The 247,068-nt window shown below is 45.9% G+C and overlaps 1 protein-coding gene and 2 non-coding genes across 7 annotated transcripts; 2 read left to right on the top strand and 1 right to left on the bottom strand.

Annotated features, from left to right (window-relative positions):
* The first annotated feature begins 35,610 nt into the window (after positions 1-35,610).
* Positions 35,611-244,545, top strand: KIF6 (kinesin family member 6). Of its 5 annotated transcripts, XM_029046859.2 has the most exons (22): positions 35,611-35,701; positions 41,333-41,445; positions 46,683-46,757; positions 68,445-68,592; positions 71,728-71,837; positions 79,118-79,247; positions 93,823-94,029; positions 96,822-96,965; positions 99,765-99,851; positions 101,850-101,953; positions 126,878-126,983; positions 128,730-128,871; positions 130,764-130,979; positions 183,394-183,502; positions 194,482-194,537; positions 214,934-214,984; positions 226,271-226,355; positions 226,756-226,891; positions 230,186-230,274; positions 239,329-239,435; positions 243,193-243,295; positions 244,306-244,545. In XM_029046859.2, the coding sequence occupies exons 1-21, from the start codon at positions 35,636-35,638 to the stop codon at positions 243,270-243,272; spliced, it is 2,361 nt and encodes a 786-aa protein (XP_028902692.1). In that variant the 5' UTR covers positions 35,611-35,635; the 3' UTR covers positions 243,273-243,295; positions 244,306-244,545. The 5 variants fall into 5 exon arrangements, with proteins under 5 accessions (XP_028902692.1, XP_028902693.1, XP_039770771.1 ...); XM_029046860.2 differs by lacking the exon at positions 243,193-243,295; XM_039914837.1 differs by lacking the exons at positions 243,193-243,295; positions 244,306-244,545 and adding an exon at positions 240,215-240,381.
* LOC114805779 lies at positions 103,284-103,421 on the top strand. The gene has a single exon (XR_003753802.1). It is a non-coding gene; the product is annotated as a small nucleolar RNA SNORA7 (small nucleolar RNA).
* Positions 184,416-184,553, bottom strand: LOC114805791. Its single transcript, XR_003753814.1, has one exon. It is a non-coding gene; the product is annotated as a small nucleolar RNA SNORA7 (small nucleolar RNA).
* Positions 244,546-247,068: the final 2,523 nt, after the last annotated feature.

Here is a 247,068-nt window from a genome sequence, read left to right as displayed (position 1 = left end):
GCGACCGGAAGGCTCTGCCCTTTTCCAGAAAAAACCCGCGCCGCCCGTCGGCTGTGTGACCTCGGGCAAGTCGCTCGACTTCTCTGGGCCTCAGTTCCCTCATCTATAAAATCGAGCTCGAGACCGTGAGCCCCACGTGGGGCAGGGACTGTGTCCAACCTGATTTGCTCGTGTCCACCCCGGTGCTTAGCACAGTACCTAATAAGTACTTAACAAGATTGTAAGCTCTTTGTGGGTAGGGAATATGTTATTTTATTTTTATACTGGACGCTCCCAAGAGCTTAGTAAAGTGATCTGCACAGAGTAAGTGCTCAGTAAATATGACTGAATTAATGAATAATAATAATGGCGTTTGTTAAGCGCTTACTATGTGCCAAACATTGTTCTAAGCAAAACAAAAAAAAATGACTGGAGCTGACCGTTCTCACTGTCCTGCCGTAAGCTCGTTGTGGGCAGGGAACATGTCTACCAACTCTACTGTGTTGTACTCTCCCAAGAGCTTAGCACAGGGCTCTGCACCCAGTTAATGCCCCATAAATACGATTAATTGATTTGTTGACCAGGCAGCAGCTGCCTCTTCCACGTTCCAAGGGCCCAGCATTGCTTTGCTCGGAAACTGTCTCCCGGCCAAGCGAGGAGGCATGTTACTCCTCGAGTCCTAGAGCTGGAAAGAACTTCAAAAGGTCACTTGATCCAGCCCCCTGCTTCCAAGAAGGTGAATGATTAAACGAGAGGTCAGTCAGAAATAGGCAAACCCCCGGGAGAACGTCAGAGCCTTCTAGGGGGCAGAGCCGACTGGTCAGTGACAGTACGAGCTTCGTGGCCTGCTGAAACGAACCCCGGTTTAGGACCCGGGTTCTATTTCCGCCTCCGCCCCCCCCCGCCGTGTGACCTCGGGCAAGACGTTTCGCTTCTCTGTGCCTCGGTCCACTCATCTGTAAACTGGGGATTCAATATCTGTTCTCCTTCTTCTTAGACTGTGAGCCCCATATGGGATCTTGTATCTATCTTACCTTGTTCCTATCCCAGCACTTAGTAAAGTGTTTGGCACAGAGTAAGCGTTTCACAAATACCACAATTAGTATTATTACTGTTACATTAGTTCGTCCTCTCAAATGCCGGTTTTTGGAGTCCCCCCCCGTTTTGGAAACGAGAGTTCCCAGGGGTGCGATGAGGGCAACAGCAGCTGCAGAAGAAGTTGAGAAGAGAATTCTGCCCTTTGGCCAGAATCGGTTCTCTCTCAGAAACAGAGTAACAAGCTAGCACACAAATCGCGGTGGCAGCAAGTTTCGGGAGCTGGAGGCCACCAGCTGCTCCAGCGGAGAAGCCATTTCTCTTCTCGCCATTCGTTGCCACGGCTATTCTGTTCTCTACTCGCTCGCCTCCCCTACCCGGGATTTATTTTAGCGTCTGCCTCCCCGGCTACGCTGGAAACTCCTCGAGGGCTGGGATTGTGTTTATTAACCCTTCTGTACTAGCTCGAGCGCTTAGTACAGTAGTAGTATTTATAATACTTATTCAACGCCTGCTCTGAGCACAGCTCTGCGCTAAAGGCTGGGAGAAAATACACAGGTAGGAATTAGTCTTGGTCTCTGTCCCTCATGAGGTTCACAAGCTAAAAGTCTCTTATTTACAGTGCTCATTAGTCATAATAATGTTGGTATTTGTTAAGCACTTGCTATGTGCAGAGCACTGTTCTAAGCGCTGGGGGAGATACAGGGTGATCAGATTGTCCCACGTGAGGCTCACAGTTAATCCCCATTTTACAGATGAGGTAATTGAGGCACAGAGAAGTTAAGTGACTTGCTCACAGTCACACGGCTGACAAGTGGCAGAGCTGGGACTCGAACCCGTGACCTCTGACTCCCAAGCCCAGGCTCTTTCCACTAAGCCACGCTGCTTACCATTGATTGATTGATTGATTTTATGTATATACATATACAAATGGTCATATATGTACAATTAACATATGCTCTTTATCTCATTATTCATTCATGTATTCACTCATTCATTTTTTCTATACTCTTGCTATTACCGGTTTACTTCCTCCTGCTTCCACTTTCAGTGAAAATTTGAAAATCTGTCTCCCCTACCAGTCTGTGAGCTTTCTGAGGCCAGAGGATCTAGTGCGGCTCAGTGGATAGAGCACAGGCTTGGGAGTACAGAGGTCATGGGTTCTAATCCGCCTCTTCCACTTGCCCGCTGTGTGACCTTTCGTCTCTGGGCCTCAGTTACCTCATCTATAAAATGGGGATTGAGACTGTGAGCCCCACGTGGGACAAGGACTGCATCCTACCCGATCTACTTGTATCATCTATCCCAGCGCTTAGTAGAGGGCCTGGCATACAGTAAATGCTTCCCAAATGCCACAGTTATTATTAACGAAGATGAGGGATTGTAGAATTCGGTTTCTGATAGAATCTGGTGTGGGTCTTGGACCGGTTTACTCATCAAAGGTCAGTTTGGACGGCTTTACACATTCGATAATCGGCACATTATTGGTTGCCTTGGTCATGTGGTAAGACTGGGTCAGCGGCAGCCTTTAACCAGCCCCGCCTCCTCTCCCTGGGCTAGTGTAATTCCCCCTTGGAACCTAAAAAAATGGGCTGTGATTGGGAAAGAGCAGATTTCCGGGAATGATACGGAGTTCTTTCTGAAAGTCATCAGTCATTCCTGGGGGCTATATGGACAATGGGGTCTGTTGTTTTGTCTTCTCTACCTAAAGACAAGGGGGCTTCAATCATAAAAGAGCGTTTGACACATAGTAAGTGCTTAACAAATACTATAAAAAAAACACACTTCTTTAATCAAAACATATTTATTGAGCACTTATTCTATGCAAAGCACTATATTAAATGCTTGGGAGACTCCCTGCCCACAACGAGCTTACAGTCTAGAGGCAGAGACGGACATTAATATAAATAAATACACACATACATAAATTACAGATATGTATATGAGTGATTGGACACCGATAGGTCCAATCTCATAATCAATCAACTGATCAATCGAAGGTAATAATTGAGCACTTACTATGGGCAGAGCACTGTCCTAAGAGCTTGGGAGAGTAGAATCATGATGTGGTGGATTGAGCATCGGTCTGGGAGTCAGAAGGTCATGAGTTCTGCTACCGGCTCCACCAGCTGTCTGCTGTGTGACTTTGGGCAAGTCACTTCATTACTCTGGTACTCAGTTCCCTCATCTGTAAAATGGGCACTAAGATCGTGAGCCCCATATGGTACAGGGACGATGTCCCACCCGATTTGCTTATATCCACCCCAGCACTTAGTACAGTGCCATAGTAAGCTCTTAACAAATACCACAATTATTATTATTATTATTAGTGTTGCAATACGACAGAATTAGCAGGCACTTTACTTGCCCGAAATGAGCTTATAGTCTAAAGCGAGAGACAGACATTAAAAGCGGGCAGCCTCCTGCCCAGCACAGGGGCAAAAAAATCCCCCAAAGGAAGACAAAAGCCAAATGGGCAGATTGTGTTTGTATGAAATGTGGTAGCGGGAGGGGATTCATTTCTGGACAACAAACCCCGGCTCCGCACCCCGTCAATCAACCGTGGCTTGAAACCTGAGGTTTGGGATCTTGGGCAATGGAGAACGCCAAGTGGCCGCAGCTGTGCTGTTGTTTCTAGAGTCGGAACACTTTCTACTGAAAACATCTTAGTTTGGGGGAGCAACCAAACTCCCGTTAAAAACCCTATTTTCCGAGGCTTACGGGCGTTTGAAAAATAACCCTTGCGCCAGCGATTTCCCACCTCAGCTTAAAGGACAAACACCTTCTTGGAACATTGGAAGCAAAAAAATGCGTCTTCACGATAGAGCTGTTGCAGAGTGAAAAAAAACAACAAAACAGTTTTCCCACTTGAAAAGTAATTAAATATTTGTTCTTGTGGACGAGTGGACGTGAGATTCCATTCGAGAGCCACAGAACCAGAATAGCTGCTGATTTTTATGACAGCAAGCAACTGCTGGACAGTTGGCCGCATTCCTTGCTTTCAAAGGAGTGAAAGTTTTCAATGTAAAACTAGGAAAGTGATTTTTACAGGTTTCCTCCTCATCACTTGCTGATCCTCATGCTACTTTCTTCCTTACTGAAAGTTTCCACAACGAGATGGTTGGGCAGCTCCATGACTCCTACCTCACCTCATTATTCTCCTTCTACAACCCAGCCCGCACGCTTGGCTCCTCCAAAGCTAACCTTCTCGCCTCGATCTCGTCTATCTCGCCTCTGACCTCTTGTCCGCGTCCTGCCTCTTAGAACGCCCTCCCTCTTCATCTCCGACAGATTATTTCTCTCCCCCCCTTTGAAGTCTTACTGAAGGCGCATCCCCTCCAAGACGCCTTCTCTGACTAAGCTCGCCTGTCCTCTTCTCCCCCTCCCTTCCCTGTCGCTCCAACTTGCTCCTTTTATTCATCCCCCCTCAAAGCCCCACAGCACGGGAAGGAATTGATTGCAATAATAATAAAAATTATTATGATACTTTTTAAGTGCTTACAAGCACTGTTCTAAGAGCTGGGGTAACTACAGGCTAATCAGGTTGGACACAGTCTCTGTCCCACATGAGGTTCATACTCTTAAATCCTCATTTTACAGAGGAAGGAACTGGAGGCACAGAGAAGTAAAGTGACTTACTCAAGGTCTCACAGCAGGTAGGTGGCAGAGCCAGGACTAGAACTCGTCCTTCTGACTCCCAGGCTCTATCCCCTGAGCCACGCTGCTTCTCTAGGTTATAGCAGAGGTGATTTACGCGGTACCATTTGCAGCATGGCTCGGTGGAAAGAGCTCGGGCTTGGGAGTCGGAGTTCATGGGTTCGAATCCCGACTCTGCCACTTGTCAGCTGTGTGACTGTGGGCCAGTCACTTCAATTCTCTGGGTCTCAGTTCTCTCATCTATAAAATGGGGACGAAGACTGTGAACCTCACGTGGGACAACCTGATCACCTCGTATCCATCCCAGCACTTAGAACAGTGCTCTGCACATAGTAAGCGCTTTTCATTCATTCAATAGTATTTATTGAGCGTTTACTATGTGCAGAGCACTGTACTAAGCGCTTGGAATGAACAAGTCGGCAACAGATAGAGACGGTCCCTGCCGTTTGACGGGCTTACGGTCTGATCGGGGGAGACGGACAGACGAGAACGATGGCGATAAATAGAGTCGCGGGGAAGAACATCTCGTAAAAACAATGGCAACTAAATAGAATCGAGGCGATGTTAACAAATACCAACATTATTTTTACCTTCTGCTCTCCTCCAGAAGTCGAATAATCAATCGGTAGTATTTAATGAGCGCTTACTGTGTGCAGATCACTGTACTAAGCACCTGCTAAATTGTTATACTCTCCCTAGCACTCAGTAGAGCGCTCTGCACACAGTGAGAGCTCAATAGATAGGATCGATTGATGGATTAATGGATTGATTTACATATATAAGTCGAAGCGGCCACGGCATAGTGCCGCGGTTATGCCATAGCACCCCAGACCAGGGGATGAATGCCAGGGAAACTACACCGACAGCTGCTAACGTCTTCGCTGCTGACCGGAGTCAGCTATTCTGGCCGAATCTCTCCCCCCCACACAGGATGCGCTAGGTGGCTTTTCGGTCAGAGGACTTGACCACCGATGGTTCAACCGCAGAAGACGTTTCCTTAATTCTGGCGGCTTCCTCCCCCGTCTCCGCGCTGCGGTTTGGGTTGGACGTTGAGAAGGATTTTTAAATAGCATTCATCGATTTCCAAATGTGCACCAGTGAGGACTAAGGACTTCGGCTGAGGTGGTGGGGAAGAATTACGGAACGGATTTAATTTCGTTTTCCTGGTTATCTCACCGTCGCTGCTGCTGCTAGGCATTCCACTATCACTTCCTGGATTTTTTTTTCCTGATTCGAGCTGCTGGGAGATTCATTCATTCACAGATTAGAAAAGCTCTGGGAATTCTTGTATTGGCCCATCCTTTGATTTCAAAGATGGCACTACTGATACTAAGATTTCCTTTTTAATGATATTTGTTAAACACGTAATAATAATAATAATGGAACTTGGTAAGTGTTTAATATGTGCCAGGCATTATACTAAGTGCTGGGGACAGACACAAGTTTATCAGGTTGTCCCACATGGGGCTCACGCTCTTAATCCCCAATTTACAGATGAGGAAAGCGAGGCTCCGAGAAGCGACTTATCCAAGGTCACACAGCAGACGCGACGGAGCCGGGATTAGAACCCAGGTTCTTCTGCCTTCCAGGCTCGTGCTCTATCCACTAAGTCACACTGCTTCTGTTAAGTGCTTCAGATTAATCCTTATTGTCCATTCCAAGCGCTTAGTACAGTGCTCTCCACATAGTAAGCGCTCAATAAATACTATTGAATGAATGAATGAATCTGCCATTTTCCCGTTCTGCAATTTATCTCAATGTCTGTCTCTCCAGCGAGATTCTAAGAGTCTCAAGGGCAGGAATCACGTCTACCAACTCTATCATACTATACTCTCCCAAACACTTAGTACAGAGCTCAACACCCAGTTAGCACTCAATAAATGCCATTGATCCCAAGTGACTTAGCAACTTCCGCTTTAGTTCCTCGAACTCTCTGCCGCTGACACTTTTGCCTAGAGATTCAGGTGTGGTCCTTTCCAGTGAGATTTTTTTCCCCTCAAGAGAGTAAGCTCATTGTGGGCAGGGAACGGGTCCATTTATTGTTTTAGTGTACTCTCCCAAGTGCTTAGAACAGTGCTCTGCATGCAGTAAGTGCTCAATAATTGCGATCGAATTGAATTTTTTTTCCATATGTCAACCTAACCGGTGGGTTTGAAAAATTGGTTGCTCATTTTCTCTCACTTTATCACCTTCGGGAGAAGGAGAGAGAGAATTTAGGGGCTACTTTCAGTGGGGTAAGGAGGACGACTCTCCTGCTAATAGGGAAGTTTGTTGTGGGCAGGAAACGCGTCTGCCAATTCTGTTGTATTCATTCGTTCAATCATATTTATTGAGTGCTTATCATGTGCGGAGCACTGTACTGAGTGCTTGAAAAGTGCAATGCAGCAACCAAGAGAGACAATCCCTGCCCACACCGGGCTCAAAGTCTCGTACTTTCCCCAACACTTAGTACAGTGTCCTGCATGGAGTGAGTGCTCAATAAATGTCCTTGATGATGCTGATGATGATCGATTGATTTGCTGTGGGTGCAGTGCCTCCTGAGAAGTTCATTCGGTAGTATTTAGTGAGCGCTTACTATGTGCAGAGCACTGTACTAAGCTTTTGGAATGTGCAAATCGGTAACAGATAGAGGTAACAGCCCTCTGACGGGCTCACAGTCTAATCGGGGGAGACGGACAGACAAGAACGATAGCAATAAATAGAATCGAGGGGATGAACATCTCATTAAAACAATAGCAAATAAATGGAATCAACGCGATGTACATGTCATTAATAAAATAAATAGGGTGATGAAAATATATAAAGTTGAGCGGGAAGGGAGAGGGGGAGGAGCAGAGGGAAATGGGAAAAGAGGGTTTAGCTGCGGAGAGGTGAAGGGGGTGGGGGGTAGAGGGAGTAGAGGGAAAAGGGGAGCTCAGTCTGGGAAGGCCTTTTGGAGGAGCTCTGAGTTCTGACTCCCAGGTCCGCTCCTATTACTACAATACTACTACGACTTACGGAATTTTAGAATTGTTTTTGGTTTTGTGGTGCATTACTAACAAGCGCAGAAGAATTGCCAGCACTCGAAATACTAAACCCGGCAGAAGGATAGAATGAACTGACGTGCTTTTGCTTTCTTTTTTTTTTTTTTTTGAAGAGTTAAGAAGTCAGCGGCTAGGATTTTCCAGCGACCATCCAGCATAGACACAGTGGCACCGGGGTTTGGCCCGTGAATCCGATCAGCAGTTGGCACCTTGCTCGGACCGTTGACACGGTCCTCACCCAAACTTGCCCAATCCCGGCTCTCTGGGTTGAAGGGGATGAAAGCATCGGCTCCCCCGGGACTGCCCATCTGGGTGGCGAGAGGTTCTTCTCTCTGTTTTCCAGACCTTCGTTAAGAGCGAAGATACCACAAAACACTCAAGTACTTAGGGAGTAATTCGGAACAAATGTGGACTGGAGACCCGCGTGTAGTGCGATGGAGCCTCGGCTTCAAGTAGGATCTGGCTTGTCCTCTCACTGTATTTTATCTCTCACTGGGGAAAAGAGCTTCATTCTTCCATTTCAAACCCACCCAGAGCTTCACGCTCACACATAAAAACGCGTACCCTCACACACACGCTCTGCTCTTTAAAGTTCTCCTTACATTTCATAGCAGTGGCCCCGTGGGCCAATTTTCACTCCCTTCAGTCGACAGAATTTACATGCGCTAAATCCGTTCCAGACACTACGCTAAACGTTTGGGAGAGTACGACAGAGTTAGACACGATCCCTGCCCTCAACGACCTTATAATCTGGTGGGGGAGAGAGACGCTAAAATACATTCCAGGAAGGGAAAGCAACGGAGTTTATTGGTATGTGCTGCCCGGGGGAATATTCAAGGGCTGAGGGGGTTTGGATTGACGTGGAAACGTTGAGGCGGCAGTCTTGTCTTATGCCGTCGAGTCACTTCCGACCCAAAGCGACACCTCGGACACACCTCTCCCAGAACACCCCGCTCTCCATCTCTAATCATTCCGGAAGTGGATCCGTAGAGTTTCCTTGGTAAAAATCCGGAAGTGGTTCCCCATCGCCGCCTTCCACACAGTAAATTCGAGTCTCCGCACTCGACTCTCTCCCGGGCCGCCGCTGCCCAGCACGGGTGAGTTTGGACTTGTAGCAGACGGCCTTCCAATCGCTAGCCACTGGGCAAGTTAGGAATGGAACGGGTAGGGCTCTGCTCGACTCTCCCTCCCATAGCTGAGACGGGTAGAGTACTGGAAACTCTCCAGATGCCACCGTGAGCGGGAGGGAGTAGCAGTAGGGGTGGGGAAATGAGAGTTTAGCAGGGAAGGCCTCTCGGAGGATTTGTCATTTGAGTACAATTTTGAAGATGAGAGTAGTGGTCTGCCCGATAGGAAGGGGGAAGCTGTTCCAGGGGAGGAGAGAGGGTGTGAGCAAGAGGTTGGCAACAACTTGAGGCTCTTGAGAGGGCCAAGAGTGCAAGCTGGGGTGTAATGGGAAAGGAGCGAGGAAGCAGCATGGCCTAGTGGACAGAGCACGGGCCTGGGAGTCCCGTGGGGTCGGAAAGACCTGGTTTCTAATCCGGGCTCTACCCCTGGTCTGCTGGGGGACCTCGAGCAACTCAATTTCTCAGCGCCTCGGTTACCTCACCTGTAAAATGGGGATTAAGACTGTGAACCCCAAGTGGGACAGGTACCCCAGCGCTTAGAACAGTGCTTGACACATAGTAAATGCTTAAGAAATATCATCATAAGTATGGGAGGAGGGAACCGTTTGAGTACCTTAAAGCCAATGATCAGGAGTTTCACGTGGAGAGGAATGCATGCGAACTGTGAGAGGATTCGATTGCATTGTAGCCATCCAAGCTCCCAAGCACAGTGCTCTGCACACAGTAAGCACTCAATAGGTACCATTGATCGACTGATAGATTGCCCGCTCTCTAGCCGCTGCCTCCACATTTTGTAATGGCACCTCTTAAGTGCTTACTATGTGCCAGGCACTGTAGTAAGCGCTGGGATGGATATGAGGGAATCCGTTTGGACACAGTCCCTGTTCCTCACGGGAAGCTCACAATCTTAATTGGAGGGAGAAGGATTTAACCCTCATATACGTAAACACGTGGTCTAAATAGTACAGTGCTTAAGTGCTTAATACAGTGTTCTGCATACAGTAAGCGCTTAGTAAATACAGTTGAATGATGGAAGGAATAAACGGTTTCTCTCCCACCTAAAGTCCTTGGCATTGTGTTCTGCCACCGGTCTGGAGTTCAGCGGAAGGAAATCCACAGCCTCAACACCCGTTGAATACTGATAACATTTGGAGAATCCATTCTGACACAAACAATCATTCAATAGTATTTATTGAGTGCTTACCGCGTGCAGAGCGCTGTACTAGGCGCTCGGGAGAGTACACTAGAACAGAGTTAGTAGACGCGTTCCCTGCCTGCAGGGAGCTTGCAGTGTGAAGGGCCCAGCCAAGCGCCAAGAACTCAATCACTACCACGCACTCGACATCCCAACTTCCCGTCGCCTCGGGACTAATGATGGATCCCTTCCTCTTGAACCACTGCAATTTCCCCCTAGAATCGGATGGAGCTTGGCTCGGAATTCAGGTTGTCTGTGCTCAAAAGAGATCTTTGTGGGACAGTTACGCCCTGGGCTGTGGGACAGACCAATGTGACGTAAGTGCTATTCAAGGCAAATTCTTCAAAATTCACAAGAGCCCCTGCTATCCGATAAATCACCCTAATGTCTGGCTATTTCGCAGGGCAGTTGCGCTAGACACAGAGATGAATGAACGACTCTCTGTTCATCAAAGCTATAAAATCATTAAATAACTCTATGGTGGGTAGAAATTCCTAATCCTCAGGAATAGGGCATGATTCAGGCATCTCGCTTGGAAAGGATATTTCTCTCTCTTTCACTCTTTCTCTTGGCCTTCCTTTTAGGATAAAATATTTATTTTTAAAAGATTCCAGACATACACACACCCTATCAGGGTAGTTATTATGCTATCTTCCTGCAATTATCTAAAAAAAAAAAAAACTTTAAAGAATCTTCTGGGTCTTCTCCCATTGGTCTATGCCGTGCACTAGAGGACGATTTGAAGAAGGCAGCCAAGCCCAGTTTTCTGAACTCCGCAGCTCTGTGTGTAATTATCTAGTCAAGAATTCAAGCTTCAGCTGAAGACACACAGAAAATGTGTGGACGCCAATAACTCTTGAACCACTTAACAGACGTCATTCTCTCTCCTGTCATTTTGTGTGTGTGTGTTTAACAAGTGGTATTTGTTAAGCACTTACTATGTGCCAGGCACTGTATTAAGCACTGGCACGGATACTAGCTAATCGGGTTGGACGCGATCCATGTCCTACGTGGGGCTCACGATGCTATTCCCATTTTACAGATGAGGACACTGAGGCAAGGAGAAGTTGAGCGACTTGCCCCCCAGATCACACAGCAGACAAGTGGTGTAGCCGGGATTAGAACCCAGATCCTCTGACTCCCAGGCTTTTGTTCTTTCCACTGTGCCATGCTGCTTCTTGCTCTTATAAGCAGAGTGATCGGAGAGCCTATTTTAGAACATGAAGCGGCGCGATCTAGTGGAAAGAGCAAGGGCCTGGGAGCCGTAGACTTGGGTTCTCATCCCGGCTCTGCTCCCTACCTGTTGCGTGACTTCGGGGAAGTCATTTTTCTTCTCAGTGCCTCAGTTCCCTCACCCGCAAAATGGGGTTCAATACCCGTTCGCCCCCATACTTACATTGTGAGCCTCATCTTGGACCTCATTATCTCATATCTATTCCAGAACTGAGTTCAAGTTCTGCCTTCTCCCCAGTTTACAGGGGACAATTGGGGTCACTGAATATAACAAAGTTTGACTGGAATATTGTTAAATGAAACCAAAAGAACAGCTGGAACCCTGTAGGAGCCTGAACTCTGTTTCCACCAGCTGCTCTGGGACCTTTGGCTGGTCATTCAATTTCTCTGCGCCTCAGTTTCCTCATTGTAAAAAGGGGGTTTGATACCTGTTCTCCCCCACCCTTAGACTGTGTGATGCACATGGGACGGGAACCGTGTCTGACCTGATCGCAACATGTCTAACCCGGTGCTTGGCACTTAGGAAGCTCTTAACAAATACCGCAGTTGTTATTATCGCGATTAAGATCGTAGGACAGTGAACCTACCTCGAGGGGAAAGGATGATAAAAACAGGAATAAGACTGGTTAATGTGGCATCTGTGGCTTACTAAGTGCCAGGCAGTGGGGTGGATACAAGCAAATCGGGTTGGACACAGCCTCAATTCCCATTTTACAAAATGAAGTAATTGGGGCACAGAGAAATAAAGCTACTTGCCCACGGTCACGCATCAGAAAAGTGGCGGAGTCGGGATTGCAACCCACGACCTCCTGACTCCGAGGCCCGTGCTCTCTCCACTAAACAACCGTGGAAGACACGACCGCGAACGATTTATCCTGGATATTCGCAACTTCCCTGCCTCCACGCACAGAACTCTCACCGACAGTAGCAAGAGGGCAGGGACCGCAGCCAGCGGAGGCTGGGTGGGTAATTCTAGAGGACTTTCTGCCGCAACTAGACAGGCCTCTCCTCACTGGGCACTGCTTGTTTCCTTTCACTCTGTCCTAAATGTTTTATTGGATTTTGCTTGTCAGACCCAGAGTTCCAGTGCCAGCAAGCATACAATGGATCCAAGGGGGAAATCATCATTCTTGTGTGTTTGAAGGGCTTGTTTGAAAAGTCTCTAAATTATTTTCCTCGCAGTTGGCCTGGTTTACACGCATTTTTCCCTCTGCCTTTGTTAGCTCACGGTCGCAATCGCTACCCCATTAATAACAGGCGGGCCCCGCTGCTGAAGGTATTTGCTTCTTTCCCTGCACTGTAGTCGCTTCCACATTTTGAGCCGAGAGAAAATCACTAGGAGCCAAGGAGGTCTAGAAGAGTGGGCAGCCCGGGAAGTACTGAGCCGCTTTGGAGAGGAGATGGAGGGCCGGACTCGGTTCTAATCCCGACTCTGCCACCTGGTTGCTGGGCGACCTTGGGCAAGTCGCTTCACTTCTCTGGGCCTCAGTTTTCTCATCTGTAAACTAGGGACTGTGAGCCCCACGTAGGACTCGGACGGTGCCTGACCTGATTATCTTGTATCGAGCCGGGTTAGAACCAAGCTCCTTCTGAAACCCAGGACCGTGCTCTACCCACTAGGCCACACTGTTTCTGGTGAGTTCTCAGGTGCTTAGGTGGGATAATTACGCTATAAAGTGCGCAAAGTGGAGCTGGGGAAGACCTCCTAGGAAAGCGTGAAGGCAGAAAGGGCTTTGAAGACAGGGAGAGCTGTGGTCCGTCGGTCTATTCTCACAAGCACTTAGAGCAGCGGCGTGGCTCAGTGGAAAGAGCCCGGGCTTGGGAGTCAGAGGTCAGGGGTTCGAAACCCGGCTCTGCCGCTTGTCAGTTGTGTGACTGTGGGCAAGTCACTTCACTTCTCTGTGCCTCAGTTACTTCATCTGTAAAATGGGGATTGACTGTGAGCCTCATGTGGGACAACCTGACTACCCTGTATCTACCCCAGTGCTTAGAACAGTGCTCTGCACATAGGAAGTGCTTACCAAATGCCAACATTATTATTACAGTGCTTGGCACAAAGTAAGCAATCAATAGTTATGATTGATTGATTGAATGAATGAATGAATGAATGAATGAATGAGTGAGCATGAAAGGAGAGTTCTGTATGAGGTACAGCAAGAAGGTAGGTTTGGGCAGCAGGGAGGTAGGAGGAAAACGAGGTGAGAATCCACAAAATGGAGATCTAAAGCCAAATCCTTCTCCACATCACTGGATTGAAGCCAATCTCTCTGCTCTCTCTCTCCGCGATCTTGGCTCTGTCATTTACCTGCCGGTGACCTTCGGCAAGTCCCTATTCTTCCCTGTGCTGTAGCTTAGTGGATAGAGCACGGGCCTGGGCGTCAGGAGGACCTGGGTTCTAATCCCGGCTCTGCCGTGTCTGCTGGCTGACCTGGGGGAAGTCACCTAACTACTCTGTACGGATTAAGACTGTGAGCCCCACGTGGGACAGGGACAATGTCCAACCGGGTTTGCTTGTATCCATCCTAATGCTTAGAACGGTTCCTGGCACATAGTAAGCACTTAACAAAGATCACGATTATCATTTTTTCCTCTAAAGTGGGGACTCAATACCTGTTCTCCTTCCTAATTGGACTGTGAGCTCCGTGTGGGACGGGGACTTAATTATCTCCAGAACTCTCCTGGCCCAATCTCACGTGACCGCTCCACCACTCGTCCGCTGTCACCTTGGGCAAGCCAATTCATTTCTCTGTGCTTCACTTCTCTCATCTGTAAAATGGGGACGAAGACCGTGAGCCCCACGTGGGCCGGGAACCGCGTCCAACCAGACTGGCTTGCCTCTACCCCGGCGTTTAGTACAGTGCCTGGAAGCGTTTAACAAATACCAGAAACAGAAACAGTGTCTACTGACGTCACTGAACCTTTTCATTCATTTCTTGAATACGACAGACAGAAATAGGAAGGATGGGAATGCATCACCCAATAGGAAATCAAAAAATACCGTCTGTGCGGCTGCTGGTAGTAGTTCTTAGACTTCTAGGTCACTCTAGACTGTAAGCTCCCTGTGGGCAGAGTATGTGCCTGCCAACTTGGTTTTAGTGTACTCTCCCGAGCGCTCAGTACAGTGCTCTGCGCACAATAAGCACTCAATAAATATGACTTATTGATTGATGGATTAATTAGACTACAAAGATTATTTAGTCCCTAGAAGTGTCTTACATCCCCGAGAGTGACTTCGTCTTCTTCCTCCTAGACTGCGGAACTAAGATGAGAAGCCAGCTCCTCCCGGCCCCGTGCTCTATCCGCTAGGCCTCTCCCTTACCAACTGAAGCCAGCTCTGACTGCAGAGAGAAGAAGAAACTGGCTTAAAGTACAAAGGGAGGGATTTAAATCAGTCATGATTGGGAAGGCTTTTCCGGCGATGAGCACTGTTCAAACATTCAAACGGGTTAAGGGAAGTTGGGCTCTCGCCTTTCCTGGACACCCTTTGAACAACGGTAGAAATGTCCGTCTCTCTGGATAGCTACGGAAGATCTTCTGTGAGAGAGGGGAATGGGCAAGTTGACCGTTCCAGCTGAAGGGCTCTATTCCTGAAAAGTTAAAATGGTCCAATTTCCCTAAACACAGGAAACACCAAGTTTCCTAATGGCATACTTGCCCTTCTTGTCATGAAGTCCTGAAAGACACGGTTCTGGATGTGGTTGAAGGCTCATTCCATCCCAATCTAATATGATTTCCTCCCCAGTCTAATGTGATTACGAGTCAGTTCAGATGCTCGGTGAGAAAACAAGCTCCATTGTCCTTCTTGACTGTAACTTGGGTTCCGCCTCCTTGCTTCATTTAGCCCAGGCTACAGCTGGGAAATCAATCAATCAGTTGTACTTCTTGAGCGCTTACTGCGTTCAGAGCACGGTACTAAGCGCCGAGGAGAAAAAACAAAGTTGCCGTTATTGGGCCAGGGAAAAGGTTCCACTGGCCGTCACGCTTGCCAAACCGGCCCCTGCTCTGTCACCCGGCTGCCACATTGTGCGCTTTTTTTAGGGTAATTGTTAAGCGCTTCCTATGTGTCAGGCGCTGTACTAAGTGCTAAGGTGGATACAAGCCAATCAGGTTAGACACAGTCCATGTCCCGCATGGAGCTCTCTGTCTCAATCCCCATTTTTCAGATGAGCTAACCGAGGCACGGAGAAGTGAAGCGACTGGCCCGAGGTCACAGAGCGGAGAGGTGGCAGAGCCGGGTCTAGAACCCAGGTCCTTCTGACTCCCGGGACTGGGCTCTAATCACTACACCATGGTGCTTCTCGTGGGATCTGTGTGACCAGGAACCCTTGCGTAGGCGAAAGGCCATTTTGGGGCCCTCAGCTCTAATGAACTCTATCCATCTCTCCCACCTCTACTAAACTGTCCTCTCCCAAGCGCTCAGTACAGTGTTCGGCACACAGTAAGCACTCAGTAAATACCATCGATAATGATGATGATGAAATACCTGTTCTCCCTTCCCTGTGAGCCCTGGGAATGATCTGACTGTCCTCTTCCGATCGCTTAGTACAGCGCTCTGCACACAGCAAGCCCTCAATAGATATCATTCCTTGCTTCCTCCATGATTATGAGAAACAACGTGGCTTAATGGAAAGATTACGGGCTTGGGAGTCAGAGGTCGTGGGTTCTAATCCCTGCTCCACCACTAATCAACTGTGTGACTTTGGACGTCACTTAACTTCTCGGTGCCTCACTTACCTCATCTGTAAAATGGGGCTTGAGACTGTGAGCCCCAGGTGGGACAACCTGATTACCTTGCATTTACTCCAGTGCTTAAAACAGTGCTTGGCACATAGTAAGCGCTTAAATTACCATCACTGTGAGTTTTTACTAACCCACATATGGGTGCAGACTCCCGTCCTAAGGGCTCTGGATGGAGAAACAAAGTGACTCGATTTTTGCCTTCAGAGAATGAACAGTCTGTGGAGGAAACCAGACAGGCACAAAGATAGATGGAGAGGTAGATTCAAAGCTTAAATGACAGGCAAAAGATAAAATAACCACTTGGAATCAGAAACACGCATTTACAGTGACTGTCACTGTTTCTAATAAATAATCCTGGTCCAAAACAGAGCTCAGCATCTAAGAGGGAAGAAGGACGGGCATCTCATCCTCATTTTACAGATGAGGAAACTGAGGCACCAGGAAGTTAACTGAATGACTCTGCCTCATATTTATTATGATTGCTGTTGTCATCATCAACATCAACATCATCGTGGTGGTATTTGTTAAGGGCACGTAGTAAGTTCCTAACAAATAGTCATTCATTCATCCTATCGTATTTACTGAGCGCTTACTGCGTACAGAACACTGTACTAAGTGTTTAGGCGAGTACTATATAACAATATACAGACACATTCCCTGCCCACAATGACCTTACAGTCCTGAGGGAAATAAGGACAATCGGGGAGTAGGGAAATCCACCCTGGCAGTTGGTTAGATACAAGCCGAGGCCTCTGGGGAGACTGGAGTAATATAACAATAATAATAATAGCGATAATAATAAAACCTTAACATACCAAGTATAATATTAGTTAAGAGCTTACTATGTGATGAGCACTGTACGTAGTGTCCATCCCACATAGGGCTTCTTGTCTAGAGAAGAAGGAGGACAGATTGTTTCTGGTTGCCTCACTCATTTGTTGATTCATTCAGTCGTATTTATTGAGCACTTACTGTGTACAGAGCACTGTACTAAGCGCTTGGAAGAGTGCAGTACAACAATAAAGGGACACAATCCCTGCCACAACGAGCTTACAGCCTAGGGGGCAGGGGTGGTGACAGGCATTTGTCCATCCCTGTGGACAAAATTGCAAACTTTCTTGGATTATTTTTTGGATTTCTCAGGCAAGTCACTTCACTTCTCTGTGCCTCAGTTAACTCATCTGTAAAATGGGGATTAACACCGTGAGCCCCACGTGGAACATGTACGGTGTCCGACCCGATTAGCTTACACCTACCCCAGCGCTTAGTACAGTGCCCGGCATATAGCGAGCACTTAAGTTCCATAGTTATTATTAAATCTAGGGTCCAGTCCCAGCTTGGCATTAGCCTGCTGTGTGACCCTAAGGGAATCACTTAACTTCTCTGTGCCTCTGTTTTCTTTCCGACTAGATTGTAAGCTCACTGTGGGCAGGGAACAAGTCTACCAACTCTGTTATACTTTACTCGCCCAAGCGCTCACTACAGAGCTCTGCACGTGGTAATTGCTCAATAAATGCAGTTGTCTGTACCCATCAGAGATCAGAGACGGAAAAATGTTTTCTACTCTTCCGCCTAGAATCTCAGGGACTACCATGATTTTGGGCCAGCTGTTCCAGAGAGCTCTTTGACCTTCTAATTCTGCTCCAGGAAGCTGAGAAAAAGCCAAATCTGAATCAGCTCATACTAAGCCTATTTTTACGTTCCCTGTTTTATTACTTTGCTGGTGTTCATCCACACATCTGAAAAAGTAATGGCATGGTAATCTTCTTCTTGTAACGGTCCTTAAGTAAACATGCCCTTTCTTTTCTAACGATTTTCCAGAAACTTCAAGTCTATTTTTGCTAAATGACATCCCCTTTCAGATCAAAAAAATCCATGAGAAATGGCTCTTGTTTGCTACCTCTGTTATATACCCTGTGCTTTTGTTATTGGATCTGTCTGTTGGAACGAGAAAGGATTGAAAATATTTCAAGCCATTGCTTGAGGAATTCTATATTTTTAAATAGTTTGCCTATGCCTCTGTGCTTCAGTTACCTCATCTGTAAAATGGGGATTAAGACTGTGAGCCCCACGTGGGACATGGAATGTGCCCAACCGGATTAACTTGTAATAATGTTGGTATTTGTTAAGCGCTTACTATGAGCAGAGCACTGTTCTAAGCGCTGGGGTAGCTACAGGGTAATCAGATTGTCCCACATGAGGCTCACAGTCTTAATCCCCATTTTACAGATGAGGGAACTGAGGCCCAGAGAAGTGAAGTGACTTGCCCACAGTCACCCAGCTGACAATTGGCAGAGCGGGGATTCGAACCCGTGACCTCTGACTCCCAAGCCCATGCTCGTTCCACTGGGCCACGCTGCCTCTCCTGTAGCAACCCCAGGGTTTAGAACAGTGTTTGAGACATAGTAAGCACTTGCCAAAATATCGGTTTTAAAAAAAAAAACAGAGAAAACTGCATTCTGATTTCTCTTTTGCAATGTCTCAGTAAAAATTCACTTAGACTAAAAATATGTTTTCACAAATAACTGATACTGTGGTGGTAATGTTCATTTTCCTATTTCCAGTTTCCCTTTTGAGACTACCAGTAGTAATGATAATAATGATTGTGGTATTTGTTAAGCACTAAGTACATGCCAAGCACTGTTTTGAGCACTGGGTGGATAAAAGCAAATCAGGTTGGACACAGTCCCTGTCCCACATGGGACTCCCAGTCTTAATCCCCATTTTACAGATGAGGAAACTAAGACACGGAAAAGTGAAGTGATTTGCCCAAGGTCACACAAAAGACAAGAGGCAGACCTGGGTTTAGAACCCAGGCTTTCTGCCTCCCTGAGCCGTGCTTTTTCCACTAGGCCGTGCTGCTTCTCATTCCTCCATCTTGAGCTGAAAGGATTCTCTGAAGTACTTTGAATCAATGAGAAGAATTTTCACTAATTGAATTTAGGATCCGTCCAAAGAATGTAGGTCATCTGGCAACTCTAATAATGCTAATGCTGAAAATTAATAAGAATTATTAAAAATCTATTCCTATCAGATGTTGCTAATGTTTGGCAACATTGAGAAGCAGCATGGCTCACTAGATAGGGCAAGGGCCTGGGAGTCAGAAAGACTTGGGTTCTACCCCAGTGCTTAGAACAGTGTCTGGCACATAGTAAGTGCTTAAAAAATATCATAAAAATCAGCTAGAAATAAGACTAAGTCACAGCTTCTCAACCTTTTCCAAGAGATTTTGGGAGAAGGACCTGAAAAATCTCTTTCGGTCTGGCTCGCGGGCTAGAAACAGAAAAGATCCATTAATTTCTTTCTTTGACCGTTGTGTGGAAACATTTTGAAAGAAGCACCTCAGTCAAAACGAGTTTTAGTTTCCTAAAATCAGATCTTAGGAGGTTTTTTACAGCTTGTGGTCTTCATTTCATTTGAAGCCACTGTTCTCTAGTTTTTCTTGGTTTCTCTACTAAGCTTTGTTTTCCGAAGCGCTCAGTTCAGCGTTCTGCGCACGGTAGACGCTCAATAAATACCCTTGATTGAGTGGTTCGTTGAATCCGCCCTTCCCTCTCCATCCCAACTGTTACCTCGTAAGTACAAGTGCTTATCCTAGCTCACCTTGATGGAATAGGATAGGTCCTTGCTGACCTCCTACCTTCCGTTTCTCCCCAACTTGTCTATACGTCACTCTGCTGCCCCGATCATTTTTCCTACAAAAAACGTTTCTCCACTCCTCAAGAAACTTTAGTGGTTGCCCATCCACCTCCGCATCAAACCGAAACTCCTCACCATTGGCTTTAAAGGACTCAATCACCTTGCCCCCTCCTACTTCACCTCGCTACTCTCCTACTACAACCCAGCCCGCACACTTCGCTCGTCTAATGCCCACCTTCTCCCGGAACCTCATTCTCTCCTCCAACTCTCTCCCGGGTCCTTCCTCAGGCCTGGAACGCCCTCCCTCCTCGTATCCGACAGACAATTACCGTCCCCACCTTTAATATCGAAGAGGCTTCCCCTGACTAAGCTCTCCTTTCCTCTTCTCCCACTCTCTTCTGCATCGCTCTGACTTGCTTCCTCTATTTATCCCCCTCCCAGTCCCGCAGCACTTATGTACATCTCTATAATTTATTTATATTAATGCCTGTCTCCCCCTCTATACCGTCAGCTCGTTGTGGACAGGGAATCCATCTGTTATACTGTCGATATGGTACTCTCCCAAGAGGTGGCTTCAGGGTTCTACACCGAGTAAGTGCTCAGTAAATACAACTGACTGGCTGACTGACTCAAAGAGAAGGAAGTAAAGTTTTTGATGATGTCGAAATGTTTGGAAAATTTCTGTTTCTGCAAGGAACAGATCAAATCCATAGAGACAAATCTCTGTGGGATGGCCCCGTAAATGGAAAGAAATGCTTTGGATAATAATAATAATTATGGTATTTGTTAAATGCTTAACTATGTGCCAGGCACTATACTAGCCACGCAGAGCCTACATCCTTGTCCTCACCAAGTCCACCAAATTGGTAGAAAGCCTGTTTGGCTTTTCTCTGTGTGTATGTGGTACTTGTTGAGCGCTTACAACATGCCAGTTGTTCTAAGCGCTGGGGTAGATACAAGCTAATCCAGCTGGACACAGTCCCCATCCCACCGGGAGCTCACAGTTTCAACCCCATTGTACAGACGAGGTAACTGAGACACAGAGAAGTGAAATAACTTGCCCAAGGTCACACAGCAGACAAGCGGTGGGCCTGGGATTAGAACCCAGGTCTTCTGACTCTCAGAATCTTTGCACAAAGCCATCCAGCTTCTCTCCTCCTACCTGGCTTTTATCTCCTCCTACATCCTCTCTCCCTGCAGTTTCTGAATTTCCCAAGGAGGCCGGAAGCAGGGTGGGGAAAATAATCCCACCATTCCAGGCTACAACTTTACACTTTCAGAATCCTGCCTGTACAGGCAGAACAAATTTGTATATTAAGCAGTTTATACTCTCCCAGGTGCTTATTTGAGTGTTCTGCACAAAGTAAGTGCTCAGTGAATATAACCGATTGGGCAAAGGATCCATTACAAGCTACTCTGGATGCTGCTATTCAAATTCCCCACTCTGTTTCATTAATAGCAATAACTGTGTTTTTCATTAAATGATTACCGTGTGCCAAGCACTGTAGTAGACACAGTACAATCAGATTAGATTTTTATTATTATGGTATTTGTTAAGAGCTTACTATGTGCCTGGCACTGTACTAAGCGCTGGGATGGATACAAGCAAATCGGGTTTGACACAGTCCCTGTCCCATGCGGGCATCACAGGCTTAGTCCCCGTTTTAACAGATTCCCGCTGTCCCACATGGTTCTCACAGTCTAAGCGCGAGGGAGAACGGGTACCGAATTCCCATTTTACAGATGAGGAGACTGAGGCCCAGAGAAGTCAAGTGGTTTGCCCAAGGTCCGCCGGCAGGCAAGTGATGGAGCCGGGATTAAAACCAAGTCTCCTGACTCCCATCCTGTGCTCTTTCCAGTAGACCACGCCGCCTCACTGCAAACATATCCGTCTGTTTCCTCCATTGAAAACATTTCGTTTCAGGGTTTTATTCCTCAAATGGTTTGATTTGCCCCGGGCAAATTCAGCCCAAAGAAGCCCTTCAACACTCTATCTGATCAATTGCAAAACTGCTATCTTTCCAAACCAAATAAATACAAAATGCAGAAAACTCCAATGCCAGATTCGGCATCTGGACAGCTAGACACGTGCTACCAAGTCTTTTGAACTCCTTGGATCCTACAGTTTAGGAAAAGACCATGACACATTGAATATGTTATTATCTTTTTGCCGCAGAGAAAAACAGTGTGCTGGTCATAAATTCTTTAGACTACATAGCTCGCCTCGGGTGATTCAATCTCTGAAAGAAACGCTACAAACATTAAATCTTAAATCCCTATTGTCTTCCCTTAGATAGCTAGCAAAACTAGGTCTTGAGAATCGATTCATAGTATTAAATGGTTACTCTCTCCTGCTTTTTTATGGTATTTCTTAAGCACTGGGTGCCAGGCACTTTACTAAGTGCTGGGGTAGATACAAGCTAATCAGTTTGGACACAGTTCCTGTCCCACGGGGGGCTCACGGTCTTAATCCCCACTTTACAGAAGAGGTAACCGAGGCACAGAGAAGTGCAGTGACTTTCCCGAGATCACACGGCCCACGAGGCAGAGCAGAGATTAGAACCCAGCTCCTTCTGACTTCTAGGCCCGTGCTCTATCCACTAGGCCACGCTGCTTCTCGACATTCTTCTCAGTCGCCCAATATGTACTTTTCAAAAGTTCCCAAACACATTAAAATGAATCAATCAATCCGCCAGTACAACGGGTAGCATTTAGAGAAGGTATATTGAGGTTATTTTTCTCATGTCAGTTTTATTTGCCAGTAGATTGGATTCCAAGGGAAATATGCAAGTGTTGGTTAGGGTTATTATAGAAATGGAAAAAGGGATTCGATAGTTTGTGGATTCCTGTTAAGCTTTTCTGAGCCTGTATAAATAAAATCAACTTAATCTGCAGTGATGGAGGAGGTAATTGAAAATAACAGGTAATAAGAAACAGAGGCGGCAGCTGGAGCAGAAAAGTTATCAGAGGGAACATCAATCAATAGGGTTTACTGAGTGCTTACTATGTGTAAAACATTGTACTAAACGCTTGGAGAGTCCAATAGAGTTGGAAGAAACAATCTTTATCTTCCAGGAGCCTTCTGTCTACTAATTTTTTTTAACCGCATTTGTTAAGCACTTAATAGTAATGATAATAATAATAACGTTGGTATTTTTAAGCGCTTACTATGTGCAGAGCACCGTACTATGCACTGGGGTAGATACAGGGTAATCAGGTTGTCCCACGTGAGGCTCACGGTCTTAATCCCCATTTTACAGATGAGGGAACTGAGACCAGTACTAGGTGCCAGTCACTGTACTAAGCACCGGGGCAGATACAAGATAACCAGATTGGACACAGACCTTGTCCCTCATGGGGCTCAGAGTTTAAATCAGAGGGGCAAGAATTTAATCTCCATTTTGCAGATGAAGTAACGGAGGCACAGAGAAGTTAAACCAATTGCCCAAGGTCACATATCAGATAAGTGGCAGAGCGGGAATTAGAACCCAGATCCCCTGACTTTCAGGCCTATACGGTGTGCAGAGCACTGGACTAAGCTCTCCCAAGAGCCCAGTAGAGGTAATAGACACTGTTCTCCCCCTCAAGGGGCTTACATTCTTGAGGGGGAGACTTACAGAAACATAAATTACCGGTAGAGGTGAGCTAAAGGGATATGAATGAATAATGGTGACAACTGGGGTAGGAAGAAAGTCACTTACAATTTACGCGCATGTTGCAATGGACAGATTCAGGATTAAAAATGCAACTGGGAAATTTCCACTGCTAAAATGCTAGCATTTCAGTCTGAGGTGCAGGTCCTAAGGAAAACGCTTGACCGCTATCCTTAGATTTTTTTTTTATTCATGGCATTTGTTAAGAGCTGCCTATGTGAAAGGCGCCGTACGAAGCACCGGGATAGATAAAGATAATCGGGTCCGACACAGTCCACGTCCCCCCCGGGGCTCACGGTCTCGATCCCCATTTTACAGAAGACGTAACTGAGGCACGGAGAAGTGAAGTGACTTGCCCAAAGTCAGAGAGCAGGTGAGTACTTGTAGCGGGATTAGAACCTGATAATAATAATAATGTTGGTATTTGTTAAGCGCTTATTATGTGCAGAGCACTGTTCTAAGCGCTGGGGGAGATACAGGGTCATCAGGTTGTCCCTTGTGAGGCTCACAGTTAATCCCCACTTTACAGATGAGGGAACTGAGGCACAGAGAAGTGAAGTGACTTGCCCACAGTCACCCAGCTGACAAGTGGCAGAGCTGGGATTCGAACTCATGACCTCTGACTCCCAGGCCCGTGCTCTGCCTTCGAGTCCACGCTGCTTAGATGTTTAAAGTTGACGAATCTCGCACGAGATCCTAAAAGGAGTGTGCGGCTGATGAAGGAAGTGTAGGTGGGAGAGCCGGCCAGGCCTCCAGGCCTAGAAATGTAATTGAACATGAAGCGTGCGGGCACACGGAGCTGTGTTTGCCAGAAAACACACTCCGCACTGAAGAAAGGTGGAAAAAAGGCCAACCTGATAGAACAGGCAGATAACCTAGGCGGCATGCAAATAGCCATTTTAGGGAATGTTAACAAGCCAAATTAACATTATTGGAAAGAGATTGATTTTCAAGGTCCCCGCCGACTGCCAAGAGGAGGTTAGTTCCTACAACTTGGAAGCTACCCACGGTTCCATGTATAAATCATAGATGGAATAGTTCGATAGAAGCTTCGTCAATTGAAAAACCAGCAGTCGGAAGGCCGGGGAAGGAACGGCCGCCTTCGAAGTTCCGCAGACGAAGTTCTGCCAAAGCGCACATTAGAAAGTCTACCTGGCGCCGAGTGAAAAATGCATACTCTCGGATGAGATGAGGGGATGATCTCGTGGCCAAGTGGAGAGAGAACAGGCCTGGGAATCAGGAGGACCCGGGTTCTAATCCGCGCTCCGCCACTTGTCTGCTGGGTGATCTTGGGCAAAGCACTTCTCTTGGCCTCAGTGACCTCACCTGTAAAATGGGGATGAAGACTGTGAACCCCATTTGGGAGATGCGCTGTGTCCAACAGGATTGCTCTGTATCTACCCCAACGCTTAGAACAGCGCTCGGCACTTCATTCGTTCATTCAGTAGTATTTATTGAGCGCTTACTATGTGCAGAGCACTGTACTAAGCGCTTGGAATGTACAGATCGGTGCGTAGTAAGTGCTTAACAGATCGCATAAAAAAATGATCTAGAAGAAGAATCGCTTCTCCGTCACTTGCTGTGAGACCTTGGGGAAGTGGCAACTTCTCGGGGCATCATTTACCTCATCCGTAAAAGGGGGGTGAAGACTGTGAGCCCCACGTGGGACTTGAACTGTATTCAACCCGATTAGCTTGTATCCACCCCAGCATTTAGTACGGTGCCCGGCACAGAGTACGCACCTAACAAATATCATTTAAAAAATGAAAAAAAAAGAAGAAGAAGATTGAGTTTCCTTTGCAAAAAGTCACTTAGGCGCTCGCCCCAGGAGACTTGTAAGAGAGGAAACGCAGGGCAAATGGGACTATACGTTTCTCACAGGGGCCGGGCAGACCGGGCAGATCTTTCTGTAGCTGGACAAATGTGTTTTTTCGTTGCATTTCTTTTCCTCTGCAGGCATCCGGGCAAAATCTGACCGCTTCCTAAGGAATCGTCCAGGAGTTAGGGACAAGTTGGGAAGGTCTTCATCCCTTAAGACATTCGAGTCCTTTTCAAAAGAGGCGCCGTGTTTCCCAGCCACGCGAAGGACTCCGATGAACACACCGTCTCCCAGGGGTTAAAGGCCATGCGACTTGCTCACTGTGCTTGGCCAAAGAACGGCCGCTCTCTATCCAATCCAGCTGAGCAGTGGAAAGGCAAGAAAATTCTAACTTCCTGCCGTTAACCAGCCAGCCAATGGGCTCTGCTGGATGCCAACAGTAAGCAACATAAAAAGGACCCAAAAAAATGAAAAATAAAAACGGAGCTAAGTCGAAGTCTGTTTATGGAGAGATCTTACTCGTTGCTAGGTGATGTCACGGAAAATCCATTTCTGGCCTCCAAGTTTCCAGGAGGTAGAATTGAAACAGAAGCACCGTAGCCAAAGAAGAGTGCCACAGATCTGGGTCGAACTGTAAAACTACTAGTCCAAGCTACTGGCCACGCAAAGGAAATATGAAATAGTGAATGGGTAAGGCCATGGTTAGAGCGTGGCCCTGGGAGTCAGAAGGTCGTGGGTTCTAATCCTGGCCTCGCCGTTGGTCTGCCGTGTGAGTCTGGGCAAGTCACTTCACGTCTCTGGGCCTCAGTTACCTCATCTGTAAAATGGGGATTGAGACTTGCGAGCCCCATCTGGGGCAGGGACGGCGTCCAACCCGATTTGTTTGTATCCGCCCCAGCGCTTAAGTAGAGTGCCTGGGCCACAGTAAGCGTTTAACAAATACCACAGTTATCATTATTAATAATAATAACATTGGCATTCGTTAAGCCCTTACTATGTGCTAAGCACTATTCTAAATGCTGGGGTAGATGCAAAGTAATCAGGTTGTCCCACATGGGGCCCCCAGTCTGAATCCCCATTTTACAGATGAGGTAACTGAGGCACAGAGAAGTCAAGTGATTTGCTTATTGTTATTTAAAGTTTTCCAGGTGGAGGAAGTAAATGAGTAGTGAATATCTTAAAGGTGACTCTTTAAATAAAAAAAAAATTTACCAATTCTTCCAATCTTATTTTAACCCTCCCCTGAAAATCAGAATCTTCCAAGTCAAGACCGTAAAACCCTTGTGGACAGGGAATGTGTCTACCCCCTCTGTTGTACTGTACTCTCCTAAGCGCTTAGTCCACTGGTCTGCATACTGGAGGCACTCGATACCCAGTAAGTGCTCAATAAATGCCACTGCTTGACTGACGGAGAACATTCTGGATCACTTCACACTGACAATTAGAATGCCATTTTTTTCCCAATGAACTACTCATTAACACTTGGATTCATTCCAATTTTTTCCTCCATAAATTGGATACTACTCCATTCACCTGCAATTTCATGGCCTAAGGAAATCGATGCTTCATTTATCTCTCCATCAAATCAGGCTTTGTGTTTTCTTCTATTAAGCCAAATGCTAATTTGACAAATTTCTAATATGGGCCGATATATGGTGAACATTTAATGATTCAAATGGAGGGACTTAAAATGCTTAAATGGCCAAAAATGGGTCCTTTTCGAGGACTGTGCTTGACTGGTGCTTAGAACAGTGCTTGGCACATAGTAAGTGCTTAACGAGCACCTTAATTGTTATTATTATCATTATCATTATGACCCCGCACCTCTGTGCTCAACTGGGATGCACCTGACTCTCCCTCCTCCTAAATTCTCAATGAAATCCTCCCCGACTACTTCCTCCTCATTCCAGTCCATCATTCATTCATTCAATCATATTTGTTGAGTCCTTAGTGTGTGCAGTGCACTATGCTAAGTGCTTGGGAGAGGACGATAGAACTATAAACAGACATATACCCTGCCCACAACGAGTTCACAGTCTAAAGGGGGAGGCAGCCATTAACATAAATAATAAATTACACAGCCACAGTAATCTCTTTAATTCTCTCCATCTTAATTAACTTAATCTTTGTTAAAATCTCTGCATCACCGTTGTACATTATATATTTGTCTTGCACATACATACACACACACATCCCTTGACTGTTCTGTCTCCCTCTAGACCATAAGCTCTTTGTGGACAGGGACTGTGTTTCCCAACTGCAATAGATTGTATTCTCCCAAGCGCTCACACAGTAAGTGCTCAATAAATATGACTAATTGATTGATTCCTCCTTAGATGGTTAATTCCGTGAGGATAGGGACAACATCATCTTCCATTCTCCTTTTCAAACTGGCCAGAAGAGTTCCTTTTTAACGCTCGTTTCCTTTTCCATCACAGAACGGTCGGGAAAAAGGAATGAAGAGGAAACTCAATCCCGTCAATCCTGCTTATTTTTTTTTAATCTGCATTTTTCCATACCCTTCCTATTCTCCCATTAGAATGGATAACTGAGCATTTATCCACCACTAACAACTAGATATTTGGACTTGGCTCTCAGAGCACATATCAGGAGCCAGAATCTCGCTCGTGAGTAGCTAAAAACCGAAATGAACTAGATCCTCTTTCCACCAGGCTAACAGAGACCCTTAGAATCCAAGAATTTGAGAACTGAAAGAGATCTGGATGGAGAATCGGATTCAACCCCTATTCCTCATCTCTATTCTTCTGATGGTTGGCTAACATCTTCCAAAGACCTCCAGGAATCGGAGACTCCATAATCCACAGAAGCAGCCTAGTGGATAGAGAAGCGGCTTGGGAGTCAGAAGGACCTGGGTTCTAATCCCAGCCCTGCCACTCGTCTGCTGTGTAACCTTGGGCAAGTTGTTGCACTTCTGTGTCTCAGTCCCTCATCTGCAAAATGGGGATTCAATTCTCTCTCCTACTTAGACTATAAGCCCCATCTGGAACCTGATTATCTTGTATTTATCCCAGTGCTTAGTACAGTGCCTGACACTTCGAGAAACAGTGTGTCCTAGTAGATAGAGCATGGTCCTGGGGGGTCAGTAGGACCTGAGGAGATGGAGATTGGGGAGAGAGGGGCTGGAGTTAGAGTGTAAATCCGTGGTTGTCATGTCTGGGCTGGTTCTGGAACAGAACTGCACAAACTGCGTGTAAGTCTTATGGAAATCGTATTCTCGTTACAGCTGTTCATGATAAAGCCACATTTTCTGGGAACCGCCACAGCCCTATCGTGAGGTATCCTTACCCATGCCCATTGGCATTAAGGTGATAACTATTTAAAATGGAAGGGGGTGGGGGTCAACAGTGCAGCTGGAGTGAATCAGTGACTGGTGCCGGTGTAGTGAGTTTAGCTGGGATGCCCCTGACCTCTGACCCAGGGCTGGAAACTCTTTTTCTCTTCAAATCCCCCAGCTCTCAGCCTTTCCCTTCTCTCCAAACCTTTCCCAACCAGTTTATCTTCAGCATTCCCAATCAGAGCAACCCATCAGTGGCTTCTAGCACGTATGTATTCCTTTATTTATATTCACGTTTATTGGATAGAGAATGGGTCTGGGAGTCGGAGGATCTACGTCCTAATCCCTCTCCAACACTTGCCTGCTCTGTGATCTTGGTTAAGTCGCTTAACTTCTCTGTGTCTCAGGTTTCTCATTCTGAAATGAGAATTAAATACCTGTTTTTCCTCCTACACTGTGAGCCTCGTACAGAGCAGGACATGTAAGTGCTTAAATAATTCCACAGTTATTATTGTTTTCATTATTAGATGCTATAATATGTATATTCTATTGAACATTCCATTTATTGTTATTACACTGCTTGTAAATACCTTGTCTCCTATAATAGTAATGATCACTGTGATATCTTGTCAACTGTTTACTATGAGCCAGTTACCGTACTAAGTGCTGGGATAGATACAAGATGATGGGATTGGACACAGTTTCTGCCCCATGTAGGGCTCAGAGTCTTAATCCCCATTTTATAGATGAGGTAACTGAGGCCCAGAGAAGTAAACTGACTTGGGCAAGGTCACCCAGCAGGCAAAGGGCCGAGCTGGGATTAAAACTCAGGTCCTCTGACTCCCAGCTCCGGTCTCTTTTCTCTAAGCTATGTCGCTTCTCATTCTGTTAGCGTGTAAGCTCCCAGTATAGTCAGAGATCAGGTCTTGTGCTTCTGCTGGACTTGACTCAGTGCTTAGCACAGTGCACTGCCCTCAAATACCATGACTACCAGGACTACTACACACTTACTGTGTGCAGAGTACTGTACTAAGCGCTTAAGAGAGTACAGTACAACAGAAGTGGTAGACATATTCCCTGTCCATAGCAAGCTTACAGTTCAGAGCTTCTCTACTATAGAGAAGCAGCGTGGCCCAGTGGAGTCAGCCCGGGCTTAGGAGTCAGAGGTCATGGATTCGAATCCCGACCCTGCCCCTCATCAACTGTTTGACTGTGGGCAAGTCACTTCACTTCTCTGTGCCTCAGTTCCCTCATCTGTAAAATGGAAATGAAGACTGTGAGCCTCACATGGGGCAACCTCATTCCGCTGCATCTACCCCAGCGCTTAGAACAGTGCTCTGCGCTTAAATATCAACATAATTACTGTAAAAGAAGCAGTGTGAGAAGAAGAGTTGCCTAGTGGCTATAGCTTGGGCCTGAGGGTCAGAAAGACCTGGGTTCTAATCCTTGTCTGTTGTGCAAACTTGGGCAAGTCACTTCATTTCTCTGTGCTTCAGTTACTTCCTCTGTAAAATAGGGATTAAAACCGTGAGCCCTAGGCAGGACAGGAACTATTATCTGTCCTGATTAGCTTGAATCTACCCCAGTGCAGAGTGGGGAAGCAGCGTGGCTCAGTGGAAAGAGCCTGGGCTTCGGAGTCAGAGGTCCTGGCTTCGACTCCCGGCTCTGCCACTTGTCAGCTGGGTGACTGTGGGCAAGTCACTTCTCTGTGCCTCAGTTACCTCATCTGTAAAATGGGGATTAACTGTGAGCCTCACACGGGACAACCTGATGACCCTGTATCTCCCCCAGCTCTTAGAACAGTGCTCCGCACATAGTAAGCACTTAATAAATACCAACATTATTATTACAGTGCCTGACATATAGTAAATATTTAACGATACCATAAGGGGAGAAAAAAAATCTCCATCCTATTATTGCCACTGAATGACCAATTTGGGATGCTTATGCTACTTATATGATTTGGATGTGAAGAAAAATATACAGGAATGGAATTTTAGAATTTGGGGGTTGTCAGTATTAATAAAAAATAATTGAACTAGCCACCCAAGACAAACTGTTATTGCAGTGAATGCTTCCATAATAGAGTTTAGAGCAATACTCCTGCAGATACATAAATGAGAACAGAGGCTATTGACTTAGAGATCTAACTCAATTGCAGCGATAGGCAGAAGATTGTGCAAACAGACGAAGTTTTATTACTTTCTCTGCAGGATAACAAATTCCTGTCTCTTCTGTAAGGAAGGTCTTTTCTTGCTGAAATCTATAACAAACCGCCAGGAGCAATTTTTAAGAAAAGTGTGTAACACACCTCCATAATTACAAAGCCTTTTTTTCCCCAACTGTACTTAATATGACCTGATGAATAATGGGATCTGGAGCCGATCATTAATCATTGCAAGCACATCATCAAGAACCTATGATAGAGTAGATGCTAACTTGGAGTCTAAAGTGATTTAATGTGTTGATGTATTGAATAAACTGCAACCGGAGATAAAATATGGACTTTTTTTAGTGGCAGCTCACTTAACTATGCCCAGTAAAAGAAATGGGGAATGACATTCAGAAAATTCGGTTACTTTGGGGCCGAAATGATAAATTAAAGGTAATGTATGTGGTACGTTTCAAAGACAACTGATTTGTGGGGTCTCGTGTCTGGTATTAAATATGTTAGTTTGAATACATAAGGATATTATGGAATAGGGAAACTCTGAGAGGCAGCATGGCCTGGTGGATAGAAGTCAGAAGGACCTGGGTTCTAATTCTGGCTTTGCCACGTGTCTGCTGTGTGACCTTGGGCAAGACATTTCAATTCTCTGGGCCTCAGTTACCTCAGCTCTAAAATGGGGATTAGGACCGTGCGTCCTACATGGAACAGGGGCTGTGTCCGACCTGATTAACTTGCATCTACCCTGGCGCTTAGTTTTCTGGGTGTTTTGTTTTTTTTTTTTTAAAAAAAAGAGATTGGCCACAAATTTGCAGTGAGATGGAGAGAACTGGAAAATCATCATCAGTGATATTTATTGAGCACTTACTATATGCAGAGCACTGTCCTAAGCGCTTGGGAGAGTACAGTACATCAGAGTTGGCAGACATGATCTCAGCCCACAGCGAGCTTGCAATCTAGAAATCTTGGAAAACAGAGCTTTAGTTGTTTGGTTACTAGCCACATTTGTCAGAAATCACTCAGTTATCCATGAGACCATCTCAGATGAACCACTTTGTTGTGTGCTTATTTTACTGTGGTATTTATTAGGAGCTTATTGTGTGCCACAAACTGTACTAAGTGCTGGAGTAGTTGCAAGCTAATCATGTTGGACACAGTCCATGTCCCATGTGGGGCTCACAGTCTTAATCCTCATTTTACAGATGAGGAACTGAGGCACAGAGAAGTCAAGTGAGTTGCCCCAAATCACCCAGCAGAGAAGTGGTGGAGTGTACATTCCAAGCGCTTAGTACAGTGCTCTGCACATAGTAAGTGCTCAATAAATACTATTGAGTCTAGATTAGAACCCAGGTCCTTCTCACTCCCAGGCCTGTGTTCTATTCATTAGGCAGTGATACTTATTTTTGCAAGACATCTAATGTATAAACTCATAACAGATAATAGGTCACGGTTTAGTACTACCGAATTAAAGCGATTGGCAATGGAATAAGGGCAGTGTGGTGTAATGAAAAGAGCGTGGATCTGCGAGGCAGGAGTTCTACTTGCTAGTTCCAGCTTTGTCGCTGTGTGGCCTTGGGATACTCACTTAACCTCTCTGTGCCTCAGGTCCTTTAACTGTAAAATGGGGATAAAAACACCTGCTCTCACTTTGTTTGAGGGTCCCATGAGGGACAGAGACTGTGATCAATCAGATTATTTTGTATCTATCCTAGCCCAGAACTCTGGAAGCACTTAATAAGACACGTAATTATTTTTGCATGTCACTTCCAGGCTCGGCTATCTTCAGTTACATGAGTTAATAGAATGTGGGGTCAAAACAGTTAAGAGAATGCAAAAGAACCATTCTTTTTTGGGGCAGGAAAGAAGTCTGCTGATTCTGTTTTACTGTACTCTCCCAAGCACTTAGTACAGTGCTCTGAATATAGTAAAAGCTCAATAAATACCAGTGATTTATTAATACATCTTAATACATCATTAAGATGCCAGGCCACATTTTTTTTTAGCAACAGAATGGTAGCCAGTGGAGTTACTGGAGGAGAGTCAGAACTATATTTCCTACAAATTTTGAAATGAAACTATTTAGGAAGGGGGCATTTTAAAGAGACAGCATGATAAGATAATGAAATCAAATTCTACCTTTATGGAGGAAGGGGGCCCTAGATTGTTCAGAGGAAAAGTAAATGGGTGTTGTCACGCAAGAAGTGTCACCCAGATAAAACAGAAGGACATGGAAACATTTTTAACTAACAAAAATTGTGGGTAAAAAAACAAACTCAAGAAGGGTGAATGAAGCTAGCCCATATAATCCTGAAATTTGGGTTAAAACAAATTATGTCAATATAGAAGGAGCTCATTCAGTCATATTTATTGAGTGCTCACTGAGTGCAGAGCACTGTACGAAGCACTTGGGAGAGTATGCTATAACAGAAGTGGCAGACATATTCTCTGCCCACAGTGAACTTACAGTTTAGAGGGGTAGACAGATATTAAATAAATTACAGATAGGGACAGAAGTGTTGTGGGGCTGAGGGAGGGGCCAATAAAGGGTGCTCAAAACGAGAAAGGACCAAGACACTTTAAAAAGATCAACTAAAGAGAAGACAAAGGGGAAGATAAATGGAAACTTTATAGCCTCTAAACTAAATGTTAGTGCTAGAATTTGGGTAAATCAATAGTTATTGCAAAGAAGAAGAAGTTTGGATACTATAACTTTAAGAGAGGTATGTTTTAAACAGAGCAAGTTTCAGAAGCAAAACAACAGAACTTGACCCAGGCTGTGACATGTAAATAGTTTAATCCTTTAAATAAATACTTTTAAAAAACAAAGTTGTTAAACTTGTCAAACTAAAACATTTTGGGGTACAAATCATTACAGAGTTCTTGATGACTTTGAGAAACCGGTAGCACATTTGTTAACGTTATTTCATGTACAAATAGTCACTAATCAGTGAAGATATACTAACGCGCAACACAATCTCCGTATGGCAGGATGACTAAGGTTCTCATCTAAACAATGTCACTGTTATCTACAATATCATTATTGTACTTTGAAGTGCAATACTCGGCTCAATTGTAAATTCACTGAGGGTGGGGATTGCATCTACTAACTTTATTCTATTCTCCCCAGTGCTCCGAAGGATGTTCTGCACTCAGTGGATAATTGATAAATGCTACGGATTGATATGCACATATAGTCTATGGGTTTGCAGCTGCTTTAGTCATTTGGGTATGGCGACCTCCATTCAATCAGTCGATTGTATTTAATAATAATATTTATGGTATTTGTTAAGCACTTACTATGTGTCGAGCGCTGTACTAAGCTCTGGGGCGGATACCAGAAAATGGGGTTGGGCCCAGTCCCCGTCCCTTGTGGGGCTCACGTTCTCAATCCCCATTTTACGGATGAGGTAACTGAGGCACAGAGAAGTGAAGTGACTTGTTCAAGGCCACACAGCAGCCAAGTGGTGGAGATGGGTTTAGAACTCATGACCTTCTGACTCCCAGGCCCGTGCTCTGTCTTTACTGAGTGCTCACTGTGTCCAGAGCACTGTGTACTAAGTGCTTGGGAGAAGACTCTACCTCTCCAATTCCTTATCTTTCAATCAATCGCAGTGCTCTGCACACAGTCCGTGCTCAATACATATGATTGAATATTTATTGAGGGTTTACTACGTGCAGAGTACTGTACGAAGCCCTTGGGGAAACTACAATATACCAAAGCTGGTAGGCATGTTCCCTGCCCACAGTCAATCAATCAGTTATTTACTGGGTTCTTACTACGTAGAGCACTGTGCTAAGCACTTGGAAGAGTACAGTACAACAGAATGAGCAGACAAGTTTCCTGCCCATAATGAGCCCACAGCCTAGAAGGAGTGATGGACATTAAAATAATAATAATAATGATGATGGCATTTGTTAAGCGCTTACTATGTGCACAGCACTGTTCTAAGAGCTGGGGTAGACACAGGGGAATCAGGTTGTCCCACGTGGGGCTCACAGTCTTAATCCCCATTTGACAGAGGAGGTAACTGAGGCACAGAGGAGTGAAGTGACTTGCCCACAGTCACACAGCTGACAAGTGGCAGAGCCGGCATAAAATGGAAGAGCATGGGTTTGGGAGTCAGAGGTTGTGGGTTCTAATCCGGACCCCGCCACATCAGCCATGTGACTTTGGGCAAGTGATTTAAATTCTCTGTGCCTCAGTTACCTCATCTGTAAAATGGGGATGAAGACTGAGCCCCCCCCCCCACAGGGGACAACCCGATTTACCTTCTTTCTACCCCAGTGTTTAGAACAGAGCTTGGCACATAGCGCTTAACAAATAACATCATTATTATTATTGGTATTATTATTATTCCTCCCTCATCTGTAAAATAGGGATCAATACCTGGGATCCCTCCTGCTTCGACTAAGAACCCTACGTGGGCCGGAGCTGCTTAGTACAGCACTGGGCACGCGATGATAATGGTATCTGTAAAGCGCTTGCTATGTGCCAAGCACTGTCCTAAGCGCTGGGGAGGGAATCAAAGGTCATCAGGTGGTCCCACGTGGGGGTCCCAGTCCTCATCCCCATTTGACAGAGGAGGGAACTGAGGCCCAGAGAAGTTAAGTGGCCGGCCCAAAGTCACACAGCTGACCAGCAGCATTAAAACCCAAGCCTTCTGACTCCCCGGACGGTGCTTTTTCTGCTGAGCCACGTAAGGGTATCTGTAAAGCGCTTGCTATGGGCCCAGCACTGTTCTAAGCGCTGGGGAGGGGATCTAAGGTGATCAGGTGGTCCCACGTGGGGCTCCCAGTCTTCATCCCCATTTGACAGAGGAGGGAACTGAGGCCCAGAGAAGTTAAGGGACCGACCCCAAGTCACACAGCCGATGTGGTAAGGGCTTAACAGAAAGCAGCAGCATCATTATTATTATTAATAATACGAGATACCACCAAAGAAAGTTTGAGAGGGGAGGGGGGCGAGGATGGGCGGGCCGGTGGATCCGCGCAGGCGCAGAGCGGCGCGGGCCGCAGCCAATGGGAGCGCGGCGGGCGGGCGCGTCCCTGGTAACGGTCGCTAGGGAGCGGAAGATGGTGAAGGAGACCATCCGCATCTTCGCCAGGGTCAAGCCCCCGGCTCGGAGGCAGGCGCAGGGGGTAAGGACCGGGCCCGGGACCTTCAGCGACCCCACCCCCAGACCAACGACCTCTGACCCCTACCCCCCATCTTCTGACCTCCGCCCTTTGCCCCCATCTCCCTCCCCGCCCCCTCCCCATCTCTCTCGCCCCCCTAATAATAGTAATAATAGTGTTGGTATTCGTTAAGCGCTTACTATGTGCAGAGCGCTGTTCTAAGCACTGGGATAGATACAGGGTCGTCAGGTTGTCCCACGTGAGGCTCACAGTTAATCCCCATTACAGACGAGGTAACTGAGGCATAGGGAAGTTAAGGGACTTGCTCACAGTCACACAGTTGACACGTGGCAGAGCTGAGATTCAAACTCATGACCTCTGACTCCCAAACCCGGGCTCTTTCCACTGAGCCACCCCCCATCTCTCTTTTGCCCCATCTCTCTCCTGCCCCCTATTCCCTCCAGCCTATACCGTTTTTACCCCCATCCTCTTCCTTTTGCCCCCTACCATCTGCCCCCACCCTCTCCCTGGGCCTCTGCCTCTTCCACCCACCCTGTCCCCCGCCACCCCTGAGTCCCCCCGTCTTTTGCCCCCTGTCTTTTCCCCCCATCTTTTGCCCCCTGCCTTCCACACCCCCTTACGTGTGCACTTCCCGTCTAGCTTCGGCCTAGCGGAAAAGGCGTGGGACTGGGAGTCTGGAGCCCTGGGTTCTAATTCCAACGCTGCCTCTTGCCTGCCTCCTTGGATAAGTCTAACTGCCAGCTGCCTGAGTTATCTCCTCTGAAAAATGAGGGTAAAATACCTCTATTTATATTAACGTTTGTCACCTCAGACTGTGAGCTCTTGGTGGGCAGGGAATGTGTCTACCATGTCTCTTGTACTCTCTCAAGCGCCCAGTACGGTGCCCTAAACACAGAAAGGGCTCAATAACGACCACTGATTGCTCACACCTGGTCTCCCTTCCCCCCTTTAGCCCGGGAGCCCCACGTGGGACAAGAATTGAGTCTCACCTGATGATGATCTTAACATTCAATCTCTACACCACAGTCTAGCCGGGATAATAATAGTATTTGTTAAGCACTTACTATGTCCCAGGCACTTTATAATATCACAGTTATTACCTGTCAGTGGACACGGTTGGCGACTCACACCCCCCCCCCCACCTGAACACCCATTTGCAAACACACATGCAATCAATCAGTGGTATTTATTGAGTGCTTCCTCAGTGCTTGGGAATACAATAGTTAGCCGATTTGCTCCCTGCCCTCCAGGAACTCCCAAGGAGGAGGTGGAGAAGGATACCAAAATCAATTACAGGTAAGGGGAAGCGAGGAAGTTTAAAGATATAAATGTTTATGAGTGAGGGGAGTGAATCTGCAAAGGCTCAGGTGATGTGGAAGTGATGAAGGGGCAGTTGGGGGGTAAATGGGGTGAGAGATGAGCAATTAATGAGGTAAGGCTAACTGGAGAAGTTTGAATCAACCATAAATATCTGTGTATATACGACACAAATATATGTAGAAAAATAAAATAGAAATCAATGACATTTACTGACCACTTTGCATTGTGTGGAGTACTGTTTTTCACTAGGCCGCACCCTTTCCCTTTGATGTTCCCATTCCCCCACATTTAGCTCCTTTCTCTCCCATTTTTCCACCCTTATGCTCCAAGACTGTTTTTGAAAGGGTGGGATGGGCTGAGAGGGTCTTCAGGCGAATCAGTCGGTCAGTCGGTGATATTTTTCGGGCACTTACTGGGTGGAGAGCGCTGTAGTAAACGCTTGGGAGAGAGCGATACAAGAGAGTTGGTAGAAACATTCCCTGCCTATAAAGAGCTCCCACTCTAGAGGGAGAGACATAAAATAAATTACCGGTATGTGCGTAAGTGCTGTGGAGCTGAAGGATGCATAATAATTACGGTGGTTGAGCCTATAGTCAAATTCTTTGGATCGGGAAGAACCCAGAAGAATCCATTTATGATGGTGATTTGCACAGTGTCGTTTTACTCTTTTTTATACACTTCTAGTCATGGTCTCTCTGGGACAGGAAGAGTAAGGAGTGGGTAGGGAGAAAGGGGTGCTTGAAAGTGCCCATGAAGATTTTGGAACCACTTACAGGTGAAGTGATTGCAGCAGCTGAAAATGCTGTTCCCAAGGGCCGTATTTCAGCAGCCTTGATAGGCACGCATGTACGTTCATTCCAACATAGAACCCACATCCCCTGACTCCCAAACCTTCTGCTCTTTCATATTCCAAGCCTACAAGACTACTCGTTTTTCCATCTGTGTGTCCTTCTCCTAGAAGCACAGGCCTGGAATAATAATAGTAATTATGATACTAAAGTGCTTATTATGTGCCAAGCACTGTTCTAAGTGCTAGGGTAGATACAAGTTAATCAGGTGGGACACAGTCCCTGTCACACCTGGGGCTCACAGTCTTAATCCCCATTTTACAGATGAGGGAACTGAGGTCCACAGAAGTGAAGTGACTAGTCCGAGGTCACACAGACAAGTGGTAGAGTCAGGATCAGAACCCAGGCCCTTCTGACTCTCAAGGTTGTGCTCTATCCACTAGACCACACTGCTTCTCTGCTTGAATGATGCCTCTTGCAAGTCACCGACCCTTTCTTCAGAGATGACACTGCATTCTACCTGGTTTTGGAAGTAAACTCCCCAGTTCTCCAACAATTCCCTGTGCAGTGAAAATTTGATATTTAATAGCAATGCCTGTCTTCCCCTCTAGACTGTAAGCTTAGTGTGGGCTAGGAACATGTCTATCAACTCTGTGGTACTCTCCTGAGTGCACAGTATAGTATTCTGCACACAGTAAGCACTCAAAAAATTCCAGTGATTAATTGAAAATTCACATTTATGGGAGAACTGTCTGTTTTCTCTCCTCCGCATCCTCCACCCTAGTATCTAAGATATGCCTTCAATCTCCACAATAGATTTAGTGCCCAGCATGCAGAGTCCATTATTATTTGAAATGTTTTGGTTTTTTCAGCGGCCTCACACTGATTTAGATTAAAAACAGTTGTCCTTTATCCTCAAATACTGTTATGACATATGAAGCACATGTGTATTTGTGGTGAAGGTAGAAATCCAATATTTTGGGCTGTTTTTTCTTGAAGCAAAAGGCCATTTAAAAAAAAAAAAGTTCCTTAATAAAGACACAGTACTAAAGAAAGAAGTAAATCACCATCTAAACGGATCCTCATATCTTTTGGTGGGCTTGTCAGCTTGTAAGATTTTAAAACTTTGCCATCTAATATACTCCAGTTGACATAAGACAACCTTGAAAACTGTATTTAATGGCTCATAACCTAACCGCTTTCTGCTACAGTCAGTGTCTACTGATTTTGAAATTGTCTCCTGAGAAAACCAGAGAATCCCAGATTCCAGTTGTTTCTTTAAAGACACTCTCCCCTGCTTCAAAGCCTTACTGAAGGCACATCTCCCCCAAGACGCCTTCCCTGAATAAGTTCTTTTCCTTTAACTCCCTTCTGCATCACCTGGCTTGCTCCCTTCATTCACCCCCCCCCCCCAAAACCCCCACAGCACTTATGTACATATCTGTAATTTATTTGTATTAATGCCTGCCACCCCCTCTAGACCGTAAGCAAGTTGTGACCGGGCAATTTAGCTATTATATTGTTATGCTTTACTCTCCCAAGTGCTTAGTACAGTGCTCTGCACACAGTAAGTGCTAAATATGGCTGGACTAAAGAATTTTTATTCCCTAGACTGCAAGGGAAAATCTAGGTTTCCCAATGATTTTGATGGGATTTATTGTGTGTATCTTTATTTGCCCTAATTACAGTCCCTAAACTATATACTGTTAAATAATCACGAAGAAAGAAGGAAAATTTAAATTTGTAAACTTTCACTCCTGGGTGGAAAAGAAACTCTTTTTTCTTCTTCTTCTTCTTCTTTTTTTTTTATGGTATTTAAGCACCAGCAACATGCCAGGCACCGTTCTAGGTGCTGAGGTAGATATATAATCATCAGGTTGGACAGAGTCCATATCCCATATGGGGCCCTCAGTCTTTATTCCCTGTTTTACAGGTGAGGTTACTGAGGCACAGAGAAGTGAAGTGACTTGCCCAAGTTCACACAGCAGACAAGCACTTGGGTCCTTCTGACTGCCAGGCCCATGCTCAATCCACTAGGCCAAACTGCTTCTTATCACCGAGATCATATTACAGCACTTCACTCTTCTACGCCAACTTAGTCACCGAACCTCCATCTCATCTATCTCGCCGCCAACCCCTTGCCCATGTCCTCCCTCTGGCTCAGACCTCCCTCCCCCTTCATATGTGACACCACATGTCTCCCGCCTTCAAGACTTTATTAAAATCACACCTCCTCCAAGAGGCCTTCCCCGACTAAGCCCCTCTGCATCCCCTGTGTACCCGTGCCCTTTAAGTACTTGAGGTTCACCCATCCCTCAACCCACGGCATTTATGTACAAAGCCGTAATGTATTTTAGTATCTTCCTTCTTATCTTCCTCCAGACTTTGACCAATAGAGGTTTGAGTGGTCCAGAAGTTTTGGAGAGTAGAAAATTCCATTTCAGTCCCAGATCTGCCCAGGACCAGCCTAGAGAAGCAGCGTGGCTCAGTGGAAAGAGCACGGGCCCTAGAATCAGGGCTCATGAGTTCGAATCCCAGCTCTGCCACTTGGCTGTGTGACTGTGGGCAAGTCACTTAACTTCTCTGTGCCTCAGTTCCCTCATCTGTAAAATGGGGATTAAGACTGTGAGCCCCACGTGGGACAACCTGCTTCCCCTATGTCTACCCCAGCGCTTAGAACAGTGCTCAGCACGTAGTAAGCGCTTAACAAATACCAACATTATTATTATTAGTAATAATAAAAATAATAGTTGTGTTATTTGAGTGCTTACCGTGTGCCAAGGACTGTTCTAAGAGCAGGGTTAGATACTAGGGAATCAGGTTAGACATAGTCCCTGCTCCTCAGAGGACTCCCAGTCTTAATCCTCACTTTACAGATGAGGGAATTGAGGCACGGAGAAGTGACTTGCCCACGGTTAGAACTGAGGTTCTTCTGGTTCCCAAGCCTGTGCTCTGTCCAGTGGCCACGCTGCTAATGTAAAATGGGATCCTGCACTGGAGGGATTGGACCAGCTGGGTAAACCTCCGCCAATGAAAAATATTCTGGCTGCGCCACGTCCCGCTATCGTGTTGAATTGTGTTTAATTGACACAAAAAGTCTTAGTAGCAAAGTTCCTTCAACATCACCTGAGTCAGCAATGGACAAAACCATTACCTCAAAGCAGATTGTAACTTTTTTTTTTTAAATTTCATCCTAAATTTATCCTAATACTGACCAAGCCCCATCGATCAGTTTAATGGGCTTGTGTAAAAGCTGTGGAGTACAATCTTGGGCGTATAATTTAGTCTCTGACTCACGTTATCTGTAAAATGGGAAAATGAACATTTTTCTCCCTATTGGAGTTACAGTGGTGGAAGAGTTTGTTTTTAGCAAAGTTTACCGATCCATTTAAATGTAATAAGCCTTCTGTAAAGTATTCTATGTCTGGAGTTTTTCTTTTGTGCGGATGATGTTTGAAATGTCTGCAGTCGTGTGCGGCAAAAAGCAGTTATTGGCCATTGTCCTAAAGATTGTTATTGTTTGCAGATCTATTCAGTAGATGAAGATGAAAATTCCACAGCATCAGAGTTGGAAATTATTGTACCACGAGATTTAGCGGATGGATTTGTTAATAATAAACGAGAAAGCTACAGATTTAGGTAAGTTTTCTATGTGTGCTCTTCCTTTATCTTATGTGCTGTGTAATTAGCTCGGTTTCATTATATTATCATTCCTTGTCGATGCTCCAATAGTAGTTACTAATATTTATTAAGTGCAAAGCACCGTATTTCGTCCTGGGAAAGAAATTTTACTTTCCCAGGAAAGAAATACATGAGTGAGGTATAATAATGTTGGTATTTAAGTGCTTACTATGTGCCAAGCACTGTTCTAAGCGCTGGGGTAGACACAAGGGAATCCGGTTGTCCCACGTGGGGCTCCCAGTCTTAATCCCCATTTTACAGATGAGGTAACTGAGGCACCGAGAAGTTAAGTGACTTGCCCAAAGTCACACAGCTGACAAATGGTCGAGCTGGGATTTGAACCCATGACCTCTGACTCCAAAGCCTGTGCTCTTTCCATGGAGCCACGCTGCTTCCAAGTGAATCTGGTCACCAAATATTAGACCCTTGAGGAGCTTGAAAAACCAGCGAGGAGGATGGTCCAGAGGACTTGAATAGAGTCAATTACAGGAAGATGTCAGTTACAAGTGCTCAGTACAGTGCTCTGTACCCAGAAAGGGCTCAGTGGGTACCACTGATTGATTCCCCCCCACCAACTCCCTCCCCTACTTTCCCATCCTTCCCTGCAGTATCCTCAGAGGAGATCTCCTCCCTCCTCGCAAGTGCCACCCCCTCCACCTGCGCCTCGGACCCCATTCCCTCTCACCTTCTTAAAACCATCGCCCCTGCCCTCCTCCCTTCCTTAACTTCTATTTTTAACCACTCGATCTCCAAGGGCTCCTTCCCCTCTGCTTTCAAACATGCCCACGTCTCCCCCATCCTAAAAAAAACCCCTCTTGACCCCACTTCCCCCTCCAGTTATCGTCCTGTCTCCCTACTACCCTTCCTTTCCAAAATCCTAGAACGAGCCGTCTACAATCGATGCCTAGAATTCCTAAACTCCCATTCTCTCCTAGACCCCCTCCGATCTGGCTTCCGTCCCCTCCACTCTACCGAGACTGCTCTCTCTAAGGTCACCCGTGACCTCCTTCTTGCCAAATCCAATGGCTCCTACTCCGTTCTGATCCTCCTCGACCTCTCTGCTGCCTTTGACACTGTCGACCATCCCCTCCTCCTCCATACCTTATCTCACCTTGGCTTCACGGACTCTGTCCTCTCCCGGTTCTCCTCCTACCTCTCTGGCCGATCATTCTCGGTCTCCTACGCCGGAGCCTCCTCCCCCTCCCATCCTTTAACTGTTGGAGTTCCTCGAGGGTCAGTTCTCGGCCCTCTTCTGTTCTCCATTTACACTCACTCCCTCGGTGAACTCATCCGCTCTCACGGCTTCGACTACCATCTCTACGCAGATGACACGCAGATCTACATCTCCGCCCCTGTCCTCTCCCCCTCCCTTCGGGCTCGCATCTCCTCCCGCCTCCGGGACGTCTCCACCTGGATGTCGGCCCGCCACCTAAAACTCAACATGAGCGAGACCGAGCTCCTCATCTTCCCTCCCAAACCCGGTCCGCTCCCAGACTTCTCCATCACCGTGGATGGCACGACCATCCTTCCCGTCCCGCAGGCCCGCGATCTCGGTGTCATCCTTGACTCGTCCCTCTCGTTCACCCCACGCATCCTATCCGTTACCGAGACCTGCCGGTTTCACCTCTACGATATCGCCAAGATCCGCCCTTTCCTCTCCACCCAGACGGCTACCTTACTATTACGGGCTCTCGTTATATCCCGGCTAGACTACCGTGTCGGCCTTCTCTCTGACCTCCCTTCCTCCTCTCTCGCCCCGCTCCGGTCTCTTCTTCACTCCGCTGCCCGGCTCGTCTTCCCGCAGAAACGATCTGGGCCTGTCACTCCCCTTCTTAAACAACTCCAGTGGTTGCCTATCGACCTCCGCTCCAAACAAAAACTCCTCACTCTAGGCTTCGAGGCTCTCCGTCACCTCGCCCCTTCCTACCTCTCCTCCCTTCTCTCTTTCTACCGCCCACCCCGCACGCTCCGCTCCTCCGCCGCCCACCTCCTCGCCGTCCCTCGGTCTCGCCCATCCCGCCGTCGACCCCCGGGTCGCGTCCTCCCGCGGTCCCGGAACGCCCTCCCTCCTCACCTCCGCCAAACCGATTCTCTTTCCCTCTTCAAAACCCTACTTAAAAATCACCTCCTCCGAGAGGCCTTCCCAGACTGAGCTCCTCTTCTCCCTCTACTCCCTCTGCCATCCCCCCTTCACCTCTCCGCAGCTAAAGCCTCATTTTCCCCTTTTCCCTCTGCTCCTCCACCTCTCCCTTCCCATCCCCACAGCACTGTACTCTTCCGCTCGACTGTATATATTTTCGTTACCCTATTTATTTTGTAATGAATTGTACATCGCCTCGATTCCATTTAGTTGCCATCGGTTTTTACGAGATGTTCTTCCCCTCGACGCTGTTTAGTGCCATCGTTCTCGTCTGTCCGTCTCCCCCGATCAGACCGTAAGCCCGTCAAACGGCAGGGACCGTCTCTATCTGTTGCCGACTTGTTCATCCCAAGCGCTTAGTACAGTGCTCTGCACATAGTAAGCGCTCAATAAATACTATTGAATGAATGAATGAATTCGTTAAAGTCTAAAATTGAAAATCAAGCCAAGCACTGCAAAAAACAGAGTTTAAAACAAAGTTTGTCTGCCCGTACTGAGTGTGGATGAGATTTATGTGACTGATTGCCTGTTAGTATTTCTATTTGAACTAGACACGTGAATAAGGTTCACAATCAGTAGTTTTATCTATGAACATAAAGGCAACGATTTAGGCGTCCAATTAGGCTGCTTGAATAGCAGTTGCGTTTCCCAAATCCATTTTTTTTTTTAGCTTAGTACATTTTACTCATGGTTTGCTTTTTAAAGGCCTGAATCCCAAAACTGTTTTGCAATATTTAGGATCAATTAGGACCAAGTACAGCCCTCTGCACACAGCTCATTACATGCTGCAATTTACAAAGAGGGTGGACTTATAAAATGGTACTTCGTTGATTACCCGGTCTCTGTACAGAAACATTTTCTAGATCTCTGGGAGTTTTTTGAGTAGTTTGTAACAGACAATCAGAATTTCAAGCAACTTGATTCCAAGAGCCATGCTAAGTGGAAATCTTATCTTATGTAATATCAATTCCTATAAAATAGATTTATGGATGAAGAAACGTAAGTAGAAGTTAGAGATTGGGGAACAGAAGCAGCGTGGCCTAGTGGAAAGAACATGGGCCTGGGAGTCAGAGGACCTGGGTTCTGATCCTGGCTCAGCTACTGGTCTGCTGTGTGACTTTGGGCGAGTCACTTAACCTCTCTGCGCTTCAGTGTCCTCATCTGTAAAATAGAGATTAAATCGTAATCCTTCATACCTAGACTGTGAGCCCCAGGAAGGGCAGGAACTGGGTTCGACTGCATTATCTTGTATTCTCTCCAGTGCTTAGAATAATGCCAGACACATAGTGAGTGATTAACAAGTACCATAACAGTAATAATAATGAACTCCCAATCTCTCCCTTCCTTGCGCATTTTAAGAATTATGTTGACCTTCATTATGGGTCCAGAGTTTTGGGGTTTTTTTTTTAAAAGAATTAGGACAAATCTGAGCTGTTGAGGCTCTTCTAACCTCACTCACTCATGGAATCAAAAGAAGCAGTTTTATGAAACAAGTATTATGTGTGGTTTTATCCGTGGCTCTGCCACTTGTCTGCTGTGTGTCCCTGGGCAAGTCTCTTCACTTCTCTGCATCTGTTACCTCATCTGTAAAATGGGGTTTGAGACCGTGAGCCCCACATGGGACAGGGACTGTGTCCAACTTGATTTGCTTATATCCACCCCAGGGCCTGGCATATAGGCGCTTAACAAAAGCCATCATTATTATTCTTATTATTATCATTTTACTGTATTTGATTCAGATGTCAGCTTTGACCCACAGCTCAGGGTAGCTGGTAGACTCCGTGATTATCACCTCCACCTTATGTTTGAGGAAAGTGCGGCTTTTCGTCGTGAACTTCATCATTTTGTTAAATGATATTAAGCGATCACTGTGTGCCAGACACTGTACTGAGAGCTGGGGTAGATATAGTCTAATCAGGTTGGATACAATCCATATCTTTAAATTATATATTATGAATTACTTTTTTTATTCATCTTGATGGCTGTCTCCCGCTCCGGATTGTAAGCTCATTAGGGGCAGGGAACGTGCCTGCTAATTTTGTTGTATCGTAGTCTCCCGAGTGCTTAGTATAGCGCTCTGCCCATAGTAAGCGCTCAGTAAATACATTTGACTATGCTTCTTTTCCTATCTCTATTGCTGTTTCAGCAACACTGTTGGCTGGAGCCTCTAGTTCCATCTCCAGCCCATCACCCCCAAATTTGATCACTTTAATTTGTCCTTTCTACCCCACCCCCAGGCATTAAACCATTGACCTACCGTCCTTTAGACAGCGAGTAACTGAGCTGCAAGAAAACTAGAGTCGTGCATTCTAGTGCAAAGTGCTGGGCCTTGTAGGTCCTAAAATATCCCCGGGAATATAGTTTCTTTCGGCAGTGACTCCCCCGAATTGCAAGCTCTCTGCATTTTCTGTTCTATCAAATAGCACCTATCCCACTTTAGGCCATAAATACTGATTAATAGTAATGAACAGTGTTACCTTTTAGGAGACACCCCTTTTCTGGCTATAAAAAAGCAAAATAATATTGAGAATTAGATTCGTTCTGCACACAGTGAGCGCTCAAATACTATTGACGGATGAAGTGATGAAGTTAGTTTTGTTGGCACGAAGCAATTAAGATTTGGTTATTGGAAACCTAAATTCAATAGCTATGCTTTTCCTTTGCTTTCTTTTCTTGCCGGTCGTGATATCCTCCTGGGGATATTTCATGCTTGGAGTTCTGTACTTTGCTTGATCTAGATTTGAATTTTATGCCAATCGCAGACACACTGTTCCTCTTGAGAGTTGTAAAATACAGTTTATTTTTTTTTCCAAAGCCATTGCAGTTTGTCAGAGGGATTTATTGTGCAGATCTTGTCAAAGCAATACTGTTTACCCACTTTTTGTAACCCAAGAACAAAAGTACATTGTGATTAAGACTACAGGGCAAACATTGTACTAGGTTAGGTAAGCTTAATGATGCAAATATGAGTAGTTACACAACAGCAAAACAAATTGTATGAATCGAGTAGTGTTCCGTGGTCCTGTTTTGTAATTATCCCATTTCGAATCTGCAGATTTCAGAAGATTTTCGATCAGGAGGCAAAACAAGAAGCCGTTTTTGAGATCATCGCCAAGCCAGTTGCTGAAAGGTGGGATATTTTCCACGTCAGTTATAAACAGGCAGACGGATCAGTGGGGTATGGTTTTTTAGCATTGTCCATTATATTTTTAGATAATTTGGAGATGTACTGAGAGAAGCAGCGCGGCTCAGTGGAAAGAGCCCGGGCTTCGGAGTCAGAGGTCTTGGGTTCGACTCCCGGCTCTGCCACTTGGCAGCTGTGTGACTGTGGGCGAGTCACTTCACTTCTCTGGGCCTCAGTGACCTCATCTGTAAAATGAGGATTAACTGTGAGCCTCACATGGGACAACCTGATAACCCTGTATCTACCCCAGTGCTTAGAACAGTGCTATGCACATAGTAGGCGCTTAACAAATACCAAGATTATTATTATTATTATAACACCATCACATTCATATATTTGTACCTCTCCACTGTGAAGAACAAATATCCCATAAGGGGAGGGATGTAAGAAGCAGTATGGAGTGGCTAAAACACGGGCCAGGGAGTCAGAAGGACCTGCATTCTAATCCTGGCTCTGCCACCTGTCTGCTGTGTGCCCTTGGGCAAGTCACTTAATATCTCTGTGCCTCATCTCTAACAGATGGGGACGAGTGTGAGCCCCAAGTGGGACAGGAACTGTCTCCAACCTGATTAACTAGTATTTTCCCCCACACTTAGGATAGTGCTGGGCACATAGTAAGCGCTTAATAAGTTCCATAGTTATTATTATGCATCATAATGATCCTCAGAGTATTTATAGAGTTTTTATATGAAATGAGCTGTTTGCATCCCCACTCAGGGCCATAGAAGTGGAAAGTGGGACGCAGTGGATAGAGCCCGGGCCTGGGAATCGGAAGAACCTAGGCTAACCCCATTTCCGCCACTTGCCTGCTAAAATAATAATGATGATTTGTTAAGCGCTTACTATGTGCAGAGCACTGTTCTAAGCGTTGGGGTAGATATAGGGTTATCAGATTGTCCCACGTGAGGCTCACAGTTAATCCCCATTTTACAGTTGAGGGAACTGAGGCATAGAGAAGTGAAGTGACTCGCCCACGGTCACACAGCTGACAAGTGGCAGAGCTGGGATTCGAACCCATGACCTCTGACTCCCAAGCCCGGGCTCTCTGCAGTGAGCCACGCTGCTTCCCTGCTGTGTGACCTCGGGCAAATCACTTCACTTCTCTGGGCCTCATTTACCTAATCTGTAAAACAGGGCTTACTATTGTAATTTATCGTCTTCACTGGTGTAGAAGAAAATCTTTTGCAGTGTTTAATTCTTAAACTGACTGCTTTAATCATTAATCATTTTGAACTAAAATGTAGACTTTTTATACAGGTGGGCAGATTGTTCATGCTTTGCATTCATGTTCAGCCACAGCTGTGATAGGATCCGTTTCTAAACCCTGTCAGTTCTTCCTCCGCCCTATTTTGAGGATCGGTCCCTTTCTCTCCACCTTTAAAGTCATTACTTTTATTTCCATTCGTGTATCCAGTCGTATTTATTAAGCGCTTATTGTGTGCACAGCACTGTATTAAGCGCCTGGGAAAGCACACTGTAACAATAAACGGTGACATTCCCTACCCACAACGATCTCACAGTCCAACCTGCAGTTGGATTAGAGGAGCAGCGAGGCTTAGTGGAAAGAGCCCGGGCTTGGGAGTCAGAGGTCGTGGGTTCTAATGCCGGCTCCCCCACCCATCAGCTGTGTGACTTTGGGCAAGTCACTTAACTTCTCTGTGCCTCAGTTACCTCATCTGTAAAATGGGGTTGAAGACTGTGAACCCCACGAGGGACAACCTGATGACCTTGTATCTACCCCAGCACTTAGAACAGTGCTTGGCACATAGTAAGCACTTAACAAATACCATCATCGTCATTTACACCCTTTTTTCACCCCTCCACCTCCAATGCATGTACATATCTGTAATTTATTTATATTAATTTCTGGCTCCCTCTTTACACTGTCAATCGTAGTGGGCAGGGAATCTGTCTATTCTGTTATACTGTACTCTCCTAAGAGCTCAGTAGACAGTAAGTGCTCAATAAATACGATTGATCGATCATCACCTCCTGACTGGTCTACAGCCTCGCTTCTCTTTCTCTCCCTAACCTCTGACCTCTTCAGTCTAGCTTTGTCAGCTCCACCTATCAGTTTTTGAAATGGGAGAGTTATTTAAAATCTCCCCGTTGCTTCTCACATAAAACCCTCAGCCTGTTGACTCTGAGCTTGTCTCGTACCTTACCTATCCGCTCTCTTTCCTTCTCCTTGTACATCTCAGTTGGTTCTCTCCAATCCTGCTAAATAACCACCTCCCTCTCATTCTTGAATCCCAACTCCGACCTTAAGCTCACGTGTTTTCAATCGATAAGTCCACGGTATTTGTCAAAGCGAGTACTGGGTGCAGGGCACTGTTCTAAGCACTTGGGTGAGTAAATATAACAGAGATGGTAGGTGTTCCCTGCCTACGAGGAGCTTACGGTGTTGAGTTTTCTCCACTGAGTCATTCCATAGTATTTACTGACCACCTGCCATGTGCAGAGCACTGAAATGAGTGCTGGGAAATAGCAAAATCAAGTATAAATTAGACACAGTCCCTGACCCTCAGGGGGCTCATCTGAGACTTAGCAGTGTGGCCTAATGGAACGACCCCGCGCCAGAGGACCTGGGTTCTAATTCCAGCTCCTCCACTTATCTACTGGGTGACCTTGGGCAAGCCACTTGACTTCTCCAGGCCTTATCAATCAGTCATATTTATTGAGCGCTTTCTGTGGGCATACTAAGCACTTGGGAGGGTACAGTGTAACAGAGTTGGCAGGCACATTCCCTGCCCACGAGAAGCTTTCAAGTTCCTCACTTGTAAAGTGGGAATTCCATTCCCGTTTTCCCTCCAACGTGCCGTGATTCCCTTGTGGGACGGGGCCTGTGTCCAATCTGACTATCCTACGTCTACCCCAGCGCTTAATAACGTGCCGGGCACCTAGTGCTTCACAAATATCGCAGTTATGTTATCATTTCTTCCTCCTGTCTGTCATTCACCCGATGGTCTCCTTCACTAGACTGTCCACACCTGGGGGCCAGGGATCAGGTATAGTAATTTCATTCATCCATTCAGTAGTATTTATTGAGCGCTTACTATGTGCAGAGCACTGTCCTAAGCGCTTGGAATGTACAAATCGGTAACAGACAGAGACAGTCCCTGCCCTTTGATGGGTACAGTACTTTTCTAGATGCCTAGTTCAGTGTATCGAGCACATGGTAGATGCTCAACAAATGCTATTCACGTATTTAATAGAAGGCTCTATGTTGCCTTATTCTTAGTGACAACAAAAATACAATATGTTTTCACTTAGAGGTATCTGCACTTTTTCTCTGACTTTGCGTACTCCGCCAATTGTGTGAGGGAAATATGTTTCTTGTCCGTGGCTGGAGCATTCTTGCCTTTCATCTATAGCTCTGCAGAGACTCAAATATATATTTACCAATTTGTGTTCGCACTTACTCACTAGATTCTTTAACAATCAAAATTCCAATTGCATCTAAGTTAATTATAGTTGAGTTTATAATTAGCCTGCCAAGTTTCCTTTCCACTGTGGCAAAATGAGGATTAAGGTTACAACCCGAAAGCCACATTTTTTTCATAACAAGGTTGTGTCATTTGCTACTTCAAAAAAATTGACATGCTCACTTAGTGGAGGAAAAAAATTGTTATTGAAAGCTGCAGTCTACATATTTCTGGGGATGGAAGAATTTTCTTCAGAAAAATACTCTTGCAGGGGGAAATCGGTGGAAAAGATCAGTGAAACAATCGATAGTAAACCGAAAGCTGTTTATCGTGTGAAGAATTGAGAACGTGATTGGCTAAAATCTGGGAAGCAATGCCAAAAGGGCGTGAAAATTCAAAGAATGCACACACCGTGCTTGGACGGTTATAGGACTTTATTAGGGCCGATTGGGCTAGGTGACTGAATTGCAGAATCAGAGAACTGTGAGACTTTAAATGCAACTAGCGTTTTGTTCGATTCCAACTGTCAGTCACGGCGGTGTGGTGACAGAGCAGACTAACTGAGCTGGTGGAATTATGAGGACAAACTGTGGCTTAAATGAATACAAATGAAAATTCGGGCTAGACACCCCGGCCTGGTCACAGATCTAACTAGGAACTCGCAAGTCAGCTAGAAAATGCCAGCCTGCCTTGGAGGGGCGGGGGTACTAGCGGGTCAGCCTCGTAGAAGCGGAGGGAGAGAGTTTTCCCTTACACCTGCTCCCCTTTATTCTCGCAACAAGCCAAAAGTTTAAACTTGGGGGGGGGGGGGGATCAGTCTACCCTACCCAGCTTCAAAAGTGGCATGAGGAAGTTCCTGCAGAATAACCATTCGTGTGAGTCTGAAGGTCCCACTTAAGTCCATCCGTCAGTAGTATTTACTGAGCACTTGCTGTTTGCAGAACACTGTAATAATAATACTAATGTTGGTATTTGTTAAGCACTTACTATGTGCAGAGCACTTTTCTAAGCACGGGGGTAGATACAGGGGAGTGAGGTTGTCCCACGTGAGGCTCATAGTCTTTATCCCCATTTTACAGATGAGGGAACTGAGGCACAGCGAAGTGAAGTGACTCGCCCACCCTCACAGAACTGACAAGGGGCAGAGTCGGGATTCGAACCGATGACCTCTGACTCCCAAGCCCGGGCTCTTTCCACTGAGCCACGCTGCTTCACTGTAGTAAGCGCTGGAGAGAAGGGCGTGATCCCTGCCCACAGATGCTGGTTATTTCTGCACTATGCAGGGCAGAGAGGTATTTTTTCCTTCCTATTTCCTTATAAATCCTTGCTAGCTTTCCCAGCTGATATTTTTTTCATCTTATTATGGTATTTGTTAAGCGCTTACTATGTGCCAAGCACTGTCGAGTGACAGAGTGGATAGAGCACGGGGGCCTGGGAGTCAGAAGGACCTGGGCTCTGATCCCAGCTCTGGCACTTGTCTGCTGTGTGACCGTGGGTACGTCACTTCGCTTCTCTGTGCCTCAGTTACCTCTTCTATAAAATGGGGATTAAGACTGTGAGCCCCTTGTGGGACAGGGACAGTGTCCAACCTGACTTACTTATATCTACCCCAGTACTTAGTACCTGGCACATGTTAAACGTTTAACAAACACTACAGTTATTATTACTATTATTATACAAGTTAGGTTGGACGAGGTCCATGTCCCACATAGAGCTCGCAAGCTATATTTATGCCAATCCACTGAGACTACTAACATAAAAATTCCTAACCATCAGCTTTAAAATCTTTCAATCAGCTTGACCGCTCCTACCTTGAGAAGTAGCGTAGCTTAGTGGAAAGGGCCTAGGCATCAGAGAAGCAGCATAGCATAGTGGATAAAGGATGGGCCTGGGAGTCGGACGGTCAAGGGTTTCAATACCGACTCTGCCACTTGCCTGCTGTGCTGTGGGGCGAGGCGGCAGGGGGAGAATAAAAGGGAGTGAGTCGTGGTAACCTGGAAAACAGAGGGAGCTGAGGAGAAGGGGGCTTTTTGGGGAAGGCCTCTTGGAGGAGGTGTGCTTTCTGTAGGGCTGGGGTGGATATAAGGAATCGGGTTGGACACAGTGTTAATCCCCATTTTCCAAATGAGGAAACTTGAGGCAGAGAGAAGTGAATTGACTTGGCCAAGGTCACACTGCAGACAAGTGGCAGAACTGGGATTAGAATCCAGAACCCAGGTCCTTCTGACTCCCAGGCCCGTGTTCTATCCAGTAGGCCATCCTGCTTCTCATGTAATGTGAACGCACCTAATAGAACTGATTATTTTTAAAAGACCAGTTAGATGGTGATATAATTTCCTTTTTCTGGCCATCTTTTTATTCCCTTCTGTTTTCATCTTTAAGGGAAAAGGCATAAGAAAGGGCTTTACAATAGAAACTGTGCTTTCTTGGTGTTGAGGCCACAAAAATTCATTTGTTGAATTAACACGTTTCTTCGTCTGCCATTTTTTACTGGTAACTTGAATGTTTTCCGTTTGGTATCATAGAAAGATTCATCAGTCAATCAACGGTATCTATTAAGGGCTTACCCTGTGCAGAGCACTGGACTGAGCACTTGGGAGAGTACAATCCAACAGAGTTGGTAGATTACAATAAGCGTACAGTCTAGAGGATTGTGTCAACTTCCATTTCATCGCACGTCTTGCGGGGGTTTTCTTGGCATTAGAGCCGTACTTGGGTTTAAGGTTGCCACTGTTGACGGTGAGATTGTATCCACGGGCGACAGCATCACGCAGAACCTCTTGCACAACGTGCCCAGGGCAACACGACTGACCTCGAGCCATTGGACTGAGCATTGCTCAGACCCCGGTGAGGAAGAGGGCGAAAGGGCACTCGGTTCTGCCAGTTTGGATTTGCGCTACTTATCTTCACTAGAATGTTGTGAGGGAATTATGGAACTTTCACCCAATAAACACGAGCGGCTTAGGACAGATTAGGAGTGTTTACCACTTTCTTGAGAAAACCGGGGGAAAGGCAAAAAGCGAGAGCTGGAAAGTGAAACAGAGAATCAAAATAGTCTAAAACAATCCGGACGGAATTGGGAAGCAGCAGAATTAGATCGATGCCTAGCTGGGAAAGGGTCCCACTTTCTTAATACAGTGCTCTGCACACAGTAAGCGCTCAATAAATACGATTGAATGATTTCTGAATCAGACCCAATCATCTGTAAACAGGGGTTTGAGACAGCGAGACCCCCGTGGGACGTAGACTGTGTCCAACCTGTAGCTTGTATCTCCCAGCATTTAGTACAGTGCCTCGCTCATAGTAGATGCTTACAGATACTGTCAAAAAATATATATGGGAGTCCAACATCAAGGTGGTATCTCATTCATTCAGTTATATTTGAGCGCAAAGCACTGTACTAAACTCTCGGAAGAGTACAACGCAACCCTCCAGGACAACAGAATGTGCATCGTTGTGTCCTCTGGAGTTGCAAAAAGAAAATACAATTTAATAACAAGTGTGCAAATGAATACACATTCCTTATTAATATGCTGGTTGGGGATTTAAAAAAACTATGTTTCTCTAGTCTTGTTTGGTTTTACCATTTTTAGGTTTCATGAAGTATAACTAAGATCAGAGAGAAGAGCAGAGAGGAAAGAGGGAGTGAGACATAAGAGGAAAGAAGGAAGGAGGGAGTGGGCATATCATTGGAGAAATTAAATTGTATTTAATTTCTTGGGAACTACGCTAGAGCACTCTGTAGACAATATATTGTGATTCTCTTCTACCAACCATTAGAACTCTTTGACCCACCATTCTTGAGGAAACAATAGTTTCGTGTGGGAGAAGAATCTTCAGAATGATTAATGGACCCCAGTTTTTGGAAACAGACAACATCATGTCTTGTTAATTAGCTCCGTTAATGTTTCTACTTGAGAATTTTGTTTCTTTTGGCTGTAGAAGTTTGATCTAAATTCTGTTAAATCAGCCAAGTTTATTAGCACAATGTCTACATGCAGCTGAGGGCTCATTTCTCCTCTTAACAATCCCCTAAGGATTATCCTTGCAAGCACAAGGTTTCCATTGACTTCAAGATGAGAGGCTAACTTAAACTGAACAATAGTCTCATTTCCACCTCAAAACGGGCCCAGAGAAAATTGCCGCATTTTCAGTGTTTCCATTTTACGATACATTTTCTCTTCAAAACGCATTCTTTTAAATGGTGTTTTTCACTCACGTAAGTACCTTTTTCCTCCACAGAAGCCCAGACGTTTTCTACTTCATAAACAATCACCTCCAAAAAAAACACCCCACTGTATGACTTTAACACCTTCATTAAAATATTCAGTTAACATTTTGATGTATATCCAGCGTTTCCACGCGGCAAACAATAAAATGAAAAACTGCGAGCCATTGCTGTATGTATTAAAATAGCAGGTCTGATATATTCCTGTGCGATATCTCCAGATGGGATATTATTTAATGTATTTTAGCGTATGGCTCTCTACGAACTAGGCTAACCACCTAAGTAGCATCCTGATCGTAGCGTCCTAGCCTATGAGGACATTCCGTGAAATGGAACCAAAATCCTTGTAGAGGAGGGCAATATGGCCTAAGGCAAAGAACCCAGACCTGGGAGTCAGAGGACCTGGGATCTAATCCCGATCCTCCCCGTATAGACTGTTGGACCTTGGACAAGTCACATAACTTCTCTGTGCCTCAATTCCCTCATCCGTAAAATGGGGATTAACTCCTACACCCTCCTATTTAGACTGAGCTTCGTACAGGAATAGAGTGTGTGTCCAACCTTGAATCTTAGAATAGTGCTTGGCACAAAGTAAGCGCTTAACAAGTAGCATTAAAAAAATGTTGAGAGAGGCTATTTTCTGTATTCTTCAGTACGAGAACGGAGCTTATTTTTAAGGTCTCTGGCAACCCATTGGAAATCATTCATTCAATAGTATTTATTGAGCGCTTACTATGTGCAGAGCACTGTACTAAGCGCTTGGAATGTACAAATCGGCAACAGATAGAATTTTACCAGAATAAAGAAACGATGGCTTTACCAGGGCTCCCAAAGACAAAGCGGCGTGGTCTAGTGGATAGAGCACTGGCCTGGGAGTCAGAAGGACCTGAGTTCTAATCCCGACTCCGCCACTTGTCTGCTGTGTGACCTTGGGCAAGTGGCTAAATTTCTCTGGGCCTCAGTTACCTCATCTATAAAATGGGGATCAAGACTGAGCCCCACTTTATCAAGAGATAACCATCTTTTTTTCCTGCACAGTAAAAAGATGTTTTCTTTTCAAGACTAAAAAGTGAAAGCATTATCATCATCACAGAATAAGAAGTCCAAACAGCAGGATAAACAGAAATGGAAAAGTTTAATGTTTTCCCGCGTTGAATTAGAAAATAAATCTAGACTGACAGTAACAAGTCTGTTTGCTTTAACAATTGCCTTGAAAACAATGAGCTCATCAAAGACTAACAATTTAGCCTCCCCCACTCCCCCCTGGTAGTCTGAAATGTATTTCCAGGTCGTTATTCAAGTCTCAAAACAATGTCCTAGTTTTCACCAATTCTCTAATCTGCCAGCATAATTCCCAGTGGACTCCCCAGCGTCATTCTGAAATGCATATTGTGTAGTAGAATGTGCCTTGGTTCTTTCTCCGTTCCTCTTCCCCACCCCCAACCTCCTGTCACCCTAAAATTCACTGATCATTATTCATTGTTCATTGTCCTCATCACTTTTTTTTTTATAACGGTATTTGTTTAGCGCATTACTATGTGCCAGGCACTGTTCTAAGCGCTGGGATAGATCCAAGCTAATCAGGTTGGACACTGTCCATGTCCCACAACCGGGGCTCCCAGTCTTAATCCCCATTTTACAGAGGAGAGAACTGAGGCACAGAGAAGTGAAGTGACTTGCCCAAGTCACACAGCAGACAAGTGGCGGAGCAGGGATTAGAATCCGGGTCCTTCTGACTCCCAGGCCCGGGCTCTATCCGTTAGACCGTGCTGCTCCCTCTTCTTGGGCTCGTTTTATGGTGCGGCTCGTTGGTTCGATACGTCGTTGGGGGATTTAACTGGTGGAAAGAGCCGTTTCTAACCCAGCAGCCTCCCAAATCGAGAGCTCTTGTCTAAATTCGGCCTTCTAAAAATCAAGATCCCATACGGTCAGCCTCCCGGGAAGAGCTTCAGAAGGATAAACTTTAGACTTCGGTAAATGGTCCTTTGCTTAGTTCAGAAATAACTGCCATAGCAGACTACTCCAGTTTAGAATAAGGTTTCTTTTTTTTCTGGAGCGCAGAGGGAATTTCCGGTTCAGGTATTACTGTTTGCCTCCAGAGATGGTAGACTCGAAACTGTGGCTGTTTATAGTTTCGGTTTGGGGTGATTAGATGGTAGAAAGGATCTCTTTTCCACAAACTTGCCACACGGTTTTCCTTTGGCTAATGTGGGCCGTGGCTTTGGCGGAGAAGGGGCGGGGACTGGGATCTATTTGCAGAACATTGCACTTTTCCCTGGAACCGGGTTGGACAAGACTACAGGTTAAGATTGGACTAAATTGACACAGCAGACCGGGCAGGACTAAAGCCGCTTGCGGAAGCCATCTGAAACTCAGAGCTTGTGGAAAAAAACCCACCAAAACCCAAAAGATCATTAGCAGCTCATCCATTTTTCGAAGACATGTTGGCAGCCACATTTCCGACACCGAATGGCAAATCTTAGAACACGTATAAAATAGGCTGCGATTTTATCGTTTGCATGATGCATTTTGGTCTTTCCAATCAGATATCAGCCGGCTGACCGTTGCTCATTTTGAGCTTGCTGTAGTTTGGAAAGCAGCTAAATACGTGTCTGACCTGACTAGCGCGTAAAACAGCATTTGGCGTGTAGTAAATCGTTAACAAATGGAAGGAGGAGGCAGCGGAAGAGGCGATATTACAATAATGAAACATCGGTGGTATTTATTGAGCACTTATTCCGTACAGAGCGTTGTATTTAACACTCGGAAGAGTACCGTAGAACGGAGTTGGCTGACGCGTGCCTTGAAATGATCTCTTAGCAACTTTTAGGGGTGAATTGTCCATTTAAAAACAAATCTCAATGGCAACCTGTTGGATTGAAAAGTCATCATTGTTACATGAACGTTTGTGACTTAGACAGCTCTATGAAGACAGATGCATTACAAAGTTAGATTTATGCCACAGGTCTGGCAAGGACTTAAAGAGATGTCATGGTGAATTATTCTATTTATTTTAATTAAAAGGAACTTTCTTCCGCTCTCCAAATAAGAAAGATTGTTCTCAGAGCCAGTCCTCATTGGGAAGGGAGAAATGATTTCTCGATTAAAACAAAAATAGCTTCAAGAGAGGATCATAAATGAATTACAAATGTCAGTACCTGAATGCTGGATGATTAGCAACGGATTATGTGTATTTTATATCTGCATATCGATTTGGGGAGAGAGAGCGCGAGTGAGCCCTGCCCATCATTTTGGAAGATGGCTGTGCTGGTAGTGAAAGCTATTCTTGGTTTGGGAGTGGCTAAAAAGACTGACCAAAAATCCGTTCCGCGTTCTGTGCCGGAAAAGATCATTCCCTGTCACCCTGCTACATTCACTGGTGCCGTTTTCCAAACTGTCTCCTGATAGCCCTACCGTCTCGAAGCCTCAGTCAAGGAAGAAAATTCCTCTTCGTAATTGCTTCCCCGAGTCTGGCCTACTCCCAGCTCAGTAGTGCCGATTATTCATTTTGAAATTAGAATTGGGTTGTGGGTGAAGTTTGATTGGGCAGAGCATCGGGGCGGAGCTTTGAGGAAAGAGGGGAGGGAGACTTGAGGTGAGGAGAGGAAGGAGTAAGGAGAGAAAAGAAGGAAGGCAAAGCGCCGGGGCCTAGTGGATAGAGCAGTGTCCTGGAAGTCACAAGGATCTGAGTTTTAATCCTGCCTCTGCCACTTGTCTGCTCTGTGACCTCGGGCAAGTCACTTCTCTGTGCCTCAGTTAGTTCATCTGTAAAAAGGGGATTAAGACTGTGAGGCCCCATGTGGGACATGGACTGTGTCCAACCTGATTAGCTTGGATCTACCCCAAGGCTTAGTACGGTGCCTGGCACATAGTAAGCACTTAACACCATTAAAAAAAGCCAAAACAGTTTCCTTCTTGAAGACTGTGATGACTATGGCAACTTGAACTCCCATGACATTTCTTCAGCGTTTCCTTTGTTGAAGATGAACCCCAAGCGCTCAGTACAGTGCTCTGCACACAGTAAGCGATCAATAAATACGATTGAATGGATGAGCTCCTGCAGATATCTAGAGACGTCTTGACTGTAGGTAGCCGTCTTGCTTATAGTTTATAAATGCCATCAAATCCGGGAGCTTTGCTGTTTTTCGTGGCTTTAAGTTGTTATTATTATTAGACTGCAGGCTGTAAGCTCATTGTGGGCGGGAACGTGGCTACCAACTCGGTTATTATTGTACTCTCCCCAGTGCTTAGTTATGGTATTTTTAAGCACTTATTATTAATATGAATTAGTATCAATGTTGTTATATTTGTTATAGTATATGTTAAGCACTTACTGTGTGTCAACCACTGGAGTAGATACGAGTTAATCAGGTTGGATTCGGTCCCTGTCACATGAGGCTCACAGTCTAAGTAGGAGGGAGAATGGTTTGAGGCGATTGGATCAGAGTCTTTGTCAGAAGTTGGGGCTCGGGTCATGCCTTAAAATGTCTGGCTATTTCCTGTGCCCTGAAGGACCTCATTAATATTGGAAGGGTTGTTCAGCAGGACACTGCACTGTTATTTCCCAACACCACAGAATCCTCCCCAAGCCGCAAAATGAATAGTTTCTAAGAAAGGAAGACGAGGTGGCATTACCTAAAAGCAGTCCAGACAGTGAGAGATGAAATCAATCAATCGTATTTATTGAGCGCTTACTGTGGGCAGAGCACCGTTCTAGGCTCTTGGGAGCATATGATACAAGTGAGTTGGTAGACAAGTTCCCTGCCCACAACAAGCTTCCGGGCTAGTAGTAGTTCTCCTCTTCAAATGCCGTCGAATCGTTTCCGATCCATAGCAACTCCATGAACGCACCTCTCCAAAACGTCCCTTCTTCTGCCTTAGAGGAGTTCTGGAAGAGTTTTCTAGGTAAAAATATGGAAGTGGTTTACCTTCACCTTCTTCCACGCAGTAAAGAACTTGAGTCTCTGCCTTTATCTCTGATCAGCATTTTGATCCCTTGATCATCCGCCTTTGCCTCTTTCCCTGCTGCCTAGCACCGGTGAAACGACTTTGACGCTTAGGCATAAACCTTTCCGTTACGGGTAACCCTATATGGCGTAGCTCCAACCTTCATCAGCGTACGCAAACTCTCCCGCCACGATAAGGCATGGATTCGTAGGAGAGGTCTAGTACTAAAGAAGGGCAGGCTAGTCCCGGTGGTCGGGATTGTCCCTAGTTGTTTGATGACAAAAGTGTTCCTTCCCCATTTTAAACGCTCCTCCTCATTGCTTACATCCCGGTAATATTTGAAGATGAATTGGAAAATAGCGGACCAAGATACTGTGTACTCTAGAGGTGGGCGTACTGAGGAAGCACTTAATACAGTGCTTGGCACATAGTAAGCGCTTAACATATACCATAATTATTATTATTATTAAGGTAAACCAGTAAATCAGCCCAAAAATACTGGACATAAGAATGCATTGTAGCTGTATTTTTTTTTTCCAGTCAATCAGTGGTATGTCTTGAATGCTTACTGCATGCAGGGCAGTCTACGAAGCGTTTAGAAGAAGAATGATGGCATCTGTTAAGTGCTTACTATGTGCCAGACACTGTTCTGTGTTCTGGGGTAGATACGGAGTGATCAGGTTGTCCCACGTGGGGGAGTGATCACGTTGTCCCATTTTACAGGTGAGGTCACTGAGGCACAGAGAAGTGAAGTGACTTGCCCAGAGTCACACAGCTGATAAGTGGCAGAGCTGGGATCAGAACCCACGACCTCTGACTCTGAAGCCCTTACCCTTTCCACCAAACCACACTGCTTCTCTCTAATATTCCCTGCTCACAATGCCCAGCTGTACAGGTAACCGCTTAACTCCAAATGAATACTGACCACTTTTGTTCTGACTCTTTTTGGTAAGTTTGATTGTGTGCGGCTGAAAATCATAGGATGGCTGAAAATCTGGCCAAAGCATCTCGTTTTCAACATATGCTTTCGGGTTTCTTTTTCTCTTCTAGAATCCTGCTGTTAGATGTTTGTTGAGCGTCCGTACACAAACGCTCATAGTTTGTGGTGACTGTCTGGGAAGGAGCATTTTGCAATCTTACTCCACACAATATACAATGGATTTCAGCCTTGCTGGATTTATTATTCTTAATTTTCTTGCATTATAACAGATTCCCAAATTGTTGGGGGAGGTCGAACGGATCCAAGTTAAAATGAAAAAAAGCAGATCTTTGCTCATCATTCAAACTTAACTGTACCCCCAGCATATTTGCGGTTTAGGAAACTCTGGCTTGCCTTGAAAAGGAGGTCCGAGATAGACCCTTGGAACTGTGTGAAATTCAGTGGTTTTGGCTCCTTGGGTTTGTGCAAACCCTGTTTGTCCCTGTGATTTTGTTCTCCTTGGCTTGCGCCCCCGGAATTTTCTTCGAGGTTGGCTCGGTGGACCCCCAGAGTCAAAATGAAATTCAATGGGAAGGTTGAGGTTTTCTCCCACAGAACCTAACTCGGTCCAAGCCTGCGCACAGTTTTGACTCGATCCAGTCTGGGTCTGGAAATTTAAGCCGTGTATCCAGGGACTTGGAGTTAACGGGCAAATCAGGTAAGGAGTTCTCTTGGAGTTGGAGAAAGAGGTTCAAGAAGATCTCATTCCCATTCTCCTCTTGCTGTTTTTGTTTGTATGGCATTTGTTAAATGCTTACTACGTGCCAGGCACTCGGCTAAGCGCTGGGGAAGAAGATACAAGCTAATCAGATTGGGCACAGTCCGTGTCCTACGTGGGGCTCACGGTCTTAATCCCCATTTTACAGAAGAGGTAACTGAGGTCCCGAGAAGTGAAGCGACTTACCCAAGGTCACGGACAAGGGGCAGAGCCGGGATTAGAACCTGGCTCCCTCTGAATTCCGGGCCCGTGTTCTGTCCACTAGGCCACGCTGCTTCTCTGTAGGATTCAAGTCAGGGAAGATCCACCGAAGTTCGGTGTGGGCGGGGAATGTGTCTGTTATACTGTTGCTTTGTACGCTCCCAGGAGCTTAGTCTACAGTGGTCTGCACGCAGTAGGCGCTCAATAAATACAAGTGATTGATAAAAGGACACGTGGCTAAACATCTGTGAAATATCAGGCTTCAGACAAAACCCCAAGGTTGGACACCTTGCCATGGAAAATTTAACACTCACCCAAATTCTTGTCTCTTTCACCTGGATTTTCCCGAGAGGGAGAAAGATAGCCAGGCATCATATTACCCCTCTAAAGAGTCCCATCCTCTGTTTAGGAAAATAACCGTCGATATAAATACATCTCTAGACTGGAAGCTCGATGTGGGAGGGGAACATTTCTATCAATTCTATTGTATTTTAGTCTCCCAAGCCCTTAGTACAGTGGTCTGTATAGAATTTTTTCTCTAGTATCATTTTTGCTTGTCTTCTCTGAATCCTCTCCAGTTTCTCAGCCTCCTTTTGGAAAGGTGGTGACTTCCACCGGAACCGATATTCTAATAATACTATCATTTTTATAATAATGTAGTAATATATTGTAATCTCTAAGTGCCTTGGGGGCAGGGAGCTTGTCTACCAACTGTTACACGGAATGATCCCAAGAGCTTGGTATAGTGACCTACGCACTGAAAGCGCCTCAATCAATGCCACTGATTGATTAATTGATAAGATTGCCTGATGCAGGATTCAGAAGAAGGATCATTTCCCAACTCTTGAATGTTGTACTCACTTAATGGAAAAGAAATATTGGCGTCTGAACTGCAATAGCAACTCCAGACCTACTTAATTTCTTCTAGCTATGATTCTTATTACTGAAAGCCCGCAAGGCGTATTACCCAACCTTTTTGTCTCAAAGAATGGTGCTACAGTAACAAATGGCTGTTAAAATTTTAAATAACTTTGTTACAGTAAAACCATATTAAAACTGTTTGGTCAGGAAGGCTTAGTTGCCTTTTTTTTTTTCTTTTCCCTTTTCAGGGACTACTGGAAGGTCATTTATATGGTAATCATCCTGCGCTTTTGACACTGGTTTGAACTCACATCCTGATTCATTTTCTTTCACTAGAACCAGGACTAATGAGAGAAATTGCTTTCAATTACTTGAGACTCTTTTGAGCATTACGCTCTCCTTATTGGTCTTACTTGTTTTTAAAGCTTTAAGGGAATGAAATGGAGAAGAGAGGACTGAAAGAATTGCAAGTAAAGGAAATTCATTCTTCGGAAAACGCCCTACTCGTTCCACATCTTAATTAGGTTCCAGGAAGGAAGAGCAAATATTCTATTTTTTTCTATTTCCTAGAAGGTCTGTTTCTACTCTCTAGATTTCTCCACACCTACCACCATGGACACTGATCACTAGTCTCTTCTTTATAGAGATTCTCATCTCTAAAATAAATAAATCCCCATTTTACAGATGAGGCAACCGAGGCACAGGGAAATAAAGTGACTTAGCCAAAGTCACCCAACAGACAAGTGGCAGAGCCAGGATTGGAACCCAGTTCCTGTGACTCCCGTGCTCTATCCATTAGGCGCCTCTGCTTCTCAAAGATTGATAGGAAGGAGGCAAAGATATTGATGAAGTTAGAGAAGGTGGACCCTTTGCTGCATTCTTGTATTTATCTATTCCAATGGCACCATTGTAATTTCTCCCACTTCCTTTATTTTTAAAAAGGTAGTTGTTAAGCAGTACGGCCTAGGGGATAGTGCACGGGCCTGGGAGGCAGAAGGTGCTAATCCCGGCTCTGCTACCTATCTGCTGTATGACCTTAGGCAAGTCACTTCACTTCCTTGGGCCTCGGTTAATCTCATCTGTAAAATGGGGATTGAGACTGTGAGCCCCATGTGGGACCGGGGACGGTAACCAACCCGCTTTGCTTGCATCCACCCCAGCGCTCGGTACAGTGCCTGACATAATTATTATTGAGCACTTACCGTGTGGCAGGCACCGTACTAAGTGCCGGAGTTAGGTACGAGATAACCGGTTTCGACGCAGTCGCTGTTAACGAGAGACTTTTCGGAGGTTTTGGAGCTCCTAAGTCTGGGGGCCAGATGACAAACTGTTGGCCGTGAGACATGGTCCTCAGAGCCTCGTCCGTGACCTTTAAATGAGCGGCGGGCGGTCGGGTTGGGGGCGAAACGAGCTCGCCGACAGAGGTCGGAGGTGAGAACGGAGAGTGGGGCCAATACCAAGTGCCCAGAGGTCGCAGGTCCGAATGCATTTTACTGTCCTCCTTTGGGAAAATCATGCCCACGGCATCATCTGCTTCCATCTGAGAAGCAGCCCGCGTAACGGATAGAGCACAGGCCTGGGAGTCAGACGGTCATGAGTTCTAATGGACACACTTTTCTGGTGCGTGACCTTGGGCCAGTCGCTTCACTTCTCTGTGCCTCAGTTACCTCATCTGGAAACTGGGGCTTGAGATCGTGAGCCTCTAGTGGGACGGGGACCGGGTCCAACTCCGTTTTGCTTGTATCCACCCCAGCGCTTAGTACAGTGCATGGCACGTAGTAAGCTCTTAACAAATACCATCGTTATTAGCAGTAGGAGTAGTATTGGTGGTGCGAGGCAAGAGATCTGTTTACGGCTTTCATCTTAAACCCCACGGCTGCTCTGAAATTTCATAATTCACAAAGGTTTTAATTTTCAGGATAATGACTGGTAATCAGATGTGAGAAGTTGATTTACAAGCTATGCGATCTGTTAGCTGACAGTTAAATCTGTTTTGCCACACGACGCAGTGCATCGACAGAAGGAATTACTTGAGTCTTCTGTCTCTCTGACATGATTCTCTTGGTGACCTGAACAGATCTCTTGAGAATGGTGAGTAGGCAGTGCTGAAAACAATCAGGATCTCAACATTAGGTTTCTTTTGGGTGTCCTGGATCGTGAGCTCGCTGGGGACGGGGAACGTGTCTGTTTATTGTTACATTGTTCTCTCCCAAGTGCTTTGCACACAGTGCTCGATAAATGTGAACACGTGAATGAAGTTGAGAGAGAAGTATTTATCCATCAGGGGTTTTTTTTTTCAGGATCTTGACAAGGAGCTGTGAGAGTAAACCGATGGAAAAAGTGTTCCGAGGATCAGACAGGCAACTGTAACCTCAGCTTCCATCTTAACTGTCGATTCCAAGTTCCTTGATGTTATTACCCGGAACACTAAATTACAAACTCTAAAGGATGTATGCTTTATATCAGTGTCCGCATCCCTCCCCAGACTGTAAACTGGTTGTGATCGGGGAATGTGCCTACCGACTGTTGTTTGTACTCTCCCAAGTGCTTAGTACAGTGCTCTGCACACAGTAGGTGCTTAATAAATACCACTGATTGATGAACACTAGCTTGAAAACAACAAGCCTATGGGGTGGGCATGCAACTGACCCAAGAATAGACCACCAGATAGAAAGTGGTGCCGACAGAGAGAGCGAGTCACCGACCCACAGATGAACATAAGACTGCACAAGCACACACTCACACACCATAAGGCGTACCGCCAGTTGGACGTTCGCAGCCGAGAAAATACAGACACACGCTAACAGAATAATAAATACGTGATTTAAGTGCTTGCTATGTGCCGAGCACTCTGCTAAGCACCGGGGTGGGTCGGAGGGCGCAGTCCCTGTCCCACGTGGGAGTTGTAATCCCAGATCCCCCACTCGTCTGCTGCGTGACCTTAGGCAAGTCACTTCACTTCTCTGTGCCTCAGTTACCTCATCTGGAAAATGGGGTTTGAGACTGTGAGCCCCATCTGGGATAGGGACTGTGTCCAACTCCATCCGGTGTGTATCTACCCCAGTACTTAGTACAGTGACTCCCCTTGAGTCTGTCTATTGCTGTTGTTCTTGTCCGGCTCCCCCGATTAGACCGTAAGGCCGTCATAGGGCAGGGACTGTCTCTATCTGTTACCGATTTGTACATTCCAAGCGCTTAGTACAGTGCTCTGCACATAGTAAGCGCTCCACAGATACTATTGAATGAATGAATGCAGTGTGTGGCACATAGTAAGCACTTAACAAATACCATCATTATTAGTATTATTATTATTCATGGCGAGCGCCAAGAAATCGGTGTCCTGCTTTCACGTCACTCCCCATCTTCCGGACGAGGCAACTGAGGGACAGAAGCGAAGTGACTTGTCCAAGGTCCCCCAGCAGAGACGAGGTGGAGCTGGGATTAGAACGCAGGTCCTCTGATTCCCGGCCCCGTGCTCTTTCCACTTGGCCGCACTCTTTCTAACATCAACCGACACGAATGCGTAGGCAGGTATTGAGAAGCAGCGTGGTTCAGTGGAAAGAACCCGGGCTTGGGAGTCAGAGGTCGTGAGTTCTAATCCCGGCCCTGCCACTTGTCTGCTGTGTGACCTAGGGCAAGTCACTTAACTTCTCGGTGCCTCGGTTACCTCATCTGTAAAAATGGGGATTTAAAAATGTGAGCCCCACGTGGGACAATCTGATTACCCTGTCTCTACCCCAGCGCTTAGAACAGCGCTCTGCCCATAGTAAGCGCTTAACAGGTACCACCATTCTCGGAGGGGTGGGTGAGGAGGAGGCCCAGAGGTAGGTGGGGAGAGAGGCAGCATGGGTTGGAGGAGAAGGGAGAGGCATGAAGTGACAGATAAGAAGGAACGCATCAGGGAGAGATGGGAGACGGACAAGAAAGGATTCTTGGAGGAAAGGTAGACCGAGAAAGGAACGTGGAAAGGAGGAGAAGGTGAGGCGGGGGGAGTGATAACCAATCACTGTTCTTTATTAATTATGGTCATTTTGTTACTCGTCATCGCCAGTCCTCCCACAGGAGTAGGCTTCACGTCCGTCAGCGCTCCCAGTCGGGGGACTCGCTGTCTCTCTTGAAAAGAAGCAGCGTGGCCTAGTGGCTAGAGCACGGGCCTGGAAGTCAGAAGGACCTGGCTTCGGATCCCAGCTCCGCCATCTGTGTGCTGCGTGACCCTGGGCAGGTCGCTTTACTTCTCGGGGCCTCAGTTACCTCATCTGGAAAATGGGGTTGAAGACGGTGAGCCCCGCGTGGGACGGGGACTGTGTCCGACCTGATTTGCTGGTATCCACCCCGGCCCTCAGTGCGGTCCCTGGCACGTAGAGCTTAACGAATACCACAGTAATTATCGTCACGGTTGTTATTATTATTAACGGGGCAGCTTTCGAACCACGTCACCCTTCCGGCTCTCTATCAGATTTGGGTCTTGCCACCAGATGGCAGGAGCAATCAGAGTCAATGCGGCTTAAATGGCAGATGTTTCCCCACTCTGTGGCCCGGAGGCTCTGCTCCGAGCCCCCAACTACTGTAGGGCCCCCGAACCCCAGTTCCTTCCCCCTACCTGCTTCTGTCCCTTCCCACCCCGAGGCCGGAGGCGGCTACTGGACCCAGGCATCTCGCCTTCGCCCCGAGTGGGAGGCCCGGCGGGGGCGGGGGACGTGTCCACCAACTCGATCGTATTGTAATAGCAATAACTGTGGTGTTCGTTAACCGCTTACCGTGTACCGGGTACTGTATTAATTGCCGGGGTGGACACAAGCAGGTCGGGCTGGACACAGTCCCTGTCCCACGAGGGACTCACGCTTTCAATCCCCATTTGATCGATGAGGTAACTGAAGCCCTGAGAAGCGAAGTGGCTTGCCCAAGGTCACACAGCCGACAAGTGGCAGAGCTGGGATTAGAACCCACGTCCTTCTGACTTCCAGGCTCTATCCACTAGGCGACACTGCTTCCCATTTACGTGTCCATTTTCTCCTATCCTCTCTTCCCCCTCCTTTGCTCTCTTTCCTCCCGTTTCTCTTTGTCCACTTCCCTCTCATCTTTATCTTTTCCCCTTTCCTCTCTCCCTTTCTCTTTCCTTCCGTCCCACTCCCTCTCTTTTTCTGCTTCCAGCCACTCTGTACACAGATTGGCCTAAGAAGAGCAGAAATCCGGGCACCTTAGGCTCGGTCAGGAAAACCCTCTTTCGCTCCGCCTAGCAGAAGGATGGTAAAAACTCAGAAATATTGCCAATCCAAGGAGACCAGATGCAACTGTGCTAAGGTGACCGTCATTCTTGGGACCTCAGGAAGGTCAAAAATAAAATCAAAAATAGGGGAAAAAAAATCAGAAGCTGAGGAAGTCAAAGAAGAAAAGAGCTAGATAAGGCGAGAGAAACGGGGGGGAAAGGATGTTCTGAAACAGATCGAGAAAAAGAGTGAAGACACCGAGGAAGAAAAAGGCAGAGATCGAGGTCAAGGGAAAAGGGAAGAAAAGACTGAAGAAACCCTATACTCTCCCAAGTACTTATACAGGGCTCTGCATATAGTAAGTGCTCAATGAATAGTGTTGATTGCTGAACAACTGTGCTTACTATTCTATTTATAATTCTATTTATAATGATGCTACTAATGCCAGTTTACTTGTTTTGATGTCTATCTCCCCCACTTCTAGACTTTGAGCCCATTGTGGGCTGGGATTGTCTCTATTTGTTGCTGAATTGTACTTCCCAAGCACTTAGTACAGTGCTCTGCACACAGTAAGCGCTCAATAAATACGATTGAATGAATGAATGACCACAAGCTCCACGAGAGCCCAGCCCCTCCATTATCCGTACACGATCCTTGCTTCCCATATTCATTAAGTGCCTGTGGGCAGGGAATGTGTCTTTATTGTTCTGTCGTACTCTCCCAAGTGCTTAGTACAATGTTCTGCACACAGTAAGCCCTCAATAAATACGATTGAATGAATGAACAATAAACAGACACGTTGCCTGCCTACAGCGAGCTTACAGTCTATGATCTAGTCACCCTTATGTGACGGAGGAGACATTGACATGCGGAGGAAAAACTTCATGGGCCCGTGGGATTAGAATGTTAAACAACGAGGCTCTCTTAAGGACAAGATCAGATGACCTCTTGATGGTCTTGAACTATTAAATACAAAATATAAACTAAAATGAGCTATAAAATGCCAATATTTGGCCCATCCAGTATGGACAATACCAATTTTTCCCCTCCCCCATTTTGTTTTTTAGTGTACTGGCTGGTTATAACGGTACCATCTTTGCCTATGGACAGACCGGCAGCGGCAAGACGTTCACCATCACCGGAGGAGCGGAACGTTTCAGCGACAGAGGCATCATACCAAGGACGCTGTCTTTTATCTTCCAGGAATTAGACAAAGTACACGACTCTAATTTCATTTTACATCGGAGTAATCAAGGGGAGTTCGCCTAGCACTGAGAGAAAAGATATTGCTAATGATAGTAGAGTAATGGATTATATAGCATGTGGGAGAGTATCATAAAGAAGTATCATAGAGAAGCAGCATAGCTCAGTGGAAAGAGCACGGGCTTGGGAGTCAGAGGTCATGGGTTTGAATCCCGGCTCTGCCACCTGTCAGCTGTGTGACTGTGGGCAAGTCACTTCACTTCTCTGTGCCTCAGTTACCTCATCTGTAAAGTGGGATTAAGACTGTGACCCTCACGTGGGACAACCTGATTACCCTGTCTCTCCCCCAGCGCTCAGAACAGTGTTCTGCACATAGTAAGCGCTTAACAAATACCAACATTATTATTATTATTATTATAAAACTGAGTTGGAGAGAGAGGTTCCCTGCCCACAATGAGCTCCCCATCTGGAGGGACAGACGGGCATTACTATAGAGTGCTTTGCATACAGTAAGCCCTCAATAAATGTGATTGAATGAATGAATAAATGTTAGAGGTATGTACATAAGTGTTGTGGGGGTGAATTCATTCAGTCATATTTATTGAGTGCTTACTGTGTGCAGAACACTGTACTAAGTGCTTGGAAAGTACAGTCAAGCAATAAATGTCAAGTGCCTACAGAGTAAAGACCTGGGTATGAAAACAGAATTGACCTCCCTCTCATAGTTAAATAATTGGAGTCCAAGGAAAGAGAAGTGTTTGCTTATGATCCCAAAGTTAAAGTATAAGAAAATGAAAGCACAAACTCATAGCATCCAGCCCAGGATTTTGTTGCTAGCAGTGGTATCAGAAGATGCTCAGGTGAATGGTGTAATCCTCGTTCATCTTGGCGTCCAACAACAAGTTTAGGGATGAATCTTCCAACTTTTCCTTTCCTTTTTCCTTTCCTTTTTCCTCTCTCCTTTCCTTTTTCCTCTCCTCTCCTTTTTCCTCTCCTCTCCTTTTTCCTCTCCTCTCCTTTTTCCTCTCCTCTCCTTTTTCCTCTCCTTTTTCCTCTCCTTTTTCCTTTCCTTTTCCTTTCCTCTTTCCTTTCCTTTCCTTCTCTCTAATATCTTCTTTAGCTGAACAGTGGACCTCTCCTTTGTGAATTTAATCAATTCCCTCTTAAATCTATTGATCTTTTCTGTCTGTACAACTTCCTGGGGCAATGAATTCTATATACCTACTCCCTGTGAAAGTGAAAACGATTTCCCTTGGGTTTGTTTTGAACCTATTCCCTTCCAAACTTCAAGAGGAGCCCCGTAGCCTGGGAGTCATGGAATTTGGACATCTGTTTCCCTGTCAACCTTACTTTCTCCAGACTCAGAAGTCCGAATGTTTCTAGCCTTATCCTCGTACAGAAGTTGTTCGTCTCTCTAACCATCTTGGTTGCCCGCTTGTGAGCCTTCTCCCACTCTATCATATCTTTCCTAAGATACAGGAGTCACAAGAGCAGACCATTCTGGGCTGAAACATAGTTTTAAATTGCATCAGGAATCTATTTTTAAGCTCAGTTTTCGCTCTTGGAAATCAAAGGATTTGACCCAGGGTTAGATCAACCCAGAATCCCATCTGCACCCACACAGAAATAGAGCCGGGATTAGAACCCAGGTGTTTCTGACTCCCAGGCCCGTGCTCTATCCTCTAAGCCAAGCTGATTGATTGGGAGCCTGCCCAGAGATGGATATATTTACCACTAAAAAGAATTGCAAGAATTGTTACCAAGCACAAGGACCACCAATATCATCAAAATTGTCTGGATCAAGAGATTTTTCTAGGCATTTCTTCTGCTACCCTTCATCTTGCAATTTTTTATAGAGTTTAAGTACTGGCTGTGAGGCAAGCATTGTTCTAAACTCTGGGGTAGGTACAAGTTAATCAGGTTGGATACAGTCCCTATCCCACATTTGGCTTAGAGTCTTACAATGTGAGAATAGACTAAACCCAGAGTTCGGACCTTCAGGGTGAGAGAATATAGACCCTATCTAGAACAGCGGTATTTCATTTCCTTTACACCTCAGTTCCCTTTGAATTGATTTTTGATTTAGTCTGTCTCGTGTCAACACAGAGGCAGACCTGAAGGGAATGATGATATGACACGGCATCGAGTTTCAGATTCAAGTGAAGGGCCACAGATCTATTGAAGGGGCCTTTATCCTTTGTGTGTACAAGACCTGAAGTACAAGCACAGTGCAGGTGATATCTCTATTTAGTAATTTTCTGGCCAATGCCTACACAAAGTTGACCACACTTTCTGATTTGGACCACGATCTTCCACCCACACCCTGCTCCATTTTTGTACGCCGGCCTGGGCAGTTATAAAAAAAAAAATATGCAATTTTCCCAAAATTGAGACTGTGACACTCTCCTGGCTTAAATAGCCCAGTCTACCTGGCCCCTGACCTGCAACTCTTGTAGCTAATTTTAAGTAACTGGAGTTCTGGGGCTTGGTAAGCAAACACCCAGCACACGCTCAGAAAAGTGGCTAAAAAGTGTGCCGGTTTTTAACACAGATAATACGGTGTCTCTACGTATATGCCATTCTTAGCATCAAATATGAAGGTAAGTCATGAAGAATGAGTTCCTAGAATGCATTCATTCCACGAGAGCCGTCGCCACAGACTTTTGTGTGGGACTGTGAGGAAACGAAATGACAGAGAGTAGTTGAGAAGCTGCCCTTTGGTGAGGTGAGGTAAGGCATATTATAAGCAGAGCATTCAGGAAAGACATTGGGAAGCAGTGGGGCCTAGTGGATAGAGCGCGAGCCTGGAAGTCAGAAGGACCTGGGTTCTATTCTCAGCTCTGCTGCTTGTCTATGTGATCTTGGGCAAGTCGCTTCACTTCTCCGTACCTCAGTTCCCTCAACCTTAAAATGGGGATTAAGACCGTGAGCCCCATGTGGAACAGGGACTGTGTCCATCCTGACTACCTTGTATGTACCCCAGTGCTTAGAAGAGGGCTTGGCACATAGTAAGCGCTTCACAAATACAATTAAAAAAACAAAAACCAGACACAGAGACAGCATGGAATCTTCAGTGATAAATTTGTTGCGCTCTCTGAAAGCCTGAACTTCTATTTATAGTTGTTTTTTATTTCCTTTTCCAATCAGGACAGCAGCAAAATGTACACCACCCACATTTCCTATTTGGAAATCTACAATGAATGTGGTTTTGATCTGTTGGATCCAAGACATGAAACCTCCTCGTTGGAAGATTTGCCGTGAGTAGGAGACAATAACGAATCAGAAAATAATTACGTTCAGATGCTAAAATGTGTTGTTTTCTTTGAAACTTCGCATGCTTCTGGTCTCATCGTGATTAGTATCACTGGTTTTAGGGTTGGGTTTTTTTTTTTTTTTTCTGTAATGAACTAACATTGTGGAAGCCACTGGAGTTAGGGCTAAAATTGATTTTCCTAAGAATTGGCCTTTTGGAGCCAGCACAAAAGAGAGAAGCAAGTAAGGTCCATTCTCACCAAAGGTGAATGTCGAGAAGATGAAGGAAATACAACAGCGGAACTTACGTATGGTATTAGCAACGCGAAACCCTGAAGTCATTATGATTTGCATATAGTGTATGAGGGGGAAAAAGTGTAGGCGAAAGAAAGATGAAAACTTTGCCAAAATGTCTAAACTCCAGAGTTGAAAAATTATTTCAGCCTTTTCGCTAATTGTTTTATAATTCAAAGTTACATGAAGAGGATAAATGAAGGCAGTTAGTCCTTCCAAAGTATATCATTAGTGGAGTAAGACCTCCTATCAAAAACACTTACGTATTATTTCCGTAATGCTTGCTTGAGTCTAAAAAATTAGTTTTTGGTAAATCATTGAAAAGGCAATCTATCCTAAGTCTTTCTGAATAAGATGGTCCATTTTTATAGACTAGATTATTAGTAGGGACTCCAAAATCATTTATTTAGCAGTATGCACATAGTAGAATGAAAAAACCACCTGCTATTTGTTCAGTCAAACAATCAGTCAACCAAACAATGATGTTTATTGATCGGTTACTGTGCGCAGGGTACATCCTTCTAAGAGCTTGGGAGAGTTCAAAACAAATGAAGTGGTAGACTCGCCAATGCTTTGGGGAGGAATCAGAGAGATTCGTGACCCTTCATACCGTTTTTATATACTTTTAAAAATGAATACTCTTTTGTTTTTGTTTTTCATGGTATTTGCTCATCCCTTAATATGTGCCAGACTCTATTCTAAACATAGTGTAATCAGGTGGGACACAGACCTTGTCCCACATGGGTCTCACAGACTTAATCCCCGTTTTACAGATGAGGTCACGGAGGCACAGAGAAGGTCCCACAGGAGACAAGTGGCAAGGTCCTTCTGACTCCCAGGCCCGGGTTCTATCTGCTAGACCACACTGCTTCTCTACCCACCCTGAAAGGAGTCCAGATCAGTGTAATCCATGTTATCGATAATGAAAACTAGGAGTGGAGCATCTTCTCAACCTTGGCCAGGAACCGAGGCACTGTATAGGCTATTTCTCCCAAAGGGGTGTCACTGTCGATCTGTGACCTCTGGACATTTGATATCCACCCCCCTCCCCAGCACTTACATACATATCTTTAAATAATATAGTCTATATAACTTACATATTCATATTAATGTCCGTCTCCCCCTCTGTACTGCAAACTCGTTATGGGCGGGGAACCGGTCTAATTCTTTTATATTGCACTCACAAGTGTTCTGCACCTAGTAAGCGCTTAATAAATAAGATTGACCGATATGCGATAGGGGCAGCGTCGACCTAATTAACTTGTATCTACCCTGGCGCTTCGAACAATGTTCGACCCGATAATAAGCTCTTAACGAAGAGTACGTGACCTAGAGCCTTTTTTTGTGGAAGTTCTATTTTAGGTTCCAATTGCTGATTATAGTATGGAAACATCCTGTATATATTAACTAATTTAACTTGTATCTACCCCAGCACTTGGAACAATGTTCGACCCAATAATAAGCTCTTAACAAATACCATAAAAATCAAAAAAACAATGCTCCTTCATGAAATGGAGTTGCTTTCAAAATAGTTGCAAAAACAATCCACTGAATATAGAGATGGAAATCATAAGGGGCCAAAGCGCCTCTTAAAAAGTAACAGAAAGTCACTATGTATAATATATATATATAGGTATATATATATATATAGGTATATATAGGATGTTTCCATTCTATAATCAGCAATTGAAACAAAAAATAGATCTTGACCAAAAAAAGGCTTTAGGTCATGTACTATATAGAGTTGGAATCTAAGTATGTTTCAGGATAGCAAGTGAGCGTAACTGCTGACCTCCAATCCTAAGGAAAATAACTGCCTTGCTTTAAGTTACACTTCTAATCCGGTATTCTAGTGGTGTCCTAACCATTGGTTTTAAGCCCTCTAAATCTACCTGACTTTCCCATCCCTCTCAACAACAGTGCCATCCTCCTGGTCCCCTTACGCCTACTCAGTCGATCAGTCAATCGTGCGGACTCTTGCCCAGTGTCCTACAGCAGGCGTGTGGAAGAGTTGGGATTAGAACCCAGATCCTTCTGACTTGTAGGCCTGTCTGTATCTGCAGCATGGCTCAGTGGAAAAGAGCCTAGGCTTTGGAGTCGGAGGTCATGGGTTCGACTCCCGGCTCTGCCACTTGTCAGCTGGGTGACTGTGGGCAAGTCACCTAACTTCTCTGTGCCTCAGTTCCCTCATCTGTAAAATGGGGATTAACCGTGAGCCTCACGTGGGACAACCTGATGAACCTGTATCTCCCCCGGCGCTTAGAACAGTGCTCGGCACATAGTAAGCGCTTAACAAATACCAACATTATTATTATCTGCTAGACCATGCTTGTTCTCGAAAGCCTTTAAGCAATGGCTTTCAAAGATCAGGATTCCAACGATCAAGATCAAATTCAGAGACGGGCCCTGTTATGAGTCAACGAATTGGGGCAGCAAGGAACTCTCTTTAGCTGCACCCAGTGAGGAGTTAGGTTTTGGTTATATATCCGTCGTATCTACCTCAGTGCTTAAAACAGTGCTTGACACATAGTAAGCGCTTAACAAATGCCGTTATTTTCTGATGTCGGTGATTTTAAAGGATCATTTCCTGGACTGGCAAATGTGGACATGTAGAGAGAATACATAGAAACCATTCAAAAATTGGAAAAATCCTGAGGGTAAAGATGTGCTAGTTCAAGAGGCACAAAGTGTCTATGAAACGCCACGTGGCTCAAGTGTCTGGACATGTGTGGGCCAGATGGAGCTGGAATTTTTATACTTTTTTTTATTTTTTGGTTTTTAAGTGCATACTATGTACCAGGCATTGTACCAAGCACTGTGATAGCCACAAGCTAACCAGCTTGGACTCAGTCCAATGTCCCACAATGAGGCTTACGGTCCTAGAGAAGCAGTGTGGCCTAATGGAAAGAGCATGGGCCGGGGAGTCAGAGGTCGTGGGTTACAATCCCAGCTCTGCCACGCGTCTGCTGTGTGAACTTGGGCAAGTCACTTCACTTCTCTGTGCCTCCATTACTTCATCTGTAAAATGGGGATCAAGATTGTGAGCCCTGTGAGTGATTAGTTTGCTGGCTTTTTTAGCCCCAGAAGCCCAAAGATTTACTCCCAGTCCTATCATCATTCAAGGCCTCCCCCAAAAGAATTGTTTAATGATTCCATGGCCATCTAAGGCACCCGGAAACAACTCCAAATGAAATAATACGAATGTGCCGATGAAAGAACAAAAGCTAAATAGCTGAATGAGTTTTTAATTTATATGCAAGGGACTGTATACAGCCAGATTAACTTGTATCTACCCGACTACTTAGAACGATGCTTGACACATAGTAAGCCCTTAATGAATACCATTTATATATATATATATATATATATATATATATCTGCATTCATTCAACTATATTTATTGAGCACTTACTGTGTACAGATCACTCGGAAGAATACGATACAACAATAAACAGATAGTTCCCTGCCCACAATGAGCTTACAGTCTAGAGAGGGAGACAGACATTAATACAGAGTTATAATTTCTAATGTATAGTTTGTAGCTATGTACGTAAGTGCTGTGGAGTTGAGGGTGGGACGACCCACCGAGAGGACAGTGCCCTTTCCTCCTTCCTCTCTTCACCTCACTCCCCCATCCCTCGCCCAAGACGAATGTTCTGGGTGCCGTAATTTGGCTGTGACGGTAATAGGAGAAAGACATCGTGCAAGCACGTTTGGTGGGGCAAGTAGTAGTTCAAATCAGAGGGTTGAGAAAGGATCTGGGCCTGCCCCACTGCAACGAGAAGAGGAGATGTCTTCTCATCTCCATTAGGTGTGGAATAAGTTCCCTAAAAGCCTGTCTTTTTTGGTTCTGGTACATCCTCCCTTCCCCACGTGGTAGGAAGGCTTTATTGGTGGGTTGTCTTTACTCCTCTTCTAATGGACCAGGCAGAATCCTCCCAGTCATACACAGGCTTAAGTCCCTCAATTTCTCCACCTGGCCAGATGTTCTCCTTGCCCAGCTAGATCCTCTCATCCTAAAATGATCTCCGCTAATGTGATCTATCACTTGGGAATGGGAGATGGTACCAGAAGCCATAGTCATTCCAAAGACAACAGGAAAGTTACCACGTAGAACATTCTGGGTTTTTGGGGGAGGGCGGGGAGCCGTGGGGAGAGGTGGAGAGGTTCTTTCTCCATCGACCGCTCCTGCCATTGCAAGAGGGACTTTAGCTGGTAGAGGACGTCTTGGCCGACGCGACTTTGCATGCCTTCCCCTCTATTAGAAAAAGAGGCTACAGATTCCAACTACTTAGCCAAATGGAAAAGATTCTTTGTTTATAGAGAAAACAAAAATCTTGCTTCTTCTCGATCTTTTTGCAGTTGGAGCATTTTTACCAGAGATTTTCCACGTAGGTGTCCAAGACAGGACTACCAGCGTCTGTTTTCTTAGAATTTAAAGTTTAGAAAGTTGCTGTAGGAAAAGCTATCGGCCCATTAGACCGATCTTTTCCAAAAGGAACGAAGAAATCGTCCCTGGGATTACGCTGTGGGGGATTGAAGTGTTCTTCAGGTTGTTCAGATAAAAATCTCTTTTAAGTCCATGGAGGCTTGAGAAATTTTATTCCTTCTTTGGCAATTTTAAAAGAAATCCAGAAGTAGAAGACTGAGCATGCAGTAAATAGTGATTTTGCAGTCCTTTAAAAAAAAAAAAAAAAAAAAGCTGGTGGACTGACATTTTTTTTTCTCCTGACTTAAAAAAATGGCAATACCAGCAGTGCAGTTTTTAACATCCATTTACTGATGCACTGTTTTGTTTTTTCATGGTATTAGTTAAGCACTTATTATGTGTCAAGCACTGTTCAAAGTGCTGGGACTCAGTCTAACTAGGGTGAACAGATATTAATTCCCCATTTTACAGCTGAGGAAACTGGGGCATAAAGACGTTAAGCGACTTGCCCAAAGTCACACAGCAAGCAATTGGCAGAGCCGGAATTAGAACCCAGGAATTAGAACTCTGCCTCCCAAGACCGTGCTCTTTCCACTCTACCATGCTGCTTCTCCCAGCCAGTCTTTATTGACCTCCTTAAATCAGAAAACCTGCTGGAGCAACAGAGAATGTGGCACCGCAAGATGTGTAGGATAGAGTTTGATGTCCAGTCTTCAATAAGACCCTGATTGTCCCCCAAACTGTTGAGAGAGGAAGAGAGGGGAGTCAAATGGGCAAGGTATAATAATAATCCTAGTTATTAAGCGCTTACTATGTGCCAGGCACTGTACTAAAAGCGTGGCTCGGTGGAAAGAGCCTGGGCTTCGGAATCAGAGGTCATGGGATCGACTCCCGGCTCTGCCACTTGTCAGCTGTGTGACTGTGGGCGAGTCACTTCGCTTCTCTGTGCCTCAGTTACCTCATCTGTAAAATGGGGATTAACTGTGAGCCTCACGTGGGACAACCTGATGACCCTGTATCTCCCCCAGCGCTTAGAACAGTGCTCTGCACATAGTAAGCGCTTAACAAATACCAACATTATTAAAACACTGGGTGGGTACCCGCAAGCAGGGTTGGACATAGTCCCTGTCCCTGACTCACGTGTTTGGGTCAAGGGGACCTCACTTCATTCTACCGAAAAAGGGCACCCTTCATGGCCTTAGTTCAGGGATTCATTTAGTCTTAATTTAAATGATCATCTAAACTGTAAACTCGTGGCGGGCACGTAACGTGTCTACCTACTCTGTTGTATTGCGCTCTCCCATGCACTTAGTACGGTGCTCCGCACACAGTAAGGGCTCAGTAGATATGACTGATTGGTTGATTGATCAAATCTACTGAAATAGAAGATGATAGGTGATGGAAATAGAAGTGGTATTTAGGTGGCCCTGTAGGATTTTCAGATGGAATAAAGATTTTGGAGGCTAATTGATGTTTGAAAACTATTTGCCAAGTTGCATTGTGAATTTGTTGGACTGGGGTCCAGATTATTTTAGGGGATATTAGAAAGACTCTAATTGTAGTCTATGGTAAGGATCCCTTCTAAACTGTGAACCCGCTATGGGCAGGGATTGTCTCTATTTGTTGCTGAATTGTACTTGCCAAACGCCTAGTACGGTGCTCTGCACACAGTAAGCGCTCAATACGTGTGATTGAATGAATGATCAGTTCACTTTGTATGCAGGAGAAGAAATGTCTTTTCTTTTGTCTTAGAGAGTTTCAAGATGATTTCTCTCTCAAAAAGTAGGTGGAGCAGTTATTTTATGTTTATTCAAGTCCACTTCCTTATCCAGCTATCAAGATATGTCTTGATATTTTTTTTTTTTCTGAAAGGATCCATTTCCTTCAATCAGTGGTTTTATTATTAGTAGTGGTATGTGTTTAGCACTTATGGACAGGCACTGTACTGAGCGCTGGGGTAGGTACAAGTTAATTAGGTGGACACAGTCCATGTCCCACATGGGGCTCACACTCTTGATGCCCAGTTTACAGAGGAGGTAACTGAGGCACAGAGAAGTTAAGTGACTTGTCCAAAGTCACTCAGCAGACAAGTCGAGGAGCCAGAATTAGAACCCATGGCCTTCTGACTCCGAAGCTCGAGCCCAGCCACTAGGCGATACTGCTTCCAGGCTGGTGCTTACTGTGGGCAGAGCACTGTTCTAGGCACTTAACTTCCTTAGTAGTTCCTAAGTACTACAAAATCTTTGATATCTGTTTGGGATTTACTTTCTCTAATGGTAATATAGTCCTCTGTTGCATCATTTCTAGGAAGGTGAAAATGTGTATTTTGTAGGTCTTCCAGAAATTCATTATATGGGGAGATAGTGACCAAAGACTTTTAAATATGGGAAATTTTTCATTGGGAATAGGGGACTGAGACCTAAGAATTCATTGAGTTCTGTTGGATACCTTCTACTGATAAAATACCTTACAACCTCCTTGATCATTTCAGTGAAGCTAATCTTTTTTTGAAATGTAACCACAGTAGCTCTGTCTCTCACATGTTCCTTATTTGTTTTCTAGGAAGGTGACAATATTGGAAGATTCCGATCAGAACATTCACCTGAAAAATCTCTCTCTCCATCAGGCAACGAGTGAGGAGGAAGCTTTGAATCTTCTCTTCCTCGGAGATACCAATAGAATCATTTCAGAGGTAAGTGATAAGTGAATGATATGTGTACGTGAAGGTGACTACCGTCTCCATCCATCAATCATATTTATTGGGCACTCGTCACCATCTCCACCTCTTCACAAAGGGCCCTGGAAGGCAGAGGGTTTACTTCATTTTGCCATTTTCCTTTGAATTACAAGTATCCTGCCTCAGTAGTCAGCGGTGTTTATTGAGAGCTTACTGTGCGTAGATCACTGTACTAAGCGCTGAGGCCTAGACTGTACAGTGTGAGTGCTCTCGGTGTAGAACTGTTTGGATCCGGACTCCTAGCGTTTAGCCAAAACACAACTAATCAGAAACAGAGAGAGAGCAGAGGACCCCTCAACTCGCTGTTTTCAACTGTACTTTTGACTAGTCCGTATCTCTCAGGCCCTAGCCCTTTGGACTCCTGATCATTTTCAGAAGCATAATAATGCAGTTCCCATAATATGCTATACGGTTGAGGTAATGACAAATTTCTGAATTCGGAAAAGGCTGCCAGATATCTCTTTGGGATTCTATGAAGTGGTTGTTTCAAAATATTGTTTTTTAGTAAATTTCGATTCCTTGGAATGTTTTATTCAAAATTCCCCCCCAAAAAGTACATGGCTTGGTTTATAACCTGTCAGAATACAATTTATCAGTTAGGAGCTTTCTGGGATAAAAAGAACATACCAACTTCACATTTACACGGAGACAAATTCAGAAGCTACTATGGTAACCAGAAAACATCTGCAAAACAAAGTCTGAATACGCGGTACACAAAGTGAAGTTAACTTTATTTTCAGTGTCTTCAGCTGGGGCCGACATTTTAAGGAAAAAAGTTTAAGGAAACTTTAAGGAAAAAAAACTCCCTCCCCATTCCCAACAGACGGACATTCACCCCACATTCAAAGTCCTGTCGAAGGCACATCTTCTCTAGGAGACCTTCCCCAACTAAGCTTAATTCTGTCTCTCCCACTCCCTTCTACTTAACCCTCGTACTTCCATTTGTACCCTTCATTCACCCCACCCTCACCCCCCCCCCCAGCACTTGTGTACATATGAATAATTTATTTGTATTAATGTCTGGCTCCTCCTCTAGACTGTAAATTTGCTGTGGGCAGGGAATACGTCTACCAACTCTGTCATATTAAGTTCAGCTTTATCCTTTGCTTGTTCATTCGAAACTTGGAAATAATTTCTAAGTTCTACACATTCCTTCATACAATATAATGTATTTTCTACCTCACGTTTTTTAGTCTGACTCTTGAGCTCCCACAATTTATGTATGTGAGACTACATGGATTTATGTGGAAGGTATCATCTCTGCCTGACCTCTTTGGATATAATCAAAATATCCGATTGAATTCTGTGTATGGTTTTGCCTACAAAGTACTCTTTGAGGGGCTATAATCAGCTACCTAATTTAGGATTCGGTTATGAAGGGAGTATTCATTGATCCACACATATTTGACGGCTGAAACTTACACTTTCGTCAGCTGAGTAATCTTTTTATGGCATTTGCCATCTTTTATAAATTGCTAATTAACTCACCGGCTATTCATTCCACCGGCCGGAAATCACCTCTTGAAATCGGGAGTGTGAGATGGGATATTGGCCTAATTATCCTCGAGTCCCCGCTCCTGCCTCTTTCCCCGACTCCTGAGGCCTCGTGAATGAGCTCTTGTTCCCTCCTCTGACTCAGCAGGTCCAAAATGGATGCCAAAACGGGGGCCGAAGGGGAGGGCCCGAGAGAGGAGGAGGGGGCAGAGCGGAGGATCTCTGCTGGGGCAGCGTGAATCACTACTGGCTCTAAGGGGAGCCAGGATGGAAATTAGGGTGTTTCCTTCCTGGCTTCCAGGGTGAGAAATTGCTAAACTGGATCTCGCCATCCTGAGGGAAAGCTTTTTGTTCCTTGGGTCAGAGAGTCAGGCCATTTTCATCCTGCGATAATCTTTCCGTTCGGAGCGTGTAAGTGGACCCGAAAGCGTCTAGGTGATGCCAGTAAATCGTACGGAAGATTCTTGACCACGGGTAGTGAAAGGTGTGTGACGTTCCTTCTTCAACTGGACCTGAGGCAGAAGTCTCTGGAAAGGGAGCTTTGATTTGGGGATACGAACACAAGTAATACATTCAGAAGCGTACGATAAAAAGCCATAACCTTTCCCGATATGCCTCCATTTCATTTCAAAATTCCCAAATATGGTGTCTTTAAGTTAGATCAGTATCTCTGAAATACTAAAGGCAACAAAGAAACCCTGTGTGCGGTTTAGTCTCATAAAGGCAAAATCTAACTTAATAATATAGATGGAGGACATGGTTTTATGGTTCCATTGTTGAAATTTGGAAGACAGTAACACATTGTATGGTGCTGTCTCTTGAAAAATTTGGACGACCTGAGGGATAAACCACAGGATTTTGGCAGTGTAGCAATGTACTATCTCAATGGAAAAACAAAATTTTTAAATGTTTAAAGATGAAGATCCAATTTGACTTCCATTTTAAGGTTTCTCCTCCGGTGTGAAGTTTCAGTTGTTTCACTCTACGGCGTCACTGCGTTGGGTTCAAGTTGGCATCTTAGTGATCTGATAATACTATCCTTTTAACGTCCCTGTTGCTGAGTTAGAAATCCTCCCCATCCTCCAAGAGAATATCTGGTTGATAGTGGGCGAATTAGGGATTCAAAATCCTGATCCAAATTGGGCCCCAGAATTTTGGCCCATAGAGGACTTTAGGGCTTCTTTTCTTAAAATGGCATTTGTTAAGCGCTTACTATGTGCCGGGCACTGAACTAAGCGCCGGGATACACCAAGCTAGTCAGGTTGGACCACAGTCCATGTCTCACATGGGGCTCCCAGGCTTAACCCCCATTTTACAGATGAGGTAATTGAGACACAGAGAAGTGAAGTGACTTGCTCAAAGTCACACTGCAGACAAATGGCAGAGCCAGGATTAGAACCCAGGTCCTTCTGAGTTCCGGAACCGGGCTCTGTCCAGTAGACCACACTGCTTCTCTTCTTGCGATCGATCTGGTAATCCAGCCCCCGTCATAAATAGCCCAATATCACCTCCCCTCTGTATGCTACACCCGATCTCCTGCATCTGTTAACCTGCTGCTGCTGTTTTCCAGTGCTTCACTGGGATGTATGCCACATCATCAGTTGTAATTTGAGGTTTATACCACACTGGGCTCAGGTTGTTCAGTCTTCTCCTGGCCCAAGTCCCAAATCACTTGATTTTCCAAATTCAGCATGAGATCCCAAGTTGCTCTCAGCTTAGGTGTCTTAGAACGGCCGTGCCAAGTGGCAATGGTAAGTCATCTCCACTTTTGATAGGGTCAGAGGAACGGTTAGATGGACTAGAATTTGATAGCAAGTGGTCAGTCCAGTGCCAGCTGGGAAGGATGAGAGAAGACGGAAGTAGGGGTGGGATGCGTTTGGGGATCTCAGTCTGGTGGTTCCGGTTTTGTCAGGAGAGAAGTTGGCAAGGTTATCGGGAGCAAGAAATGGCGTGGGGAGGCACGAGAGGCTTCAGGAGGAGGAATGGTCTGGGATAGTTGGTTCAGACCGTGGCCATGGGAGTCACTAATGGAGGAGAAATAGCGGTGCTGAGCTGAGAAGTGGGCAAAGTTCTAGCAAGGAAGGATGAATTGGGATTGGCCAGAGTCAGTGTGGTGTCTGGACTTCCTCCAACAGCAGAATGTAGCACAAGCAGAGGAAATATCCTGTAGCGGTCCTGGATCGAATGATCAATTGGTAAGGAGCGTGGCCTAGTGGAAAGTGCATGGGCCTAGTAATCAGAGGACCTGGGTTCTGATCCTGGCTCCGCCACTTTTCTGCTGTAATTTCATTTATTTATATTCATGTCCATCTCCCCCTTTTAAACTGAAAGCTCACTGGTCAGGGAATGTGTCTGTTAGACTGTTATATTGTACTCTCCCAAGTGCTTAGTACAGTGCTCTGCACACAGTAAGCGATCAATAAATATGATTGCCTGACTGCTGTGTGGCCTTGGACAAGTCACTTCACTTCTCTGGGCCTCAGTCCCCTCATCTGTAAAATGGGGATTAAGACCATGAGCTCCAAGTGGGGCATGGACTGTGTCCAATCGGATTAGCTTGTATCGACCCCAGTGCTTAGTATGGTGCCTGGAACATGGTAAGCGCTTAACAAATAGCACGTAATTAAAAAAATAAGGATTGGTGGAGTGAGAGTCGTAGAGGGACGGTAGGGTGAAGGAATTCAGTTTGATGGAGAGGGCAGTATTGAGGGTGTGGATGGGTGCGTCGAGAGGGGAGGTTGATCAGAGTGTCCGAGTGAGGCACGGCATAAGCAGAGGTGATCGAGGAGGGGGTCTAAAAATGGGTGGGCGGGCTCTGTTGAAAGGACGGAACTGTTTGGGGAGGAGGTGGTTAGGAGGGTGTGGTCAGAGAGAGAATGGTCATTCAGAGAAGGAGAGGTTTATAGGAGGGAAAACGGCTGGGGATGATGAGATCTAGTGTGATTCCAAATGGGCACGGGTTTGAGGTGGGATGCAGTTGGAGATCTGTACCATTGAGGAGGGAGAGGAAGCAAGTGACTGGGGGGCCATTGGGACCACCCACGAGGATATCAAAGTCCTTGAGGTCAATGTAGGTGAGGAGAAGGAGAGAGGAGGGAGGAAAAAGGTATCAAAATTGCTCAGGAAAGCAGAGGAGGGACCGGGGAGCAATAGGTGACAGCAGCCGCTGACTGTAGTGGATGGTAGAGGTGGATGATCTGGGCTCCAAAGAATGCAAATGGGTGAGATGACACGAAAGTGGCTCCGGGTGGCGAGAAGTAGTTCCGTTTCTTCCCCTATCTCCCCAAGTCGGGGGGACAGAGAAAGTGAAGCCCTGTTAGGAGAGAGAATCAGGGGAAAGTGTTGTCTTGGGCGATCCAGATTCTCTGTGATAGCGAGGAGGAGCAGCGACCAGGTTAGGAAAAGGTCAAGGGCGAAGGAGAGTTGTCCACAGCAGGGTTGTGGCACTGGGGGCTGGGGAGTGATTGGCCTTCGGTATGTGGATGGGTTGGATTGGCATGTACTGATGGAAAGCGGCGCTGGGGATGCGAGATCTGGGGCAGTGGGGAGTGAGAACAAGGAGGTGCTGAGCAGAAAGTGGAAATTCAAAGACTCAAGATTTGGGGCCTTGGTCCCGAGTGACCGCAGCTTCCAGATCCAACCCCGATTCTCAGTGGCTATAGTTGCCAGACCTGGTCCTGAGGGGCCACAGCGGCTAGACACCGGTCCTGAGTGACCGCGGTGTCCACATCCTCGTCCCCAGTGACTGCTGCCTCCGGACCGTGGTCCTCGATGAGCGCGACTTGCAGACTCCGGTCCTGAGTTGCTTTAGTTTCTGGAGCTTGATCCTGAGTGACTGCAGCTTTCGGGCCCTGGCCCTGAGTGACTACGGTTTCTGGACCCTTGGCCTGAGCGACCACAGCTTCGGCCCCTGGCCCTGAGTGACTGCTGTTTCCAAACCCTGGTCCCGCCGCGACCGGAACCTCCTGACCCTGGCCCCGAAATGACCATAGCCTCCCAACCCTGGTTCTGAGAGGTCCAGGGTCCGGAGGTCAGAATGACCACAGCCTCCAAACCCTGGTCCTGGATGACTGCAGTTTCCAGACCCGGGTCCTGAGTGACCCTCGTCCGAAGAGGGTTGAGCTTCCCAACGTTTTAAAAGCTGGGAAGGTACCTTCCAGTGACGACCCCTTTCGAGATGTGCCTGTTATTTCCGAGTGCCACAGAGTATTTGACGGATCACTCCAGCTTACTGGGTCTGATACCTGAACGTCTTCAGTGTTGGCAGATAGTAAGTGCTTAACAGATGCCACCATTATTATTATTATTAGAGTCTTATAGTTTATGATATCCTAGGCCTTCTGGAAAGCGTTACTTCTCTCCGAAGCCTCCCATTTGTAACATACATATGGTCTGTAAATACCGTACGCGGTAGCTTCTAGCAGTTTTAAGCCTGACCTTTTTCTTTTTTTTCCAAAGAAATTTGAGTTGATATGACTTGTGCCGTCGTGCTCTACAAGCCCCCAAAACACACAAGCTGCCAGCAGATCTTTCTAAGTGAGTCGTGCGACCCTCTGTAAATGGAGAGGTTTTTTTTCCACTTAGGAGCTCTCTGCCTAGTAACACATGTCAAACATGGAAAGGGAATAGTGACCTTATTGTTTCAATTCTAATGCCGCTAGCCACTATCTCCTTGTGTGGTATGGAAACGAGTGGAGGGATCGGAGAGAATTGTGGTTGTAATTAACCTTCTGTAATCGGATTCCTTTTAACCGTTCGATGTCTTAGAGCGTCTTCTTTCTTGCAGACAAAAATCGTGCATATCATCGAGTCTGGCCGTATTCCTCAGGATTCTGAATCCGTTAGCCACTGGAGTTCGGCTCTAACATTTAATAATAATAATGATGATGATGGTATTTGTTAAATGCTTACTATGTGCCAAGCCCTGTTCTAAGCGCTGGGGTAGATACAAGATATTCAGGTTGTCCCACGTGGGGCTCACAGTCTTAATCCCCATTTTATAGAGGAGATGACTGAGGCACGGAGAAGTTAAGTGACTTACCCAAAGTCACACAGCTGGCGAGTGGCAGAAAATGCTAGGTAGTTGCCTTGGGGCCTTGGGATAGATTTGTTCAATAATAATAATTGTGATATCTAATAATAATGTTGGTATTTGTTAAGCGCTTACTATGTACAGAGCACCGTTCTAAGCGCTGGGATAGATACAGGGTGATCAGGTCGTCCCACGTGGGGCTCACTGTTTTTTAATCCCCATTTTCCAGATGAGGTAACTGAGGCACAGAGGAGTTAGGTGACCTGCCCACAGTCCCACAGCTGACAAGTGGCAGAGCCGGGATTCGAACCCATGACCTCTGACTCCCAAGCCCGGGCTCTTTCCACTGAGCCACGCTGCTTCTCTGTTAAGCACTTACGATGTACCAAACATCTTACTAAGCACTGGGGAGGATACAGTTTAATCAGGATGACCCAATCCCTGTCCCACATGGGCTTCACAGTTAAAGTGGGAAAGGGTACAGGTATTGAATCCCCATTTTACAGATGTGGACACTGATGCCCAGAGTAGGGAAGTGACTTTTTGTGTGTGTGGTATTTATTAAGCCAGGCACTATGTGCCAGGCACTGTTCTAAGTGGCGGGGTGGATACCAGCAAATCATGTTGGATACAGTCCCCGTTTCCATATGGGGCCCACAATCTTAATTCCCTATTTACGGATGAGGTAAGTGGGGCCCCAGCAGTTAAGTGACTCGCCCTAGGTCACACAGCAGACAGTGTGGCAGAGCTGGGACTAGAACCCAGATCCTCCTGACTCCAAGGCCCGCGTTCCATCCACGAGGCGGTGCTGCTTCTCGTTTCAATTTGAGTCCCGTCAGAGAGGTCTGACTGTCAGCTGGTTTGCAGTCATGATTCTAGGTGTCCCTGCCTGAACAGATGTTGAAGTTCTTAGTGTCCTCCGGGATGGAAAGGGCTAATGGTCTCTGTTTCCTCCAAATGATGAGGACTGAGACTTGCCCCAAGCCTCATACATTATGCTCTCAGTGGATCGGTCAGCCAGGTTGACCGGACTTGGCCATTGGTCTAACATTTAGGTCTTGACCCGTAGATTATTCAGTCACAACTCCGCTACCGACTTCCACTGATCACTCGCTGGACTGGATTAGGCATTTTTTGAAGGTATTTCTGATCCTTGCCTCCTTGTGAGTGTTCATTTTATGTACATAAATGGGATCATTTACTTCAATGCTCCAGAGGCATTCTAGATCCCCAAACTGAGTAACTATGGCAAAAACTTTGGAAATTTAAGTAAATCTGTCAGCAGTCTTTTTGTTGTTGTCCTGTGACCCAAAGCCTATTTTCAGCCACTTGAGCTAGATTTTTCCAGAGCCGTAGCTTTCCACCCTGTCATGGTAAAACCTCCCACAATTACTGCTGTGGAATTCTAGATTGCTCATTTATGTTCAGACTCATTTATACTTGTGCCTGAGAGTTAAAGCCCTATTATGGAAGCCCTAATATTGCCAGGCAGGGAGTAAGTAAAATGTTCTTGAAGAAAATACAGGGTGTTTGGGGTCCGAATTTTCCAGATTATGCCTTCTCCTCCACTTCACGGAGGACTGTCACGGTCCTCCGCGGAGGGCGCCTTAAGGTGTAGTTACAATCCTTTATTCCCGCTCCTTGAGTAGGCGCAGTATAACCAAACCTCAAAAAACACGGCGGAGTTGGAGAAAGTATGTGGCCGAAGGCAGGAGACAGGCCAACTCAGGGATGCCACAGTCAGGAAAGGGTTTTTGAGCAAGATCTTCGGGCTAAAAATCTACAAGCTGAGTTGAAAATAGCTCTGATGCTCGAGACTGTAAGTTTGTTGTGGGCAGGGACTGTGTCCGTTCATTGTTATTTTGTACTCTCCCAAGAGCTTAGTATGGTGCTTTGCGCACAGTAAGTGCTCAATTAATACGACTGAATGAATGCTACAACCGTGAACTGGGAAACAGTTTACAATGTGGGCACAGTGGGAAAAGTGTTTTGCTGAAGCAACCCTCTTTTTCCAAGGAAATTGATGACCAGAAACAGAATCAATTAATGATATTTATTGAGCACTTACTATGTACAAAGCACCGTACTGAGCACTTTTTCCGGTATTTGTTAAGCTCTTCCTGTGAGCCAGGTGCTGAACTAAGCACCGGGGTAGAGAGATACGTTGGGCACGGTCCATGTCTCAGATGGGGCTCACAGTGTTAATCCCCATTTTACAGATGAGATAACTGAAGTACAGGGAAGTGAAGTGACTTGCCTAAGGTCATACAACAAACAAGTGGCAGAGCTGGGATTAGAACCCATAACCTTCTGACTCCCAGGCCTGTGCTCTATCCACCGGGCCACGCTGCTTCCCGTCTTTTCATTTCCTTCCCCTCTCAGCTACTGCAGTCATAAGTCCAACAGGGTCATCCTTGGGTGGGGTGAAAATACAGAGAGAATCTACCTTTCTTCCAGGCAAAATAAATCCCTCACCTTTTAATTCATCTTCCAGATCCAAATTTTAACCGCTTTCCATCGAAGATGGAAATCTTTCATCGGGGCACCTCAGCTCTACTCTATTTCTTAGATCAGACAAGTGAGCACTGCAAAGGGCAGGTACTGTTCTCCAAATGTGGCATGACCCTGAATATCTGAATATCTAAGCGGTGGTCCTTTAGTAATTTTGTTAAGCATTTAATATGTGCCAAGAACTGTACTAAGCACCAGGGTGATAATCAAGTAATCAAGATGATCAGGTCCCTTCCGGGCTGTGTTAGGAGGAGGGGGGGAACAGTTACTGAATCTCCATTTTGCAGGTGAGGGAACTGAGGCACAGAGAAGTTAAGTGACTTACCCAAGTTCATCCGGCAGGTAGGTGGTGGAGCTAGGATTAGAACCCAGATCCTCTGACTCCCAGGTCTCCACTCGTTAAACTGGGCCACTGTGCTTCTCATTTATTGATTTTGACAAAAGTCGTGTAGGTAAGATCCTTGTTGGGAACATGGAATTGAGGCTTTTTTATGGTATTCCTTAAGCACATACTAGTTGTCAAGCACTATGGGAAGATAAAATATAATCCCCAAGAACAAAGGTCTGTTTGTTTAAAGTAGCCAACTGTGCATCCATATCTGAAACAAACAAACAAGCAAGCCAACCGACCCAAACAGATAAATCACACTTTTGACACATGCGGACAGCTGAATAGATCGGCTTCTTGATAATCTGGGCCACTGAAGTGGAAATGTGGAGCAACGCATCTGGATTTAAATCTTTTGTCCAAACAAAATGTTGCCATCTTGTGTTTACTGACGTTAAAATAGATTGTGATGCAAATTCTTTTTTCCTCTTTTGAAACAGTTGCTTCAATTTGGGACAAGGAAGAGCTACTTTACGTCAATTGTACAGTGCTCTGCACGTAACAAGCGCTCAATAAATGTCACTGGTGGTTTTTTTTTCAGTGCTTACTGTGTGCAGAGCACTGTATGACGAGTGTGGGAAGGTAGCAAACAGCAGAGTTGGTAGACTTGTTCCTGTGCAAGAGGAGCTGACGATCTAGATGGGGAGGCAGACCTTAAGATAAATTATGGATATGTACATAACTGTTGTGGGGCTGAGGGTGGGATGAATATCAAGTTCATGCATGACATGGAAGGACGGGGAGGGGGGAAGGGGAAAGAAGGGCTTAGTCCGGGAAGGCCTCTTGGAGGAGATGTGATTTTAAAAAGGCTTTGAAGGTGAGGAGAGAGGTGGTCTGTCATATTTATATATCTATATAGATACAGGTATATAAATATGACAGACCACCTATACATATATATATATATATATATATAATATGAAGAGGCAGGGAATTCCAGGCCAGAGGAAAGATAAAGGCGAGAGCTCTGTGGCAAGATAAGTGAGATCAAGGTACAGTGAAGTGAGTAGGTTGGTGTTGGAGGAGGGCAAGTGTGCTAGCTGGGTTGCAGTGGGAAATCAGAAAGGTAAGATAGGGAGGGGGCAATGTGATTTGAGTGCTTTAAAGCCTACCGGTAAAGGGTTTATGTTTGATAAGGTGGTAGAGAGACAACCACCGGAGGTTTTTGAGGAATGGGGAGCTGTAAAGTGACCTATTTTTTGGAAAAATAATCCAGGCGAAAGAGGGAAATAAGGAGTGGGGAGAGACAGGAAGCAGGGAGGAGATCAGCAAGGAGGCAGTAGTCAAGGCGGGTTAGGGTACGTGCTTGGATCGGTATAGGAGGAGTTTGAATCATTGATATTTATCGAGTGCTTACTGCATACAGAGCACCGTACTAAGCCCTTGGGAGAGTACACTCTAACAGATGGCCAGAAAGGAGCAGATTTTACCAATATTGCGAAGGTAGAACCAACGGGATTTGGTGGCAGAATGAAGATGTGGGTTGAGAGAGAGAGATGAATTATGTGCTGAACACTAAGCCCCAGGGTAGATACAAATTAGGTTGGACACAGTCCCTGTCCCACATCAAACAATGTATTGAGCACTTACTAGGTACAGAACACAGTACTAAGCGCTCTGGAGAGCACAATATAACAGAAGTTAGCATTCCCTGTCCGTAACGAGCTTAAAGTCTAGAGGCCAGTATTCACGAACAAGAACCTCGGCAGAGGAATTGATTCTAGGCCTAATTGATTCTTTCGTGCTTTGTCTCAGCCCCGACGGGCACATTTTTTTTTTAATGATCTTTGTTACGCACTTTCTACGTGCCGGGCACTCTCCTAAACGCTGGGGCAGATACAAGGTGATCAGGTCGGACGCAGTCCCCGCCCCACACGGGGTTCACAGTCTTAATCCCCATTTACAGATGAGGTAACTGAGGGTCAGTGAAGTGACTTGTCCAAGGTCACACAGCAGACGCGTGGCGGAGCCGGGACTAGAACTCTGGTCCTTCTGACTCCCAGGTGTGTGCTCTTCCCACTAGATCGTGCTGCTTCTCGAGGGCAAGGGGTGCAAGGAGGGAGAAAGCAGGTAGAGCGTAGCCTTCTGCAGAGTGTCTGAGCCGTCTTTCCGGCACCGTTGTGTACTAGAGGCTGAATGAGGACTTGCCTCCTCTAGACTTATACTCGTGGGAAGGAGATCTGCCTACCAGCTTTGTTGGATCGTGGTCTCCCCAAGCGCCCAGGACAGCGCTCTGCACACAGTAAGCACTCGATATTCAATTGTATTTATTGAGCGCTTAGTATGTGCAGAGCACTGTACTAAGCGCTTGGAATGTACAGTTCGGCAACAGATGGAGACAATCCCTGCCCATTGACGGGCTCACAGTCTAATACCAGTGACTGATTATTTGAGCTGTCCCGTCGTGTGAGCAGTGAATGTGTCTGTTCTGTTATTATAGTGGACTCTCCCAAGCGGTTAGTAGAGTGCTAAGCACAGAGTAAGCGCTCAATAAATATGATCGGTGGGTTCCCAGAAGGGTGCTCCCTCCGCCGACCCAACAGTCAGGCCAGCCTAAATTAGCTCTTTTAAGAAAAGTAATTCAGTAGAACGGAGAATCATCTTGTGTTTGCGTTCTGTTGAAATGAGCGGGGTGTTTTTTTTTAGTTTGTCTTTGTAAAAATCCACATTTTATTGGGATTAGATTGGAAGCTGAAGACAGCCTTTGGTTTAATGTTGATGTTTGATTTTTTTTAAAAAAAAACCTTTATATCAATTGTCAATTTGACTTTCATTACAGGACTCTCTGATTTATTGTAGTGTGAAGAGAGCAGGGAAATGGAACCCATATTTAAGTCCTGTAAATAACGTTCAGTCACTTCCAAGACACCTCTACTCAAGTCCTAAATTTGAGTCTGTGGTTTTTCCCGCACAGTTATTTGCTGGCCTACTTTTGCTTGCAAAATCACATACCGGGTGTATTTGGAAGCAGTCTGTTGTGGCTACAAGTAATGGCTCAATCCTCAGCCCATTGAACTTGTTGGCACCCACGCTATCAAAATATCTGGCTATTTTGGTAACTCTCAGGATTATTTGGTTGTGCGCAGTTTATGCGTCTAGCACTAAAATTTGCATATGGAAATTTGGGCTAGAAAAATATGTGCCTGTTTCTGTTGGGTTTGCCTCCAGTTCTATAAAATCCAAATGCTTTTGGCAAAAGGATCCCTTGGCAAATCGGGACTTGGGCAGCTAAATGTGGTCTCTTCGTGTCCAATATAAATTCATATGACGGGGGGGAAATGCGCTGCTTTATTATAATGAGCCACCCCAGTGGCTCTCTACCCAAATGCTTTCGTCTAGAGTATGGGGAATTAACATGGTCTAGTGGAGAGACCGTGGGGCGGGGAGTCAGGGGACCTGGGTCGAGAAGCAGCGTGGCTCACTGGAAAGAGCACGGGCTTTGGAGTCAGAGGTCATGGGTTCGAACCCCGGCTCTGCCACTTGCCAGCTGTGTGACTTTGGGCAAGTCACTTAACTTCTCGGTGCCTCAGTTCCCTCATCTGTAAAATGGGGATTAAGACTGTGAGCCCCACGTGGGACAACCTGATTCCCCTATGTCTACCCCAGCGCTTAGAACAGTGCTCGGCACATAGTAAGCGCTTAACAAATACCAACATTATTATTATAATTCTGCCTCTGCCATTTGCCTGCATGTGAGACCTTGGGTCAGTCATTTCATTTCTCAGTGCTTTAGTTTTCTCATCTGTTCGTTCATTCATTCAAGAGTACTTATTGAGCACTTACTATGTGCAGAGCACTTATCTGTAAAATGGGGATTCATTCCCAGTTCTCCCTCCCACTTACACCGTGTCCAGCCCAGCGCTAAGAACAGTGCTTGGCCCATAGTAAGCGCTCAGCAAATAACACAATTATTAGTATTATCATGACTCTCGCTTTCTAACGAGATTCTAACGCGTATTCAGAGTTCCGCCTCTCAGGTCAATCCCATTTCAACCCATAGGATATAAGGGATGCCAGCTAACCTGCACTTTAGTAATAACCATCATCGATGGTATTTACTGAGTACCTACTATGTGCAAGGCACCTTACTAAGCACTTGGGGGAGTTCAGTACAACAGAGTTGAACCCACAGCTAGCTTACATTAGAGACCGGCATTAATATAAATAAATAGTAATGATAACTGTGTTTTTTATCAAGAGTTCATTACGTGCCAAGCCATTTGCTAAGATGCAAGATCATCAAGTCCCATAGATGGGGCTCGGGATCTAAGTAGGAAGGAGAACAAGCGTCAAACTATAAGCTCGTCTCTAGACCGTAAATTCGTTATGGGCAGGGAACATCTCTCCCGATTCGGTTGTATTTTACTCTCCCTAACACTCAGTACGGTGCTCTGCATACATTAAATGCTCAATAAATCCTCCTGAATTGATGGATTGCGAATGAGGATAATAATAATGTTGGTATCTGTTAAGCGCTTACTATGTGCCGAGCACTGTTCTAAGCGCTGGGGTAGATGCAGGGTCATCAGGTTGTCCCACGTGAGGCTCACAGTTAATCCCCGTCGTACAGATGAGGTCACTGAGGCACAGAGAAGTTAAATGACTTGCCCACAGTCACACAGCTGACAAGTGGCAGAGCCGGGATTCAAACTCATGACCTCTGACTCCCAAGCCCGGGCTCTTTCCGCTGAGCCACGAGGATACTGAGGCCCAGAGAAGTGAAGTGACTTGTCCGGTGTCAAAAAGGAGGCAAGTGACAAATCTGGGATTAGAACCAAGTCCTCTGACTCCCAGGCCCGGCCTCCTTTCACCAGGCCACACTGTTTCTCTTCAGTGGGTCTTTTTAAATCTTGTTTATTTCCTTTATTTGAATCCTTAGGGAATATGCCCCTAATACTTGTGGTTTTTGGTAGCCAGACAGTATGTTCACAGTTGAGTTGTTTCTCATCCGCAAGCATTCTTCTTTTATTCGCTCCCCACTTCATACCAAACAAAGCTCGGCACAAAGTAGCTGCTCAACGGATGTCGGTGTCCGCGTGTAGACATCTTCGAAGATCTCAAGTCTTTATTTAACCTGCGTCTTCTCTGCGTTCCTTCCCAAACAGACTCCGATGAATCAGGCCTCTACGCGTTCCCACTGCATTTTCACGGTCCACCTGTCAAGCAAGGAGCCAGGATCTGCAACCGTGCGGCACTCCAAGCTCCACTTAGTTGACCTGGCTGGGTCGGAGAGAGCCGCCAAGACGGGAGCTGGAGGTCACGTTCTGACCGAGGTCAAATATATCAACCTGTCACTGCATTATTTGGAGCAGGTAAAACTGGACCGTCTAAGAAGCGCTGTGGCCTAGTGGAAAGAGCCCGGGCCTAGGAGTCAGAGATCGTGGGTTCTATTCCCAGCTCTGCCACGTGTCTGCTGACCTTGGGCAAGTCGTTTCACTTCTCCGGACCTCGGTGGCCTCAACTGCAAAATGGGCATCAAGACGGTGAGCCCCATGTTGGACGGGGACTCTGTCCAACCTGATACCTTGTTTGTATCTATCCCTGCCATTAGAACAGTGCTTGACACATAGTAAGCTCTTAACAAATTCCCCAATGATTATTAATGTTATCTCATATTCGAGGGCAATCAACCCATGGTATTTATTGCGTACCTACTAGGTGCAGAAACACTGTGTGAAGTGCTTGGGAGCGAACATTTTCTGGACTTCAAAGTCATTTGGGCAGGGAATGCGGGTTAACTGTTACCCTACTCTCTGTTATTCATTCACTCAGTCATATTTATTGAGTGTTTACTGTGTGGAAATCACTGTACTAAGCACTTGGGGGAGTACGGTATAACAGTAAACAGACACATTTCCTGCCCACAATAACCTCATATTGAAAGCGCTCTATAAGTGCCACTGATTGATTGATTTGTACCTGCTTGGTGGCTATCCTCATTGGCTACTAGGACCCCACCCCATGGTAGCCCAGTTGCCCTTCTGATCCTGCCTATATCTAGGCCAGATTGACTTGACAGAGTAGCCGGACAGGTTCAGGCCGAATGAGGGAGTACCAAATTGTGACAGCGTTGGTTGAGCCGGAATATATTCCCCATTTGGATGGGTTCTCCCGAAATTCCCTTAATCTCAGAGCAGAGCCTGAAAAATCGTAACGGTAACGGAAGAACCATTAGAAAGGTAGCGGATTATGGCCGAGGACAGGACGTTCTCAAGAAAGTATATCGATGGAGTCGCTTTGAATCGGAACCGACTCGATGGCATTTAATGATGATAATAGGGTCCGAAAAATCAGTACCGTTTAGTTTTACTGGTTCTGTGCAATCCAATAATTTGATCCAGGAAATTAAACCACGTCACATTTTGCTGCCGGGTGGAGAAGCCAAAAAATGTCACTTTCATTTATCTGGGCACCATAGAGTTGTCTTTACTGTGTGTGAAGATTTCTAAATGCTATCACTTTAACAAAGTTTTGTGACATCGTTAGGGGAAAAAAAAATAACGGTACTTGTTAAGCGCGTACTAGATGCCGAGCAACGTTCGAAGCGCTGAGGTAGGTACAAATTAATCCGCTTGGATACGATCCCTGTCCCACGTGGGGCTCACAGTCTTAATCCCCATTTTACAGATGAGGGAACTGAGGCCCAGAGAAGTTAAGTGAATTGCCTAAGGTCACCCGGCAGACGTATGGCGGGGCCGGAATTGGAACCCAGGTCCTTCTGACTCCCAGGCCCGTGCGCTCTCCACTAAACCACGCTGCTTCTGAATGCGTCTGTTATATGGTTGTCCCGTTCTCTCCCAAGTGCACACAGTAAGCGCTCACCAAATGGGACTGATCGATCGACTGAAACCTTCCTTAGTCTTCCACCTGCTCTGGCAATACAGTTCTTTCCGGGTTTGAATAGTCACTGTTGTGCTTCTAAGTAAATCATATCCTGCTTGCCAGAAGATTGTTGATTTTGGAGTTCTTGCAAAAACGATGTCTTCTCCAAAAACTCCTTAAGGAACAATTGGAAGCCAAAGCGATAGGGAATGTCTTGGCCCCTGAGAGTGTGACTCAGGAGGGAGAGAGGGGAAAAAAGAAGAAATATAGGCGTGTTTTAATTGCCTCAAATGAACCTTTAATGATCCGATCCTTCGCATTAGGCAATCAACAGCACTCTCACCCAGAAACATTCCCCCGACCCCCCTCCGCGTCCCCCCGGAAAATTAGCCTTATTCCATGAATTTCAGAAATTACCGCTGGAGACAACCTTCAGGGATTCGTTCTCTATAAATGTGACCTTTGATGGTTTTTATTTCCATGGGACTTGGGCTGAATGTTTGTGAGGTGAGGGGTGGTGCGTGGGAGCGAGCCGCTGCCTCCGCCTACTGTAACCCCTCCCGACCTCTAGCCCCGCTCGGAGAATAACTTTCCATGCTCTCGTCAGTCCTGATAAAAAAAAAACACGTTTAACTGTCAAATAGTTCAGTGGGTTCTGATTTGGGATGCGACTTGGAGAAAGCTCTTGTTTCACTGAATGATCCTCCAAGTGACTTCTGAAATGATGATGATTATCTAATCTTATCTACACATGGAAGCCATATCCTGAGGAGAAGGCCTCCAGAAGACTCTAAATATCCTGTTTCCTCAGCGAAATTCATTTTGTCCTCTCTGCATCCATTTTGGGGTTCGTGAGGACCGCCGCCCCCCCCCCCCGAAGGCTTGAGGGGTTTGACCACTGGCCCACGTCTGGACTCAGTCGGGGGAGGAGGGGTCCATTAGACTTGAGAAGTGACCTTTCCCACAGATTCTCTGCAGTGATCAGGTAGCTCTCCACTGGATTCTGTAGCGTGATCGGTAATAATAACTGTGGTCTTGATTAAGCGCTTCCTATGTGCCAGGCACTGCATGGTGTGGTGGATAGAGCCCGGGCCTGAGAGTCAGAGGGTCATGGGTTCTAATCCTGTGGGGGCGGAGTGGGAGTGGGGAGACTTGTTCCCTCTCCAGTTTTCAGAAACATTTCCTTCTGTATCATCGCCCTGGGGGCTTGGGACCGACGTCCCCGACGTCCAATCTCCTGAACCTTGTGACTCGTGGCTTTCCGTTGCTCTTCTACTTCCAGGTGATAATTGCACTTGCAGAGAAGCAAAGATCCCACATCCCCTACCGGAATTCTATGATGACCAGCGTTCTGAGGGATAGTTTGGGAGGAAATTGTATGACGACTATGATTGCGACACTGTCTTTGGAAAGAAGGAATATAGACGTACGTAAACCCTTTCTATTGCCGTACGGTGCGGTCGGCCTTGGTTTTCATTAGTCGGCTGTGGGATGGAGTCCATAGCTTAGTACAGTGCTCTGCACACAGTAAGCGCTCAGTAAATATGATTGACTGACTGAATCGAAGGTGATAGTTGGTTTTCACCCCTTCTTTGTTAAGTTCTTACAATGTGCCAAGCACTGTTCTAAGAGCTGGGGTAGATACAAGGTAATCAGGTTATCCCACGCGGGGCTCACAGTCTTATCCCCATTTTCCAGATGAGGTAACTGAGGTGCAGAAAAGTCAAGTGGCTTGCCCAGGGTCAAGTGGCGGAGCTGGGATTAGAACCCACGTCCTCTGACTCCAAAGCCCGTGCTCTTTTCACTAAGCCACGCTGCTTCTCTATTATTATTAATATCATTGATCCCCACCATACCGGCACAGAAAATTATGCAATCTAGGGAATTTACCAACTTCTCAGGCTATATTTCACTGTTCACTAGTTACTCTAAATTTTGTGCTTTACTAGAGAATGGCGTTTGGGAAAACAGCCCAATTAATTTGCAGAAATTTTCAGAAGTACTGACTAATTAGGCCGCCCTTCCAAAGAACTGAGGTGTGGAACAGTTTCTAATCTGTTTTAATTATGAGAATAATTCTACTACTAATAATTGGACCATTTAAGTGCTCACTTTGTGCTAATCGCTGGACTACATGGAAAGCAATCGGATTAGCATAGTCTGCACCCCACCTAGGACTCACAGTCTAAGGGGGATGAGGGTGGTATTTAAGTGCTATGTGCCAAGCACTCTTCTGAGCACCGGGATAGGTACAAGGAATCGAGTTGAACACAGTCCCTGGCCGACGTGGGGCTCACAGGTGTGGTCTCCAGTTTACCACTGAGGTAACGGAGACAAGTGAAGTGACTTCTGGGGTAGAGCTGGGATTAGAACCCTCGTCCTTGGACTCCCAGACCCAAGTTCCATTTTATAGATGAGGCAACAGAGGCACAGGTAAGTAACTTGCCCAAGGTCACCTGGCAGGCACGTGGAGGAATCAAGATCAGAATTGAGGTATTCTGACTCCCAATCTTGTGTTTTCCCACTAGGCCACTGCCTCTCATGGTCCCATCCAGACCGATTGATGTCACTAGAGATGATTACCGAGTTATAGGGTGATCCTACGACCTCTGGTTTGGGTGACCGCCCTAGGATTCTGGACAGCGCCCCTAAAAAAAGAACCGGAATATCCCCAAATGTCCTGAATTCGTAGGCTATCCATGTGTTACCGAGAGGAACGGTCCCAGAAATATTCATTAGTTCTTCAGTTATCGTTACCATGAAGTTTCTTATTGTAAGCTGCATGGAACTGTAAGAAAAGTATAAGCCCAAACTGGGAGGCGAGAATGGAGGCCTGTGCTGAGACAAGCGATAAAACTATTGGATTATAGACATTCACTGTCAGAGGTCCCTTGGCATTTTCAGTGTTGTTTGCAACATTCAGTGTTGAATATTTTCAATATTAAATATTACATTTTCAATCTAGAAAGCAGCATGGTGAAATGGAAGGAGCACAGGTCTGGGAGTCAGAGCACCTGGCTTCTGATCCTGGCTCTACCACTTGTCCGCTGTACGATCTTGGGCAAGTCACTTCACTCCTCTGGGCCCCGTTTCTCTCTTAAACTGTGAGCCCTATGTAGGGCCTGAATCTACACAGTGGTTGGCACAGAGTAAGTACTTAACAAATGCTACAATTATTATAATTAGTAGAGGTAATAGCTATTGTTGAGCATCCATTTGGTGCAGTACTCTTTCTTTTTCTTGCTCTTTCACTTTCTCTTTCTCTCTCTCTCTCACACACGCATATACTAGATCTTTTGGCTCTCTGTGATCGCCTGGATCTTTTTCTGTCTCTGCACCTTTTCTGGACCATTTCTGGGCCTGCTTCTATCTCCCTCTGCTTGTATGTTTCTGCCTTTGTGTTTCTCTATGCCTAACCATCCCTTTCTTTGGTCTTTCATTCTTTCTGCCCCTCTCCTTTTTTCCTGCCTTCTCTCTTCTATTTTTGGACAATCATCTCAGCCCCATGGTTCCCCTCTTAATAACACTGTATCAAGAAAATAATGAAGAGCATCTGTTTGTTAACTTTAATAGCATATAAAGTTACTAATCATTTTAAATATGATTTATTGGTAATGTAGTAAGCACTCAAAAAATCCCACTGATTGATTGCTATGAATTCATTAGCACATAGCCTCATTCTCAGGAATGATTTTGTCTAACATCATTGGAAGGAAAGAGAATGGGGCCAAAAATCCGGAGAGATGGATTGTTAACGGTCCTCTAGACTGCAGTCTCCTTGTGGGCAGGGAACGTGTCTACCAACTCCTACTGTCCTCTCTCAAGCACTTACTACAGTGCTCTGCACACAGTAAGCACTGAATAAATGCAGATGATTGATTTATTGGTCTATTCCCGGCTGAATCATTCTGAGGCCTTGAACAAGTCACTTCACCTCTTTTTCCACCAATTTTTCCACCTGTAAAATGGGCATCTCGTAACTTGTTCCTTTCTGCTTTTCAGGAGTGGTGGAGAGATAAAATAGTGGCCTAAAACAAAAATGTTGTAAACGTAAACCTTTCCGAATCAGGTGAGATCGACTCAAAGATCTCAAGGGGCTTTGATATCTGCAAGATGAAATACTGAGGGATTTGAAAGTATTACTGGACAAAGAAAATTAAGTTTTAACCAGAGCGGAAATCTTTGGAAATCGTTACATTTCAAGAAGAATTTTCTTTTCCTTTAGGAATCTATATCGACCTGCAGATTTGCACAACGAGTGGCCCTCATCAGGAATGAAGCTGTCCTTAATGAAGAAATCGACCCCAGATTGGTAAATAGCTTTCTGTTGGTTTTGCTTAGTACGAAGGTACGGAAAGATGTATATTTAGATGCACATTATGGTCTTTGACAAAGCTGTTGGTTAATTTAGCCTTATGGAGATAATTATAATTAAGCTGGGTTTTCTAAAATCTCATAAAGGCATGGGACATGTTAATGATCACTTAAATAGAACCACATTTAGCATAAATCCCCATGCCTCCTCTAGGAAATGTATTTTAATGGATGCAGCTGAGGGTGTCACTTCCTTTATGAATACATGGCCAGGTTTCTGATGTTTTGGTCTGAACCCCTGATTCAGTCAGTGAGCCGAGCTACTCATTCAGTCGTATTTATTGCGCGCTTGCTGCGTGCGGAGCACTTTACTAAGTGTTTGGGAGAGCTTACTCTAACAATAAACAGATACATTCCCTGCCTGCAACGAGCTGACTCTTTTTGAAATGTTCCATTCCTGAAGCTGCGTTCTTTCTCTAACTACTTTACCGTTTGGCATGCTAAAGTTGTCACTCCCCACTTGGTTCATTAGTTGTTTGAGATGGGGAACCCAACTTCCATTTTCCCTAAGAGCCCAGGAGCAGGTCACATGCTGTGTGGTTGCTAATCTCCAAATTTAATCTTGATTTTGTTTTGGTCTTCTTTCCCTAAAAATGTGATTCAGCGGATGAATAGTCATTCATATCATTAAAGTGTTAGATATAGTATCGTTAACATGTCCGTTGTCTGCCGAGACCTGGCAGTTTGAACCCGTCCACGGTACCATGAGATGAATCCCGTGAGTCTCCATCCGCCACAGCAGCCGCCCCACTATAAGATGTTCTTGGAAGTCTTTGTCGGGAGAATCCGTTATGGACTGTTGGGCACTAAAGAGAGGCTCCAGTGTGTTTAACAAATTCGTGCACTTCTCCTCGCAGAAAAAATGCAGCTATCCTTGCTCCCGTCAGGGAGAAACGCTAGGCCATTTTACCCCGTGAGCCCCTTGAGCGCTAGGGATTACGTCTTCATCTCCTCCACCGTCATCTCTCAATCAACCAGTTACACTTACTGAGCACCTGCCTTGTGCAGGGCACTGTAATAAGCACTCGGGAAGGTACAGTACAACGGCAATGGTAGACGCGATCCCCCTTCACAAGGAGCTTTCAGTCAACAGCCTTTAGAGAAACTCAGTCTACTATCGGTACATTAACCTCCATTTTACAGATGAGGAAACTGAGGCACAGAGCAGTGACCTGCCCTAGGTCCCACCTCAGACAGGTGGCGGAGGCGGATTAGAACTCGGGTCCTGCTGACTTCCAGGCCCGTGCTCTATGCACTAGGCCACGCTGCTTCTCAGTTACATAGTTACGTAGATTCGGCCTAATGATAAAGGAACCTGTAGATGGTGGGCAGGGAACACGTCCCCTAATTCTACTGGGGGGTACTCTCCCAAGCACTTAGTACAGTGCTCGGCACCCAGAAAATACCAGCGAGCGATTGATTGATCCTGTTAGAGTGGAGAGTGAGAAAATGGGGTTAGCATCCCTTTTGATATGCCCCGCAGCTTATGCGGGGCACACGGGGAGAGGGACTCGGTGGAATGGTGAGTCTGGATGGGAGCGGTGACTACTAATTCCCCACATAGCGACCAGTTGCTTTTTCTTTGAAACTTCTTTTCCCCAGCACAGAGAAGTAACTCGGGTTTAGAGTTTTAGCCCGCGAAGCTCATAAATATGCACGTATTTTAGGTCGCCGGCAAAGTAAACGAGCGAAACCTTTCCTACGTTATCCAGCTACCCATTTCTTCTCGTCCTTTGTTCCGAGGCTTCTGAAAGTGTATTTTGAAAGGAGACCGAAAGGCGCGCCTCCCCGAAGTCCGTCGAGTTATTTAAGAAGTGGGGAAAAAAGCGAAAGCAGCCAGGGTTTCCCAGAAGGGCCCTTTGTCACCGAGTTCATAGGCCGCACACATCAACGAGGAGCTGATACGCACTTACTTTCCTGCTTTTGCCATTCGCAGTTGATTGTGCGCTTGCAAAAGGAAATCCAGGAACTGAAAGATGAGCTGGCTTTGATCAGTGGGGAACCGAGAACAGAAGAACTCACGGAAGCAGAACTCCTTCAGTAATGCTGAATCTTTTTTTTTTTTGCTTTCCTCTTTCTTTCCTTTTTCAGAGAAAGTTTTTGTTGACTTCTTTGTTGGCATAATGTCACGATTCACCTCAAAGCAATAAGGTCCCCCCCGCCCCCGAGGCTGTGAAAAAGTGCATTTCGGCGCCAGTTTAGAGCGGCAGCTTTTCAAGAAAGCCGGTTGAAGTCGGCAGTTATTCTGCCGCCTCAGCTTTGAGGAAGTAAAGGACAGAGGATGCAAAGGATGGGAACATCCTTCTGATGCCAATGGAAGAAAAAGGGTTGTCTAATGGTAGTTCAGTTAAAAAAAAAAAACAAAAAAAAAAACAAGAACAAAACAAAACAGTCCCTACACTTTTTAGTCATGGAACCGAGATCTGAAAAGAATTAAAGAAACTCCCTTTGTATGAAGAAGTATCCTCCTGGAGCCTTAATTTATCCCCCAACAAAGAAAGCTGTCACATTTAATTCACGGATGACCCATATATTAAACTCCGGACACTTTCAAGTTGGAATAAAGGCAGGGATTCCAAGCTTTACGTAAGAGTTTTGCTTTCAGAATCCTCTAAGTTGTGAGGCGTAAGACGGGTTAGTGAAACATTGTGACTGTATTTCCATAGCTACTGCCGAAGTATAGCGCCGGTCACTGTTGTTTGATATGAGCTCGAAACCCTTCCTGAATGTCAAGCGTAAGTTTATTACTGATGGCAGCCGTGTTCTTCATTTCCGCAGAGGAGCAGAGATGTGATGATGATCATTTCTCACTTGCTTATCTTGCCGAGTAGAAAGTTTTCATGAATTGATATTCTGGACAGGTCCTCTAAAATACTTCTCGGGATCCATAGCATTTGAGTATTTACTATGTGATGAGTCGTTAGGGGAGGGAAAGTGTCTGTTTATTGTGATGTTGCATTCTCCTAAGCGTTTAGTACAGTACTTTGTACACAGTAAGTGCTCAAGATATAGGACTGATTGAATGGATTCTCAATTATGAGTTTGGATGCAGTCCCCTGCCCTGCTCAGAACGGTCTATTTAATCCTCATTTTACAGTGGAGGAAACTGAGAGACCCAGAGTGGTTAAGTGACTTGCCCCAGGTTACAAAGCGGGCCCGTGGCAGGACTAGAACTAGAACCTGGGTCTCTTGATTCCCTGTCCCCTGCTCTATCCGCTAGGCCAGGCCCAATTTCCATCCGACTCAGTAATAGATAAATAAATTACTGAAGAGTAAGTTACAGTGAAGTGTTGGTGTGAGTGTGTTTGCAATTACAAAAGTTCGGTGTGCAGAGAAGGTCTGCGGGTTTACCAAGAAGCATAATGAGTACCCCCTCTCGGGATCGCACCTGGAGAGGTTCCAGTCCTCTACCGGTCTCGACTGCGGGAGGGAGAGTCAAGCAGAGGCCTGTCCGTTCCATTCCTAGCTTGGCCAGTGGTTAGCGAGTGGAGGGCAATCTGCCACAAGTCAAAGCTCCCCTGTGCTGGGCAGCGGCAGCGAAGGAGAGAGTCGAGGGCGGAGACCCGAGTCAACTGTGCGGAAGGAGGCAGTGGTAAGCCACGTCCATATTTTGACCAAGGAAACCGTGGCTCCGCTACCAAAATGATTGCAGACGGAGGCGGGGCCTTCTGGGAGAGATGTGCCCGTGGAGCCGCTATGGGTCGGAGACGACCCGACGGCATTTAAGACAAGACGGTAATGAGCATGCGTTGAGATTCTGCGTAACTGTGACCTCAGATCTTTGGTCCTACCCTTCCACCTTGCGTTAGCACACTAAAAAGCAGCTGCTTGGGTCTCTCCCTAGCATCCCTTCTCTTCCTCTCCCCTACCTAGCGAAGTTGTGTGTGTGTGTGAGCTTTGCTTCACTGTCGGTGAGCCGATAGGGTTCCGATATCTTGTCAGTTAGTACTCTTGATGTTGAGGAGCGTTTGTGGATGACCCTGGTGAAGCCCCTCGAGAGAGTCTTCCGAGTGTGCTCTCCCAGTCGTCTAGAACAGAACATTGCACAGTGAAGTACTCAGTCAGCCAATCGTATTTATGGAGGACTTACTGCGTACAGAGCACTGTAAGCACCACTTGGGAGACGATGGCATAATAGACTGTAAGCCCGTCAAAGGGCAGGGACTGTATCCGTTACCGATTTGTACATTCCAACCGCTTAGTACAGTATAGTAAGCGCTCAGTAAATACTATTGAATGAATCGAACCGATAGACACGTTCTCTGCCTAATGTCTGCCTCCCCGTCAAGACTGTAAATTCGTCGTGGAGAGAGAATGTGTCTGCGTGTTGTTATGTTGCACTCTTCCAAGCGCCGAGCGCAAGTAAGCGCTCAATAAATACGATTGACTACGAGGAAATACTTCTGAATTCTCAAGAAGCTGGATGTGTCTTCTCTAGTAGATCTAGGGCTCAGAGCCATCTTGTCAGTCAGGCAAAGGTATTTATTAAGTACTGTAAGTATGGAGCGCTCTTTTAAGCCCTTGGGAGAGCAGAATATAGTCTCTCCTTTCTTCTTGAAGATAGTAAGTGCTCAGTACATGCCACTGATGATGATTATGGTGGTCTCTTTGAAATCTTGTGGCATCTCCTCGGTATTTCCATGCGTTGACAAAGTCTGTGCGGAACTCTAAGGTCCAGGCTCCTTCCTGGCTTGTCGATTTTGCTGGGATGTTATCAGCTCTGGATGATTTTCATTTTGCATGGATTGACTGTGCAAGTCACTTCCTCGAAAATTAGAACTGTAGTCAGCCCTTCTTATTTTGGTCAGTTTCCTATCTCTGTAGAACCTCCTCCTCAAGAACCAGTGGGACCTAGTGGAAAGACCACGGGCCTGGGAGTCAGAGGATCTCAGTTCTAATCCCGGCCCGGTCACTTGTCTGCTCTGTGACCTCGGGCAAGTCCCTTGACTTCCCTGAGCCTCAGTTACCTCCTCTGTAAAATGGGGATTAAAACTGTGAGCCCTATGTGGGACAGGGACTGTGTCCGACCCGATTATCTTTTATCTACCCCACACTTAGTACGGTGCTGGCAAATAGTAGGCCCTTAACAAATACCCCGTTACTATCGTTATCGTTATTATTATTACCGCGGAAGGCTTGTTCAGGAGTTCACTAGTGGGTTTTTGCCATCGGTGTAAAGTTCTCTCTCTCTATGATGAAGGTGATCGATCATCACTCTTCAGTGATGCCATAGTCCTTTGATTGGGGCCATGGATTTGGTGGCGGTCAGCATATCCCTGGATCTCTTTACCTCTGGCCTCCCACCATTAGCTGTGCATATTTCTTAGCGTATGTGCGTGTTTGTCCTGTCGCAGGTTTTTATAGGGCTTTGTTTTTTGTTGTGTTTTTTTTTTCACAGTCATGACGCGCTGCAAAATGTTGATATTGTATTTCTTCCTTTTCTGCAAGCTGTTTTTTAATCTCATAATTGTTTTCATCAAAGCAGTCTTGGCCATAGCCAAAGTCCTGACAGCCTTTCGACAGAGTCCATGTTTCAGAAAGACATCCATTTGTCGTTCACTCGTGACCTCAAGCAAGTCGCTTAATTTCTCTTTCATTCATTCAAGAGTATTTATTGAGCGCTTACTATGTGCAGATCACTGTACTAAGCGCTTGGAATGAACAAGTCGGCAACAGATAGAGACAGTCCCTGCCGTTTGACGGGCTTACGGTCTAATCGGGGGAGACGGACAGACGAGAACGATGGCGATAAATAGAGTCGAGGGGAAGAACGTCTCGTAAAAACAAGGGCAACAGTTACCTCATCTGGAAAATCGGGATTAAATTCTACTCCCTCCTACTTAGCCTGTGAACCCATGTAGGACACGGCCTGTATCCAGCCTGATTAACCTGTATCTATCCCAACGCTTAGAACAGTCCTTGGCACAGAATAAGTGCTTAACAAGCATTATTAATATTATCATTATTAAAGTGACTTGAAGTGGAGTTCCTTGCTCCAATGAGGTTATGGTGCAATTTTGTAATTTTTTTTTTTAATTCTCAAAGAACTTGATAGTGTATATGGCATTTTTCATCGGATTAATTATATGGCTAATTTGAGTTGGAAGTATATGAAGACCAGAGGAAGAATTATCCCAAACAATTCCTCGTTGCAGCAGACTGTTGTTTTACCGCCTAGCTGTCAGCAGTAAGGAGCTAAGTGCTCTCCTGGATCAAAGATTGTACGGTTTGAGATAGCAAGAGATCATCACTGATGGTGTCTATGGAGTGCTTACCGTTTGCAGAACACCGTATTAAGCGCTTGGAAGAATACAATAAAACAGAATTGATAGACATGTTCCCTCCCCTCAGTAAGATTTAGAGGGATAAATCAACCGATCAATCACTCGTATTTATGGAGTGCTTACTGTGTGCAGAGCACTGTACTAAGCGCCTGGGAGAGCAAAATAGAACAATATAAAATTGGTAGGTCCGTTCCATGCCTATAACAAAGCTTATGATCTAGAGGGGGATGCGGACATTAAAATAAATGAATAAATTACGGATATGTGCATAAGTGCTGTGGGGGCTTTGGAAAGGGTCAGATTCAGTTGCAAGGGCCACACAGAAGGGAGTGGGAAAAGAGGAAATGAGGGCTTAGTTAGGGAAGCCCTCCCGGAGGAGATGTGCTTTCAATGAAGCTTTGAAGACGGGGAAAAGCGATCATCTGCTGGAGAAGAGGATCCGGTTAGGGACAAATCCAGTAGCACAACAAAAACCTAACAAACCTAACCTAACAAAAACAAAAAACCAAATCTTCCCCTTGTGTGGAAGGTAGTATTGGTTATATAGGAGTCTTTTCAGCCACACTAGTGCAAATAGCACTTATCTTACTATCAGTAGCGCCGTCTTCCAAAATGGACAGCTTTCTCTATCTCCGTCTCTGTATGTGTGGCTAGGTAGCTACTGATAGATCCAGATGGTTAGATAGGCAGATGAAATATAGATCACTGTGGAAAAAACTCACGATAGAACTGTAGCACACTTTCTTACTTGCTCGAATTTCGTTTTTCCTTTTCTTTTCCCCAGCCCTCGATAGACTTGTTGCTCAGCTATGACATGCTGAAAAGCCAAACAGTCAGGCAGAGAAGGAAGAGAAGAAAAGGACCTGGCCATTCCACAGATGGATAATCAGTGCCTAGGTGATCGAGTGTTGAACCCAGTGGATTTGACAGTTTGAGCTTATATCCGGGAATTTAAAATCAAACATCCCGGAACTTTTGCCAACCCTGAACCACTTGCAAGCCCACCTCAAATTCTCTCTCCCGTTTCCCAAGTAGGTGGGAAAAGCCTTGTGGGCAAGATGGGATTTCAGGCAGTCTTTGGAGGAAAGAAAAGGCAGGGTAGAGGATAGGAGGGATAAATATGCAAGCCATTTAATGGCCATTTCTAGCCTACCAAAGAGAGCACAATGGGAAAAGCCACGCAGAGGAAAACCGTCATTTGTGAGCCCGTCCTTTCCAGTGAATCCTTAAGATAAATTCTAAAATCTTCTTCAGTGGTTCATTCTCCATTGAATCCATCATCATCAAGAGCAGTGTCGAGCACAGCGTTCCTAATCCCCGTTCTCCAAGAGCTGACAGTGGTACCCCAGTCTCCCTGTGACATTTTTCCCAGGGAACCCCATGCCCTGGCAGTTTTCATGGACTCTGAACACTATTCTCTAGCCAGTCTTTCCCATTGCATGCAATTGGGCCACTCTGGTAATAATTATAGTATTTACTAAGTGCCATGCACCACACTAAGACTGGGGTAGATTCGAGTTAATCAGGTCCTACGTGGGGCTCACGGTCTAAATAGCGAGAACAGGTGTCGAATCTTCATGTTGCAGACGAGGGAACTGGGACGCAGAGAAGCAAACCGACTTGCCCACTGTCACGCGGCAGATGTGCCGCAGAGCCGGGATTAGAACTCAGGTCCTTGGTCTACCCTAGAAGACAGTGGATGCTGGAGAAGATTTTTTCCAATACGTGATGTAGTTTTCTCTGGAATGCACAGGGCAGTTGCTAAGGCTTTGGCTAACGTACAGGGCCATTTCCCCACATTCCAGTTTGTAATGTTAATACCCTTGTATTTGGATGCTTTGAGTAGGGGGTCATTTCAGATGTCAGCATCGAGTTATTTTAGTTTATGTCTCTTTGCCTGGACATACTCTGAAAAGAAACAGCTGGATGAGAACTAAGAGCCAAATAATATTTATAAAGAACTTTTGGGTGAAGGCTTTTTTTTTTCTGTATTTTATTTATCTTCTCGGCGGTTTTTTCTTCTTTTTTTTTTTTTTGGTCCTCTGAGAAACTGCTAGTCTGGAGAGTTTTAGGCAGCCTCCTTCGCAATGAGGGGCAATAGCATTCCAACTGAACCTTACGAAGAGGCGTGTCTACGTTGAGGGAGTATTCTGTCTCCAAAACAGACTTGCATTCGAATTTCCCAGCATAATTTCACCTAATATGGATTCTTCAAACCCACTTGAGAAAATGGAACCCTTTTCTCACTGAAAAAAAAAGAAGGGCATTTGTTAATGAAATTCCCAATAAAGTTGTAGGCTGCTGAGAATGACCCAAAAAGTGTATTATCTGGATTCACAGGGTAATAGTAATAATCATGATACTCGTGAAGTGGTTGCTATGTGCCAAGCGCTGTTCTAAGCACTGGGGGAGGTTCAAGTTAATCAGGTTGGACGCAGTCCCTGTCCCACATGGGGCTCACTGTCTGAGGATCTGCCACCCTGAAAGCTTTTCTATGGTCCAATAGCTCTGTCTTTATTCCTCCCTTCCCCTCTCCTCGTACATACAATCACTGACGTTATCCGAGGGATTCCTGTGTGCAGAGGACTGTGCAAAACACTTGGAAGAGTACATTACAACAGAGCCGACAGACACATTCAACAGTCAGTCATATTTATTAAGTGCTTACGGTGTGCAGAGCAATGTAGTGTGACACGGTAATATAACAGACGCATAACATGCCCGCAATGAGCTTATTGTCTCCCTGCCCTTAAGAAGCCAACAATCTAGCGTCATATGCCTGCAGATATCTTTTAATCTGAAAAAAAAAAAATCCTATCGTTTAAGGAGGATACTTGCTCTGGTAATAAAATCCTTGATTCATGGTCGAAACCTTCCATAGGGAGAACAGATCCTCCTTGGTAATTTTCAGGGCAGAGGATCATCCCTCCCCAGTGCTTGACAGTTTGCACGTGGCTTTAGAATTAATCACTGCATCCAACCTGATCAACTTGAACCTCCCCCAATGCTCAGAACAGCGCTTGGCACATAGCAACCACTTCACAAGTATCGTGATTATTATTATTATTACCCTGTGAATCCAGATAATACACTTTTTGGGTCATTCTCAGCAGCCTACAACTTTATTGGGAATTTCATTAACAAATCCCCCATTTTTTTTTTCATTTCAATTAGAAAAGGGTTCCATTTTCTCAAGTGGGTTTGAAGAATCCATATTAGGTGAAATATTCTGGAGGGTAGGAACTCTGGCCTTGCTTTGATTTATTTCTGTGTCACTTCTCGAAAGTGCCCTAGTAGATACTCAGTGGATAATGCTGTTGCGAAGTAGCCAGAAGTTTAGCTTTGCTTGCCCCACTTTGCAGAGGACAAGGATTTGGCCTTCCTCTCCTTCGGGAATCACTCATTCATTCAATCGTATTTATAATAATAATGTTGGTATTTGTTAAGCGCTTACTGTGTGCCGAGCACTGTTCTAAGCGCTGGGGGAGACACAGGGGAGTCAGGTGGTCCCACGTGGGGCTCACAGTCTTAATCCCCATTTTACAGATGAGGTAACTGAGGCACAGAGAAGTGAAGCGACTTGCCCACAGTCACACAGCTGACGAGTGGCGGAGCCGGGATTGAATGCTTACCGTGCGCAGAGCACTGTGCTAAACACCTGGAAAGCACAATTCAGCTATATAGAGAGAGAATCCCTGCCCACACCCAATCAGTGGTATTTATTGAGCATTTACCATGTGCAGAGCACTGTACTAAGAGCTCGATGGTGTATAATACGCCAGAGTTGGTAGACATATTCCCTGTCCACAAGAAGAAGCAGCGAGGCTTAGTGGAAAGAGCGCAGGCTTGGGAGTCAGAGGTCGTGGGTTCTAATCCCGCCTCCGCCACTGCTCGGCTGTGTGACTTTGGGCAAGTCGCTTGACTTCTCTGTGCCTCAGTTACCCTATCTGTAACGTGGGGATTAAGATTGTGAGCCCCACGTGGGACAACCCGACTACCTTGTATCTACCCCGGCGCTTAGAACAGTGCTCGGCACATAGCAAGCGCTTAACAAGTACCGACATTATTAACAAGCTTACGGTCCAGGGGGAGATGGGCAGTGGTACATTTTACAATTCAACACATACCATCTCCACCAAGCCAGATGTTTGCATGGCTAATGGCCTTTTCAATCAATGGAGATAATATCTTCAAGTTGCTTCACTTGTAAGACATGGAAAAATATCCATGCAACTAGTACATGTTTACATTGTTTTTTTAAATTCCTAAGTAAATTAAAAATGTTTGACTCTTGGATGAATTATTACCCAATACAAGTAGTCTTCCTCTGGAATTTGTCTTAGATTATTTTGATTCCGTTAGTATTTACATTTGTTTCTTTATATTTAGGGTTACCATATTTTTAATGGCCTAAATCAAATAGTTCATGATGCTGCTGGTCACATTCTCTTTGCTTATAAACTTAATTTTTTTAAAAAAAACAAAAAACATCCCTCTGTAATCTGCGAAGTAGGCGGTTCAGAACAAATTTCATAAAATGATTACTTGAAATGAAAATTGCTTGCTGTGGCTCTCATAATCTACCTTCTTAGCTATTATGAACTCATCTCCAGATATCCCTGAAGTCTGAAACCTAACTTGTTTAGAAAAACAGGGGCAACCCTTGTGCATCTGAAAGCATCGGTGGTGGTATTTAAAATTAAAATGATATATAAACTTTGGCTAGTGTGTGTCTGCATAGGTTTCTTGAAATGCATGCTAAAAAAGGAAAGGGAGAGATCCTTTGTTTTGACTGTGTTAAATGACTTTTTCATTCATTTATTCAGTAGTATTTATTGAGCACTTACTAGGTGCAGAGCACTGTACTAAGCGCTTGGAATGTACAATTCGGCAACAGATAGAGACGATCCCTGCCCAGTGACGGGCTCGCAGTCTAATCGGGGGAGACAGACGGACAGAAACAAGACAACGTAATCACGAAAACTAGAATCAAGGGGATGGACCCCCTCATTAACAAAATAAATAGGGTAATAAAAATACATACAAATGAGCACAATGCTGCCTTTTTTATTTTCTCAAAGGATCCTGAAACCTATTGTAAACTCTATGCCCGGGATCAAGAATTCAAATCAATCAGTGAGTGTTTATGGTGATAGAGCACTGTACTAACTGCTTAGGGACAGTATAATACAACGGAGGCGGTGGACCCGATCCTCTAGCTCGTCGTGGGCAGGGAACGTGTCTACCACTCTGTTATATCGCAGCGTGGCTCGGTGGAAAGAGCCCGGCCTGGGGAGTCGGAGGTCATGAGTTCGAATCCCGGCTCTGTCACTTGTCAGCTGTGTGACTGTGGGCAAGTCACTTCACTTCTCTGTGCCTCAGTTACCTCATCCATTAAATAGGGATGAAAACTGTGAGCCTCACCTGGGACCACCTGATTACCCTGTATCCACCCCAGCGCTTAGAACAGTGCTCTGCACTTAGTAAGCGCCTAACAAATACCAACCTTATTATACCGTACTCTTCCAAGTGCTTAGTACCGGGCTCTGCACACAGTAAGCACTCGGCGAGTACAATCGATTGATCCGTGTCCACAGGGAGCTTACAGTTTAGACGGGGAGACGGACATAAATTTCAGTGGAAATAAATTACGGATAGAGGAAATGGTAGGGGGTAAAGACAGGGACATATGTGCTGTAGAGTTTCCTGGTTCCTTTACACCACTTTTTCCAGGATTCCTGCCTATGGGACACCCCAGGTCCAGGCTGGAAGGTTTGCCTGAGTTTTCCTTAATGATTGTACCTTATTTCCTTCAGGTACCCTTATTTCTGCAGAACTGTTTCTTGAAATCTATCAAGCAAATGCCCGTTCTCTTTCTTAAAAGCCGGACGTGTCCGCAAAGCCTTCTGTTTTTCATTTCCTAATCCAGGATTTTGACATCTGTATGCTAGTAATTCTAAAAATAATACTTTAGGTTATGCAACCCAAGGTTCCAAGCATCTGCCTTAGAAATTCCGACAACCTTTTTACTTAGAAAATGGGCAAGATGAGTCAGATTGATTTCCTGGCCAATACAGGAATATGCCCTCCATCCATATTTTCCAGTTTATCACTTTCCGTTATAGTTTATTGGAATTAAGGGTAAGGTAATGGGAATGGATGTTTTAGCTCACCTCAAATCGCTATGCCAGGGAAGAAGTGAAATGTAATTTTTTTTTTTTTGGCTTCCTGCATTTCATTCCTTCGGCCAGGCCAACCCAGCCATAAATACCTAGGAGGTCCAAGCTACAGACCTCAGTTCTGGGTTCAAAATTCCCAGGCAACTGCCTCTGTCAGATCGACCTCGTGAGACGCAGCATCGCCTGGTGGATAGAGCGGGGGCCTTGGGAATCAGAGGACGTGGGTTCTAATCCAAGCTCTGCCACTTATCTACTGCATGACCTTGGGCAAGCCGCTTCGATTCTCTGTGCCTCAGTCACCTCATCCGTAAAACGGAAATTAAGACTGAGCCCTATGTGGAACAGGGAACGGATCTACCCTGGTTAGCTTACTCCACAGTCATTAACGTTACCACGATTCCGTGATAAGAATCTGGGCCAGGTTGACATGACCAAAATGAAGCTCAGACCACAAAGAGGAATCCACTACCCCTTTAGCGTCTGTCTCCCCAGCTAGATTGTGATCGGAAGCTCCTGAAGGGCAGAGATCAAGTCTACCTACTCTGTTGTCTTCTCCCAAGAACTCAGTACGGTGCTCTGCGCACCGTAACTGCTCGATAAATGCCACCGATTGATCTACCGATAGGCAGAAAGGAAATTAAAACCAGACATTCTGGTGTTATACGGGAGTAGGTTGATGTAGTTTAGTGTAAGTAACATTTTCTTTAGAATAATCTCTCTCTGCATATATACATGACTCTATCAATTTATCAATGGTATTTACCGAGCACTTACTGTGTGCAGAGCACTGTACTAAATGCTTGGGGGTGTACATTACAACAGTCTTGGGAGGCACATTCCCTCCCCTCAAAGAGCTTACAATCTAGAGCGGCGTTATATTCAATTAATTTTCAATCAATCAACGTTATTTATCGAGTGCTTCCTATTTGCAAAACAGTACTAAGCACTTGGGAGAGTTCATTACAACATATAAATGTCCTCAGTAGTGTGATGAAATCGAACTTGCCTGGATGAGGCCGAAGAAACCGATGCGTGACTCGTTCTCTAGACTGTAAGCTCGTTGTGGGCAGGGAACGTACTCTCTCAAGCACTTAGTACAGTGCTCTGCACATAGTAAGCGCTCAATAAATGCGAATTAATGAATGAATGTCTAAGATTGGCCGCGGTTGTAATGCTGCATTTGCTGTTAGCAGCATTTGGTACTATTCCTCCTCCTACCCCACGTTTCATGATCTCTTTAAGCCTCTGTTCTAAAAGAGTCACTCTGAATTCTGCCTTCCGGAGAGGCGATCAAACTCCACTTCTCATAGCGGTGTGCTAACCGTGCCACACGTTCTGATGTTGTCCTTAGCTCTTTCTTAAAAATGCATTTTCCCCCCTCTTTGCTTGTCATCGCTATTCTCCAGCTCACTCAGAAACGATCACCTGAATGAGTTGTCAGTAATGATAAGTGTGGTGTTTGTTAAGCACTTACTATGGGCTAAACACTGTACTCATTGCTGGGGGAGATCTGAGCTAATCAGGTCCCACATGTGTGGCTCAGAGTCTGAGGGAGAACAAGTATTCTTGTTCTTTTCTATTCTTGTTCTATTCTTCAATTGGAGAAGCAGCGTGGCTCAGTGGAAAGAGCACGGGCTTTGGAGTCAGAGGTCATGGGTTCGAATGCCGGCTCCACCACCTGTCAGCTGTGTGACCGTGGGCAAGTCACCTAACTTCTCTGTGCCTCAGTTACCTCATCTGTAAAATGAGGATTAAGACTGTGAACCCCACGTGGGACAACCTGACTCCTTTGTGTCTACCCCAACGCTTAGAACAGTGCTCTGCACCTAGTAAGCGCTTAACAAATACCAACGTTATTATATTATTATTAAGTATTCGATCCCCATTTTGCAGATGAGGGAATTGAGGCACAGAGAAGTTAAGCAACTCACCCAACATCACACAGCGGACAAGTGGCAGAGCCGGGGTTAGAACCCAGGTCCTCTGACTCCCAAGCCTGGACTCTTTCCATTAGGCGGCGCGTCTTCTCGAGGGAGTCATTTCCTCCGAAGATGGTTTGTTAGCAAATGTCGATCTCAAGGTGGTGGTTGATGTCAAGGATTTCACTGGCGGTGTTCTTGTTTTGCTGTTCGATATAAAGCAGGGCACGGAGATGACACTGGCGAAGCTCCTCGAGAAGCTCGATGTGATGATTGTGGAAGGTTCGGATATCTTCATCATATTAAAGGTTAAAAACTTCTGCACTCTGAGATCTTTGAAGATTGATTCGGCTCTGATGGCAAAATCTTCCATGCTATAAAAAGGCAACAGTCCTTGTTCTGATTCTTTATTTTTCTTCCTCACTTCCTTCAATCTGTGACCTTCGGACATTTGATATTCCTCCCCCCCCCGCCCCAATCCCACAGCACTTATGAACATAGCTTTAAATGATTATATTATAAATGACTTATTCGTTCATATTAATGTCTGTCTCCCCCTCTAGACTGTCAGCTCGTTGCGGGCAGGGAACATTGTCATTCAGTTGTATTGTGCTCTAGCAAGCGTTTAGTACAACGCTCTGCACGTAGTAAACGCTCAGTGAATATGACCGATTTATTCACACGCATGAATCCGATAAGGGTTTTAGCTGTTTGCTAACCGCAAAAAGATCCTTGCTAGAGTTAGGGTAACTGAGGTGCAGAGAAATTAAGTGATTTGCCCACGTGGTGGGGCCGGGATTAGAACCCAGGTCCTCTGACACCCCCCTGCCCTCAGGCCCGTGCTCTTTCCCAAATGAACTCCAGTTCGTGGGTTGTGTGTCGGTGCTATTTAGTGAGCACTTACTATGTGAGGAGCACTGTACTGAGTGCTTGGGCGAGTACACTGAGACAGATTTGGTGGACACGTTCCCTGCCAAAACCGAGCTCTCAGTCTAGAAGGGGAGAGGGACGTTAATACAGCTAAATAATTTATAATGTAAAATGTAAAGCTATGTACATAACTTGTACGCATGTCCTCAGTTATGACTACACAGAAGAGGTTGACTGGAACTTGGCGCATGGCATCACTCTGCTTCACGGGATTCATCGATCGGTGGTATTTATTGAGCACTCCGAGATGTGAAGAGTGTTGTATTCAACTTTTGGGAAAGGACAATCAGAATTGGTATGCACATTCCCTGGCCAGGGAGCATCTACTCCTTTGGGGTAGGTGAAAAGTTCATCTGAAATACTTTCAATTCTTATGTAAATGACAATATTTACATAATTGGCATAGTCGTGCAATGCTCTTGGGATCTTGGAGAAGCTTTAAAGAGACCCGAAGTGATTTAGAGGCTTCCAGAGCCCAAGCTTGTCCGCTGATGTGGCTCTTTTCAAAACTCTTCTGCCTCTCCCTAACTTGTTCCCTGTGTTTTTCCCCCCTCCCAGCCCACAGCATTTATGTATCTATCATTTGTTTGTATTGATGTCTAGACTACCAGCTCCTTGTGGGCAGGGAATGTATCTGTTTGTCGTTGTATCGAAGTCTCCCAGGTCCCTACTACGGTGCTCTGCACACAGTAAGGGCTCAATAAATACGACTGGATAAATGAAAGTCCTCTTTTGTGATCTACGAATGCTGAGAGGCAGATAAAGAAGAACAAAGACTTTATCCACTGTGAGAAGCAGCGTGACCTAGTAGAAAGATCACGGTCCTGGGAGTCAGAGGACCTGGGTTCTAATGCCGGCTCTGCCATTTGCCTGATTGTGTGTCTTCGACCAGGTCATTTCACTTCTCTGGGCCTCACCTTCCTCATCTGCAAATTGAGGGTTCTTCCTCCTCCTTCATGTGTGAGCCCCAACCGGGACAGGGACCGTGTCTGATCTGATTATCTCATATGTCTCTATCTGTTACCGATTTGTCCGTTCCAAGCGCTTAGTACGGTGCTCTGCACGTAGAAAGCGCGCAATGAATACTGTTGAATGAATGAATATTCACCATAGCGTTTTGTTTAGTGCTTGGCCCAGAGTAAGTCTTTAACAAATGCCACATTCATCATGGCGGTGTAAAACCACATTAAGATTTTGAGAGGGCATCGTCAGTGATATTACTCAATGGCTCTTTCAAGCAACATGGACAGGGAGATGCTACAAGAGTTTCCAGTCCATTTTTTTGCTCTTTGGGAAAGCCTTCATAATGAATACACCTCTGAAATCCTCTGGCATTTCCTCCTTTTTCCATACATTAAGGAAAAGCCGTACGGATGTCTAAGTAGCAGATATTTCTAAGAGGTGAATCTCTACAACTCAGGGAGGACAGGATTTAGGCTTGTATCTTCTCTTCGAATTGGACAGAGCACAGGCCTGGGAGTCTAGTCCCGGCTCTGCCGCCTGTCTGCTGTGTGACCTTGGACAAGTCACATCAATTCCCTGTGCCTCAGTTACCTCATCTATAAAATGGGGATTAAGACTTCGAGCCCCATAGGGGACACTGACCGTGTTCTACCTGATTTAGCTGGTATCCACCCCAGCACTTGGCCTGACGCACAGTAAGTGCTTAACAAATACCATTTAGAAAAAGATACATTTTAAATCCGAGGCTTTTTTGCTTGGCAGATTGGGTCAGGGTCATTCCTAGCCCTCTTTGGTAGCCTGGTAGCCACAACTGATGCCAGACACCTCCTGAACTTGTTGCTCAAGGTTATGATCCGCTCTGTGCACCACAGTGGCTTCAGACCCAAGCACCCACTCTCACAGAAGATATAATCTTTGTAGCAGAAAAGATATAGGAAATAACAACTGTGCTGTTTGTTAAGCATTTACTACATAATAATAATAATAACGTTGGTGTTTGTTAAGCGCTTACTATGTGCAGAGCACTGTTCTAAGCACTGGGGTAGATACAGGGGAATCAGGTCGTCCCACGTGAGGCTCACAGTTAGTCCCCATTTTCCAGATGAGGTCACTGAGGCACAGAGAAGTGAAGTGACTCGCCCCCAGTCACCCAGCTGACAAGTGGCAGAGCCGGGAGTCGAACCCATGACCTCTGACTCCGAAGCCCGGGCTCTTTCCACTGAGCCACGCTGCTTCAGAACTACATCAGACGCTGTACTAAACGCTGGGTTAGATGCAAGATCATCGGGCCGGACAGAGTCCCTGACCCACCTGGGGCTCACAGTCTTAATCCCCACTTTACAGATGAGGTGCCTGAGACATAGAGAAGTTAAGTGACTTGCCCAAGGTCACACAGCTAAGGAGTGGCTGAGCTGAGAAGGTGCAGAGAGCAGAATTTATTGGAACAGGGCTAGGTGTAATAGGAACCTGGGTGTTTGTTAACTTGTTACATAGCATTCATTCAATCATATTTACTGAGCGCTTACTGTGCGCAAAGCACTGACCTAAGCGCTTGGGAGAGAACAATATGACAACAAACCGATGCATTCCCCGCCCTCAACGAGCTCACAGTCTAGAGGAAGTTACCGGGTGTGGGGTTTGCAGCGTGGCTCAGTGGAAAGAGCCCGGGCTTGGGAGTCAGAGGTCATGGGTTCGAATCCAGACTCTGCCACTTGTCAGTTGTGTGACTGTGGGCAAGTCACTTTACTTCTCTGTGCCTCAGTGACCTCATCTGTAAAATGGGGATGAAGACCGTGAGCCTCACGTGGGACGACCTGATGACCCTGTATCTCCTCCAGCGGTTAGAACGGTGCTCTGCCCATAGTAAGCGCTTAACAAATACCAACATCATTATTATTATTATGTCACTGGGTCGTAAGTCCAACGTTGGCTTTAACCACTCGGCCATGCTGGCGCGGTTCTCACTATCCAGTGAAGAGAAGTATCTTTCTCTTCTGTACTACGTTCCTTTGGCCAAGCCTACTCAGCAGTGACTCTGTAGGAAGTCCAGGTTTGTCTCCTAAGGACTCAGGCAAATGGGATGTCCCCGTTGCCTACCTCGCAAAACCGTGTGATGCCGTCAGCGGACGAGGGGGTCTGAGCAGCGGATTTGAGTGCCCTGAGAATTCCTTCAAGGTTTTCCAACCACAACACGGTGGAATGGGTTGGACGACACAGAGAAATAGCGCGGCCTAGTGGATAGAGTGCGGCCCGGGGAGTCGGAGGGATCTGGGTCCTCATCCCGGCTCTGCCACTTGTCTGCGGCGTGACCTCGGGCAAGTCATTTCACTTCTCCGGACCTGGGTTACCTCGTCCGTGAAACGGGGATTGAGACTGCGAGCCCCATGTGGGCCAGGGACTGGGTGCAACCCGATTCGCTTGTATCTACCCCGGCGCTTAGTACGGTGCCCGGCACATAGTAAGTGCTTAACAAATACCCTAAGTGTTATTATTAGTCAGCACTTAAATACCGTAAAAACAAACAAAAAACAGAGTTAGAGGCACTCTGATGAAATTACCCATCACTGTCAGGGTGACGGGGGCTGTCTGATAGATCCTGTCCTATCCAATCTGTTCCCTGTTTAGAAGAGACACCCTGACCGCTTGGTTGAGCTGCCCTGTTTGTTGTCTGTGACATCTGGCAGCATTTTCCTTTCTACCTCTTTGTGTCATGACACTCTCGAAGAGCTGCAGTGCTGTTAAACTTTCTCTGTGATGGTGAGTCCTAACTCCCACACAAGGTCCACATCCTCCTCCTCGAGCTGTTCCGTAATTAAACGGGGCCTCCCCCAGAAGAAAGAAGAAGCTGCGTATTTGGTCACTTTTAGTGAATATTTGCTAATAAGACCAAAGTAATGATAAGTATGGTATTTCTACTAAGCGCCGGGGTGGATACAAGCAAATCGGTCGGACGCGGTCCCTGTCTCACCAGGGGCACCCAGCCTCGATCTCCGTTTTACACATTAGGTAATGGAGGCACAGAGAAGTTGAGAGACGTACCCAAAGTCACACAGCGGGCAAGTGGGGGAATCAGAATTACAACCCACCACTTTCTGACCTCCCCCCCCCCCCCGCCGCCGCCCATGCTCTATCCACTACGCCATGCTGTTTCTCAAATGACGGGGCTATAGATGGCAAAGTATCATTAGGCTAAAGCGGGAGTCCTGAGTTGGCTTAATTAGGACTCCATATGTGTGTCGTCAGCCTTTTCAGCAGCCTGGAACTATGTTCCAGCTGTCTGCCATAGAGCAGCCCTGTGATTAAAAGGAAACTCATAACAAGAGGGAAAACAGAATAGGCTTAGCTAGCGCGTCTAATAAGGAAAAGAGAGATTAACTGTTAAGAGTTTCAGAAAGTAGATTCCACCACCGTGTTCTTAGAGCGACTCCAGCGAAATGGGGCCGATGATAACGCATCCAGAGAAATGTTTACCCATCGCTGTTGATCCACGGGGTTCGACGTTGGGTGTAAGCTGACTGGTGCTTGCTTTAATTGAAGAGCCTCCGTGCTGAAATAACCACAGCAGATAAGATTGGAAGAAAATTCCAATAGCTAAATTCCTCAGAGTTTTGTGGTTGAAGTTATCTTAGAGGTCGCTAACCTATGAAATATAAACTAGGGCACAGAGATAAACCTCGTTCATGTAGCTCACCCCCCTCCCCCCCCCCATAAGGGAAGACATGTGGTTTTCCAAGCCCCTTTATTTCTATTTATCTGCCAAATTAGAATGCAGAAATTGTTGCCCTAAATTCATCTATCTTATGGACTACCGTGGTCTCGACTTGAACACGTTACGACATTTGAAACTTAAAGCGTTAGCGGAAAGCCTCTAATAAATCAATCCTGAGTTTATAAACACAGGAAATAGCATTACACAACTGTTCATCCCATCCTGATCCTGCCCTCCAGAACTAGTCAGTAGCTGTCTCTCAAAGTTAGTCAACTCCCTTCTCCTTAAAAAATAAAGTTTTACTTCCTTATCTGAGGTTTAGGGGATTTCCTCCCTATCCAAGTGAAAACCTGATTTTTTGAAGATTTCGACATCTTTCACTCTGTCAGTCCATGGGATTGTTTTTTACCCATTTGGATAGCCCTTATTGTTTGGGAAAAGGGGCTACACGAGGCATTGGGACTTGATGGAAAAGAAAAATCCCGACGGGCACAGCCCGATGGAGGATTTCCCAAAGAATGAAGTCCAGAGTTCTTCTCGATGAGTCATTCTTGAATAGTTTCCCATAAGATGGAAGTTTTTAATAATGTTTCGTTTCAGCGTTTCCCAGAAAGATCCACTGTTCACCATAAGCCTCATCTGCGTTGGAAGATTAAATGGGGGAACCGCAGTTAGGACAGAAACGGTTCTATAGGATGGCAAGTGGCAAAAGTGGAATGGTTTCACTGTTTGCTCCACGATTCAGCACGTGCCTGGGGTCACCTGCAGGCATTGGTTGAAGTGGGTGTTGAGAGGTGGGGTGGGTTTGTGTGTGTGTGTGTTTGTGTGTATCGTGGGGAATGAAGGAAGAGAGGGAGAACGAGGAGAGCAGAACGGAGTTCGGAATCGGCCTCGGGCAGCAGCTTCGCGAGCCTTCCCTATTAGTCAGAAATGGCCCCTCGCCCTGGTCGGCCTTTTTATCCGAAGGATTTTTAATGCTAATAATGGTATTTGTTAAGGGCTTACTGTGTGCCAAGCACTGTTCTAAGCCCTGAATGAGAGGAGGCTGTCTCTTGGGCTCTATTGAGGATGGAAGAAGAAAGCTTTGGCTTGAATTCAAGCGGGATCGCTTGCGATTTAGCATAAAGGAATCCCTAGGGTGCTGGCTGCAGACAACCTTGGGAATTCTGGTTGTTTTTCTGGAGCCAGGGAGGGTAGGAAAGGAGCAGAAAAAGGAGGAGGCATTAAAAATAATCATTATAAATGTGTATTTATCCTAAATTATTAATCACATTAATAATAATAATAATAGTGGTATTCGTTATGCACTTACTGTGTGCGAAGCATTGATCTAAGTGCAGGGAGGCAATCTAGCCTAGTGGATACAGCACAGGCCCGGAAGTCAGGAGGACCCGGGTCCTCGTTCCAGCTCTGCCGTCTGACGGCTGTGTGACCTTGGCCAACTCACCTTATTTCTCTGGGCCTCACTTACCTCATCTGTCCAATGGGGATGAAGTCTGAGCGTCCCATGCGGGACAGGGAATGTGTCCGGCTTGATTAACTTGTATCTACCCAGGCGCGTCGTACGTCGTCTGGCGCAGAGTAAGCGCTTGACGAATACCTTAAAAATGAAAGTGCTGTGGTAGATACAAGATAAGTGGATCAGGGTCCCTTCCCGGTATGGAGCACAAGTCTAGTAAAGCTAAGTTGAGTCAATACTCATTTTGCAACAAGTTAAAATTTTGCCGGGCCGAATCTTTTTGAATGCTTCCTCAAGTTTAGGTTGAGCAGCGTCATGGCCTAGCGGTTAGAGCACGAGCCTGGGAGTCAGAAGGACCTTGCTTGTGATCCCCTCCATTTGTCTGCTGTGTGACCTTGGGTGAGTCAGAGCACTCCTCTGAACCTCAGGTACCTCATCTGTAAAATGGGCATCGAGACTGGAGCTGCATGTGGGTCAAAGGCATCCCATGGCTTAGTACGGTGTGTGATACACGGTGCTTAACAAATACCACACGCACAAAAAGGTTGATTTAGAACAGAAGCATGTCATAGTAGGGCTAGAACAATCTGTCATTTTCAGAGACAGCATTTTGGGGGGGCTGTCCTTTTCCATCTATACTCACTGGCACTGAAAAAAGCCATGTGGGTCAAGCAAGTAAATAACGAATGAATTGTAATTTTTCCATTTGGTTTTTCCATCTATCCCTTTTTACCCTGAAATCTGAGTGAAATATAAAGATTCGTGTTTACTTCGGTTTATTGCAAAGAATGGGCCTCTGCGTACTAGTCTGTTCTCCTTCGGGGAGCTCTTTTCCTCAGAAGGTTGTTGTTCCCTATGCATCGGGGGTCTGGCATTTGACTGAGGCATCCTCGGTGTAAACCTGGCCTGCTGGGTTTGGGACCGAACCCAAGGGTCCTGAAGGGGAGAGGCAAATTGCCAAAGATCCAGGTCCGCAGATTGCTCCTCTTCCTCAAATGGATTCTAGAATGAGTAATACAGTATTGCATCTCTAATTGAGAAGCAGCGTGGCTTAGTGGCTAGAGCAAGGGCCTGGGAGTGGGAAGGGCCTGGCGTCTGATGCCGGCTCCGCCTCATGTCAGTGCTGTGTGACTTTGGGCAAGTCATTTAACTTCTCTGGGCCTCAGTTCCTTCATCCGTAAAATGGGGATTAAGAGAGAGAGCCCCATATGGGACAAGGACTGTGTCTGCCCTGATCAATTTGTATCTACCCCAGTGCTTTGAACAGTCCTTGGCACATAGTGATCGCTTAACAAGTACCGTAATCTACCCCAGTTCTTAGTACAGCGCTTGGCACATAATTGCTCATCCGGTACCATAATAGAGAGGCAGCGTGGCTCAGTGGAAAGAGCCCGGGCTTGGGAGTCGGAGGTGATGGGTTCGAATCCCGGCTTCGCCACTCGTCAGCTGTGTGGCTGTGGGCAAGTCACTTCACTTCTCCATGCTTCAGTTCCCTCATCTGGAAAATGGGGATGAACTGTGAGCCTCCCGCGGGACAACCTGATCACCCTGTATCTTAGAACAGTGCTCTGCACATAGTAAGCGCTTAACAAATACCAACGTTATTATCATTATAACTACTAATTGTTATTATAATTCACCCACAGTATATTTGAAAACACTGTCAACAGATTGTGAGGAACAGAGACCGTGTCTAATTCCCATCTGTGTATTGTCTCCCAGCATCTAGTACAGGGCTCTGCACACAGTAATAGGCTGGAGGCTCTAGAATCGAAACCGAAAGCTCACTGAGGGCAGGGAATGTGTCCACCAACTCGGTCATCTTGTACTCTCCCAAGCTCTACGCACAGTAAGTGCTCAATAAACACCATTGATCGATTAATTAACATAATAAATATTATTACTACTGCTACCGAGAAGCAGCATGATTCTGGTGGCAAGACCATGGACTTAGGAGTCAGAGGACGTGGTTCCTGATCCTGACTGTGCCACTTGTCTGCTGTGTGACCCTGGGCAAGTCACTTAACTTCATGGTACGTCCGTTTCTTCATCTGTAGAATAGGGATCAAGTCCAATTCTCTCCCACCTAGATCGGGAGCCCATGCAGGACAGAGACTCTGTCCAACCCGATTACCTCATAGCCACCCCAGTGCTTAGAACAGTGCTTGGCACATAGTAAGTGCTGAACAAATACCGTAATCGTTATTATTACCACTGCTATACTATTTGACTAGGTTGGATGATCTGGAAGAAAGGATAGGTTTTTTTCTGGGAATCTAAAGAGGCAGTGTCATCTAAAAGACAGTTTTAGAAAACTGGCAGGCTGGTAGTCTGTGTTCTTTACCAGTTTGCCCTTTAGAGCTTCAGGGAGGATACCAGTGATCTAATCGTGACGGTGTATGGCGTTTAGGCGTTAGGCGTCATTTTCCCTAAGAAAGACCGGTAGAGTCCTGGAAAAAGCGGGAGACTGAGAGTCAAAGGACCCAGGTTCTAGTTCACGTTCCACCTTTTTGCTTCCTGGGTGACCTTGGGCAAGTCGTTTAACTTCTCCGTGCCTCAGTTTCCTCATCTGTGAAATGGGGATTAAATACCTATCTTCCCTCCCTCGTGGACTGTGTGCACTTTACTAAGCCCTGCGAATTATGGGCAGGGAATGTGTTTCCTTTTATTGGTATATTGTGTTCTCTCAAGCGCTTAGAACAGTGCTCTGCACACAGTGACTGCTCAATAGAGACGACTGAATGAATGAATTAAAGGGCATTCATATAGAATCCAATCTCTCGAAAGGGCAGTATGGTTAGTCTCCTATATAATGTATCGTCACTGGACATTTTGGATAAAATGCTGTGGCCAAAGTCGGCGACATGCTTCTGACAAAGTGCATCTATTTGGATAGAACACAGTGCAGTAGTGAATTAAATAGTTGGTTGCATGCATGGAGTGTTAGTTAAGTGGTGATTACAGTAATGTGAGTATTCCTTCAAAAACCCTTGGGTTTAATGAGAAGCGACAATATTATTGGATTCAGCAACATATGAAATATCGGAACCCTAAAACATCCTTCAACCCAACATTGTTTTGCCATCATTGAAATGAATAAATGCACCTTGTTTCTTAAAATGAATAATTCGGAAGAATTCTCAAGCCACTAGAATAGCGACTAAATTCTAAGGTTCTCTAAAAGGAAGTCACCTGATTTATCCTTTATGGAAGAATCATTTCCCGTATTATTCAATTCGACTTTACAGTGTTCTAGTCTCCGAACACGGGACCGACTGGATTATTCAATTCTAGAATTTACCTTTGGGGCCAAATTACAAGACTCCATTTTAGGGAGTCTTTTAAAAGAAAAAGCACGCAATTCTTCTTCTCGCATAAGTGTTTCCTTTATTACTTACTGAAGAAACTTTTCCTAAGAAGTGGTAAAATAAGAATTAGCTACTTCTAATCTGGTTTTGGCTTTTAAATCAGAATATTAAGCACCGGAATCCCACTGGCTCCAGTGCATAGTTGTGAAATAGTCCACGGTGATTTTTTCCAGATTTTGGAAATTTCCACGTCTCAGTCAACAAATCGGTAGAGGAGACCCATCTCCCTTTGGAAAACTCCACCCAACCTAATTGCGGAAGGGAGATATGGAACACCAGTTTCATTGCTGCATTTGCTGAAGGAGACAGAAGCATCATCCTTCACTCTTAAATCCTCTGCAGCTGGTCGTCGGGTTAGAGGTTCTAGGTGACTGTCAGAGGTTTTCTGTTTTCTGTTTTTAGCAGGGTCGAATTAAGAATCAAGACACCAAGGCATTCGACTCTCTTTGCTGTAGGTTTGCTATCCAGTCAGTGTTTCTTGACTTGTGATTTATTTGCAAGCTTTCTAATTTTTTTTTATTTGAAGCAGTGTGGCCCAGTGGAAAGAGCCCGGGCTTCGGAGTCAGAGGTCATGGGTTCGACTCCCGGCTCTGCCACCTGTCAGCTGGGTGACTGTGGGCAAGTCACTTCACTTCTCTGTGCCTCAGTGACCTCATCTGTAAAATGGGGATTAACTGTGAGCCTCCCGTGGGACAACCCGATGACCCTGTATCTACTCCAGCGCTTAGAACAGTGCTCTGCACATAGTAAGCGCTTAACAAATACCAACATTATTCAATTCTTGACTTTTCTCTCCAACATCCAAAAATTAGTTTTTAGATTTCTGATGGGAAAAATATGCTTGAGCTCTCATATAATCCCTTTTCCTACCTTCTCCCACTTTGGTTTTCCTGCAGTTCTTGTTGCCTATACTTATGCTAGGTCTACTTGGCTTAGAGGTTAAACCACGGACCTAGGCGTCAGAAGGACCCGGGTTCTAATGCCGGCTCCACCATTTGTCTGCTGTGTGACCTCGAGCAACTCACTTAACTTCTCTATGCCTCAATTACCTCATCTGTAAAATGGGGATTAAGACCGTGAGCCCCACGTGGGACAGGGACTGAGTCCAACATGCTTAAATTGTAACTATCTCAGCACTTAGTACGGTGCCTGGCACGTAGTAAGTGCTTAACAAATACCATTTAAAAAAAAAAAAAAGAATTTCCCAATGACTTTAAGATTTTCCTAACAGCCTAATTGAATTGCTTTGAGGCAAAGGCGTATTTCTTTATAAACACAATTACAGTCCAAGCCATTTACCACTAGACACAGAGGAAACAGTTGGACCGAAACTTGAAGGCAACAGGCCAGAAAGAGAAGCTGAGGCCGGTGGCCAAGAGGAGATGTTCAATAAAGACCGAGACTGCATTTTGGACTTTGAAAGAGATGAGAGGGATTACATAGTATCATGTGTGTGCTCGTGTTTGTGTCTGTCATTTTACACCTCTGAGTCCTCTGTTTCATGTATCTCTTTTTTTGTAATGGTGTTGGTTAAGCATTTACTATGTGCCAGGCACTGTACTAAGCACTAGAGTAGACAAAAGTGTGTCAGGTTGGACACAGTCCCTGTCCCACATGGGACTCCCAGTCTTAATCCCCATTTTCCAGATGAGGTAACTGAACCCCGGAGAAGTTAAGTGACTGACCCAAACGTTACCCGAAAGACAAGTGTCAGCGCTGGGATTAGAACCCAGGTCCTTCTGACTCCCAGCTCCATGGGCTTTAGTAAGGTTTTCCAGGATTCCTTCTCCAATGAGAGTGGAGCTGGAGGGGATCCACTGTGTGAATTCAGCCAGGGAAAGCTAGTCCCCTCGGATTTGAATCGGTCCATTTGAGTCTGTACCTTAAAATGGTCATTCATTCGTTCATCCCATCGTGTTTTTTGAGCTCTTACTGTGTGCAGAGCGCTATACTAAGCTCTCGGGAGAGTACGATATAACAGACAGACAGACACATTCCCAGACCATAACAAGCTTATAGTCTGGAGGGGGAGACAGACATTAATACACGTAAATAAATTGCAGATGTGTAATGAAGGAGTGTGGGGCTGGGAGGCTGGTCTTGGTCTACAGCCCGGAAGTATGTTATCTTCTCATCGGTTGTCTCGTTTACAGGCTGGAGAAGCTGGTGGCAACTTTTCTGGAAGATGGAGATCCCGAGTGCACGCTCAATGTCGGTGCTGACGTGCGGAAGATACACCACTGCTTTAGGCACCTAAAGGTAGAGTAGCAAAGATTTCTAGCCCAGGCCTTCCTTCCTCTCTAAACTATTTATTTAAAATAATATCTGTCCCCCCCCCCAGACTGCAAGCTCATTTTGAGCGGGGAACGAGTCCGTTAATTGTTACATTGTACTCTCCCAGGCTCCCGGGACAGTGCTTTGCACACAGTAAGCACTCAAGAGATACTACTGAATGAATTAGTGAATGAATGGATGAACACGCCCGCTAATTCTCTTGTATTGTAATAATAATGATAATGTTGGTATTTGTTAAGCGCTTACTATGTGCCGAGCACTGTTCTAAGCGCTGGGGGAGATACAAGGTAACCAGTTTGTCCCACGTGGGGCTCACAGCCTTCATCCCCATTTTGCAGATGGGGTAACTGAGGCACAGAGAAGTTAAGTGACTTGCCCAAGGTCACACAGCTGGCAAGCGGCTGAGGCAGGATGTGAACCCGTGACCTCTGGCTCCCAAGCCCGGGCTCTTTCCACTACTCTCCCAAGCACTTAGGATAGTGCTCTGCACATAGTAAGCACTCAATAAATACAGTGGATCGATTGATCATTCTGTCCGCAGCCAAAGATTTCAGACAGTTTGCGGGAGACTTGCTCCTCAAAATCCCCACCCTATATCAAGTTTCGACGACCAGCCTTAGTTGTCAGAAATTCCGGACTCACTTAGTCCTTTCAGAATTTCCTTTAATTGTGGTTTTTCTTTCGCTTGGAAATCGCCCACACAACTACCCTCCCCTCCTCGACCCCAGGGCCCGATTCTCCTGCGGTAGGGTTTTTTAAAGGAGCCCGTGCGGAGGAGAAGAATTTGGCATAAAAATAATAATTTTGGTACTTGCTAAGCTCCTGTTATATGCCGGGTACTGTACTAGAGCTGGGGTAGATACAAGATAATCTGGTTGGTCCCAGTCCCTGCCCCACACAGGACTCACTGTCTTCATCCCCATTTTACAGATGAGGAGACGGAGGCACAGAGAAGTTAAGTGACTTGCCCAAGGTCACACAGCAGAGCTGGGATTAAAACCCAGATTCTCCGACTCCCAGGCCCGTGCTGCTTCGGATCCCGGCTCCGCCATTTGTCAGCTGTGTGATCGTGGGCGAGTCACTTCACGTCTCTGGGCCTCAGTTCCCTCATCTGGAAAACGGGGATGAAGACTGTGAGCCTCACGTGGGACAATCGGATGACCCTGGATCCACCCCAGCGCTTAGAACAGTGCTCTGCACATAGTAAGCGCTTAACAAATACCAACATCATCATCATTCTACGAGGCCATGCCACTTCCTGAGCGTCTTCCATCTCTTTTCCATTTTGATCCTTTCCCTTTTGCTGCGATCTTTTCCTGTGGCATTTAAGTTCTTAATCTTATTTATTGAGCTCTTACTCTATGCAGATCACAGCACGCAGCGCTGGGGAGGGTATATAATATAACAAGCATATTCCTCGCCCACAAATAAATATTCTTAGCCTCCACTATTTCCCCGATCCATAATCCATTTTAATGTCTCCCTACCTAGATTGGTAGTCTCCTTGTGGCTAGGGATCACTTCTACCAGCCCGGTGGTTTTATAGTCTCCCAACCGCTCAGTACAGCGCTCCGCACACGGTAACGCTCAGTAAATGCCGCCGATTGGTTAATTATGTCGAAAGGAGAACTGAGGCCTGGATAGAAAGTCCCAAAGGAAAAAGTGAAAGAGTAGCAGGTGGGCCAAGATCTCTTTCTTTACCTCTTCTAGAAACTGTTGAATGAAAGGAAACCCCCTGAAAGAAATCAGCTTCCATCTGAAATCGCCACCGACGAAGATGTTCCCACATCATTAAGGGATGAAGAGTTAAAGAAACTGAGGGCCCTTCTGCAGCAGAGAGACAGTGAAATTAGTATCTTCTCCCCAAACGCAGCGAGCCGTCCGTTCCCTGGTTTGAAAGATGGGCCGTTTGTACCTGTGTACCGGGCCTCCTTCCGAGTCTTTCTTCCCGCGCCTGGTAGCAGCGTTCTGAAATTTGGGGTAAGTTTCTGGCGCCTGTCTTACTTTGCCTCTTTCAGTTTTAGATTTAGCTCCTTTATGCTTTACGCGGGCAAACAAAAAAAGGACGAAAAACCGTGAAGCTATAGAAAGGACAGTTGGTTACCTTGTGAAGGCTAGAATTTCCTGTGATTGTTATTTTTATCCAAGTGCCGTGCTGGTTCGGGGACTACTGAGCTCTCCTGCCTTCAGTTTAGCGAAAAGCAAGTGCTGTTTACATTCGACTTGAAATTTTAAATCAAGGTTAGCACGTAAAAAAATTATACTCCCTGTCATGGTGTATTTATTTTAGTTTCTCTAGGGAGCCATCTGCGTTACTGGAACCTAGCTGTAGGGAAATACAGTTGCTTCAGCCAGATCCCCGGAAAGTAGGCACGTTATAAGATCACGATGCCTCCGATATTTAGGCTGAGAAGTGCGTTTGATTGAAATAATGGCACCCCCGTGCCCTCGTCTAAGCCTGCGCTTTTTTTTCTTTTATGGTATTTAAGCGCTTACTGTGTGCCGGGAACTGTATTAAGCACCGGGGTAGGTAGAAGCTAATCGGGTTGGACGCGGATCTCGTCCCCCTGGTGTTCACAGTCTTAATCCCCATTTTACAGATGAGGCACAAAGAAGTGAAATGACTTTCCCCTGGTCACACAGCAGACAAGTGGCAGAGCAGGGATCAGAACCCAGTTCCTTCTGACTCCCAAGCTCCTGCTCTATTCGCTAGACTATTCCACTTCTCGCTTGCCCAGAAGCGGGTGATCTACAAGTGCCTTTCTCCACCGACTCTTTCCTACCTCTGTCTATTCCACTGATCTCCATCTATGCTTCTAGTTTGGGTTCCCCAGCTGATTCCAGATCCAACCCGATCTCAGCTTCTTCTCCTGGCCCTGAGGAATTTAAATGCACTCTGAGGCATTCAGTCGGACTCCGCCTCAAGATGTTTATGGTGAAAATAAAAAGATTGCTAATCAGTGGGTTGGACGCAGTCTTTACTGAAGCTGAAACACCAGAAGCAGAGTCAACAGAGCAAGTTTCTACTCTTGCAGTCCCTTGCAAGCTTTCCTTTATTTGCCTTCTCTGCTGCATTGTCTCTGCGCTTGGGACAATCTGATTACCCTATATATGTCCAAGCACTTAGAACAGTGCTTGGCACATAGTAGGTGCTGAACAACTACTGAAATTGTTGTTATTATTACACCTTAAGCTCTCTGATGCTCACTCTTCCCCCCCCCCCCCCCAGGCCTTATTTTCTTATCGGTCAGTTGTATTTATTGAGCACTTATTGAGCACTCGGCTACCTCACCTATGAAACAGGGATTAAAAAAAAAATGTTAATATTTGTTAAGCGCTTACTATGTGCAGAGCACTGTTCTAAGCGCTGGAGTAGACACGAGGGAGTCAGGTTATCCCACGCGGGGCTCACAGTCTTAATCCCCATTTTACAGATGAGGTAACTGAGGCCCAGAGAAGTGAAGTGACTCGCCCACAGTCACACAGCTGACAAGTGGCAGAGCTGGGATTCGAACCCATGACCTCTGGCTCCAAAGCCCGTGCCCTTTCCACTGAGCCACGCTGCTCCTCTGTGAGCCCCACGTGGGACGGGGACTGGGTCCAGGCTGATGAGCTTTGTATCTACCCCAGTGCTTAGTACAGTGCCTGGCACGGAGTAAGCCCTTAATAAATCTCACTTAGAAAAAAGTGTGTGGGCAAAGGGAGGAAAGATGTCTGCCATAGATTCCTTAAGTCGGAACTCAGATGTATTGGTCAACATGTTGAAGAAGGAAAAGAAGAAAGCCCAGGATAGACTCCATCAGAGTGGTGTTAACGGCGACAGTCTCCGACAACAAGGGACTTCCCTCTCTCCTGGGAACCTGGAGGAAAGTCCGAGCGCCGCACCGGTATTTCCCTCAAGACGATCCCCGGGCTACCGCCCTTTGGAATACGAATCTGGGTCTCTTCACCAAAAGACAGGTCAGTGAAATCTCCCGGTGCAATTCTCTCAGAAATCTCTGTGTTGACTGCAAGATCTCTTCCCTGGGTTTGCCTCCCAGAGGAGGGAATATTCGCCTGTATGGGCATCGGAACTCTTATCCTAGAACCACGTCACTTACGGTCTGGCTTCGTCTCTCATCCTGAGCTGAACAAGCCAGTGATGGAACGTGTTTCGATTTGGGTAGGATGGTTAATGCATTTAATTCCCCTCCTTTAAGGACCAGGCTTTCAAAACAGTGTCCAATTCCACCAGTTAGTTTGTGAGCATTTTTATTTCTCCCTTTCTCTCCCTTTTCTTGCTCCTTTTCAAAAAATTATGATTCTGGGATCCTGAAAGGGAGCTGAGCATTGGCGAAGCAGTACTATAATGGCTGTGGTACTTGTTAAGCACCTCGTATGTGTCAAGCACTGTACTAAGCACTGGGGTAGAGACAAGATAATCCAGTGTGACCCAATCCTTGTCCCCAGTGGGGCTCAGCATTTGAGGAGGAGGGAGGGCAGTTATTAAATCTCCATTTTACAGGTGAAGAAACTGCATCACAGAAAAGTTAAGTGACTTGCCCAAGGTCTCACGTCAGGCGAGTGGCAGTTTGGGGATTAGAACCAAGGTCCTTGCTCTTTCTGCTAGGTCACACTGCCTCACCTCTCTAATGGAGAATAAAGTCGGAGAAAAACCAGCGTCAGGAGACCTAAGTACTGAACTCTGCTCTGTCACATGCCTGCAGTGAGTTCTCGGGCGAGTCACCGAACTTTGTGCCTCAGTCTTCTCTTCTGCCAGATAGGGTTCAAATACCTGTTCCTCCTCCCCCTCAGACCGTGAGCACCGTGAGAGATGTGGATTGTGCCCTATATGATGGCACCGTCTCAATCTCAACGCTTAGCGTACTGCTTGGTACGTAGTAAACCACAGCTATCTTTACCGTGACATTTATTAATGTAAGCTGCATGGAAGGGTAAAAAAAAAGTATGAATCCCCATTGGGAGGTCAGAATGGAAAACCTGGAGCTATGCTCTGATGATCTGTTATACCGGTCAAAAATATTGGATTATAGAAATTCACTGCCACTAGCCCTTTAGCCTTTTCACTGTACTTTTAACTTTAGCCTAACATTGAACATTATTTTTTTTTTTTAATCAAAGAGGAGGACATAGCCCTTGGTGCCGTCTTGCATGTGTCGTGTAACGCTGGTATTTATTCTGACTGGGTTTATTTCTCAGTTTAACTGTGTTTCCTGATGACCCAGTAGGTTGCCGGTATGTTTCGGTGAACGCTTTACTATCTGTTAAACAGAAAGTCATTTTACATTTCCTAATGGAATAATAATGCTAGGTAAATGTTTAGTTTTATGTAATACAATATTTGATTTTATGTATTTGACTACTGGAAATGCACATCTGATGGGTTTAAATATCAGTATTCCAACGCTTTCCATCAGGGATGGCTTTTTCTTCTCTTATTTCCCCTGCGTTCTCTCCCTGCTGCTCTCCTCCTCGCCTCAAATCACTTGACTAATCTGTAGTCTCATCTGACATTTCCATTTTCCTTCTTCCTGACATTCTCCGCCTGTGCTCTGCTCTCTGCCCTTCATCCGTATTAATTCCCAAGCCAAACAGTCCTTCCTTAATGTCTTAGAATCAGCTACATGGAGCCGAGTTGTCCAACCAGAACTTAATCAGTCAATCAATAGTATTTATTGAACAATTGGAGTATGCAGAGTGTGTGCTAAGCCCTTGGGAGAATACAGTATAACAGACTTAGTAGATATGTTGCCTGCCCTGAAAGAGCTCGCAGCGTAGAGGGGAAGACAGATATTAATACAAATGAATGAATTACAGATATGTACGAGTCCTGTGGGGCTGAGGGTGGGGTGAATAAAAGTGCAAATCCAAGGTCAAGGGAGATGCAGAAGGTGGTGGAAGAAGAGGAAACGAGGGCTTAGACAGGGAAGGCTTTGAAGGTGGGGTGAGCGATCGTCTCTCGGATATGAAGGGGGAAGGCGTTCCAGGCCAGAGGCAGGGCACGGATTTGGGGGGGGTCAGTGGTGAGATAGACAAGATTGAGATACAGTGAGTGAGGTGCAGAAAGTGGCTAGAGCACGGGCCTGGGAGTCAGAAGGATCTGGATTTTAATCCCAGCTCCTCCACCTGTCTGCTGTGTGATCTTGGCCAAGTCACTTCTCTGTGCCTCAGTCACCTCATCTGTCAAATGTGGAGTAGTACTGTGAGCCCCATGTGGGACATGGACTAGTGCCCAACCTGATTATCCTCTAGCTACCCCAGCGCTTAGTAGAGTACCTGGCACTTAATAAGCTCTTAACAAATACCACTGAAAAAATACCACCTTAAAAAAAAGGCTGAAAATTTCTGATCCATCCTGATGTTATGATACAGCTGGGTTTACAGTTCTTAAAAATTTGGCTGTTTCATGGGGTAAGTTTTCCTTAGACTTAAATGGTATAAATTAAGATCCAATCCAGAATCTCTGGAAAAGGAATATGAAATTCCTTGTGCTTTATACTGTAATGGTAAACCTCACCAAATGAGTGTTTCACCTTCGTCAAAGTAATTCAAACCATGACACCATAGCATTAACATTAAATTTTTCTATCGCAAACTCTGAAATGAAATCCACTCCAAAATATGGAAGCCTGAAACATGTAACAGTGTGGCCTAGTAAATAGAGGAAGGACCTGGGAGTCAGTAGGACCTGGGTTCCAACAAGTGGTTCTCCACAACTTGTCTGTTGCGTGACCTTAGGCAAGTCACTTAACTTCACTGTGCCTCGGTTACCTCGTGTGTAAAATGGGAATGAAGACCGTGAGCCCTATGTCTCGGAGTGAAGGTGCCGGTTTGGAGCGAAGGTTCCGCCTCAGAGCGAAGGTTCAGTCCTGGACTGAAACATCCATTTCGGGGTGAAGGTTGTGCTTCGTGGTGAAGGTTCCCTGTTGGAGCAAAGGTTCTGACTCAGGGAGAAGGTTCCATCTCGGGGTGAAGGTTGGGATCAGACCAAAGTTTTCTTCTCAAACGAGGGTGCCCTCTCGGAGCGAAGGTGCCATCTCGGAGCAGAGGTTCCATCTCGGAGCAGAGGTTCCATCTCAGAGTAGAGATTCCAACTCGTAGTGAAGTTTCCATCTTTGAGTTTCCATCTTTGAGGTTTCTCTGGCACTTTCAGAGAAAAGGTTCCATTTTGGACCGAAGGATCCGTCTCAGAGCGGAGTTTCTGGTTTGGAGTGAAGGTTTCACGTTAGGGAGGAGGTTCCGACTCAGAGTGAAGATTCTGGTTCACAGTGAAGATTCTGGCTCAGAGCAAATGTTCTGTCTCACAGAGCAAAGATTCCAGAGGTTGACTATCACTTCCCTGTTGAGGTTTTCAATCAATCAGTGGGGATTATTGAGCACGTGCTGTGTGCACAGCACTATACTAAGCACTTAGAGTAAAGGAGAGAGTAGAGAAGCAGTGTGGTTCAGTGGAAAGAGCCCAGGCTTGGGAGTCAGAGGTAATGGGTTCTAATTTCGGCTCCGCCGCTTGGCAGCTGTATGACTTTGGGCAAGTCACTTCACTTCTCTGTGCCTCAGTTACCTCATCTGTAAAATGGGGATTAAGACTGTGAGCCCCACGGGGGACAACCTGATGACCTTGTATCCCCCCCCCCCCCGCGTGCTTAGAACAGTGCTCTGCACATAGTAAGCGCTTAACAAATGTCATCATTATTATTATTATTATTGTTAAAACACGAGTTTTGTTTTGTTTTTATAATGATATTGGTAAAGCTCATACTATGTGCCAGGCACCTTACTAAGCACTGGGGTACATACAAGCTAATCAGATTAGACACAGTCCCTTTCTCACACAGGGCTCTGTCTTCACCCCCATTTTACAGATTAAGTAACCAAGGCCCAGAGAAGTGAAGTGATTCGCCCAGCGTCACAGAACATGCAACTGGCAGAGCCAGGATTAGAACCCAGGTCCTTTAGGCTCCCGGGCCCAATCCCTATCCACTAGTCCATGCTGCTCCTCGAATTGTCAGGCACATTCCCTCCCCGCCACGAGCTTTCCGTCTAGTGCCTCCTCCTCCAACTCCAGGACAGGACGCTTTTCTCATGGGAAGCCCAGGTTTCCTGGAGCAGCCCGAGAGATGGCAGCCAGACTCCTCACTCTCCACTGGAGCCTGCCTGGCCTCCTTCTGGCTCCCAGATCCATCAATCAATACCATTTAGTGAGCATGTACTTTGTGCAGAGCACTACACTAAGTACTTGGGCAAGTAAAGTACAACCGAACCGGCTGAATGTGGCTGACGGTAACAAATGGGTTGGATCATTTTAGGGCTCGGAGGGGCCAGATTGCTCAAAACAGCTAATCATATTTATTGAGTGCTTATTTTGTGCAGAGAACTAGCACTTAGCCCAGTGCCGGCGCTTAGAACAGCGCTCGGCACATAGCAAGCCCTTAACAAATACCATCATCATTATTATTATAATTATTATTACTAAGCTCTTGGGAGAGTACACTATAATAGCGTTGGTCTACACTTTCCCTGCCCACAGTGAGCTGACAGTCAAGAGGGGAAGCTGGACATTAATCTGAATTAAATAAATAAATTATAGATTTAGAAGGGTGTGGAACATTCCTCATGGCAGTGTGGAAAACTTTGTGTTTGTTGTGTTGTCCCTGAAGAAGAAATCTGATTGTACCCTCAGAGAAATTGCTAAAGATTTCTATGTTTAATCCTTATTTATTATATTAATGTCTGTCTCCCCCCCCCCCTGCCAGACTGTAAGCTCATTGTAAGCAGGGAATGTGTCTGTTATATTTTGTATATTGTCCCCTCCCAAGCACTTAGTACAGAGTCCTGTACACAGTAAGCACTTAATAAATACAATAACTACTACTAAATCCCCTTTCCTTTCATTTTCTCTTTCCCAAGTGTGTCAGCTCACAGAAGAATTCCCCTTCCCTGGACCAAGATATTGCTATAAAAACTTAGATGACAGTTTGTTTGGAAGAATGGGTTAAATTTTATTGAATAGAAAAATCCCTGAAAAAGAAATCATGGAAACTCTTCGTCAAGTCCATGTACAAATTAATTTAAAGGTTTTTGGAGAAAAGCCTTATATTTGAAAAGTGAGATTTGGTGTGTGTGTGTGTGTGTGTATTGTATATGCCCTCGATCGTGGCTCAGTGGAAAGAGCCCGGGCTTGGGAGTCAGAGGTCATGGGTTCGAATCCCCGATCTGCCACTTGTCAGCTGTGTGACTGTGGGCAAGTCACTTAACTTCTCTGTGCCTCAGTTCCCTCGTCTGTAAAATGGGAATGAAGACCGTGAGCCTCCCGTGGGACAACCCGATTACCCTGTATCTACCCCAGCGCTTAGAACAGTGCTCTGCACATAGTAAGCGCTTAACAAATACCAACATTATTAATATTATTATTAGTGGTGGAGCCAGACGTTAAAATAAATGGCAGATAGGAGAGGCTGCAGTGACAAATAGGACCAACCTCCAAAAGCCGTTTCATGTTGAAAGCAGTGTAGATATTCCTGACCCGTACCTGGCCCTATTTCTACATTTCCATGGGGAAGTAAGCAGGTATATTCATATATATACATAAACCTATGTATATGCGTGTATGTATTCGTGTGTGTGTGTGTGTGTGAATTACACCCCTGGGTAATATGCCTTATTTCAACATTCTTCTTTTATCAAGATTGTGAGAGGGCCTGGCACATAACAGATGCTCGGTTGTGGGCAGGGAACGTATCTCTCGACTCTGCCGCATCGTACTCTCCCAAGCGATTAGCACGTGGCCCCGCACACGGTAAGCGCTCCATGAATAGCGCTGATAGATTGAAGGGACAATCTTGCCTCCTCCTCGGTCTTTACACCGAGTCCCGCTAAAGGAGAAAAGGATTAGGGATTCGGGGTTGTTATTGTTTTTCTGCTTAAATGTCTGTCTTTGTTTTATTGAAATAATGAGAAAGCCTGTTCAACTCCTTGTTCGAAAAGGGCCATGCTGTTCTCTTTAAAATAGCAGCGGGTCTTCGTATTTTCTACGTTCCCTGACTGTGCGCTCCAAACCGTCACCTGGAAGCGTTCAGCTTCCCAATGGCCCCCAGATGACTGGCCCATCCTTTAACTCTTCAAGGGGCTTGACGCAAAGAAGCCATTTGCCCAGGTGATGGCGGAGGAGCTGTTCAGAGGCTCTAAAGCCTGCATCGCTCGGGGCTTCGTCCACATAATCAGCTCTGCCGGCCTTTGTTAGTGGAAATGATGATTAATAGCCATCGCTCGGTCAGTGGAATTTATTGAGAGCTTCGTGGGTACAGGCCAGTGTACTCAGTGCTTCTGCTAAGTAAGTGCTTGCTTTCCAGCCCTTCAAGGCACACCTCCTCCAAGAGGCCTTCCCTGGCTAAGCCCTCATTTCTTTTTCTCTCACTCTCTTCTGTGTCTCCCTGATTTGTTTCCTTTATTCACACACACCCACACCCAGCTCCATGTCACTTATGTACATACCTGTCATTTATTTTTATTAACTTCTGCCTCTCACTCTAGACTGCAGGCAGGGAATATGTCGAAGTGATACTCTGCCAAGGGCCTAGTACAGTCCTCTGCACCCAGTAAGTCCTCGATAAATACAATTGATTGATTAATTGGGAAAACAGAGCGTAATAGAGTCGGTAGACACGATTCCAGCCCACAAGGAGCTTACAGTCCTCAGAGGGGGAGCCGATCGATCAGTCAGTCAGTGGTATTTATTGAGCGCTTACTGGGTGCAGAGCACTGTACTAAGTGCTTCAGAGAGCACAGTACAACAGAGTTACTAGACACGTTCCCTGCCCGTAGTATTAATACAGTGCCTGCCAGATAGTAAGTGCTTAACAAGTACCACAATTATTATAAATTACAGAAATCTCAGTTTCCTGTGGCTGTCAAAATTTCACATTTCAGCTATAGGAAGAACTGAGTCTGAATGGGGATTATCAAGTTTTTGATAGTCATTTAGAACCAAAGAAGCAAAGTCAGGTTGCGGACACCAGACTTTGAGGCCTCTACTAACGGGACCCGTGCCTTCTCCGAAATTTGGACTCTTCTTCAAGGCACCTTAGAATGGCCCTGGAGAACCATCAGTTAAACTGAGGAAATCCCGTTTTGGCCTCTGGCGCTTTCATCCAGACCCAGTGTTTAGTATCCTTTAATCTTCCATTTGAAATGTTGAAGTCAGTTGCATTCAAGCAACTGTCATGTATTAACAAACAATAATCACCCCGTGTTACAACACAGGCATTCATCCTGGACTTGGGATTCCATCCCCACTGCTTCAGATCTGATGTTCTGGAATTCATACCCACAAAGAAGAAAGTGCTTTCAGGCCTGGTGTTGAGGTCAATAGGGAACTTATTTTGGCATAGTGTAGAAGGCCCTTGCCATTCATCGTTAAGGAAGACATGATAAAAGAAAGTGAATCAATTGCCTTGACAACCAAAAACCAGAATTCACCCATCCGATCCATCCAACAATTGTAAGGTTCCTGGATATGGACTGTGGACTCTTGACTGAAAGCTCCTGGTCGGCGGGGAACGTGTCTACCGACTCTCCACAGCGCTCGGCACCGCTCTGCGCAGAGTGAGCACCCCATCAAGCACTTAGTACAGTGCCTTGCACACAGTTAAGTGCTCAGTGAATGTGTTCGAATGAATGAATACCATCGACCGATTGATAGCATAAGAGAGATCGAGCCGTAGAAAAATAACCCGGACCTGGGCACCACTGGAATCAGAATTTCAATATTCCTCAGATAATGATAATGATGGTATTTGTTAAACACTTACTAGGTGCCTAGCACTGTTCTAAGCACCAGGGTAGATAGAAGGTTATCAATTTGGACAGAGTCCCTGCCCCCCATGCGGTTCACAGTCTAGGAACGAGCGGGATTTAATCCTCATTTTACAGCTGAGGAAACCGAGGTGGTGAGAAGGGAAGCGACTTGCCCAAGGTCACACGGCAGACAAGTGGCAGTGTCAGGATTAGAACCCTGGCCCTCTGACTTCCAGGCCTGTGCTCTTTCCACTAGGCCATGCTGCTTCAGCCGCTTCAGTGTCACAATGCAAGGGAAGGAGGAGAGAAGGGCAACTACACTGGCCTGCAAGATTCATTCATTTAATGGTATTTATTGAGCACTGACTTTGTGCAGAGCTGTGTACTGAGTACAATATAACCATAAACTGACACATTCCGTGCTCGTGGGGTGACTTCTTGCACCCCCCACATCCTGAAACACAGAACCTTTCCAGGCCATAATGTCACTCTCCCCTTCTAAGGACTTCAAAGACTAAAGGAAATGACTTTTTTTTTGCTTCAGGCCTGCAATACTGATCCTCAGCCCCTTGCATGTGACTAAGATGCTGTTTCTGGATATGTATTTTAGAAATAGCAGAAACTAGTTGCAGCAGCTGAGGGTAAATCAGTTCTCCCTCCAACTTCGACCATGAGCCCCACGTGGGACAGGGACTGTGTCCGACCCGATTAGCTTGGATCTACCCCAGGGCTTAGAACAAGGCTTCACACAGAGCCAGTGCTTAACACATATCATTAAATTTAAAAAAGTGGTTCAGTTGAGCAGTGCCATAAATACGATCGAATGAATGCTTCTTACATAGGGCTCCATGAAATCGCCACAGCTGCAGACACTGTTCACGTGGTTTAAGGGAAAGAGCAAGGGCTTGAGAGTCAGAGGTTGTAGATTCTAATCCTGCCTCCACCACTTATCAGCTGTGTGACTTGGGGCAAGTCATTTAACTTCTCTGCACTTCAGTTACCTCATCTGTAGTATGGGGATTAAGACTGTTAGCCTCACGTGGGACAACGTGATTACTTTGTATCTACCCCAGCTCTTAGAACAGTGCTTGACACATAATAATAATAATAATAATAATGTTGGTATTTGTTAAGCGCTTACTCTGTGCCGAGCACTGTTCTGAGCGCTGGGGGAGATACAGGGTAATTAGATCGCCCCACGTGAGGCTCACAGTCTTCGTCCCCATTTTACAGATGAGGGAACTGAGGCCCAGAGAAGTCAAGCGACTTGCCCACAGTCACACAGCTGACAAGTGGTAGAGCGGGAATTCGAACCCATGACCTCTGACTCCAAAGCCCGTGCTCTTTCCACTGAGCCATGCTGCTTACATAGTAAGGGCTTAACAAATACTATCGCTATCGTTCCCCTCTTCTGGACTGTCAGCCCATTATTGGGTAGGGTTTGTCTCTATTTGTTGCTTCATTGCACTTTCCAAGCGCTTAGTACAGTGCTCTGCACACAGTAAGCACTCAATACAGATGATTGAATGAATGAATATCTCACTGTCGGTAACATCATATAAGCTCCAGGTAGGCAGGGATCAAGTTTACAAACACTGTTATATTGTTCTCTCCCAAGAGCTTAGTACAGTGCTCTGCACACAGTGCTCAATAAATACCGGTGATTGGTTGATCATCTTATAGGATGGCTAGGTACTCAAGAGGAATGCACCAACTCCTGCCAGTAGAGATTAGAATCATGCCCGGTTCTTCAGATGCCATCGAGTCATTTCCAACCCTCCTCTTCAGAACGTCCCGTCTTCTGACATAAAGTCATTCTGATACGTGCATCCCTAGAGTTTTCTTAGTTAAAGATAAGGAAGCGGTTTGCCATCGCCTTCTTCTGCGCGGTGGAAACTTGAATCTCTGCCATTGTCTTTGATCAACGTTTCTGTCACTTGATCATCCGCCTCTGCCTCTTTCCCGTGCCGCCCCTGGCCAGGACAGGTGAGTCGGCTTCGTCTGACTTCGGCTTAGACCTTTTCATCATGGGTAGCTTTATATAGCACAACTCTAAGCTTCATCAGCAAACACAAATTCTCCTGCGGCAATAAGGTGTCGATTCATAGAAGAGCGTGCTCTGTTAGCCAAAGACATATTTAAAGGGTGGATCGACTCCCCCTTATTTTACGGAACCGTTCTGTTTTCCAGAAGTGCTTCTTACCGCCTTAATAATAATAATGGTATTTGTTAAGCGCTTACTATGTGACACACTGTCCTAAGCACTGGTACAAGGTAATCGGGTTGTCCCAAGGGGGGCTCACAGTCTTAATCCCCATTTTACAGATGAGGGAACTGAGGCAAAGAGAAGTTGTGACTTTCCCAGAGTCTCACCCCTGATTAGTGTCGGACAGGATTGGAACCCACGACCTCTGACTCCCAAGCTCGCGCACTTTCCGAAAAGCCATGCCGCTCCTCAAGAGCTCTTAAAGAGAGCTTTTCATCGGATATTTTTAACTGGAACGTTTTAGATCGGTGAAATTTAGATTGGTGAAAATGGTTCCTCTGGGTCCGAGGCATTTGGATGCTGTATATCGACCTTAGCTCCTCTGGCAGACTGTAAGCTCCTTGTGGGCAGAGATCATGTCTATAAGCTCTAATGCGTAGTGCGTTCTCAAGTCCCAGCACACAGTAAGCACTCAATAAATGTCATTGGTTGATTGGGAGATTGATTGACCGGAGATTTCCAAAGATTCCTGCCCATGAATAGACAAAGGATAGTGGCAGGTGCGTAGGAAACGACCCTCATTCAAAGCAGACAGGTCCACCTCCCACTTTTCCTAAAACAAAAAAGCTTTCCCCAGTTAAAGGAAGGAGCCGTGGAGCTGAGACATGACGGTAAAGAGAGTAAATTTAGAAATCGGTTAGAAAATTGACAGGTATTTGGCAGGTCAAGCGCGGATCAGGGAGCAGATATTTCAGCAAAGGGGGGTATAATGAGGTTCTTCAAAAAGTACAAAGTATGGAGGGGAAGGAGCAAGGAGGGGATTGGTGAAGGAAGGGGAAATAGAGGCGGGACCTGGAAGTTCCAACTTTCGTCATAATTCATCAGACACACTGGTGAGAATGAGGATCTGATCAGTTTAGTTTGGATCCGTATCAAGTTGGATCGATAATAATTCACTTGTATCATCGTGCAGCAGATGTTCTTCGTACTTGTAAAAAATCATCTATTCCTTTTTTTAAAAAAACAAAACCCTGCTAAACTATAAAAATATGTGTTCCTGTTTCTAGACATAATGGGCTTGATAAAGATGTGAGAAATACCTTATGTCTGAGCAAAGAGAACTCAATTCACAAGAACTCAAAGTTCATGAAATCCATTCCTCATAATTGAAATATTTTCCATACCTCGTTCGGTTTCATATGAATTCAATGTTCATTATATGGAGGGTTTTTCATATATTTTAACAACTTAGTGGGCTCAATAACTTTCCCTTTCCAACTGAGGTTTTCAGAGAATCTGGTATAGTATAGGTCTGTTTCATCACAGACAATTTAACATAAACAACATTGTTGAGCCTTTACATGGTTTATTCACTTTAATCATCGGTGAAAACAATGTTGGTTTTCCATCATTAATCAAATTTTGATGCTCACATTAATGTGATGTCATTTTCCATTTGTCCAGTCATTCCTGTGACCTGAAAATGATTAGACCAAAGAACCAGGAAAATCATCTATAGAAAGAAAATTTTGGGTTCGAATGATTATTTTTGGAACGTTTCCTCGAGTGGTTTCAGAAGAGAGATCAACCAAATGTGTTTCATTAAGTCTTTTTGCCATGTGGATATTACATGTGACTTTGTACATGTTTGTTCTCAAGGAAAGCATAGCTAGGCGACTCTTGAAGTCTGAATAACTTTATATCCTTATATTTTACTATTATTCTGAATACCAGGACTTCAAAAAAAAAATCGCTGTATAAATTTTAATCGCGTGCATAATGGGTATGTTAAGAAACACGTTCAAATGTTTCTTTTTAATCATTCTTTTAACCAGTCTCTTTAATCTCACGTGCTCTTCATCAGTCTCTATGAAACAGTAGGAAGTCATCCCAGGACAGAAGCAAAGAGCGCGGATTGGAAATTCAAAACCCTTTACCCTTTGCTTCCAACAGGAAAAAATATTTTTTGAGAATGGTGTGAAAGATTAGAGGGCCTTCACTTTGTCTCATCTTCTCCAACAAGCCTAGGATGGCCAGGCCTGCCTAAGTGAGCAACCTCTCTCTATCAATCGATGGTATTTATGGAGCACTTACTGCAGCTAGAGCACTATTACTAAGCATTTGACAGAGTACAATAGAGTAGGTGGACTCAATCTCTTCCTTCGAAAATCTATAACTCTTAGATTAAGGGATTGGGAAAAAGGGGAGGGTAGAGGGAAGAAGGTAGAGGGAAAGAGGGTCAGGAAAGGGTAGAGGAGGGGAGTGGAGAGAGAAAAATAGAAGGGGAAAGAAAGGACGGTTGCTTCAGAAAGCACCATTTAAAACTGGAATCCATTTTGCTTCGGCTCAGGGCACATCAGCGGAAGAGCGGTGGTCATCATTTCCACTTGGAGTGGGGGCCTGGGGTCTTGGGTTCAAGAACTTCTGTGGCAGCACAGTGCACTCATCCCCTTCAGACCCAGATGCTAGAACAGACCCCAAGCCCCCTCGGGTCTAGAGGGAGAGTGTCGGCCACTTTCTAACTCCCCGGAGTTCAGGTGGAGGATTATTCGTTCATTCAGTCGTATTTATTGAGCACTTACTGTGTGCGGCGCACTCTACTGAGCACTTGGGAGAGTACAATACAAGAATAAACAGACATTCCACAACGAACCTATGGCCCTGGACCTGTGGGACATCCTGCCTTTTTCCCTTTTTGTGGTTTGGTTTTGTTTTGTTTTTAATAGTATTTGTTCAGCGCTAACTTTGTGCCAGGGGCTGTACTAAGCACTGGGGTAGATCCGAGATAATCAGGTGGGACACAGTCCCTGCTCCACACTGGGCTCACGGTCTTCATCCCCATTTTACAGATGAGGGAACTGAGGGGCAGAGAAGTGAAGTGACGTGCCTGAGGTCACGCAGCAGACAAGTGGCGGAGATGGGATTAGAACGCAGGTTTTTCTGACTCCCAGGCCGGGGCTCTTTCTATTAAGCCGCACTCCTCCTCATGTTGCCCTTGCTCCACTTGACCTCATCACTCCACTCCACAACCCTACGTTCTTCTTCTCCCCGACCTGAGTCGGGAGGGAGATATTTGCTAACGCAGGCGGTCAGCCGTCTGGTTGTTCTTAAGTGGCAAGACCCAGGTATGTCTGGGCTTTTCGAGACGCAGATGGGTCCCAAGAGGCCAAAATGGGAGATGAGAAAGGGCTTTCCATTGTCCCGCCGAAACTGGGGCATCTGGTCCCCTTAACCATGTGGTTCTCGAGGTTTCCCCAGTTTCTTCACCCAGGTATGTCTCCCCCTCTAGACTGTAAGCTCGTTAATCAGTCAATCTGTAGTATTTATTGAGCACTCACTATGTGCAGAGCACTGGACTAAGCACTTGGCAGAGTACGATGTAACAGAATGAGCAGCGTGGCTTAGTGGAAAGAGCCCGGGCTTGGGAGTCAGAGGACGTGGGTTCTAATCCCAGCTCTGCCACTTGTCAGGCATGTGACCTCGAGCAAGGCATTTAACTTTTCTGTGCCTCAGTTACCTCATCTGTAAAATGAGATTGACTGTGAGCCCCAAGTGGGACAACCTGATTACCTTGTATCTATCCCAGCACGTGGAACAATGCTTTGCACGTACTAAGCACTTAACAAATACCAGAACTATTATTATTATCATTATATGAGCAGACATGTTCCCTGCCCATAATGAATTTACAGCCTACAGTGGGAGACAGACATTAATATGAATAAATACAAGTTTTGAATATATATAAATTTAAAATAGGATATATAATTTGAAGAGATATGGGTAGGGAATGTATCTACCGACTCTATTAGCTTGTACTCTCCCAAGAGCTTAGTACAGTGCTCTGCCATCAGTAAGTGCTCAATAAATACCGTTGGTTGATTAATATGTCCAACCGGGAAGATTTTGTAGCCGCTTATTGCCTTCTATTCAGTCTTTGCTCTAGTCCCGGTCCGGGCCTGATTCCTGATCCAAGACTGGTCCAGTCTCCTGCAAAGTCATCCATGAGGAAAAACTTATTTTCCTGGCCCCTCAGATATTAGTACCTCTTTTATATTGGGACTTAGTCTACTATAGGGGGAATCATTAAAAATATCTGTGTTATAATACATAGAGAAATCATTAAAATCTAGTTTGTGTGAGAGTGCATCTGTAACCAATATAAACTCTGGAGAAAGCTCGTTATCTCTAGCAGAGTTTTAAAAAGAATTATGGTCCGTTCATCGTCATGCTACCCCACTGACTCTCCTCAGACCAATCACTTGGCTTCAGGCTTCTCATCAGGAAAACAGGCCCAATAACTCCTTTTTCCTTCCCATCACCACTCCGCTGGCATATTACGAAGCCGAATGAGATCCCGTATAAAGGGACCTTCTTTATGGAAAAGTGGTCTCTCAATGCATCCGAATCTCTAAGTTCTTTTTTATTTTCTTGGTATTTGTTAAGCGCTTACTATGTATCAGGCACTGTACTAAGCGCTGGGGTAGATACAGGCTGATCAGGTTGGCCCCAGGCCGTCTCTCACACGGGGCTCACAGTCTTAATCCTCATTTTACAGACGAGGTAGCTAGGCACAGAGAAGTTAAGTGTCTTCCCAGCAGGTACGTAGCGGAGGCAGGATTAGAACCCCGGGTCCTCTGATTCCCAGATCTCTTCTCTTTCCCCTAGGCCACATGGCTTCTCACAATTTCTTGGTACGATTACCACTCACAGAATCTTGAGAGAGTCCAAATAGCAGAAGCAGCTGCATCATATACTTCTTTCGGCTCCTCGCTAGACGCGGCTAATAACAGCGGGGTTAAACTATTTATATTCAGGCCTCTCAAGTTGAAAAATATTCCAGTTTACTTGCTGCGAGATCTGTTATTCTTGGATCTTGCACCTCTCTTTTGAGTGGGAATCACGGGTAGTATTCAAACTCTAATTTTCAGTGGTATTTGTTCAACACGCTGGAGTAGATACGAGCAAATCAGGTTACTCACAGTCCATGTCCCACGTGGGGCTCGTGGTCTTCATCCCCATTGGAACTGAAGCACAGAGGAAGTGAAATGACTTGCCCAAGGTCTCACAGCAGACACGTGGCGGAGTCAGGATTAGAACCCAGCTCCTCTGACCCTCGGGACCATGCTCTATCCAGTAGTCCACGCTGCTTCAGTAAGTCAGCAGCACTGTGCTATCTGTTTATATTGGAACACATCCTACAGCTGACAGTTTGGCAGCCTGGCCCTTGCCAAGGAAGAACTTACACAAATTGCTTAAGAAAGTCAATTAAAGTGAACAGTCGAAGATTTTTAGTGGAATTTAATTCTTCTGCCCCTTCGAGACATTCTATTCGGCTTCCTGCTATCTGCAGAAGAGCCAGCCTTTTTGGAAGAAGGAAGTCATAGAAGTATCAAGACGCAAAACTAAAGCTTAGCTGTTTTAGACTCTCATTCGTGGATGGGGATGTATTTCTTAAATGTGAAGAAGCCGTCAGTATATCAAAATAATTGAAGATTTAGATAGGATATCCGGAAAATGTAAAGAATTACTGGGTTAGAACCATATGTTTATGCAGGCTTTGAGTTTTTAAATCACCCTTAGTAAATGAGCTGGATTTATAGTTGTTGTGAGTGTAGTATGAACACTATATTCGCTATTAAGTTTCTTCTCCTGATTTTAAAACTCTTTTCTTTTTCAATGCAGTTGTCTCAGGAAAGGCAAAATAAATTTATCCTAATAAAGAATGTACTTTAAAATAGGATTCTCCCAAGCTAATTTTGATTCTCCTGTTTCTGACCCCTTGGTTGTCCGTCAGTCGATCGCATTTATTGAGCCCTTGCTGGGTACAGAACACTGTACTAAGCACTTGGCACTCCCTACATATTCAAGTCCTTGAGGACACAGCTCTGTCCACCTCCAGCATCCCCCCATATCCTGAAATTCCATCTCCAGGAAAAATTCCCCCATTTATGTCCACCATCCTAAATTTGACTCCTCAACAGCTACCCTAATTACATTATATAAAAATATATATTGACTTTATACTATATTATGATATATACTGATTTTAATACTCTATTCACTTGTTTGCCCATCTGTTCAACTTTCCATACTCTTGCTATTACCAGTTGTTTCTTTATTCTTCCTCATGTCCACTATTTCTAAATTATTTGTCTCTGCCTACCTCCTCTATTTGATTGTAAGTTCCCTGAGGACAGGGACCATATTGCTTAAATCTCTTAATACAGTACTGAAAAAATAGTATTGCTTAATTGTTTACTTTTTACTTTAACTTGTCCCTATCCCAGGGCTTAGAACAGTGTTTGACACATCTTCATTCATTCAATCATATTTATTGAGTGAATACTGTGTGCAAAGCACTGTACTAAGTGCTTGGGAGCGCAGAATACAACAACAAACAGACACATCCCCTGCCCACAAGGAGCTCACAGTCTAGAGTAACTACTTCACAAATACCATGTAAATGAGAATAGATAGAAAAAAGATGGGGATTAATGCAAATACATTTAAAGGCAAAAGGAAGAGAAAGATTGAAGAGTTGGTATCTAGAAGGGAGAAGAGGAGAAATTCAGGGAAACCAATCCCGGTGAAAATTACTGAACAGAGATGAGGAAAAGAAAGCAGGAAAAGTGCATCTATCCAATCTGAGTGATGGGTTTGTGCACTGCTAACATTCACCGAAGATAAATCCGTCAGTCGTACTTATCGAGCGCTTAGGGTGTGCAGAGCACTATAGTAAGCTCTTGGGAGAGTACGATATCACAAGATAAGATGTCGCATATGTCCAAGTCCTGGGTAAAGATTTCTTAGAGTTTAGCAGGTAGCCTTCTATACTATCAGCCCGTTGTGCACAGGGGATGTGTCTACCCACTCTGTTGTATTCTGCACTCCCAAGCACTTAATACGGTTAGTGCTCAATAAGTACCTAGGATTGATAGCCTGTGGATCATGAATCCCAGCCCTGGAGCAGCCAGTACATACATAGCCTCTTCGACCCAGCCTTCCCCACTCACAGCCGAATAGATGCTTGTTGGCCAAGACTCCCTCTAGACTGTAACCTCATTGTGGGCACGGAATGTATCTGTTTATTGTTGTGTTGTACTCTCCCATGTGCTTAGTACAGTGCTCTGCACACGGTGAGTGCTCAGTAAATAAGATTGACTGACCGGCTCTTGCTCCTTCGTGCCATGTGCAGCGCTGAGGTCCAGCCGCCCCTCAGCTTGCAAATTGGTGGAGAAGCAGCATTGCCTAGTGGATAGAGCCCGGATCTGGGAGTCAGAAGGTCATGGGTTCTAATCCGGGCTCTGCCACTTGTCTGCTGTGTGACCTTGGGCTTGGACCACTTCGCTTCTCTGGGCCTTAGAGACCTCATCTCTAAAAGGGGGATTAAGACTGTGAGCCCCATACGGGAGATGGACTGTATCCAACTGATTAGCTTATACTCACCCCAGCGCTCAGTACAGTACCTGGCACGCAGAACTTAACAAATACCACAATTATCATTATTACTTTTATTATTAATTGCTCCACCCTCGCTTTGGTAACGGAGCACTTTGGAACCATTCCTCCACTGGCAAGATCAAAGATCCGTTGCATTTGATTTTGAACGACGATGTTGAAATCACGTTTTAATTAGGATAGTTTGTTCTTTGGAGTTGGGGGCCGGGGAGAGGGGGTTCTTTAAATGCAGTTACCTCATCTGGCAAGAATGTATTCGGTCCGGACTTGGTTGGTCAGTTACCACCACCCATAGCGCTTTTTTTCCACATTTACTTCCCTTCTTTAAATAGATTTAGCTATTCTGAGGTGCTCATCACACCCCCCCCAAAGCCAGCTCTCGGTTGAGAAACTCTCCTGATGGGAAACGTCCTTTTGGAAGCTCGTTAAAGGTGCCGTTGGCCTCTCCTGGTGCTCTCCGCGTTAACCGGTTTGGAAAACTCTGGCTGCCTTTCTGTCTTTTATTGGATGCATATCCAGTTTTTAGCTCGAGCAATCACATCAAGGATCTCAGCTGTTTTGAATCAGGCAGCCTCTCAAGTCATTAACCGTATTTTCTCCATCTAAAGAGTAGTTCTTTCACAGATTCTGTACCATCATATAGAGACAAGTGAAGCAAGGAGATAATTGCTTACAAGTTTCTTCCTTCAAGTGAGTGGAAGCCTCTGTTTTTTGAGAATAGGAAAATATTAGGAATTATTTACTTAGATGAATATCTGTCTCGCCTCTGGACTGAATGGTCGCTGTGAAATGGGAATGAATCTACCAACTCTGTTGTGTTGTATCCTTCCAAACCTTCAGTAGAGTGCTACACACAGTAAGTGTTCAATAAATACCGTTGATTGATTGATATGAAGACAGAATCTGTTTCTGAAAATTGGGCATATTTTCAGAATAGGGCTGAAGGTAAAAACTTCAGGTTAGAAGAAAAGAAGTTTGAGTGCAACATAAATTGCTTGTATTTTAGTTATAAACCCAGATCACCCTGTCAGTAGTTTTACATTTCCCAAACTGTGGATGAGGGAAAAGTGCATTTTTCCATTTGAAATTAACACCTTAAACGTTAACGGAAAATCACACCATCTCTTGGTTTCATGGTAGCTTTTTTTCAGAGGGCTACTCAGAGAAAGTATCCTACCAACTCCTAAGATGACTTCTTTATTGTCATCAAAAAGCATCTCAGTCAGAGAAGAAAACTGTGCTCTTTGAGTAGCAGGGAAAAGAAAATTTTCAAAAGTGAAACGCCCAAGTGTTAGTTTCGGAACGATGAGGAAACGAACAAAAAATGTGTTCAGACTAGAGGGAAAAAGCTGACATATGGGGCTAGAGGTGTTTTTAACAGACCCGAAATAAGTTCCAAAGTGAATGACTACATGTCATTGTGCTAGCAGTCCAAACAATTTACATAGATGAATAGATGATGGATAATAAGAAGAATGACGATGATGAGTAGTAAAAATGTCATCGGGTCACACACAATAATAGTAAATAATACCAATGTATTTCATAGCACTGTCGGTTTTCATACGTGTATGGTCTCTGAAATTAAAGGACCCTGATTTTCAGAGGTGATTACTAGTCACGTGATGCATTTGGGCATATTTTTCAGTCGGTGCTCTGTGTAATTTCTTGAAGTCCTTCTGAATCGTTGGTGAATTTGTGTTTTCTTTTTAATTCTTTCTTAAGGCAGATATCCCGATTATCAGAATAACAGACATAGAATCTCTGCCCCAAGTCCTGGAGAACTGCCTGGAACATCAGCAGACTCTTTAAGTGCTTAGGACCTTAATTTTAGGGTCAAAGCTCAGATTCCTTTCAGCTGCTTGTAATGGATCTGTTTAAACCTGCTTTGCATCAGTGGGGTTTTAAATGGTTATCGTGAATGAGAGACCATTTATAAATGCTAAAAAAGAAAAATTGACATTTCAAACCAAGACATAACCTAATCTGGTGACTCACACCGTGATGCATCAGGTGGGGAATCTTGAAAAAAAAAACCCGCTGTTTCCTTGCAAATGCAGCTGCCTAAATCAAACTGTGAGCCAGAAGGCGCATGTGTGATAGAGACAGAGAGAGAGATGTGGAGGATGAAAACATATAGGAGAGAAAGTGGTGAACAATAATGTGTCCAATGTGGAAAACACTCTTGTATTTGGCAGAACGAAATGGTATTTGCCAGTGCAGTTAATTTTATTTAATTATCCCAGGTCCGTGCTCTTTCCACTGGGCCACGCCATTACAGTGCTTGGCACATCAGTCAATCATATTTACTGAGTGATTTCTATGTGCACAGCACTGAACTAAGCACTTGGGAAAGTACAATAGAATTAGCAGACACGTTCCCTACCCATAATAAGCTTACCTACAGTAAGCGCTTAATAAATATCATTAAAAAAATATAGCATTATCTTTGAATGCTGGGGTAAATAATTGTCCAGGCTTTGTTAAAAAAAAAAAAAAATCCTCTTGGCTGTTTCTTTTTCAGAGTGAATGGGAGCTCAGTAAGGTAAAGTGATTTGCCCAAAGTCCTGTGGGCTGTTTCTTTTTCAGAGTGAATGGGAGCTCAGTAGGGTAAAATGACTTGCCCAAGACTAAACAGCAAGTCAGAAATAGAAGCCCAGAGCTGTGGTCATTCATTCAGATATCCGTTTCCCCTGCCTGGAACTCATTTACTTGTATGGCGGTGGAAGCCCGTGGTAAAGAGGGTCTTCTGATTGGTTGAAGTCCCGAACTGTGGCCGGTAAATTTGTTTTTTCTGTGGTTCCTCAGCCGCGGGCAGAGCGGGGTGGATTTGTCTGGTTTTTCTGCGGCTGAATCGTACTGGATTCCAACCCGACTCGGGATGTTTACCAACAGTTCGTCGTGCCCCATCTCAAGACGGAAGGAGATCAAACCGGGTGGAGTCTAACGATGGTATTCCGAGTCAGCCCACGCAGAGGCTTCTGTCGGTCAGTCGGCCGATGGTGTTAAGAGCACATACTGGGTGAGGAGCACTGTACTAAGCACTTGGAAGAGTACAGTGTAACAGTGAACTGACACATTCCCTGGCCACAATGAGCTTACAGTCTAGAGGTGGAGAGACAGATGTTGATGTAAGTAATTAAATTACAGCTATGTACCGAACTGCTGTGAGGTTGCTAGCGGGGATGATAAAAGGGAGCTAGTCAGGGTGACGCAGAAGGGAGTGGGAGAAGAGGAAAGGAGGGCTTAGTCAGGGAGGCCTCTTGGAGGAGATGCGCCTTCGATAAGGCTTTGAAGGGGGAGAGACTCATTGTCTGTCTATGCGGAGCTTCTTTTTCCAGTAGTAACTTTTCAAATCGGCCAAGTCTTTGGATTTGACTTTGAAGTGGCATGACCTGGCGGATAAGAGCGTAGGCCCGGGAGTCTGAAGGACCCGCCTTCGAATCCTTTCTCCACCACTTGTCTGCTGCGTGACCTCGGGCAAATCCCTTCACTTCTCTGTGCCGCAGTTCCCTCATGTGTAAAATGGGGATTAAGACTGTGAGCCCCATATGGAACATGGACTGAATCCTACCTAATTAACTTGTATCTACTCTAGCGCTTAGTATGTTGCTTAACTGATACCATAAAAAAAAATTGAGCTCTTACAGGGTGCAGAGCACTGTACTAAGCATGGTTGATAATGTTGGTATTTGTTAAGCGCTTACTATGTGCAGAGCACTGTTCTGAGCGCTGGAGTAGATACAGGGTAATCAGGTTGTCCCACATGAGGCTCACAGTTAATCCCCATTTTACAGATGAGGTAACTGAGGCACAGAGAAGTTAAGTGACTTGCCCACAGTCTCACAGCTGACAAGTGGCTGAGCCGGGATTCGAACTCATGCCCTCCGACTCCCAAGCCCGGGCTCTTTCCATTGAGCCACGCTGCTTCTCTAGGCAGACTCATTTGACCCTCCGTTCTCCCACTTTGGGAAATCAGAGTTAAATTTTTGTCCTGATGTCATTGCATCTGCCAAAAAATAAAACCAAGTTGGATACCCTTTGCTCTCTTCAAAACCAGAAAACCAGAAGAAATGGAAAAAGACTAAACAAAATAGCTATTTTGAGACGTGTCCTATGGTGTCGTATGGTGTAAGGTCGAAGAGATCCGACTCCTGTGAGTGGTATTCGTGTGCCGGAGAGATCAGTCGATCAGTGGCATTTATTGAACACTTCCTAAATACAGAGCACTGTAGTAGGCTCTTGGGAGACTGCAAGAAGCTTACAGTGTAAGAAGGAGACAGACATTAAAATAAATTGTAGGCAAGGGGAGTAACTGGATATAAGGATATATACAGAAGTGCAGTGAGTTGGAAAGCAAAGTTATCGACCGATCATTGGTATTTTTTGAGTGCTTACGTTTGAGCCCTGAAGTGAGGGCTTGGGAGAGTGTCGGTCGGTAATTATATTTACTGAGCACTCTGTGCAGAGCCCTGTAGTAAATGCTTGGGAGAGAATCAGTAATCATATTTACTGAGCTCTTACTCGGTGCAGAGCACAATACTAAGTGCTTGGAAGAGACAAGTTCCATGCCCACAAGGGGCTTCGTGATTAAATAAGGTAACGGGCGAAGACATTTTCTTCCCATGTGGGGAAACAGTTTTCCTTGCCTATCATTTACAGGAAGAAGTTGTTCTTCCCTTTCATTCAGTCTTCGACTTTCAAGGACAGAGATGTGTACAAGTTCGCCTCTTTGCCACTTCAGTTTCGTGCAGCGTTAATGGAGGCTAGTTCTCATCCCAGATATTTCTTACTGACTCCACATCTGTAAAACTCATCCACTTCTATAGTTTTCCTTTCGTACAAGAAATCCAGGTGGATTCTTTGTGGCATAATGCTCAGAGATGATATTCCAGTTTTTTAGGCTTATGATCTTTCTCTTTAACTGCATACCATTTCTTTTTAAGTTGAGTCCAACTTCTTGAGCCCAAACACAATAAACTACCTGTGAAAAGGCCTCCGGGCTCCCACAGTTAAATAACAACTGTGGTATTTGTTAAGCATTTACTATGTGCCAGCCACTGTAATAAGCGCTGAGTTAGATACAAGCAAATCGGGATGGACACAGTCTCTCTCCCACGTGGGGCTCACAGTCTTAATCCCCATTTAACACATAAGGTAACTGAGGTCCAGAGAAGTGAAGTGACTGGCCCAAGGTCACTCAGCAGCCAAGTGGGGGAGCCGGGATTAGAACCCAGGTCCTTCTGATGCCCGGCTGCAAGCTCTATCCACTGGGCCAAGCTGCTTTTCTAGTTTCCCACAGTCTTCATTTTCAAACTGCTTAAACTTTTGACTAGTGACTAAACTAGTAATTTAATAACAGACTTGAGTTTTCAGTAGCGTCAGACAAACATTGGAACGTGGATAGGGTACTTTCCCGGGAAGCAGAAATACCGGCTCGGCCGCTGGTTTTGCTGGCTGACACAATTTCAGGAAAAGTGCCTTTGTGGAACCTCGTCCTATTGCTTTTCTCTCGTACGATCAAGACCGAGTCTAGTACCAGCATGGAAAGAACACTGGCCTGGGAGTCAAAGGACCTGGGTTCTAATCCCGGCTCCACCAATCGCCCGCTCTGAGACCTTGGGCAAGTTACTTCACGTCTCCGTGTCTTAGTTTCCTCGTCTGCGAAACTGATTCAGTATCTCCCTCCTACTCAGACTGTGAGGACCTGCTTGTCTCGTATCTGCCCCCGGTGCTTCGTACAGTGCTTGGCGTATTGTAAGTGCTTAACAAATCCCACGGTTCCGACCCTTATTATTACCATCCCTCTTCCTGATCGCTCTCCATTTCTTCGATGATCCACCATTCATAATGGATTTCTTAGCTTCCCACACTTTCAACTTTGGTATAATCTTCAATTCCTCTAGCATCCAGGCTGTGTATCTACTATAGGAGAGTGATACCATTGATCGATATCTACTTTATATCTCTTTTATAGAGTGCTAAACTACACGGTTCCCTTCAATCTCTTCAGCAAGAACCTTTTTCATCCATTCTGTCCTCACCTCTCCAAACCTTACAACTGATCTCCTTTATGATTTCCTCTGGCTATTCCTCCTCTTGGCATTCTGCTCAGAAAATTTGGACTGTCTCCTTCTCCTTCAGACTGTTTGCCCTCTGTAACTGGTTTAAGCAGTGCCCTTTTCTCCAGAGGGGCACCTTACTGGCTACATTGTCCTTCCAGGCGGTGCCCAAATCTGTCCCTGAAATTCCTTTTTCTTTAATGAACTCTCTCCTCTATTTCCCTCTGTCCCTCTGCTCTCAAGCGTTCTTCCGCAGAAGGGCTGAACACACCTCTCTCCTGTCCTCCATCACTTAACTCCGTGAAAGCCATTTCTCCGGGGAAGCAGAGATTCCCTCCTTCTGCTCCTCCCGAGATGACTCCCAGATGTGCCTTGCTCCAGACTCTCAGTCGATGAAGCAAACAATCCGTGGTATTTAGTGAGCGCTTACTGTGTGCAGAGCACTTGAGAGAGTACAATATAATAGAATTGATTGGTAGATAGGGTCCTGCCCACAAGCTTTTGGTCTAGAGGAAGCAGCATGGCCTAGTGGATAGAACACGGGCCTGGGAGTCAGAAGGACCTGGGTTCTAATCCCGGCTCCGCCGTGTGTCTGCTGTGTGACCTTGGGCAGGTCAGTTTACTTCTCTGTGCCTCAGTTCCCTCATTTGTAAAAAAAAAAAATGGGGATTAAGACTATGAGCCCAATGCAGGACAGGGACTGCATCCAACCCACTCATCTCGTATTTACCCCAGGGCTTAGCGCAGTGCCGGCACCTAGTAAGCGCTTAACAAATACCACTATTAGGGCACAATCATTCAATCAGTGGTATTTAATAATAATGATGGTAATAATAATGATGGTATTTGTTAAGCGCTTACTATGTGGCAAGCACTGTTCAGTAGTATTTATTGAGCGCTTACTATGTGCAGTGCACTGTACTAAGCGCTTGGAATGTACAAATCGGCAACAGAGGCAGTCCCTGCCCTTTGACGGGTTTACACTGTTCTAAGCGCTGGGGTAGATACAAGGTAATCAGGTGGTCCCACGTGGGGCTCACAGTCTTAATCCCCATTTTACAGATGAGGTAACTGGGGCACAGAGAAGATAAGTGACTTGCCCAAAGCCACATAGCCAATAAGTGCCAGAGCCGGGATTAGAACCCACGAATTGTGACTCCCAGGCCCGTGCTCTTTCTACTAAACCACACTACTTCTCTTAGTGCTCACTCTGTGCGGAGCACTGTACTAAGCACGTGGGCGAGTACAGTATTACAGAATCGGTAGACACGTTCCCTGCCTATAATGAGCTTAAAGGCTATAGGACACCATCTCCTTGCTGCTCCCCAAGCTTGGAACTCCCTCCCTCCCTGCCTAATAATAATAATGGCATTTGTTAAGCACTCACTCTATGCCAAGGACTGTAGGAAGTGCTGGGGTAGATACGACAATTGAGCCGGACGCGGTCACTGTCCCACACAGGGGTCGAGGAGGGAGAACAGGTAACGAATGCCCATTTTCAGAGGTGGAAACTGAGGACTGAGAAGTTAAATGATTGCCCAAGGTCACCCAGCAGGCACCTGGCGAGGTTGGGATTAGAACAGACGTCAGAGAGATGTCAGCTCTCCCCACATTCAAATCCCTCCTAAATTCCCAACACCTCCACCAGACTTTGGTGAATTCTCAATGCACTGAGCCACATCAGTCATCTCTAGGACTTAGGAACTCCTCAACACCTTCCTTAACATTCATGAGGATAGGTCTGCTTAATTAGATTTATTTAGACAGAGCTGGAAACAGTCAAGAAGTACCACCACTCACAACTGAGGCTTTGCCCCTATTATTACTCCATCTTCTAATGATAACTGCAGGATACGTTACTATGTGCTGGGCACTGTACTCAGTGCTGGGCTGGATGCAAGATAATTGGGTTGGACGCGGTCCCTGCCCCACACAGGGCTCACCGTCTTAATCCCCATTTTGCAGATGAGATAAATGAGACCCAGAGAAGTGAAGGGACTTGCCCGAGATCACACAGCAGGCAAGCGGCACAGCCGGGATTAGAACTCAGGTCCTCTGCCTCTCAAGCCCGTGTTCTTTCCACTAAGCCAAGATAGTTCTCCTTGCCCTCTCTGCTCATATATTTTTTTTTTTGGTATGGCCTCTTCACAAAGGGTCGTGGTCCAAATCCACTCTCCGGGACCTGCATCCGAACGGGGCCGTCATTCCAGCACGACTATGGGTTAGTCACAGTGTCCGAAGTGAAAGAAGTAGCCCGGAACTCTTCTTTCGCGTCTTGGCTGGTTCAAACTCTCTTTGTCCACCACTGAACAAATATTCGGCGGGTGGTAACTACTACTGCAAATGACGGCAAGCAGCTGGCGAGAATGTGAAAGCAGAGCTCTATTCAGGGTCTGAAAAAGCTATCGCTCTGCAGACCACAATAGGGTGAGGCAGAAGCAAAAGAGGCCTGCCAGCCATCTCTAGGCATGTTGATATTTTAATAAAAGTCACACGTCGTATCGACGAGAAGAGTGCCGTCAAGCCACGTGTGATATTTCAGCATGTTACGGATGGGTCAGAGCGCCAATTTTCCTGCAGGGAGGAGTGACGAGAGGAAGTGCCTTCTCTGGGGCTGGAGGTAGTCAGTCATTCAGTCGTATTTACCGAGGGCTTACCGTGTGCAGAGCACTGTACTAAGCGCTTGGGAGAGTGCATTGTAACGATAAACAGACTCGTTCCCCACACCTGACGAGCTGACAGTCTAGAAGGGGAGGCAGACATTAATATAAACGAATAAATGGCGGCTACGTGCGGAACTGCTGTGGGGCAGGGAGGGAGGATGAATGAAGGGGCAGGTCAGGGTGACGCAGAAGAGAGTGGGAGAAGAGGAAAGGAAAGGAGGGCTTAGTCTTCCCAGTAGTGGAAAGAGCACTAGTCCCCCCCTCTAGACTGTGAGCCCACTGCGGGCAAGGATTGTCTCTCTTTACTGCTGTATTGTACTTTCCAAGTGCTTAGTACAGTGCTCTGCACACAGTAAGCGCTCAGTAAATGTCTGAAGTGAATGAATGAATGAAGGTCACGGGTCTGGGAGCCAACGGACCTGGGTTCTGATCCCCGCTCCACCTCGTGACTGCTGTTTGACCGCGGGCCAGTCACTTTACTGCTCTGTGCCTCAGTGACCTCGTCTGTAAAATGGAGATTATAGCTGTGAGCCCCGTGTGGGACCGGGCCTGTGTCCAACCCGATTGTCCCGTATCTCTCCCTGTGCTTCGTACAGCGCCTGGGACATAGTAGGTGCTTAATAGATACCATTAATAGAAAGTACTCAACCTGGCTGTGATGCCGACTATGACCTTCTTTAGCTCTGTGTCAAAGAGACACGACATCAAAGAGAAAGATGCCGACAACGCCCCGAAAGCCGAATTCAAAGAACCCCGCTGTAGTCGCGATATTCAAGCTCTCTAGACCGATTCGGAATGTGACTCTTTTGGGCCCAGCACTGATGGAGGATTATATTGGATAGGGGATAGAGAAGTTTCATGACTAGCTAATTCTAAAAGTTTCCCTTTGCTAAAGTATTCAAAGCTGGGAAACGAGACCCAGATGAAAACTCTCTTGAAAGGACTTGGAGGACCCTCCCTAGCTAGAGCCTTAATCAGTTGCAGCTTGCTCCCGGGTGAACGAGCTGAATGAAGAACAAGGAATGGATGGGGAGATGGTTTTTTTTTTTTTCCATTCTGTGGCTCGTCCCATCTTTTGCTCCCCGCTTTCTGATCTTTGTTTGCCCCAAAGAGCCAAGCTGAAACAATTGTTGATTTATTTAAGAAGTTTGTGTGGTTGTTTGTGCATGGAGGAATGTAGAATGTATTATTTATAAGTTACGGTGAGAGGAACACCGTTTGACCGGTTTCACCCAGCTAGCCCTTAGTAGAGTGCTCTGCGCACAGTAAGCGCTCGGTAAATACAGTTGAATGAATGAACAGGGTGAAGCATTCTGGAGAATTCTGCAGAAAATGGGAAAGCAGCATGGCCTAGTGGAAAGAGCTTAGAGCAAGAACCCTTCTGGGAGTCAGAAGGACCTGGGCTCTGATCCCAGCTCTGCCGATTGCTTGCTGTGTGATCTTGGGCAAGTCAGTTCACATCTCTGTGCTTCGGTTTTCCCGTTCTCCATCCTGCTTTGACTGTGAGCCCCACGTGGGACCGGGATTGGGTCCAACCTAAGTAACCTGGTATCTACCACGGCACTTAGAACAGTGTTCGATTGATGCATAGTAAGTTCTTAACAAATCCATAAAAAAATGAAGTGTGGAGGGGCATGAAGAGCCAGGAAATACGATTGATGTCACTGTGACTTTATATACTTGGCCCTTTACAAAAGGTGGTTTCTTTCACTGGAATAGAAAGGAGTGATGTTAGTTGGCTGTTCCACTGTTCTCTCACCATCTTTCTGGTCTTCTATCGAGTTGGGTTGCTTAGATTATTTGGTACCCAGGAATTGAATGCTTTCTCACTTCCCTCAAACAATCATATTTCTTGAGCACTGGCTGTGCGCAGAGAACTGTACTAAGCGCTTGGGAGAGTAATAATAATAATGGTACTGGTTAAGCACTTGCTATGTGTCCAGCACTGTTCTAAGAGCTGTGGTAGATGCAAATTAATCAGGATGGGTGCAGTCCCTGTCCCACTCATAGTCTTAATCCCCATTTTACAGATGAGGGAACAGAGGCACGGAGAGGTGAAGGGACTTGCCCAAGGTCACAAAGCAGACAAGTGGCAGAGCCGGGATTAGAAACCAGGTCCTTCTGAATCCCAGGCCTGTTCTCTATCCACTGGGCTGATCGAACGATATGACAGACACATTTCCTGCCCACGACGAGCACGGTCTGCTTGCTTCTGTCCTTCAGAGATTGGGAATCTTGCGTCCTGACGGCCTTCTAGCTTTGATTTCCGCCCTGAGATGGCAGCCGGAAAAGACTCGACAAATCTAGATGACCAGTAAAGACTTTGCTTCCCTTAGTGTGGCAAAATGCCTGGGCTTTGATTCCCTCGTTTCTGAAACATAAACTCAGAAGAAAATGTTGGTAGAAGTCCCGTTGCTGCTAAAATGTAAACTGGAATAAACATCGGCTAGAGGGTTGGAAAGCAGCAGCCTTTAAAATGGCAGTTTCTCGGACTGCTGTTTTATATCACTGTGCACTGCGCAGCACTCAGTGTAATCAAATCTCCAAATTAAACTAAAAATCACATTTCCAGATTCCTCAAAAGACAGTGCTCGTTGAAGATATTGGGAATTTTTAAAAAGGGGATTAAGGATTTTAATGTTCATTCATTCAGTAATATTTATTGAGCGCTTACCATGTGCAGAGCACTGTACTAAGCGCTTGGAATGTGCAAATGGGAAATGGGAAGGATGGGAGTAAGGTTATAATAAGGCATCCAGCCCAGTAGACCGTGAGCCCTCTGAGAGGCAGGGACCATGTCTAATTTGCCCTTGTGAATTCTCTCCCAGCTCTGGGGCAGAAACAAGAAGAACAGTATTTGTTACTGTTCTAAGCCCTGGGGTAGACGCAAGGTAATCAGATTGGACACAGTCCCTGTCCCACATGGAGCTCACACTCTAAATTCCCATTTTACAGATGAGCTAACTGAGGCCCAGAGAAGTGAATTTGACTGGGCCAAGATCACACAGCAGACGTGCGGCGGAGCCGGAATCAGAACCCACGTCCTTTGACTCCCAGGCCCGTGCTCTTTCCACTAGACAATGCTACTTCCCTGGAATTAGAGTTACAGGATTACTTTTCATCTGTCTTCGCTGCAGCAACAATAATAATAATAATGATGGTATTTGTTAAGCGCTTACTAGTCGTAGTAGTCGGAATAGTACGATTAAGTGCATTCTATGTCCACAGCATTGTACTAAGCGTTGGGAGAGAATGTGTGGGCCTGGAACGTGCCCGGCGCTTAGAACGGTGCTCGGCACATAGTAAGCGCTTGGCAGATATCATCATCATCATTATTATTATTATTGCCACCTCTGTTATATTGGACTCTCTCGAGGGCTTAGTACAACGCTCTGCACACAGTAAGCCCTCAAATATAATCGATAATATTTGCAGATTTTCCGTGGGGAAAAAACCCACAAAAATTATTTAATTAAACTTTCTTTTGACTACTGGAAAGCAATAGGCATTAGGATTTCTGATGTAGGGGGGTAGCGAGGTCTGCTACGGAGACGCGGCTTCATGTTTCAGCTCTTCCGGTAGCTTGCTGTTGGACCTTGGATGAGTCACCTAGCCTTAGTTATAATGACCGTGGTATCCGTTAAGCGCTTTACTAAGCACAGGAGTAGATACGAGAAAATAAGTTCGGACATAGTCCCCGTCCTACGCAGGGCTTCGCAGGAATGTGTCTGTTGTTAGATTGAAGTCTCCCAAGCGCTTAGTACAGTGCTCTGCACTCAGTGAGTGCTCCATAAATGTGAGTGACTGACTCTAAGTACTCTCATCTGTAAGATGCCTGCTTTCCCTACCTTGTGCACTGAAAGACACAGTGCTTGGCCTCTAGTAAGAGCTTAATATGGAGCCTGAGGAGTTATTCATTGGCAATACCAATCCTCAATCTAATCAGTAGGACTGATCCTAAAGCTATTTGGCATCTGGTTTGGTGGGGAGGGAATAATAATAATTACGGCATCTGTTAAGCGCTTATTATGTGCCGAGCACTGTTCTAAGCAGAAAGGGACCACAGTAACAGCTATAATCCATCAGCTGTATTTTCTGAGCACTTACTGTGTGCAGAGCACAGTACGAAGCACTTGGGAGAAAACGGAGTTGGAAGACACTTTCCCGGCCTACAAGGAACTTGCGAGGAGGGAAATGCTACGGATGGGCCACCTAGGGGGCTTTGAAAGTGCCACCGGCTCCGAAAGTCTCCTAAAAACTGCTGGCTCGTGTGGGTGGTAAAGACAGTAGCCAGCAGCAGTTGGTGGTGTGGTCGCCCAGTAGTCGATACTAAGGTGCAGTCACCTAGATCATCAATTTTTTTTTTTTTAATGGTATTTGTTAAGCGCTTACTGTGTGCCAGGCACTGTACTGAGAGCTGGGGTGGATACAGACTAATCAGGTTGGACACCGTCTCTGTCCCACATGGGGCTCACTGTGAAAAATGAACCTGAATCCAAGGAGGCAGTGCCTACAGTGAAGAACACGTAACTAAAATGGTAAGAGAAGGAGAAAAGACTGAGTCAGAGCGGTCTCCTGAAAGAGAAAAAAAAAATCCAGAGGGAAACAAGTCAAGACGTGAAGGGGTTTCAGGCCAAGACCAAGAGCACTGTAATAAGCACCTGGGGGAGTACAATATAACAATAAACAGGCACATTCCCTGCCCGAAACAAGCTTACAGTCTAGTGGGGGAGACGGACATGATTATAAACAAATAAATTACAGGTGTGGACATAGGCGCTGCGGGGCTGGGAGGGGGGATAAAGGGAGCTTGTCAGGGAGACGCAGAAGGGAGTGGAAGAAGAGGAAAGGAGGGCTTAGGGAGCAAATGAGGGAGCTCACCAAAGATAAAGATATATTTGCCGTCATAGCCCACAGCCTCGGCGGGAAATGGAGTTAAGTACCTTTTAGTCACGGATGTCTGCCTCTTTGTACTGTTATACCCCGAGTTTAAGGATTATGCACAGACACACTGTTTAGCGGGGGAAGGAGGGGTAGCTTACCTAAGTGCTTCGGAGGTGGGACTAAGGCAGTTGGGAAGGAAAATAGGGTGTGGGGATGAGAGGTTAGGGGAGGCTTCCTGGAGGAGACGTGCTCTCGGAAGGACTTTGAAGATGGAGAGAAGAGGGCTGTATTGATAATGATGATGATATTTATTGAGCACTTACTATGTGCAGAGGATTGTATAGAATGTCTGGGAGGGTACACTATATCGGAGTTAGCAGACCTGTTCCCTGCCCATGAGCTTCGTCTAGTGGGGGAGAAAGACATTCATATACAAGATGTTTAATAGGTAGTTGAAAGCTATGTACTTCTGTTCTAATTCAATCAATTAATAGCATTGATTGAGTGCTTGCTTTGGGCAGAAGACTGTGCTAAGCACTTGGACAGTATAGTAGACGAGGTAGACCCAAGCTCTGTTCCCTGAAAGCTAATGTAGTCCTTTCCCACCCCTCTCAGGATCACCCCTGGAGAGTTTCCAGGACTCTATTAGTCTCTGCCTCGGGAGGGAGAGTCAAACAGAGGCCTACCCACTCCATTCCTAGCTTAGGCAGCGGCTGGCGAGTGGCAGGCAAGCCGCTCCAAGTCAAAACTCCCCCGTGCTGGGCAGCAGCGGAAGGGGAGAGAGTCGCGGGCCGAGACTCAAGTTTACTACGTGGAAGAAGGCGGTGGTAACCACTTCCTCATTTTTTACCTAGAAAACTCTCTGGATACGCTACCAGAACAATTAAGGATGGAGGTGAGGCTTCCTGGGAGAGAGATGTCCATGCTGTCACTATGGGTTAGAGGCCACTCCACAGCCTAAGACAAGTCCTTTCCGAAGTCTGACTTCCCTGCTGAATCTAACCGTTAATTGTTGACACCACCATTAGGGAAATCCCGCCTCTTTGTTATTAGTTGTTTTGATTAACAGACTACCCCACAGTACATCACACACCGAAGCTTTCGTTGTCAGTATTCTCAGGGAGCCAATCCGGACAGCGTAAAATTCCAAGCCGCATTTGAGGAATATAGGTGAGATTCCATATGACTTGTTGCCAAGTTGAGGAGAACTATTTAAAATAAGAAAAAAGTCATCCCTATCTTTTCAATCACTTGGTTCTTTCCCTTTCTATCATTGCTTTTAACTCAGCAGCTTTTGGGAAAGAATTCAATGTTTGGGCAAGACGTGCGATTAAGAATGGTAAATGCTGGGACTCTCGGCTTTTACATTAACTGTCAAAAACTTGACTTCTCAATTTGCACTTGGAAAACTATCAGTGCCAATGGAATGTGGTTTCGCTGGGGATTTTTCCCTGTTCTGAAATGCTGATTGAATTTCCTCCGACCAAATGCTGCAAGACAGATTTAGGGCTCCAGAAACTTTCAGTTGCCTCTTCCGATCACTGTTGACAGGAACCACTCCGGGTCCTACATATCACAGAAAGTCAGTATCCATTCTCCTCTTCAGTTTTTAGACCTCCCCTAAACGGTCAGGAAAGGTGGCATGTTGCCAAAATGATGTCTGCGAGTCTAAAAGTTTCCACCACCGGTCCCGCCCCCCCCCCCCCCCCCGCAAAAAAAATCACTGAAATGGATAAGCTTCTTGTTGCTCGCTTTCCAAGAAGACTATGGCTTCTCTCAAGCCAGCCCTCCCACTGTGCCTCGTTCTTGCCTCTCTAACCACCAACCTCTTGCTTACACCCTCTCTCCTGTCTAGATTACCCTCCAACGTCAAGTCTGGCAGGCTCTCCCCATCATCGAAACCCTTCTGAAATGTCATCTCCTCTAGGAAGCCTTCCCCGATTAATCGCTCCTCTCCCCACCCGATTTTACCCCCGTCCGTCACTTCGACATTTCCATGCTACCTAAGCATTTAGGCCTCCGCTACACAGGTCTGGGAGTCAGGGGACCTAGGTTCTGATCCTGGCTCTATCATTTGCGCGCTGTGTGACCTTGGGCAGGTCACTTAATTTCCCTCTGCCTCAGTTTCCTCATCTGTGAAATGGAGACCCCGTTCTCCCTCTAAGACTGCAAGACCCTTGAAGAAGAACGGGGACCGTGTCTGATTTGCGGATGTTATACCTACTCCAGTTCTTAGTTCAGCACTTGATGCATAGTACGCACTGAACAAATACGACTGGCGTTATTACTATCATTACCATTATTATTATTCTGTCCATCTCTTTATACTTGATTGATTCCCCTACCCGTAATAGGTTTTAATGTCTGTCTCCCCTACTCAATTGTAAGCCGAAATGGATAAGTTTCTTGTTGCTCGCCTTGCAGAAAGACTGTGGCTTCTCTCAGGCCAGCCTTCCCACTGTGCCTCGTTCTTGCCTCTCTCGCCACCAAGATGGAGGCCCAGTGAGAAGGTTAAAGTTAGAGGAGTGAAGTGCGTGGGTTGGGTTGGAGTAGGAGACGACTGAGGCGAGATAGGAGGGGGCAAGGTGATTAAGGAATTAATGGGCAGACTTCCCAGCTTTTAGCATCCTGAAAATTACACGAAATCCTCATCTCCTCTAGACTTGAAGCTCACTGTGGGCAGGGAAAGTCTCCACCACCTCTGTTACATTATACTCTCCCAAAAGCTTGGAACAACGCTCTGCACACAGCAAGCACTAAGTAACTACTGATTGGAAATATAATCGATTCTCCATTTTGCAAAGCTGGTCACTCAAGCCGGTCAGTGGGGCACATTTCAAAATATAAAACTGGACATGTTGCTTTGGTGTTCCGGGAGACAGAATTATCTCCTGGAAGTATCTGGAGGTTAAGGAGCACGTGGTCTCTCATGAATTTGTTGGTTACCCAGGGCATTTACCCAGAGATCCTACCCAAGATAAATTGAGCAAAAGGAACAGTAAAAATTCTAGAATTTTCACCCACAACGTAGACCAGTTGGCTTAACGTGCCTTAACCAAGAAAATCCATTTGTGATTTTCCGAGAGACAAAAACACATGACAGAAACATGCTGAATCCGGGAGAACGTGTAACCAACTTTGGCCCCCTCGTCAATTGTGACACCCAGAAAACACGAGGAAAGCATTTGGTAGCAGACAGGAGATAATGGGAGCACCCCAGAATGAGCGAATGAACAGGAAAAGAGGGAACGTGGGGTGTAGAGCGCGTAGGGTAAGGGCAGTCAGGAGAAACCAAAGACGATGAGGGAAGAGCCAAAAACCATGGTGAAAAAGTCAGCCTCCTCCCTCCATTGCTAAAGGGAAACACTTACTCGGTAAAAGCTAGACTCTTCTGTCACTGGAAACAGGGAAAGAGAAGTGGGACTCCAAAGGGTAAAGAAGAGTAATAATGTTGGTATTTGTTAAGCGCTTACTATGCGCAGAGCACTGTTCTAAGCACTGGGGGAGATACGAGGTAATCAGATTGGCCCACGTGAGGCTCACAGTCTTAATCCCCATTTTACAGATGAGGTAATTGAGGTACGGAGAAGTGAAGTGACTCGCCCACAGTCCCACAGCTGACAGGCGGCAGAGCCGGCTTCCGAACCCATGACCTCTGACTCCCAAGCCCGGGCTCTTTCCACTGAGCCACGCTGCTTCTCCAGAGTGAAAGGAGAGAGTGAGGCTGGAAGAGAAAGGTGACTCATTTGTAGACTGGAAGCGCGTTGTGGGCAGGGAATGTGTCTGCTAATTCTGTCCTCTCCCAACCACTTAGCCCAGCGCTCTGCAGGTAGTAAACAATAAATACCGTCGATTGATTTAGAGCATTTCAGAGTGGCATCCCCAACCTGCTAGATTGGTGAAGGCAAACTTCCGGCAACCTGAAGCCCTTGCCTTAGCACGCCGGTCCTTCTTACGTGTGATAGTTGCCCGGCCTTAGGTTTTGTTATTCAACATGAGAGAAAAGGTCAGAGAGAAAAATCTGCCGGCATTCCACTGGGGGAACATTATCACCATTTGAAAGCAGAATTTAAAGGAGCCCCTTTGAAGAGAACGGTCACAGAAATGTTATCCGATCAGTCAAGAAATGCTACTTTAATTCATTAATTCATTCTTTCAGTCATATTGATTGAGTGCTTACTGTGTGCAGAGCACTGCACTAAACACTTGGAAAATACAATGCAGCAATAGAGACGCTCGCTGCCCACGACGGGCTTACAGTCCAGAAGGGGGAAGACAGACAGCAAAACAAGTAAATGGGCGTCAATAGCATCAATATAAATAGAATTATAGGTAAATACACATGTAAACAAGTAGACAGACACTCATGTAAACAAATAGAATTATAAATACATACACATCAAAACTAGTAAACGGGCATTAGTGTCAATAAATGGCTTGGAAGTCAGAGGCCGTGGGTTCCAATTCCGGCTCCGCCACTTGTCTGCTGTGTGACCTTGGGCAAGTCACTTCACTTCTCTGTGCCTCAGTTACCTCATTTGGAAAATGGGGATTAAGACTGTGAGCCCCACTTGGGACAAGCTGATTACCTTGTATCTACCCCAGAGCTTAGAACAGTGCTTGGCACATACTGAGCATTTAACAAATACCAACATCATTAGTATTATTATTGTGGTAATATGTACCTATGTACCTACGTGCTGTGGGGCGGGAAGCAGGGGTAGAGCAAAGGGAGCAAGTTAGGGAGATGGGGTTACTCCCACAGTGCACTGAGAATGGGCCGTCCACTCTTGAAAGAGCCCGGGCTCGGGAGTCCGAGGTCATGGGTTTGAATCCCGGCTCTGCCACTTGTCAGCTGGGTGACTGTGGGCAAGTCACTTCACTTCTCTATGCCTCAGTTCCCTCATCTGGAAAATGGGGATTAACCGTGATCCTCATGTAGGACAACCTTATTACCCTGTATCTACCCAGACCTTAGAACAGTGCTCTGCACATAGTAAGTGCTTAACAAATACCAACATTATTATTTTGAGCCAGTTAGTGGCTCTCAGAAATTCTCAAAATCTTCATGGCCCTTGCATTTCACTAGAAGAATCCTAATGAATATGATATACATTTATGCCACAAATCAAAATGCTAGTCAAGCCAACAATTGTCCCTCTTTCCGAATTGCAGTTTGTTCCTTGTTGAAGGAGCAGCAAGGTCTCTTGGATGGAGCACGGGCCTGGGAATCGGGCCTAACCTAATCCCAGCTCCCACCATTTGTCTGCTGTGTGACCCTGAGCAAGTCACTCACTTCTCTGTGCCCCAGTTATCTCATCTGTCAAATGGGGATTAAGACTTTGTGCCCCATGGAGGACGTGGACTCAGTCCGACCTGATTAGCTGTGTCTACCCCAGTGCTTAGTATAGTGCTTGGCACATATAAGCACTTAACAAATGCCTTTAAAAAAAAAAAAAAAGGAAGAAACAGCAGCCTGGTGTCAGAAGCCAGGACTTGTTCCGCACAGTTCTGATGTTAAACCAGTAGACTCCATTAGGACGGTCTTGAATATAGTGTAGCGATAAATACTGAACAGTGAGTACAAATGTGGAGAATCCCTCATTGAAACCAGGCCGAAAAACCAAGTTCATTCATTATTAAAACTTCACACAGATGTGCAGTTTAGACCTTCAGAGCTACACACCTCCCTTGGATCGCCACAATTTTGTTTTTGTTTGTTTTTATGGTATTTGTTAACCTCTTACTAGGTGTCAAGCACTGTTCTAAGCCCCGGAGTAGATACAGGAAAATCTAGTCAGACACAGTCCCTGTCCCCCGTGGGGCTCACAGTGTAAGTCAAGCTCACAGTTTTAGGGAAAATTGTGTATTCTACATTGTACATTTGCATCTGTGGCTGTGCTAATGGAGAATGGATGCATTTTGAAGAACGGGAACCCGCAGATCAACTAAAATGACAACTTTATCCAATAGCTCTAACATCCATATTAGTTTATAGTAATGTCAGTCTACCCCTCTAGACCGTGAACTCACTTTGGGCAAGGAACAGGAACATGTCTTCCAACTCTGTTGTATTATATTGCTCTCCCAACTACTTAGTGTTCTGCACACAGTAAGCGCTCAGTAAATACCATTAATGACGATTGATGATCCTCCCTTGTCAAATATTTTACCGGAGTTATGGAGAAGGATAAAACCGACCGAGAGGATTTGTAACATCTCTTTCCAACAACTGGATAAATAACCCCGAATATCAAGAGTTGCTGGTGCAGTAAAAATGAAAAATGAACAGTAGTACAGTAGTAGCTAATAACGAACAGTACGTTAGTGAACAGTAGCTACCGGAAAGTCTCTAGGCATATAGGCCGTGACTAAAATCATTTAGTGGTATTTATTGAGCTCTTGCTGCGGGCAGTGTACTGTACTAAACGCTCGGGAACTTGCAATAGAGTCGGTAGACACAAACCCTAACCAAAAGGAATTTACAGTCTTCAAGGGGAGAGAGTTATTAAAGTAAATTTTGGATACGTGCTGTGGGAGTGAGGGTGGGGTGAATAACAAGTGATTAAAAAGTACAGATCCCAAGTGCCTGGAGGATGAAGAAGAGAAAGCAAGTATGACCCAAATCAAAACAGTATTCAAGGAAGCTTTGTTAAAGGAGGTAGGATTTTAGGGGGGCTTTGATTCGTTTAGATGAGCGACCTGATCTAGACTCTAAGCTCGTTGGGCAGGGGCCGGGTCTACCAGCTCTGTTGTACTCTCCCAAGCGCTTAGTAAAGTGCTCCGCACATAGTAAGCCCTCAATAAACACCATCGATGACACTGATGATCTGGTGGAGGGAAACCCGACTACTAATCCCGGCTCCGGTTCTAACTTGTATCTACTCCAGTGTTGCCAACAGTGGTTGGCACATAGTAAGCACGTAGCAAGTACCGTATTATTATTATTAGCACACTTGAATATTAAACGTGAATTTTGCAGATTAAAAAAACCCAAAGGAAACCCACGATATTCACTGAATTCGGCTCTAGTTCTTCTCCACGGCTACTCCCTGCTCAGAGGTCAGCTTCCACCCGTCGTTTTTAGTTGATGATTGGTTTTAAGTTACGCCCATCTTGATATTCACTTTTAAGTGTAAGGAACCAATTATAAGGATGAAAAGGGCAAGACGACTCCATCGCTGATGCTTTACCCTAGCAACACTTCCCCACAAGAATGACTGTATTGGAAACTGGGTCAGGAAGTCTCTGTCCTAAATGAGCTCTCTTCTCTCCAAAAATACCACATCTTTCCTGGCCGGCCCCGTACAAACGAAAGGGGAAATGATATGGCCTTTCCGTTTTCCAGCTTAGTTTCATTTCCCTGACTCAGGCTTGCAGGTGCAAGTTAAACAGCTGAATCGGATCCTTAAAAGACAATATTGCAATTTAGACCCTTTAAATTAGTAGTACTAATATTAATTATGGTACTTGTTAGGCTCTTGCTATGTGCTGAGAGCTGGGGTAGACACAAGCTAATCAGATTAGCAGCGTGGCTCAGTGGAAAGAGCACGGGCTTTGGAGTCAGGGCTCATGAGTTCGAATCCCAGCTCTGCCACTTGTCGGCTGTGTGACTGTGGGCAAGTCACTTAACTTCTCCGTGCCTCAGTTCCCTCATCTGTAAAATGGGGATTAAGACTGTGAGCCCCACGTGGGACAACCTGATTCCCCTATGTCTACCCCAGCGCTTAGAACAGTGCTCGGCACATAGTAAGCGCTTAACAAATACCAACGTTATTATTATTATTATAGATTAGACACGGTCCACGTCCCACATGGGGCTCACAGTCTTATCTCACAGATGACGTATCTGAGGCACAGAGAAGTGAAGCGACTTGCCCAAGGTCACTCAGCAGACCTGTGGCAGAGCTGGGACTAGAACCCAGGTCCTTCTAACTCCCAGGCCCGTGCCCTATCCGTTCGGCCACATGGCTGCTCATCTGTCTTTCTTTCCGTGTTCTCATCTGTGTTCTTTCCAGCCGGCAGAACATCCAACTGTCTTTCTGTCCAGTTAGCTAGCACCGTCGGTTTCTGACAGCTCTCTTGCCAGAAATCCTAGACTCTCAGATGCGAATCTGTAGAATTTGTTGCCCCCCCCCCCCCCTTACCTCAACTTCATTCAGGGCATGGGAGGGGAAGAGGGGATAGAGAATGATCTGAAATTGTATATTTATAGCATCCTTTTGGCATCGGCCCTTTAAGATAGGTTTTGCATCTGTTTCTTAAGTTAATTTTCCCGTTCAGATGCTCTCCAACGCCATTTACTAGTTCGCATTTGCTTGGCTCACATCTAGGCTGGACTTGACATTGGTCCATATGTCTGGAAAGAATAGAGCATTCCTTCTACACATCCTGCTCTTTTAATAAAATTATTCCTTCTTTCCTAATGATGGAGCACAGAGTTCGGTAACGGGAAGAAAACCGATCATTTGCTTCAAAACTCACAGGATGGCTTCCAAACTGTGAGCACCATGACTCATAATTACAAGTTCAAAGTTGGGCTCTTTGATACAGGAAGAAGCCCCACCAGAGAGAGGTTCTGCTCTTGGGGACTTTTAAATTCCTTTCAACCAGAAAACCCAATCGTCGCCTCAAGGCATCGCGAGGCTGATTCGACGAGTCGAAAGAAATGAGTGGGGTAGGATTGGACTTGTTAGACTAGAAAGCAGCAAGGCCTACTGGATGAGACACAGGCCTGGGAGCCTGAGGACCTGGGTTCCAATCCTGAGACTGCCACTTTCCTGCTGGGTGACTTTGGGCAAGTCACTTATCTTCTCTGTGCCTCAGTTTCATCAACGGCAAAAGGGGGACTCGATACCTGTTCTCCCTCCTATTTGGACTGTGACCATTCCATGTTGGGTAGGGAATGTGGCAAGTGGAGGTGAGATGGCCAGTGGCTCACTCTCCCATGTCTTGGAGCCCAGGGAGGGAGAGAGAAGACGATTAGTACAGCGCCTTGCACATAGTAGACACTTAACAAATACCATAATTACAATTACTATTATTAAAAAACAGGATGTGGATGATGTGAATATGTCATTCATTCAGTCGTATTTATTGAGCGCTTACTGTGTGCACAGCTTGGTACTAAGCGGGTGGGAAAGTACAGTACAGCAATAAAGAGAGACAATCCACTACCTTTCCCCCGAACCCCATAATATGTTTTTTTTAAATGGTATTTGTTAAGAGCTTATTCTGTGCCGGGCACTGTACTGAGCACTGGGGTAGATGCAAGCTAATCAGGTTGGACACAATCCATGTGTCTGAATCCCCATTTTACAGATGAGGTAACTGAGGCCCAGAGAAGTGAAGTGACTTAACCAAGGTCACACAGCCGACAAGCGGCAGAGCCAGGATCAGAAACCAGGGCCTTCTGAGCGCAAGGCTTGTGCTCTAACCAATAGACCACATTGCTGCAGCGTGGCTCAGTGGAAAGAGCCTGGGCTTCGGAGTCAGAGGTCATGGGTTCGAATCCCAGCTCTGCCACTTGGCAGCTGTGTGACCGTGGGCAAGTCGCCTCACTTCTCTGTGCCTCAGTTACCTCATCTGTCAAATGGGGATTAACTGTGAGCCTCACATGGGACAACCTGATGACCCTGTATCTCCCCCAGGGCTTAGAACAGTGCTCTGCACATAGTAAGCGCTGAACCTATACCAACATTATTATTCTCAATCTCTAGCTCTGTCTCCTCCTTCTGTCTCCCTGTGCTCATTATACTCCCTCTCCCACGATCCCTTCTCCTTGGTAGCAGTCTTCTCCCATTTTAACTGTTTTATCTCTCTTTTCCTCCATTTTTTCCTTTCCCCTACTGCCCCTTGCCCAGCTTCTCCGCAGATCCCATCTTTCCAGTGATTGATCGACTTCCTGTCACCCTGCTACAAGTTTGGCCCCCTGTTCAAACACAAACACTGGTACCCCCGCTTCACGCCCACTCTTCCTTAAGTCAGTGAGGCAAAATGGAAGTGCCTCAATCCGTATCATAACAGCGTGGCCTAATGGAAAGGGCACAGGCCTGGGACTTTCATTCATTCCATAGTATTTATTGAGCGCTTACTATGTGCAGAGCACTGTACTAAGCGCTTGGAGTGTACAAATCGGCAACAGACAGAGACAGTCCCTGCCCTTTGACGGGCTTACGGTCTAACCGGGGGAGACGGGCAGACAAGAACCAGCCGACCTTGTGACTTCTCCGTGCCTCTGTTGTCCTCATTTGTAAAATGGGGATTTAATACCTTTAATACCTTTTCTCCCATCTATTTAGACTGTGATCCCCTTGTGAGACAGGGACTGGGCCTGACCTGGTTATCTTCTATCTACCCCACCACTTGGGACAGTACTTGGTACTACTGAGGACAGTGCGTGGCACATAGTAAGTGCGGTACAAATATCACCATTATTATTATTCAGCCTAGGTGAAAACACTCCATCAAGGAGAGTCTACACACTCGTGGACAGGTGAAAATTTAAGTCCAGTGATGACTCACCATGGGAAGGGGCCTGTCACATGCCCCAAGACCCCATCTCTAAGAGTGTTTGGTGAGGTGATATTAATTTAACAACTTCTAGGGACCTAAGACGATCCAATACCTGAGTAGCCCAATGGACCCTTGAGACTGCTGTTCTCCTTCCAACAGTAGCGAAAGGATCCTCCTGTATCCCCAAACCATCCTCCTTCCCAGACCCCTTTCATGGACCTCTTGTCCATGAATGTATCGTAACTCTTCTTGGACCACCTGATATTCCCAACCCGCCCAACTTTGCAAGGTAAAGAATCCCATAGGATAACCACCCGCTGTTTGACTTGTAGAGATTCTGCAGCATCCAGCTACTAAAATCTCAGGATTAAGAATTCTGGGAGTATATTTGCAGAAGAGGAGAGCTGTCTTCACCTCTAGAGGCGTGGCAAGGAATTGGTTGGATTTAAGAAAGCGTCACAGTGAGCATACAGAGCCAACCATGCACTCAAGAACATGTACGTCTAATTACGTTACCTGGTACTCTTCCAACCACTTAGTACAGAGCTCTGCACATAGGAGGTGCTCAGTAAATATAGCTGATTGGTTAACTGAACTTGGATTCAGTCTACCCTGAGTCAAGGCCCTTAGGGATGAAACATATTTTTAAAAAATGATATTTGTTAAGCACTTACTATTTGCCAGGCACTGTACTAAGCACTGGGATAGAGATAAGATAATCAGGTTGGATACAGTCCCTGTCCCACATGGGGCTCAAAGTCTTAATACCCATTTTACAGATGAGGCATGTGAGGCATAGAGAAGTGAAGTGATTTGCCCAAGGTCACGCAGCAGACAAGTGGCCGAGCCGGGATTAGAACTCGCGTCCTCTGCCTCCCGGGCGCGTACTCTATCCTCTGGGCCATGCTGCTTTTCGAGACACATCTTGCGATGCAAACAGCGTTCAAGAGGCCCATGTTGGGAAGTCAGCGTTTCAGTCAATCATATTTATTGAGCGCTTACTGTGTGCAGAGTACTATACTAAATGCTACAAAGAGTACAATACAGTGATATAACAAATACACTCCCTGCCCACAATGAGCTTACAGTCTAGAGGATGAGTGTATCGGGTACTCAGAGCCCCCTTCATCCACCCCTCACCTCCAGAGTTGACAAAAAGTTTTGTAATGGAACTTCTAGAACCATCTTTAATATTTTCAAGGGAAACTGGCAGCCATAATTTATGGCTGGAAGCCCACTGGCAGTCTTGTGCAATTCAGTCGAGGTTGGCCTGGCCAACACTACCCAATTTCCATTCTTGGCCACCATATTTAATTCGCCGTTCCTTCAATTTTCACCGGGAGTGAAGTCTCCAAGACCCATTTTAACGACATACAGCTCCTGCCAGTAGAAAGTGTAAACCCCAAGACTTGTTTCTCCCAGGAATCAGTACCCTCCAGCCACGAAAAATGCGGAGGGCATTCTTGGTAATGAGGAAGGAAGCCAAAACAAAGAAATGTGAATGTCAACTACAGGGAATTGCTAAAACCAAATAGATATTTTAATGAGCCAGTTTTCATCTCATGACTGCAAATTGATCTTAAAACCTTCTGGCTTACGGTGTTAGTGGGAAGACTGGTGTTGGGAATCACTAAGCAGGCAGCAAATATACACAGAACCGCGGAGCTGTCAGGGAAGATAACGACAGACAAAATGATAGTATTAATTAAAGCACTTATTAGGTGCAAGCACTGTAATAATAATAATTATCGTATTTGTTAAGTGCTCACTATGCGTCGGGCACTGTACTAAGCACTGGGGTGGATATGAGCAAATCAGATCGGACACAGTCCCTACCCATTTTACGATGTGGTAAGAAGTGAAATGACTTGCTCGAGGTCAGCCAGCAGACGAGCTGTAGAGCCAGGATTAGAACCTGTGACCTTGTGACTCCCAGGCCCGTGCTCTATCCACTACCCCATGCTGCTTCTGCCCTGGGAAAGGATTCACAAATGGGAAATTGCTAGTAATTTTTTTATGGCATTTGTTAAGTACTTGCTATGTGCCAAGCACCCTTCATAGCACTGGGTTTGATGCAAACTAATCAGGTTGGACACGGTCCCTGTCCCACTTGGGGCTCATTTTCTTAATCCTCCTCCTCACGACGGGGTAGATGCAAGATAATCAGGTCCCGCATGGAGCTCACATCTAGGTAGGCCCAACTGGGACATGGACTCCGTTCAACCTTATTATCTTGAATCTACCCACTGCTTAGTACAGTGCCTGGCACATAGTAAGCCCTTAACAAACAAATACCATAAAAATTATCACTATTGCTATTATCATTATTGAGGAGTAGGCATCCGTCCCCCTCTTAGGGTCACATCTGAAGAGTTTCCGGTTCTCTTCCAGTCTTGACTCCGGGAAGGAGTCCATTCCTAGCTTGGCCGGGGGCTAACGAGCAGCAGGCAATCTGCTACAAGTCAAAACTCACCTGTGCTGGGCAGCGGCGGCATGGGAGAGAGTTAACGGCAGAGGCTCAAGTTTACTGAGCAGAAGGAGGCGATGGTAAACCACGTCCATATTTTTACCAAGAGAACTCTATGGATACAGCCTCAGAACGATCACAGATGGAGGTTGGGCGTTCTGGGAGAGATGTGTCCGTGGAGCCGCTGTGGGTCAAAGACGACTCGGCGGCATACGACAAGATAAGGCATCACACCAGCAATCATTTGTTGCTGATGTTCTCTGTTTTGTTCTTTGGGAATTTCGAACCCTTTCTTTCACTGGGAGAGAAATTGATGGAAAGCAAGGAAAGGAGTCTAGTTACCTTTCCTCCATGAATCCCCATTAGCTCCAGCTGCCATTCCGCTTGCTCGAAAACAGGCGTTCAAGTTCCTGGGGTCTAGACCCAGAGACTCCTTGAGATAGTACAGTGACGGAGATGGGCTATGACACTCCCCAGCTCCCCTGCCCCGACGCTGAATCTTTTTGTTTTACTGCATCAGTGAGTAAAAAAAAAATCAACAAATCCAACGTGACCCGGCAACGGTATAATATGACCCTTCACGTGCTTTCATACATAGCCCCTGGAAACATTCCAGTGCCCCAGATTCCTCTCAAGTTTCAAAAGCAGAAATGTCAACATGATAAAAATTGTTTTTCGAGTTTTAATGTTGGTTATCAATCTGGGCATTTCTGAGCAACTCTTCATATAACAGGAGCCTTTAACTTTGAAGAAGAAAAATTAGAAGCTATGCACTCCAGAAATACTTTGAGGACTGTGAAGTTAATTCAGTAAATCTTCAGGACAACTTTAAAAGGAACTCGTGTTTCTGTTGGAAATGGGAAAACAACCATAGCCAGCTAGACCTATTCGTAGGTTTCTATTTCTCCACGTGTGGCCAACTCGCAAGGCCCTCCTTAACCTACTTAGGTTACGATTCGGTTTGTGGCAACAGGAGGAGAGTGAGTCGGGTGCCGTCAACTAAGAGGAAAATAAAGCAAAAGCCACCTAAACGGTCTGCCCTTAATTCCCATTCAGCGACACGGTCTATGAGGCATCCCCCTGTCTGCCAGGAATGGAAGGAGATGTGTGATTTCTGGACTGGGCGGTTCTGAAACCATGTTATTTATTTAGATGTGGTGGATCCCCAGGGTGGGTCCCTTAATGTGGGTTTGACTTCAGATTTTCCCTTCCCTCCCCTCCCTAGAGTGCTTGCCAAACTTGCCGTACATGAGCCCGGCTCGGTCGTGCCGACAGAACCTACCAATTAAATGCTATCTTTTGACATCCTTCACGTGGCCTCGAGGTAACGGACGGGCTAATGTAGGCGTACGTCTCTAAATCCACCAAACCCCATGGCATCCAGCTGTTCCATTCGGGCTATAACCTAAGCCCGGTGACAAGAAGCAAGTGTTCTCTTCACCAGAAAGGTCCGTTCTTCGGTCTTCACATCTGCAGCCGCTTTAGTCCTGGCGAAAAAGGATATTTTCCCTCAGTCTCCGATTCCCTGTCTTCACTGCACTGGCCCTACCTCCCCCTCAACTTGGCTCTGGTTTACTCACCGACTTTTAGAGAAAACATAGCTGTGCAACCAGGCACTTGAACCACTATCCCTACAACTTGAACAACGAACGGTCACTTCGCTCCGACGCCAGACTCCCGGGAAGCGGCCAAGACTGGTGAGGACGACAAGGAGCCACCAGCAACCCCGGTTGGGGAAACGCGGTTCAGAGTTGAAAACAGACATTTGCGGCTGAGCAAAAAATACTCGGTCAACATCTCGCAGTGACTCGTGATTATAGCCCAAGGCCTACGAGAGCTGCATTCTTACTAAGAAGTCAAGGTGAAAAAGGGCACCACCGGTAGTGGAAAGCCAAAGCTTTCCATGGTGACCGTAAGCTCGTCCTCTAGACCGTAAATTCACTGTGGGCGTGGATCGAGCCTCCTAATTCTGTTGTAGCGTACTCCCCGAAGTGCTTAGAACCGTTCTCTACACATAGTAAGCGCTCAATAAGCGCCGTTCATTCTTAGCAGACGGCCTTCAAAACCTACGGTACAATTAGAAAATCAAGCCAAGACATAGGCACATCCACGGAAGGTTAGACGAAACAGGATGTTGATAATATTTATTCACACGGCTACAGCCCCACTGATTTATATTCGTGTCCCTTTAGACCGAAGCTCACTGTGAACAGGGAATCTGTTTATCGTTACAGCGTACTCTCTCAAGGGCTTAGTACAGCGTTCTGCTCACGGTAAGCACTCAAAAAATACTCAAACGACTGGCTCACTCACTGACCGATGGAACCACCCCGTCCGAGCTCAGGGGAGAGGAAATCTTGCCTTTCATAGCGTCTTTCGAATCCACCCTTTTCTGTCCATCCAAACCCCTACTCCGCTCATCCGAGCAGCTATCATAGCCTGGCTTGACTACTGTATCAGCTTTCTCGCTGACCTCCCGGCCTCCTGCCTCTCCTATCTCCAGTCCACATGTCACTCTGCTGCCCGGATCATTTTTCTGAAAAACCTTTCAGTCCACGTCGCCTCACTCCTCAAAAACCTCCTGCGATTGCCTCTCCAACTCCCCGTCAAACGGAAATTCCTTTCCAACAGCTTTAAGGTGCTCGATCAGGGCTGCCCTTCCTACCTTACCTCACTGAACTCCTACTCCCCCCCAACCCACAAACCTGGCTCCAGTGCCAACTTACTCTCTGCACCTCGATCTCATCTATCTCATCCCTGACCCCTCACCCACGACCTCCCTCTGGCCTGGAACTCCTCCCCCCCCTTCATATCCAACAATCCACCACTCTCCCCACTTTCCAAATCCTCCTAATATTACATCTACAAGAGGCCTTACTCTGATTAAGTCCTCATTTCCCCTATCCACTTCCCCCTCTGTGTCACCCTATGCACTTGGTTGTGCATCCCTTAATTCGTCGATCAATCAGTCGTATTTACTGGGCGCTTTTCGGGTGCAGAGCATTGTACTAAGAGCTTGGGACAGTATGATACGTCCGATTTGGTAGGCATGTTCCCTGCCCACAAGAAGCAGCCTACCTTAGTGGAAAGGGCACGGGTTTGGGAGTCAGAAGTCGTGGGTTCGAATGCCGGCTCTGCCATATTTCAGCTGTGAGACTTTGGGCAAGTCACTTAATTTCTCTGTGCCTCAGGTACTTCATCTGTAAAGTGGGAACTGAGACCGTGAGCCCCACGTGGGGCAACCTGATAACCTCGTATCCACCCCAGCGCTTAGAACGGTGCTTGCCACAAAGTAAGCGCTTAATTAAGACCATCATTAAGGAGCTTACAATTTAGAGGGGGAGACAGGGATCACGTCTATCAACTCTGTTATAAGGAACTCTTTCAAGTGCTTAGTACGGTACTGGGCACCCAGTTAACCCTCGATAATTATGATTAGCAGCTTTTGCAAACAACATATTTCCTCATTCCTCAAGAACCTCCAGTGGTTGCCCATCCACCTATGCGCAGAACTCTTTACTCTCTGTTTTAAAGCATGGAATACCTTACCCCCTCCTAGCTTACCTCCCTGCTTTCCTACTACAACCCGCTCTGCACACTTCGCTTCTCTAATGCCAACCTTCTCACTGTACCTCGATCTCCTCTATCTCGCCCCGAACCTCTCGCCCACATCCTGCCTCTGGACTGGAACGCCCTCCCTCTTCATGTCCGACGGACCTTCACTCTCCCCACATTCAAAGCCTTATCGAAGGCCCATCTCCTCCAAGAGGCCTTCCCTGACTAAGCCCCCTATTCCTTTTCTCCCATTCCCTTCTGCGACGCTCTGACTTGCTCCCTTTATTCATCCCCCCCTCCCTCCCCAGACCCACAGCACTTATATCCGTAATTCATTTCCATTAATGTCCGTCTCCCCCATTAGACGGAGAACTTGTAGTGGGCAGGGAATGTGTCCGTTTATTGTTGTACTTTCCCAAGCGCTTAGTACAGTGCTCCACGCACAGTAAGCGCTCAATAAATACGATCAGTTGATTGATTGATTGCACGAGACCACTGCAGAAGAGAGTCCAGCATCTGGGCAGTAGCGCTTCAGCGTGGCTCGGTAGAAAGAGCACGGGCTTGGGAGTCGGCGGCCATGGGTTCGAATCCTGGCTCTGCCCCTTGTCAGCTGTGTGACTGTGGGCAAGTCGCTTAACTTCTCTGTGCCTCAGTTCCCTCATCTGTAAAACGGGGATTAAGACTGTGAGCCCCACATGGGCCAAACTGATTACCCTGCATCTACCCAGCGCTTAGAACAGTGCTTGGCACATTGTAAGCGCTTAACAGATGCCAACATCAATTAATTAGTGCTTGCAAGCTACGTCTAATATCTTTTCCACTTCCGCCTCTTCACGTCAGTGGGAGCATGTGGCAGCACTGATCGGGCACCTGGTGGGAGGTCCTAAAAACGTTTCCAGATGCTGCCCATTGAATGTGGATTCTTGGTGACAAATCTGAGGGTAGGGTCCTCAGCGATAAAAGTTGTTTTGCTGTGACACAGGGTTCTGGAAGCATCCCTTCAGGTAGGGTTAGGAGGCATCGTGATTCGTTGCCTGGTTTCAGGGGCATCACCTTTCTTATACCCAAAAGATATATTTTTTATGGTATCGTTAGGCCACTGTACTAAGCACCGGAGTAGATACGAGCTAGTCAGGTTGGACACAGCTCAGGTCCCACGTGTTAATCCCCATTTTACCGATGAGGGAACTGAGGCACAGAGAAATGAAGTGACTTGCCCGAAGTCACACAGCAGACAAGCGATGGAGCCAAGATTAGAGCTCAGGTGCTTCTGACTCCCAAGCCTGCGCTGTATCCACTGGGCCACACTGCTCCTCACCTGCTTCGTGAGGTTTTGTGAAGTTTTGACACCTTTCTTCTTGAGACTTAGGTTCTTTAGTTTTGCCAGCTTTTTCACTCGCCTCCAGCTCTAGTCTCCAGCTCCTAGCCAGGATTCCTGGAAAGGGCACAGGACCAGAGTCAGGAGAACCAGTTTTAATCCTGGCTCTGACAGTTGCCTGTTTGTGCCTTAGTTTCCTCATCTATACATATCTGCTGTCCCTCCCTCTGAGACGACGAGCCCCATGCTGGGCAGGGAACGTGTCCTATCCGACTACCTTGTGTCCAACTCTGCAGTTTCCTCATCTGTAAAATGGGAATTACATATCTATTCTTCTCTCTTACATTACGAGCCCCACTTGGAACAGGAAATATGTCCAGTCTGATGGCCAAGGCTTAGCCCAGAGCTTGGCATTACTATTAGGGCACTTAATATTATTGTGGCTCAATCCATTTCCCAATCTGCATGGGGCAAGATTCGTACATTTAAGTCTTCCCGGAAACCGCCCCCATTTCGAATTTCTTTATGTGCTCAATCTGGGTGCTCACAAGAAGCGGTGAGGTTTAGTGAATAGAGAACGGGCTTGGGAGTCAGAAGGACCTGGGTTCTAATCCCGGCTTCACTACATGTCTGCTGTGTGATGTTGGGCAAGTCCCTTCACTTCTCTGGGCCTCAGTTACCTCATCTGTAAAATGGGATTAAGAATGAGAGCCCCATGTGGGAAAGGGACTGTGCCCGGCCTGATTAACTTGTATCTACCTCAGAGTTTAGAACAGTGCTTGGCACAGAGTAAGCGCTTAACATGTACCGTAATTATCATTATTATTGTTATTACTGCCTGGGCAGTCAATCCTTTTCAGCCATACACACACAGAGGCAAACATCATCATCAGTGGTGTCTTCTTTGACTAAAAAGGACAACTGGGTACATGGTGGCGGGTTGAGGGAGGTTGGGGGGGGTGGGGGTGCAGTTGAATAGGCAAACTAATGTTTAGTTGCAAGCAAACATCTGTGGGAATTGGCCATAGTCGACAAAAGATAGATCAGAGCGGACATACCCAACTTTGACTTCAGAGCCTCAGATATACTCGCAAGCCATTCGCCTTAAACCCTCTTCGACCGCTACTCTGGGGAGCTTCAGGAAAACATAATCCCTTGAGCTTCCCTTCCCCACTTCACTCCCTTTCCCAAACACTTCCCAAAGAGAAACTCCTTATCTACTGTGCTGCTTTATGAGAAAAGAAAAACAGATCTCATATTACTTGTAAACAGACAACGGAAGAGGAGTCGCCCGTATTTCGACGCGAGGCTTCCAGTCGGAGGAGGGATGCAAGGGTGTGAGTCAGACCTAGTGCCGTGGGGGGAAAAAACTCCATTGTAAAACTGATCTGCTTCAGGCAGGGGTGAGTCTCCCAGTTACGCTGTCCGAATCCTTCACTGTCGTCCCCTTCAGATGTGTGTGGACTACATATGTGGAAATCTCTCAGAGAGCCTCGCCGTTTGATTCTCTATTTGAGAAGGGTGGAGTGTTCCTGTGCGTTTCACCGTTCAAACATGCTTCACAGAGCTATTTTTATCAGCCGAAATTATTAAATTGGTGTCAGATGTGCTGGTGGTGGTGCCCAAACCTGAGTCTTTTGTGGGGGGCAGGAGGTATGTGTAGGGTTTTCCTGTTGAAGGCTGACCACTCAACTCTCCCGAGATGCTGCATAAGTTAGGCTCCTTTTAGATCCACCTGAGCAGACGGCCTGAACAAGGTCCAAGCCCATCCTGCCGAAACCACTTTGAACCTAGGTTTGAAAGAGCTGGATCGGCTGGGGAAACCATGAGTTAAAGATGTAGGTAAATTCAGTAGGCATGCCTACGTATTGTCTTGTCTTATGATGTCGAGTCGTTTCTGACCCATAGCGACTCCATGGACATATCTGTCTCTTCCGAAACGCCCCACCTCCACCTGCAATTGTTCTGGTAGTGTATCTGCATAACACAAATATATATATACATAGGCACATATACCACGTGTATCAAAGGCACTCTCAGTCAATCAATAATGGTGTTAATTGAACGTTAAGCTCATCGTGGGCAGGGAGTAAGTCTGTTTATTGCTTCACTGTACACTCCCAGGTGCTTAGTAAAGTGTTCTGGGCACGGTAAGCACTCAATAAATATGACCGAATGAACAGAGAGCAGTAGTCAGCACTTGGGAGCATACAATATATCAGATTTGATTCCCTGCCCACAAGGAGCTCACAAGCCTAGAGGGGGACTTAAAGGCTACTCTCCCTAGAAATCTTAATTGAATTTTGGATTTTATCACAAGCACAGTTGATCCCAACTTTAATATTACAACTACACGGGACTTTGGGCCAAAATGCCCATTAATGAACATCGACCAGTGGTGTTTACTGAGCCGCTTCCTGTGAGCAGAGCACTGTACTAAGCATTTGGGACAGTACAACCGAGTTGGTAGACATGTTCCCTGCCTCCCCGGGAGCTTACGGTCTAGAGAGGAGCTTAAAATCTACTCTCCGTGGCAATCCAAATTGAATTTGGGATTTTATGGCAAGCACAGGTGATCCTAACTTGAAAATTACTACTCATGGGATTTTTGAACCAAAATGAACACCAGTCAATCGGTGACATAAATCGAGCCGCTCACGAAGCTCTCGGGAGAGTACGGTACAGTAAGGTTGGGAGAAATAATTCCCACCCTCAATAGGGTTAACAATCTAGCGGAATTAACATGAATCCGTTGTGAGGCAAGGAAAGATTTCAGACCAACGGTTGTTAAGAAACTTCAAGACTTTGTGTGCTTTGCTACTAGGCCAGGGGTATTTAGTGAGATATCTGGCAGTAAATTTGGTAGCTAATGCAAAATGTGAGCTTTCACAAACAGTTGGTATTAATGCATCATTTAAATTGAAGTCCTTTTTTTTCGAGAGAGAAAATAAAAAGTAATCAGTATCATTCCCTGAAGTCAGACCAACGGTCTATTTATGGAATCTTTCAATGGCATTAGAGAGAGAAGGTAATCCGAACCTCAGAATGGGAGATGAAACAAAAATGGAAAAAATGTGCAATTTACAATAGTGAAAATGCCAATTGTTTTCACTTTCAATTGCCTTCAGTGATCCAATTTTGAACGCTCTGGTTTTAATTTTGAAAGAACTTAATGCTGTTCCCCCGAACCCGGCATTCCAGGAATTTAGGCAAGACTCCTTGGATGCACAAGTGAGTGAAACAAAATGAAGTGAAATGTGTGTCATTGAAACAACCTCCTTCAAAAATGCCTCGGGACTCTTGGCAGGCCTAGAGAGCAGTTTGTTATAATCCTTTCGGTTATATGCTAAAGGAGCCATATGCTGGCTTTAGTGCTTGCCTAAAGAAAGAACAAAGTAAATACCAAACTCATGCCGCAAGTGAGGCCAATTCGATGTCTCCCCTGAACAGGAATAAGAGAAGAAATGTCCCTTGGACGCCAAGAGGCTTTTGAAATCTTCAAGAGGGATCACGCTGACAGCATAACCATCGATGACAACAAACAGCTTCTGAAACAGAGGTAAGAGGCTTTGGGAAGGTATGTGTCCAGGTATTCCGAGCGCCTCCTTTCCTGGGAGGAGAGAGGAGAGAGTCTGTGGAAAAGAGATTAATGTCTTGGCCTTCACAGCCAGTGAACTTCGACCTCGGTGGTTTCAGGGTCTTCTTCAAATATGAGGGACCACTCATACACTCTTCCTTTTTTTTTCTCGCTTTCTCTCAGCCCCTCTCTCTCTAACTCTCCCTCTCCCTCTCTCTCTATGTAAATAATAATAATCATCGTGATATTTGTTAATCACTTACTGTATGATAGACACCGTACTAAGCACTGAGATGGGCACAAGTAGTCTCCCTCTCTCAATATATATATATATATATATAAGTCCTTCAAATACAAAGGACTCACTATAGAGAGAGAGAGAGTGACTGAGAGATCTTTCATTTATATGTATGTGTGTGAATGTGTGTGTTTTGTCTTATGCTGTCACGTCATTATGGACACATCTCTCCCAGAATGCCCCACCTCCATCTGCATTTGTTCTCTCAGTGGAAAGAGCACGGGCTTTGGAGTCAGAAGTCATGGGTTCGAATCCCCGCTCTGCCACTTGTCAGCTGTGTGACTGTGGGCAAGTCACTTCACTTCTCTGGGCCTCAGTTACCTCATCTGTAAAATGGAGATTAAGACTGCGAGCCCCACACGGGACCACCTGATTACCCTCTATCTACCCCAGCGCTTAGAACAGTGCTATGCACTTAGTAAGTGCTTAACAAATACCAACATTATCATTATTATTATCATTCTGGTAGCGGATCCATAGAGTTTTCTTGGTCAAAATCCAAAAGTGGTTTACCATCGCCTCCTTCCACACAGTAAGCTTGAGTCTCCACCCTCAACTCTCTCCCGTGCCGCCGCTGCCCAGCACGGGTGAGTTTTGACTTGCAGCAGATTGCCTGCCACTCGCTAGCCACTGCCCAAGCTAGGAGTGGAATGGCTAGGCCTCTGCTCGACTCTCCCTCCCGTAGCCGAGGCTGCTAGAGTCCTGGAAACTCCCCAGGTGCGACCCTGAGAGGATGCATTGTGTGTGTATATAAATAAATATAGGTAAATATATATAGGGGTGTGTGTGTGTGTGTGTGTGTAGCCTAACCTGCATTGAGACTTTAAATCAATAAATGGTATTTATTGAACATTTGCTGTGTGCAGAGTACCGTACTAAGCATTTGGGAGAGTATAATACAGCAGAGTTGGTAGACATGTTCCCAGCCCACAGTGATCTTATAGTCTAGAGGGGGAGACAGACATTAATATAAATATAATTTAGAGAACAAAATTTTGGCTATGATCAAGGGACTAATTTTTACCTGCACCCATTTCTCATGTCACTCATTTGTCACTGTCTGCCTCACCTTCATTTAAGAAAATTGATGTAGCCGGGGTCTGGATTTGACAGAAGAGATTTAAACTCTAAACAGATTCCTAAATGCTCTGTGTGCCAGTGAGGATTACTAAACATTGTGGCAACTCGGCGATTCTGAGCTGCCATACAGGGCACTAGGAAGGTAGGTGTTTAGGAAAATACGCCCAGAGAGAAAGGCATCCAGTGCCATATCTGGACAGGACAGGAAACATTCTGGCTGAAAAGCGGACTATCTGGTGTAAAATAATAAAAACGGTGGTATTTGTTAAGCACTGGGGTAGACACAAGATGATCTGTTCCCACTTGGGGCTCACGGTCTAAGTAAGAGGGAGGACGGGTATTGAATCCCCATTTTACAGAGGAGGTAACTGAGGCACGAAGAAGTGAAGGGACTTGTCCCAGGTCACCCAGTAAACAAGCAGCAGAGCTGGGATTAGAACCCAGATCCTTCTAGCTTCCAGGCTCGTGCTCTATCCGCTAAGCCATGTTGCTTCTCATTAATACCAGACAGATGAGGACCGAGGGGTCTTTGATGCTTTCCGTGAGGCTCAACCTCCCGCCATTAGCACCGACCCCCAAGAGCTCCCAGTTCAAGTCTTTCCACCACTGCAAAAGGTGAAGATTGAAATTAGGACCTTCCTATTAGAACCTCCTTCAAATCAGTCCCGTTCCCCCACCAGTGTTTCCGGTGAAAATAGGGGTGGAAGAGTCATTGGTGGGAGCAAACAGTGCCTGAAATCTTTGCATAATAATAATAATAATAACTGGGGTATTTGTTAAGTGCTTACTGTGTACAAGGAACTGTACTAAGCGCTGGGGTGGATACAAGCAAATCGGGTTGGACACAGTCCCTGTCCCACATGGGGCTCACAGTCTTAATCCCCATTTTACAGATGAAGTCACAGAGACCCAGAGAAGTTAAGTGACTTGCCCATGGTCTGCCGCTTGTTTACTGGGTGAGCTGGGGCAAGCCCCTTCACTTCTTCATGCCTCAGTTACCTCCTCTATAAAATGGCGATGCAACACCTGTTCTCCCTCCTTCTTAGCCTGTGAACCCCAAGTGGGACCAGATCATCTTGTGTCTCCCCCCAGTGCTTAGCACATAGTAAATGCTTAACAAATGCCACAGTTTTTAATATTTTATACCAGATTGCCCACTTTTCAGCCGGAATGCTTCCTGTCCTGTCACGATACGGCACTGGATGCCTTTCTCTCTGGGGGTATTTTCCTAAGCACCTAGCTTCCTAGTGCCCAGTACGGCAGCTCAGAAGCATTGAGATGCCACGACGTTTAGTAATCCTCATGGGCCTGACGGTCTTAATGCCCATTTTACAGATGAAATAACAGAGGCCCAGAGAAGTGAAGTGATTTGCCCGAGGTCGCTCAGCAGACAAGCAGCAGAGCCAGGATTAGAACCTAGGTCCTTCCGACTCCTCTGCGGGGGGTAAGAGAGAGCTTGGTTTCATGCTCTTTTTCGAGCATAACATGGAATACTCAAGGCCAACATTGTCTGGAATGACTGTGAAATTCCTTGGAGTTCATATTGCAGAACCTTATAAACTCTCCTTCCTAGTTTCCGTAAATACTTCCCCTTGGTTTCTCATCTACTTCCAACAAAAATGAAAAAGGATTCTGGACTTTTCAAGCACAGTTCTATTGGGAAACAGTTTCAGCTTTCCTAGTAATAATAACAGTCGGAGTATTTTTTAAGCACTTATTATGTGCTTAGCACTCTGCTGGGTGCTGAGGTAAGTATGGGATAATCCGGTTGGATACAGTCCCTGTCCCACCTGGGCCTCACAGACTAAAGGAAAGGCATTAATCTCCGTTTTGCGGATGAGGAAACTGAGGCTGAGACTACTTCAGTGCCTTGTCCATGGTCACGCAGCAGACAAGTGGCAGAGCCGGGAGTAGAACCCGGGTCCTCTGAGTCCCGGGCCCAGGCTCTGTCCACTAGGCTATGCTGCTTCTCTCTCATAGGTGGAGAGAAATCAATTCCTGGTTTTAGGACTCATACTAATTTGGTTGTAATTCATAAATGGAAGTGAAATGCACCCAGAACTAAATGGGAACAGTTCCCACCCTCTCTCCCCCTGCACCCAGGACCTGGTGAACGGTGAAGCAGTGTGGTCTAGTGGATAGAGCGCGGGCCTGGGAGTCATGCGTCTGCTTACTGTACTCTCAGTAATGTACTCTCCCAACTGCTTAGTACAGTGCTCTGTACACTGTAAACGCTCAATAAATACAATTGGATGAATGATGGTTCTAATCCCAACTCTGCCACTTGTCTGCTCTGGGACCTTGTCACTTCACTTCTCTGTTCCTCAGTCCCCTCATCTGTAAAATGGGGATTTAGACCACGAGCCCCATGTGGGACAATGACTGTATCCAACCTGCCTAACTTGTATCTATCGCAGTGCTTAGTACAGTGACTGGAACAAAATAAGTGTTCAATAAATACCTTTTAAAAAAAATGTGGCAGAGCCTTTCGTCGATGTTTCTGGAGAAAAAAGACACGAGATGTTTCTTGAATGAAAGGGATGTGTTCGTTTTCATTCATTCAGTAGTATTTATTGAGCGCTTACTATGTGCAGAGCACTTGGAATGTACGATTCAGCAACAGAGAGAGACCATCCCTGCCCATTGACGGGCTCACAGTCTAATCGGGGGAGACGGAGAATATAGAAATCCACGTTTTGCCCCACTGCTAGGAACTCCCATCGGAGAGACCTTTCAGAGAGCAAAAAGTAGGCCGGCCGTTTCTGGAATCGCGTGAATCCTGGGCCCCAAAACTACCCCCTGCCTCTCTATCCCCAAATGAAAAACAGAAGCCGCCCTCTGGCACCTCCTTAATTGCCTGTATGCCAGTCCGATGTTAACAGTGTCTCCAGCTGCCAACAGGACAAGGGGAGATTACAATCTCCCAGCATCTTTTCTTTGAAGTGAACCGAAAGCCTAAAGCTTTTGTGCTGCTAGTAAAATTCTTGGCCAAAATCTTTCCCATCCTGAACCAGCTCAGGTCAGTAGGGGCTTATTTCACAGAGCACAGAGGAAGAGCTGCAGCTGGCTCAGAGGGACTGGGCCAATCATAAACTGCCTTGACTAAAATAATCCTAACGGTCTATCGATTTGTCGTCGTCGGTTCGGTTGAACTACCGGGAAGAGCACAGGCTTGGGAGTCGGAGGAACCGGATTCCAATCCCAGCTCTGCTGCCTGTCTGCTCTGTGACCTTGGGCAAGTCCTTCTGGCTCACCGAGGACTTTAATGCTCCTCACCAGGCGTTAAAAGAGGGCAGGAATGATTCCAGTTTGAGAAAGTGATACGGCTTTGCGGACCTGCGATCCCTTCCTACCTTGCGACAACATGGCGGGAAGGACAGGAGCGGCCGCCACGTGAGGCCTCCCCGAAACCTGTGGTGTTGGGAAATGACAAATGATAGGGCTATTTGTAGACGCCAAGCACTGGGCCAGGTACAAGAAAACAAGGTCGGACGCAGTCCCTGTCCCACGTGAGGCTGAGGGAGAGATCTTGGATGTTTAACCCCCATTTTACAGAAGAGGGAACTGAGGCGGAGGCACAGAAGAATAAACTGTCTTGACCAAGGTAACACAGCAGGCAAGTGACAAAGCCAGTCTGTGGTACCCAGGTCCCCTAACTTGGAGGCCTGTGCTCTTTCCACTCAGGCCATTCTGTTTCTCTGCTTCTTCTTGGACTTCTGGCGACTGTGAATGTGACTCTGAGCCGCTAAGAGCTCGTACTTCTATCCCTCCTGCCACGGCATGCAGCTGCTATTTCTTTTTATTTGTTTTAATTTCTTTGCTTTATTTTCCTTTTTGTTTTTTTTTTTTCAACAAAGCAGCAGGACCTAGTGGAAAAAGCCAGGGCCTGGCAGGCAGAGGACCGGAGTCCTAATCCCGGCTCCGCCACTTGTCTGCTGTGTGACCTTGGGCGAGTCATTTTTTGTTTTTTTCTACAGTATTTGTTCAACACTTACTATGTTCCAGGCACAGTGCTGAGCACTGGGATAGAGACAAGCTAATCAAGATGGACACAGTGCATGTCCCACACGGGGCGCTCAGTATTGATCCCCATTTTACAGGTGAGATAACTGAAGCACAGACAAGTTAAGTGACTTACCCCAGCAGACAAATAGGGGAGCCGGCATTAGAGCCAAGGTCTTTCTGACTCCCGGGCCTGGGCTCTATCCACAAACCCGCGCTGCTTCAGCGCGGCTCAGTGGAAGGAGCCCGGACTTGGGAGTCGGGGGTCATGGGTTCTAATCCCGGCTCTGCCGCTTGTCAGCTGGGTGACTTTGGATAAGTCACTTCGCTTCTCTGTGCCTCAGTTACCTCATCTGTAAAATGGGGATTAAGAATGTGAGCCCCACGTGGGACAATCAGATCACCTCGTATCCCTCTCAGCGCTTAGACCAGTGCTTTGCGCATAGGAAGCGCTTAACAAATGCCATTATAATCATTATTATTATTATTATTACCTTGTCCTCATCTGTAAAATGGAGCCTAAGACTGTGAGCCCTAGGTGGAACAGGGACTGTGTCCAACCCGATTAGCTTGTATCTACCCCAGCGCTCAGTACAGTACCTGGCAACAGTAAGCGCTCAGCACATACCATTAAAAAAATTGTATGTATTTGTTTTAGTTCTGTGCTCTTTTAGTGGTTTTACTGTTTCGTCCTTCCTCGCGTCTGCCACCGGGCCCACTGACCCCCTTTTATACTTACACCGTGAGTTCCTTAAAGGATCGTGTCTAATTCCCACCCGGCTACTCTTTCCCACTACTAGTACAATGTTGGTATTTGTTAAGCGCTTCCTAGGTGCAGAGCACCGTTCTAAGCGCTGGGGGAGATACAGGGGTAATCGGGTTGTCCCACGTGGGGCTCACAGTCGTCGTCCCCATTTTACAGGTGAGGTGACTGAGGCACCGAGCAGTGGAGTGACTTGCCCAAAGTCACGCCGCTGACAGGCGGCAGAGCCGGGATTAGAACCTGTGACCTCTGACTCCTAAGTCCATGCTCTTTCCACTGAGCCACGCTGCTTGTCACACAGTAAGCACTTCACGTGTCCTGTTACTACAGCTACTGCCCGCTCCATTTATTACCCGCATCCCAAATGTTCCCTCTAATGGCTTGCGTTTTATTCTCTTCGGCGGTAATCGCATTCCTGAGGAGCCTGAAGCACTTTCCACCCTCTGCCTCACTAGATCCCTGAGAGGTCGTTCGTTTAGGAGATAATGAGAAGAATAGTTCCTTCAAAACAATCCTCCTTCCACAACAACTATAAAATCCCGCACTATTTCCCCAGTTCTCCCCAATCCTGGGGTTCATTCAGTCATTCATTCAGTGGCATTTATTGAGCGCCTACTGTGTGCACAGCATTGTACTAAGCGCTTGGAAAGTACGATTCAGCAACGAAGGGAGACAATCCCTGCTCACAACTGGCTCACAGTCTAGAAGGGGGGGAGACAGACATCAAAACAAGTCAACAGTGGGGTCACCTCCCCTCCCCTCCAGACTGAAAGCTCGCTGTGGGCAGGGAATAATATCGTCGTATTATACTCTCCCAAGCGCCTAGTAGAGGGCCCTGCATACAGCAGGCGCTCAATAAAGAGCTTAGAGAAGCAGCGTGGCTCAGTGGAAAGAGCCCGGGCTTGGGAGTCAGAGGTCATGGGTTCGGATCCCGGCTCTGCCACTGGGCAGCTGGGTGACTGTGGGCGAGTCACTTCACTTCTCTGAGCCTCAGCTACCTTATCTGTAAAATGGGGATGAAGACTGTGAGCCTCACGTGGGACAACCTGATTACCCTGTAACTACCCCAGCGCTTAGAACAGTGCTCTGCACATAGTAAGCGCTTAACAGATACCAACGTTATTATTATTATTATTATTATTATTATAAATACAACTGAATGAATGAATGAAGCACTCTGCACATAATAAGATCTTAAATCCAAGTTCCACTAGAGGAGGGTCGGTGCCCCTGGGAATTTCCTGAGCAGCTCAGCAAGCTTGAGGGGGAAATTGGCCTGAACTGAATGATAGCAATGGTGGTACTTGTTAAGCACTTACTCTGTGCCAAGCTCTATACTAAACACTGGGGTAGGTACAACTGAATCAAGTTGAACACAGTCCCTGTCCCACATGAGGCTCATAATCCATGTAAATTTTTCCATCTCCCATAATCTTCTTCTGTGGATTTCTCCATGCCTTTTTTTTTTAAAAAAAAAAAAAGTATCTGTTAAGCACTTACTATGTTCCAGAGACTGTTCCAAGCACTGGAGTAGGCACAGGATAATCGGGTTGGACACAGTCCCCTGTCCAACATAGGGCTTACGGTCTGAATCCCCATTTTACAACTGAGGGCGGGGAATCGGGGCAGTGCCCTTCGAAAGCAACGGGGTTGCCGAACATTTAGATGGTCTTCCCCTCGCTCCCACCGTAGGATGACCGTGGAGGCCTCTCCCCGTCTGGCCTCCATCGGGCTAGAACCAGGCACCGCGCGGGTGGAGGGGCCCGGAGTGGTGATGGCTTCCAGCTTGAAAGGAAAAATCGGCTCGTGACGATCCTCGGACCACACCTCTCCGGCGGGAACACAGTTGTTTTTAACTCTACTGCCTGAGAGACAGAAATACAGCCTGTGGCTTTCGCCTGCAGCTTCGGCCAAAACTGCCCCCATCCAGATCTTCTCTGAACCCAGTTAACTACCGAGCCGCTTCTCCTCCCGGGGCTTTAGTGGACCCCTTCTGAGCCCCCTCCTCCCCTCCACCGGGCCGGCTCCCACCCACCGTTTCACGCCAGCGGGGGGTCTACATCTTTTTCACAGGAGAAAAATTATTCCAACAGAAAGAGGGCTCCTTCCCTCTGGACGGTAAGTGTCTGGCGGACAGAGAACGTGTCTACCGACTCTGTTATACTGTACTCTCCCGAGTGCTTAGTGCAGTGCTCTGCACACGCGGTAAGCACTCTATAAAGACGACCGATCGATTGATAGATTGATTTCCTGCGGTTTTTACCTCAAATCTCTCAGGCAGCATTTATAGTTAATTTCCCTGAACCTTGGGAGAAACGAGAAGGAACGTGACCAAGTAGAGTTTAAAGGACCTGGGTTCTAATCCCAGCTCTGCCACCTGTCTGCTATGCGACCCTGGGCGAGTCATTTACCTTCTCTGTACTTCAGGTCCCTCATTTGCAAAATCAAAATTCAGGACCTGTTGTCCCTCCTACTCAGACTGTGAGTCCTACGTGGGACCCGATTATCTCGTAGCTACCCCAGCGCTTAGAATAGTGCTCGGCACATAGTAAGCGCTTAAGGAATATCATAATCATTATTATCATTAATCCCCATTTTGCAGATTTGGCAACTGAGGCCAAGAGAAGTAAAGTGACTCGCCCTGGGTCACACAGCAGACAAGTAAGTGGCAGAGCCGGAATTAGTCCTCAGGTCCTCTGACTCCCAGGCCCGTGCTCTGAATTCTGTCCACGCGGCCCAGAGTTTCCTCGCGTGCCCGGAGCCTCCTCGGTACCTGGAATTCTCCCCGTGTCTCTCTGTCTACATCCCTGAAGCCAATTCTCATTTCAGCTCATGCTTGGAGAATCGGAATGTCTCAAATGGCAGAAGCACAAAACAAGCTTCTTCACTACATCAACTGTCATGGAAATTGTATCCCCTGTGCTTTGCAAAGGGAAACAATAGAAAACAACTGGAATGCATGGTATTAATTAGAGAAAACTATGGTGGAAAGTATATGATGACTGCATCCAAGTATTTAGCCATAGACACAGAGAGGAAGAGAAAACTATTAGGTCTAAACAAGGCGGGAAAGATGGTGGAGAGTCTTTCCTCTACCGTAGAACTCCTTCCCCTTCCTATTTGACAGACCATTGCTCTCCCCGACCTCAAAGCCCTCCTGAAACCGTGTTTCCTCCAAGAGGCCTTCCCCAACTAAAACCTCATTCCCCCTACTCTTTGGCCTTTCTGTCCTTCTCTGTTGCCCTTTCACTTGGATTTGTACCCTCTACCAGCCTTTATGTCCAGAGCCTTAATTTATTTTAACGTCTTTCTTCCCCTCTAGACTGTAAGCCCCTTTTGGGCAGGGAATATTTCCATCAACTCTGGTGTATTGTCCTCACCCAAGCGCTTACTACAGTGCTCCGCACATGGCAAGGGCTCTACAGATATGATTGACTGATATCGTACTCTCCCAAGGGCCTATGAAAGTGCTCAGTAAATACCATCGGTGGATTGGTCGATTCAGAACGTCGTCGTGATGAGACTACTATATCGGCCTGGATCGTCTTCCTAAAATGTCCTTCAACACACATCTCTCCGCTCCTCACGAATCCCTCCTGGCTCTCCATTTCCCTCCCCAGCAAAAAGAAAGGCTTTGACGTCGGCTTCGGGAGGTTCCACCAGCTCTGTCTTTCTTACGCGTCAGCCTTCTTCACCCGCTACTCTTCGGCTCACTCTGTACTCCTCCCGAACTCCCCTTTGCCGTGATCCCACATCTGATACTGTAGTCCCGTTATCCTCCCTGGCTAGGACTCCTTCCCAATCAATCAATAAATCTATCATATTTATGGAGCGCTGACTGTGTGCAGAGCCCGGTACTAAGCACTTGGGAGTGTACACTATACCAGAGTTGGCAGACCCATTGCCTTCCCACAGTGAGCTTGCAAATCCAGAAAAATGTACCTCTCCCCTTCTTCAGTGTCGTCCTCCTCCTCCAAGAAGGCGTCCTGGATTAAAATCCTCTTCCACAACAGTTCCCCCTACCCCGGCCCAGCCCCACCTTAGAATTGTTCTATTTATCATATCTTCAGCTCTTCAATCAATCAATCTGCATTTGAATATATAGTTCTACTAGACTGTGAACTCCTTGAGAGCCGTGACCATGTAAGCCAACCGTATTTTATTGTCCTTTCCCAAATGCTTAGTACAGTGCTCTTCACATAGTGAGCACTCAATAAATACCATTGATTAAGTGACTGAGTAGTGGGTATACACTACTCAGTTCTACAGGCACAACTTAGAAATTCATCTATTTTATCTTTCATACATTTCCTCTTCTCAGTTATAGTTTTGGTGTTTGTTTCCTTCCGACTCCTCCATTAGACTGCAAGTTCTTTTAAGGCAGGGACCGTGTCTTCTGATTTTATTGTATGCCAAGTTAACAAGAGGGCTATACGCTGCTAACTCTGTTGTATCTTTCTCTCCAAAGCTCCTAGAACAGTGCACTGCAAGTATAATGCTCTCGGTAAATACCACTGATTAATCGTTTGACTGCAGAATCCTGCATTTAGATTGACTCTCCGTGTAATATTCACGTGCCTGAATACACATACTCTCCCAAGTGCTTAGGTACAGTGTTTTGCACACAGTAAGCACTCAGTAAATAACGATTGATTGAATGAATGAGCATTCTGGCAGAACTGAGTGTACTCTCTGCGCACAACAGGCACACGATAACGTATCCTCTGATTGATTGATTACTAGACAAAAGCGAAAATTTTTAAAAATCAACTAATGTGATTAACTAATGTGAACTGACTATTGTGTTTCTTTCTCTAGGTTTGCTGAAGCAAAGGCCCTAGGAGAAAACGTAAATGAAGCAAGGAATAAAATCAGTAAGTTGATTGTGTTTCAAACCATCTGTCCTTTAGTATTTCATTGTTAAAGGCGATCTGTTCAGCCAGAGAGATGGATATTGGCTGCTGTTGTGCAAGGGCTTTCGACTGCTGTTGAGAGGGAGACCGAAGGAAGGTTCTGGATAAGGAGAAGTGTGGCATAATTGGTCGAGCACAGGTCTAGGATTCAGCTCTGCCACTCATCTGTTGTGTGACCTTGAGCAAGTCACTTGGCTACTCTGGGCCTCACTTACCCGTCCGTAAAATGGGGATTAAGACTGTGAGCCCTTTGTGGATCAGCTTGTATCCACCCCTGCCTGGCACAGAAGCAAGTGCTTAACATATATGACAGTCATCATCATCATTACCCCTGGCCCCACAACACTTAGGTATAGAGCCATAATTTATTTTAATATCTGTGTTCCCTTTCTAGACTGTCAGCTCCTTGTGGGCAGGGAATGTGTCTACCAACTCCGTTGCACTGTACTCTCCCAAGCGCTTAGTACATTCACCTGCCTCGTGGCTTGAGAAAGGCCAGATGACCTCTTAAAGTGCTCTAGGATTTTGTTAATTTAATGGTCAGTTAAGGCAAAGTGTGGCTCTCGGCTAGGAGGGGAGAAAATCCACTGGATGAACAAATGACAGGGTCATTTGTACCCAGACGAAGAGATGTGAATTATTTGCCAGAACCTCAGTGGATCTGGACTTTCTATACTGGGAACGTGGATTATTTGCCAAAAACAGCGGCGCGCTCTCTAGGATTTCTGCAAATAAAATACCAAACTAGAATAGATATTTCTAAGTTGTTCAGAGTTTGTGTAAATAATGTACTTCATGTTAACTTTGCGGATGCAGCCTACTCATCAGAGTTGAATGGTTTGATTCTCCCAGGCATGGAGTAAGCAGACGGACCTCTGAAAGGCACTGGAAAAGTCGGTTTTCCTAGAGGTGTTTAGACTATTTTTTGGATTGTTTTTCCTAAGGAAAAAATTAATCCAAGTGGTATTTGCCGACCCACAGGGATTCGTCTTTTCCCCTCGGCGAGTCCAGAAATCAGCTGACCCGATTTCCAAGGCTGGGATAGCACGGGCAAGGTGTCATGTGGGAGAAATAGCAAGCCCTTTGGCAGGGTGGCGAAAATGCGTGTCTCTGTTCATCGAGACGAGGCGGGCGGATTGCAGGGCAATGTGATGTTGACTCAGGGACGGGGCCCTGCAATGAAAGTATGCGTTACTGAAATATCCTCCCTCATTTTAAAGGACGTGAGAAGCGGCAGAGGAGCAGCGTGGCCTAGTGCATGGGGGTCAGGTGTAGGAGTCAGAAGGACCCGAGTTCTAATCCCCGCTCAGCCACTTGTCTGCTGGGTGACCTTGGGCAAGTCACATCACTTCTCTGGGCCTCCGTTCCCTCATCTGTAAAGCAGCAGGGAGGCCTAGTGGGTTGAGCATGGGCTTGGGAATCAGAAGGACCTGGCGTCTAATCCCGGCTCCGTCGCATCTGCTGTGTGACCTGGCCCAAGTCACGTCACTTCTCTGGGCCTCTTTAGTTCCTTTATCTGTAAAATGGAGATTAAGACTGCAAACCCTATGTGGGACAGGGATTATGTCCAAACCAAATAATTTATAAACACCCCAGTGCTTAGTCCATTGTCTGGCACATAACGAATACAACAATTATTAAAGATGCAAAAAAGAATGACTGCTGAAGAAGGTTTTATAGTATCTCCAGTATCAGTGAGAGCGTCATTTCAGGAGCAGATGAAATCTGGTTTTTTCCCACCCACATCCAGATGGCAGTTATTAATAAGGAAAATAGAGGCTGAAAGTTAAAAGGACTACTGTCTCTCTAACTTGTTTTACTCTTCCTCATCTGTAAAATGGGGATTAAATGCCCATTTTCCCTCCTGTTCAGACTGCGAGCCCTCTGTATATACACTTGGATTCGCACCCTTTAAGCACTTGCTATTCACCCCATCCTCTGCCCCATGTCTGTAATTTATTTTAATGTCTGCCTCCCCCCTAGACCGCAAACTGTAAGATATCTATCAGGGGGGAGTTCCAGGCCCAAGGGAGAATTTGGGCAAGGGATAAGAAATCAAAACATGAAAAAGACAGCAACTCCCCGCAAACCTTTAAAAATTCAAGTGTTGTGGCATGGTAAAAGAGGATTATTCTATCCTGGCTAACGTTTTCAATGGATTCCAGATTCACAGTGACATTTGTTAAGCTTTTACTATGTGCCAAGCACTGTGCTAAGCACTGGGTAATCAAGTCAGGCATAGTCCTCTGATATACGTGGGGCTCGCAGTCTAAACAGGAGGGAAAATGGACATTTAATCCCCATTTTACAGATGCAAAAACAGACACAGAGAACTGAAGTTGCTTGCCCAAGGTCACACAGCAGGCAAGTGGAAGAGCCAGGATTAGAACTCACGTCAATCAATCAATCAGTGGTATTTATTGAGCTCTTACTATGGGAAGAATATTGTATTTAAGAGTTTGGGAGAGTGTAATATAATCAGAATGGGTAGATACACTCCCTGACCAGAAGGAGTTTGCGGTCTAGAGGGGGACACAGACTTTAAAATAAATTACAGACGTGAGACTGAGGATGGGGTGAATATCAAGAGTTTAAAGGATGTGAATCCAAGTGCATAGATGATCCAGGAGGGAGAGAAAGTAGGGGAACTGAGGGCTCAGTCGGGGAAGACCTCTTGGAGGAGATGGGATTTTAATGAGACACTTTTGAGATGGGGAGAGTGGCGGAGTGTCATATATGAAGCTGGAGGGAGTTCCAGGTCAGAGAGAGGACATGGGTAAGGGGTCAACGGCAAGATAGACGAGATCTAGATAGAGTGAGTAGGTGGGTGTTAGAGGAACAAAGTACGCGAACGGAGTAGTGGAAGGAAATCAGCAAGGTGAAGTTCATTCATCCAGTCAATTTTATTTCTTGAGCACTTACTGTGTGCAGAGCACTGTACTGAGCACTTGGAAAGTGCAATTCGGCAGGAGAGAAAGACAGTCTCTGCCCACAGTGGGCTTTGGCAGGGGAGTAGGGAGAGAGGGTGGTGGTGAGGTGATCGAGTGCTTTAAAGCCAACAGTAAGAAGTTTCCGTTTGATATGGAGGTGGATGGGCAACCACTGGAGGTTCCTGAGGAAACACGTCCTGAGCGTTTTGGTAGGGAAATGATCCGAGCAGAAGAGTGGAGTGTGGACTGGAGTGGGGAGAGACAGGAGGCGGGGAGGTCAGCGAGGAGGCTGATGGTCAAGGCCGGATCGGATAAGTGCTTGGATTAACATGATAACCATTTGGATGGAGAGGGAATGGTGGATTTCAGCAATGCTGTGAAAATAGAACCGACAGGATTTGGTGGCAGATTGAAGGTGTGGGTTGAATGAGAGAGATAACCCAAGGATAATGCCAACGTTACGGACTTATGGGATGGGGAATGGTGGTGTGGCCTACAGTGATGGGAAAATCTGAGGGAGGACGGGGATTGGGTGAGAAGATGAAAAGTTCTGTTTTGGGCATGTTAAGTTTGAGGTATTGGTGGGACACCCAAGTAGAGATGTCCCAAAGGCAGCGGAGCTGGAGAAGTGAAGTGGATTTGGAACCATTTGCATAGAAATTCTTGTTGAAGCCAAGGGCCGAGGGAACAAATGAATTCTCCAAAGGAGTGGGTGTAGGTATAGACCAGAAGGGGACCCAGAATCTAGCCTGGAGAGATTCCCACGGTTAGGGGTCGAGAGGCAGAGGAGGAGCCCGAGAAAGAGACTGAGAAGGAGCGGCCAGAGCGATAGGAGGAGACCCAGGAGAGGACAGTGTCAGCGAAGCCGAGGGTGGAGAATGTTTCCGGGAGAAGGGGGTGGTCCACGGGGTAGAAGGCAGCGGAGGGGTCGAGGAGGATTAGGATGGAATAGGTCTCCTGACTCCCTGGCCCATGATCTTTCCATAAGGTCTCGCTGCTTCTTTCATGCCATGAAAATCGACTGCTAAGTGGAAAATCCTGTCCTATAAGACCTAATGTAAAGTGCATTAATGTATTCCCAAAACCTTATAAATATATTCAAAGACACTCTATAGTTAAATGATGAATAAACGGTGTAAATATGTACCAACAGTGAATGGTTATGAATTTCCTTTCTTGTGTGTAACGTGCAAACGGGATACTCAGTTTTCAAAGTCAATTTTTTCACATCCTAGACCGCAAAAAGGCACTTTGTACTGACAGCTCTTCCACTACCTTTGCTAACTAGATGCCATTAATTATCTATGTTAAATCGATGTCAGTATCCGGTTCAAAATTGAAATGGGCTTTAATCAGTCCAACAAGGGAGAATACAGTCATGCTTGACACAGAGTAGGCACTTAACAAATGCCGTGATAACAGTAATACTGTACTTCAAAAGGAGGGGAAGAGAATGGCTTAAAAGGAAGCAAACAGTGCAGGATTATATTGATAGAGTGCTGGTAATACTGAGAGCTCTCATGGAAGAGTGATGAGAGGAGCATTATCATGAGAATGGGGGTGTAGGATCTATACCTTTGGGAAAAGTGTCCCATCCAACTTCTGAAATAGTTTCATCGGAGCAAACTAAAAGCCCTCCTCATCCTAAAGTGCTCCTTTATGAGAAGCAGCATGGCCTAAGGGATAGATTACGGGCCTGGAAGTCAGAAGGACCTGGTTTCTAATCCCAGCTCCCCCACTTGTCCGTCTGTGTGACTCTGGGCAAGTCACTTCACTGCTCTGTGCCTCGGTTACCTCATCTGTGAAATATTCATTCAGTCAATCGTATTTATTGAGTGCTTACTGTGTGCTCAGCACTGTACTAAGCGCTTGGAAAGTACAGTTGAGCAACAGAGAGCCCAACAACGGGCTCACAGTCTAGAAGGGGGAGACAGACAACGAAACGAAACAGGTAGAAAGGAAATAGGGATTAAGACCGTGAGCCCCGCGTGAGACAGGGACTGTGTCCAACCCGATTTGCTTGTATTTACCCAGCATTTATTACAGAGTCTGGCACATAGTAAGTGTTTAACAAATGCCAGGGTTATTATCGTTATTATTATTTTTATTATTAAGCAGCAAGTCAGGATCGCTAACAAGGAGTTCCTGCAGTCTCCCAGCAGTAATCAAAGTAGAAATACACCTATTTAAACCTGCTAATCTGTGACCTGTCTTAGGGAAAAGCTTAAATTTTCCAAAATTCTTAGTACAGTGTTGGGCTCAAATAATTGTTGCTGTCCCTTCTGCACAGCTCTTGCCCTTGGATTTGCCCCCTTTATCCACCTTTCCCTCAGCCCCAAAGGATTTAGGTACATACCTATAATTTATTTATATTAATGTCTGTCTCTCCCTCTGGTCTGTAAGCTCATTGTGGGCAGGGAAAGTATCTACCAACTCTGTTATATTATACTCTCCCAAAAGAGCTCAGTACAGTGCTCTGCACACAGTAAGGGCTCAATAAATACCATCGGTTGATTGATTAAATGATGTCCATCTCAGCGCTGCCATCCTGGGAGGATCGACCACAGGCTTCCGAAGCAGCCAACTGTGGTATTTGTTAAGCGCTTACTCTGTGCCAGGCACTGTACTAAGCACTGGGGTGGATAGAAGCAAATTGGATTGGACCCAGTCCCTGTCTCACGTGGGGCTCACAGTCTCAGTCCCCATTTCACAGGTGAGGTAACTGAGGCACAAAGAAGTGCAGGGGCCCGAGGTCCCACAGCAGACAAGTGGCGGAGTCTGGATTAGAGCCCATGACCTTCTGATTCCCTGGCCCACGCTCTATCCCACTGCCCCATGCTGCTTCTCTAACAGTGACGACGATGATGACGATAAAGCTCGCCTCTAGTAGATGTGCCTATGCACACAGACAGCTCTACTTTAGCCTCTATGAATGGATAATCCCTACTTCAATCAATCAGTCTACTGTACTGTGTGCAGAACGCTGTACTAAACACTTGAGAGAATACAATGTAACCGATATGGTAGACATGTTCCCTACTCACAGCGAGCTTAGAGTCCATAGCGGGAGACAGACAGTAATATAGAGACACATTCCCTGCCCACAATGAGCTTACAGTCTAGAGGGGCTGTGCTATCTAGAAGATAACACGTTATAGGTTAATGTGATGTATAACAGGCTACCGTGCTGGGCCAGGAGGACAGTGTGTGCATATGTGTTCATTTTTGTGTTCCATGAATTGTCTCCCACCTCTTGAAGCTTTCTTTCTGGAACCTGAAGAAAGCCCCAACTCTCCACTCCACTTGCCTCCCAAGAGCTTTCTGGTGAGGATGAATCTGTGGAAAACAGTATCCACAAGCACCCAGGCTGAAGAACGGAGCATAATTGCCTGGCTACTTCGAGTTTCCCATAGATGGCAGAGAGAGACAATGAGAAACAGCAGAGACGACAGAGCATTTTAAATGAGGCCAAATGATCTGTTTCATGTGGGACCGATTTCCCCGGAGTCTTGCTTTAATTATTCTGTACTTCTGACAGCAGTACATTAAATTAGAATAAAATGGTTGAATAGTGGAGCAGGATGAAACAAAGGAAAATTGAAATTTTAACTGAGTTTGTGTGCGGTAGAGGATCGTATAATGAAGTGGCCATCTAATGAAGTGTCTTGAAATGTGATTTTCAGATGCTTCATTAGTCTGCCACAGTTTAATGCTCTAATACAGTCTGATGAGATTAAAATCACATTTCCTCTATTAAATAGTGCAGTAGTGATTAATAAAAATTCAGAAACCCGTAGATTGATACTGGACCCAATCGAAGATGAAGTAGAAGGAGGACAACATTTTCCCTCCACGGGGCTTTTTTCATCCAAGGATCCCAAAGTCATTTTTCCACAAGTCATAGCGCAGATTAGACCTATAGGAAAGTAGATTTGGGCCTCTAAAAAACATGAAATCCCAGAGGCAAAACGAAATTAGGAGAACGTGGCCTAGTGGAAAGAGCACAGGCCTGGGAGTCAGAGACATTGGGTTCTAGTACCAGTCCGCACCATACTTCTGGGTGACCTTGGGCAGGTCACTTCTCTGTGCCTCAGTTCCCTCATCTACAAAATGGAAATTCTCTGTTTGTTCTCCCTCCTACCTAGACCGTGAGCCCATGTGGGACTTGATTATCTTGTATGTACCTCGGCATTTCGGGCAGGGCATAATAAGTGCTTCACAAATACCACAATTATCATTATCATTATCTAGGGTCATTTCTACACTGATAAAGTGCAACGGGTTATTTTCAAACCCCAGTAGTCTAGCAGGAGTAGGAATAGGAGTGGCAGATGTAGTAATAGTATTTATTTATTAAGTGCCTAATAAATATTAGTATTTATTAAGCACTGTACTATGCTCTGGGGAAAAAATACACAGGAATCGGATAGGGTCTAATACACAGAACTCACAGAATTAGACGGGGCCCTAAATGTAAGAATCTAGGGGTGCAGGGGTTTGGTTACAGACCTAGTAGGGAAAATGAAATAATAGAGATACAAAACAAATGAGGAAGACTCAGAGTTTTGACTCAGAGGACTGGTGGTAAAGAGGGCCTTGACTTTCCAAATTTCCCTAATTTCTTCCTTTGCAGAAACAGTGCTATCTCCTCCACCTCCATGGAACATGATGGGATCCTTTCTCAGAGTCTGAAGTAGGCAGTGTCGGTGCTGTTTTGATGCTGCAAAACACCCCTCTTAAAAAAAATTAAACCCGACCTCAGCACTGCGAGGAATCATCTCAGTCGCTGGGGGTCCTTCAGACTGGAAGCTCCTTGTGGGCACGGAACATGTCTACCAACTCTGGGGTATAGTACTCTCCCAAGTGCTTATTACAGTGCTCTGAACACAGAAAGCATAAAATACGACTGATGATGATGGTGGTGTTTTCCAAATAGCAGATTTCACTTTTTTTCATGGTATTTAAGCACTTACTATATGCCGGACACTGTGGAAGAGTTAGCTTATGGTGGGAAGGTGATGAAATGGGGAAAGAGAAAGAGAAGCAGTATAGCCTGGGAGTGAGAAGGACCTGGTTCTAATCCTATCTCCGCCACTTAGGCAAGTCACTGTGCTACTCTGTGCCTCGGTTCCTTCATCGGTAAAATGGGGATTAAGACTGTGAGCCCCATGTGGGACGGGGACTGTGTCCAACCCGATTAGTTTGTACCCACCCCAGTGCTTAGTATAGTGCCTGGCACATAGTAAGCGCTTAACAAATGCCCTTTTAAAAAATTGAATATCTGTGCAAGAGTGACGCTCTGAGAATCCCTCGCACACTGTGCCAGTGAAAGTATAGTAAAGTGTTTGTTCTTGGCCCTCACCATTTAGGAAGAACATTTCTCAGACACCAGAAGCAGCATGGCCTAGTGAAAAGAGTGCAGGTTTTGGAGTCAGAGGATCTGGGTTTTAATCCTGGCTCCCCGATTTGTCTACTGTGTGACCTTGGGCAGGTCACTAAACTTCTCTGAGCCTCAGTTACTTCATCTGTAAAATGAGAGAGACTGTGAGCCCCAGATGGGACATGGACTGTGTCCATTCCTGTATCTACCCCAGTGCTTAGGACAGTGCATGGCACATAATAAGCACTTAACAAATTCCTTAGAAAAAGGTACAGTGAGACTTCTGCAAGCAAAGCTGCGCTGCACTGTTTGGTGAATTTCAAAGAGGAAGATTAAATCCTCTGAAGAAGCATTTATCATCTTTAAGGGATTCAATTCTTGCCTTTGTGCACTTGTATAATACCCATTGTAGAAGATTTAAGAAAAGCCATTTCTAAGAGCATCCCATTTACATCAGGTTTTATGTGCTTCTAATAGAAATGTCAGTCCAAATTCACCCGAGCTAAAATGGGAATAAATACAAATCTGGAGATTCTGTCTCATCTTAAAATGGCCAGCGGGACTGTTTGATTTCCCACCTTCGGCCAAAGATGGAAGAAGAGGTCGAGAAGAGGAGGGGATGGTCAGAATTTGATCAGGCGCTTTTTAACGGAAACTTACAAAAAACGTGCTGGTCACCTTGTAGCTATGCCAGAAGTAGTCACGTTTGCAGTGGGGCTGGGGGAAGGAGGAGGAGGAGAAAGAAGAGGGTGAAATGACAGAGGAAGCTACCGTGGTAAGCTTACAGTCGAGCGCTTAGAGTATACTCTCTTTCTGTCTCTGTGTGTCTCCAGTTCTCCGTCTCTCTCTCTTTTTCTCTGACTCCCTAAGGCTCTGTCCCTCTGTCTTTGTATCTTTCTGCTTCTGTTTTTACTCCACCTCTCCATCGTTCTGTCTTTCTTTGTTGTCCTTCTTGGCTCCACCCCGTGTCTTACTTTGAACTTCTCACAATACTGTTGGAACGTTAGTCATAGAAAGAAAATGAGAAATCCTATTAAAACAGCATTGAGTCAATAGTGTGGAAAGCCCGGGTGGTGGTGTGATTTTTACATTCTTCGACTGGACTCTTGGAAGCAGAAATTCTGAGCCAGTTGGTATTGAGCGAGCAGACACTCAAGGATCACACTGGGGTGTGAGCCCAAGCTATGCAACTCCTCATTTATCCGTGAAGCAGTGTAACATAATGGATAGAGCCCGGGCCAGGGAGTCAGGGGACCTGGGTTCTAATCCCACACAGCCACCTATCTGCAGTGTGACGTTGGGCTTCTCTGAGCCTCAGTTACCTCATACATAAAATGGGGATCAAGACCGTGAGCGCCAGGCGGGACGGGGACTGTGTCCAACCTGATTGTCGTGAATGTCTCTCGGCCTGGCTGGCACTTTGTAAGCCCTGGGCAAGTCACTTCACTTCTCTGTGCCTCAGTTGGCTCATCTGTAAAACGGGGAGCCTCACGTGGGACAGCTGATTACCCTGTATCCACCCCAGCGCTTAGAACAGTGCTCGGCACATAGTAAGGCTTAACAGATACCAACATTATTATTATTATTATTTAACAAGTACTATTTAAGGCAAAAAGAAGGTAACCATGAGGGAAGGTTGCTGGGGATGCATGGGATTTGGGCTTCCCGCAGAAACTTCTGTCTCCCCCTCTGCCCCAAAGTACCAAGGTTTGGATCCTGCAACCCTCTTTTTTTTTTTTCTGTACACATCCCATTGGCTTCAAAAGACAAGAGGTGGTAATGTCCAGCACTTCGCGCCCTTGTGTAATGTAGCATCTAAACAATTCCACGTTTCCTAGAATTCATGACAGGGACTTTCCAACCTCTTTCCATCTCCCTCTAAACTGTAAGCCCTTGTGGGAAGGGAACGTTAATAACAACTCTGTTGTATTGTACTCTCCTAGTACAGTGTTCGGCACACAGGGAACGCTCAATAAATACAATTGATTGAGTAATTTCTGGGCTCACCCACTACCGTAGGGAAGCAGTGTGGCCTAGTGGAAAAGGCACAGGCTTGGGAATCAGAGAACCTGGGTTCTAATCCCACCTCCAGCAGTTCACACCCTTGTGTAATGTAGCATCTGAACAATTCCAAGTTTCCTAGAATTCATGACAGGGACTTTCCGCAGGGAAAAGAACTGCCGTCCATCTGCTGCTGTTGATCTGCCAAGCTTCCCTGGTCAGGCAGGCTGGAAAGAGGGAAGAATCTTTCCGTTATCCGGAAAACCCCCCGGGTCATTCGTAGGCGAGGGTCAGTGCGATTGAAATGACTTTCCATTCAGTTTAAGAATATTTGACTTATCTCAAAGAGAAAGGGACCAGAATTCACCTAAACCAGCAGGGCGAAGGCGTTCCTGGGGTAGAATAATAATAATGATAATATACTGTGGTATTAAGCACTTAGTAGGTGCCAAGCACTTGTGATAATCGGGTTGATGATACTAATAATAACGGTGATACTTGTTAAGTGCTATGTGCCAAACACTGGGGTTAAAGACGGCGAAAGCAAATCAGACACTAAGTCAACGACTAATCAGATGCTAAGTCTAATGGGAGGAAGAACTGGTATTTTAAATCCCATTTTACAGAGGAAACTGAGGCCCAGAATAGTGACGTGACTTGCCCAAGGTCACACAGCAGGCCGGTGGCAGAGCCAGGATTTGAACCCAGACCCCCTGACTCTTAGACCTTTTCCACTAGCCCACGCCGCTTCTTGCTGGTCCAAGCGGAGTGGGGAAGGAGGGAGAAGGAAAAGTTAGGAAAAGGAAAGCTGCAAAATACAGAGGTAGACAAAAAAAATCCTGAGATACTTCAGCAGAAGTTGCAGACACACAAGTTCCTCTGTCCTGGAACTCCCTTCCTCTTCGTATCTGACAGACCACCGCTCGCCCCATCTTCAGAGCCCTCCAAAACAACATCTCCTCCAAGAGGCCTTCCCTGACCAAGCCCTCATTTCTTCTACTCCCTCTCCCTTCTGCGTCGCCCTTGATTCGGACTTGTACCCTTTATTCACGACCGCCTCAGGCCCTCAGCACTTTGTACAGATCTATAACATCGCTGTCTCTCCCTCTACACTGTAAGCCCTTGCGGGAAGGGAACGTGAATACCAACTCTGTTGTATTATACTCTCCTAGTACAGTGTTCTGCACACAGGAAACGCTCAATAAATACCATCGATTGAGTAATTTCTGGGCTCACCCACCGCCGTGGGGAAGCAGCGTGGCCCAGTGGGAAAAGCACAGGCTTGGGAGTCAGAGGACCTGGGTTCTAATCCCACCTCCGCCACTAGTCTGTCTGTGCCTCAGTTATCTCATCTGTAAAACGAGGATTAAGACGGTGAGCCCTATAGGGGACAGGGACTGCGTCCGACCCCATTACCCGGTATCTATCCCAGTACTTAGTACAGTCCCTGGCACATAGTAGGGACTTACAAAAACCATCATCACTATTATTATTATTATTAACTTAATTCTGGCTACTTCTGCCCAGCCATCATTGTTCCTGGCCCCCTGGAGCCCTGTCTCTTCTTTATAATGATTGAGGTATTTATTAAGCACTTACTATGTGCCAGGTACTGTTTTAAGCACTGAGGTAGCTACAGGGTAATTGGGTTGGAACAGTCCCTGTCCTACATAGGACAGGGACAGTTTTCTCCTTGCTCCCGCTATCACCACAGCCATCTTAGACAAAAGCAAACAAAAGCATCCGCCTTCCAGTGCAGGTGCGGCACTAAAGAAAATCACGGTGGGATGCAGATATTAAGTTCCAGTTGGAATTTGTTTGTGGAATTTGTTTGCCCGGAGGGATGTGACAGGATCGGATCTCTCACACCTCCAGGCTTCTCACCAGCCTCCCGGAGAGCAAAAAGTAAAAACGTGTTTGTCTCTTTGCCCTCAGGGGTATCCTGCCTGTTGGACAGACAAGAAGCTGTCCTGCTGCTGGGGTTGCCAATCTGGAAACAATGTTGCTCTTTCCTCCCCTGCAAAAGCAAACCTAAACGATGCCTCCCCTTATCATTCCCTGCTGCTTATCTCCAGGGGTTAAGCAGCTCCCAAGCTAGAGATAAAAATAAACAAATTGAGGGAGAAAGCTGCTCTTCTCCACCAAGGAGCAGAATGAAGACACTCTCGCCGACAAGGTCACTTGGTTACTTTTCCCCCCTACAGAAGGGGAACGGCGGATATCTGAACGACGGACGGCTTTGCGGCCTGCGCTCTTCCCCTCAAGCCTTACCCGGCCGATGCTAGAGGACAGACTTCCTGTTGGGGAATCGGATGTAGGATCTTCCTCCCACTTTGTCACTCTTGACTCAGTCAAGGCTCGTTCCAAGAGAAATATTCCCCTCGGAGAAAGAAAGCCGGTAGACTCAAGTACAGATCGTTTCCTGGACGTTATTTCTCCATGTGACCCCAGGCCAAAAAGCCGAGGTCTCCTAATCCCACGGGCCCTTTTTGTAATAAACCAGGTGTGTTTGTAAGGCTTCCTCCAGCTGGAGCCATTTTGAGTCGAAGTCTTTCAGGTTGGCGAATGATCTTTGGATTCTTCTTGTTAATTCCCTGGCCCGCTCCTTTGGCTTTGTGAAGCTGAAAAAATATAGATCGGATGTGTTTGTGTTGGCCAGCCCGCCACATGGCCAACGTGACTGGAGATCGTCTGAAGTCTGTCTGTAAAATGTTACGTTTCGGTGTTTTGAGGAAGAGGGGAAGAAAGAACCAGGAAAGCAGCTGAATTTCGACAGATTCCATTCCCCCGGCAGCTTGGCAGTTGGAATCGGTGTGGATCGTCGGTCTGTCCTAGCCGGCTCTGCCATTTTTCAGTCAGCCGACCTGTTTCTCCCTGATCCCCGCTCGACGCTGTTCTTGTTGTTCATCAACATTTAGGGCTGCAGCTCTAAAAGCTTCTTCTTCCAAACCACACCTCAGCTCACATGGAATGGAAAGAAAACGTCTTCCAACCTCTGCTGAAGTCAGGATTGTCGTAACTCATCACTCCGGAGAGACTGTCCTCTCTGCCTCAGTTTTCCATTGCAGGAGCCATTTCCCCTGGAGTTTCTGTTTCAAAAGAGGAATCAATTATTTCCTCTATCCCAAATCTATTTTAATGCCTGGCTCCCCCGTAGACCGTAAGCTCCTGTGGACAGAGATCGGGCCTACCAACTCCATTGTACTATCTTTTCCGAGTGCTCAGTACTCTTCCTACCTTCATGGCGTAGTGGATAGAGCCCGCCGTAGGAGGCCAAAGGTCATGGGTTCTGATCCCGGCTCCGCCATTTGTCTGCTGGGTGACTTTGGACAAGTCACTTCACTTCTCTGTGCCTCAGTTACCTCATCTGTAAAATGTGGATCGAGACTGTGAGCCCCAAGTGGGACAGGTACTGTGTCCAACCCAATTTGCCTGTATCTACCCCAGCATTTAGTACAGTGCCTGGCACGTAGTAAGAGCTTAACAAATACCATAATTGTTATTATTATCATTCTTATTAGTATAAAGGTCACATCTCTTCCAAAAGTTCTTCCCCAATTAAGCCCTCTGTCCCCCGGTTCCCACCCCCTTCTGCAACATTCATTCAATCGTATTTATTGAGCGCTTACTGTGTACAAAGCAACTGTGTATTTGGAGCTTTACCCTGGGAGTTTCAACTATCTCACCCCATCCTCTGCCCCACAGCCCTTGCACATATCTACAAATTATTTATTTCTATTCATGTCTGTCCCTCTAATCTAGACTCTGAACTCACTGTGGCTAGGGGATGTGTCTGCCAACTCTCTTGTAATGTACTCTCCTAAGCTCTTAGTACCTTGTTCTGCATACAGTAAGCGCTCAATAAATACCATTGATGATGATAATGATTTCAAGACTCTCTAGTCAATCAGTCAATCATATTTATTGAGCACTTACTGTGTGGAGAGCACTGTACTAAGTATTTGGGAGAGTATAATCCAACAATAAACTGATGCGTTCCCTGCACATGACGAGCTTATAATCTAGACGGGGAGACAGACATTAATATCAATGAAGAGATTACACCCACGGTCCTTATAATAATGTTGGTATTTGTTAAGCGCTTACTGTGTGCAGAGCACTGTTCTAAGCGCCGGGGTAGATTCAAGGTAATCAGGTTGTCCCACGTGAGGCTCACAGCCTTCACCCCCATTTTACAGATGAGGTCCCGGAGGCACAGAGAAGTGAAGTGACTTGCCCACAGTCACACATCTGACAAGTGGCAGAGCCGGGATTCGAACCCATGACCTCTGACTCCCAAGCCCACGCTCTTTCCACTGAGCCACGCTGCTTCTCATATCTTACAGTTGGCTCTCTTGCTACCCACACTAGCTCACACTCTTCATTTACACAGCAAGCAAGTGGCAGAGACGGGATTAGAACCCTTGACCTTTTGACTCCCAGGCTAGTGCTCTATCCACTGTGCCACTGATGAGGTGCACTGGAAGTCAGGCTAAGCCAGAATTCTAAAACATTCTGAAGCAAGCAGCTTAGAGAGGCAAAATTGCACTTATAAATCACCAGTCAGTCAGTCGACCCGCCTCCAGACTGTAAGCTCGTCGTGGGCAGGGAATGTGTCTGTTATATTGTACTCTGGTGCAGTTCTGTGCACACAGTTAGCGCTCAGTAAATACAATGGACCGACTGATCTGCCTGGAAGATATTGCCCAAAGCCCATTGTGCACAGAGCTCTGAGGTCTGCAGTACCTCACCCTGAATGGTCACTGATGAAACTTTCTAGTTTTCATGCCCGGCCACCACGGGACAGTGGACCAGAAAATGCTGCGGAGAGGAGCAGCGAATTTCCGGACAAGGAGGTCTAGCCGGTGGGAAGACATTTTAGGCATTTGGGAAAGATCCCTTTTCAAGTGGGGCCGCCAGAACCTGAAGTCCAAAGAAGAGTTTCAATGCCAGAGGGGCTTCGCAATGGCCGTTTCAGAGCTCCACTGCCATCGTTGGATGAGGCGAGGCCTGAATTAATCAGTTAAAAACCTTACAACCTGAGACCAAACCCACGCCTTTTGGAATGCTGGAAAACAACGGCCAATTACCAGGATTATCACGAAAGGCCCATTTTTTTCCCCCTCCTCATCCCAATTTGTTCTCTATGACTTTGCCTCCTGTCTCAAGCTTGGAGGGGTTTTATTGTGACTGTTTCATCTCTTTTCCATACCTCAGGATGGGGTACGTATGTGTCCAGAAGCCCACGCCAAAACCAACAGATTTATCACAGAGCTAATGACAGTCAACCGCAAGCTGGATGAATTCTAAAATTCCCTTAAACCTCTTTTTTAGCCAAAACCTGCAGAGTTGTAACATTTAACATTTTATTGAGACTGTTATCTCCAAATGAAGAATGATTTTACTGGGAAAAAAATGATTTGGTATCAGCCATGAAGCTATTTATAGAAGGTTGTCTGGTCAGGTTTCAGAGAACATAATTAACCACGTAAAAAGAGACGCTAGCTAAGCCTTGCATTCCATCTTTATTAACCTCCCTGAAAACTACCTTGCCTACACGTTACGTGCCTGGGACCGAGAGACACGTTTCTGAATGAGCATGGGATAGTTAATTGTTCTTAGAGTAAATATTTGTGTTTGTGAAGTTTACAGAACTGGCAGTACCCAAGATTCCATTCTATTTATTTATAAAGATTTCTCTCTCCAGGACAAGGACCAGAAAGTCCTGCTAACCCTCTACCGAATTAACTTGAAAGCCTTCCGTGGAAGCCATTCTGCAGAGAGCCCCCATTTCACCTCCCACTCCCTCCCAACCGCCGACTCTAACTCTGTCTAGGACGGGGGAAGTGCTTGCATTCAATAAGAAGGGAAGACATACGTCAGAACCCTTGGGCTTGTATTCGAGGTCACCCTTTATGCCTTCGTGCCAAATCCGTGACTTGTACTTCTGCGTCATGGGTTTGCATTCAGTACTCTTCTGTCCTCCCCAAAATCTTCTTACTTTACCCATTAATCCGTTGTTGGTATTTATCAGGTACTTACTGTATGAAGAGAGAGCTGTACTAAATAGTTGGGAAAGGACAGTACAAAGGATTTGGTAGGCACGTTCCCTGCACTCAAAGAGCTTACAGTCGAGAGGGGAGACAGATACTAAAATAAATTAGAGGTATGTACGTAAGTGCTGTGGGGCTGAGGGTGAGGTGAATATCAAATGCTTAAAGGGTACAGATCCAAATGCTGCGGTGATACGGAAAGGACGGCGAGAAAGGGGAGTGAGGGTTTAGTCGGGAGAGGCTTCTTGGAAGAGATGTGATGGCAGGAGAGGAATTACACCCCAAGACTACGTGGAGGGGTGGTGTCGTGGCTTTGTAGTTTGGTGGAAGACGAGAGGACCGAGGAATCCCATTGCTGCTGCTCCTTCTGGTCTATAATTGGTTCACTGGGGTTTGGGCCTTATGCTGGGAAGTATTGAAGCGCCTGCTGGTTGTTCTACAGCCTGCTAAACGTTACATAATCAATTCACCCATCTAGTCAAGGTAATAATAGTAATTGGGGTATTTATTAAGCATCTCCTAGGTGCCAAGCACTGTACTAAGAGCTGGGGTAGCTGTAAAATAATAAGGTCCCACATTGGGCTCAGTCTAAATAAGAAGGAGAACAGGTATTGAATAGCTATTTTGCAGGTGGGGGAACTGAGGCACAGAAAAGTTAAATGACTTGTGTGGAGTATACTCCGTTTGTAGGGAAACTGATGTCTGATATTTTTTTTTTAATGGTATGAGTCCAGCACTGTTCTAAGCACTGGGCTAGATACAAGTTAATCAGGCCGAACACGGTCCCCCGTCCCACATGGAGCCCACAGTCTAAGTAGGAGGAAGAACAGGCATTGAATCCCCATTTTGCTATTAATGAAACTGAGGGGCAGAGAATTCCAGTGACTAGCCCAAGGTCACACAGCAGGCAGGTGACAGAGCCAGAATTAGAACCCAGTTCCTCTGGCTTTCAGGCCCGTGCTGTATCCAATAGGCCGCACGGCTTCTCATCCCTAGATTTACTATCCTTCCGAAAGTAGTCTTCCGATAATCTTCAGTCATCCTGTTTGAACAAAACTTTGAGGTGGACAATTTGCACAGCGTTTTGGCCCGATTAGACTGTGAGCCCGTCATTGGGCAGGGATTGTCTCTATCTGTTGCCGAATTGTACATTCCAAGCGCTTAGTACAGTGCTCTGCACCTAGAAAGCGCTCAATAAATGCTATTGAATGAATGACCTTTCAGTCCAAAATATGTCCTTAAGGCCACACTTTCACTTATCTCCGTGCGAGGAAACTCATTATTCACCCCAAGTCCTCCCTATCCTTCTCTCCAGATCTCGCCCATCACAAACCCTTGCCACTTGTTCCACTAATCAATTAATGGTATTTGTGGAGCGCTTTGTGTGTGCAGAGCACTGTACTAAGCATTTAGGACTATACTAAATACTTCTTCAGGGAAAAGTATCACCTAGATTTTTTTTCCCTTGGTGTAAACAGGCAAATCCCTCACCCCCATCCCTACTTAACTCCTTGCTGGGCTCCCGCACCTTCTTCATTTCCCAACCTTCTCCCTACAGTCTCCTCTTCCCTGTAGTCCAATTCTTCGTGCTGCCGTAAAGTCGTCTGTTCTCGCCTGCCGGTGATTAATTCTACCAAGGGCAAGGATAGCCTTTGAAGACAATTTTCTCGTAAAAACGTCGGGATTTGGCCAAATGCACAGGAGAATAACCAAAAGTTAAGCCCCAGGGATCGAAATGGGCCGATAAGATTAATAGATCAGGAGATATGCCTCCCTGAGGTCTACTCAGGGACCTCCGACAGTCAGGAGGCCTCTTGAATGCAGCCCCGAAATACCAGGCCCACGCGTTATCATGAAGCTAATCTGACTTTTTGGACAGCGATCCTCACGTTTGGCCAATCCCCCGAAGGTCTGCGGTTTTGAGAGGCAGCTTTACAAAGCCAGTATTCCCTTTTTCAAAAGTCCTAGGGCTCGATTTCAGCATTGCTAGCGAAGGGGGCCGGGGCTGGGGGAGAAAGCAGAATGGATCAGGGTCCTGCCTGGGGTTTTTTTGTAGGGATTTGCAGAGAAGCAGTAGAAAATCTGCCAGCACAAAGAACATAGATCTCCTAAATTGGGTGAGACCCCCACTGCCTCCCCAAAGACCACCCATTTACCCCCAATTTTCTGGGAGCTAGCCGGCTCCTGAACGAGTGAGATTTGACTCGGACTCTCGTCCCAGTTTCGTGTCCAAACTATTCCTCCCGAAGGCCCCCGCTGGACAAAATTTCACAGTCAATTTGCTCATCTTCAAGCATAGCGGTGGGACTCTCCCTTTCTCTTTTTCCTCTCGTTATCAGTCAAGCAATCAATCATACTTATGGAGCACTTACTTTGAGCAGAGCACTTTACTAACTGCTCGGGAGAGTTGGTAGACATCTCCCCTGTCCACAAGGAGCTTATACTGATAAGCGCATGACCCCTATATGGGACAGGGATTTTGTCCAACGTGATTACCTTCTATCTTCCCCAGTCCTTATAATGGTGCTTGACACAGAGTAAGCGCTTAACAAATACCATGATTATTATTCCTGCTATGTCACCTTGGGCAAGTTACTTAACTTCTCTGGGCCTCAGCTCATTTACAAAAAGGGGCTTCAATATCTGTTCTCCCTCCTACTTAGCCTCTAAGCCCCATGTGAGACCTGATTGCTTTGTATCTACTCCAGCACACATAGTACAGAGCTTCACACATAGTAAGCCCTTAACAAATTCCACAGTTATTATTGCTATTATTATTATTATTATGACAGTCTGTGGGGGAGAGTCTACATTTATTTTTTCATTTTAGGTAATTAATGGATTTCTTTAAAACCCATTTAGTCTTCTACCTGAATCCATACCCCCTGCACTCCTAGGTATCTCACCTTACAACTCTCCATAGCGCTTATGTAATTAATTATATCAAAATAATAGAGAAGCAGCGTGGCTCAGTGGAAAGAGCACGGGCTTGGGAGTCAGAGGTCATGAGTTCGAATCCCAGCTCTGCCACTTGTCAGCTGTGTGACTGTGGGCAGGTCACTTCACTTCTCTCTGCCTCAGTTACCTCATCTGTAAAATGGGGATTAACTGTGAGCCTCACGTGGGACAACCTGATTACCCTGCATCTCCCCCAGCGCTTAGAACAGTGCTCGGCACATAGTAAGCGCTTAACCAATACCAACATTATTATTATTATTATTATTATTAATTGTGGTATTTATCATGTGCCAAGGACTCATCTCAAGGCTGAGTAGGTACAGGTTAATCAACTCAGACACGGTCCCTGTCTCAAATGAGATCTGCAGTCTACAAGGGAGGGGAAACAAGTATTGAATCCACAGTTCCCAGACGATGAAACTAAGGCACAGAGGAGTTAAGCGACCTGACCAAAGTCCCACAGCAGGTTAGGCAGTTACAAATTACTTATAGAGGATGGAACAGTTGACAAATAGTGGATGTGTGTCTCTAGTTCTTTGGTAGTTAAGGCAACATGAGAAAGCACGCTGCCTCAATAAGGGAATTTAGCGATGCCCTTCAGGTTGAAATTGTCCATGCAGATTCTGAACTGATCCTGTAAAGCAATTCTCCAGCAAAATCCTCTCTCATACCAATCAATTGAATTTTTTGAGTACATATTTAATGAGTGTAGAGCACTGTACTAGGCGGTTGGAGGAGTACAGTACAGCGGAATCAGCAGATACGTTCCCTGCCCGTAATGAGCTTACAGCCTAGAGGGGAAGACAGACATTAATATAAATGTAAGCTCATTATGGGCAAGGAATCCGTCTACTAAATCTATTGTACTCTCCCAAGCACTTAGTACAGTGTTCTGCATATAGAAAGTGCTCAGTAAATACCGCTGATTGATTAATTGAGAAATAAATAAATCACCGATATGGTTTGGGACCGAGGGTGGGGTCTCTCCATTTACTGGGCAACTAATTAATTACTTGCATCTTGTGTTCTTGACAGGCCACCTGAAAGGAGAAATCACCCAGAGGCAGATGCAAAGAGCAGCATTCGGTGAGCACAGACCCACCATCTATTAATGAGGAATGTCAAATTCAGTAAGGCAAGGAAGCGGTACTTCTGGTTTGTCCAAGGTGGCGCATTTGTGTCTTCTAACTCTCCTGTACTCTTCCAAGCCCTTAGAACAGTGCTCTGCACAGAGTAACTGCTCAGTACATACCATCGATTGATTGATTGATTTGTAGAGGCTGTACTGAAAACTAACTTTAAATGGCCGCTGAACTTTATGTGAATTGAAGAGGTTAGCTGCATGTTTGTCACCTTCTCCTCCTCTTGGAAAATGCCCCAAGAGATGAAAGTTGGGAATGTAATACATGGTCTCCAGGAAAGTGAGATAATCACTCGTGACCCGGTTGAAAATCGAAAGCAAGAGTTTGGGGCCCTTCCTTGTTTCCTCGTGATAAAAAAACCATTGAGGAAGTCAAAGCCATTCTCACCAGATCGGCCCCAGCGCTTAATACAGTGCCTGGAACATAGTAAGCGCTTTACAAATGCTATTAAAAAAAACAACCCCAGAAGCCACTGGCGCACTTGACAACTGGAGTCAGTGGTTTTCCTGAAAGGTGTCTCTTAGGGGGTCACAGGTCATGTCAAGGGGGTTTCCAGTTCTGAGCACAGTTAGTTTGCAAATAGGTCCATGTACCTATCCATAAATTATATATCATTAGTCATTTATTTATATTAATGGCTGTCTCCCCCTTCTAATCTTAAGCTTGTTGTGAACAGGGAACTTTTCTGCCAGCTCTGTCGCACTGTTCTCTCCCAAGCGCTTAATACGGTGTGCCGTGAATAGTAAGCACTCAAAAAATACCATTAATGGTGATGGTGAAAAAATCAGTGGTGTGTATCAAGCACTTACTGTGTGCAGAACACTGTACCAGTTGCTCGGGAGAGTAATCAATCAGTGGTATTCAGTCAGTCCGTTGGTCAATCGTATTTACTGAGCACTTACTGAGTGCAGAGCACTGTACTAAGCGCTTGGTACAGTATAACAGAGGTGGTAGGCAGGTTCCCTGCCTACAACGAGTTTACAGACTAGAAGGCGATGATGATGATGATGATGATGATGATGGTTTCCCCAGCTAGAACCCCAATTTCCTCCCAGTCCAGGGAATGGTCAGTAAAAGGAGACAGACACAGGCAGGATTTGGAAGTTGCTCTAAGGTGACCTCTGCCATGGCATCCAAGGTCACTCTCTGGGCAACGAGTCAAAGAAAAAAGAACCGCGTGATTCCAGTTCTGCATCTCAGGGTCTGAGTTCTCTCTTTGGGGAACATCTGGCCTTGTCTCGAACATTTAATGAGTCTATATTGTATATAGAAAACGAGGTGGAAAATACAGTTGGAAATAACGATTTAAGTGTTTTTCATTAAGCCGAAGGTAAGAATGGAGTTTTCCCCGGGTCGCAGGCGAGCTGGAGTGAGCCTGCCTCAGTGAGCCAGGAACAGACCCTGTAAATGCTCAGTGCCCTGGGAACGGTGTGTTTTCAATCACCGACTCCAGACCACACAAAATATTTTCCAGACTCACACTGCCCCGTTAGCATTGGCATCCTGAAGCAGTCTCCGGGCTGGCATATCGTTTATTTCGTAGAGTGGGACTCAAAATGCCTTTACCTCATCCCGCTGAGGAGGTGTCTTCCAAACTGTCAGAAAGTCAGCCAAGTCCGGTGGGGACCGTCGGCACAGAAAACGTGCCTGTTCTATTGTCCTCTCCCAAGCGTTTAGTACAGTAAGCGCTCAATAAATATGATGGACTGACCCAGAATTTGTCATGAGAGACTCAAAATACCCATGGGCAGGAAACGTGTCTACCAACTCTGTTGTATTGTATGCTCCCAAGCGCTTAATACAGTACTCTGAACCCAGTAAGTGTGCAATAAATCCCACTGGCAATGACTGATGATGATGAACTTTGGTTCCAAGGGTCATTTAGAGCATCCTACCCTTTTTTTTTCTTGACTAAAAAACAAATCCTCTTCCAATTATAGTAGAAATTTGACCACCTCCAACCACCACAGGAGGGTTAATCACTGTTAGGTCAATCAGTCGTTCAGTCAATCATATTTATTGACCATTTACTGTGTGCCGAGCACTGTACTACGCCCTTGGGCGAGTACAATATAGCAGAGTTGGTAGACACGTTCTCTGCCCCAGAGAAGCTTACGATCTAAATTTAAACCGCTGCTGGGAGGGAGATTCAAAGGCAAGGTCGATGGAGGTTCCCGAGGGACCACATTTTAGATGTGGATTTCTCAATGAAGGAAACTTTTCTCCTCAGCAGATTGTTTTTTAGAGGTTGCCTGCTTTAAACTCTGCATTTTAGAGAGCAGAAGGGCAACTAAGGCCCTGTTAAGAAATACTGCTTTAAAGCTGGGATCAGATCAGCGGATGCCGCTTCCTGGAAGTTCATGAAAGCCAGGTAATGAAAAATCAGCGTCACCCCTAAAAATGATCAACCAATCAGTCAATCAATCAAAGGTCTTTATTGAGAACTTACTCTCTTCAGAGCACTGTACTAAACTCTTGATCAGGGGCTAAATATTGATGGCTTCCTTCTCCCTGGACTATTTCTTGTTTTTCTTTCCCTTCTATATTTCTTGCCCCTTTTATTTCTCCTCCTTTCTCCTACCCTATTTTGGTAAAGAGTTCTTGTATTTTTTGTCTTCTTTTCCTTACCCCTTCTTTAGCTGTCTCTTTATTATTTATTTCCCTGATATTCTTCCTCCTTCCCCTCTTTCACCTACTTTTGCTTATATTTCTTTATAGATGTATGTTAGAGAAAGACTGTGAGAAAGAAGGAGAAAGAAAGAGAATGTAGTCTGTAAGCTTGTCGTGGGCAGGGAACATTTCTACCAACGCTGTTCTGTCAAACTCTTCGAAGTGCTTAGTACAGAATTCTGCACACATTAGGCGCTCAATAAATACAATTACTTGATGGATTGAAAGGAAGATGGAACACAAACTCTTCCTGGTTTTCAAAACCACGTTGCCCCCCAAACCCCAAAACTTCAATTTACAATCTTCCAAAAGATTGAGGAGACTAAGACTCTGCCTGCTAAGGTACTGATGGTAGAGAAAGTCAGACAGGCATCTGTGATAAAGAGAAGAATCTAGATGCTGCATTGGGGGAAAGAGGAGGTATTCACTGTTCCACCATGGTTGGATCGTTTTTTTCAATGGTATTTGTTAAGCACTTATTATGTACCAGCCACTGTACCAAGCGCTGGGGTAGATACACGTTATTCATGTTGGACACACTCCCTGTCCCACATAGGGCTCACAGTCTTGATCTTCATTTTAGAGACGAGGTAACTGAGGCACAGAGAAGGGAAGCGACTTGCCTAAGATCGCACAGCGGGCAAGTGGCGGATTCAGGATTAGAACGCAGATCCTTCTGGCTCCCAGGCCAGTGCTCTATCCACTAGTCCACGCTGATGGTTTGCGATTCAAGTGTCACCTGCGATCCGCTCCGCTGTGTGCTTGCCAAACTTTGAACTGTAGCTTACAAGCCACCAAGATAGGGAATTCCCTTAATCGTGCTTATACTTGTTCGGAGGTCCTTTGGGGACCGCGTTGGAGGCTCACTTTGAGAATAAAGTGATTCTAAAATATCTACAGCCCCCGGAGGGGGAGGAGAAGTTCCTCTCTGTGTCTTGCCAGCTCATGACCCATGATCTAGAAGAGGAGAAAGAGATTGAGTCATGCATTCCAATTAATTCCATTTGTCTTAACAAGGGTTTAGCAGGGAGAGTTAGTTTCAATCCTGGGGATTCCTCTGAAGGCAATCACAACTGTGGACCCCCAGGGTAGCCTAGAATAGGTTTTAAGCCTCCAATATCTCCCCTTAGCACTTATATTTATTCACCTAGCTCCACCTCTTAGGCATATTCTCAACTTTTAACTTACCGTCACTGATTTATCCATATAATGGTCCACGCTTCTGTTATCGGCAGCTAAAATGTTGTTTCTTTCTCTTCCTCTATTTGATAATGGTTTGTGTCTGTCAATCTCTCCCATTGGACTAGAAGCTCCTTGAGGGCAAGGACCGCATCTCTTAGTCGTAATCTTCCCAAGTGCTTAGTACGGTGCCCCGAAAACAGTAGGTATTCACTTAAATCCTTTTGGTTGATTAGGAAGGGGGAAAAGGAAAAGTGGAGAAAGGTGGGAAGGAGCAGTGTGACCCAGTGAATAGAGCATGGGCTTGGGAGTCAGAAGGACCTGGGTTCTAATCCCAGCTGTGCCACTTTTCTGCTGCTTGGGCAAGTCACTTCTCTATGCCTCAGATGAGGAAACTGAGGCACAGAGAAGGCAATCCTACTCCCTCCTACTTAGACTGTGAGCTTCATGTGGGACAAAGACTGTGTCCATCCTGATTCACTTGTATCTATCCCAGCATTTACAACTGTGCTGGCTGCATTGACAGCTCTTAAGTATTATTATTATTATTATCATTTGGTAGTATAGTGCCGGACAGGTAAGGAGGTCCCTAGATTACGGTACATCAACATGCTTCTTGGAGAAATCACTGCGAAGCACACTGTAACCAGGGAGAAAGCTTAAATTGCATTTTCCAGTAAGAGTCAGTACGACCGACTTGTAATACAGAAATGAAAAAGATTGGACTGCCGTCGACCATTTCAGGCTGCAATTTTAAGAAAATGCTTTAGAACGAGGTATAGAAAAGAATCATGACTAGGAGAGTACAGTGAAGCTTCTCTTCCTATCTAGGATCACAATCGTGATGCCATTCATGTTATTTGCCAAGTAATTTAGAGGCAAATACTCAGGCCATCTTGGTTTTTATGCAAGATATTCAATGTGGACAGGAAACATGTCCACCAACTCGTAGTACGGTGCTCTACCCATAGTAAGCGCTCGGTAAAAACCACTCTGGATGAAGGTCTTCAGCTTTCTTCATGTGAAAACGCAGCTATATTCTCTATCCCCAACCTTCTGAAACAGCAGGCACAAGTGCTTTCGATCACAAAATAGCAGGCAACAAGCAGAGTCAAAGCCCGAATTCTCTGGCCGGTACTGAGTCTGTTCACGGAGAGAATTGGCTTTATTCAGAAATAAGAATGATCTGGCTTAGTCTCCTCACTTCTGAGTAAAGGAGCAGTTACTGTACGCGCTATTTACAAGCCCCAAGAGAAACAGCGGTACTCTGATTCCATGTACAGAAGTCAAAATATTACTATTGGCCCCAGGGTCTGCAGTGAAGCCAGACTTCTGCCCCAGATCCTAATGGATGAGGAGGGCTTAGGTATGTGATCCCCAGAAGGTCATTCATTCAATAGTATTTATTGAGCGCTTACTACGTGCAGAGCACTGTACGAAGCGCTTGGAATGTACAAATCGGTAACAGATAGAGACAGTCCCTGCCCTTTGACGGGCTTACAGTCTAAAGTCACGGGTTCTAATCCAGGATCTGCCAGGATCCCCTCCCCTCCGCTTTGCCCTGACTTGCTCCCTTTGCTCTACCCACCCCCCCCCCCCCGCCCCACCCCCGCAGCACCTGTGTATATATGTACACATCTATAATTCTATTTATTTCTATTAATGGCTGTTTACTTGTTTTGATATCTGCCTCCCACCTTCTAGACTGTAAACCCGGTGTGGGCAGGGATGGTCTCTATCGCTCAATTGTACTTTCCAAGCATTTAGTACAGTGCCTGCAGAGAATAAGCTCTCGATAGATATGATTGAATGAATGAATGAATGCTTATATCTACCCCAGTGCTTAGTACAGTGCCTGGCACATAGTAAGCCCTTTACCAATACCATGATGATGATGATGATGATGATGATGATTCAGCATCCACCAATGGTTTAAATTAATCATCATCGTCACCATAGTATTGGCTAAGGACTTACTATGTGCCAAGCACTGCAGCGTGGCTCCGTGGAAAGAGCCCGGGCTTGGGAGTCAGAGATCATGGGTTCGAATCCCGGATCTGCCACTTGTCAGCTGTGTGAATAGTGGGCGAGTCACTTCACTTCTCTGTGCCTCAGTTCCCTCATCTGTAAAATGGGGATGAAGACTGTGAGCCTCCCGTGGGACAACCTGATTCCCCTGTGTCTCCCCCAGCGCTTAGAACAGTGCTCTGCACATAGTAAGCGCTTAACAAATACCAACATTATTATTATGATCACTAAGCTCTGGGATAGACGCGATACAATCAGGTCCCACACGGGCCTCATATGGTAAGCAGGAGGGAGAACAGGTATTGAATCCCCGTTTTATAAATGAGGGAACTGAGGCCCGGGAAAGTGAAACGATTTGCCCAAGGGCACACAGCAGGCAAGGTGCGGAGGTAGGATTAGAACCCAGGTCCTCCGGCTCACAGGCCTGGGCTCTTTCCATGCTGCTTATGAATCCATCCAGAAGTGACATCCGTTCTCGGCCCCGAGTCGGGCTCCACAGAACGGTCACCGGCACACACATCAGCAGCAACCCCAGGCAGCAGGGCTTTCGGGGAGGGTTCGTTCTCTGTCTTGCTCGCTCTCTCTACCTCTACCTCTATCTCTATCCCTCTTCCTTCTCTCTCTTACTCCTTTCTCTCTCTTCTCCCTCCTCTCTCCGCTCTCCTCTCTCTCTCCTTCCCTCTTTCTCTATCTCCCTCTTTCTTTCTCTCTCCCTCCCTCTGTTTCTCTCTCCGTCCTCTTGCCTCCGTGCTGTCGGTACAGGCTCTTTAGTTTTAGTTCCTCAGAATATGCTATTCACTGAGCTCACAGAATTCCTCCACTGACCTCTAGTGTTCCCCCTGCCACATCTCTCCCTCCAAATAGAGGCTCCAGTTTCACATGGTTTTTTCTCAAGTTCATTTTGAATCCTCTTTTAATAATAATAATGTTGGTATTTGCTAAGCGCTTACTACGTGCCGAGCACTGTTCTAAGCGCTGGGGGAGACACAGGGGAATCAGGATGTCCCACGTGGGGCTCCCAGTCTTCATCCCCATTTTACAGGTAACTGAGGCACAGAGAAGTGAAGTGACTCGCCCACAGTCACACAGCTGACACGTGCCAGAGCGGGGATTCGAACTCATGACCTCTGACTCCCAAGCCCCGGCTCTTTCCACTAAGCCACGCTGCTTCTCTTTTGGCATTCTACACTTGATTGATCGATGAGTGATTGATTAGAATTGAAAAAAGACCCACTCTAGAATGGAAAAGTTCACACAGACCACTAACTGCAGAACGTAAACCGTAAAAAAAAATTAGACTGGAACTAAGTGGAGACTAGATAATCTACTTTCTCTGGATAATATAATAGCTGAGACCCAGCATGGCTTAGTGGATAATAATAATAATATTGATGATGATGGTATTGGTTAACCGCTTACTATGTGCCCGGCACTGTTCTAAGTGCTGGGATAATAATAATAATAATGTTGGTATTTGTTAAGCACTTGCCAAGCACTGTTGTAAGCGTTGGGGTAGATACAAGGTAATCAGGTTGTCCCACGTGGGGCTCAGAGTCTTAATCCCCATTTTACAGATGGGGTAACTGAGCCACCGAGAACCTAAATGACTTGCCCAAAGTCACACAGCTGACAAATGGCAGAGCCGGGATTAATAATAATAATGTTGGTATTTGTTAAGCGCTTTCTATGTGCCGAGCACTGTTCTAAGCGCTGGGGGAGACATAGGGGAATCAGGTTGTCCCACGTGAGGCTCACAGTCTTCATCCCCATTTTACAGATGAGGGAACTGAGGCACAGAGAAGTTAAGTGACTTGCCCACAGTCACACAGCCGACAAGTGGCAGAGCTGGGATTCGAACTCATGAGCCCTGACTCCAAAGTCCGTGCTCTTTCCACTGAGCCACGCTGCTTCTCCACACAACCTCTGACTCCCAAGCCCGTGCTTTTTCCACGAAGCCATGCCGCTTCTAAGCCAGATATGGGCCTGGGACTCAGTGGACCTGGGTTCTAATCCTGACTCCACCACTTGTCTGCTGTGTGACCTTGAGCAAGTCACTTCTCTTTGCCTCAGTCACTTCATCTATAAAGTAGGGATTAAGACCGTGACCCCCCCCCCCCCGTGGGACAGGGACTGTGTCCAACCTGATGAGCTTGAATCTACCACAGCACTTAGTACAATGCCTGGCACATAGTAAAACTTTAACAGATACTATCTTATATAATATACAATAATATATATCCCCATCGTCCCATTCCCCTTTGTCTCCAGGCAATTTCACCAAAATCATTCCCAGAGAGGTAGGGATATTAAAAAGGCTTTTTAAGCCTTTACTATGTGCCAAGAGTTGTCCTAAGCACTGGAAGAGATACAAGATAATCTATTTGAACAGAGACCCTGTCCCACTCGAGATTTACAATCTAAATAGGAGGAAGAACAGGTATTGAATCCCCATTTTACAGGTGAGGAAACTGAGGTGCAGAGAGTTTATATTGCTACCTAGTTATTAGTGAATGAAGGATTAATTGAAACCTAAGTAGGTGGACATTTTCACTCCCTTAAAGCATTCTGAAAGTTTCCACGGTACATCGAGTTCCAGATGAGTGGCGGAAGAGACGGTCAATCAGAGTGGCAGTGTCATTACTTAAATCATTTGTACATTTCCAGTTTTCTAACAGCTCTCTGGATTGTCTGTTGGCATATTATGCACCTGGACTTTTCATTTGCACAAGGATTTGGAGGGTTGGAAATCATTCCAGTGTTTTGAGAGGATTTGCGATGGATCTCGCCAACTCCGGCTTTTTCAAGTAAAGGGCTGTTTTCACTTCTTCACCCCATTCAGTGGCATTTGTAGTCTTTCAATTCTAGATACAGATATGAGGATTATTCACTCAATAATATTTATTGAGCGCTGTGTGCAGAGCACTGTACTGAGCACTTACCGCAAAGAGCACAGGACGATACAGTATAAAATATTCTAGACTAGACTCCAGTCAGCTAAGTATAGTAATGATACTAATAGTATAATAGTAATGGTATTTGTGAAGTGCTTACTATGTGTCAGGTGCTGTTTTAAGCTCTGGGGTAATAATAATAATAATAATGTTGGTATTTGTTAAGCGCTTACTATGTGCCGAGCACTGTTCTAAGCGCTGGGGTAGACACAGGGGAATCAGGTTGTCCCACGTGGGGCTCCCAGTCTTAATCCCCATTTTACAGATGAGGGAACTGAGGCACAGAGAAGTGAAGTGACTCACCCACAGTCACACAGCTGACAAATGGCAGAGCTGGGATTCGAACTCATGACCTCTGACTCCAAAGCCCACGCTCTTTCCACTGAGCCACGCTGCTTCTCTAGAAGAGATACAGAGAAGTAGATACAAGCTAATCAGGTGGGTCACAGGCCCTGTCCAAGAGGCTCGCAGTCTTAATCCTCATTTTACAGATGAGGTAACTGAGGCACGGGCAAGTTAAATGACGTTCCCAAGGTCACACAGCAGACAAGTGGCAGAGCCGGGATTAGAACCCAATAATAATGCTAATAATTATACTTTTTAAGCCTTTACTATGGCAGAGCCGGGATTAGAACCCAATAATAATGCTAATAATTATACTTTTTAAGCCTTTACTCTGTGCCGTGCACTGTCCTAAGCACTGGAAGAGATACAAGATAATCTATCTGAACACAGAGCCTGTCCCACTCGAGATTCACAGTCTAAATAAGAGGAAGAACAAGTATTGAATCCCCATTTCTCAGGTGAAGAAACTGAGGTGCAGAGAGGATAAAATGCTACCTAATTAAAGTTATAAAATCCAGGGTTCAGATTTGCCAGGAGACGCAAAGATGTTTAATAAAAAGCACACCGTGATTAATCAGGCTTGTAGGACCAGGTAGAATGCAATTACTCCAGCTGACAGTGAATTTGAATCACTCTGAGTTGATGTGATCAGAAAACCAAGTCCTTTGACTCCCTGCTAAGAGCTGCAGGCCATCGGAGAAAGTGAGCCTCTGACACCACACATCTCTTTGCAAAATGCCATTTTGATTTCCCCTGCAACCCGAAGTGATGTATTGTTTTATGAGACACCCCGATGCTAAAGAGAACCAGAGAGTTTATCAAATTGATCACCAGTTCTGTAGCAGCAAAGGACGAGGGGGAATTCTTCTGCAGCCCGATACGCCATCGACGATTTCAGAGCAACTGGGATCCCCAGAAAATTGCATCTTGTCCTGTCTAATGGCACGACCCTTCCATTTGCTATGCACCTGATGTCCTTTGGATACTAAATGTGGGACCTAGAATTTTCTGGATGAATCTACTCAGTTAGTGACCCATGATGAGTCAGATCAGGGCAAGCTGTAGCTGTATCAAGAAATGGTCTAGTGAAATGGAGAATCCCTCTCCACTGACAATAAATGGTGCCAATTAGTGCAATGCCCTGGAATTTCTAGAGAGATGAACTTAGAGGGCTCTAGGAGTCGTGAAGCAAGCAGCATTCAACTGCCATTTCAAACCGTGTAGTCCTGGGATAGGCCGATTCCCCGGCACTCTACAGCTAGAGAACCAGACAACCACCCTCACGTTGTACTAAAATCGGTCGGATCCTGTCTAGTTCTGTCACCAGTCCCTTGCTCCTCAGCTGAAAGAGGAGAATAGAAAACGGGGGGGGGGGGGGGGGTCAGAGAAGAGTCCCCACGATGATTGAAAGTTTGGAAAAGAAGTGAATGAAGGAGAGGTTTGGAAAGAATGGGACGAATTGGACCAAAAGTAGGAGGAGGACTCTCACTCGGAGGATGGCAGCCGTTACCGCAGAAGGTCCAACGATTAACCGTAGCAGGTAGGCTCCAGTTTATAGGTAAAGGAGAATTTTGTGACATTCAGAGTTGTCAACCACTGGAAGAGGTTATCAAGAAAGGTTACGGAAAGGGAGATAACAGAATCTCCTCTGAAGGTCTTTAGAAATAAAATGGACAATCATCTTAATCAATCAATAGTATTTATTGAGCACTTAGTGTGTACAGAGCACTATGCGAAGCACTTAGGAAAGTACAACACTTTGGAGTTGGAAGACAGGTTCCCTGGCCACAAGTAACTTACAGTTTTAGATTGGGAGCCCCTTGAGTGTCAGGGACAGTGTTTCATTCTCACCCACGGATTCTATGCCAGAGTTTAGCCTAGTGCTTAGCACACAGAAGCACTTGGTGAATGTGATGACTACTACTACTAGGCTGGAACAGGTGCTGTCCTAACGACAGGAAGATGGGCTCGATCTTTGAAAGGGCTCTCTTTGGCTTGTCCTCTTTCCTGCCTTTCTCCTGGGGTCTTGTATAACGCGCGGATAACTAATTTGACAGGTGTCGCGAATATTCCCATGGAATCGATGGATTTAGATCAAGTGGAAGAGAAACTCCGGGCGCAAATGGAGGAAGAGAAAAAGAGGTGCCAGTAATTCTCTTAATGTTTGCTCGCATTAGTAGAAAATTAAATGGGTCCTCCTCCCACTTCCCTCCCCCGATCTCATGATGCAAAATCACCCCTTCTGGACTTCCTGTCGTGTCTTCAGAATAGTTGCATCTGGGAATTGTGTTTGCTCTGCCGTATCCTCTCTCAAATGGCAGATTGTTTCATAAAATTCCAACCTGTCAGTCATTTAAGAAATGTAAAATCCTAAGCAACTGTGTCACAGGATTCCTTCAGTGCTTTGAAACACTGTGCTATATTGCCAGTTGCCTCCTGTATCGTATCTGATGAAGATGTGCTGGTCTGTTTCCCCGAGGCTATTTCCACTGATGGCTCTCTAAGCAGAAGTTACAGGTAATTTCTTTTGATTTCACCCTAGCTACAAAACAATGTTCAATCGCCTCAAAGGCCTGAAAGTAGAAATCGAACATCTGCAACTGCTCATGGAGAAAGCCAAGGTGAAGCTGCAGAAAGAATTTGAAGCTTGGTGGGCAGCAGAGACTTCCAGTCTGCAGGTATCTCGTTCCCCTGTTTTTCTTCGCTACTGGGCATCTGCTGTTCTAGAGGTGTCCAGGCAGCACTGCCAAGCTCAGCAGTCCAGGATGAAGAAATAAAATCGTCTCACTCTGGAGATGAAGAGTAGTCCCATCCATTTTCCGTGAAGAGGGAGCAAGAGGGTTCAGTGCCAATTTTTTCTCCACCCTCCTGCAAGCCAGCTTGGGAAGACTAAGCAGGAGATAATAATAACTGTGGTATTTGTTAAGCGGTTACTATGTGCCAAGCACTGTACTAAGGACTAGGGTGGTTACAAGCAAATCAGGTTGGACAAAGTCCCTGTCCCACATGGGGCCCACAGTCTTAATCCCCGTTTTACAAATGAGGTAACTGAGGCACAGAGAATAATAATAAATAATGGTATTTGTTAAGCATTTACTATGTGCCAAGCACTGTTCCAAGCACTGAGATAGATACAAGGTAATCTGGTTGCCCCACGTGAGGCTCCCAGTCTTAATCCCCATTATACCGATGAGGTAACTGAGGCACAGAGAGGTTAAGTGATTTGCCCAAGGCCGTAGAGCAGATACGTGGCAGAGCCGGGATTTAAACACATGACATTCTGACTCCCAGGCATGTGCTGTTTCCACTAGGCCGCCATGCCACCAAGGAGAAGTGATCTCTCCACCCCCCTATGACCCTGCGTTTGTTGGGAGTGGGGAGGAATTCCATGATCGGGGGCTTGGAAAAGCTGTCTCTTGCATTCCTACTTGCATCTTCCTGATTGCATCTTTGTGACATCAGTCAGTCCTCAAGATCCCTACCACGATCTTGGTTTACTGGAGAAAATATCTCTCATATTCGTACATGACCAGTAAGTTACCTTATAGGGTAAAACGCACTTCAAACCAAACTAAAACAAAGCTGAAAAGCTGATGATAAGGTGGAGGAGTGAGGAAGGGGGGGCTTTTTTTAAAATGCCACCATCAGCTATTTGCTCTTCACATCTTTTTTTTTTGCTTAATGGTATTTGTTAAGTGCTTACTATGTGCCGGACACTGTAATAATCTGGTTGGACACAATCCATGGCCTTCATGGGGCTCACAGTCTTCATCCTCATTTTAGAGAGGATGAACCCAGATCTTTCCGACTCCCAGGCCCCTTGAGCTTTCCACTAGGCCACACTGCTGCCCTGCTTCTCCTGAGGAGTAGTCCTTTGGAGAGATCCTTCTTCGCCTAAGGGATTTGCTGATTTTCATATCTGTTTCATAGTGGTGCCTGGGGCAAAGGTGGGGAGAGAACACAGGGAAATCGCCGTACTTTACAGAAGCAGGGATTTTAGAAATAACAATGATGGTATTTGTTAAGCGCTTACTATGTGCCAAACAGTGCTCAATCCCCATTTTCCAGATGAGGTAACCGAGGCACGGAGAAGTTAAGTGACTTGCCCAAAGTCACCCAGCTGACAAGTGACGGAGCAGGAATTAGAACTCACGACCTCTGACTCCAAGCCCGTGCGCTTTCCACTAAGCCACGCTGCTTCTGTAGGAGAGAACTTCCTCACAATGAGATATTTAGTAGAGGTGACCAAGTTTCTCCTTCCAAGATCACCCTCTAGACTGTAGGCTTGTAAGCTCCCTGAGGGCAGGACTCAAGTCTGGCAACTCTGTTGTACTGTACTCTCCCAAGCACATGGATTTGATCACTTTCTTCACCCCTCCCTCTGCCCCACAGCGCTTACATCCATATCCGTAATTATTTATATTAAGGTCAGTCTCCCGCTCGAGACTGCAAGCTGGTTATGGGCAGCAGAGACGCAGCGTGGCTCAGTGGAAAGCGCCCGGGCTTGGGAGTCAATGAATCCCGGCTCTGCCACTTGTCAGCTGCGTGACTGTGGGCAAGTCACTTACCTTCTCGGTGCCTCAGTCACCTCATCGGTAAAATGGGGATTAACTGTGAGCCTCACGTGGGACAACCTGATTACCCTGTGTCTATCCCAGTGCTCAGAACAGTGCTCTGCACATAGTAAGCGCTCCATAAATACCACCGATTGATTGATGGATAAGGAGAGGAGTCTAAGGGGGGGGACTCTAGACCGTAAGCTCTTAATGGACAGGGAATGTGTCTGTTATATTGTTATATTGCCCTCTACTAAGCGCTTAGTACAGTGCTCTGCACACAGTAATCACTCAATAAATACAATTGACTGAAACAGCAGTTTTAACAAGGGCTCTAAGAGACCAGTCAAACCGAACAGCAAGCTCCCTGGAGTTTATGAAGCCGCATCCTCAAGAATCTCACCTTCTCCAGCTTGGCCTCAGGGCACCTAACTAACTCCTTGGGGGCCAGGGACCAGGTATTTACCTCATCTATATATTTCTTTCCCAGCACTTAGTACAGTACTTTACACATAGTAAGCACTCAATAAACACTCTTATTACTGCATGCAACTTGGCCAGCCAACTGATTTATTCTGCAAATTCACACCAGGTGGACTCAGCCTTTCCAAAGGGCCTTTAAATAATAGAGAAGGAGTTTGAGTTAGTGGATGGAGCATGGGCAAAAGGGAGTCAGAGGACCTGGGTTCTAATTCCGGCTCTGCCACGTGTCCGCCGGGTGACCTGGGGAAGTCACTTGGCTTCTCTCTACCTTAGTTTTTTCATCGGTAAAATGGGGATTAAGGCCGTGAGCCCCATGATGCACAGAGACTGTGTCCGACCTAATTAACTTGTGTTACCTCAGCTCTTACAATGCCTGGAATATGGAAAGCACTCGAAAAATACCACAGTTATAATAACAATGACAAATGTGGTATTTGTCAATAATAATAATAATAATGTTGGTATTTGTTAAGCGCTTACTAGGGGCCGAGCACTGTTCTAAGCGTAGACACGGGGGAATCAGGTTGTCCCACTTGGGGCTCACAATCTTAATCCCCATTTTACAGATGAGGTAACTGAGGCACCGAGAAGTTAAGTGACTTGCCCACAGTCACACAGCTGACAAGTGGCAGAGCTGGGATTCGAACCCATGACCTCTGACTCCAAAGCCCGTGCAGATAATCAGATCCCACATGGGACTCACAGTCTAAGTAGGAGGGAGCACAGGTGTTGAGTAACCATTTGGCAAGCAAGAGAACTGAGGGACTGAAAAGTTAAGTGACTTGCCCAAGGTCACACAAGTAGGTATTTATTGAGTGCTCACTGTGTAAGTGGCAGATCTGGGATTAGAACCCAGTTCCTCCGACTCCAAGGCCTGTGCTCTTTCCACAAGGCCCAACTGCCTCTCAAACTGAAATCTTTTTGGTCCAACAGGAAAACCCACCACCACCAACTCATTCAACAAGTTCCTGGAAGTCTTCACCCTCCACTCCTGAGTCCCAGCACCAGCTAGAAGGCAAAAGGTAATGCGTTCATTCATTCAATCGTATTTATTGAGCACTTACTATGCTCTGTAAAGCACTGTACTAAGCACTTGGGCAACTACAGTGCAAAAACAGACACATTCCCTGACCACGCGAGCTTGCAGTCTAGAAGCTCAGCATGTATGTTCTCAGTTTGAGCTGTAAAACTTTTTTCCTCTCCCCAGTTTGATTCTACGGCCATTTATTTGAAAGTTTGCTTGCAACATTACAGCAGTGTAGCTTAAGAAGCAGTGTGGCCTAGCGGATAGAGCATAAGCAGTCAGAAGGACCCGGGTTCTAATCCCAGCTCCGCCACTTGTCATTTGTGTGTCCTTGGGCAAATCACTTCACTTCTCTGAGTCTCAGTTACCTCATACGTAAAATGGGGATTAAAATCGGGACAGGGACTGTGTCCAACCTGGTTAACTTGTATCTACCCCAGTGCTTAGAACAGTGTTTGGCACATAGTAAGCACTTAACAAGTACCATAATAATAATATGCTATACTATTATTATTATTATGTCCGCCCCAGAGCTTACCACAGTGTTTGGCCCACAGTAAAAGCTTAACAAATACCACCATTATCAGTCGCAATGGTATTTTGTTGAGTGCCTGCCAAGTTCGATGCCTTGTGCTAAACTGTTGGGAAAGTACAAGGGACACTGCAACGATACAGAAACAGCGCTTTGCTTTCCACTCCATAGTCACAGCCTGGCTAGAGCTGGGAGAAGAGCAGCTGTTTCCAGTATTCAGGAATGTGAAATCAATCAATCAGTGGTATTGACTGAGCACTTACCGTGTGCAGAGCACTGTACTAAGCGCTTGCGAGAGTAGACTATAGCACTATAACAGAATCGGTAGGCACATTCCCTGACCACAATAAGCTTACGATCTAGAGGGAACTAGAGTTATGCTGGTTAATGGAACAGGCTAGTATGACCTTTTCCTCAGCTCTTTGTGATAAAAGTAAATTAAATCCTGGTCCTCCCTTCTCTCTTGCCAACCGGGACCTGATTTGTATTTTCTAGCCCCTTCCTCCGAGTGAGAGCTAGAAATTTGGCAGTAGATTCGAGTTCTGACATTTTTCCCATGGGAATAGATCCGACTGTGAGGCTAACTCAGGTTGGCTCCAACTCACTAGAAAATTAAGCTGCCATTCACCAGGGACACCAGACTACCCAGGACTTCATTAATTCCTCAACACTGACAGATTGTCCTAAAGCCTCTGTCCTACAGTTATCAAAGTGAAGCCGGCTTCCAGTTTTCTGTTTTATTGTCTGTAAGCACAGAGCAGGAAATCCCATCAACTGTGGCTTTCCTTTACATGTGTCTTTTTGGATTGACAATTTCCTGTCAACGATAGAGCCCTGAAGTGGATGTTGCAGGGTTTACAGCATGTAGTTCGTAAGGCCAAGCAAAATATATGTATATGTATGTATATATACATATATATATATATATATATTTTTTTTCTTGGTCTCCAGTTTGCTTGTGTGCTTCTTAACTGGCTGCATCTCTCAGGACTATTCTGCAGTACTCAGAGAGTAGAAACCGCTAAGCCACTTCCAGATGGTTGATGAAATGCTTAAGGAAAACAAAAACATTTAATGGAAAGGTCAATGTGTGGCTGAGGTAGCGGAACAGAAACAGAGTGTCCGAGATAGCTCAAATATTTTCAACTCACTGTATTTCTGTTTTCCTTGACTGTGTGTAAACACTGCCAGAACGTTTGTAAACTATCCCAGGTGGAGAGTGATGCTCCGAGAATATGTAGGCAGGGTGGAGGAAAGCGGCCTAGGGGAAAGAGCATAGACCTGGGAGATAGAGGACCAGGGTTCTAATCCTGGTTCTGCCACATACCTGCTGTGTGACCTGGGCAAGTCACTTCATTTCTCTGCCTCAGATACCTCATCTGTAAAATGGGAATTACGATTGTGAGCCCCATGTGGGACAGGGACTGTCTCCAACCTGATTAGCTTGTATCTATCCCAAACCCTAGTACAATGTCCGGCACATAGTAAATGCTTAACAAATATTATTATTATTATTATTATTTGCAACCTTAGGCGAGCTCCTTAATTTATCTGTGCTTCCATTTCCTCGCTCACAAAATGGGGATTAAATCTCTCCCTTGTACTTAGACTGTGTCCAACCAGCAGCTTATCTTGAGCTCAGTATAGTGCTTGGCACATAGTAAGCACTTAATCAGTACCATAAAAGATGGAGCATTTCTGCCAATAGCTGCTGTGTGACCTTGGGCTTAACTTCTCTTTGCCTCAGTCACCTCTTCTGTAAAATGGGGATTAAGACTGTGAGCCCCATTTGGGACATGGATTGAGTCCAACCTGTTGCTTTTGTATCTATCCCAGCACTTAGTAGCATATAATAAGCCCTTAAAAATTAGCATTAAAAAAAAACATACGTGGGCTTCCAGAGGAATTCTCCAGCACTAGTCATAACCTCTCATTCCATTTTAAGTGCCTAGTACAGTGTCCTGCACAGAGTAAGTGCTCAATAAATATTATTGATTGATAGATTTTGAGAGTAGCCAGACAGTTTGCACAGATCACCAGGAATAGTCAGATTCCCTGGTGGGTCAGATCTTCTGAAAACGTGTCTCCAAGAAGTTTGGCGAAAAAGCAAATGTCTCTCCGGGAAAGGGAACTTTAACACGCAAAGAGGAAGGGAACTCACTTTCTCACAGCCAGAGACCCCTCGGGGTGTTTTGTTAACTATCCGGCCAGTTTGAAGGGTGGGAAGCAGAATTTTCATCTCAAACCTTGTCTGACGCGTCCCATCCTCGTGAACAGGTGAAGGATCCTTCCCCATTATGCCGGGGGGGGGGGGGGGGGGGGGAATGGGGGTTCCCCAGTAGGCAGGAGGGGCGTTGGCTCCAGGCCACAAGTGTTGAAAAGCAGTCCCGGATGAACTCCTTCCTTATATACTCTTCCTCTTTCCCCTCAGTGCTTCGGCCTTCTCAGCACCCAACACAGCCTATGTTATTTAAGACAGGGAGCCAAAGACATTCCCAAAGTGTGCGTTATAACATGTCTGCTCATTTCTGCTGCCGCCAGGTCAAAGCTCGCAAGTTCATTTCTGTTTTTTAAAGAAGACATTTTTGTGTGGCATCCAGTAAAGTCAGTGAAAAGTCTCCGAATGTATACGTTTGGCTCTGCGCTACGAAACTAGGAGACACGATTTCATCAACCTCGTGGATGCCTGCCCGATTCTGGCTCCCTCCCTGGTTTTCATTTGAGAAGTTTATCTTTTTCTCGGGTAGCAGTTCTCCTGCCCTTTAGATGTTTTCCACGCACAGGGGTTGCAAGTTTAAATGAGGAGCGGCCAAACAGGGCGACCCCGTGAACCATCTAAGAACAGCTACAGAAGTTTGAGTTGTAAGACACCAATGTCGGACGGCTTTAATAATTATGGTACTCGTCGAGCTCTTACTGTGTGCCAAGTTCTAGTTACTATGTTCTAAGTGCTGGAGTAGATACAGAGTGTTCACGAAGAGAAATTGATCCTCCCCTTCTTCCCATCCCCTGCCAAATAGCCCGGTGATGGTGGAGTTAATTCCTCCTCTAGACTGTAAATTCCCTGATAAGACTGGAAGCTCCTTGAGGGCAGAAAGTGTGTTTATCTCTCTCTGTTGTCTCTAGATTGTAAGTTAGTTGTGGGCAGGGAACCCGTCTACCAATTCCGCTGTATTGTCCTCTCCCAAGCACTTAGTACAATGTTCCACAGACAGTAAACCCTCAATAAATACAGTTGATTGATTATTGTACTTTCCCCGATGCTTAGTACAGAGCTCTGCCATGAGAAGGTGTTTGATGAATAGAACTGGTTGGTTGATGGATTCGCAGAGAATAATAATAATAACGTTGGTATTTGTTAAGTGCCTACTATGTGCTGAGCACTGTTCTAAGCGCTGGGGTAGATACAGGGTAATCAGATTGTCCCACGGGAGGCTCACAGTTAATCCCCATTTTCCAGATGAGGTAACTGAGGCACAGAGAAGTTAAGTCACTTGCCCATAGTCACACAGCTGACAAGTGGCAGAGCTGGGATTCGAACCCATGATCTCTGACTCCCGAGCCCGGGCTCTTTCCACGGAGCCACGCCGGCAGCATGACCTAGTGGAGAGAGCACGGGGCCTGTGAGTCAGAAAGACCTAGGTTCTAATCCCGCTCTACCACTCGTGTGCTGTGTGAGGATTGAGAGATCATCTTTTTCTATGGTGTCTGATAAGCACCTACTTAAGTACTAAGCACTGGGATAGATACAAGCTAATCACGTTGGACACGGTCCCCGTCCCTCAGGGCTCACCGTCCTAATCCCCATTTTACAGCTGAGGTAACTGAGGCACAGAGAAGTGAAGTGACTTGCCTCTCTGGGGAGAGGCAAGATGGACCCACACAAAACCAGTACTGACTTTGACAGTGAATCGGAAACGCCAGGAACGTAGTCCACACGGAAGGAGCATGATCTCTCACTTCCATTCGGAGCCTTACAGCGGGCTCTGTCTCCAGGCCAGATTCCCCCGCTGCCTCCCGAACAGTGGTACTTACTGAGCACCAGTTTCAAGGAAGAATCTTCAGGGGATTGTTCGACCACAAGTCACTATCAGTCAGTCGTATTTATTAAGCACTTACTGAGTGCAGAGTACTGTGCTAAGCACCTGGGAGAGTACAGTATAGCAATCTAACGGACTCATTCCCTGCCCACAGTGGGCTTACAGTCTAGAGGGCGAGACGGGCATTAGCGGAAATAAATCGATTCTAGATATGTACCTTAGTGCTGTGGGGCTGGGAGGGGGGAGGGATAAAGGGAGCAAGTCAGGGCAACGGAAGGGAGTGTGAGGAGAGGAAAGGAGGGCTTAGTCAGGGAAGCCCTCTTGGAGGAGATGGGCCTTCAGTAAGGCTTTGACGGTGGGAAGAGTAATTGACTAACGGATACGAAGAGGGAGGGCATCCCGCCAGAGGCGGGACGTGGGCGAGAGGTTGGCAGCAAGATAGACGAGATGGAGGTACACTGAGAAGGTTGGCATTCATAATAATAATGGTTTTTGTTAAGTGCTTACTATGTGCAAAGCACTGTCCTAAGCGCTGGGGAGGATACGAGGCGATCAGGTTGTCCCACAGTCTTAATCCCCATTTTACAGAGGGGGTAACTGAGGCTCAGAGAAGTTAAGTGACTTGGCCAAAGTCACACAGCTGACAAGTAGCGGAGCCGGGATATTAGAGGAGCAAAGGGTAGGGGCCAGGTGGTAGTGGAAGAAGCGCCCTTTGGCAGGGGCCCAGCTCTGGGCACAGGTGTCGGGATGTGGCATCGATTGTGAAATGAGCCCCTCCTCAGTCGCTGTGCTGGAAATGACCCTGCCTAAGCCAGTGGCTCCAGATCTAAACGACAGATCACCAGAAAGAGAGTTCTGCAAAGAAACTAAAGCAGGCCCTGCCATCTAGTGGGAGCGTTCGATCCCGAGACGGTTCACAGGCCAGAGTCCCTCGGTGTCGCCCGTCCCGCCGTCCACCCCCGCGCCACGTCCTCCCGCGTCGTGGAACGCCCTCCCTCCTCACCTCCGCCAAACTCATTCTCTTCCCCTCTTCAAAACCCTACTTAAAGCTCACCTCCTCCATGAGGCCTTCCCAGACTGAGCTCCCCTTTTCCCTCTTCTCCCTCTACCCCCTCTTCACCTCTCTGCAGCTAAACCCTCTTCTCCCCCCGTCCCATCCCCTCAGCACCGTACTCGTCCGCTCGACTGTATGTATCTTCATCGCCCTATTTATTTTGTTTAATGAGATGTACATCGCCCTGATTCTATTTATTTGCCATTGGTTTAGTGAGATGTCCTTCCCCTCGACTCTATATATCGCCATGGTTCTCGTCTGTCCGTCTCCCCCGATTAGACCGTGAGCCCGTCAAAGGGCAGGGACTGTCTCTATCTGTTGCCGATTTGTACATTCCAAGCGCTTAGTACACTGCTCTGCACAGAGTAAGCGCTCAATGAATACTATTGAATGAATGAATCTGGGGGTCCTCAGGCCGAGGCGTTCCATGACAGTCCCCGAGAGATCTTTCTTTTTTATGGTATTTGTTAAGTATTTACTATGTTCCAGGCACTCTACTAAGCACTGGGGTAGATACAAGCTAATCAGGTTGGATAAAGTCCCTGTCCCACGTGGGGCTCACAGTCATAATCCCCATTTTACGGATGAGGTAACTGAGGCCAAGAGAAGTGAAACGGCTTGTCCCAGGTCACACAGAAGTCAGGTGGAAGAGCCGGGATTAGAACCCAAGTCCTTCTGATTCCCAGGTCTGAGCTCTATCCCCGAGGCCACTCTGCTTCTCATCGTGTCTAACCATGAAAAGATAACCAGGACTTACAGGAAATCAGGCAGTAGTCCTATTGAAGCAGCGTGGCTCAGTGGAACGAACACGGGCTTGGGAGTCAGAGGTCACGGGTTCGAATCCCAGCTCTGCCACTTGGCAGCTGTGTGACTGTGGGCTAGTCACTTCACTTCTCTGTGCCTCAGTTCCCTCATCTGTAAAGTGGGGATTAAGACTATGAGCCTCACGTGGGACAACCTGATTACCCCGTATCTACCCTAGCGCTTAGAACGGTGCTCTGCACATAGTAAGCGCTTAACAAATACCAACATCATTATTATTATTATTATTATTCAAAGTGAGGAGGCTGATAGAAATTCAGCGTACCTTTACATTGACCTCTAATCCAGCCTGGGATAGACTCCACCTACCCCCTTCCTCCCTAAAGACTATATGAGCATATTGTAGCTGTACAGCGTAATCTCCCTGAGGGCAGAGAACATGTCTACCAGCTCTGTGGAATCGACCTCTCCCAAAGAGTACATACAGTAAGTGCTCAGTAAATACCATTGATTGATTGACAGCTTTCACGTAGAGATCATTTAAAGCTCTAATGAAATCTGATTTTCTAAGCCAACTGATAATTGGCAGATTGGCTCAGAATCAGATTTCTCATTTGCTACGCATGTTTAATAATTATGGATTTGTTATTTGTGGTAGATATTTGAGAAGCAGCATGGCCTAGTGGATAGAGCATGGGCCTGGGAGCCATAAGGTCCTGGGTTCTAATTCCGGCTCTGCCACTTGTCCAGTGTGTGACCTTGGGCAAGTCACCTAACATCTCCCTGCCTCGGTTACCTCATCTGTAAAATGGGGATTAAAACTGTGAGCTCCCCAAGGGATAGGGACTTGATGATCTCGTATCTACGCCAGTACTTAGCACAGTGCCTGGCACGTAGTAAGCGCTTAAGAAATACCATTTAAAAAATAAATAAACCACACGTTGAGGTCTTTGAAATTTACAAAGCACAAGACCTTGCTTTCCTTGCAGCAAAGGAATGGAGGATGTTATAGGAAATCAATGACAATAATTCCATCACATCTTTCACGTTATTATTTTTTCTCAAGCTAGGTTATTTTATATCGAGGTCCCCTCAACCCTTTTACGCCATCACTCACTATTAAGATGAATAAAAGAAAAGGGGGCTCCTTTTCACATAGGCAACCGATCCTAAGGCAGACTCATTTCAGATGAGGAATACTGGCCATATTTTACTTGGTGGCAGAATACTCATATATTCGGTAGGGCACTGTTGTAAAATGCAATTCAATTCTTGTATTATAGATCAATGCTTTCAGTCTTTTTGAAAATTACCTTTTTTTTTTTGCCTTAAAACTTGTCATGCCGAACACATCTGCCACACTGTCATCATCATCATCAATGGTATTTATCGAGCGCTTACTGTTTGCAGAATACTGTGCTTGGATGAATACAAGAACTAGGCCAGACTTTATAAGGCCTATAGATTTTGTCTCCGCCTCTGGATTTGCTCCTGGCACTTTTGCTCTCAATTTGGCACAGAATGATTGAAAAAGGGCTTTTTATGGGAAATTCTGTCCTCACGGGTACCCTCTGGGCTCGGGAGTTCTTCGGATCAACAGCTGTGACATAGACATGAAGATCATCACCATCAAAGGCGTTTATTGAGTACCTATTGAGGGCAAAGCACTATATTAAGCACTTGAGCTTCCCAAAGGTGAGTATTCAAGGGGCAGGCTCTGCAACAGAAGTAAGACGCGGGACCACTGCCCTCCAGAAGCTTACCATCTAATGAACAGTTGCGGAGTTGGCTGTGTTCATGGAGTTTCCCTCTCTGGCTTGATCCGTATTTTACTTCTCGGGCACATTTCCACATAGGCTTTCTCCAGTCAGTGCTACAGGCAGTCAGTAATCAATCAGTGGTATTTATTGAGCGCTTACTATGTGCAGAGCACTGTACTAAGCGTTTAGGAGAGTACCATAAAATAGAGTTAGCAGACAGAATCCCTGTCCACAGTGAGCTTTCAGTCTAGAGGGGGAGACAAGACAGGCAACAGACAAATGTTCTGGGAAGGAATTTACCCTAGCTATGGGCATGGGTGTGGTTCTAGCGTGGGAATGTTTCCACCTTTCAAAATGCTCCAGCAAAATATTTACAAAAACCAAGGTGGTGTGCTTTGAGTCAGAGTATTTTCTCCAAGGCAAGCCTGTTCTTTGTCAGCGGGCTAAGCCCAGAGCGATCTATTCCCCTACCCTCATTTTCTTATGGTACTTACTACATGCCAATACTGTACTAAGCACTGGGTAGATCCAAGGTTGACGCTCACAGTCTGACCAGTGGGGTAACTGAAGCACAGAGAAGTGAGGTGACTTGCCTAAGTTCACACAGCAGACGAGTGGTGGAGAGAGAAATAGAAAGAATTGCTGCCCAGGAGCTAGCGGCGACCTCACCGTATTTACCCCCGTGTCAGCTTAATCCCTCCGAAATCCACAGGGGAGCTTCAGGAGGCAGACCGGGGGACTGCCATTTTGTTCCTAGCAGAACTTCTACGGTTAAAATGCTTAACTTAAATCCTCTCTTTCCAGAACAACTAAACATAGGAACACGTCAGAAAGGAAAAAGAAAAGGAAAAAAAATAAGACCCACTCAATCACTGATCTCTCTGATGGTTTTGGATTGTTTCAGGGCGTCAGAGAGTTCCGGTTCATCCATCCCACTCACCGGAGACAGCCAGACGGACGCTGACATTCTGGCTTTCGTCAGGGCCAGGCAGAACTTGATGCAGAAGAGAGGTAAAATCCGTATTTGCCCCGTGGGAACCAATCATCTCATTGATCAGTCGATCACTCAGTGTATTTATTGAGCCCCGACTATGTCCAGAGCGCTGTATTTAGCGCTTGGGACAGTCGAATACAACAGAAATAACCACACAAATACTATAATTATTACTATTATTCTTACTGTGGGTGGAGAATGTGTCTGTTATATTGTATTCTCCCAAACACTTAGTCCAGTGGTCTGCACAGAGTAAGCACTTAATAAATATGATTGACTGACTAACAATCGGCCTTGCCCCCACAGCATTTGGGGCAGGATGGGCCATGCTGGAGGGTGGATCAAGATGGCAGCATGGCACCCATCGCTTGCCACCTGCCTGCCGGACGTGGCCCTGGCCAACGGCATTTGTAGAGCGCTTCATTCATTCAGTCCATTCAATCATATTTATTGAACCCTTACTGTGTGCAGAGCAGTGTACCGAGAACTTGGGAGGACACAGTACAGCAATATACAGACAAATTCCCTGCCCACAAAGAGCTTACTGTCCAGAGGGGGGCTTATTATGTGCCAAACACAGTACAGGGTAATCAGATGGAGTGCAGATCCTGTCCCTCCCAGAGCTCAGAGTTTAATTGAGTGGGAAGACAGGTATCGAATCCCTAGTTGACAGGTGAGAAAACTGAAGCCCAGAAAAGTTACGTGACATATCCAAGGAGTTAAAGCAGGCAGGTGGTGGACCAGGAATTAGAGCCCAGGTCTTCTGACTCCCAAGGCCATGTTGTTTCCACCCCAGCCCTGCTGACCAGGCCAGAGCGGGAAGAGGTACAACATTTCCAGACACTTTGTCCGTTTGGGCACCGGGGTTAGGGGCAAGAGGAATCTCTGGCTGGCCCCACAGCCTGATGAGGATGAGCCGAGCGGCCACGGTGTGGGAGAAGAAGGCCGGTGACCAAGGTGAGGTGGGCAACAGCAGAGCAGGAAGGACGAGTGAATTCACGGGGCACCTGCTGTTTTCAGAATTCGGTAATTTATTCTGTACTGCACAATAGAAAGAAGCAGTGTGGCCTAAGTGGATAGAGACTGGGCCTGGGAGTCAGAGGAACCTGGGTTATAATTCCGGCTCTGCCACTTGTCTGCTGTAGGACCTTGGGCGAGTCACTTCATTTCTCTGGGCCTCAGTTACCTCATCTGTAAAGCGGAGATTAAGACTATGTGCCCCATGTGGGACAGGGACTGTGTTCAACCTCATTAGCTTGCATCTACCCCAGCGCTTAAAACAGTGCCTGGCACAATGTAAGCGCTCAACAAATAGTGTAAAATAAGAGACGTGATCTCAAGAGCCTTCTTACCTTTGCCTTTTCTCCTCTCCTAGTCTTTTTCCTTCTCTTCTTCCTCCTCCTCTTCTTTCTTGTCCTCTTATTTCTTCTCTCTCCTTTGCCTTCTCTTCTTTCTCCTCCTTCTCTTCCTCCTTCTCCTCTTCCCCACCTCCCTCTCTTTTCAGCTCTCTCTTCTATTTCTCCTTTCCCACTTCACCTCCTCAAAGCTCCACCCCTTAATGCCCTGCCCCCTCAGTGAAAACCAGGCCCTGCCCCCTCACCCCCTCAATCCTCCACCCCAAGTTCACCCCCGTACTCAAAATGAACTCTGTCTCTTTCTGGGCTCCTTCCCTTGGTGTCCAGAAAGGCTAGATCCAAAAGACCCAGCCCTAGCACCCTCCCAGAAATGAAAAATCAGAGGACCTGAGTTCTAATCCAGCTCCGCCAATGGCTTGCTGTGATTTAACTTCTCTGAGCCTCAGTTCTCCTGTTCTCCCTCCTACCTAGACTGTGAGTCCCATGCGGGACAGGGACAGCGTCCAAACGAATCAACTTGTATCTCCCCCAGCTTAGAACAGTGCCTGACACATAGTAAGTGCTTAACAAATACCATAAAAAAAAGGAGCTGCCGGCAATGGCCCAGAAGTAATTCCACGTAACAAATAAAACAGAAGTTGGAGGGGTTTTTTTTAAAAAAAAAACAAAAACGGGTTTCTTAGTGACCGCTGGGACAGCAGAAGAAGCTGAGAGCTCGCGATTAATGAAAGCAACAGCTTTCCGTCAGGGATGGAGTGCTGAGGACGAGATCACTTAGTGCTCTGGCCGCAGCTGGCAGATGGGATGGGAGATATCAGCCGGGAGTACTTTATCATCAGCCGCTTATCGGGAAAAGCTGTCAGGTAAACACCCCCATTGCAGACTCAACCACCTTCCACTAGCCGAAGCAAATACTCCACACGCTTAAACTCCCATTTCCCTCTGGTCGTAACTCGGCCAACGTGGTGGAAGGGCTTCTTCTAGAGTCTTAATTAAGTTGATTTTGTCAGCTATTAACCTGGGGGGAAACACTGCAGGGCGAGTTCCAACCCTGGCTCTGCCACTTGTCTGCTGCTTATGACCTTGGGCAAGTCACTTTTTTTATGGTATCTGTTAAGTGTTTACTATGTGCCAGGAGCTGTACTGAGTGCCGAGATAGAGACAAGCTAATCAAGTTGTCATCGGGTTGTCTGTCAGTCAGTCGTGTTTATTGAGCGCTTACTGTGTGCAGAGCACTGAACTAAGCGCTTGGTAGAGTACAGTATAACAGTACAACATAGTCAACATAATAATAATAATAATTATGGTATTAAGTGCTTACTGTGTGCCAGGTGCTGTATTAAGTTCTGAGGTGGATACAAGCAAATCAGGATGGACACAGTTCCTGTCCCACATGGGACTCACAGTCTTAATCTCTATTTCACAGACGAGGAAACGGAGGCACAGAAAAGTGAAGTGCCTTGCCCAAGGTCACATAGCAGAGAAATGGCGGAACAAGGATTAAAACCCAGGTTCTTCTGACTCCCAGCCCCCTGCTCTATCCTCTAGGCCGCACTGCTTCTCTACTTCTGCTGCTCTACATTACTCTGTGCCTCAGTTTCCTCATTTGTAAAATGGAGATTAAGACTGTGAGCCCCACGTGGGACATGGACTGCATCCAACCTGACTAGCTTGTATCTACCCCAGCAGTTAGTACAGTGCCTGACACATAATAAGCACTTAACAAAGACCATTAAAGAAATTTGAGAAAACTCTCCAGTGCTTTCCGTTTTCAAACGTCCGTGATCGATCTATTTAATTTTCAGTTTGCACAAACGTGTGCTGTATGTTGCAATCAATCAGTGGCATTTATTGTGTATTTACTGTGTGCAGAGCTCTGTTCTAAGTGCTTGGGAGAGTGCAGTGCAGCAGAGTTGATAGACACATTCCCTGCCCACATATGATTGGAGAAAGCAGATGTGTGTGAGAGCACCCTCACCTAGGTATGACTAGTTATAAAATATGTCAAATTTGCATTTACTTCCAAGGAGGCTTATTTAAACCAAGGACAACACTATCGACTTGTCTTTTTTAAGGTCTTCTGTTCCTCTTTTTCCCTCGAGACTGTAAACTCGTTGTGAGCAGGGAATGTGTCTGTTTATGGTTATATTGCACGCTCCCAAGGCCTTAATACAGTGCTCTGCACACAGTAAGTGCTCAATAAATAGGATTGAATGAGTGAATGAATGAATTTTTCCAGAGTTTGGACATTTTATGTCTCCTCATATGTTATACCCTTATTTCTTGGTCCTCTTGTCTTAGACTCCTAGAGTTAGAAGAGATCATGAGAGACCATATAGCCCAGTTCCCTGCCTATAAGGGAGTGTTTTAACAATTCAGAAAAGATGGGCATCTATTCTTTCTTTTTAAATATCTCAAGGAAAATATCCTCAAGGACTACTGGGAGGGAGTAGCATTAGCCTGAACCATCTGATTTGGAACAAACTGGAGAAGCGTTGAGAATCGATAATCATTCAATTGAGGTATTTACTGAGCATTTACTATGTGCAGAGCACTATCCTGAGCCCTTGGGAGGGTACAATACAACAGAATTAGCAGACGTGTTCCTTGCCCTTAACGAGTTTACAGTCTGGTGGGGGGGGGGACAGAGATTAATATGAATAAATAAGTAATTTGCAATATATGATTTGAAGATGACTAGTTAAGTCCTGTGGGGTTGGAGTGGGGCGAATAGCAAATGTCCAAAGTTCACAAATCGAAATGCAGAGATGATGCAGAAGAGAGAGAGAGAGCCGGGGAAAAAAGGACTTAATCAGGGAAGGCCTCTTGGAGGAGATGTGACCGCAATAAGGTTATACCCTCCCTCAGTAACCTGTTCCAAGATTTGGTCACCCTGCCCAGCAAAAAGTTCTTGATTGTGAGCCCCATGTGGGATGTGGACTGTGTCCAACCCCGTTTGCTTGTATCCACCTCGGCGCTTAATAGAGTGCACATAGTAAGAACTCAACAAATACCACAATTATAATTATTAGCACATAGTAAGCACTTAACCAATGCCATAAAAAAGACACCTTCTCTGCCCACAAGGAACTGACCCTCTATTAGAAAGGATGGAACCGAAGGTATTTTCTAACAGCGGAATCAAAATAAATAGAAGTGAAAGCTTAAATGAGTGGGAAGTACGTACACAACCGTTGAAAAGGGGCTTCAGGGTTCTGCACCGTCGGGCCCCACCTTATCTACCAGCTCTTTCCACCTGCTCTTCGGCAGTTGACTGCCTTCGGTCTTCCCTAGCCAACCTTCTGGCTCTTCCTCGTTCTCAAGTCTCGCACCTTCTCCCCCTCTCCACACTGTTTCCCCAACTTGGAAGGGAGTTGAGTTTTCGACAGAGTGAAGCATTTGAGCTGGGAAATGGAGGGTGAGAAGAGTCGGTATGGAAAGTAAAAAGAGCTGGCGGGTGGCCTTAAGACCTCATTACTTGTCCCTGGTTCCTTCGGAGAGTCTGATTAACGGCACCTTTATCTCCTTTCAGGTCTGGGGAAGAATTTCTAGGCTCGGTCCAGCTGCGCGCTTCTGTCCACTGAGAGAAATGTTCCCGACACCAGCTCAGTCCCTCTCCTCTCTTGGCAGCTGGGTCCCTGAGATCCTGCCCACCTGGATGGCAGGGAAGAGTGAATGTTTTGTAGGTGTAAAAAATGTGATCCATTCCTCTAATGGGCTCTCGGGAGGCGATGGCTCTGGAAGGAAAGAAAAGGAGCTAAATGAAAAATAACACAATGTCTCAGAAGTGAATCTTTGGGGGCCGCCCCTCCCTGATAGTGCAATGCTTATATAACTTTGGGTATGAAAAAAATGTGCTTTTTTGAACTTTACTAATCACTTTTCATAAGTAGAAAAATATTCTCTGTTGGAGAAGCAGTGCTGTTCCTCTTGGGCTAATTTGCCTTTGAGGTTTTCAACATTCAATCCACTCCAAGATGTAATAAGGTGAGATGAGATGACGATGATAGGTGACATTAATTCAGTTTCATCTTTAGAGACCGCTAGTCACCTTTGCCCACCTTAAACCATTCGTTCAGTCAGTCAGTCATATTTACTGAGGGCTTACTGTGTGCAAAGAACTGTACTAGGCACTTGGGAGCATACAATATAATAATAGACACATTCCCTGCCCACAGTGAGCTTAGAGTCTAGAGGACAGAGAGGGAGGATCTATGTATTCCTGTCCCAACCCAGAAAGACAGTTGTGCACAGCTCTCCGCCGCGACTCTGCACAATCCCTGCATCCTGCACTACCTCGATGGCTAATCCAGGTCATTCTGGAAGCGGCACATTTTTTTTATGATATTGTTAAGCACTTACTTTGTGTCAGGCACTGTACTAACCAAGGAGATAGGTACAACTTTGAGCCCGTCATTGGGCAGGGATTGTCTCGATCTGGTGCCGAATTGTACATTCCAAGCACTTAGTACAGTGCTCTGCACAGAGTAAGCGCTCAATAAATACTATGGAATGAATACAAGCTAATCAGAGCCAGGATTAGAACCCATGACCTCCTGATTACCAAATTTGTGTTCTATCAACTGCTTCTCAGGATAGAGCCTGGGATCCAGAGTCTGCCGGGGTTCACCAGCCTTGCTGTCCTCCTCACGTCAGACCTCCCTAGGCCCAGGTGGTGAGAGTGGGGCATAAGATCCCCATCCATCCAACAAGTGCAGCTATCCTCTAGACGACCATCGGGAATCTCCCAAGAACGGAAATCTCCACCCGTGAGGAAGCAGAGTAGCCTGGTGGAAAGAACATGGGCCTGAGAGTCAGAGCAGCTGGCTTCCAATCCGGCTCTGCCACTTGTCTGCTCTGTGTCCTTGGGCAAATCACTTCACTTCTCTAGGCCTCAATCACCTGATCTGTAAAATGGGGATTAAGACCGTGAGCCCAGCGTGGGACAGGGACTGTGTCCAACTTGATTTACTTGTACCCACCCTCGTGCTTAGTACAGTGCTTACAGTGCTTAATAAGTGCTTAATGAATATCATCATTCTTATCATTATCATTATTATTACTATAATTATTACCCTAGGCCTAAGCAGAAAGCTCCAGCTGCCAAGAATTCTGGGAAACAGTCTTCCTAAGAAAAGAACCTCTTCTCTGCATTAGTGATTGCCGCCCACGGTCCGCGCTATCTAGCTGACGGCTGTGTACACTGAAGATACTGTAGTGTAGAGGCTGTTGATTTAAGGCCACCATGCGGGGGAAATTATCTTCCGAATCCAAAGGCCTTGTTTGCGTAGATGTGTTGGGTGGGTTTAGTTGAGTGTCGCAGAGATTTTTTCCCAATTGTCCTGGGGCAAATGAAGGCCCGAAAGGAGAATTGAGTCGCCGAGGGGTCGGCTCACCAGGGCGAAATAGAGACACTGGATCCAAGTATGGCCACCGGGGTCAGCTCCACGGACGCAGTGGGCACCCTCGCCCCCGTAGGTACAAGTCGTTGGGGTGATCGTGCCCACGGGTCCGGGGGCTGGCACGCGAAGGCCCCAGCCCGCTGCCAACCTAAACACTCCACCCTTTCTCCACCCCTATCCTCAGACTGAACAATGGTCCCCTCTGATACCGACCCTGCCAAACACCCGGAAATGTTGCCCGCCCCAGACACGCCGATAATATCTCTGGCTATCCCGTGTTTCTCTCCACCAATGGGACTGTGGCGAATTTCCATTCGAATCTCAAGCTTGTCTGAACCAGGGTTTCCAGTTAATTATTGTGGCATTTGTTAAGTGCTTATTACGTGCCAGGCACTGTACTAAACAATGGGGTGGATACAAGCGGATCAGGTTGGACACAATCCCTGTCCTTCTGTGGGGCTCCCAGTCTCAATCCCCATTTTCCAGATGAGGTAACTGAGGCCCAGAGATGTAAAGTAACTTGCCTAAAGTCACACAGCAGACCAGTGGCAGAGCTGGGATTAGAACCCATGACTGTCTGTCTGAAGCTGGGTGTCCCTCAGATCCAGGTAACCTCCTGCACGATCATCTCAGGGCTAAAGTAGTCCCTGGCCCTAGAAATCCGGTCAGAGTCTAGACTCTACCCATCTCCCACCATGCAGCTAGAACAACCAGGTGTCTGGCGTTGCCCGGAGATACCACGAGCTTCTGGATGGAGTGTGCCCGCTTGCGTTTCTCGTTTAAATGGGCAATCCCATGGTGATGATGTGAGGTCTCCGAAATCTCTAGTTTCTCCTGTCTCTTACCCTATCGACCTCAGGTCGCTCCCTTCCTGATCCATGGAGGGTGCTGTC

This window comes from Ornithorhynchus anatinus, chromosome 19, assembly GCF_004115215.2.
Source record: "Ornithorhynchus anatinus isolate Pmale09 chromosome 19, mOrnAna1.pri.v4, whole genome shotgun sequence".
Lineage (NCBI taxonomy): Eukaryota > Metazoa > Chordata > Mammalia > Monotremata > Ornithorhynchidae > Ornithorhynchus > Ornithorhynchus anatinus.
This window is presented reverse-complemented; position numbering and strand designations above follow the sequence as displayed.

Excerpts from the sequence above, each read along its gene's own strand:
- KIF6 (XM_029046859.2), top strand. The coding sequence starts at position 35,636 with ATGGTGAAGGAGACCATCCGCATCTTCGCCAGGGTCAAGCCCCCGGCT. Across the intron at positions 41,446-46,682 it reads CGAGAAAGCTACAGATTTAG|ATTTCAGAAGATTTTCGATC; the intron begins GTAAGTTTTCTA and ends TCGAATCTGCAG. Across the intron at positions 183,503-194,481 it reads AAACAGCTTCTGAAACAGAG|GTTTGCTGAAGCAAAGGCCC; the intron begins GTAAGAGGCTTT and ends TTCTTTCTCTAG.